Source organism: Heptranchias perlo, chromosome 2 (assembly GCF_035084215.1).
Source record: "Heptranchias perlo isolate sHepPer1 chromosome 2, sHepPer1.hap1, whole genome shotgun sequence".
Taxonomy (NCBI): domain Eukaryota; kingdom Metazoa; phylum Chordata; class Chondrichthyes; order Hexanchiformes; family Hexanchidae; genus Heptranchias; species Heptranchias perlo.
In genome coordinates this window covers 38,214,674-38,469,689 of record NC_090326.1, presented here as the reverse complement: position 1 = coordinate 38,469,689, position 255,016 = coordinate 38,214,674, and the positions used below count along the sequence as shown (strand labels likewise).

The 255,016-nt window shown below is 42.1% G+C and overlaps 2 protein-coding genes and 1 long non-coding RNA gene across 3 annotated transcripts; 2 read left to right on the top strand and 1 right to left on the bottom strand.

Moving 5' to 3' along the window:
* The first annotated feature begins 52,274 nt into the window (after window positions 1–52,274).
* On the top strand, window positions 52,275–63,394 carry LOC137333363 (uncharacterized). Its single transcript, XR_010965878.1, has 4 exons — window positions 52,275–52,321; window positions 54,965–55,069; window positions 60,637–60,697; window positions 63,253–63,394. It is a non-coding gene; the product is annotated as an uncharacterized lncRNA (long non-coding RNA).
* A 28-nt stretch (window positions 63,395–63,422) lies between these two features.
* Window positions 63,423–148,696, top strand: LOC137331992 (synaptonemal complex protein 2-like). Its single transcript, XM_067995754.1, has 22 exons — window positions 63,423–63,460; window positions 63,505–63,598; window positions 71,538–71,693; window positions 73,944–74,016; window positions 78,475–78,617; window positions 83,233–83,296; window positions 83,377–83,443; window positions 85,547–85,601; window positions 90,915–90,979; window positions 96,931–96,982; window positions 102,425–102,572; window positions 102,669–102,721; window positions 105,384–105,519; window positions 109,275–109,354; window positions 111,068–111,149; window positions 119,536–119,688; window positions 120,130–120,254; window positions 125,950–126,044; window positions 127,786–127,885; window positions 127,971–128,029; window positions 141,860–141,934; window positions 148,485–148,696. The coding sequence occupies exons 1-22, from the start codon at window positions 63,423–63,425 to the stop codon at window positions 148,498–148,500; spliced, it is 1,929 nt and encodes a 642-aa protein (XP_067851855.1). The 3' UTR covers window positions 148,501–148,696.
* Window positions 148,697–163,908: 15,212 nt separating this feature from the next.
* On the bottom strand, window positions 163,909–235,598 carry elovl2 (ELOVL fatty acid elongase 2). Its single transcript, XM_067997506.1, has 7 exons — window positions 235,565–235,598; window positions 215,664–215,851; window positions 181,678–181,755; window positions 176,403–176,574; window positions 169,085–169,209; window positions 165,226–165,360; window positions 163,909–164,228 (listed from the first exon to the last, which is right to left on the bottom strand). The coding sequence occupies exons 1-7, from the start codon at window positions 235,578–235,580 to the stop codon at window positions 164,106–164,108; spliced, it is 837 nt and encodes a 278-aa protein (XP_067853607.1). The 5' UTR covers window positions 235,581–235,598; the 3' UTR covers window positions 163,909–164,105.
* Between the last annotated feature and the right edge of the window lie 19,418 nt (window positions 235,599–255,016).

The following is a 255,016-nucleotide window of genomic DNA, read 5'->3' as shown; positions in this document are numbered from 1 at the left end:
AAGAGAAAGTGGATAGGATAAAAATAGATAAAGAGGAGGAACTTAAAAGATTGGCTTACTCAAAGAAGAAAAGTCACCCGGTCCGGATGGGATCCATCCTAGGTTGCTGATGGAAGTAAAGGTGGAGGTAGCGGAGGCTCTGGCCACAATCTTCCAATCCTCCTTAGATATGGGAGTGGTGCCAGAGGACTAGAGGATTGCAAATGTTACATCCATGTTCAAAAAAGGGGAGAGGGATAAACCCAGGCCAGTTAGCCTAACATCAGTGGTGGGCAAACTTTTAGAGACAATAATCCTGGACAAAATTAAATGTCATTTGGAAAAATATGGGTTAATAAATGACAGCCAGCTCGGATTTGTTAAAGGCAAATCATGTTTGACTAACTTGATTGTGTTCTTTGATGAAGTAAAGGAGAGGGTCGATGAGGGTAGTGCGGTTGATGTTGTGTATATGGACTTTCAAAAGGCGTTTGATAAAGTACCACATAATAGACTTGTTAGCAAAAGTGAAGCCCATGGGATTAAAGGGGCAGTGGCAGCGTGGATACAAAATTGGCTAGGGGATAGACAGCAGAGAGCAGTGGTGAATGGTTGTTTTTCAGACTGGAGGGAAGTATACAGTAGTGTCCCCCAGGGGTCGATATTGGGACCACTGCTCTTTTTGATATATATTAATGACCTGGACTTGGGTATACAGGGCATAATTTCAAAATTTGCAGATGACACGAAACTTGGAAATGTAGTAAACAGTGACCAGGATAGTAGCAGACTTCAGGAGAGCACAGACATACTGGTGAAATGGGGGAGTGGGACTAGCTGGATTGCTCTTGCATAGAGCCAGAGCGGACTCGATGGGCTGAATGGCCTCCTTCCATGCTGTAACCTTTCTATGATTCTATGAAATGAGCAGACATATAGCAGGCGCAATTTAACGCAGAGAAGTGTGAAGTGATGCATTTTGGTAGGAAGAATGAGGAGAGGCAATATAAACTAAATGGTTCAATTTTAAAGGGGGAGCAGGGACAGAGATTGGGGATGTACGTACACACATCTTTGAAGGTGGCAGGACAGGTTGAGAAGGCTGTTAAAAAAGCATACGGGATCCTGGGCTTTATAAATAGAAGCATAGAGTACAAAAGCAAGTAAGTTATGTTAAACCTTTATAAATCACTGGTTGGGTCCCAGCTGGAGTATTGTGTCCAATTCTGGGCATCACACTTTAGAAAGGATGTCAAGGTTTTAGAGAGGGTGCAAAAGGAGATGTACTAGAATGGTAACAAGGATGAAGGACTTCAGTTATAGGGGGAGACTATAGAAGCTGGGATTGTTCTCCTTAGAGCAGAAAAGGTTAAGGGGAGATTTAATAGAGGTGTTCAAAATCATGAAGGGTTTTGATAACGTAAATATGGAGAAACTGTTTCTAGTGGCAGAAGGGTTGGTAACCAGAGGACACAGAATTAAAGAAATTGGCAAAAGAACCAGAGGCGAGATGAAAAAAAAATGACACAGCGAGTTTGGAACTCTCTTCCGCAAACGGCAATTGATACTAGCTCAATTGCTAAATTTAAATATGAGATAGATAGCTTTTTGGCAACCAAAGGTATTAAGGGATATGGGCCAAAGGCAGGTATATGGAGTTAGATCACAGATCAGCCATGATCTTATCAAATGGCGGAGCAGGCACGAGGGGCTGAATGGCCTACTCCTGTTCCTATGTTCCTATGTTCCTAGTTGTTATGATCTGGAATGCAATGCCTGAAAGGGTGGTGGAAGCAGATTCAATCATAACTTTCAAAAGGGAATTGATAAATACTTGAATGGGACAAATTTGCAGAGCTATGGTGAAAAGGTAGGGGAATGGGACTAATTGACAGCTCTTTCAAACAGCCAGCGCAGGCACGATGGGTCGAATGGCCTCCTTCTGTGCTGTATCATTCTATTATTCTATGATTCTACATTGAACTTTTTCCAAGTAGTCATTTCAGCGATTCATTACTGATTACATGTACATCCCTGGAGATGATGCATGGTATTTCTTCTCCTGTTGTTTTAGGTGCAGATATTTAAACTAAAATAGCTTGTTTCGTATCACTGCATTTTAATACATTCTTGATCAATTGAAACAATTGAATAAATTAAGCATTTTTTTTTCAATGGTAACATAAGTTCAGAAGGTAGGGAACAAGGACCAGTTAGCCCTTCCATTCTATGGGTTCCAGTGTACCAGGTGCAATTTGCAGCCATGGACATGATAAATGATTACTTGGAGCAGCAGGACTCAGACACAATGTGCATGTGCAATAATTTGAGTTTCATGTCCAAACCCAATAGAATTATTCCACAGTTGGCAGTACAGTGGGTAACTCACAGTGACAAAATTAAATATTTTTGTCTTATTTTAGCATGGTTGTGGCTCCTTTAACTCAGTCACAAGACTTAAGTATAAAAAGCAACTGTAGTTAACATCTATGTCCCAGCTTTACCTGTCACAATGTCCTCTTCAAAGCTTGAGGGATGAGCCAAACTTCATTCAAACAAACACTTACTGCGAGTTGCTCAGTTGTGTATGACATACAATTATTTTTGAATCTGACTGATAGTTTATCAAATCCTGGAAGTCCTGGCAATTTTCAGGGATATTTAAGAGATTGAAGATATTCTATAGCTAAGTTAATCTGTGTTGAACCAACTTAACCCGACTGGAATTGAACTGAGTTGCCTAGAACTTTCACGGTAAGACAGGTGTGTGTGTTTGTGCGCGCCCTGTGGAGGCACAGAATAGAGCCGATAGCTAAAGTAATTAACACAAAGGTTTTCCGTTTGTGTTCCTGGGTACGCTTTCCGAAACTACGCAGCTATCAGGGCCAGTGATAATATTCTTGAGACCATAGGGAGCTATGAGAGGAACCTAAAAGTACAGAATCATCGAACACAGAAGGAGGCCATTTGGCCCATCATGTCTGTGCCGGCTCTTTGAAAAAGCTGTCCAATTAGTCCCACTCCCCTGCTCTTTCCCCATAGCCCTGTAAATTTCTCCTTTTCAAGTATATATCCAATTCCCACTTGAAAGTCACTATTGAATCTGCTTCCACCACCCTTTCAGATAGTGCGTTCCAGATCGTAACAAAAAATTTCTCCTCATTTGCCCCACTGGATTTTTTGCCAATCATCTCAACTCTGTATCCTTTGGCTACCTACTCTCCTGCCAGTGCAATCAGTTTCTCCTTATCTACTCTATCAAAATGCCTCATAATTTTGAACACCTCTATTAAATCTCCCCTTAACCTTCTCTTCTCTAAGGAGAACAACCACAGCTTCTCTAGTCTCTCCACATAACTGAAGTCCCTCATCCCTGGTACCATTCTAGTAAATCTCCTCTGTGTCCTCTCAAAGGCCTTGATATCCTTCCTAAAGTGTGGTGCCCAGAATTGGACACAATACTCTGGCTGAAGCCTAACTAGTGATTTTTAAAGGTTTAGCATAACTTTCTTGCTTTCATACTCCATGCCTCTATTTATAAAGCCAATGACCCCGTATACTTTGTTAACAGCTTTATCAACTTCTCCAGCCGCCTTCAAAGATTTGTGTATGTGAACCCCCAGGTCTTTCTGTTCCTACAACCCATTTAAAATTGTACCATTTCATTTATATTGTCTCTCCTCACTTTTCCTTCCAAAATGCATCACATAGAATTACATAGAATTACATAGAATGTACAGCACAGAAACCGGCCATTCAGCTGGTCCATGCCGGTGTTTATGTTCCATACCAGCCTCCTCCACTCCTCTTCATCCAACCCTAGCAGCATAATCTTCTATTCCTTTTTCCCTCACGTGCTTCTCTAGCTTCCCCTTAAATGCACCTATGCTATTCTCCTCAACTACTCATTGTGGTAGCAAGTTCTACATTCTAACCACTCTCTGGGTAAAGAAGTTTCTCCTGAATTGGATTTAAAGTGACTATCTTATATTTATGGCCCCTAGCTTTGGTCTCCCACATAAGTGGAAATATGTTCTCTACATTTACCCTATCAAACTCTTTCATAATCTTAAGGTCACCACTCAATCTTCTCTTGTCTAGAGAAAATTGCCTGTTCATCCTTTCCTGATAGATATAACCTTTCAGTTCTGGTATCATCCTTGTAAATCTTTTTTGAACCTTCCACATTGCCTCTATATCCTTTTTTATAATATGGAGCCCAGAACTCTGTACAGTACTCTAAGTGTGATCTAACCAAGGTTCTTTACATGTTTATCATAGCTTCCCTGCTTTTCAATTCTATCCTTCCATAAATGAACCCCAGTGCTTTGTTTGCTTTTTTAATGGCCTTATTAACCTGTCTCGCTACTTTTAGTGATTTGTGTATCTGTATTGCTAGATCCCCTTGCTTCTCTACCCCATTTAGACTGTTATTTTCCAAAGAGTATGTGGCCTTCTTATTCTTTTTACCAAATGCACCACCTTACACTTATCTATATTGAAATTACTTTGCCAATTACATGCCCATTCTGCATGTTTATTATCACTTCACACTTCTCTGCATTAAATTTAATCTACCATGTGTCTGCCCATTTCACCAGTCTGTCCATGTCCTCCTGAAGTCTGCTGCTATCCTCCTCACGGTTTACTACATTTCCAAGCTTTGTGTCATCTGCAAACGTTGAAATTATGCCCTCTATACCCAAGTCCAGGTCATTAATATATATCAAAAAGAGCCGTGGTCCTAATACCGACCCCTGGGGAACACTACTGTATACTTCCTTCCAGTCTGAAAAACAACTATTCATCACTACTCTCTGCTTTCTGTCTCTTAGCCAAATTCATATCCAAGCTGCCATTGCTCTATTAATCCTATGGGCTTCAATTTTGCTAACAAGTGTATTATGTGGTACTTTATCAAATGCCTTTTGAAAGTCCGTGAACACATCGTCAACCCTCTCCGTTATTTCATTGAAGAACTCAATCAAGTTTGTCAGACACAATTTGCTTTTAAAGCTGAAGCTGAAGTATGTACAACCTGACTGCCAGTAAATCACTGCTTACATATTGGCCCAGGTTTTCCACTTCTGTACTTGCCAGCCCATGTTTTTTCCACCCATTAAAATGAATGGACAGAGAATTGCCAGCTGGCAAACACAGATGCAGAAAACTCTGGCTATTATTTCCAGATTTCAACTATTGCAACCAAGGTGTTGTAGAAGGTATACTAGAGGACACTGAGCATACCCACTTCTTATTTTTGGAGGCTAACGATTAAGCATGGTGTGCTAGTTAGTCCTCATCAACATATCTTCCACATACAGATACACATAATGATTGGTCCTCATTCATACCTGATCCCCTTATACAAAATGTATGATACATATTCATACTATGCTTAATCCTTGTTTTATATATATTTCCTTTTTTACTACTACTTATGAAAAAATTAGTTTTTGCTCTAAAGCCATAAAACTTTGAATAAAATATTTTAATAACATTCTGAATGCTGTTCTTTTGTTTCTAGAAAAGGCCATAGGCATGCTTGAGAGAAAACAAAATCTTCAATGAGCCTCCACTCTATGACACTCCGGTTACTGTACTTAAAGTTCCTTTCCATCCTTTTCCTGGGGCCCGGCATATTGCTGCTTATCTTAAGAAAGCATGCATTTATCTTTTTCAATGGTAACACTGTGCTGTAAACAAGCTACAATTATTTTGACAATTTGATTCAGATCTTATTGGAAGGCTCCTTGAACAGTTCAAACATTATAAATATTGCTTTAAGAGGTTGAAGGTCAGTTTTCAGTTCTGACAAAGGGTTACACCCAAAATATTAACATTTTCTGTTTTTATGATGTTTTATTGTTGATTTATACATGAAGAAACTAAAATTGTTTTGCTCCTTCTTTGTTTTGAAACTAAAACATCAAAAATATAATCAAATTAACAGAAACTCTCTCAATTTGGGACAAACTCCCTTGGTACATATTATAGTTTCAGTGATGCATTCATAAATCTGCTTAAAATGTCAAAAATGTTTTGGAGATTGCCCCTTATTTTTGTTCAAACATATTTCAATCTGAACCACCTCCTCTCAATCTCTTTGAAAGCAGGAACTCACTGAATACTAAAGTCGGCAGCACACTTCGGCTGGTGATCCATCTACAACCAACAAAAAGGCAGGAAAATTTCACCTTGCCTCAGGCAGGATAACTCTTTCACCGACATAAAGTGTGTTAATCATTCAACCGCTCAAATAACCGCTGGAAAAGAATAAAACTACTGCAAAAATTAACAATTATCTTTCTTAATTACGAAATTTTAAACAAGGTGTGTTCGATATACATTGTTAATGTTTGAAGCAACTTCGTCCAGTGATTCAGCTAGTCCAAGAATGAAAGTTCAGTAAATATGAAGAACTGTGGACTCTACTCGTTCACAACAAGAGCCCAGAATTTGCTGCCAAAATAATGGTGAGTTTAATGACGCACACCGCTATTAATGTGTAAATCATTCAGCAACTTGTGGTGGGGAAGAGATACCCCATGAATTGCGAGTCGCCACAAATTGCTGGACAATTTGCGCTGCTCCATTGTTAGCCTCATGAAAATGGAACTCAGCCTCAACCACCATGTGAGTTTCAAGAAATTGCAGCATTTGCACATCAATTGCCAATCAAACTCGCTGCAGAAAGTTAGGGCTTGTACTTAACAGCATAAGTACCTTTTTAATGACTAGATTTATGTTCCTGCAATGCCACTCAATCTCTCCGGCCCAGAAATGGAACAATTGAAACTCTGGAGTTTCATTCCTACAGGTAGTAAATTGTTGTTAGAGATTTTTAAAATTTAAATTTAAAAAAAACATTTTCTTACTTTTCCTTTCTGATTTTTTTTTCTCTTTCTTAATCCAATCTCTCTTTTAAGAACATAAGAACATAAGAAATTGGAGCAGGAGTAGGCCAATCGGCCCCTCGAGCCTGCTCCGCCATTCAATAAGATCATGGCTGATCTGATCCCAACCACAAATCTAAAGAACACAAGAAGTAGGAGCAGGACCCGGCCACACAGCCCCTGGGCCCTCTCCGCCACCCACAGGGCATTGACCGATCCGAACTCAGCTTCATGTCCAATTTCCTGCCCGCTCCCCATAACCCCTAATTCCCTTTACTTCTAGAAAACTGTCTATTTCTGTTTTAAATTTATCTAATGATGTAGCTTCCACAGCTTCCTGGGGCAGCAAATTCCACAGACCTACCACCCTCTGAGTGAAGAAGTTTCTCCTCATCTCAGTTTTGAAAGAGCAGCCCCTTATTCTAAGATTATGCCCCCTAGTTCTAGTTTCACCCATCTTTGGGAACATCCTTACTGCATCCACCCGATCAAGCCCCTTCACAATCTTATATGTTTCAATAAGATTGCCTCTCATTCTTCTGAACTCCAATGAGTAGAGTCCCAATCTACTCAACTTCTCCTCATATGTCCGCCCCCTCATCCCTGGGATTAACCGAGTGAACCTTCTTTGTACTGCCTCGAGAGCAAGTATGTCTTTTCTTAAGTATGGAGACCAAAACTGTATGCAGTATTCCAGGTGCGGTCTCACCAATACCCTATATAACTGCAGCAATACCTCCCTGTTTTTATATTCTATCCCCCTACAATAAAAGCCAACATTCCGTTGGCCTTCTTGATCACCTGCTGCACCTGCATACCAACTTTTTGATTTTCTTGCACTCGGACCCCCAGATCCCTTTGTACTGCAGTACTTTCCAGTCTCTCGCCATTAAGAAAATAACTTGCTCTCTGATTTTTCCTGCCAAAGTGCATAACCTCACATTTTCCAATATTATATTGCATCTGCCAAATCTCCGCCCACTCACCCAGCCTGTCTATATCCCCCTGCAGGATTTTTATGTCCTCCTCACTCTCTACTTTCCCTCCCATCTTTGTATCATCTGCAAATTTTGATATGTTGCACTCGGTCCCCTCCTCCAAATCGTTAATATAGATTGTAAAGAGTTGGGGACCCAGCACCGACCCCTGTGGAACACCACTGGTTACTGGTTGCCAGTCCGAAAATGAACCATTTATCCCAACTCTCTGCTTCCTGTTCGATAACCAATCCTCCACCCATGCCAGAATGTTACCCCCAATCCCGTGATTTTTTATCTTAAGTAATAATCTTTTCCTTACTTTATTTCTCCTTCTGTACTTGATTTGACTCTAAGTTACCCTATTTCCTTCTCCATCATTCTTCTGTTTATTTCTCAATCCTTAAACGTCATTGGTTAAGGAGATAGACTGTTGGTCCCGTCATTGACCAAGATCCTAGCTGCCCCGTTGTCATTATCAGCTCGCACTTCCAGCAACTTGCAATGCAAAAATTTTTATACTTTTTTTATGGAGAGATTAGTTTGTTTTCAGCTGGGCAGGAGAACAACTTTGCACTAGTCCATTCATTCAACCAGTGAGCTATCCTTCGTGCCAGCCTTTGGAGGAGATGGGCAAACGGTAGAGCAATTTCCAGATTTCCGCATTTGACCGCGCATATGCACTCGCCAGAACTTGCTCTTCCATTTGCTCTGAAATAACAGTGAGCCCTGTGAACCTCGCCGTTAGTTTGAGAAATTTCCTGGCCAATATATAGATGCATGACTGCCTTGTAATTAATAATTACATTTCTTGCTAATTAATAATTACATTTAGTCCGATGCTGTTTTCTATTGTACAAGGGCTTCTTTACAGTGCAGATGACTGCTCATCACATACACAACCTTAGAAAACATATGAACTATTTACCAAATTTCCAGGAACAGTTATAAAAGTACATAGATACAATTATGAAACAACAGTTGAAGTATACTTCATATTACACTTAACTTAAAAATACTATGTGAGTTAAAAGTAATGGGTGTAAGAGAGTTTCCCAGGCATAAAAGGTGAACAATGTTGAGAATGTTGCTCTATAGTTTTTCAAGACAAATCAGGAGATATCATATTGACACTTATAGCGTCGGGAAGGGGTTAAAACCCCTTGAACAAAGCCTTTTAAGACATTTGGACATTACATTTGAAGGAAAGGGTTAACTTGCCCCTTTGGACATTTGGACAGTATAAATTTAAAACTGCAAAGCAGCAGCAATGTACAAACACTTCAACAAGCTTTGTTTTCAATAACAACTGATAAGAACAAAAGCAACAATATACAGAAGCGTTGAGAAGGTTCTGGAAGCTTTGAGAAGGTTCGAACAGGTCTTTAGTACTCAAAACAATGTAAAGATTCTAATAACAACCTCGTTTCTCAAAGCAATTAATTTGAAGAAAAAGTGCTGAGAGAACAAGAAATCCTTGAGGAAGATAACGGCACCTGGATTCACACGAATAAGAAGCCAAAGCAGGGTCCACAAAGTTTTTGAGTGGTCCAGCCAACCATCCATCATTAATGCAATGGTGAGTGAGTGGCCAAAATGGGACTTCTTGCAACTTTGAACACACCCTAACTGCTAGAAATCAAATAAAGATAGGACATCGTAGCAGCTTCAACAGTCAACAGCTGGAGACACAACAAGCGGCTGAGCTGCAGTTGGAGGAGCTTGACGAAGCTTTGCTTAAAAGCAGAAACTTCAAGAAGAAGAAGAAACTCCAACAACAAGAAGAAAAAGGACCTCAAGATACGAGAAGCTGATCACTGCTGAACAGCCTTGATGCAGAAATCCTTGGTTTATGGTTGTATGTATTGTTTGCTTTGCTTCATGCTTGTGTGAACTTTTAAACCATTAAATAATCACTTTTGATTAACAAAACAATCGCATAAAGGGTAACTTTCTTTGACTGCTATTTCAAGATCCATAATTCACTGGAAATCAGGTTTTCCCTAAAATAGGGCAACTCTGCATATAGGCTTCAACCCAAACTTGAGCCCTTGCCCAGAAAAAAATATTTTAACTCACATGTTGGCCACATGCCTGACTTAAACAGATTTTGTTTTGTTTTAATAAGTATGGCCTATTTGTGAGGTAATATGGTAAATATTTGTTTTTCAAAATAAAAATTGCAACATTGACTCACAGAAACATACCAAAGTTATATACAAATAATATTAAAGGTTGAGAAAGGAATTGATAACTTCAAAATAGCTCCTAATATAATATATGTCACAGTTGAAATAGCAACCCGATCCTTTTTTGTCTTACTGACAACTTGGCTCAGTTGGTAGCATTCTTGTCTCTCAAACACAAGATTGTGGGTTCAAGTCCACTCTAATTGAGTGCAACAATGAGGGAGCATTACACACAAAACAACAATGACTGTACTTCAAAAGTGATGAACTAGTTGTGAATACTTTGGGACACCCTTACGATGCAATAATGGAGGGGTTGAATGGCCTACTCCTGTGTTCCATTAGGAACCAGGTTAACATTGATTAAACTAACTTCACATTGGAGCTTATGAGAAAAAGACTCTCCAGTCAGCCCGGACTGGAATTAAATCTAGCTGCCAGAAATTAATTGACACTGTGCTAACTCATTGCACCAGCCAGTCGAGCATCCGCAGGTCGAGGTTGGACGTGGTCCGTGGGGGTGGTCGCTCTGGCTGCCTGCCTCTCTTCCACGGCTTTGTCCGGGCCCGGGTGGCCTTGGACAAGGAGCGCGCGGTGTCCGCCAGTACACTGAGGCCTTCCGCGACCGGTGGGCATTGCAGGGACTGGAGTGTGTAGTGGATAGCGAGAATAATATTATTATTTAATTTGATAAGTTTCCTTTCTTTGGTATCATTTGGGTGTTTATTTTTTGTGGTCCTCTATAAAGGGGGGCAATTTTGTTAGATTTCTTTTATTTGGGTTGATGACACTGGGACAACCCAGTATCTCTTAAAAGGTAATTTAGAGAAAAGACCAACCAGTCTAGCATCTGAGCACTAGTTTAAAATTTCTACTGGTCTGGGTGGGCTAGTGGAGCTCTGTCTTAATATACCAATCAATTGAGCCATGCAATAGAGGATGGTGAGTTTGTATCATTGGTTCCCCATACAATGAGTTCCTGGGCTCTACGCAGCTGATCCATTAACAAAGATATGGGGCTCAATTTTGAAATGGTGGTGGGATGGCAGCGGGGGGGGGGGGGTGAAGGTGCATGTGGCAAACCCGAATAAAAAAGACTTACCTTTTCCGACGTGATCGCAATGTAATTGATGGTGATTAAAGTTGTTTCCAGGCTGGCAGCTGACGAGCTGCAAGGCTGGGGATGGTGGAGAGAGAGAGAGAGAGATGTCATCCGGCACTGGAACAGAGAGTGGAAGGCGCTGAAGAACGGGGGTGTTGGGGAGAGGGTAAGATCAGGGGGAGAGGGGGACATCGGGGGGGGGGGGGGGAGGGGGACATCGGAGGGGGAGACATAGGGGGCTGAGAGGGACATCGGAAAGGGAGACATCAGGCGCTGAGAGGGACATCAGAGAGGGAGACATCGGGGGGAGAGAGGGACATCGGAGAGGGAGACATCGGACATCGGAGCAGGGTGGAAAGGTAGGTTTATTTTGCTTTTTACTTTTGTACAATGGTTTTTTATTGAATTTATTTATTCAGGCGTGAATCGGAAGCCGTGGGAAAGTTGCCCAAGAAGTTTAAAATCATTTTAACTATCCACTATGTCAGAAATAAAGTACCTTAAGTAACTCAATGAGGTATATTTGGTTCTTTAACCATCATCCTGCTGGCTTTAATTGCCAGTGGGACTTCTGCGTTCGAACACAGACGCATCTGTGGGGAACCCAGAAGTTGACAGGTTGGAGCCGGCTTCCTCACCCGCTCAGGATTTCCCCGATTTTCGCTGGCCTCCCCACCCTCAATGCACCTGCAATTTCCTTTGAAAATTGGGGTCATAGTCCCTATATAGTTCCTCGGCATAAGGAAAATCAGAAAGTGAATTGAAACGATTATGTTAAAAACCCAAATAAGAAAGAAAGGATTTGCATTTAAATAGAACCTTGTCACACCCTCAGGATGTTTTAAAGTTTATCATATCCAATGAGTTACTTTTGAAGTATTGTCACTGTTGCTCTTAGTGAACCAATTAATGTACAGCAAAGCCCCTGAACAGAAAATGAGACATATGACCAGTTAATCTGCTTTTGATGGTGCAGGTTGATGGAGGAATGTTGGCCAGGACAGTCCTCTCTTCTTCAACTAGTATCTTGGGATCGTCAATACCCACCTGAACAGGCAAATGTCTTCCATATAATGCCTGATCCAGTAAGTGCCACTCTGGTACAGAACTGTAGCTTTTTAATATGTGTATTTACTGCCATTTCACACTTTGTCTTATTCTTTTCTGCTCCCTCTTTATTATTTGATTTTTTTGTTCTTTCATGTTGTCCTTTTCTGTTTGTTATGTTACTGTTTTATTTCAGATTTTATGACCCTGTGCTTTGTTGTTTGTCTTCTATGAAGTATCATAGTGGGTACAGCATAGGAGGAGGCCATTCAGCCCATTGTGCCTGTGCCGGCTCTTTGAAAGAGCTATCCAATTAGCCCCATTCCCCTGCTCTTTCCCCCCATAGCCCTATAATTTTTTCCCCTTCAAGTACTTATCCTTTTGAAAATTATTTTTGAATCTGCTTCCACCACCCTTTCAGGCAGTGCAATCCAGATCATTACAGCTCGCTGCATAAAAAAATGCTTCCTCATGTGGCCTCTGGTTCTTTTGCCTTAAATCTGTGTCCTTTGGTTATCAACCCATGTACCACTGGAAACAGTTTTCCCTTATTTACTCTATCAAAACTGTTCATGATTTGAACACCTCCATCAAATCTGCCCTTAACCTTCTCTGTATTAAGGAGAACAAGTATTTAGTGATGACTGAAAGTGTACACCTTATTAAATAGTGTAATGATTGCTGGATCATATTAATGATACACAAAGTACACTGAAAAGATGCATTTTATGTATACAATCTACCATCCTTGTGAATTACACACCGTAAGTGCACACACACTACTGTCTAAATATACTCCGCTGCCCTATAGCCTAAGTTTCTTATCCGGGGTGGCTGCAGTTTGCACTCTGCACTTCTGGGGTGAGGGCCGGTTGAATGGGTGATTTGGAAAGATACGTAACGCATCTGAAACCTCCTCACTCCGGATCAAATTAATGTAGGCAGAGCCCGTGTTTGAATGCATCTGGCGCAGCTTATAGAATACACACAAATCAAGGGGCGGGCTGTGTGAGTGAGTCCGACAGGCAGCGAGCCTACGGAAGCTTTTAAATGGTAAGTGGGGAGGAAAATCTTTATTAAAAGATAATGAAATGCCTTGTGTATTAATTGTAATGTATTGAAGTTCGAGGTTTGTAGTAGTCTGTTTAGACAGTCGAATGTTGTTTTTAATGAAGATGGAGTTTTGACCAAAGGACTAGTTTGATGAAATTACCTGACTGGGAACGGTTGAAGTCTATTTTGAAACCTAAACTTTCCAAGTTGATCTTGATTAACACCGTTTTATGTTCTGTTCCAGTAACTTGGCCTTTTTTCACTAATGGCTTGGTGGGTTCAATTTAATTTTTTAAAAAAACCACACTATTCAGATTACCACCAAATGGCTGAAGCTCCAGATTTGGATTTTCTTTCGTGGAGGTTCTAGTTTTTTGGGGGGCAGGCGGGAGAGAGAAGATGCTCTGCAGCGGTGTTAAGTAAAAAATAAACACGTTTAAGCATCGAAATGATTTTTGGGAGGAATTGCGTTCACCATAAAACGTTAATTTTTGTAAAGCACTTTTTAAAAAAAAAGTTCCAATCTTCATGTTAAAATAACTAGATTGTTGCATCATGGCTGCTTCGATCCAGAATTCTTTAATTGAAAATGTTCCTGCAATTTACTAAACCGGGGCATTAATTTATGAAATCACCAATTAGAGCGGTGGTAATTGGAAGGGATACCTCTCCAGGGTCCTGTCAGCACAGCTGCACCTTGTTTGCGTGTGAGGAGTTACTTCAACTATCTTTGAATAACCACTTTGGTTCAGCGAGTAGACCAACCATTCTGTGCAGATATTTGTGAAAAATGCTTTAAATGTGTGTAATTTTTCTCTCTCTAAAATGGGTTGCTAAACTAACTTGCAATTCTATGGCTTTCTAATGTTAAACTTAGTGAAATGTATCCCATGTATTTTAGTGTTTCAACCGTATATATCTGGTGTGGAGAGGTGAGGGCTGTTTCTTCTCGGTGTTGCTAGTTTTTGGGTGAGACTTTCCATCTTTACCTGATGTATGATTCAAAACTCTTTTATTCATCAAAGGTCTAGAATTGCTGAATTTGCCCTGCCCCCAATCGCTTAGCATTGAAATATGTTCCAGGATGTAGAGTATTGTGTGGGTCCAGGTGTTATGTCACATTCAAACAGTAAAGTGTATTTGACTGAGTGACTGAGCCGGTTGGCTGCACTCATTTAAAGAAGGTCTCACATTTTGTACAATTGAGTAATTTCCCCCGCCCTGCTAAACATTGAAAAAAAAGTAGACACCACCTTGTAGTGTATCATTGCATAGAGATACAGTGGCTGTATATGGTGATTGGGTTACTGCGTTGGCTACAGTTCAAAAATTAATTGGCTGTAAAGCAATTTGGGACATCCTCGGGTCGTGAAAGGCGCTATACAAATGCAAGTCTTATTATTCTGTTGGTTATCATTGAGTGTACTGTATTTATTTGAATTTTATGCGTTCTTGTGCCCTGATACATAACTTATATTGGTGGAATGTTAAGTGCTCGTATATAGTGTTGAATGTGGAGCAGCTTTTTAACCGTTTATATTGTGATTTGCATTTAAGTCTTATTTCAGGACTTGAGCACGTCATCTAGGCTATCAATTTGGTGTAGTACTGCAGGGTGATGTATTGGCAGAGGTGCTGTCTTTCAGACGCGACATTAAGCTGAGCCCCATCTGCCTGCTCAGATGGGTGTAGAAGATCCCATGGCATTATTCAAAGGAAAGCAGGGAGTTCTTACAATATCTTGGCCCATATTCAGCCCTCAACCTGTTGTTGTATATGTCTGGTTGATTTTACTGTTATCTCTGGGACTTGTATCTATTACCTAGTTGGGGAGGCTTTGGCAGAGATTAGTTGAGACAAGTAACAGTTGTAAACTCAATGGAAGGAGGAGGTATTATGATGCAATCCAAAGTAAAAGTGTGAATACTGTGGTAGGATTCCTCTTCAACCCAGGCCTTCCTCTCTTCTTCACCACCACCACCACCAAATATAATGGACTAGTGACTACCCTCTTGGGGGGGGGGGTTGTAGAATTGGATGAATCCTCTCTGGTTGCAATTGTATCTTCCAGCAATCATTTCATGTGATGTTGGCAGAGACGTAGGGACTGGCTGCTTGTTTTCCCTTTTATTTAAAAAGAGTTCACGTGTGGCACAAGATCACCTGGTGAGGAGAAAAAGTACCTTTTCTGATATATCAAATGATGTTTGCCATTGTCTCTAGTAATGTCACTGGTTTAGCTGTATTGCTGCACAGTATATTTGAGTATAAATTTTCCCCATTTTTGAAGGAGGAAGAATTGTACCAGGCAAGTAAGGAAGTGACTGAAGATATGCCAGTTAAAAAGGAATTAATGGTAAGACTTCTTTCCAAATACATTTCATGTTAGCCTTTACAGATATTGTTCACATCTGACTATAGTGCAATAAAACTTCCAAAACCTAATTTGTGTCACTACTTGTCAAGTTTTACTAAAGCAACTGAACAGACTTGTAGGACTACTGTGCTTAGTATTTTTATGTTCAGTACTGTCTCATAAATGTACTGAAGGTTTAAGCCAACCTCCCAAAACATCCATGCTCTTAACGCCCCCATTGGGACTGCTGCACCGAAGATTTTTGTCAGGTCAGTCCCAAATGCGTATATATCCCTGCTCCTTCCTGACCTCAACTATGCTGGTGTAAATGAGACCACCCCCACCTGTGCTGGTATTTGTTTGGCTGTAATATGAAATCCAAGTACCTACAGTTGCATCTTATTTTAAAGGTTATACTGTGTCCCAAACTGGTCTATTTAATGTATACTTTTTTTTTAAGAGCTGACTGTCCATCAGTAGAATGTAGTGGAGGTAGTACTTGTGAACAGTGGGTGTTTCTGAATAAATACTGCACAGTTCAGCTACTGGATGACTTGTGAACTGCACTTTTGTTACTTTGTCTTTTTTTTAAAAAAAACTCACCAATAATGAAACACCATGGATGAATAAAGAGAAGAGGGTAAAATTGAAACTGAAGAAAAACCACACACTAAGTATAAATATAGATGACAAAGGAGAGGATGACAAAAGGGAATATGAAGAGGTTAGGAAAGCAAAGAGGAACTATGAAATTAAATTATCAAGGAATATAAAAAGAAATAATAAGGTATTCTACAGACAGATAAATAACAAGAAAAATCAGGATAGGGATAGGGATAGGACCACTAAGGGATATACACAAACAGGTAATGACAGCAAAGTGGCAGAAATATTGAATAATTATTTTGCCTCAGTATTTACCAGGGAGATTAACAAGATGGACATGACATTATATCTTTTTTGATCTCTTTAAAGACACTTAAGATAGAAAGGGGGGGGGGAGATAATAAACTAATCAAACTTAGAGAGGATAAAACCCTTGGTTCAGATGGATTGCATCCACATTTTTAAAAAGAATTAGGGAAGACAAAGCAGAGGTATTATTACATACATATAAAAATTCATTAGAAAAGGGAATAGTGCCAGAGGACTGGCAGACAGCTAATGTGATTCCTATATTTTAAAAGGGAAATAAAACAAGTCTGGGGAACTATAGACCAGTTAGCATAATATTGGTGGTAAGAAAGATAATGGAATCTTGACTCAAAGATGTAATAAAAAAAATCTAGAAACCAAAAAATAATAGATCAGTCAGCATGGATTTCAAAAGGTACGGTCATGCTTGACCAACTTTATTGAATTTTATGAAGAAGTAACAGAAAGGGTTGACCAGGGTAATGTAGTAGATTTTCAAAAGGCCTCCCATAGAGAATCACAAGTCTACTATGTGGCAAAGGTCAGAGCATGTGGAGTCAAGTGACCAGCAAGCTGGCTACAAAACAGAAAAGAGTAGGGTTAAAGGTAGTTTTTCAGAGTGGCAAAACGTGGGAAGTGGTGTTCCACAAGGATTGGTGCTGGGACCACTGTTGTTCACCATTTACATAAATGATTTGGACTTGAGAATTGGGAATACAATTTCAAAATTTGCAAGCTGCACCAAATTGGGGGGGTATAGTTAATACTGAGGAAGATTGCGACAAAATACAAGAAGACATTAATAAACTTGCAGAATGGGCGTGTAATTGGCAAATGAATTTCAATATAGATAAATGTGAAGCGGTGCATTTTGGTAGGAAGACTCAGGAGGCCACATACTGCTTGGATAATAGACTAAATGGGATAGAGGAGCAAAGGGATCCATAGATCCAGATACGCATCACCTAAAAGTAGTCACAGGTTAATGCCCTTTTTGTATATTTAAAAATTTTTTTAAAAAGCAAACAAAGCACTGGGGTTAATTTCTAGGGGGATAGAATTGAAAAGCAGAGAAGTCACGGAAAACTTATGTAGAACTTTGGTTAGACCACGTTTGGAGTAATGTGAACAGTTCTGGTCTCTGTTATAGAAAGGATATAGAGGCACTTGAGAAGGTGCAAAAAAGATTTGCAAGGCTAATATCAGAACTGAGAGGGTACATCTATCAACAAGACTAGGGCCATCAATTTAAGATAGTCACTAATAAATCCAATATGAAATTCAAAAGAAACTTCTTTACCCAGAAAGTGGTTAGAACGTGGAACTTGCTACCACAAGGAATAGTTGAGGCGAATAGTAGAGAAGCACATGAGGGAAGAAGGAATAGAAGGTTATGCTGATAGGGTTCGAGAAGTAAAGTGGGACGAGGCTTGTGTGGAGCATAAATACCAGCATATGGCTGTTGGGCCGAATGGCCTATTTCTGTGCTGTTAATTCTATCTAAGTGTTTGCATCTGTGGTTTTTCACCCACTGTCTGTCTGGGTTTGCAATCACAGCCAACCCATTGTAGTGCTGTGAGCTTAGTGACTGAGTGGGAAGATCAAAGGAAGGGTCACCCTAGACTGCACTGAGGAATCTCAAACCATTTTCAGAGTAGCATTCATAGATAGTTGGACGCAAGTAGGCTGAATGGTAGTTGGAGCAAGGAGAGCATTTTAAGTTTTTTCTTTCAAAGAGCTATCGAATTAGTCCCACTCCATTCCTCTTTCCCCATAGTCCTGCAATTTTTTCCCTTCAAGTATATATCAAATTTCCTTTTTTTGAAAGTTACTATTGAATCTGCTTTCATTACCCTTTCAGGCAGTGCATTCCAGATCATAACTTGCTGCGTAAAACAATTTCTCCTCCTCTTCCCTCTGGCGCTTTTGCCAATTACCTTAAATCTGTGTCTTCTGGTTACTGACCCTCCTGCCAGTGGAAATGGTTTCTCATTTATTCTATCAAAACCCTTCATTATTTTGAACACCTCTATTAAATTTCCCCTTAAACTTCTCTGCTCTAAGGAGAACAGCCCCAGCTTCTCCAGTCTCCCCATAATTGAAGTCCCTCATCACTAGTACCATTCTAGTAAATCTCCTCTACAGACTTTGACATCCTTCCTAAAGTGTGGTGCACAGAATTGGATATCCTTCTCTAGCTGAGGCCTAATCTGTGATTTATAAAAGTTTACCATAACTTCCTTGCTTTTGTACTCCCCTCTATTTATAAAGGCAAGAATCCTGTATGCTTTAATAGCCTTTTCAACTTGGCCTGCCACCTGCAAAGATTTGTGTATGTGTCACATTTCCTGAATAGGGATAATGCATGCCATGCTGAAGTTTGTAATAGCCTCAGAATTTTTGATTGTTTTAGGCCAAACACTTAAAATGGTACTTTTGCTCCTGCTACTAATTTGCCTAATCATAAAACGGTTAGATAAAGGAGGGAGGGAGAGGGCTCGTGTGGAGCACAAATGCCGGCATAGACCATTTGGGCCGAATAGCCTGTTTCTGTGCTGTAGTTTTGATGTAACTCGATGTAATTGCGTAGCTTGTAGCCAGGATTTTCCACAATGCGAGAGATGGGGTTATAGCACAATAATTGGAACATTCCAGGATGTCAGTAGTTGCATAAGCACTGACTGTGTCAGTCTCAGCTTTGTGATGGCACTCTCCTCTCTGGGTCAGAAGGTCATTGGTTCAAGCCCCATTGTAGAGACTTGAACATGTAATTTAGGCTAACACTTCTGTGGCAATACTGAAGGGGTGCTGTACTATTGGAGGTGACGTCTTTCAGATGAGACATTAAACCGTGGCCGTAAAAGATCTCGTGGCACTATTTTAAGAGCAGGCGCCTTCTCCCAGTGTCCTGACCAACATTTATCTCTCAACCAACACCATCAAAACAGATTATCTGGTCATTTATCTCTGCCGTTTGTAGGACCTTACTAGGCGCAAATTGGCTGCCACTATTTTCTACAGTAGAACAGTGACTACATTTCAAAAGTATTTCATTGGCTGTGAAGTGCTTGGGACATCCTTTCTTTACTGTTTTGTTCTTATTGCTTGCTGTTTTTAATTGACTAAAACACAAGTCATTATTTGTCAGACCTTGCCTGTGGTTCCATTTCACATGCTGAAAATGTTGCAACATTGGGATTTTGGGGGATTTGTTATGTTGCTATCTCAGATTGTGAAAGCAGTGTCACTAAGCAAGAGGTTTTGTGTTGCAGCTTTTGTCTCTCATTGAAGGTGCCTTTAATGCCAATGGATTTGAAGCCCTGGAGAAATTTCTGTTGGATGAAGGTGAATGTCCACCTCAGAAATGCAACAAGCTATTCCTAACCAAACTTGATAAACTAGCTCACAAGGTACTGCACCTTTCTTACACTGTCATTAAGTATGAAAGGAATCAAATTGACCCAGTTTGCTGTTCTGGTCTGGAAATGTTTTGTTTTTCTAGGAAATGGACAAAAATCAGTTTGCAAATATCTCATTACTGTTGAAAGCATTGCAAAGGTTCTGCAAAGAGGATTCAGATGATGGCCTGACTTTTCTAATCAAGCATGGGCTTATTCAGAAGATAAGTATTAAAAAAAAAAATTGCCGTCTCAATTTAAATGTGTATAGAATGTGGCTGACGTAGACTTTTTGAGCATTTCTTGATAAATTGGCACCAAAAATGGTCACAATTAATCCTCCTTGATGGATGCATTATACATTAAGGACTGTGGTAAGCTATAGCATCGACAGCTGATGTTGACATAGAAAGACAGACCTGGGGGGTGCACATGCACAAATCTTTGGAGGTGGCCAGACACGTTGAGAAGATTGTTTAAAGCATATGGGATCCTGGGCTTTATTAAAAGAGGCATAAGAGTATAAAAACAAGTAAGTTATGCTAAACCTTTACAAAACATTCGTTAGTCTTCAGCTGGAATATTGTTCAATTCTGGGCACCACATTTTAGGAAGGATGTCAAGGCCATAGAGAGGGTGCAGGAGTGATTTACTAGAATGGCACCAGGGATGAGGGACTTCAGATATGCGGAGAAGCTGGCGTTGTTCTCCTTTTAGAACAGAGAAGATTAAGGGGCGATTTGATAGATGTTCAAAATCATGAAGGGTTTTGACGAAGTAAGTAAGGAGAAACTGTTTCCAGTGGCAGAAGGGTCAGTAAACAGAGGGCACAGATTTAAGGTGATTGGCAAAAGAACCAGATGTGACATGAGGAAACATTTTTACGCAGCGAGTTGTAATCTGGAATGCACTATCTGAAAGGGTGGTGGAAGCAGATTCAATAATAACTTTCAAAAGGGAATTGGATAAACACTTGAAGGGGAAACAATTTACAGGGCTATGGGGAAAGAGCAGGGGATTGGGACTAATATTGGATAGCTTTTTCAAAGAGCTAGCACAGGCATGATGGGCCGAATGGCTCCCCCCCTCACTCCTCCAGTACCTACTGTGAAACTAACCAATAGTAGAATGAAACACTCTCACACAATTGAAATACATGTTGTGAGCAATATCAGATACCAGAAGTGATTTCCGTGCTCAGTCAAAATCTGTGCCACTTTATTTTTGTAAAGCACTACCTAGTTCAGGCAAAATATCTAGAAACTGGTTCAATTGACAGCACACCCACTTCTAAGTTGGAAGGTTGTAGGTTGAAGACCTCCTTCAGGATTTCAACACAAAATTTAGACTGCCACTCCAGTACAGTACCGAGACTGCTGCGTTGTCAAGGTGCTGTCCTTCTGGCTGAGATGTTAAACTGAGACCCCATCTACATGCTCTGGTGGCTTTGAGTGTATGTTAAAGATCCCATGTCATTATTTGGACAGAACTCCCTGGTCTTCAATGTTCATCCCTCAACCAACATTAGGGAAAAATAAAGTCTAGTTGGATGTTACTCTGTACAAAATGGCTGTTGCATTTGCCTAATTGTGACTGTACCTCAAAGCAGTTTACTGTATAAGTAGTGCTTTGGACATACTATAATGCTTTTGTCACTTTGTTTTTGCCTTTTTCATATATTGAGGGTTTTGTCTTTAAGATTGTAGAGGGCCTCCAGCATTGCTGGTTGGTATATGCTGACTGTGTGACTGATTGATTAACATGGGATTAGCACAGATCAATCAGATTCCTAGGCCTGCCAGGACAGTTTCCTGCCAACTTCAAGTCCCAGGCCAGGCCCAGGAACCTGTCACCACTTGCAATTATATAAATGCCTTTAAAGTAACAGAACATAAATTCCAAGGTACTTCACAGGTAGGGGTTGGAGCTAGGTAAGAGGAAGCAAAGATTTGGGGTAGGTGGCTTAAGATGTGATCAGAAAGGTAAGTTTGAAGATGGGGAAGTGATGTGAGCTGAAGGAGTTGGGACGAGATGGCTGAAGACTCTGTCATGGATAATCGCGTGCAGGGTAGACCAGAGTTGGGGGAGCTGAAGATGCAAGCAGCAATGTAAGGCTGGAGGGGGAACGAGGCTGTAGATGGGTTTGTAGACAAGGTTGAGCAGCAAAAACTTCAATATATAAGGATTAGAATTTTGGAAACTGCACTGGAGGAAGGAGAACCAATAGAGATTGGCAGGGGTAGGAATGATCAATGAATGGGACTGAATGTAGGGTAGGACATGAGGTGGAGTTCTGGATGAGTTGGGAGTTTATTTAGGGTGAAGATGAAAAGGCTGGTGAAGGAAGTGTTGGTACAAAGCATTACCATCACTGAGTCCCATTACCATCAACAGCTTGGGGATCATTAACCAGAAACTGAACTGGACCAGCCACATAAATACAGTGGCTACTAGAGTAGGTTAGAGGCCGGGTATTCTGTGGCGCATGGCTTATCTTCTGACTTCCCAAAGTCCCTCTACTCCTACAAGGCACAAGTCAGGAGTGTGATGGAATATTCTCCACATGCCTGGTTGGGTGCAATTATAGCATCACTCAAGAAACCTGACACCACCCAGTCTACTTGATCAACACCCCATCCACCACCATAAACATCCACTCCCTCCACCACCAGTGCACCATGGCTTCAGTGTGTACTGTCTACAGGATGCATTGCAGCACCTCACAAACCTGTGACGTCCACCATCTAGAAGGACAAGGGCAGCAGAAGCATGGGGACACCAAATCACGCACCATCTTGACTTGGACATATATCGTTGTTCCTTCTTTGTCACTGGGTCTAAATCCTGGAATTCACTATCTAACAGTATTTAGGAAGCACCTTCACCAGTCAGACTGCAGCAGTTCAAGTAATAGTCTCATGAACGCCTCGAGGGCAACTGCGTGGATATGAAATTGGCTAAGGGACAGAAAGCAGAGAGTAGTGGTGAACATTTGTTTATCAGACTGGAGGGAAGTATACGGTGGTGTCCCTCAGGGGTCAGTGTTGGGACCACTGCTCTTTTTGATATATATTAATGACCTGCACTTGGGTATACAGGGTATAATTTCAAAGTTTGCAGATGATGCAAAACTCGGAAATGTAGTAAACAGTGAGGAGTATAGTTACAGACTTCAGGAGGGCGAAGACTGGTGCAAAGGGCAGACACATGGCAGATGAAATTTAACGCAGAGAAGTGTGAAGTGATACGTTTTGGTAGGAAGAATGAGGAGAGTCAATATAAACTAAATGGTACAATTTTAAAGGGGGTGCAGGAACAGAGACCTGGGGGTGTATGCACACAAGTCTTTGAAGGTGGCAGGACAAGTTGAAAAAGCTGTTTCTTTAAAAAAAAAATAGCGCACAGGATCCTTGCCTTTATTTATAGATCCATAGAGTACAGAAGCAAGAAAATTATACTAAACCTTTATAAAACACTGGTTAGACCCCAGCTGGAGTATTATGGCCAATTCTGGAGACCACACTTTAGGAAGGATGTCAAGGCCTTGGAGAGGGTGCAGAGGAGATTTACTAGAATGCTACCAGGGATGAAGGACTTCAGTTATATGGAGAGACGAGTGAAGCTGTTGTTCTCCTTAGAGCAGCGAAGGTTAAGGGGAGATTTGATTAGAGGTGTTCAAAATCTTCAATATTTGGCAGGGTAATTAAGGAGAAACTGTTTCTAGTGGCAGAAGGATCAGTAACCAGAGAACACAGATTTAAGGTAGTTGGCAAAAGAACCAGAGGTGACATGAGGGAAATTATTTTTACGCACCAAGTTGTTATGATCTGGAATGCAGTGCCTGAAAGGGTGGTGGAAGCAGATTCAGTAATAACTTTCAAAGGGGAAAATTTTGCAGGGCTATGGGGAAAGGGTAGGGAAGTGGGACTAATTTGATAGCTCTTTCAAAGAGGTGGCACAGACACAATGGGCTGAATGGCGTCCTGTTTCTGATTTTATGAACTAGAGATGGGCAATAAATGCTGGCTTTGCCAATGACATCCATATCCCAAGAATGAATTAACAAAAAAAAGTAATTGAAGTGCAATTTTGTTTTGAATCCTTTTGACCTGTCTAGGACTTGCATTTAATTTCTATAGAAATCATTAATTCTATTCGGGGAGGGCATGTTTTTCATTTCCTCCTTTCCCTTGTGAATACTTAGTTCATATTCTAAATGATTACTTCTATCTTGTGTTCATCCTCTGTTTTAGCCCCATTTGCCCCTTCATTATTTCAACTTTGTCTTTACCATTAATCTACTGGAACTTCTTATCTCCTGTCTCCAGTATTCTGGAATCTCCTGCACCTCTCCCTCTGATCTCTTGGCTTCTCTTAGTTTTCATTGAAAACTACTGCTGTGATGGCAGCCATTTCAGTTTCTCTATTTTCTTTGTCTATGTCCATCTATTTCACTCTGAAGTTGCAGCTGTCCATTGTCTTGGCTCCAACCCTAACATCATCACAAGACGTGTGAGGTAATGCATTTGGGGAGGGCAAACAAGGCATGGGAATACACAATAAATGGAAGGATACTGAGGTGTGGAGGAACAGAGGGACCTTGGAGTGCATGTCCACAGATCCCTGAAGGTAGCTGGACAGGTGGTTAAGAGGCATATGGGATACTTGCCTTTTATTAGCTGAGGCATAGAATATAAGAGCAGGGAGGTTATGCTAGAACTGTATAAAACATTGGTTCGAGTACTGCGTACAGTTCTGGTCACTACATTACAGGAAAGAGGTGATTGCACTCAAAGGTACAGAGGAGATTTACGACGATGTTGCCAGGGTTGGAGAATTTTAGCTATGAGAAAACGTTGGATAGGCTGGGGTTGTTTTCTTTGGAACAAAGGAGGCTGAGGGGAGATTTAATTGAGGTGTATAAAATTGAGGGGCCTGGATAGGGAGGACCTATTTCTCTTTGCAGAGGAGTCAGTGACCAGGGGGCATAGATTTTAAAGTAATTGGTAGAAGGGATTAGAGGAGAGCTGAGGAGAATTTCTTTTCACCCAGAGGGTGGTGGGGGTCTGGAACTCACTGCCTGAAAAGGTGGTAGAGGCAAAAACCCTCACTCATTTTAAAAAGTACTTGGATGTGCAGATGAAGTGCCGTAACCTACTGGGCTACAGACCAAGTGCTGGAAAGTGGGATTAAGCTGGATTGCTCTTTTATGGCCAGCATAGGCATGATGGGCCAAATGGCCTCCTTCTGTGCTGTAACTTTCTATGATCATCATTAAGCTTGTTGACACGATGCTGTTTGGAGTAAGAATCTCTACCTGGCGGGCGCTGAACTCTCCCACCAATTGCTTGCAATTTTGCTGTTCCCCCAAACCTGCACAGCCTGTTTCTACTTGTTCCCTAAAATACACACATGGGACTGTACTGGAAGACCAGCATGTTTCATCGTGTGCGTATAGTCCTTCTACACCTCTCTTCCCTCACGAGGATATGGGACTAATTGTCTCTGGGGTCCCTCTGCTTCCTTGAATGGCAGCCTAAACGATCCCCATTCACGACCACCCTCCAAGATGAGATTGTTTTCATCTTGAACAACTTCGCTCTTAACTCCTCACTTCCTCCAGATGTGGTGTTATGGGAACAAGTGCCCTCCATCCCCTTCCCTATTTTTGTCGGATTTGTGGAATAGTCTTTGTTTTAATCATACTCTGGGCCCCCAACCTGACCTCTTCCTCTGTTGTATTGATGAATATGTTGGTGCTGCTTCCTGCTCTTGCTCAGATCTGGAGAATTCCCCTAACTATGCTTCCAATTTCCACACGTTGCTTGCATTTACCTGGGCTATTTTCCATTCTTTCCTTCCTGGACTTCTCTACCTCACCATCTCTGGTGATGTTTTCCACAGACATCTATTGCAAGCTCACTAGCTCCCAACAGTTATGTGGATTGTGCTTCTTGCCATTCGGCCTCCTGTAACGACTCCATCCCTTTCTCCCAGTTTTTCTGTTTTCATTGCATTTGCTATGATGATATTACTTTCCACACCAGAGCTTCTGAAATGTCCTCTTTTTTTTGTTAAAGATTTTTCTTCCCCAGTGGTCAACGGGAGCCTTGACCATGTCTGTCCCATTTCTAAGGTCTCCACTCTTATCCCCTCCATGCCCACCCCCAAAACGATGCCCACTGTTAACCTTGCCTTCCACCCCACCTATCTCCATATTCCCACCACCAAGCACATTTTCCCCTTTATTGCCCTCTGATACCATTATCACTCGTCCACCACCCCTACTTCTAGTTGTCCTTCCCCTGGAGTCTTCCTGTGCAACCACAGGAGATGCCACATCTGTCTCTTTACCTTGTCCCATATCGCTGTCTAGAGCCCCAAACATTCTTTCCATTTGATACAGCAATTCACGTGTACTGCATTCACTACTCACATTGGTCTCCCCAGTGCACAGGAGACCACAAACACTAAGTGATTGCTCTGCTGAATGTCTTTTTTCTGTCTGTAAATGTGTCCCTGTGGCTTACCACTAACTTCTTCTCCCATTCCCTGTCTGACTTCTCCATCTTTGGCCTCCTACACTGTTCCAATGAAGTTCAACACAAGCTTCTCATCATTCAGTTGGGTATACTGCAACCCTCTAGTCTGAATATTGGCCTTAATAACCTCAGGCTTTAGCTATGCTCCCATTTTCTTTATAGCAGGGGTGCTTACGATATGGAGTGATTTAGTCAGTGCCTGGGGGTAGAGACTCTTCATCAAAAAATAAAGCATTGCTGGGGGTCAGTGTCCACAGTGTTGACCTTTTGTTTAGCACTGGTGGACTTAGTATGTTTAACATTTTTGATTTTTAAATTCAGATCTGTTGCATTTGTAGTTTGTTGACTTTTTTTCCCTCTTTCGCCGCCCCCCCCACCTCACTTTCTCATGGCCCCTCCCACTACTTGAAAATCTTAAGTCCTATTTTTGTATCTGCATCACACATCTATCTCACATCTTTTATATCATTTACCAGCCTTTAAAGCAGTTTGTATGTCATTCAACCCATTAACTCCTTTCGGTGATTGTTGCATCTGTTGAATTTTCTCTCCCTTTTTCATTTTTTTTCCCAATCTTACTAAAACGCCTGTTTTATCTTCCATTATCAGTTCTGTTGAAGGATACACACTTGAAATAACAATAATCTGTCTTCTCTCTTTACAGTTGTGTATTTCCAGCACTTTTGTTCTGTGACTGGAACTGTGCTTTCGTCCATGTTTCTCTTTGTTCCTCTGGTTACCAGTTGATACATGTTTTTGTAAGTTCCTATATTCATCGCAGTGAGCCCCTCTTCCATTCTTCTTGCATGATTTCTGAAGGCGATTCTTCCTTATTTTGCTTCTGATTAATTTGTTAGGGTCACACTTAGTCTATGCTTCCTGATCCTAGACATGAAACATTGACCATAAGATCAAATTTGATATTAAGTTTGAGCGGGAAAAGAGAGAGTTACAAACCAAGGATTTAAGTTTAAAAATGAAGGGATGAGAGCTAAATTGACCTCAATAAACTAGGCTGCAAAATGAAAATGCAGCAGACTTTGACAGCTATTTTTTAATAAAAACAAAGGGATACATAAAGTATTGAGGGGCAAAAAGGGAATATGGCAAAAAGGAATATGAAAAAAATACTTGCAAGGGATATCATAGCTAACAGCAAAAGCTTTTATAAATATATTGAGTGGTGAGGGGGAATGTGGTCCTGTTAAAAGTCAAATGCAGGTGATACAACAATGAGGAAATGGTAGATTTGTTAAATGAATACTTTTGTATCTGTCTTCACACTAGAGGAAGAGAATAAAATACCAGGGGCACAAGGGAAACTAAAAACGTGAAGGGGAGGAACTTAGTGGATTTCATGCAAGTATTAAAAAGAAAGGTAATGGGACTCGAGATGGACAAATCTCCAGGACTTGATGGTTTCCCAGGCTATTAAAAGAAATAGGTGAGAGAATTGCAGATGCGTTAGTCACAATTTTCCAAAATCTCTTGATTTCGGATTTATGCTTTTGATTGGAAAATTGCAGATGGCGCTCCATTATTTAGAGAGTGGGAGGGAGAGAGAAATCATGTTAGTGCTGATCTCTCAGTTTAACATCAGTTATGGGAAAGTTACCGGAATATGTCATCAGGGATGGAGTGACTGAGCACTTGGGCAAGTATGAGCTGATCAGGGAGAGTTGACATGGATTGTTTAAGGGGAAGTCATGTCTGACAAAACTAGTTGAATTTTTTGAGGAAGTTACTATCATGGTGGATAGGGAAGTGTGTGAATGTTATCTATATGGACTTCCAGAAGGCATTTGATCAGGTTCCGAATAAGAAATTATCAGCAAAAATGAACGCACAGAATTGGCAGCAACTTTGCAACATGGATTGGAAATTTGTTTGGGACATATTCTGATTAGTGGGTTTTGATAAGTGGTGTTTCCCAGGGATGTGAACTGGGGCCTCAGCTTTTAACCATAAATATCAATGACTTTAATGAAACAAGAGAGTTTTCAGTTGACACTGTTAGGAGGCACAATAAGTAATAATAGTAATAATAATAAGTAATAGTTTTATCCACTCACTTAATCTGTGACAAATGGAGTTCAATGTTGGGGGGTGTGAGGTCATCTACTTTGGATTCAAGAATGACAAATTGGAATATCTTAATGGTGAGCAACTAGGAACTGTGAAGGAGCAAAGAGATTTGGGTGTCCCTATACTCATCACTAAACGCTAGTGGATAGGTACAAAAAAGTACCTGCTTTTCTTGATATATATTAATGACTTGGGTGTAGAGGGCACAATTTCAAAGTTTGCAGATGACACAGCTTGCGGAGGATAGTGATAGACTTCAAGAGGACATAGACAGGCTGATGGAATGGGTGGATGAGGGGCAGATGAAATTTAATGCAGATAAATGCAAAGTGATACATTTTGGTAGGAAGAACGAGGAGAGGCAATATAAACTAGAGGGTACAATTCTAAAAGGGGTACGGGAACCGAGATCTGGGGGTATATGTGCACAAATCATTGAAGGTGGCAGGGCAGGTTGAGAAAGTGGTTATAAAAGCATACGGGTTCCTGGGCTTTATAAATAGAGGCATGGAGTACAAGAGTATGGAAGTCATGGTGAACCTTTTATAAAACACTGGTTCAGCCGCAACTGGAGTATTGTGTTCTGTTGTGGGCACCACATTTTAGGAAAGATGTGAAGGCCTTAGAGAGGGTGCAGAAGAGATTTACTAGAATGATTCCAGAGATGAGGGACTTTAGTTACGTGGATAGACTGGAGAAGCTGGGGTTGTTCTCCTTGGAACAGAGAAGGTTGAGAGGAGATTTGATAGAGGTATTCAAAATCCTGAAGGGTCTAGATAGAGAGAAACTGTTCCCATTGGTGGAAGGGTCAAGGGTCAAGGACCAGAGGACATAGATTTAAGGTGATTGGCAAAAGAACCAAAGGTGACATGGGAAAAACTTTTTTACACAGCAAGTGGTTAGGATCTGGAATGCACTGCTCAAGGTGGTGGTGGTGTGGTGGAGGCAGATTCAATCATGGCCTTCAAAAGGGAACTGGATAAGTACTTGAAAACAAAAAATTTGCAGGGTTATGGGGAAGGGGCGGGGGAGTGGGACTAGCTGGTTTGCTCTTGCATAGAGCTGGTCTGGACTCGATGGGCTGAATGGCCTCCTTCCATGCTGTAACCATTTTATGATTCTAAATAATCAAAAGGGCTAATGGAATGTTGGTTTTTATCTCAAAGGGGTTTGAATACAAAGGGGAGGAAGTTACACTGTCATTGTACAGTGCCTTGGCCAGACCCCATCTGGAATACTGTGTTCTGTTTCGGGCACTGCACCTCAGGAAGGATATATTGGTCTTGGAGACCAAGGTTCCCTCTAATTTTTTTGGGTTTGTGCACTGATATAAAGGCTGTGTGTGCCCCTGCTCGGGTGGGATGGGGGGGGGGGGGCGCCCCTGCTCGGGCGACTGACAAACACATCGGTTTTGATTTTACTTCCTGGTCTGGTTCCCGTGCAGCCAATCAGCTGCTTGTTGACTGCATTTCATAGCAACGTACTTAACAACGCGGTGGCTGGGGCCAGAGCCATGGGATCGGACACTTGGACCTCTGGACACTCCCCACCGCCAGAGGCAGAGCAGCCTGCCTGGGGCTGGAGACCGGGGAGGCAGAGCTGCAGAAGGGCCTGGGGTCCGGGCACTGGTCAGTGTGAGGGAGGGACTGAGAGCACCGGTTTGGTGTGCGGACAGAATATTTAAGTGCACTGCTGCACTTGCGTGCAGCTTAGAGGGAACGGTGGAGGGGGTAGAGCACAGATTCACCAGAATGATACTGTGGCTTAAAGGATGAAATTATAAGGACATGATGCACAAATTCGGCTTGTACTCCCTTGAGTTTGGAAGGTTAAGGGGTGATCTAATCAAGGTGCTTATAATGACGAAAGGATTTTATAGGGTAGATAGAGAAATTATTTCTTCTGGTGGGGGAGTTTGGAACAAGGGAGCACAATCTTAAAATTAGAGCTTGGCCATGTAGGAGTGAAATAAAGATGTGATTTTTTTTTTACAAAGGGTGGTGGTAATGTACAATTTTCTCTCCCAAAGGCTGCGGATGCAGGGTCAATTGAAATGATCAAGATCAATAGATTTTTGTTAGGTAAGGGTATAAAAGGCAGATAAATGGAGTTCAAGTACATATTATCCATGACCTGATTGGATGGTGGAAACAGGCTTGAGGGGCTGAATGGCCTACTGCTGTTCCGACATGTATTCTGCATTATGCCTTTAGAGCTTTCCTGTTTGTCCTCTATTGAAATGTTATTAAACCAATCCTGCCAATCAATTTCCTTAAATTGTCCCCTCATTTTTATGAAGCTAGCCTTTTAAGAAAAATTTTACATACATACACTATGACTTCCATTACGTATTGCCATGTCAAGATGTGCACTGCCTTTTGTGGCTTCCCTGACACACTGGGTCATGAAGCAGTTATGCATTAAGTTTACCAACTTCAAATCACTTCGATATTACCAATTTATATTTGGTCGATTTGAAGCTGCCCACAAAAACAACTTTCCTGTTTTACATGCCCATTTTAACTCAGAGCAAACTATATTCGTACTTGTTTTATCCTGGTGGTATCTAACATGCCCAAATGTTGTCTTTTTCACAAACTCTCTAACTAGAGTAGTTCATTTGGTAACTTTTCACCTGACACGGTCAATTTTTTTTTAATCGTTCATGGGTGTGGGCATCGCTGGCGAGGCCAGCATTTATTGCCCATCCCTAATTGCCCTTGAGAAGGTGGTGGTGAGCCACCTTCTTGAACCGCTGCAGTCTGTGTGGTGAAGATTCTCCCACAGTGCTGTTAGGTAGGGAGTTCCAGGATTTTAACCCAGCGACGATTGATTAAGGAACGGCAATATATTTCTCAATCGAGATGATGTGACTTGGGGAATGTGCAGGTGGTGTTGTTCCCATGTGCCTGCTGCTCTTGTCCTTCAAGGTGGTAGAGGTCGGGGGTTTGGGAGGTGCTGTCGAAGAAGCCTTGGTGAGTTGCTGCAGTGCATCCTGTGGATGATGCACGCTGCAGCCACGGTGCACCGGTGGTGAAGGGTGTGAATGTTTAGGGTGGTGGATGGGGTGCCAATCAAGCAGGCTGCTTTGTACTGGATGGTGTCAAGCTTCTTGAGTGTTGGAGCTGCACTTATCCAGGCAAGTGGAGAGTATTCCATCACACTCCTGACTTGTGCGTTATAGATGGTGGAAAGCCTTTGGGGAGTCAGGTGGTGAGTCACTTGCCGCAGAATACCCAGCCTCTGACCTGCTTTTGTAGCCACAGTATTTATATGGCTGGTCCAGTTAAGTTTCTGGTCAATGGTGACCTCCAGGATGTTGATGGTAGGGGGTTTGGTGATGTAATGCCATTGAATGTCATCTCGCTCTCTGGAGATGGTCATTTCCTGGCACTTGTCTGGGCTGAATGTTACTTGTCACTTATCAGCCCAAGCCTGGATGGTGTCCAGGTCTTGCTGCATGGATTGCTTCATTATCTGAGGGGTTGCGAATGGAGGGAAGGTCATTGACTAAGCAGCTGAAGATGGCTGGGCCTCGGACACTGCCCTGAGGAACTCCTGGGGCTGAGATGATTGGCCTCCAACAACCATTACCATCTTCCTTTTTGCTAAATATGACTCCAGCCACTGGAGAGTTTTCCCCGATTCCCATTGACTTCAATTTTACTCAGGCTGCTTAATGCTGCACTCGGTCAAATGCTGCCTTGATGTCAAGGGCATTCTCACTCACCTCACCCCTGGAATTCAGTTCTTTTGTCCATGTTTGGATCAAGGCTGTAATGAGGTCTGGAGCTGAGTGATCCTGTCGGAACCCATACTGAGCATCAGTGAGCTGGTTATTGGTGAGCAAGTGCTGCTTGATAGCACTGTCGACGGCACCTTCCATCACTTTGCTGATGATTGAGAGTAGACTGATGGGGTGGTAATTGGCCGGATTGGATTTGTCCTGCTTTTTATGGAGAGGACACACCTGGGCAATTTTCCACATTGTTCGGTAGATGTCAGTGTTGTAGCTGTACTGGAACACTTTTTGGCTAGAGGCACGGCTAGTTCTGGAGCACAAGTCTTCAGCACTACAGCCGGGATGTTGTCGGGGCCCATAGCCTTTGTTGTATCAGTGCACTCAACTGTTTCTTTATCACATGGAGTGAATTGAGTTGGCTGAAGATTGGCTTCTGTGACGTTGGGGATATCTGGAGGAGGCCAAGATGGATCATCCACTCGGCACTTCTGGCTGAAGATGGTTGCAAACGCTTCAGCCTTGTCTTTTGCACTCACGTGCTGGTTTTGATCTTTCAGAATTCCCTAGATTCTAGATCAAAACCAATTTGCTGTATCATTGCTGAATTCTCTGACCCCAGAAGTTGTTATACAGTGGTACAGTCATGTTTCTGCTACATCATATTTCCCTATTGCTGCATACAGAGTTCATTTGTATTATTGAAGTTTTTACCTGCCATTTTGTATCTGTCTTCAGAGTAGAAGACACGAAAAACATACCAGAAATGGCCAAGAGCCAAGGGTCTAATGAGAGTGAGGAACTTAAAGTAATTAATATTAGTAAAGAAAAAGTACTGACGAAATTAATGGGACTATAAGCCGACAAATCCCCTGGACCTGATGGCCTACGTCCTAAGGTTTTAAGAGGTGGCTGCAGAGCTAGTGGATGCATTGGTTTTGATCTTTCAGAATTCCCTAGATTCTAGAACGGTTCCTGTAGCAAATGTAACCTTGCTATTCAAGAAAGGAGGGAGAGCGTAAATGGGGTAACTATAAGCCAGTTCGCCTGACATCAGTAGTAGCACAAATGCTAGAATCTATTAGGGACGTGGTAACAGAACACTTAAATGATTAGGCAGGGTCAACACTGTTTTATGAAAGGGAAAGCGTGTTTGACAAATCTATTAGTTTTTTGAGGGTGTAACTAGCAGGGTAGATAAGGGGGAACCTAGTATATTGATTTTCAAAAGGCATGCGATAAGGTGCCACACAAGGTTGTTACACAAGATTAGGGCTCATAGTATTGCAGGTAATAGATTAGCATGGATTGAGGATTATTTTCTGTCCGTTAACCAGAGTAAGAACCAACGGGTCATTTTTGGGTTGGCAGGTTGTAACTAGTGGAGTGCAACAAGAATGAGTGCTTGGGCCTCAGCTATTTACAATCTATATCAGTGACTTACACTCAGCCCCCTCATCTAATATATCCAAGTTTGCTGATGATACAAAGTGAGGAGGATGCAAAGGGATATAGACAGGTTAAGTGAGTGGACAAGAAGGTGGCAGATGGAGTATAATGTGGGGAAATGTGAAATTGTCCACTGATAGGAAGAATAGAAAAGCAGAATATTGTTTAAAAGGTGAGACACTAATAAATGTTGGTATTCAGAGGGATTTGGGTGTCCTTGTACTCGAATCACAAAGTTAACATGCAGGTACAGCAAGCAATTAGGAAAGCAAATGGTATGTTGGCCGTTGTTGCAAGGAGGTTGGAGTACAAGAGTAAGGAAGTCTTGCAATTATATAGGGCTCTGGTGAGACCACACCTGGAGTACTGTGTACAATTTTGGTCTCCTTACCTAAGGAAGAATATACTTGAAGGTGATGCAACAAAGGTTCACGAGATTGATTCCTGGGATGAGAGGGTTGTCCTATGAGGAGAGATTGGGCCTATACTCTTGCGTTTAGAAGAATGAGAGGTGATCTCATTAGAACATCAGGTAACAATAAACCAGTTAGCCTAACATCTGTCATTGGGAAAATGCTAGAATCCATTATTAAAGTAGTAGTAGCAGGACATTTGGAGACTCATAATACAATCAAGGAGAGTCAACATGGTTTTATGAAGGCGAAATCATGTCTGACAAATTTATTAGAGTTCTTTGAGGAAGTAACGAGCAGGGTGGATAAAGGGGAACCAATGGATGCAATATATTTGGATTTCCAAAAGGCATTTGATAAGGTGCCACATGAAAGATTACTGCACAAGATAAGAGCTCATGGTGTTGGGGGTAATATACTGGCATGGATAGAGCATTTGCTAACTAACAGAAAACAAAGAGTCGGGATAAAAGGGTCATTTTCAAAATGGCAATCTGAACTAGTGGGGTGCCGCAGGGCTCAGTGCTGGGGCCTCAACTATTTACAATATATATCAATGATTTGGATGAAGGAACAGAGAGTGCCTTGTCACCAAATTTGCTGCTGATACAAAGATAGGTGGAAAAGCAAGTTGCGATGAGGACAGTGTCTGCAAAGGGATATTGACTGGTTAAGAGAATGGGTAAAAATTTGGCAGATGGAATATAATGTGGGAAAATGTGAAGTCATCCACTTTGGGAGGAAAAATAAAAAAGCAAAATATTATTTGAATGGAGAAATACTACGAACTGCTGCGGTACAGAGAGATCTGGGTGTCCTCGTACATGAAACACAAAAAGTCAACATAGTGCAGCAGGTAATCTGAAAGGTAAACTGAATATTGGCCTTTATTTCTAGGGGGATGGAGTATAAAAACAGGGAAGTCATGCTACAACTGTACAGGGTGCTGGTGAGACCACACCTGGAGTACTGTGTACAGTTCTGGTGCCCTTATTTAAGGACATACTTGCATGGGAGGCAGTTCAGAGAAGGTTCACTAGGTTAATTCCGGATATGGAAGGGTTGTCTTATAAGGAAAGATTAAACAGGTTGGGTCTATACTCATTGGAGTTTAGAAGAATGAGGGGAGATCTTATTGAAACATGTAAGATTCTGAGGGGACTCTTTAGGGTAGATGCTGAGAGGATGTTACCCTTCATGGGGGAATCTAAAACTAGGGGGCATAGTCTCAGAATAAGGGGTCACCCATTTAAGACAGAAATGAGGAGGAATTTCTTCTCCCAGAGGGTCATGAATCTTTGGAATTCTTTACCCCAAAAAGCTGTGGAGGCTGAGTTAGACAAATTTTTGATCAGCAAGGGAGTCAAAGGATATGGGGAAAAGGTGGGAAAGTGGAGTTGAGGTAAAAATCAGATCAGCCATGATCTCATTGAATGGCGGAGCAGGCTCGAGGGGCCGATTGGCCTGCTCCTATCTCTTATGGTAACATCTGATTTTGAGGGGGCTTGACAGGGTAGATGCTGAGAGGCTGTTTCCCTTGTCTGGAGAGTTTAGCACTAAGGGTCATAGACTCAGGATAAGGGGTTAGCCATTTTGGAGGTGAGGAAACATTTTTTTCACTGAAGGTTGTGAATCTTTGGCATTGTCTACCCCAGAGGACTGTGGATGCTCAGTCATTGAGTATATTCAAAACTGCGATCGATAGATTTTTAGACGCTAAGGGAATCAAGGGATAGCGTGGGAAAGTGGTGTTGAGGTTGAAGATCAGCCACGATCTTATTGAATGGCGGGGCAGAGTTGAAGGGCCGTATGGCCTACTGCTCCTACTTATGATCTTATAGCTGCCCCTGTTTCTTGTAAACCACCTGGATCCTGCTTTGTTTAGGTGCAACCCTTTTTTTCTGTACCAGTCCTTTCTCCTGAATATACTTACAAAAATAGCATTATTTTCACACCAGATTGCCACCTACTTATTTGCTACCTCCAGTTTCTTGAACTCCCCTCTGTTCCCAAAGATTGGAACTATACCAGAGAGCATTAGTTTTTATCCCCTATCTGAGTTTTGAGGCAACCCTCATGCATGTGACTTCTAAGACTTTTTTATTACTTCCCCCAATGTTATTTTATCCCTACATGAACTACCACCGTGCCTTTATTTTCTGTCTTGTATCAATATCTTCAATCTCTCTTGAGCAGTGCAGAACCATAATGGGGGAACCCAGCGAGTGGTTAGGATCTGGAATGCTCTGCCCGAGGGGGTGGAGGAGGCGGATTCAATCATGGCCTTCAAAAGGGAACTGGATAAGTACTTGAAAAGAAAAAATTTACAGGGCCACGAGATAGGGCGGGCAACTGGGACTAGCTGGATTGCTCTTGCATAGAGCTGGTGTGGACTCGATGGGCCAAATGGCCTCCTTTTGTGCTGTAACCTTTCTATGATGCAACTGACCCAGGAGTTCTTGCTGAGGCAGAAAATGTTCCCTCTCAAATGACATTCCTCACCCTGATGTGTGTTTTTATATATAAGAACCACTCCCTGGCTAGCCTTGCAATTCTTGTATAGTGTGGCATAAGGTGCCTCTGAATGGACAGTGCTACGTTGGAAAACTTCCCAGCCAAAAGGAGACTGATGTCCAGTTAGATGTTGTCTAATGAAAGACATTCTAGGTGAATAGTCAGCACATTTCTTGTATGCAGGTTAGTAACTTGAATCTCACAGTTCAAATCTTGATGTACTTCTGGGAGGGTCTATCAAAGCAATATAGATTCTTGCAAATACTGAAGGGTGCATAAAAAACTTGAAATAAGTGCTCGTGCTGTGCTTTATCAGGAAAGGGGACTTTTTTGTACCATCACCAAAGGTGCATTTTAATTAGTATGAGGTGCAGTACTGGAGATTCTGAATAATAATAGATGTATGTCTCACATTGTGTAAGTTCTGCCATGCAATTTGAAAAGAAGCAGCAGTGAGTAAGGGGTGTGTCATTAGTAAACACGATGCAATGTTCACAAATGGAGAGATGTGAAAAAATGAGTTGCTATCTAAAATGGAATGTTAAGGACTTGATGTGGAATGATTGAGTGCTCAGCACTGTATAGAACTGCTCACTAAATTACAGGACCCATTTATCCCATAATATGCAGTTGACGTTGATGTATTCAGCTGAATATGCTCCACCATGTGTTAAGTTTTGTACAAACATTTTCAAAACATTAACATTTTTATATAACCACTAGAAATGTACAAATTTCAGAATTGTTTTAATTTATTAGATTCCAATTCCTAAATAAATGAAGTCTGTCATTTGTTTTACATGCTCTTATGGTTTGAACGAGCTACTGAATTTTTGAAAACTGTAGAACTGAAATCAAGTGAAGCACTAACTACTCTTGTTGAAGATATTTTTGACACTGCATTGGTAAGTGTGCATTTTGTTGGTTTTTAAAAAAAATGTCAGGGATGAGGGACTTCAGTTATGTGGAGAGACTGGAGAAGCTGGGATTATTCTCTTTAGAGCAGAGAAGGTTAAGGGGAGATTTGATAGAGGTGTTTAAAATAATGAAGGGTTTTAATAGAGTAAATAAGGAGAAACTGTTTCCACTGGCAGGAGGGTCAGTAACCAGAGGACACAGATGTAAAATAATTAGCAAAAGAGCCAGAGGGGAGATGAGGATTTTTTTATGATCTGGAATGCACTGCCTGAAAAGGTGGTGGAAGCAGATTCAATAATAACTTTCAAAAGGGAATTGGATAAATACTTGAAGGGGAAAATTTGCAGGGCTATGAGGAAAGGGCAGGGGAATAGGACTAATTGGATAGCTCTTTCAAAGAGCTGGCATAGGCACGATGGGCTGAATGGCCGCCTTCTGTGCTGTATCATTCTATGATTCTATGAAAAAACTGAATTTTCATATTGAAACTTGTGCAATTATTGCATTTTTTTTCTGTTTCTTAGGCTATCTGCAAATGCAGTAGTGAAGGTAAGATTATTCATCAGATCAGGGATCAACAAAGTAGTTCATTTATTAACAACATTCTATATGGGAGCAAGTTCATTGCATGTTAACATTCTAAGATATGAAATGTGACCTTGTATAGCGACTGAAGAAGTATTTCATGCTGAAAATTGTACTAGATTCATTTTGCAGAGGTTTATAATTTTAAGCTGGATTTGAATATTGTTACTAAGCATGCTAGAAATATTTTTAGTCAGCCTTGGCTCAGTGGTAGAACTCTTCTCTGAATCATAAGGTTGTGGGTTCAAGCTCCACTCCATAGTAGTACGTACATAAGCCAAGCTGACTCTTCAATGCAGCACTGCGGGAGTGTTGCACTGTCGGAGGTGACATCTTTGGGATGAAATGTTAAACCGAGGCCTTGTCTGCCCTCTTGGGTGGATGTATAAGATGCCATAAGAAGAGCAGGAGATTTTCTGTGTCCTGGCGAAAATTTATCCCTCCACCAATGTTATGATTAACTGATGATTTATCTCATTGCTGTTTGTGGGACCTTGCTGTGCTCAAATTGCCTGCTGTGTTCTCCTGTGTAACAAAACAAACGTAATTCCATTTGCCATGAATTGCTTTAGGATGTCCTAAGGGCATTACAAACACTCTATATAAATGCAATCCATTTCCTTTTTAATTTTTAAATAGAAATAATACACTAGTTTCTCCCAAGTGCAGAAGATGGCCTGTTTAAGCAGAATGAACTTCACTGCATCACTGTGAAACTGTGCCATCTGTTGATACTGAGTGACACTTTGTTAAACAGCTCATTTCATGTGGTAAATTTTCTACGTGTGTAATGCTGCAATAATTCATTTATTTTCATAACCCAGTGAAGCATAATTAGCTTGCTGTATAATTTTCTTTTGAAGAGAGAAGTAATATAAATGGCTACTTAAATATGCATCTGTTTGAGGAGCAACCCCTCATTGGAAGCCCTTTGGAAAAGCACGGGGCTCATCATAAGCGTGGGTTTCTGAAATCATGGAGTTGATGTTAACGCTGTCTCCCACCTGACGCTGGCGGGAATGACTTCAGGGCTGATGGGAGGGAGCAGGATCCCACCAGAGACCAAAGGGAAACATACCCAGCATGGGAGATGGGGGGATTGCAGAGTCAATACCAATCGAGGGTGGAGAGAGGCAAGGTCAGGATTGGGGAGACCCAGGGGGCATTTCTACTCCTGGCCCACGTGGATTCCACATAAAAGTAAAATTGTTTAACTAACCTTCACCTCTTGTCACTCTGTGGACTCCTGCCATTGTACAGCTGTCAGGGTTGGTCCCATGAAGGCCTCCCAAGTCTGAGTTAATATGAGGTTGCGGCACTGATGACATCATCAGGCCATGACTTTTAGATTTAAATTAAGCCCCCACCTGCCTGCAGTGGGAGCCTTGACGTTCTTCCAAGTCAGTGAAGATAAAATGTCGCCAGGCATGAATGTTGTGGCCTTTTGGTAAGTGGACTTGTAGATTTTTAACCTCTCCCACGCACTAATCCCGGGGTGGGGGGGTGGGGGGAGGGTTAAAATTGACACCATGTGTGGCAGTCGTGATAGCACATTTACCTGAGCTGTGCTGTATCTGAATATATTGAGATCTCCCCACTCAACCACGTACCCCCCTCACCAACAACTCTCTGCTTCATTGGAACTTTCTCTCTCCAGATATTTAGAATTGACTTTTTAAACTGTGACCTCTGATGATTTTAATAACTTGTCAGTCATTTGCTTTTATTGTAATAGGGAGGATCCAACTTATGGACACTTTTGTGTTGCAATTAGGCCATGGAGTGACTGACTTTCGTCTTAAAATTTCTATACGACTAGAGGTAAGAATATTATCTTTCAGGTAATTATCTTCCACTAAAACTGTGAAGAAAATGATAACTTTTCTCTGTTGCCCTATTTAGGCTGTAAGAACCTTCAACTCGATACTTGACTTAATCTCCCGTGAAGGGAAAGTAAAATTTCACCATTTTGAGGAGATGTATGATCTGATGTAAGTTTTTAAAAAAAAAAAATTATATTGTCAATTTTATAAATTCTGTACTTCACCTACAAAATGTTGGCTTGGCTCAGTTGGTAGGACACTCACCTGCCAGAAGGTTGTAGATTTGAGATCCATTCAAGGATTTGAGCATCAAGGCTGACAATTGAGTGCGGTACTGAGATTGTTGGAGGTGATGTCTTAGATGTGACATTAAATCTGCCTCTTCAGGTGGGTGTAAAAGATTCCAGGGCACTAATTCCAGAAGAGCAGGAAGTTCTCAGTGTTCTGGCCAATATTCCTCCCTCAACCATCACCACCAAGAATAGATTAATTGGTCATTCATTCATTCAGTCATGTGCTGTTTACTAGGACCTTGCAACAGCATTTGCCTACAATTTTAAAAGTAAGTAATTGGATGTGAAGCATTTCAGAGCATCCCAAGGGCATGGTGAGATGATCTATGAATGAGTTCATCATTCGTGCAAAAACTTTGATCTCTGCAAGCAAATTCTCTGAAATTATAGAACATCCAAAGTGATTCTTCTACTAACTAGATATAGATAGTCTATATATGTAGATTTAAAAAAAAAACTTGAACACGTACAGATATGGGGATCTTCAAGGAGTGTTAATGTGCACACTTCTAACCATACCATCCATATACCTAGATGGTGCATTCCAATCTGCTACTTGAGAGACTTTTATTGCACTTGCAATGCTTATGTGTTGTGGGCGTCTCACATTTATCGAAGAATTGTAATATAGCATATGTATATAACTAATTCTGTGGCTAGAAGATCCTCAGCAGGGATTTGTCTAAAATAATACAAGTTACTGAGATTTCATTTGGAGGGAATGCAAATGAGGAGGGAGAAATAAATTCTGCTAGGTTACCATGATTTTTGGTTGGGAGTTGACTAACCAGCTTTAAGAAGTAATAGTTGAAAAGGACCTGCAGTCTCCTACATAATTTTGATGGACAGGGGGAGGAAAAAAACTGTATAACTAGGCTTGGTTTGACAGTAAATCAAAATGCTGGGAATTGAAACCCAATTGGAAGTGCTAAAGATTCATGGCTTCATTCAGAATGAATTAACTAAATAAATTTACAGTTTTACCTATTGATAGAAATTAGGACAAATTCCTTAACTATACCATTGTCATATTAAGTTAAAGTGCACCAAGTAGGCTTTGTAGATAAACTTGAGCAAAATCCTTTTTAAAATTTATTTTTTCTGCTGTTTGTGTTTCAAATCTATTCCAATCACTTGTATGGTGCACTCTGTTTTTCATTTGGGGCCAAGGTTTGTCCAACCCAAGCTGAGATGAAATTTTCATGAGCTGGCTGTAAAATCCTAAGTGAAGTGTCAACTAATACCTGTTGGTGTGTAAGCCCACTTCTTTTATTTTAAAAAAAAAGCTACTTTCAGCACAGTTGGTGCTACGTTGTTAATGGGCCAGAATTTCCTGTCAAAATAGCACTGAGGCTAACCGCTCATTATTATTTATGCAGAAATCGGACAGCAACTGCAGGCGAGGGCAGATGTGTGGTTAGTGTCCGAGATGTGCCGTTCCCCCGTCAGCTTTGTGCAAACGGCATCTCGCTGTCTGACTCTCCATTCAAATACATTGAACGGTATGAAGTTCATTTATTTGCATGGTGGATATGAGCTAAACTTGCCACAAAGTTAGGGCTTGTCCTTTTCAATCCAAGCATGCTTTTTAACAGTGCAATAAGTCTTAATTACTGCCATACAACCTCTCTGCACTTAAAATTAACTTTTGCAAGTGTGGAGTCTCATTCCATCAGCTTTTAATTGTTGGCTGAGATTTTTTTTAAATGTTTTTATTTTTCTTTAGTGCTCTTTCTTAATCCAATCTTTCTTTCCCTCTTTTATTTCTTTCTATATCTGATTTGACATTGAAATCACTATTCTAACTTACACCTTTTGGCAGACAGCATTGCTCATTAACGATTCTTCAATCTGATTAATTGATTAAGGGGATAAACAGTTTCTTGCCCTGTTCACACAGGTCCCAGATGTCCTGTAGAAGGCGCTGCACTGAATGGATCTCTAATTTACAGTAACTTCCAGCACAAAAGCTCATGGAAAGTACATGGGCAAATGCTGTTTGTTCGCTGCTTACAGTAAATTCCGGCCCTCTCTTTCTCTGCAATGAACATGAGGGAGTTTCTTCTAACTGAGTTAGACTAGAGGGTGCACAACTGTAGCCCTGGCCATACTTCACCATACCAGAGACATAGGAGTGCTTGATGCTGATACCTGGTGGCCAGTACTGATGTATCTTGCCTTAAATATATGAATCATTTGTGACCTTTTGTATTTGTTTTACAGGCTTGATTTGGCAAAAACAATTCTGGAGGTTGGTGGTAAGAAACCTTTCTTAAAATATAGATATGTATATATTTTTGAGGATGAATAAATCACTTTCCTCTCCCGTGCACCTCTTCTAGCCAATTGGACAGGTAACTTGCTTGTAGACTTCTTCCAGTGATCTTCAATCAGTCAGAAGCAACACAACAAAAGCCAAGTGATAACTTGGTGATTTCCCTGTCCCTTAGGTCCACTGGCCTGTTCAAATCTGGGTTCTCTTTCTCATTTGACCAATATTGGGATGTATCATCCAGAAATAAGATCTGGCCCTTGAGAAGCATCCTAAAATGAGATCTTGATAGCATGTTTTAAAGGTGCACCTGTTTGAATCTCTCGAAAGTGGAGTTGAGGTCGAAGATCAGCCATGATCTGATTGAATGAATGCAGAACAGGCTCAAGGAGCCTTATGGTCTACTCCTGCTCCTCTTTCTTTTGTTCCATTTCCAACCCTGCTGCAGTACCAAAAAGGCCCTAACCAAAGTCACAAATGACATCTTCCTGACTGACTGTGATGCATTACTCCTTCCCTTGGCAGCTGTTGTCACGGTTAACCATACCACCCTCCTCCAATGCCACTCCTTTGTTGACCATCTCAGTGGAACTGCCTTTGCTCGGTTCCACTCTTGCCTTAGCCAGAGCATCTCCGGCAATGGCTTCTCTTCCTCCCACACCATTACCACTGGAGTCTCCCAACGATCTATCCTTGGCCCCCTCCTCCTCCTCTTCTACATGTCACCCCTTGGCGACGTCATTCACAAACATGGAGTCAGCTTCCACATGTACACTGATGACTCCAAAAGGTTAAGGATATAGCAGGCGAAGGAATTTCCCTCTATTGAGTGGGACTATTGGGTCAACTCTTAGCTTCAGTTTGCACCTAGGTCCACAACCCTTTCACAAGTATCAAGTAGTCTGTCCCAAGTGCTCTCAATACATTAAACCAAGCTCTAGAATCTTGCTGCTTTGCAGTTAGTTGTCACTGACTCATCAACTCACCACTGATCCAGGTAAGCCTGCCGTCTTTTTCAGTGGCATGGGTTGGTGATCCGGTTGCTGCTTTGAGGTGTGGTACACTTTGATCATTCGTGGTCTCCCTCATGATTGAGGTATTTAGCACAATGAATCTTAAATCTCCTAATTTTGGTCTGGACTGTGTTTCTGCCCCATCCTTTTTCTAAAAAGAAAAACAAACTTAGCTCAGCATTTTTGCCAAAAGCCCTGTCCACAGAATTATCCTGGTCCCTCTCCCCTGAATCCCTTCCAATATACAAAGGTCGCCCTGAAGGCAGGGCATCCAAAACTGAACATTCCATGTGGCCTCACCAGTGATATATACAAGGTTAACATCAAATGCAGACAAGGTGTATTCTACTGTATGATTAGCTTTGCTGATAAAACAACTGTAATCTTTCCCCTCAGCTTATACCCTATGTACTTGAGATCAGTCTTGCAATTTTGCAACTTTCTTGCAAATGAAGGCCACAGAGAAAAAACAAGTTTATCTTTTTTGCTTAACAGCAAGTTGACCAAATATGGTCTGACCAATGTACTGTAATGTCATAGCATAACTTTTATAGAGTTATATTCTACTGTCCTGCTGGTATTCTAACATTCTATTAGCTTAATTTGAATTACTTTCTAACATGTTAAATTTAATTTTCTACATCTGCCCAGTTGCATCCCTCATATAAATCATAGAATACAGAAGGTGGCCATTCGGCCCATCATGCTTGTGCTGGCTCTCGAAAGTGCTATCCAATTAGTAGCACTCCCCTACTCTTCCCCATAGCCCCGCAAATTTTTTCCCCTTCAAGTATTTATCCAATTCCCTTTTGAAAGTTATTATTGAATCTGCTTCCACCATCCTTTTCAGGCAGAGCATTCCAGATCATAACTACTCGCTGCATAAAAATATTTGTCGTCCTCTTGCCTCTGGTTCTTTTGCCAATGATCTTAGTTTGTTTCCACTGGAAACAAACTATCAAACCCCTTTATGATTTTGCACACCTCCATTAAATCTCCTCTTAACTTTCTCTGCTCTAAGGAGAACAAACCCAGCTTCTCTAGTCTCTCTATGTAACTGAAGTCCTGAAACCTGGTACCATTCTAGTAATTCTCATCTGCACCCTCCCTAAGGCCTTAAAATGTGGTGCCCAGAATTTGACACAGTACTCCAGCTGTGGCCTAACCAGTGATTTATAAAGAGTTAGCATAACGTCCTTGCTTTTATACACTCTGCTTCTGTTTATAAAGCCAAGGATCTCGTATGCTTTTTTAACAGGCTTCTCAACTTGTCCTGCCAACTTCAAAGGTTTGTGTACCCATACACTCCCAGGTCTTACTGTTCCTGCACCCCCTTTAAAATTGTAACATTTAGTTTATATTGCCTCTCCTCATCCTACCAAAATGCAACACTTCGCACATCTGTTAAATTTTATCTGCCGTGTCATCTGCAAACTTTGAAATTATGCCCTGTATACCCAAGTCCAGGTCATTAATATATATTAAAAAAAAAGAGCAGTGGTCCTAATACTGACCCCTGGGGGATACCAGTGTATAATTCTCTCCAGTCTGAAAAACAACCATTCACTACTACACTCTGCATTCTGTCCTTTAGCCAATTTTGTATCCATTTTGCCACTGCCCCTTTAATCCCATGGGCTTCACTTTTGCTAACAAGTCTATTATATGTTACTTTATCAAATGCCTTTTGAAAGTCCATATACAGAACATCAACCACACCACCCTCATCACCCTCTCCTTTATTTCATCAATCAAGTCAGTCAAACACGATTTGCCTTGAACAAATCCGTGCTGGCTGTCATTTATTAACCCATATTTTTCCAAATGACAATTAATTTTGTCTCTGATTATTGTCTGGGTTTCCCCACCACTGACGTTGGGCTGACTGGCCTGTAGTTGCTGGGTTTATCCCCTCCCTTTTTTTGATGAGTGTAACATTTGCAATCCTCTAGTCCTCTAGCACCGCTCCCATATCTGAGGATTGGAAGATTGTGGCCAGAGCTTCTTCAATTTCCACCCTTACTTCCCTCAGCAACCGAGGATGCATCCCATCCGGACTGGGTGACCTTTTTTTAATTTGAGCGCTGCCAACCTTTTAAGTACCTCCTTTATTTATTTTTATCCTATCCGATTTCTCTTCTACCTCCTTTATTGTGAAATTGGCAGCATCCTCTTCTTTTGAAGACCGATGCGAAGTACTCATTTAACACCTCAGCCACGCCCTCTGCATCCACGAGATCATCTCATTTTTGGTCCCTAATCAGGCCCACCCTTCCTTTGACTACCCTATTACTATTCATATGCTTATAAAAGACATTTGGTTTCCCTTTTATGCTACCTGCTAATCTATTCTCATATTCCATTTGCCCCTCATCTCCTTTTTCAGCTCCCCTCTGTACTTTCTGCATTCAGCTTGGTTCTCTACTATAGTATAAGCCTGAGATTTATCATAAGCCTCCTTTTTTCTTTTCATTTTAATCTCTCTCTTTTGACATCCAGAGAGTTCTAGCTTTGGATGCCCTTCCTTTCCCCCTCGTGGGAATATATAGTCTGTACCCGAACTATCTCCTCTTTGAAGGCCTCCTATTGTTCATTTACTGTTTTACTTGCCAATCTTGGTTTTCAATCCACTGGACCAGATCCCTTTTCAACTCGCTGAAATTAGCCCTCCTCCAGTTGAGTATTTTCACATTTGATTGTTCCTTTGTCCTTTTCCATAACTACTCTAAACCTAATATTGTGATCACTGTTTCCCAAATGCTCCCCCACTGAAACATGCTCCAATTGTCCCACTTCGTTCCCCAGAACCAGATCCAGCACTGCTTCCTTCCATGTTGGGCTGGAAACATACTGATCAAGAAAGTTCTCTTGAGCACATTTGAGGAATTCTTCCCCCTCTTTGTCCTTTACACTGTTACTATCCCAGTCTATATTAGGATAATTGAAATGCCCCATTATCACTACTCTCTAATTCTTGCATCTTTCTGAAATTTGCTCCTCTATATCTCCTTCCCACTATTTGGTAGTCTATAGTATACACCCAGCAGCGTAATAGCTCCTCTATTGTTCCTTAATTCTAACCAAATAGATTCTGTCTTTGAATCCTCAAGCACGTTATCCCATATCAGTGCTGCCTTCTGCCCTTTTTTCCTTCTGTATCTTTCCTGAACACTTTGTAGCCAGGAATATTAAGTTCCCAATCCTCGCCTTGTTTGGGCCAGGTCTCAGTTATTGCCATTATAAAATAATCCCAAGTGGCAATTTTTGCCTGTAGCTCAACAACCTTATTTACCATGCTCTGTGCATTTATGCACAGGCACTCCAAGCCCATCCTAGTCTGCCTTGCATTTCCCCTGTCTGATCCCTCCTATTTCTGAACTGCTCTTTATTCTAATGCTGTTTGTCTCTCCTAGTCCTCTGTGCACCTTGTTTCTCCTCTCTGATGCTTCATCCTGGTTCCCCTTCCCCTGCCAAATTAGTTTAAACCCTCCCCTATAGCACTAGTTAAACTCCCCAGAAGGACATTGGTCCCAACCCTGTTGAGATGCAACCCATCCATCTTGTACGGGACCCTCCTGCCCTGCAACTGGTCCTTTTGTTGCATCCACCATTTTTTATTGCCAGGATTCAATTTTTTTGTATTAATTGACAGCATTTCAGCTATCTCAACTTTTTTTTAAATTAGACTATGAAATTCAGGTAGCTGTTTCCGAAGCCCTGTGTCGGATGACTGATAGGAAGACGAGAGAGACTCTTATTTATAAATGGTTTGATGAGCCTAATGCAAATGCTTTCAAAGAGATCAAAGATTCTGAATTTGAAACTGTAAGTATGCTAACTTTTCTTTAAAAAATTGATGCAAAAATTAAAGGATTTTGATAACTTAAATGGGGAGTGGGGATGGGGAAGAAGCTATTTCCACTGGTTAGTGAGTCAGTCACAAAAAGGCATAAATTTGATTGCTCGTCTGTGCTGTAAAATTCTATGATACTGTAATGTGTGGTAGCTGAAGCCATTGGTTATAAATTGCAATTGGAAATATTTAAATTTCACACCAGAGAATTGGATATGGAGGGATGCTGCCTCATTTAAGGTTGGAGACAAAATGAGGGTTTAATATAGATGCTGAATCTTGAAGCTGAGGTTCATATTCTTCCAGTTTATTTGCATAATCTTTGGAATTCTTAGCTGAAAAGGGATGTGGTTTGGTGAGACCTTTTTGATGAGAAAGCTGGTATTGGGGCAGAGAGAGAGTTGACGCTAACAGTTGTAACAAAGTATTGAGCATTGCACAAGTAAATTATTTGCTTCAGAACCTGTACTTTGATGGACAAGATAACTGAGTAAAATTGCTGATCAGGCATGACCTGAAGAGTGAAAGTTAATCTTTAGATGTTTTTATGCAGGAGTGCTTCCACTACAGATTATTCCACCTACCTTTTAGAATAGTGTCTGTCTCAGAACTGGGGTTGAGATAAGTTAAGGGATATGGTGGTTATAGAGTTGTGAGCTTTCCATGTAAAATGGGTGGACCCAAGGAATTAGGGCTACTAGATAAGCACATGAGGGAGAAAGAATAGAAGGGTATCCTAATGTGGTTGGTTGAAGTGGGGAGGGAGGAGGCTTATGTGGAGCATAAACGCCGGCATTGACCGTTTGGGCCGAGTGGCCTGTTTCTGTGCTGTAGTTTCAGTGTAACTTGTGTACTGCTATACAGGATAAACTCAAACACAGAATTGATTGAGCCGAACACCTGTTTGTGTTGTAATTCCTATGCGACGTAATCTGAATTGGGTGTCTTTTTTTGTGTATTAGAAGCAGCGTGATCAAGTGTGTACTTTTTTAAAAACAAGATAAGGGTTCAGGGCTCACAAGGGCAAATGAGGTGACCACAAGGCATCTGTTTCTGTACTGCCATGTTTAGCTCCTCCTTTGCTTGGTAATCTAGTGCTGGTGGTTTTACATTGTGCTGTATGTAACCTGTACGTAACCATTTTCAGCAATTAAAATACTGTCTCTAGATATAAACGAGTTTGGTTGTATGAATAATGATCCTTTTGTCACAGTGGCTAATATCTATCTTCAAACCTGGAGAAACCATTGCCACTTAATCAAAAGCAAAATACTGCAGATGTTGGAAATCTGAAATAAACACAGAAAATGCTGGAGAAACTCAGCAAGTCAGGTAGCGTCTGTGGAGAAAGAAACAGTTAACGTTTCAGGTTGAAGACCTTTTGTCAGAACTGGAAGATGTTGAGTTAAAGTTTTCAAGCAAATACAGAGGCAGGAGAAGGGGAGGAAAGAAAAAAAGGGAAGGTCTCTGATAGGGTGGAGGGCACAAGTGATTAAATGACAAAAGGGATGATGATGCAAGGCAAGGAGGGTGGTAATGGGACAGGTTAAGAAACAAATGATGTTTCTGTAGAGTTGCTGTTAATAGCAACAACTGAACCACTACCAGCATTTGCTATCTGAAAAAATGGGAGCAGTGGTTATGATCTGAAGTTATTGAAATCAGTGTTGAGCCCAGAAGGTTGTAAAGTGCCTTAACAAAAGATGAGGTGCTGTTCCTCGAGCTTCATTGGAACAGTGTAAGAGGCTGAGGTCGGAGTGGGAGTGGGAAGGGGAATTAAAATGGCAAGTGATCGGCAGGTCAGGGTCACACTTGCAGCAGAACGCTTTGCTGAACACCTCCGATCGCCCAGTCTACGTTTGGTCTCCAGTGTAGAGGAGACTGTGTCGTATGCAGCGGATACAGTATATTAAATTGAGAAGTACAAGTAAACCGCTGTTTCACCTGGAAGGAGTGTTTGGGGCCCTGGACGATGGGAAGGGAGGAGCTGAAAGGGCAGATGTAGCTTCTCCTGTGCTCGCTCGGCAGGGGCCGTGGGGAGGAGAGTGGGTGATGGAAGAGTGGACTAGCGTGTCGCGGAGGGAGCGGTCCCTTCGGAATCCTGGGAGGGGAAGATGTGTTTGGTGGTGGGATCGTGCTGGTGGTGGCAGAAATGGCAAAGGATGATGCATTGAATGTGGAGGCTGGTGGGGTTGAAAGTGAGGACAAGGGGGACCCTATCGTGGTTCTGGGAGGGGAAGGGAAGTGGTGAGGGCTGAAGTGTGGGGAATAGGATGGACACTGTCGAGGGCCCCGTCAACTACAGTGGAGGGAAATCCTCGGTTGAAGAAAAGGGAAGACATATCGGAAGCACTGGTGTGGAAGGTGGCATTGTCAGAACAGATGCGATGGAGACTAAGAAACTGGGAGAAGGGAATAGAGTCCTTAAAGGAAGCGGAGTGGGAGGAAGTGTAATCAAGGTAGCTGTGGGAGTCAGTGGGCTTATAATAGATATTGGTTGACAGCATATAGAGAGAGAGAGAGAGAGAGAGAGATCAAAGGAGAAGTTGTTCAATGTAAGAACAAGTTCAGCCAGGCGGAGGAGGGTGATGGTGGATAGGGACTAGTTGGACCTCCATTCAAGGAAGAAGCGGAGGGCCCGCAGGCCGTCCTGGTGGGGTATGAAGGTGTAGAGCGAGGTGTCCATGGTGAAAAGAAGACTGTTAGGGCTGGGGAACTGGAAACTGTTAAAGTGGCGGAGGGCATCAGAAGAGACTGGACAAGGGGAGGAAAAAATACAGTCGAAATAGGAGGAAATAAGTTCCATTGCCACCTTTTACTTTAAATAGAAACAGTTCTGATCATCAGTTGTCCATGTTCCTGCTGACTTGTGGAACTACCGCTAAAGATGATCACTTGGTGCATAAAAATATCTTTTTATTTTGAAGGACTGCAGAAAATTTCTCAACAAATTAAATAAAAGTCTTTGTAATAAAAGAAGGTAGGATCCTCTTTTACATTGAAAACTTTTAAACACATAACTTAGTTGTTTTAATTAATCTGTAAAGATTAAATGCTCCTTATCCTGGACTACAGAATGAACAGCTGGTCAACTCAACTCTATCAGTGGTGTGAGGGCGTTTACTTTTTAAATTCTATTAAATTTATATCCACTTTACAGATGTTTATTGAGTGTATTTGAGTCATTTGCTGTGATATGTGCACAGGAACAGACCGGGTGAATTGTCTGCCACTATGGGGAAGTACAATTAAGATGAGCTTACCATATGTGGAACTATGTATAAGTCTGCAGGCAACACTCTCGACACAGCATTTTAAAGCAACCATGTACTGTGCCATTGTAAAGGATGAAATCAAATGGGCTGACGTCATCTTCATCTGAACCAATCCTATAACAAGATCAGTGACTATAATGACTGTCCTTTTTATAGTACACAGTGGGGTTTAAGAGAAGGGTGCCATTCCTTTTTTTTATTTTCCCTTTACCAATAGGTGTAATCAGTTGGGATCTTCTATGTAGATCAAGAGTGATAACTATATGAAGGATTAACCACTTGAATGTAACCTCTACATAATGTTCAGAAATTGCTGGAATGGCCAATTGAAGCGACTTTAATTGGACTTTGTTCCTCACCCTTCAGATCACACTATATTTGCGGAACGATGTCAATGTCGCATCTGGGACCTAATGAACGTTGCATCCAATGGTCTATCTCCTTCACCAATAAGTAAAGAATAGAGAAAGAAACAGTAAACAAGGGAGAAGGAAATAGGGTAAATTAGAGAAAGAAAGGGAGTGGATGAGAGAGAAAAATACAAAGGAAAAGTAAGAAAAAATAATTAAAAGATGAAGTAGAAGAGTCTTGAGCCATGAAGTATTGAACCATCGTGATCAGTAACAGTGGAACTGCTTTCATAAGAACATAGGAATTGCTAGATGAAAAAAGACCCAAATCCCCCTCGTTCACCTTCTATCATACTGGTAATTACATGATGCAATGATAATGGAGTTGTTGACTAATCATAGCAATCAATCTCCATCAATTAGTCTACCACAGACCCAGCATGAGGTGAGGAAAACTCCATTGGAGGAAAGGTTTGGGAAATATAGATCCAAAGTCAATTTGGTCCTCCTAAGCATGCTGCACTTACATGTTATGTCTCAAATTACTCATATACTGTGTTATTTTCTGGAAGAAATCTATATAATTTGCATTTGAGTGTCAAAACATGTTTGCATCCTGAAAATTGTTGCCTTCTGACACCATTGTGGATGGCAAGACTGGCACAAAAAGACTGCTAAGACAGATTAAAAATTTTTTTAAAAACATCCTAGGAACAATTTACTTATCGGCTGGAGTGAGAATCCACCGTTTCATTGTTCCCCTTCTGGGCCTCCAAGGTTGAATTTCATCTCCGGATCATAAATCACATTAACATGGTCCTTCTGACATGAATTACCAGCCCTAAGTGGCTGTGGTGAGATTAATTTGCATTTATGGCACAAATCCAGCAATTTCATGACGTGCAATTAATTTTAATGGGGAGGCTCATGGCAAGGTTGCAATTTTTTCGTTTTTTGCGTGGCTAATGGAGAGCCTCAAGTTGTCCAGCAATTTGTGGAGGATCGGAACTCATGACTTATCTCTCCTTTACCACAAATTGCTGGGTTTTTTATGGACTAATAATGGCCCGCACTGTTAATTTGCCATTTTTCCAGCAATTTTTATGCCATTGTTTAATCTGATTATCAAGAACATTGTATACCTTAAAAACTCTTCTGACCTTAAGATTTATAATTAGCTAGCTTTTCTGTATTTTGAGTTGTGATTTTATTCATTTAATCTTTCATCTGGTTTTGCAGAGTTTACACCTATCCATGTAATTCAGCATTCCTTGATCTGAATGAGGTAAGGCTGTTTCATTATCTTTAGAGTACCTGGTGGTATTAGAATTAAGCCAAAAATATATTTTACCTATTTAAAAGCAGTTTTGTTGTCTCACTAGTTTGTGTGTATGTATACACATGCACAGGCTCCTGCAATTCTAGAGGTGTTGTATGGTCTACTCTTCAAATCATCTGCTAATTTGAACATTTGTTTAGTGCTAAATTCCCAATTTGTTGTGCCATTTAAGTTAGTTCAAGTATTTTCAGTCACACAAAATGTGAATTCAGAAGTAGACTGCGTTGTCTAAGTTTTGTAAAGATGTGGTATTTTTGTCAGAGATTGCATATTAACTTGTGGCTTAGTTTAAAGAATTTTGTATATAAGAAAAGGCCATTTGGCCAACTGCAGTTCATCCCTCTGATACTCTGTCTAGCATCCAACTGTGCTTGAACCTCCTGTACGACTGTGGCTCAGATTTTCCTGGGAACATGCGCCATTGTAACGGCACATCAATGTCATTGGGGCCCTTTAACAGCATAAAAGAAAGAGGAAATTATGGAGTAAGTGATGTAAGCCATTAATTATGCCACTCCGTATTTTCCTGGGACTTTTGCACCATGGCTTTACCCTTGCCAAAACAAGTAATTATCATGGCTCCGCCCCCAATAAAATGAATGGTCACAATTTTCCTGCATTTAATCCCGTTTTCACACCGCTGCCACTTAAATTTGAAAATAATGGCAATGTGATTTATTGCACCAAGATCAATCTGGAAAATGGAGAGCCAAAATCAAACTCTATTCCAGTGTAATTTATCCTTTACTTGGAAGTTTGTTGCTATAATTTTGTGCTGGTGACGATCCTGGGAATGTTTCATCTGCCTCTAAAGAACCAAGTAAGTATCTACTCGTTTGTTTATTTCTCTAGCTCTGTATTTACAGTGCAGTTTATTCCCATGGTACAGTAAGAGCATGAATATTTTTGGAAGCAACCTTACCGTGTTAACAGGATTGTAAATTCTCCCGGAAGAATAACTTGTCAACTGGCTTTACTACACTGACCCCACAATCCTCTAGGATATTCAATCTACAATCCCAGTTGAGCACATGTGCATTCACAATTGTTTTGGGTGAAGGAAGAGCTTTTGGAGTAGTTCAGTGGAAGCTAAAATCATGGTATAAACTAGTCTGTTCTATAGTTCAATAAATTTGGTCAAGTTTTCCACTTTTTCTTAATGTTTGCTTTCCTTTCTTTGGAACTCTACCTCTTTTATACTGGCGCAGTGTGGATACTGGCGCAAAATTACAATTGTTTCCATCTTGTATAGATTTCAAGTTTCAACTATTCCAAGCTAACGAGCACTATTACATATTTGTTCAACTATCGCAAACCAGAATGTCTTGAGATTGGTTAAAATGAAAATGCCCCTCAGTCCATTTGTTCTCTTCACTGTACCTGCCCTGCTATTCTGCTATTACAACAAATGACTGTTTCCTATTTCTGCTTTTAAAGTTTCATTTATATATGAATATGTATAAAACAAATATGTTGTTCCATTGTGGTTTTGCCCAAAGTGAGTTGAAGGAGCGACTTGGTCACTTGCATAAAACCCAAAAAATAGAACACTGCCGATGCTAGAAATCTGAAACAAACAAAAAATGCAGGAAACACTCAAAGTCAGGTACAGTATCTGTGGAGAGATGTGTCAAGTTGATCTTTCAGGCATAACCCTTCATCAGAACTTTTCTTGGCCAATGGTTGCTTTGAGATGAGAATCCCAGATCAGCACACTCATGGTTCAGAAGAAGTCATTGTTCTCTGAGAAGTCAGGTAGAACTGTGTGCCTAAGTGCTTTCTCCCAGCACCCTCTGACCATGGGATGCCTTGTCTCAGAACCCTCCCTTCCCACCCCCCCACCCAAAAGTCCTCCTCCTCCTGCTTTCAAATTCTGGGGCAGTGCCAGTCCTCTTGCATTCTGGGACTCCCTCCCCCCCCCCCCCCCCCCCCCCCCCCCCAAAGCACTGTCCATCTCAGCTGATCTATCTAGAATGACCTTGCATTTCTTCTCTTTCTGTCCTGCTCCCCCATTAAACATGGCATCCAACTGCAAAGTATTCCAGAAATTTTGCATCCGCTGCATATGTTGATCACAAGTGAAGAACAAAATGCCTTGTTTAGTTTGAATGTGGTGATCATCTTCTATTGTCACGAGCTAGTTGGACAGTGTTTCAGACCTACCTTTTCTAAACTATGTACTAAGATTATTTCTGTCACCCCCTTTCAAGACTGAAAAGCCATAAATTCCTATATTTCATAACTCAGTCCTGACATTGAGGGATCAGTCTCGTGGTTCAGGTGATGTTGAAGTTATTCTGTCCCTTCTCCACTTTTTGGATGTACATGATGAGATTCTCATAAGTGACTAATAATTCCATGTGCTCCAAATTCCCAATCCTCTAGTTGGGAATTGACATCTTAACTACAAGGCTATGTTTCAATTGGGAATCAATTTAGTATGGTGTGTATGTGTTTTTAAACATGCAGAGAGAGGGAATAGAAATTTTTGGATGTGAAATATGAAAGTATGAGTATCTATAATAGATAAGAGATGTGTTTACTGGGTGAGATGTATGAATACTTTTTCATTTTAATTTCTTCGCACAGTTAAAAATACCAGCTGATGATAAATTGGAGAAATTTTGGATTGATTTCAACCTGGGAAGTCGCAGTGTAACTTTTTTCATTAAAGATGACAGTCAAGACAGTGAGGTAAGGTTTGTCCAGTGTCTTTGATTTATATTTTAATGTACTTTAAAGGTAAATCAGTTTTTTTCCAATTCTGTGGAGATCTCTCGTCATGGGATCTTTGTGACTGCAACTACTTTTATGCCATCCTCTGACACTGCACACTTCACAAGTGAGATGTGCTCCAAACTCCACAAAACATTAAAAGCTGCAATGAAGGCTAACAAAGATGGTTTAGGGACTTCCAAGATCTGAATTGAAACTGTCTGGTATTCGAGGACAAACTCAGCTTCCAGCACTAGTCAAAATCCTGCTGAATCTCTGAATCCAATAGCTTATCTGATGCTACCTGACATCAATTCTTGAGCAAGAAGATGGTATTGCTGAGGCTCTGATGGGGTAATATTAAAGTGCAGCTCTTGGCACTATTTGTAACAGTTTTCACTCTTAATTCAGTGCTAGATTCTAATTGGTCAACACCAACATTACTGGAAACAATGACTCCAGGCACTAACTCTACCCATGATACTCTTTCACACAAACAAAAATAAAGTCTCTTGCAACATATTGCTTTTTTAAAAATTGGCCAAATTTCTGGTGGTGGCACCAACTCTGGTCTCTCTATTCCCAGCATAAATCCTGATTTTGGAAAACCCAAAGTATGTATTGGCAGTGCCAAATGTCTTTCCTGAAGCCAGTGAACTTCATCCTAACCTGGAGAAAGACTATCTCGTTCTATGATGATAGGAAGAAGAAAGGTTGTGAGGGTATTATGTTAGAACCATAGAAAAGATACAGCACAGAAGGGGGCCATTCGGCCCATTGTGTCCGCGCCGGCTCGAAGAATAACCATTCTAATCCCACCTTCCAGCACCCAATCCATAGCCCTGCAGCTTACAGCACTTTAGGTGAAGGTCCAGGTACTTTTTAGAAGAGTTGAGGGTCCTCTACCACCAATTCGGGCAGCGAATTCCATTCACCCACCGCCCTCTGGGTAAAAAAGTTTTTCCTCATGTCCCCTTTAATCCTTCTGCCAATCAGCTTAAATCTATGTCCTCTAGTTCTTGAACTCTCTGCTAGGGGAAACAGGTACTTCCTGTCTATTCTATCTGGGCCCCTCATAATTTTGTACACCTCAATCAAGTCTCCCCTCAGCCTCCTCTGCTCCAAGGAAGAAAACCCCAGCCTATCCAATCTCTCCTCGTAGCTGCAATTTTCAAGCCCTGGCAACATTCTTGTAAATCTTCTCTGCACTCTCTCCAGAGCAATTGCGTCCTTCCTGTAATGTGGTGAGCAGAACTGCACACAATACTCCAGCTGTGGCCTTACCAGCGTTTTATACAGTTCCATCATTACATCCCTGCTTTTGTATTCTATACCTCAGCTAATAACGGAGAGCATTTCTTATGCTGCCTTCACAACCTTATCTACCTGTACTGCAACCTTCAGGGACCTGTGCACATGCACTCCAAGGTCTCTCACTTCCTCTACTCCTCAACATATTCCCATTTACTGCGTATTCCCTTTTACTGTTTGCCCTCCCTAAGTGAATTACCTCTCAATTCTCAGGGTTGAACTCCATTTGCCACTTTTCCGCCCACTCCACCAACCGATTGATATCTTCTTGGAGTCTACAGCTATCCTCTTCACTATCAACTACACTGCCAATTTTTGTGTCGTCTGCAAATTTGCCAATCATGCCCCCTATATATATCTATATCTATATCTATCTCTATCTATCACAAACAGCAAAGGACCAAACACTGAGCCCTGTGACACACCATTGGAAATGGATTTCCATTCGCAAAGACATCCATCGGCTTTTACTCTTTGTTTCCTGTTACTGAGCCAATTTTGGATCCAATTCACCACATTTCCCTGTATCCCATGGGCTTTTACCTTTCTGACCAGTCTGCCATGTGGGATCTTGTCAAATGCCTTACTAAAATCCATGCAGACAACATCCACTGCACTACCCTCATCAATCCTCCTAGTCACTTCCTCAAAGAATTCAATCAGATTTGTAAGGCATGACCTTCCCTGAACAAATCCATGCTGACTATCCCTGATTAAACCATGCCTTTCCAAGTGACAGTTTATCCTATCTCTCAGTATTAATTCTAATAGTTTGCCCACCACCGTGGTAAGACTGACCGGCCTATAATTGTTCGGCCTTACCCTCGTACCCTTTTTAAACAATGATACTACGTTTCAGTCTTCCAGTTCTCCGGTATCTCCCCTGTATCTAGTGAGGATTGGAAAATGATCCTCAACATCTATTATTTCCTCCCTGGCTTCCTTCAATAGCCTAGGAAACAATCCATCTGGCCCTGGTGACTTATCAACTTTCAAGGATTCCAGTCCCTCTAGTACTTCCTCTCTCATTATGTTTACCTTATCCAATATTTCACACCTCTCCCCTTTTAACTACTACTTCCGGATCATCCCTTTCCTTTGTGAATTCGGAGACATAATATTCATTTAAAACCCTACCCACATCCTCTGCTTCTACACACAAGTTACCCTTATCAACCCTGATAGGTCCCACCTTTTCCTGAGCTATCCTTTTGTTCTTAATATACTGATAAAACATCTTTGGGTTTTCTTTAATCTTATTAGCTAATATTTTTTCATGCCCTCTCTTTGCTTTCCTTATTTCCTTTTTTACGACATCCCTGTACTTCCTATACACCTCTAGGCTTTCTGCAGTATTTAGTTTTCTGTGACAGTCAATCTTTTTCTGCTTTATCTTGCCCCGTATACTTCTAGACAACCAGGGGTCTCTAGATTTGGCAGTGTCACCCTTTTTCTTTGAGGGGACGTGTCTGCATTGTACCTGTAGAATTTCACTTTTTAGTGCCTCCCACTGGCTTGGCATTGATTTCTCCTCAAGTAGTTGTGTCCAGTCCACTTTCGCCACATCACCTTAGTTCTGTCAAATTTGCCTTCCCCCATTTTAAAACATTTACTCCTGATTTAACTCTGTCCTTTTCCATAATAATGCTAAAACTAACTTAATTGTCACTATCCCCAATATGGTCACCCACTGTCACTTCACCCACTTGCCCATCTTCATTTCCCAGGACTAAATCTAGAATTGAATCCCGTCTTGTTGGGCTTGTCACGTACTGGCTAAAAAAAGTTCTCCTGGACACCAATCAAGAATTTTGCGCCCTCTGTGCCCCTCACACTGTTCGAATCCCAGTTGATGTTAGGGTAGTTGAAGTCCCCTACTGTTGTTGCCCTCTTATTTTTGCACTCAGAAATTTGCCTACATATTTGTTCTTCTATCTCCCTTTTGCTATTCTGGGGTCTATAGAACACTCCTAGTAGTGTGACTGCCCCTATTTTATTTCTTAGCTCAGCCCATATGGCCTCGATTGATGATACATTTAGCATATCATCCCTTCTCACAACTGTAATTGATTCTTTAACCAATAATCTTACCCCCCTCTTTATCACCCACACTATCCTGCCTGAAAACTCTATATCCTGGGATATTGAGTTGCCAATTATCCCCCTCTTTAAGCCAGGTTTCTGTTATAGCAACGATATCATGCTGCTATGTGTCTATCTGTGCCCTTAGCTCATCTGCTTTGTTTGTAGTACTCCTTGCATTGAAGTATATACCCTTTAACCCCATCAAATTCCTGTGCTGAACACTATTTAACCTTTTTTTGTTTCTTTTGCCTTTGAGTTGTTAACTGTCACTAACTGCTTTTCTACTTCCCGTTTCCTGGTCTGAATTTGTCCTATCTGTACCTACCCTTTGGTTCCCATCCCCCTGCCATACTAGTTTAAACCCTCCCCAACAGAACTAACAAATGTCCCCGTGAGGGTATTGGTTCCGGTTCTGCTTGGGCGCAACCCGTCCAGCTTGTACAGGTCCCGCCTTTCCCAGAATTGGTCCTCAATGCCTCAGGAATTTAAAACCCTCCCTCCTACACCATCTTTCAAGTCACGCGTTCACCTGGTCTATTCTCCTATTTCTGCTCTTGCTAGCACGTGGCACTGGGAGTAATCCTGAGATTACTACCTTTTTAGAGGTCCTGCTTTTTAATTTATTTCCTAACTCCCTATATTCTGCTTGCAGGACCTCATCCCTTTTACCGATGTCGTTGGTACCGATATGGACCATGACCTCTGGCTGTTCACCCTCCCCCTTCAGAATGTCCTGCAGCCGCTCCATGACAACCTTGACCCTAGCACCAGGGAGGCAACATACCATCCTGGAGTCTAATGTTTGCGGCCACAGAAACGCCTATCTGTTCCCCTTACGATGGAATCCCCTATCACTATTGCTCTCCCGTTGTTTTTCCTCCCCTCCTGTGCAGCTGAGTCACTTGTGGTGCCACGGTCTTGGCTCTTGCTGCATTCCCCTGATAAGCCATCTCCCCAAACAATATCCAAAGCGGAATATCTGTTTGAGAGGGATATGGCCCCTGGGGACTCCTGCTCCACCTGCCCAGTCCTTTTACTCTGCCTAGCTGTCACCCATTTCCTTTCTGCTTGCGTAATCTTTACCTGCGGTGTGACCACCTCACTGAACCTGCTATCCACGATAATCTCAACATCGCGGATGCTCCACAGTGAATCCGCCTGCAGCTCCAGCTCCGAAATGCGGTTAGCCAGTAGCTGCAGCTGGACACACTTCCTGCACACGTCGCCAGGAACACCAGTAGTGTCCATGACTTCCCAAATAGCGCAGGAGAAGCATATCACGGGTACGAGCTCTGCTGCCATGACTTGCCTTAGATTAAGCTTGTTACTCCCCTGCTCTTATGTTCTTAAGATCTTTCAGAAGCACAGAATTTATCTCTGGTGTTTACTCTTGTGTTCCACTCTACTGGGAGTGTTACAGACCTCTGAAAATTTGTGGACAGCAGTGTCAAATTTGCCTATAGTAGACAAAGAAAACTGAACTGACTCCCTCATTATTAGGGTAATCATACTGATGGTCCTTAACCCACCGATTTGTTGCCATTACACTTCCATCAAGGCTTTATATCCTGCAATGGCTGCTGTTGGGATTTCTTTTAACTTGTAGCATAGCTGATCTCTTAAAGGTTCAGAATCTATTGAATAGAAAACTTGCCCGAGTCTTGGGAGAGGTCTTTGATCATGTGTTCACCCAGATATGAACAATGTAATGCATACAAATTAAACATGAGATCAGGAAGAGTAGGTTAAATGGGAGTTTTGTGTGTGGTGGTTGACTTTTAGTTAAAGAATGAGGTCGATATCCCTACAATGGGTAATGCTTGTTATTTGCCATCTGGAAATAATTCTATGGGCCTCACTTAAAACCTGAAGCTGTCATTCTTTTTTGGTTGCTGACAAAGGTGTTGGGTATTTACAGCATTTTCTGTGTTTATTCCAGTCTCTCAACACTTTAAGGATAAGTGCTGTTTAAAGGCAGATAATTTAGGATTTCAGACTGGTGCACATTATTGCTCAGAATGTTGACCGTTGAGAGACTCTGAACTAAAACAATCCGTATATCAATGAACTTGTGTAAATATTGGAACATGTTTTTGTACTTGGCGGAGGTTGATTTGAATTACAATGTCTTTTTCTTCCCCACACCCTAGATGGACCTCTGGGAGACTGTTAGTTTATTGCAAGAAGGAGTCAAACATTTCAGTGTGGAAGGTAATGCTATTCATTGCCTTTCAAACAACTTGCATTTATACAATTCCTTCAATTTTTAAAAAAAGATCCTAATTCACCTGAAGTAAAACAGACTCTGAGCCAAAGGTGGAGAGATTAAGAGGGTGATCAAAAAGTTGGGTTTTAAGAAGGAGATGTTTATGGAGGAAACTAGAGAGTGGGATTTATGCAACTGAAGGCACAGCTGTCAATGGTGGGGTGAAAAAGGGGGGAGGGCAATGCACATGAGGTCAAAGTCAGGAGTGGGGAGTTTAAGGGTGGGCCAGTTGTCGAATTGGAAGAGGTTAAAGGTAAAGAGGGGCGAGGCCATGGATGGATTTAAGAACCAGGATGAGCATTTTAAATTTACGATGATGCAAGATGGTGATGTGCGAGCGGGATTTTGTGTGACGCAAGAACGAAAGCTAGCACTTATAAATCCTCAGGATATCCAAAACAGTGTAGTCACCGTTGTAATGTGCACAAACATGGCAACCAATTTGCACACAGCAATGATCTGAATGACCAGTTGATCTGTATTTGGAAGTATTGGTTGAGGGATAAGTGTAGGCTATGACACTGGGAGAACTCTCCTGCTCTTATGTCCACCTGGAAGGCTAGATAGGAGCCTTGGTTTGAAGTCTCATCTGAAAGATTACACCTCTGACAATACAGTACCTCCTCAGTACTGCAATGAAGTGTGCAGTAGATTATGTGCTCAAGTCCTGAAATGGGACCTGAACCCACAACCTACTGACTTAGGTGAGAGTGTTACGACTGAGCCAAGGTGGATAGAGTATGGGCAGCAGAGTTTTGGGTCAGCTGAAGTTTATGGAGGGTGAAGGATGAGAGCTCAGCTCGGAGAGCATTGGAGTAATTGACCTGCAAGGGAAATTGGATGGTCAGTAGCTAGTGGGAATAGGGTGAAGGGATTAACAAGTAGATCCAAGGTTAGTTTGGAGGGTGGACAAACAGAGGGAGGGCAAGGTGTGAGAGGGAACATATGGTGATGTTAGTCAGACAACAGAAAAATGATCACTTAATTGGTAAGCTGATCTAGCAACTAAATTATCCCACTGTGATAAGTGAAGGTCTTCAGGATGCTGCTCCAAAAGGATTAAAGTGTGCTCACTCATCTTGAAGAATGACTTTAAAATTCTCCTGAGACATGCATCCAGTATTTAGTTGCTAGATCAGCTTACCAATTAAGTGATCATTTTTCTGTTGTCTGACTAACATCACCATATGTTCCCTCTCACACCTTGCCCCTCCCTCTGTTTGTCCACCCTCCAAACTAACCTTGGATCTACTTGTTAATCCCTTCACCCTATTCCCACTAGCTACTGACCATCCAATTTCCCTTGCAGGTCAATTACTCCAATGCTCTCCGAGCTGGGCTCTCATCCTTCACCCTCCATAAACTTCAGCTGACCCAAAACTCTGCTGCCCATACTCTATCCACCTTGGCTCAGTCGTAACACTCTCACCTAAGTCAGTAGGTTCAGGATGCTGCTCCAAAAGGATTAAAGTGTGCTCACTCATCTTGAAGAATGACTTTAAAATTCTCCTGAGACATGCATCCAGTATTTGTTGGAGAAGGTAAAGTGGCCTGAAAGATTAGTACAATATCCATTCATTCTTAATAACTGTGATGTAATCACTGTGGAAATTTCTAGTTAGCTGCCAGCAAATCAGTCCTAGTGTATCTAGCATTCTAGCTATGGTAAGTGGTACTAATTAAAAGTACTTTTATATTTAAAAAAAAAACTTTGAAAAACATGCTTGTGAATACTTTATAATCTACAAAGTTCTGCCTTCTGAATGTGTTGGCATTTAAGAAGGGTGTCTCACCATTAGGGATCCTTGACTGAATTAAGATTTGGTGTCAATGGAGAGGAGGAAATTATTAGTTAATGCTATCTTTAGCATAATGGCCCAGAATTTTTGCTTTGGGCGCAAATTGCGCTGGTGCAAGTTAGGCCGAGATTCACGGAGTTTACGCTAAAATGCCTTAACATAATCGCACACAAAATCTGCTATGAATCAGTGCAATTGGGTAGCTTAACATAGCATAATTTTTTTTTGTAATAAAAAATATTCATCAATGTATTTGAGTGGTAACCTGGTGCTATGTTAAGCTGCTGAATTGTGCTGATTCATGGCAGATTTTACGTTTGAGATTAAACATAATCACAAATGTAAAATCTGCCATGGATCAGCACATTTGCGCCCAAATGCCGATTGCACCCAAAGTGTAAACTCTGGGCCAATATTCCTCAAAAGCCTTCTTGTCATTTACTGTGGGAGATGAAGTTTAGAAAAAGTCGGAAAATGAAGGGATATCTTGGTTGTATTTTTCACGTAAGGAGGAAATATCCATTTATTTCCCTCCCCGGTAAGTGCCTCTAAATTGATCCAAATACAAGTTTATTTTAGTTGTACACTTGTATAGTAAGTTTGTGTTAATATCGGGATACGGACTGGTGTTTTCATTAGAGTAAAGTTGCATGGACTTTGTTGCAATTCCATTGCTAAAATGTGTCCTCTCAAATTGACAGAAGTTAACAGAACTACAATCCTCATTATAAACCTGAAAGGACTACTGTCGGTCAGTAAAAATAAAGGCAAGAAGGTGAAAATATACTTTGACTCTGAATTTGATATTCTGAACACTACCAAGTTGGTGTATGGAGAGGAGAAAGTGCTGGCAAGTTTTCAAGATTTTCACATGGTTCTCAATAAGCTGTACTGGTGTGGTGAAGGGAAGTGAGAATTTAGCAGACTGCACATATCAATGAATGTACCTGCAGATCTCATCCTATTCTACAAATACTTGAATTACAGAATTTGGTCTGGCCTCCTGTAGAATCTCAACTGAAGACCACAAGCCCGGTCCCAAATCAGGTATGGGCAACATTCTTAAACATTAGAAGTTCATAGTGAGCGAGTGGAGGCAAAGCCATTTATGAAGTAGTTACATGTTACAATGGAGGGAGGGAAAAGAGAGGCGGCAATTGTTGGTTTTCTATGGAAGGATAAGCTGACTGGCCTCTGCCATCTGTACTTGTCTTTGATGTTTAGAGGCACTGAAAATGATTTTAATATTGATAAGGGAAGATGTTTTGATTTGTCACAGTTTTACAGTACAGAAACTTAGCAAATCTAGTGTAAGTAAAAAGAAAAAAATACTTTTCCTCACTTTTTGAAAACAGAAGTTTGGTACTGATTTGTATGACTAATTTAGTTGTGTTTTCTGTAGCTGTTTGTTTCAGTGAGACTTTCACCTTCATGACATAAGTCAACCAGGTATATTTTAGGTCGGATCTTTGTGTGTAGTCTGGCCTCTTGCGCATCCCTGATTTTCCTGGTTCCAACATTGGCGGCCATGCTTTCAGCAGCCTAGCCTTAAGCTCTAAAATTCCCTCCCTAAACCTTTCCGCCTCTCCTTTTAAGATGCTCCTCAAAACCTACCTTTTTGAGCAAGCTTTTGCTCACCTGTCCTACTATCTCCTTATGTGGCTCAGTGCCAAAATTTGTTTGGATCGCTCCTTTGAAGCACCTTGGGATGTTTTACTACGCAAGTTATTGTCATTAAGGGTATTCGGGTAGGAATGGCAGTACTCCTGTTTGGTACCCAACTTTTGTGCTTGGTATTCTGTAGCCAGTGGGCAATTTAAAACATTCAAATGAAAGAGTGAAATAACTAATTAGCACCAACACAGGAAATATTCCAGTAGATAGTTTAACCTCCCTGTTCCAGGGCCTGCACTGGTCAGTACTGGTTGATACCTCAAGTTCCTTTCTCTATGCAGCTGTCTTCTGCTTTGGTATCCAGTATCCCAGTGCTTGTGGCTTTTAATAGCTTAAATTGGGATTAGTTATGTATCTACCAAAAATGGGAGGAGCCCTCAATGAATATTTCCCATTGCTCTCTGCTTTCTGGACTCACCAGGAGGGGAGTAGTAGATACTCTTTCATCAGAACCTACCTACCATGCTGCTTCCTCAATGTCTTGGCAGACTGTTTATAGAATCATAGAATGGTTACGGCTCAGAAGGCGGCCATTCGACCCATCGAGCCTGTGCCGGCTCTCTGCAAGGGCAATCCAGCTAGTCCCACTCCCCCACTCTTTCCCCGTAGCCCTGCAAATTTTTCTCCTTCAGGTACTTATCTAATTCCTTTTCGAAAGCCGCAATTGACCCTGCTTCCACCACCCTTTCAGGCAGCGCATTCCAGATCCTAACCACTCGCTGTGTTTTTTAAAAACGTTTTTCCTCGTGTCACCTTTGGTTCTACTGACCAATCACCTTAAACCTGTGTCTTCTGGTTTGCGACTCTTCTGCTAATGGGAACAGTGTTTCTTTATTTACTTTGTCTAGACCCTTCATGATTTTGAACACCTATCAAATCTCCTCTCAACCTTCTCTGCTCTAAGGAGAATAATCCCAGTTTTTCTAGTCTATCCATGTAACTAAGGTCCTTCATTTCTGGAACCGTTCTAGTAAATCTTTTCTGCACCCTCTAAGGCCTTCGCATCCTTCCTAAAGTATGGTGCCCAGATTTGGACACAATGCTCCAGTTGTGGCCAAACCAGTGTTTTATAAAGGTTCAACATAACATCCTCGCTTTTGTCCTCTAAGCCTCTAAGCCCAGGATCCCGTATGCTTTCTCAACCTGCCCCGCCACCTTCAACGACCTGTATACATATTCCCCCAGGTCTCTGATCCTTTTTGTTCATTCGTGGGATGGGGGCATCGCTGGCAAGGCCTGCATTTATTGCCCATCCCTAATTGCCCTTGAGAAGGTGATGGTGAGCTGCCTTCTTGAACTGCTGCAGTCTGTATGGTGAAGGTTCTCCCACAGTGCTGTTAGGAAGGGAGTTCCAGGATTTTGACCCAGCGATATATTTCCAAGTCAAGTGACTTGGAGGGGAACGTGCAGGTGGTAGTGTTCACATGCGCCTGTTGCCCTTGTCCTTCTTGGTAGAGGTTGCAGGTTTGGGAGGTGCTGTTGAAGACACCCCCTTTAGAGTTGTACTATTTAGTTCACACTGCCTCTCATTCTTCCTATCAAAATTTATCACTCTGCACTTCTGTGTTAAATTTCATCTGCCGTGTGTCCGCCCATTCCACTAGTCTGTCTGTCGTCTTGAAGTCTATCACCATCCTCCTAACTGTTTACTACATTTCCAAGTTTTGTCACCTGCAAATTTTGAAATTGTGCCCTGACAACCAAGTCCAAGTCATTAATATATATCAAGAAAAGCAGTGATCCCAGTACCGACCCCTGGGAAACACTCGTTCACCACTACTCCTCTGTTTCCTATTACTTAGCCAATTTCGTATCCATGTTGCCTCTGCCCCTTTTATTCCATGGGCTTCAACTTTATTGACCAAGCCTATTATGTGCCACTTTATCAAAGGCCTTTTGGAAATCCACATACACATCAACTGCACTGCCCTTATCAACCCTCTCTGTTACCTCATCAAAAAACTCAATCAAGTTAGTCAAACATGATTTGCCTTTAACAAATTCGTGCTGGCTTTCCCTTAGTAATCCACTTGGACAAGTGACTATTAATTTTGTCCCGGATTATTGTTTCTAAAAGCTTTCCCACCACTGAGGTTAAACTGACTGGCCTGTAGTTGCTGGGTTTATCTTTACATCCTTTTTTGAACAAGGGTGTAACATTTGCAATTATTCAGTCCTCCGGCACCCACCTGTGTCAAAGGAGTGGTGGAAGATTATGGCCAGTACTTCCGCAATTTCCATCCTTACTTCCCTCAACAACCTAGGATGCATCCCATCCGGACCTGGTAACTTATCTATTTTAAGTAAAGCCAGCCTTTCTAGTACCTTCTTTATCAATTTTTATCCCATACAGTATCTCAATTACCTTTTACTGTAACTTTTTGTATCTGTCTTTACCAAGGAGGAAGATATGGCCAAAGTATTCATTTAGTACCTCTGCCATGCCCTCTGCTTCTGTGCGTATATCCACACCCCTCCTTATTACCCATTTACTATTTATATGTCGAAAGAAGACTTTTGGATTCCCTTTTATGTTAGCTGCCAGTCTATTCTCACACTCTTTGCCCCTCTTATTTCCTTTATAACTTCCCCTTTGAACTTTCTATACTCAGCCTGGTTCTCGCTTGTATCAACAACCTGACACCTGTCATACGCCCTCTTTTTCTGCTTCATCTTGCTCTCTATCTCTCGTCATCCAGGGAGGTCTGGCTTTGGTTGCCTACCTTTCTCCCTCGTGGGACTATATCTAGACTGTACCTGAGCCATTTCGTCTTTAAAGGTCGCCCATTGTTGAATTACAGTTTTGCCTGCCAATCTTTGAATCCAATTTACTTGGGCCCGATCCATCTCAGTCCACTGAAATTGGCCTTCCTCCAATTAAGTATTTTTACTCTAGATTGCTCTGTCCTTGTCCATAGCTAATCTAAACCATATGGTACCATGTTCCCTAAATGTTGCCCCACTGACACTTGCTCTGCTTGACCCACCTCATTCCCCAGAACCAGATCCAGCAATGCCTCCTTCCTCGTTGGGCCAGAAACACACTGATCAAGAAAGTTCTCCTGAACACACTTCAGAAATTCTTCCCCTTCTTTGCCCTTTACATTCTTACTATCCCAGTCTATATTAAGATAGTTGAAGTCCCCTGTTATTACTACTCCATGGTTCTTGCACCTCTCTGTAATTTCCCTGCAAATTTGCTCCTCTATATCCTTCCCACTAGTTGGTGGCCTATAGAACACACCCAGTAGTGTAATGGCACCTTTATTGTTTCTTGACTGTAACCAAATAGATTCTGTCTTTGATCCCTCAAAGGCATCCTCTCTCCAGCACTATAATATTCTCCATCAATACTTCACCCCCCCCCCCCCCCCCAGCCCGCCACTTTCTTTCCTTCCCTATCTTTCCTGAACACCTTGCATCCAGGGATATTTAGTACCCAATCCTGCCCTTTTTTGAGCCAGGTCTCCGTTATTGCCACAACATTGTATTCCCATGTGGCTATTTGCGTCTGCAGCTCACCAACCTTGTTTACCACATTTCGTGCATTTACACACATGCACTTTAATCCTGTCTTAAACCATCATGTATTCTCTCTTCGTCTGGTCCCATCTACTATCATACTATTACTCTAGTGCTATCTGTCTCTCCCAATCCTTTGTGCACCTTGTTTCTCCTTTCTAATTCTGCAGTGAAGCCAGATGTTGCTCAAGCTCTGAAATCCGGAGCTCGAGCTCCTCCAGCTGACAACACTTCCTGCATTTGTGGTTGTCCAGGACACTGGAGGCGTCCTGGAGTTCCCACATGGCACAGGCCATGCATTCGATGGGACTGAGGTGCGGTGCCATGCCGCAAGTTTAGTTAGTAATCTAATAAATAAACTTTTATCAAAAAAAAGAACTCAGCAATCAGTTCTGTCCTTTGTGCTGATGTCACTTGAGGTTTTTTCCTCTCTCCCTGGGCCTTGCTTTTTACCTGCTCTGATCCTCCTCCCCTGGTCACTCATGGGTCTGTGCTCACTTGACTCCGGGCTCCCGATTGATGAGGCAACTGCTCAGTAAGGAAACATAGAAGGAACTGTCTCCTGCTCCATATCTCCATTTAGGAGGATATCTATGTCCAGCTCCCTGAAGTTTGCCATTCGTTTCTTGGATCTTCCTGCTGTAGTAGTCACCCAGGTTACCTACTTCCTCCAATGCTGCCATAGCCCCTTTAAGCAGCTGCAAGTTTTATATCCTACTGTTATACCATGTCTCTGCCTCCATGTATTTCCCAGCCATTCAAAGTCCTGCTTCGCCTCAGGTCTGGGCTCTTTGTGGTTGAAGAATGTTGATATCAACCCTAGCTTGTATCTTACTCTTGCATTTTAGTTTGCAGTTGTGTTCCAGATTTACCTTTTCCATACTGTTGTCTATTACGCTTCTATAAGATCATCACTATGACACTTTTCAGGGCTGAAAAGGGGAGATGGCTGGCCTTTCTTTTGTTTAAAATGGTTATTGTCTGGCATTTATGTGATGTGAATGTTATCTGCCATTTGTCAGCCCAAGCCTGGATGTTATGCAGGTCTTGCTGTAGGCTGATATAGTCTGCTTTGTTGTCTGAGTTGTAAATAGAGATGGACACTGGAATCATCGAACAGCCCCACTCCTGACCTGAAAAAGGGCAGGTCATTGATGAAACGGCTGAGGGTGCTTCCCCAATAAAGTCCTGCAGGGATGTCCTGGGGCTATGATAATTGGCCTCTGACAGCCACAATCATCCTTAGTATCAGGTGTGACTCCAGCCACTGGAGGTTTTTCCCATTGACTTCAGTTTTGCTGGGGCTTCTTGGTGTCATATTCTGTAAAATTGTGCCTGATGTCGACGGTAGCTACTCTCGCCTCTCCTAGAATCATAGGTTACAGCATGGAAGGAGGCCATTCGGTCCATTGAGTCCGGGCCAGCTCTATGCAAGAGTAATCCAGTTAGTCCCACTACGCCTGCCGTATCCCCATAGGCCTGCAAATTTTTTCATTTCAAGTACTTATCCAGTTCCCTTTTGAAAGCCATGATTGAATCTGCCTCCACCACTCCTTCGGGCAGTGCATTCCAGATCCAAACCACTTTTTAAAAAAAAAGTATTTCCTCATGTCACCTTTTTGGTTCTTTTGCCAATCACCTTAAATCTGTGTCCTCTGGTTCCTGACCCTTCCACCAATGGGAACAGTTTCTCTACTCTGTCTGGACCCTTCATGATTTTGAACACCTCTATCAAATCTCCTTGTAACTGTCTCTGTTCCAAGGAGAACAACCCCAGCTTGTCCAATCTATCCACGTAACTAAAGTCCCTCTATCCCTGGAATCACTCTAGTAAATCTCTTCTGCACCCTCTCTAAGGCCTTCACATCCTTCCTGAAGTGCGGTGCCCAGAACTGGACACAATACTCCAGTTGTGGCTGAACCAGTGTTTTATAAAAATTCATCATGACTCCCTTACTTTTGTACTCTGTCTCTATTTATAAAGCCCAGGATCCTGTATGCTTTTTCTAACCTCTTTCTCAACCTGCCTTGCCATCTTCAACAATTTGTGCACATATACCCCCAGATCTCTCTGTTCCTGAACCCCTTTTAGAATTGTGCCCTCTAGTTTATATTGCCAGTCCTCATTCGTCCTACTGAAATGATCACTTTGCATTTTTCTGTGTTAAATTTCATCTGCCACGTGTCCACCCATGCCACCAGCCTGTCTATGTCCACTTGAAGTCTATCACTATCCTCCTCACTGTTTACTACCCTTCCAAATTTGGTCTCATCTGCAAATTTTGCAATTGTGCCCTGTACTCCCAAGTCCAAGTCATTCAGCTCTTCTGATCATGTCTGGATCAAGACCGCAATAAGGTCTGAGGCTGAATAGTTCTGGCAGAACCCAAAATGAGCATTGGTGAGCAGGTGACTCCTTCCATCACTTTGGGTGGAAGCTGATGGGGTAATAATTGGCCGAGTTAGATCCTATATTTTTTTTGTGGATGAGACATACCTGGACAATATTTGACTTTGTCAAGTAGATGCCAGTGTTGTAGCTGTACTGATTTAGGGGAGTGGCTAGCTCCAGTGCACAGGTCTTCAGCACTAGAGCTGGAATGTTGTCTAGCCTTTGCTGTGTTCAGTGCACTCAGTGCTTCTTAATGTCATGTGGAGTGAACTAAATTGGTTTGACACTGGCATCATAATAATGGAATCCTGAAGGTGATTCAAAGTTTGATCACTTGGTGCTTTTGGCTGAAGACATTTGCAAATACTTGAGCCTTGTTTCTTGCACTGATGCTGGGATCCACCATGGTTGAGGATAGGGGTGTACATGGAGCTGCTGCATCTTGTTAGTTGCCTAGTTGTCTGTCACTGTTCTCTATTGGATGGGTTAGGGCTACAGAGCTTTGCTCTGATTTGTTGGCATGTAAGGAATCTTACAACACCAGGTTATAGTCCAACAGTTTTATTTGAAAATCACAAGCTTTTGGAGGCTTTCTCCTTCGTCGAAGGAGGAAAGCCTCTGAAAGCTTGCGATTTTCAAATAAAACTGTTGGACTATAACCTGGTGTTGTAAGATTCCTTACATTTGTACACCCCAGTCCATCACCGGCATCTCCACATCCTGATCGGTTGGCTGTGAGATTGTTTAACTCTGTTCATAGGCTGCTTTTGGTGTTCACTTGCAAATAGCCCTGTGTAGTAGCAAGGTTTGCCCTAAATTCTAATGTATGCCTGCAGCTCCTCCTCACATGTCCTTCTATTGTTCTGGGAGTTGAACTGTTGTTTTAAGTCACTAACTCTCAAAGGGCTCCAAGGAAATTATTCTTCCTGCTGGTAATTCTCGTAGTGCATTTAGGATGTGCTTCTATATTTTAAAAAAGAATGAAGATGGCTCTTGGGTAAGAATCTTTTTTTCTCAAAGAATGCAACAAGGTTTTTTCATTTGCAGCTATTGGTAGTGATGTTTATAATCTCTATAAAGGTCTGATGAAAACATTTAAGGGGGATGGGAAGTTTAACTCTTAACAGTATATAGAACATGTTGAGGTTGATGTGCTTAATTTCCTCACTTTGACTTCTTGCTAAGGACTCTTGCTTTGTGACTTAACATACTTTTAATTGTTAGTGTTTTATTTCAACATACTCAAAAATAGATTGACTTGAGTCACACCTGAAATATTTTTTCTCCCATTACATATTTCCAGGATTTGCAGCTTTTAAAAAAAAATCTATTACCTTGTAGAGGTTTTGTATGCCTTTTAAGTTTTTGGTCATTCTACATATTTTCTGTTTTTTGTAGGTGACAGTTCTTGAAAGCCAGCGTTCAACAACAGACAAGTTTGAAATAAGTCCCTCTGCCAGTGATGGAGAACTTGGCAGCAAGACGAGCTCAACACAACCTGAAGAGCAAAGATCGTACAGTGATACGGAAATACAGTATCGTAAATCATTTAAGGTTCGCATAGCCTTACCAAAGATCATGGAAGATTTTTGTTTTAACTGGGCTTTTCTATACTATTCCATATTTTAATATGTTGCAATAAATTTTCGTTTGCCTCAGCATTAACCCTCACCCTTCCTCTTTGCCCCCGCCCTGTAGACCATTTTTTTCACCACTCATCACTTATTGGGCCAGATTTTGCTGATAGAACAATGGCATCTGAATGAAACATGCTGTTAATGCTCAAATCGGCCAGCAACTTTTAGCGAGGAATAGATACCCTGTGAATTGCAAATTGTCTCAAGTTGCTGGCTGATTTGCGCCGCTCTGCTGTTAGCTTCGCGAAAATGGCATCTTACCCTCCCCGTGATTTTCAAAGAAGTTGCTGCATTTGCACATTAATTGCCCATCAAACTCACCGGGGAAAGTTAAGTCTAGTAATTAACATCATATGTGCTCATTAACAATGTGATTGTTAATTGCCAATCAACCTCTCTTGCCCAGAAAGTAAACAATTATAAGTGTGGAGTCTCATTCCTTCAGGTTGTGAATTGATTTAGATTTTAAAAATCTCATTTTTAAATTTTTTTCTTTTTTTTCCCCTTTTTTTTAATCCAATCTTTCTTTCCCCCTCATTTCCCTTTCTGTACCTGATTTGACATTGAATTCATCCACTCCAATTCATACTCCTTCTCCATCCTGCCTCTGTTTCTCTCTCAATCCTTTAATCTCATTGGTTAAGGAGATACACTGTTTGTCCCATTGTTCACTAAGGTCCCAGATGCCCTGTTACCCTCGTGCTGTTATCAGCTCGCACCTCCAGCAACTTTGTGGGCAAAAAAGTGTTAAAACCTAAACGTGCACAAACAAATCTAACAGCAGATCACGAGATGCCCCACTCCAGCAAAATCTGGTCCAATGTTTTTCTTAATTGCATAAACATTAAACCATGTTCTGAGTCTTCAATGGTGCTATTTGTGTAAGATTGCAATACAGCCCCTTCCCATTCAGTGTTCTTAATCCACCTTTTAATTTATATTGAAACAATTTTAACTCAAACTCTTTACTTAACTCCTTGGCTTTCAAACTTGGGACTCACGTTCGTTTATATGCCCTGCTTAGTCTCGAAGAATCCCTCATAACTGATGAAAAACCATGGTTGTACATTTTGGTTTAGAGGTTACAGAGTGACTTAGGCCAATGAGCAGGTGATTTTGTACACTGTCTTTGGTGATCCAAGTGTGGGGCTGGTGGGCCAGTGGAACGGAGTACTGGTGACCTAAAGAGAGAAGCAATGAACTGACATTAGATTTTTTTTCATGTTCCATGGTGACAGATGGGTGAGTTTTTTTTCTGTTTGTACTTTGTATACAAGTTTATTCAATTTAAAAATAATGGGGTTAATTTTAACTCCCCAAAACCGGCTTTAACAGAGTGGTCAGAGCCGCTGTGGGGCTGGTGGACTTGCGTTCCATTAATGCCAATGCTTTGGTTGCTGCTATCTTGAAATAGGCTGATCCCTGACTAGCCACAGCCTGAAACAGGTGGTAGACCTCTTAGCCATGAAAATCGGGGTCCTAATTGTAGTAAGGAGCCTGATTGCAATTTAAAGAGATGCTTGGGTGGGACATGTGCCGGGTATGCTCTGACCCCCATCTACTAGTGTTGAGTGGCTTAAGCTGTGATCCTTAAAGGACTGCTGCTGGCCACTTGGGCACCAGCCACAAAAAATGTTGAAACTTTCATTAATGTGGAGCCAGAAGAAGCAGAATTGTTTCTCCTGGCTTAACAAAAATACTGCGGGCCGCTGCCAGCCTGGGCTCGGTCTCACCTTTCTCTATCCGCCCAGGACTTACCTGCAGCTGTTGCCGGTGTTTCAGCTGATCGATATTCCTGTGGCCCTAATCCAGTGAGCTGCTTCACGACGCCCATTTGTCATCTGCAGTTCGCTGGCTGGATTCAACTGAGGACCGGGCCTCAAAATCGCATTTACTTCGCTGCAGGGAAGGGTAGCTGACTAAAGGTTAAAATCTACCCAGATTGTTTTTGGTATTTTTTTTGCTACGCTTTTGTACTTCCTTCATTTAGTGGAATTGAAGATTTGGAAATGATTGGTTTATTATTCATTAGTTGTGAAGGGCTTTGAGATATGCTGGTGACATAAGATACAAAATAAACCTTTCCCTTTACTGACAGGGAGTGAATCAGCAAACCCAAACTAACTGTCCTTTCTATTTGTAATAAATATTTTGTGCACCCTTTCAGATAACCAGTAAACTGAAGAATTCGACTCCCTTGGTGTCCAGCAAGAGTACAACTCAGAATTTTTCAGCCATTCGTAAGTGATGAAATTAGACTTTATGCACTCTTGCAAAATGTGTAAAATAGGTCTGAATTGTGTTTTAGCTTCTGATTGGGCACGCTAAGTGTTTTACATTTAAAAATTGATTCCCAACAGAACTTCACCATAGACCAGCTTCCATATACGAGATTGCCTAGTTAGGTATTGATGACTAAGACTATTTGGCATGTTTTAGTTCATCCATACAAAAAAACCTATTACACCATACTGCTGTCTCTTAATGACTACAGATTTTTGGCTCCACTAGCACTTGGGTTTGACTTCTGGTTAGAATAATCAGTCTTTGTACGAACAACATGACTGATTTCGGCTTCAAATTTGCCATTCACCAGTTTGAATTGCCCTACTTTTATGCCATACCTTGAAGTAATGTCCTGCGGTCACCTTTTCTTGTTTACTACCTTATATACTTCTACAAAGTCCCCTCTCGGCTGTCTCCTTTTGAAACCAAGTCTCCTCAGTCTTTCCGTGCACTTCAATCCTCTGATACTAGGGGTCAGCCTTGTGGCTATTTTTCTGCGCTGCCTCCACGGCTTGGATTTCCCTTGTGATGGTGGCCAAAACTGGACACTACTCGAGGTAGAGTCTGATTACAGCAGTGTACAGTTTTAAGACTTATCCTCTAATGTGCTGTCAGCTTGGTTCAGTTACTAGCACTTTTGCCAGAATGTTGTGGACTTGGGCTCCACTATCAAATAATATCGGGTGAGACTTCAGTGATAGATTGTCAGGGATGCCACCTTTCAGATAAGATGTTAAATTGAAGCCCTGTCTGCTTGTTAAGGTGCACAAAGAAAATCCCACGGGACAACGACGGTGTGCGTTTATATAGCGCCTTTGAAGTAGTAAAACATCCCAAGGCGCTTCACAGGAGTGTAATCTGCTTTAAAAAAAAATTGACAACGTGCCAAAGTAGGAGACGTTAGGACAGGTGACCAAAAGCTTGTTTAAAGAGGGAGGTTTTAAGGAGTTACTTAAAGGAAAACAGAGAGGTGTAGAAGTTTAGGGAAGGAACTCCAGAGCTTAGGGCCTAGACAAAAGAGCAGCAGGGAGATTTCCTGCTGTCATGACCGATATACATCCTTCGTTCCTTCCCTCCCTCAGCCATCACCAAAAAAACAGATTAACAGGTCATTCACTTCATTTGCTGTCTGTGGAATCTTGTTTTGTGTAAATTGGCTGCCACGTTTGCCTATAAAATAGTGACTGGATCCTTTGGCTGAGATTTGGTGTGGGATGGACTGAGGATGTGAAAGGTCCTATATAAATGCAAGTCTTTCTTTCTCAGATTTCACAAAATGAATGGCCATTTTATTTGCTTTGCTTCTTCAGTGACTGGACAGTTTAAGTGCCAAATCTATTAATGTCTAGAACTCTCAACTTTAACTAGCTACTTTAACACTTGTACAGTATGTTGAAAGAAAAACTGTACATTACACTTGCGTTGCTTTTCATCTGATACTATCAGTTCATCTATAGATTTTATGTAACTCCTTTTGTGCGTTCTTGGCTGTCATCAGTCTGGACTGTCCCCTTCCCGGTTTAGTGTGCCCTGCAAATCTGACCATTTTGCATTAGTTTCTGAATTGTTGATGTAAAGTTAATAACAAGGGTCCCAGGATTAATTTGTGGCCACTGCACTCTAGTTTTGTTACCCCTCCCAGCGTCTACTCTGGCTTCACCTCTTCCACTTACCACCCCACTCCCAAACAAGTACCCACTGTTCCCTTTCCTTCCATTTTATTATCTATAGTCGAGCTTTATATTGAACTCTCACTGCTTCAACCGTAAGGATCAAAAGTCCAGAGGGAATTTTGTCAGTCATTTCAGAAGTATGTCAACACCACAGGTTTTCCACTTGGAATATCACATTCTCAAAGATGAATTGAATAATTAAAGATATAAGGATTTGTCTGATTTCATAGTCTTCTGTCATTCATAAATAGGATGTATAAGCTGGAGCAGGCTATATGTGAAATGGCTCATAATTTAATTAAGAACCTGTAGATGTAATCATAGTGGGTCACAAATGTTCTTTTTAACTCTTAAACTGTAGATTTCAGATGAATAAATTTCCCATTATATGAATCCATTGTTCAGTGTTTTCTTGGAATGATACAGTACTGAAGGAGGCCATTCGTTCCATTGTGCCTGTGCCAGCTCTTTGAAAGAGCTTTCCAATTAAATCCACTCCCATGGCCTTTCCCCATAATCCTGCAAATTTTTCCCCTTCAAATATTTATTCAATTCTCTTTTGGAAGTTGTTATTGGATCTGCTTCCATCACCCTTTCAGGCAGTGCATTCCAGATCATCATAACTCGCTACGTAAAAAAAATTCTTCTCATCTTGCCTCTGGTTCTTTTGCCAATTCTGTTAAATCTGTGTCCTTTGATTACTGATCCTTCTGCCACTGGAAACAGTTTCTCCTTATTTACTGTCAAAACACTGCATGATTTTGAACACCTCTATTAAATCTCCCCTTAACTTTCTCTGCTCTGAGAACGACCCCAACTTCTCTAGTCTATCCACGTAACTAAAGTTTTGCATCCCTGGTACCATTCTAGTAAATCTCCAATGCACTCTCTTGAAGCCTTGACATCCTTCCTAAAATGTGGTGCCCAGAATTGGACGCAATACTCCAGCTGAGGCCTAACCGGTGATTTATGACTGTTTAGCATAACTTCCTTTCTTCTGTATTCTCTGCCTGTTTATAAAGCCAAGGATCCCATATGCCTTTTTTTAAACAGCCTTCTCAACTTGAACTTTGTCTGCCACCTTCAGAGGTGTACACCCCTAGGTTTCTCTGTTTCTGCACCATTTAGTTTGTATTGCTTTTCATTCTTCCTACCAAAATGCATCACTTCACACTTTTTTACATTTAAACTGTGTCTGCCATATGTCTACCCATTTCACCAGTCTGTCTGGAATGCAGAATGTAGTTTATTTTGATAAAAGTTTAGGGATATCTATCTCTCTATCTCTTGGGCGCTCTGCCTGCCTGTCTCCCGTGGGAGATCGACTATTGTGTCTAAATAAAATATATATGGTATATTTTGAGCTTCATACACTGGTGGATCCACCTTTTAACTTGGCATGCAGTTAGAGATAATCAGCCCCTGTCTTCCCCCCTTTGTGTCTAAACAAATGAAGTAGAATGGTGGGTGAGTTTTTTAGGTAGGGTCTTTTTCATTCTCTGAATCAAGTTCAGTCTCCCCACACAGCTCCCTCCTGGGTATCCCCTCATGTCCCTCTCTGAGCTGGCAAGGTTTACACTTGTAACTTTGTGCTTTTTCAGTTGGGAAAAAAAAATGCTATTTATATATTGTGCAGTTTATAGATCTCTTTTATTCAACTTCAGGTTGTGATCATTTGAAATAATCACTAATGAGTGCTGAAGTTAGATGGGATGGTTCACGCTCAATAAATAGAGCTTTCCTTATGAAGAATGTTAATGTGAGATGTAATTAGTTGTCTAATTAGCTGACCGTCCTGTTTTGAGTTAAGCTCTTCAGAGTAATATGCAAAAAGCTTGACTCTTGTGCTGCAACATTAAACGCTGAGGTGCTCATTATGGTGAAGTGAGCTAGCTGAGCTGGGGCCAATTGCTCGCCCTGGTTAGTGAGAATTGCCTTAACTTTTCACCCATGAGTTCTGTGATGCACAGGCTGGTGATGTGGAATCCAAAGAGGTAATCATTTGCAGGTTTCTATGAACGTACTGGACCCAAGGAAGATAAAGGGAGTCAGTGCCATAATAAGAAAAAATCTAATCCCGAACAATTAAAGGTGGCTGTCTGCAGAGCCATGGCTTCTAAATTATGATGCCAAGGTCCTGATTAAGAGGATGTTCAAGTGCACTCCACTCCATTAGCTCCCAGTAAATAGGACTTTATGAAGAATGACATGTAACAGGTCAACTGACTTCCATGCTGAATAATGCATAGAGTGCAGAATTAATTGGTGTAATTAAATGACAAGATGCTCATTATGGTGCAGCAAAACTGGAGGCAAAAAGCTGTAGCTTGGCTGTACACTGCAGTTGAGAATAATGTAGCTACTTAATGTGCCTTTCCAACTGCCAACATGCTCCTTCAGGAGGCGATGGTGATGTACTGCCCTGATATCGATTTATAGTCCTGAGGGAATAACATATAAGCCCCTTTCATGGTGACATTTTGTCAACTGGAGGTAGAATGCATGATTCATTACGTTAACTGGAAGAAACCTTTTTGGAGGAAGTTTGTAGTTCCAGTAATAACAGTTTTCACCTAATTTCATAGACTGTTTAAAGACAGCTAGTAACAAAATGTGAAGGAGAGGGTGCACAAATATCTTCTGGAAATTAATGCATGATGAGTAATAACACGTCAGTTTGGAATGATTGAACTCCATTTAAAATGATATAATTAATGATATTATTTCTTCCTATGGTAGGAAGCAAGGATATGTTGCCAGTGCAAAATAAAAGCACGGAGAACAACGAAGGTGTGCAATCTTTGGATCCTAAAGAAGGGCCGAGTTTTGATGAAGCTGCAGCCAGGTCCTCACCTCGTCCATCGGATACATTAAGTGCAAAGGTAGTTTCTGAAATGGTTTACTGTCCCCTCCTGAGTTCATTTTGCTCTGTTGTCTGCAACTGGACAAAAGCTAGTTGTCATTGTAGTTGGCCCATCATTTTACTGAGTAACTGTTGGCCACATTGTTCCGACCATACATTTGAAATGAGGCCAGCGTTCTTTAGGTAGATATTTAAAGGGGATGAATTTTGCCTTTTAAGCATTTTGTGACCTTGTGGATTTCATTTCTGTCCATGCTTTAATTCTTGATGTACGGTTTTAAAAATCTACCATTTTACTTTCACCATTCCCTTCCTTTCGCTTGTATTCCTTTGTTATAATATTTCTTCATTATGCGTCAGATATGTTATGAGGTAGCCAGCTCAACTGATGTAATCACAAAGATGTATGTCCCTTTTGGCCAGAGCTATATGACTGCCTTTTCCTACACTCAAACTTTTTGCTGAGCTCCCCTTTGGAGATTTGTGTCCCATGCATGCACCCTTTTTCTAAAACCAGTATTTTTGCATAGAACAAGAGGATTTTATTTACATGGCTAACATTGCTGAAGACCATCCGTCTGCCCCTAACCCTTTGATGAAAAAAAGCCTTTTCCCAAAAGATTGCAAAGGTTCTTCTCGTGGCACTGTATTCTCAGAATGTTATAGTGCATAAATTATGTTTTTAATCAATGATAAGTGCAGGGTCCCCCTGCTGATCTAGTTAATTTATCTCCGTTCATTTCTAATGGCAAAATATGAATTGCATTCTAGAGGAGAAGGCAGCATAATTCAATGGGACTATTTTTCACAGACATGCAATAAATTCAGTCATTACTACACAGTGAAATTGATCCAAAAACTCACATGCAACATCTTTCTCACAAATCGATACATTCTCTCATTTAGCTCCCCGCAGGGAGCAGTTATTAAAACTGTCCAGTAAAAGTTCTCTTCATTATTAGAAGTGTTTGTAGATCCACAATTGTGTAAACTGTATCCATATCAAACTACAGTTGTATAAAACTTAAGGCAATGAGAGCAGATTTTTATTTTGTATTAGTCACCAAACCCTCCCCCAACCCCCACACCCTGCAAATTCCTCCCTTTACCTCCTGACAATAGCAACTTGCATTGGGTATCGTTCCATAGGCCCCACCAGTCCTCCTGTGCCTTGCCCAACTGACCATTGTCACATTTCGGTCTGGACAATGTGCTGGTCACCTTACTGGTGATCTCTCTTCCAGCATTTGGCAGCTTGCAGTTTGCACGTCCAAGTTCGCAATTAAATCAGTGTTTCAAATTTCCCGGCTTCTATCCTCAATGCAGAGACACTGAGGCCGCCTCATCCATGCCTCCCACTCACACTTGCTCCCTGGTTGTCTGAACCATCACCGGCTGTTGTGTTCGGAGGCGGGAGGGAGAGAGAGAAGATGATGGGATATGAGAGAGAAAGTGCTGCCATAACATCACCCACTATCCCTCCTGCCTGCGTGCGTGCGCGCACACCTATAATCTCACTAATCGAACACTAATCCAGCCCGTCCACCTTGCTACCACCTCCCCAATAACCTTGTCGTGCACCCCAGTTTGGGAATCTCTTTCCTACGCCATGCAAGAATACTTCATCATTCTCCTCCTCCATTTCATCTGATGATGGCTTCATGTTGTATCCATTAGGAGAGCAATTTAAAAAAAAAATAAACTTGATACTGCATAATTCTTCATATTGTTCTCCACCTTCTGCAAACTTTAAAAAGTGTGGGGCTTCCTCAATGATTCCATAAATAAATACACTGTGTGACAGCTATACAGATCAGAAAGGTCCAGATTTTATCCCTTGTCTGCTGAAAAAACTGACCTCAGCCAGTGGGGATGCCATAATTGGCCTCTTATGTCCTTGGACCATGGAGGGAAAATCTGCCATAGTCCCTGATTACTATTTGGTGACCCCCTACTGGAAAATGTACATTTGGATGTCTGGTGAGGGCAGGATGTCACTCAGTTGTGGTGATCTCCAAAAATTAAGTAGGCTGGTAATGCACATTACTTAGGCTCACCACATGTAGAGTGGCTCGGTGGCTGAACAGTAGACCCACATAGGGAAGGTGGAAAATTTTTTAATTAAAACCAGTAAGTGCTGTTTCTAATTCTGCAGCAGGTACAGTGCATAAGACAACCTGAGAAAGTAAAAGCAATGATGTAGTTACTCAAAGTTACATGGAGTTATATCGAAATTACAGCACAAACAGGCCATTTGGCCCAACTGGCCTAAGCTGGCATTTATGCTCCACATGAGCTTCCTCCCTACTTCATCTAACCCTGATGTGGAGATGCCGGTGATGGACTGGGGTTGACAATTGTAAACAATTTTACAACACCAAGTTATAGTCCAGCAATTTTATTTTAAATTCACAAGCTTTCGGAGACTTCCTCCTTCCTCAGGTAAATGTTCAGGAGCTCCTCGAAGCCTACGCATTTATACATATAGAACAATACATGGTGTTTACAGAATGCCCCTGCAACTGCCCGTTGCCAAGGCAATCACCATGTTCAGACAGAGAGGTGTCTGAACACGGTGATTGCATCTAACCCTATCAGCATACCCTTCTATTCCTTTGTCCCTCGTGTGTTTAACTAGCTTCCCCTTAAATGCATCTATGCTATTTGCCTCAACTACTCCTTCTTGTAATGCATTCCACATTCTTATCACTGTTTGGGTAAAGACGTTTCTCCTGAATTCCCTATTGGATTTATTAGCGACTATTTTATATTTGTGACCTCTAGTTTTGGATTCCCCATAAGTGGAAATATTTTCTCCACCTAGGGTTGGGGATAGCGATAATTAAACTCTATCATTATCATAAAGACCTCTATCAGCTCACCCCTTGGCCTTTTTTATAGAGAAAAGAGCCCTAGCCTGTTCAGCCTTTCCTGATATGAATATCCTCTCAGTTCTGGTATTATCCTTGTGAATCTTTTTTGCACCCTCTCCTATGCCTCTACACCCTTTTTTATAATATGGAGACCAGAATTGTGCACAATGCTCCAAGTGTGGTCTAACCAAAGTGCAGTGGGGCACAGGCTTGTCATAACTCAAGTTGCGGGTGTACCCAACTTGTAGAGTGGAAAATTTACAGCAAAATTATGGGGATTTTTTTTCTCTCTTCTGGATATGGATGTTGCTCAATCTGATTTTGTTTTTATGGCTATCAGTGACACAAGAAGCATTGTACTGTCCAACCTGCCAGCACCCTTTCTGCGCCTCTCCCTCCCTCCCTCCCTCCCCCCCCCCCCCCCCCCCACCCCCCCCCCCCCAAAAAAAAGTTCAAACTGGCCCTCTTCTCCAGTTCCCCATCCTGTTTAATGTTTTTTGATCCTGTTTTCACCATTTCCAGCTCCTACTTGCTGCCACTCCAGGGGTTTGAACGTTGCTACATGTCGTGGGCAGGCATTCCTTATCTCGCAAAATTACCGTGAGAATTCCTCCCTGCAGCATGCATTCAATCCCCTAGAGCAGCGGCTGGCAAAAGCCAAAAGTGGCCCCTGAGGGCGAAACTCGAAGTGGTGCTAATTAGCGGACACTGAATCTAAAACGAGGATGGTTGCTGTGTATGATCGTATAATTACCAGAATTGGTGCCTTTCCATTAACATTGCCTCATGTTAATTTTCCCAGAAGGTTCAGGAAATATGTGAACGCACAAATTCAAACTGAAATGAAGCATGCACTATGGTTTGAGTTGCAAGTAAATCCCTCACCCTAATGAGGAAAAATCAGACCGTGTGTCTTCCCTTCCTCACAAGTCATCCTTTTCTTTTTAAATTAAAAAAAAATGCCTAGGAAGCAAAAAGAGATTGTCCTTCATCTGCACTTTCCTGGCCACTGAGTAATTCTTGGGCACCATTCTTTGTGTAGCGGATACTGAGTTGGGGCTCGGTCTGAGACCTGGTCCCAGAGGTGAAAGGTCTGTGCATTCGCTCACTGTGCCATGCAGTCCTGCTCAACTTCTTGCAATTCTAAGTTTTGTGACTGTGTTGCTTTAAAGAATGTTACTTTTTACATGAGTTTCCTCCTACCACCATCAATAATTGTGAAATACAGTAAATGTTCAGATTTTATTTTGCCAAATCTGTCATTTAAAATCACTTTTTACTGGGATGGCTTATTTTAAGTAAATATTTCCAGTTTTTTTTTTAATGTGATGTAGTCGCCTCATCCTTTTGATGAATTTGGACCACTACTAAAGATCGGTTGGAAATTAAGTTGTGTAACCATGTTAGTTGAGCTGAATGTGGTGAATCTGGAAGGCATTCCCAAAAGATAAATTATACACGTGCAGTGATCCCCTCCTGTCATTTGGTTGAACGTCCTATATTACATCAGTGACTAGACTTCACAAATACTTCATTGCCTGTAAAGCACTCTGGGATGTCATGTAAGGTACTATGTAAATGCATGTTCTTTCTTTAAAGAAATTAAGTCCTGCAAGCACTTTTTCTTCATGTATTGAATCTGTTGAAAAAGAAAATGTGAAGTTATCTGTTAGATTGGCTCAAGTATTTGAACCTTTTTCTGCTTTTCAGAAACAAGTGTCCTAACTGAATTGAGGTAACAGTTTTAAAATATTTTAACAGAAAATCAGTCCTCCTGAGATAACCGAATTGCAGCAGAAGCAAAATGTAGATGCAGAGGGCAAAGGTTGGCATCCTTTAGCTTGTATTGTACCTCCTATTGCAAAAGAAAATTCAATATTTTTATATATATATTTTTTTTATTAGAGGCAGAGACTTCAGACAGACGGTATAACATGACTCCTGAATCTAAAAGAGCTACAAGTAAATCCCTGTATGTACTCCACTTCCATCCTATTTTCCATGCAGCTGTTCTTTGACACAGGTTCTGAATATATAGTTGTAGTGAGGGGCAAATAGTTCCCACCAGTGAAGCTGACCAGATAGCTCATGTTTACATTGTCATGAGCCAAATATTTATATTCGCTCACATTAGCTGTGACATTCTTCTTTAAATAGTATCTTGTGTTTCGATTGTCCATATAATAGTTTATAAGCTGTACATTAGTGACGGCACCTTTTCATAAATGGAGGGAGGAACTTGTTGGGAACTAAATTAACTGGATTGTTCTTTTGCTACAATCGACAAAAGGCCAAATGCTACAAATGAAGAAAAGCCAAACTTCTGTTTACCAAGTGTTAATAAATTGTTTACTGATTTTGGCTACACAAAATGGAAGCTAGGTAGATTTTTTTTTTCCCCCCCCCCAACTTTTCTGGACTTTTTTTCCCCCCAAACTCTCTTGCAATATGCTTTACTGATATTTTATACAACAATTGACAGCCAATCCAGTTTAGAATAATCATGCATGCTAATCTAAAAAATTCTGCCGAAGAACCAGAGTTTTTGCAGCTCAGTGTGAGCAGTGCAAATGGTGGTCAAATAGCACATGCAAACTGTAAGGAACTATGGGGTTAGTGCAGAGAGAGCATCTTTTTTGTTTTTGACATTGAAGGAATCGGTAAGAGTCTGTAATTATTGTAAATATACTGTTTGTACTGACAGCTGTTCTTTTAGCTATAGTCTGAACTGCAAAACCTTGATGGCTCCTCTGCATTTGAAAACTCACTGGATAATAAAGTGCACACTCTTCTGTGTATGCACTGAAACATAGCGCGTGTGCAGAAGGGACGGCCAGTATTGCATTATGTAGTGATCAGTCCTGTAAACGGACCTTGAGTCCGCTTATGGTTAAGAGTGTCCTCGCCTGCCCAATAACTAGGCAAATATAGCAGTTGAACATTCTCTCTGGCCTACTGGAATATATCACATACCACTATGGACATCTTAACAATAGTATGTAAACAGAATTTGGATTCTGTAATCCTTTAAGCCCCAGTATCATTTTGTGCTGCACCCCCTCCAAGGCCAATATATCCTTCCTGAGGTGCAGTGCCCAACACTGAATGCAGTACTCCAGATGGGGTCTGACCAAAGCTCTGTAGAACTGAAGCATAACTTCCTCCCCCTTTATATTCCAACCCCCTTGAGATAATGGCCAACATCCCATTAGCTTTTTTGATTACTTTCTGTACCTGTGCTCTAGCTTTTAGTGCTTTTGTGGTGATCATCCATTTTTGTTTAAATCTCTGTGCAAATGAGGTCATAAATGTTGTAAGATAAAGTTCAGTTTGTGTACTACTGTTAAGATGTCCATCAAAATGCAGCAGATGAATCAATAAAGGAGAATGCTGATTTCGGAGTTTGTGGTCTTGCTTATTCTGTAAATATATAGATTCTGTGCAAACCTTTTAATCTCCAAACAGTGAATGGGCAAGTATCTGCTAGGCCCCCACTCCGTAAAGTTAAATAGAGCAAATTTCTCGGAATTCCTTTCCTGTTTATTGCTCCATATCTTGAAAGCCCTTTTGGAGATAGACGTGGAATAAGGATAGAATGTGGCTAGGTTGTGATGTCCCTCCAGGTAAAAAGCCCTGTGACACTCTGGTGCACACATGAATAATGGTCACCTCCTCCAGCCCTACAACCTTCCAAGATCTCTGCATTCCTCCAATTCTGACCTCTTGTGCGTCCCCAATTTCCATCTCTCCACAATTGGTAGCCATGCCTTCAGCTGCTAGGTCCTAAGCCCTGGAATTCTGTCCCTAAGCCCCTCTGCCTCGCTACCTCTCTCCCCCTTTTTAAGACCTTCTTTGAAACCTCCCTCTTTGACCAAGCCTTTGGTCACCTGTCCTAATGTCTCCTTCGGCTCAGTCAATTTTTGTCTGATTACACTCCTGTGAAGTGCCTTGGGATGTTTTACTACATTAAAGGTGCCATATAAATGCAAGTTGTTGGGTCAGGTACCAGGGAGCAACGAGCAGGAGAATATGGACAAAGAAAGCAAGTTCTAATCTTTTTTTTGTCTCTTACAAGGAAAAGGGATGTGTTTCATTTTGAAACTTCATCTGACTCTGCAGCAAATTTACTGGTGAGAAAACAAATTTACTTTTTAATAGAGAATGGAATTTCAAATCACAATTGTTCCAGCACAGAAACGGGGCATTTGGCTCACATGTTTTCTCCTCGAGTCATGGTCTAAACTCATGTTTGCTCCCCTTACCTTTTTAATATTCCTCTTACAAACAGCTATCTAATTCTGTTTTTGAAGAGTGTATGGACTCTGCTTCAACAAATGTTTGCAGCACAGTATTCTTTGTATAAAGAAATTCTTTGTTTTTTATTTTTGTGTTAAATTTCTCCTCCTTTATGACTGTTTCCACTGGTGCACAAGACAATCATTATTTACCTTCTCATAACTCTTCCTAATCCTGAAGCTCTAACTTCCCAAGTCTTGTTCCATAACTGTACCCCTCATCCCTGGTAACAGCCTAGTGTATATACACTCCACCTTTTGCATTGCTTTTATATCCTTCCTTTTAATGTGGTGACCAAAACTCTGCACGATACATTTGTGGCCTACCAAGGGATTGTACAAGTTTAGTATTAACTTCTGTATTGTTTCTAGATTTTTTTTTTTTTAAAATGCACTGATTCAGTTTCTTTTTGTAGCCTTTTCTTTTGTGTTGCCACCTTTTTTTTAATTGCCTGTGTACCTGCTCACCAAGATCCTTCCGCTCCACTTAAAAATCGTACTGTTTGAGATGTACTTTATTTCCCTATTCCTAATTGGCAGTTGGAAAGATTATCTGTAATCACCAGGTATTGTTCTCTGAATATAAATGCGGTAACCTTCCATGGAATCCCACACTCGCTCACCTGACGAAGGAGAAAGCCTCCGAAAGCTTGTGATTTTCAAATAAAACAGTTGATTATAACCTGGTGTTGTAAGATTCCTTACAATAATAAAGGCAAACCAAGCAGGGGTTCATTTTCTAGAGGGATAGAATTGAGAAACTGTTAAACTTGGATAGAGCCTTGGTTAGACCACACTGAGTACTGAACAGTCTGGTCTCCATATTATGAAAAGGATATAGGGGCACTAGAGAAGGTGCAAAAAAGATTTACAAGGATAATACCAGAACTGAGGTTCAATCTATCAAACAATTGAACTGGTTGGTTCTCTTGTCTCTAGAAAAGAGAAAGCTGAGGGGTGACCCGATAGAGATCTTTAAGATTCTGAAAGGGTTTGATAGGGTAGATGTAGACAAGATGTTTCCACTATTGGGGGACACCAAAACTAGGGGCCATGAATAAGATAAATGTAAGGAGTCGTACAACACCAGGTTATAGTCCAACAGCTTTATTTGAAATCACAAGCTTTGTGACCTGACCGCTTGTGCACACAGTAGTCTTAGATGTAATGTTCCCCAGTCTGAACACCATCCACTCCTTTGATTGCTGTGAATATCTCTCTGCCGAGGTGTGATAACGGGCAGTTGGAAAGATTATCTGTAATCACCAGGCATTGTTCTCTGACTATATGCCTTTATGGAACCCTGCACTCACCTGACGAAGGAGGAAAGCTCCGAAAGCTTGTGATTTCAAATAAAGCTGTTGGACTATAACCTGGTGTTGTAAGATTCCTTACATTTGTCCACCCCAGTCCATCACCGGCATCTCCACATTATGAATAAGATGGTCACTAAAATCCAATAGGGAATTCAGGAGAAACTACTTTACCCAGAGCCTGGTTAGAATGTGGAACTTGCTACCACAAAGTTGTTGAGGTGACGAGCATAGATGCATTTAAGGGGAAGCTAGATAAACACGAGGGAGAAAGGAATAGAAGGATATGTTGATAGGGTTCGATGAAGAGGGGTGGAAGGAGGCTCATGTGGAGCATAAACACTGGCATGGACCAGTCGGCCCGAATGGCCTGTTTTCGTGCTGTATATTCTATGATACAATATCATCTCTGTGGAAATTATAACAGTGTCTCTGCCATTCCTTTACTCTCCAATACAAGCTCACCTCCTTTAGAACATAAGAACATAAGAAATAGGAGCAGGAGTAGGCCAATCGGCCCCTCGAGCCTGCTCTGCCATTCAATAAGATCGTATCTGATCCTAACCTCAAATCTAAATTCATGTCCAATTTCCTGCCCGCTCCCCATAACCCCTAATTCCCTTTACTTCTAGGAAACTGTCGATTTCCGTTTTAAATTTATTTAATGATGTAGCTTCCACAGCTTCCTGGGGCAGCAAATTCCACAGACCTACTACCCTCTGAGTGAAGAAGTTTCTCCTCATCTCAGTTTTGAAAGAGCAGCCCCTTATTCTAAGATTATGCCCCCTAGTTCTAGTTTCACCCATCCTTGGGAACATCTTTACCGCATCCACCCGATCAAGCCCCTTCACAATCTTATATGTTTCACTAAGATCGCCTCTCATTCTTCTGAACTCCAATGAGTAGAGTCCCAATCTACTCAACCACTCCTCATATGTCCGCCCCCTCATCCCCGGGATTAACCGAGTGAACCTTCTTTGTACTGCCTCGAGAGCAAGTATGTCTTAAGTATGGAGACCAAAACTGTATGCAGTATTCCAGGTGTGGTCTCACCAATACCTTATAACTGCAGCAATACCTCCCTGTTTTTATATTCTATCCCCCTAGCAATAAAAGCCAACATTCTGTTGGCCTTCTTGATCACCTGTTGCACCTGCATACTAACTTTTTGATTTTCTTGCACTAGGATCCACTTAATACTAGTGTGCTTATATAAAGCCTCTTTGTTGCCTTTTGTTACATAAGAACAGGAGTAGGCCATTCAGCCCCTCGAGCCCGCTCCGCCATTTGATTAGATCATGACTGATCTGTGATCTAACTTCATATACCTGCCTTTGGCCCATATCCCTTAATACCTTTGGTTGCCAAAAAGCTATCTATCTCAGATTTACAGTTAGCAATTGAGCTAGTATCAATTGCCGTTTGCGGAAGAGAGTTCCAAACTTCTACCACCCTTTGTGTGTAGAAATGTTTTCTAATCTCATTCCTGAAAGGTCTGGCTCTACTTTTTAGACTGTGCCCCCTACTCCTAGAATCCCCAACCAGCGGAAATAGTTTTTCTCTCTCCACCCTATCTGTTCCCCTTAATATCTTATAAACTTCGATCAGATCACCCCTTAACCTTTGAAACTCTAGAGAATACAACCCCAATTTGTGTAATCTCTCCTCGTAACTTAACCCTTGAAGTCTGGGTATCATTCTAATAAACCTATGCTGCATTCCCTCCAAGACCAATATGTCCTTCCAAAGGTGCGGTGCCCAGAACTGCTCACAGTACTCCAGGTGCGGTCTAACCAGGGTTTTGTATAGCTGCAGCATAACTTCTGCCCCCTTGTACTCTAGTCCTCTAGATATAAAGACCAGCATTCCATTAGCCTTATTGATTATTTTCTGCACCTGTTCATGACACTTCAATGATCTATGTAGCTGAACCCCTAAGTCCCTTTGGACATCCACTGTTTTTAACTTTTTATCATTTAGAAAGTACCCTGTTCTATCCTTTTTTTGATCCAAAGTGAATGACCTCACATTTGCCTACATTGAATTCCATTTGCCACAGTTTTGCCCATTCACCTAATCTACCAATATCCCTTTGTAATTTTATGTTTTCATCTACACTGCTTACAATGCCACCAATCTTTGTAAGGAATCTTACAACACCAGGTTATAGTCCAACAGTTTTATTTGAAAATCACAAGCTTTCGGAGGCTTTCTCCTTCGTCAGTGACACTCACCTGACGAAGGAGAAAGCCTCCGAAAGCTTGTGATTTTCAAATAAAACTGTTGGACTATAACCTGGTGTTGTAAGATTCCTTACATTTGTCCACCCCAGTCCATCACCGGCATCTCCACATCACCAATCTTTGTGTCATTGGCTTGCTAATTTGCTAATTTTCTCTAAGTCCATCCTAGATTTTCAAATTGTCCTTTTTGTAGTTTCCTTTTATATTATATTTATCTTAGTTTTATTTCTTATCTGTTCCATAAGTGAAAATTGCTACTTTGTATTTCTAATTTGATCTAATCACCCTATTTATCCATGAAACCCCAGCTTTCAACGCATTCCCATTTTGTTCCTTACTGTATTATACTGATACTTTCACCTGCTTAAATATTTTCCATTGCTCATCTTACCAATTTCTCCTATTTGATTTGGGCAAGGTCAATTTTTACCCCTCATATTTGTTTCTTTGTCCTTGATTTTCCTCCCTTCCTTTTCTGTTATTGGACTGAACATAACTATTTTGCGATTGTGCGTTTTCCAAATGTGTCTTGCTCCTATTCATTCCCCGTTACTAGGTTGAGTAGTGCTTCCTTCCTTGTTGGGGGAAATAAAAATCCTGAGCACCTTGCAAATAAACCCCTCTTGCTGCAAACATTTTCCTTATCACAATCTATTTTTGGACAATTAAAACCTCCTAGAATTATAACTCTTGTTATGCATGCGCCTCTAATTTGTCTACTAATTTTATGCACCATATTCTTTACACTGTTTATAATGTACTGTCATTACTGTGACCGATATTTTGCTATTACTCTGCTCATTCCAAAGGATTTTGTTTGAACCATTTCTCTATTTAAATCCTCATACTCTGATGCTTTGGTGATCTATGTGTGCGTGCGTGCTCTTATTGGAGTTGAAAGGTTCCAAGGTGAATCCTCTTTGCCCAGTCACCAAAGAATGACTCTGACTTTTGTGCATTTTCTGTATCCCAGTACATACAATAAATTAATTTGGAAGTGAGAAAGAGCATGGGACCTGTAAAGGGTAACTAATTTATTTTCTTTCTTTCTTTCTTTCTTTGCTACTTTTTCCCCTCTGCCCCTTCCCCATCCTCACCTAAGTAAGTCACCAGTTGAGGCAGCATGGAGAAGCTTCCAATGGTCTAACTATTCATCTGTACCAACTAGTGCTACTGGAGAATAAGTTAAATGTTTACCAGTCCATCATTGTTCTACCTCCATTGCCGTTTAGCATTTTTGCTGTATAATACATTGTGGTTTTAGGGTAAAAACAGGTTATTGGGTATCAGATGATCTTAAAGACTGGTTATTTGAATATTTGCACATTTCTTTCACCTTACATGCCTGGTGTTGCATCTACTGTACATTATGCATTGGCGACAAAACTATTTCCTGTTCCATGTAAAATTAAGGAAAATAAATAATCACAAAACTAAGAATTTTTCATTAGAGATCTGAAAAGTAGTTGAACTATGGACCTGGTTATGGCAAAGGGAAATATACCAGCCTCCAGGTTTGTAATAAGTATTTCAGACACAGTCTAATGCCAGCATTTTGTCAAATGTTAATTTTTATCTTTTTGTAATCGTAGGTCAGTGAAGCCAAAAGGAAAGTTCTTGGAAAGAAAAGCCCTGCAGATGACCAAGTCAGAAATGTGTAAGTCACTCCCTTTAGTGCTGTTCGAAGAGTTTTATTTATGGGGGAGGAGAAGGAAACGGGAAACAAAATATCTCATTGCAAATATATAAAGTACTTTATTGATTCTTATAAATGGGTAAACATGCTATAAAATGGCTGTTTATATAAGAGAATTGCAGAAAACCTTCCGGTATGCAGTATCCTTCCATTTATAAACTACATCAAGAATAATAGAAGTGGATACAAATAAAGTCTCTTCATTCGGTTGATGCAGAATGGTATCTTTAATTCTTTGGTGATCAGTCTCTGCATACAAAGAGAATAATCTAGCATCTGTACAGGGGAAAGTTAAGAGTGTGTTATCACATAGGAACATGAGAATTGCAAAGTGAAAAAAGACCAAGGTCCATGTAATCCTGATAATCACATGATATAACAATAATAGTCATTGACTAATCGTGGCAATCAATCTCTCTCGTTTGATGTACAACAGACCCAGACATGAGGCAGGGAAACCCCCAGTGGTTTAAAGTCACCTCTTCCTCCCTGGCATGCTCGTTACCATATGTCATGTCTCAAATTACTCACATTGTATCCCGAAATAATATTTTCTATAAGATATCTATCCAATTTGTTTCTGAATGAATCAATTCAATCTGCTTCCACCATCTCCCTAGGGAGCCTTTTCTGTAGATTTATCACTCGCTCACTAAAATAATGTTTCTGCAGATTAGTTTTGAATTTCAAGCGCAGGCCGTGTCCTCTGGTTCTAATGTCCTGGGCAAGGTGAAACAGCTCATAATGGTCTACATTATCTAGTCCCTTTCAGAATTCTAAAAACACTTTTTCTCCAGTGAGAACATGCCCAATTTACATAATTGCTCCTCATAATCCAATCCCTCCATCCCCTCAATCATTCTAGTTGTTCTCTTCTGTATCCTTTCAATAGCTGCAATATCCTTTTTATACTGTGGCGACCAGAACTGTACACAGTATTCTAAGTGCTGTCGCATCAATGATTTATAAAGTGGCAGGATTACATCACTATTTTGGGTCAACATTGACATTTAATACATTCCAATATCTGATTTGGTTTGCTCACTGCCACCAAGCAGTGTTGTGATAGCTTCAATTTGTCAGTCAGGACCCATGCTCATTATTTTCTTTCCATTTAACAAATAGTCCCTTCCTGGATTTTTTTTTTGTCCTCATGTGAAGCACTTTGCTTTTCTCTACATTGAATTTCGTCTGCAACCTGGCTGCACAATTACCAAGTATATTCAAATCCTCTTAGACTTCAAAGCTAAACAGGATAAGCTACCACCTTCGCTAACCTTTGTATCATCTGCAAATCTAACCATTGTTCTTGTGACTCCTAGCTCCAGATCATTTTTGGAGATATTAAATAAGGGGTCCCAAAACATTCTTTTAAAGAGCTCGATGTGTAGCTGGTGAACCCCCACCCCCGACTCCACACATCTCTGCACATGACACCAGATAAATGTCATGGGTTCTGTTCCACCAAGCAGTCACAGATCTTTGTACAGTTTTATTTAACTAGTATTAGGGAATGTTTACAGTTCTTTTCCCTCCCTCGCCCCCATCCATTGAATTTAGCAAAAAAAATTAAATCATAGTTACAAGGGTAAAGTGGCACAGGGAGAGAAAGGGCATTTGGGAAGGGACAACAAAGGTTCCCTGGTATGTAAGGGACACACTGAAGGTTGAAGTTAGTAAAGCCATCCTATGAGGTTCTCTGGCTTGTGTGTTCAACTAGAAAAAGGCAAGGTTAATATTTGGCATTTGTTCCAGACCAAATGAGGAGAACAATTCACCACTTTGACTGTATTAAAAGGATGAGTTTTAAAAAAAAGGAAGGGGACTGTTGGGGTACTTCAATTTGCCCAACATAAATTGTGAATATGCATCAATTTTTAGTGGAGGAGCACTTCCTGACTCGTTTAATTGGGGAGCCCGTGGGTCTTGTTTCTAGTTATTGGCCAGGGGCTGCAGAAAGTAACCTAAACATCAACTGCTTTAATCCAGACTATTTTGGGAGTAAAAGTAGTTGAACCACTAGATGACTCCCATCGCAAAAGAACATTCAATCTGACTTACAAAATTGCCCTAGTACGTAACCAAATTCTGCATATAGAATGTTATACAGACAAACTTCAGAGGTAGGGCCACCAAGATTGGTAACAGATTGTGAGTTTTCCTTATACAGAACCATGATTGCACAGTATTCTATTCTATTTGCAATTCCTCAGATAATTAAGCAGTCTGGTACTGCGTGCAGCAAGACCTGGACAACATCCAGGCTTGGGCTGATAAGTGGCAAATAACATTCGTATCACACAAGTGCCAGGCAGTGACTATCTCCAACAAGAGAGTCTAACCACCTCCCCTTGACATTCAATTGCATTACCATCACCAAATCCCTCATCAACATAGCTGGTCACTATTTACCAGAAACTTAATTAGACCAGCCATATAAATGCTGTGGCTACTTGAACAGGTCAGAGGCTAGGCATTCTACGGCAAGTGGCTCACCTCCTGAAAGCCCCTCCACTGCCTACCAGTTAGAAGTCAGGAGTGTGAAGTAATGCTCTGCACTGGCCTTGCTGGGTGTAGCTGCAACAACACTCTTCGACACTATCCAGGAGAAAGCAGTCTGCCTGATTGGTAACCCATCCACCACCTTAAACATTCACTCCCTCCACCACTGGCGCACCATGGTTGCAGTGTACCATCTACAGGATGCATTGTCGCAACTCGCCAAGGCTTCTTTGACAGCACCTCCCAAACCCGTGACTTCTACCACCTGGAAGGACAAGGGCAGCAGGTGCATGGGAACACTATCACCCAAGATCCCCTTCAAGCCACACACCATCTTGACTTGGATATATATCACCATTCCTTCATTGTCGCTGAGTCAAAATCCTGAAACTCCCTACCTAAAATCATTGTGGGAGTACGTTTGCCACATGGACTGCAGTGGTTCCAGAAGGCGGCTCACCACCAACTTCTCAAGGGCAGCTAGAGATCAACAATAAATGCTGGCCTTGCCAGTGACACCCATACCTCAAGAATGAATATTTCTTTTAAATATCTAGAATGAGGGAAAACGCTTCAAAAACATTAATGGGGCATGCAGAACAATACATACTTAAAATTGCCCAATGGATAAACAGAAAAATTCAAAAAATGGATTATTTAGAGGTAAAACTACAAAATTGAAGGGGGAAAAAAATGACCATTGGGCAGAATTCAAGATTTTACAGTATGAGGTCAGATTAGGATTGCCAAGAGAAGGCTGCAAATGGATATCGTCCAAAACATATTTCAAAACTTCTCCTCCTATAAATAACACTAAGGTGGTTAGGGAGGAAGGCAAATCCTAAGGCACCCATGTGAAACTAAACATGAGGATAATGGGTGACCCGATATAATAAACATGTTAAATGACTACTGGATGGTGTTTTTACCAGGGGAGACATCAACAATCTACCATCTAACATCAAACACTGTGTGTGCTTTGTCATTACAAAGGTTCTCGATGGGAACAACCAATAACTAATAAATCCCCTCTTGAATTACACTCCAGGGTGTTTGGAGTTAGAGGTAATGTTGAATTTATATAGAAACTTGGTTACAACACACTTGAACTATGGTGTGCAGTTCTGGTGTCCGTACTACAAAAAGGATATTGAAGCACTGAGTGCAGAAAAGATTTACAAGGATGATACCAAAATTGAGAGGATGCAATCCGGAAAGATTGAGCAGGCCGGAGATCTTTCCCCTAGGGGGAAAAAAAGATTGAGGAGACCTGAGTCATCAAAATTGAAGGGATTTGATAGGGTGGATGTGGAGAAACTGTTTCCACTTGTGGGTGAGTCCAGAACAACCATAGAATCTTACAGCACAGAAGGAGGCCATTTGGCCATCGTGTCTGTGCGAGCTCTTTGAAAGTGTTATCTAATTAGTCCCACTGCCCTGCTTTATCCCCATAGCCCTGCAAATTGTTCCATTTCAAGGTTACTATTGAATCTGCTTCCACCACCCTTTTAAACAGTTCATTCCAGATCACCATAACTCACTGCATTAAAAAAAAGTTCTCCTTAGCCCCCTCCTCTGCCAGGTTCTTTTGCCAATTAAATCTGTGTCCTCTGGTTACTGACCCTCCTGCCAGTGGAAACAGTTTCTCCCTATCTACTCTATCTAAACCTTCACAATTTTGAACACCTCAATTAAATCTCCCCTCAACCTTCTGTGCTCCAAGGACAACAATCCCAGTTTCTCCAGTCTCCATGTAACTGAAGTCTTTCATCCCTGGTACCACTGTAGTAAATCTCCACTGCACAATCTCCAAGGCCTTGATATCCTTGCTAAAGTGTGGTGCCCAGAATTGGACATGATACTGAGGCCTAACCAGTGATTTATAACTGTTTAGCATAACTTCCTTTGCTTTTGTATGCTACGACTATTTATAAAGCCATGGATCCCATATGCTTTTCTAACACCTTCTCAACTTGTCCTGCCAACTTCAAAGATCTCTATGTACACCCCCAGGTCTCTCTGTTCCTGTACCATTTTGTTTGTTGCTGCTCTTCATTCTTCCTACCAAAATGCATCACTTCACACTTCTCTGCATTAAATTTCATCTGCCATGTGTCTGCCCATTTCACCAGCCTATGTCCTTCTGAAGTCTGCTACTATCTTCCTCGCTGTTTACTACATTTCCTAGTTTTGTCATCTGCAAACTTTGAAATTTTGCCCCCTATACGCAAGTCCTGGTCATTTTTATTTATATATAATTAATTATACATAAACATATGCACTGATAAACAGCTATTCACCACTATGCTCTGCTTTCTGTCCAGTAGCCATTTTCATATCCACGATGCCACTGCTCCTGCCCCTTTAATCCCACTGGCTTCAATTTTGCTAACAAGTCTATTATGTGGCAAGAGGGTATAAATATAAGAGAGCCATTAACCGATCAAATAAAGAAGTTAGGAGGAATTTCTTTAGAGTTTTGTGAATCTGAAAGTTGCTGCAACATAATGGTTGAAGTGGATAGTATCGACACATTTAAGAGTAGGCTTGATGTAAAATGAGGGAGAAGGGAATAGAGGGATATGGGAGCAGGGTGGGAATAGGTAACTACAGTGGGGGAAAGCATATGTGAAGTATAAACACTGGCATAGACCATTTGGGCCGAATAGCTTGTTACTATGCTGTAAATTACATGTTTTATTTTCGGATACTTCAGAGCAACAGGACGAGAAGGCACAAACTTGTAGTTATAAAGGACATATTTAAGATATACATGATATATTTCTGTGCACAGTGTGGTCTAACAGTTGGAATGAGCTACCCAGGCCAGGACCCTGGAATATTTATGGAACAGTTAGATGGTGCAATAGAGAGATGGTAAAGTTGGTATTATGGAAGGATGAAATTAAATGGATCAAAAGGCTCCCTTCATCCAAACCAATCTTGTGGTCCTGACCATCCCACTTTTTCTCAATCAAATCCTAATTTACTCTAACTTCACTTATGCTGGAATCACTGTTTTTGTCAATTTGTCATCAGCAATGGTCCTACTTCTCCACTGATCAGGTTGACACTAAAGCCGAGTTCTTGTTATCCTGAATAACTGAGAACAGCTAGTTAGTCAGCCCATCAATCCATCTCATTTTTAACCTTTTCCTTAGTCTTGCACTGCATCTACATCTGAAGTCAATTAGAGATTAATTGTAGAGCGAAGTTTGTGGATTGTCTTCTGCTCTTTACAATATGCCAGGTTCTAAAAGTCAAATAAACAGTAGAAGATTATGGCCTTTCACTTTTTTATGCTTTTGACACTGAGGTGTGACATCTGAAAAGACTTTTAATATACCATAGATAATCTGTATATTGATGTTTGCTAAATTTTACTGTCACATTTTCATAATATCTTCCAGAAAAGTTGCAACTGTAATTAAGAAAAGGAACCGAAGAGGAGAGAAAGTGATGGTAAGATACAATTTGTAATGAGTTTCATGAAACAAATTAATCCCTCGAAAGAATCCAGTTAGGTACATCAGTCAGAAATGAGCTACTGAAATTGCAGTTCTTCACATTTGGTAAAACAATCTTTGCTCCAACAGATTGATGTCTGTAGTGTGAAATTAATGCATATTATACTGCAAGCACATTTAATGGACACAGAGGCAGTAAGGATACGTTTATATATATATTTAGGAGCAATAGATATTACTTCAATAATCTAATTTATGCTTCTTTAGTGAGATAACTTAATTAGTGGATGAGAGTTTTTAAAAAAAACATTAGTTCCATATGCAAAATCTTTAAAGATGAATGTTAACTAATTTTACAATTGAAAATTGCTTGGCACTAGAAACAGAAGGTAATTATAAACTGGGAAAAATTCTGTCCAGGAACCAATGACTCGAGGGGTTCCATAGAGGTCTTCTGGCCTCCTGCTGTTGACATTATATATACACCGTTCAGGGAGGATTGTTTGCTCTAACATTTGCTGATGTGAATCTACTTGGCCAGGTGATGCATTTAAGTGAGATCAACCAGATTCAGAAAAGTCAAGACACTTTAAATATGGGTATAGGATTGAGCAGTGGACTTCAGTGTAGAAATATGTACGGTGATGCAGATTAGAACAGGAAGCAGCAAATGTGTGTACCATGAAAGATGGTTCATTAGCAACAGCGCAAAAGTAGGATCTCAATGTAACTGAAAGATTTCTGGGAATTTGAAGTGGTTATCCAGAGAATAGTGGCAGCTTATGCTGGGACTTGATCTTGAGCTGAGACAGAATGCTACAGATTCCAGAAGATGACGTACGAGCAGATTCAAAACTCATTAGAATTATTTTTTAAAATGATGTTGGTTGGCAAGTAGGTAGTTTTCAAAGCAACTTTCCACCTGAAAAAAAATTGGACATTTGAAGTCTGTTCCTATTTGGGAAATACCCACAGCATAAAACTGGTCCAAATTGGTCATTAAATTGGTTATCTCACTCGAGGCATAAGATGGTGCGGGTCATGGAAAATATCTCATTGCTCTTCTGAGCTTGGAGCTGAAGTACATTATTGTGGTAGATTAGAATGAGCTTTGCTCTGCATCTCCTTGGACTCCTAATCCTGATCTGGAATGTTTGCTGACACATGGTGCCTGAAATGGGAAAATGTTTGTTTCCCAGCACAAGCTTTATTGGGGGAAGAAAGGATTTATTTCCATTGACAAATTACTAAAGGCTGTGAATTTCTTGGGATCTGCTCCCGCTTCGCCACCGGAAGTCTGGCAGAAATGCGGTTTACGTGCGTAAATGGGGTTTCCGTCACACTTCCAGCAAAGTTACGGTGGCGGAGCAGGAGCTGTTCTGAGGAAGCTCCTGGGCAGCGGTTTTAAAATGGTTAAACAATGAAGAACCTTAACTGTGCAGTAAGAATAGAATGAAGTGTGACATGTCCCTCTGTATTGTGGTGCTGGCTCAGTCTTTTTCCTGTTCTTCTCACTTGATGGTTTCAATCCATTCTCCGTCCACCATCGCTGCTGTTCTTCCCCTTTGTAAGTATAATGGGGCATTCATACGAACATATGAATTAAGAGCAGGAGGAGGCCATTTGGTCCCTCGAACCTGCTCTGCCATTTGATAAGATCATGGTTGATCTGATTGTGACTCAACCCCACTTTCCCGTCTACCCACTATAATCTTTGACTCTCTTGTTAATCAGGAATCTATCTAACTTAGCCTTAAAAATATTCAATGACCCTGCCTCCACCGCTCTCTGGGGAAGGGAGTTCCACAGACTCACGACCCTCAGAAAAAAATTCCCCTCATCTCCGTCTTAAATGGGAGACCACTTATTTTTAAACTGTGGCCCCTAGTTCTAGTCTCTCCCACAAGGGGAAACATCCTCACAGCATCTACCCCTTCAAATCCCCTCAGGATCTTATGTTTCAATAAGATCACCCCTCATTCTTCTAAATTCCAATGTATTCAGGCCCAACTTGTCCAACCTTTCCTCATAGGGTAACCCCCTCATCTCAATCAGTCAAGTGAACCTTCTCTAAAGCAATTATGTCCTTAAATGAGGAGACCAAAACTGCGCACAGTATTCCAGATGTGATCTCACCAATGCCCTGTACAACTGTAGCAAAACATCTCTACTTTTATATTCCATTCCCCTTGCAATAAATGACAACATTCCATTTGCCTTCCTAATCACTTGCTGTACCTGCATATTAACTTTTTGTGATTCATGTACTAGGACACCCAGATCCCTCTACCTCACAGTTCTGCAATCTCTCTCCACTTAAATAATATACTGCTTTTCTATTCCTCCTACCAAAGTGGACAAGTTCACATTTTCCCACATTATACTCCATCTGCCAAATTTTTGCCCACTCACTTAACCTATCTATTTCCCTTTGCAGATTCCTTATGTCCTCTTCGCAACTTACTTTCCTATCTACCTTTGTGTCATCAGCAAATTTAGCAACCATACATTCAGTCCCTTCATCCAAGTCATTGACATAGATTGTAAATAGTTCAGGCCCAAGCACTGATCCCTGTGGCACTCCACTTGTTACATCTTGCCAACCTGAAAATGACCCATTTATGCCTCCTCTGTTTCCTGTCAGCTAACCAATCCTTTATCCATGGCTAATATATTACCCCCTACACCATGAGCTCTTAACTTTGTGTAGTAGCCTTTGATGTGGCACCTTGTCAATTGCCTTCTGGAAATCCAAGTACACCACATCCACAGGATCCCCTTTATCCACGTTGCTCGTTACTTAAAGAACTCTAATAAATTAGTCAAACATCATTTTGCTTTCACAATTCATTGCACCAAAGTGGTTTATTTGCTTAATTGTTATTTGGGATACTGGAACACACCCAGTGTTGTAACTTGGGTAGTTGCAGTGCATCGGCTGTGGAGAAGGAGCGAGGGAGTTTTGAAGCCGGTAAAGACTAGCGAGATGGCGAACTCCTGCAATGGCCATTTGATCTTGATCAATGGCAGATATGGCTGGCGCAAGTTAGAAATGTGCAGTTCAACCTGCAAAACGTCAAGAATTGTTGGCAACTGCTTGAAGTTGAAATTCTTCCCCTCTTGTCTCAATTTCTAGAAACTGGAGATCATTCAAGGTTTTTTTCCAGTTATATTTCAACTGAATGTTGTAGTTATCAAGTGAGGGGTAATTGAGAAATAGTGAAACAAAGGTGGCCAATAAATAGAGGAAATTATGTCAAATGTACCAAAAGGAGAAAGGTCTCAACTTTTTTCTAGAATTGTCTTCTTCCAATTGGAATAGTTAATTATATTAGAGGACCTAGTGATCTAGCTTGAGTTTGGACACTCTCCATGGTTGGTTTATATTTAACAATTTGACCCTTGCTGTTCAAAGCCTCCTGCTCACTTCAGTTTGACTCAAAATGACAGTGAAATTAGCATATAGTTAAGATGGGGAATTTCACTTTCCTCTGAAGAGACGATCTGTGGCTCTTTGGGTCCATATTTGAGTAGCTATGAATGTAGGGTGGCTGAGATTGTGTCTGGTGCCTAACAAACCCAAGAAGCCAATAGAGTGTGAAATGCCAAGAGATTGTGGAGTTTAGCCTCAGCAGGAGCTCAGCCTTGAGGTGCCATAAGACAGGAATATTTATTTTCATAAAATTAATGCTTGTGTGAGATGGGAGGTGCTTGATTCTTGCAAGAGTTTGGTGCAAATGGGAATTCTGGCTAACATTATCTACTTTTTCTAAGTTAGACACAGAGGGATGACAATGAACGGATTCCTTGTGATGTGGGCCATCACGGATCCTCGGTGTGTCCAGGGCAGTACACTTGCATGAAGTGTTGAAAAATTGAGTCTCAAGCAGAGGATTTCTATGCTCGAGCAGCAACAAAAAGTAAAAGAATATTTAGAGAGGGTAGGACCACTTGGGAGATAAGGAGAAAATCTAACTGTGAAGGATGAAGGTATGGCAGGGATGTTAAATGAACATTTTGTCTCCGTTTTTACCAATGATGGTAGAAGTGAGAACATAGGTGTACTACAGAAACATATGGAACTGTTAGTGATAACTATAGAAAAAGATTTGGTTCTGAAAGTTGGCAGAACTCCAGGTGGGTAAATCCCTGGATCATGGTGGCATACACCCTAGGCTGTTGAAAGAAGTCAGAGGGGAAGCAGCACAACCTCCAGCCGCAACTTTCCAATCCCTCTTGAATATGCAAATGTTTGCATGACCCCAGAGAGCAGCTGACATAACTTCCATTGTTCAAGAAGGAAGAGAAGGATAAATTGGGTAACTATTGACCAATAACTTCAGTTGTGGGTAAACTCTTGGAATCCATCATTTGAGAGAAAATTAGTATATGTTTAGAAATGCACAGGTTAATCAAGGACACCCGACAGATTAGTTAAGTTGCATTTGACAACTTCAATTTTTTTTGAAATGACCGGGTAGATAAAGGGAATGCAATAGATGTAGCCTACAAAGCATTTCAGACAGCATTCAATATAATGTCTCGAAGCTTGTTTGAAAAATTCAGGCATATGATCCAAGAAAAAATGTAGAAGCATAGATAGAAAAATGGTTGACAGACAAAAAAATAAGAGTTAAGGTAAATGGATGCTGTTCAGATTAGTGGAGGGTTGGCAGTGGTGTACCCCAGGGGCCATTGCTGGATGCACTTTGTTCTCTATGGACATATAAATCATTTGGACTTGGATATAGGGAACGTAATCTTAAATTCCTGACAACACAAAAGTAGGAAGTTTGGCAAATGGGAGGATTCAGGAAGACAGACAGGTTAGAGGAATGGGCACATAGATGACAGATGTGGAAAGTTGGATAAATCTTTTGAAGTAGAGGAAGATACAAGATTATGGGGTGAGCGTCTGGTTGTGGAATTAGTTTTCTATTACTCCAGTGAAGAGTTGGCATAGCGTGGTGGTCTGAATGTCTGCTTTCTATGCTGTAAACTTCTATGGTTCTATTTTGATAGTTCATTTAAATTCTTGAAGCTAATGGTGGGGAAGTTTTGACCTATTGCTGGAACTGAGCCGAATGTCAAATATCTCATGTAAAACTTTAAACGTTGCTATTTTTTCCCAACTGTCTATTGGTCCATACTCTTGCAATATGCCATCCAACTCATAACATTTCCTACGAAGATTGTAACCATTTAACTGCAAATCTAAAATTTATATTAAATATAAAATTGAATAGGAAAAACAATTAATAGGGGGGGAAACGCTGTCGTTAAAGTAAGAATTGTGAAGGTTTATAAGTTTTTTTTTAAAGTAGTGCTGACCAGATGGCTGTTCAAATTATTAAAATATGAATTGTGGTATAGAGGGCTGCCAAACTATCAAACTTTTTAAGACTCTTAGAATTAATGAGCAGCCTTGTAATTTCAGCATAAAAGAAGTGATCTAAAGTTCTTCACAGAAGAATCAAGTAATGAGGGGACTGACCATAGCTGGCTCTTGGAGTCCCAAGTGAAAGTTACTCCAAAAGTCTCAGATTACAGTAAACATAAGAAAAGGAAGAAGTCTGTCCTAAGAGGTTTGTCTGATTACCAAATGTACCTCCTTACACGTTTTGATGGATCTTTAACCTTAATTGCCTGCTAACTTGACACTTTCTTTCCCTGTCCATTAGTTTTACCACTTTCTTTTGAATCCAGCGAAGATGAGGAGCAGAAGCAAAAAGAGGTAAAGAAACTGTTTTATTAAAATTGTTTAGTCTTCCTGGTTCATAGTTATTTTATTGAAACGCTAGTTGAAGAGTTTTGCTTTGAGTGTACTGATCAATGAGCTACTCCAATTCTCACCGGGGTCTCCGTAAGACAGCTTCAATTACCCACCAATTGGCTTATTGTATGGTGATGAAATTTGTAGAAATACCCATCTGTTACAAATACATGGTTTGCCCTGGATATTATCTCTCTGGTTCAGTGTCACTGGTTTCTCCCATAAGCAGATATTGTGTCCATTTTGCTCAGGAGTTTATCTTTTACTGACCCATATCTAATCTTGCAATAGCATGACCTGGACCCATAACATTAAGCTCCCATGTTCAATTAAGTGAATATTTTACAATGTCCCCATATTTACTTCTCCTGTCTTATCAAAAGCAGAACTAGTGTGATGAGGCTGAATCCAAATCAATCAACTGGTTTATTGTACAATTGATAAATGAAGAAACAGAAACATTTCTAACAGATCTCACTACACTATGATGTGGCTTTGTATGATTTCTTGTGAAAAAAGTGATGATAATGCTACACTATCCTGCTAATGGTCTCACTTAACTTATTCTATCTTGTATTGAGGTATCTGTTCACTCCTTGTCTCCCTTACCAGATCTGGCACCAAATTGCCTTGCACATGTGTTCCCTCTTTTGTCCACTAGATAGACAGAAAATTAGCTGATCTCTAACTCCTTCCTGTCCAGGGGGTTAGCCAGTAAGGCTGCCAATCAAACCAAGTTACAGCCCTTCATGCTGAGTACAGTTCCTCTCAATATCTTGTGTGAATTCCTACTGGAACTGTGCTATTTCTCTTGCTGTGATAAAGATAACCATTTCAATTGGTGGTCCATTATATTCAGGAGATCCCAATGCAATACTTGGTCATCTATTGTTCAAATAGCTCGCTCCAGTCAGCTTTCCTGTGTCAAAATAACAGGAAGGATATTTGTGATTAAAGGGGCAGTGGCAGCGTGGTTATGAAATTGGCTAAGGGACAGAAAGCAGAGAGTAGTGGTGACTGGTTATTTTTCAGACTGGAGGGAAGTATGTAGTGGTGGTCCCCAGGGGTCGGTATGAGGACCACTGCTCTTTTTAATATATATTAATGATTTGGACTGGGTCTACAGGGCATAATTTCAAAGTTTGTAGATGACATGAAACTCAGATGTAGTAAACAGTGAGGAGGATAGTAACAGACTTCAGGAGGACATAGACAGACTGGTGAAATTGGCAGACAAATGGCAGATGAAATTTCATGCAGAGAAGTGTGAAGTGTTGCATTTTGGAAGGAAGAATGAGGCGAGGCAATATAAACAAAATGGAACAATTTTAAAGGGGGTGCAGAAACAGACCTGGGGGTTTATATACAGAAATTTGAAGGTGGTAGGACAAGCAGATAAGGCTGTGTTTATTTTTAAATAAAAGCATGGAAAACTTGGCTTTATAAATAGAGGCATAGAGTACAAAAGCAAGGAAGTTATGTTAAATCTTTATAAATCAGTGGATAGGCCTCAGCTGGTGTATTGTCCAATTCTGGGCACCACACTTTAGCAATGTTGTCTAGGCCTTGGAGAGGGTGCAGATTTACTGGGATGGTACTAGGGATGAGGGACTTCAGTTACATGGAGAGACTAGAAAAGTTGGGATTGTTCTTGGAACATAGAAGGTTAAGGGGAGATTTAATAGAGTAAATAAGGAGAATCTATTTCCTCTGGTTTGAAGGGTCTGTTACCAGAAAACACAGATTCAAGGTAATCTGCAAAAGAGCCAGGGGTGAGATGAGAATTTTTTTTACACAGAGAGCTGTTATGATCTGGAATGCACTGCCTGAAAGGATGGTGGAAGCAGATTCAATAGTAACTTTCAAAAGGGATTTGGATAAATACTTGAAGGGGAAAAAATTTGCAGTGTTACGGGAAAAGGGCAGGGGAGTGAGACTAATTGGATAGCTCTTTCACAGGCATGATGGGCCGAATGGCGCCTCCTGCGCTGTAAGGTTCTGTGATTCTATACTGGATCTTTTGTGAATTAAACCTTCAAAATAGTGAACCTCTATCAAAAACACAAAGCTTAAGGCAAAAAAATCCCTCTTGGATCAACAATCCCCAATCAAGACCCTTTCAATTCAATATAAATTGTATAAACCTAAAGTATATATTGGCCAAAATCCTAATAGTCTGGATTTTCAAAATTGTCCAGATCAAATGACAGGCATTCACATCTCCTTTGTCTCCTGCTTGAACAGTAATAAATGTGAAATCTCATGCTAACTGGGGCATATGTAAGAAAACATTTTCAGAGAAAAAATTGGAGATTTTCATGAATTTGCCTTCTGAACGTGGGGTTTGCAAATCTTCTCAAAAGACCCTGTTCAAAACTTCAGAAGATATCCTCTTGAGTATAGATAACTGGTTGACATGTTTGGTCACATGTATTTTTGCCAGTCTTTCCAAGGAGGACTTATTACCTTAGATGGCACACCAAATATGGCACAACTTCCCAACGTCTTCATTTAATGGCACGAGTATGATATGTCATATTTCAAGGTCCTAATTCACTAATTTGGATACAGCATATAAATACTAATCTAAATTCACTAAAGCTTTCAATTTTTTTGTTCTTAGCGGAAGTCAACTGGGAAAACACATTTACAAACTCGTATAGAAAAACAGAAAATGCCTCATACTGGACAGATGCTTTCAGAATTTTCAGAACTACAAAACACACCAGTTTCTTCACAGAAAGCCAAGAGGATTAAAAGTAAGACCTTAATCTTAGATTTGGAATAGTTCTTATGAAATCCCAACCAATCAATTTTGGAATGCAACAGAAATTGTTAATCTGAAGTATGAGACACTTTATCAAAGCATAAGACATATTGGAATATAGTCTGACTATAGTAACTTTCAATGTGGGATTATGTAACAAACCTTAAGATTTATTTCATATTAGTTTAAGGCCCATGGTATTGAAAGTGAAGTCCTGGATGGTTGAAGGATAGAATGAATAGATCTTTCTTGGATTGACCAGATGGTTTGTGGTGTGCCCTAGGAATTTTGGGACCTCTCGATCACTATATACATAAACAATTTGGAAGTGAGTGTGGCAAAAATAAATCCGTTCTATCTTTTTAGTTTTAGCTTTGCAGTAGTTCTTTCATTCAGTAACTATTCATAGAGTTTTAACAAGCTAGTCAGAATCTTGTCCTAAGCTTAACTGGATATGAATTTTTCAAGTTGACTGTTTCCAACCCAGGGCATTAAGAAATAGGTGAGGAAATTGCTGATGGTTTGGTCATAATTTTCCAAAGTGTTCTAGATTTAAGCATATGGATAAAAGGTACCTTGTCTGATTTGCAGGATATGACGAGTGGTATTTCTCAGGCCTTAGCTTTACGCCATATAAATTAAAGACTAGTATGAAGGAATGGAGAGTTGTATATCCAAGTTTGCAGTTGACAATTGTAAGTTGTGTCGGTGGGAGCAGAAAGTTACATACAGATTGAGTGAGTGGGCAAAACTGGCAGATGGAGTTCAATGTGGGGAAGTGAAGTCATCCACTTTGGATTAGAGGAAAACAAATTGGAATATTTTTTTAGTGAGAGTCTAGGAGCTGTGGAGAAGCAAAAGGACTTTGGTGTCCATATACACACATCACTAAAAGCTTGTGCATTGGTACAAAAAGTAATCAAAAAGGCTTATGGAATGTTGACCTTTATCATAGGAATATAGGAACAGGAGGAGGCAATTCAGCCCCTCGGGCCTCTTACGCCATTCAATTGGATCATGGCTGATCTGTATCTTAACTCCATTTACCTGCCATGGCTCCATATCCCTTAATACCCTTGGCTAGCAAAAATCTATTGATCTCTGATTTAAAATTATTAATTGAAGTAGCATCTATTATTTTTTTGTGGGAGAGTGTTCCACACTTCTACCACCCTTGGTGTGAAGAAGTGTTTCCTAACTTCTCTCCTGAATGGCCTGGCTCTGATTTTAAGGTTTTGTCCCCTTGTCCTAGACTCCCCCACCAGTGGGGAAAAGTTTCTCTCTATCCACCCTATCAAATCCTTTCAAAATCCTAAAAACCTCAATCAAATCACCCCTTAACCTTCTGTCTTCCAGGGAATACAAGCCTAGTTAATGTAATCACTCCACATAATCTAACCCTCAGAGTCCTGGTAGCATTCTGGCGAATCTTCGCCAAACTCCTTCCAAGGCCATTATGTCCTTTCTAAGGTGCGGTGCCTAGAACCGTACACAGTATTCTGGATGTGGTCTAACCAGGGCTTTGTATAGCGGTAGTAAAACTTCATCCCTTTTATATTCTGATCCTCTAGTTATAAATACGAACATTCCATTAGCCTTTTTGATTATTTTTGGTACCTGACTGACATTTTAGGGGTGTGTGTGTGTCCCTAAATCTCTTTGGACTTCCACTGTTGCTAGCTTTTCACCATTTTAAAAATACTTGGATCTATCCTTTTTGGTCCAAAATGGAGGACCTCCCACTTACCTGCATTGAAATCCATCTGCTACAGTTTTGCCCACTCACTTAATCTATCAATGTCTCTTTGTAATTTATGCTCCTATTTACACTACTTACTATGCCACCAATCTTTGTTGTTGGCAAACTTGGATATATGGCTGTCTATTATGTTATTTAAGTCATTAATAATAGTGAATAGTTGAGGCCCCAGAACAGATTCTTGTGGGACACCACTAGTCCCCTTGCTTCCAATTCAAGTACATACCCATTATCCCTATGTTCTAATGCCTAACCAGGTCAATAATTTGCCTTCAATTCCATGAGCTTTAATTTTAGCTAACAGTCTCTTATGTGGAACCTTATCAAATGCCTTCTGGAAGAAACTACATTTCCCTGTCTACTACTGTAGTAACTTGCTCAAAAAACTCAATTAGGTTCATTAGACATGACCTACCCTTTACAAATCCATGTTGGCGCTCTCTAGTCAGCTCAAATTTCTCTAAGTGCTCAGTCACACTGTCCTTAATTATAGATTCCAACAGATGTTAAACTGACAGGTCTATAATTTCCTGGTTTCTCTCTCACACCTTTCTTAAATAATGTCATTACATTTGCAATTTTCCAATCTAAAGGGACAATTCCTGAATTGAGAGAACTTTGGAAGATTATGGCTAAAACATCTGCAATTTCCTCACCACCTTCCTTTAAATCCCTAGAGCAGAAACAATCAGGTCCTGGGGATTTGTCAATCTTCAGTGCCATTATTTTTTCTAATACTGGGTTTCAAGCTTACATTAACTTTTTAGTGAGTTCCATTCCTGGAATCATTTAGTTTGCCTGGAATGTCAGGTATATTATCCTCTTCCTCTACTGTAAAGACTGACACACAGTAATTATTCAACAAGCCTGCCATTTCCTTATTTTCATTTGCGATATTACCCGCATCTGTTTTTAAAGGGCCCATATCATCCTCGACTATCCTTTTTCTCTAATATAATTGTGAAAGCATTTTGTTAATCTTGATATCCCTTGCAAGTTTCACTACGAGGTTGGAATACAAGAGAGGAAGTGATGCTTGTAGAGCCTTGGTCAGACCCCATCTGAAATACTGCATTCAGTTTTGTTCACCATACCTCAAAAGATATGTTGACCTTTGATGGGATTCTGTCCTGATTCACCAGAATGATACTAAGACTCAGAGTTAAATTAACGACAGGTTGCATAAACTTGGTTTGTACTCCCTTGAGTTTAGAAGATTGAGGCGTTAAAATGATAAAGGGATTCTAGAGGGTCGATGCAATTGAACTATTTCCTTGGGTGGGGGAATCCAGAACAAGGAGACAATGGGCCAGAATTTACTGGCAAAATAGTGGTGAGGCTAACAGCACTCACCGTTTATATATGCGTAAATCGGACAGCAACTTCAGGCGAGGGCAGATGCACAGTTAAATGCAAAAATCTGGAAGTTGCTGTCCGAAATGCACCGTTCCACCATCTGCTTCGCAAGAACGGCATCTCGTTGTCTGACTCACCAAATACATTGGCATAAAGTTCATGTATTCGTATGGTAGAAACAAACTAAACTCTCCTTGGAAAATTAGGGCTTGTCCTTTTCAGTCTGGCACTGAAAATTAACTTACAAGTGTGAAGTCTCATTCCTTCAGCTTTTAATTGTTGGAGATTTATTTTTTTTTAAAAATTTAAAAGCATTTTTCTTTGTCTCTTTTTCTCTCATAATCTAATCTTTCTTTCCTTTATTTTGCTTTCTGTACCTGATTTGACATTGAATTCACTATTCTAACATACACTTCCTGGTTCAGACTCTGCGCTGCTCATTAATGATTCTTCAATCTGGTTAAAGAGATAAACAGTTGCTTGCCCCGTTCACGTAGATCCCAGATGCCCTGTAGAGGGCACTGCACTGTTTGGATCTCTAACTTGCAGCAACTTCCAATGCAAAAGCTCATGGTAAATATATGGGCAAGGGCACTGGTCTGATGGTGTGATGTTTTCTAACTTTTATCCAGCTGATGATTTTTCAATCAGAAAGAATCTGGAAATGGAGACGCCACTGATATCACTGCTGACGCCTCCAGACACGCAACAGGTAAGAATCTGTATTCTGAGCATTATTTTCTTGAAACATTAAAAACCTTGTTAATTTCCTGGGGCTATATTGATAATGGTGTTGGCCTGTGCGTTAATGTGTGGTTTGTTTAGTGTCATTAATTCATTGCCAAATTTCTTTTTGCTCAGTGTGTAGCCAGTCACATTCCTTCCATGGTTCAGCTGCTTAAAAGATAATGCTTTGATTCAGTAACCAGTGTGTGCTGAGTTAGTTGATCTTAGCCAGGGTTACAGGAAAGGTGCTACAGTTTGCTTCAGCATCCCTGGGTTTAGAAAGGGAAAGTTGACTTGGAGTTTCTGCTCCCGATTGTTATCCAATGAGCCCTGTAGGATGTGTGCGTGAGGACAGGTGAAGGAATAATCTGCAAATGCTCACTTGTTTATCTTCACACACTAAGAACGGCTCCTTGAGTGAGAGAATGGTGGTGATTGGTGCTTGCACCCAGCAACAGGGGAAGAGTGCTCTTAGAGGAGAAAAATGGCAGAAAGGGAAAGAATGTAAAATGGCATTGATTTTAATTCACTGAATAATTAAACTGTAGAATGGAGAAACAGTAAATATATTTATTGTTGGAACAAGGTTTGCATTTTTAGGCTTGTCGATTCCTTTTTCAAATGTGTTAACTAAACTTTGAGTTGTGCGATTCTGTTGCTCCCAACATGGAATTTTTTCCATGGACCCAAGAATGACGACGATGAGGCATGGCATGAGGCTCAGAAGAAGGAGGGTGAATGGACAGATCTGATATAACTACTGCACACAGAGGCTTATGCATGTTTGGAATGGCCTGCCCAGGGAGATGATTGAGGCTGATGACATCAGTAATTTTAAGAGGAAGTTGGGCAGTTATTTTGTGAGACAATCAGTTGAGGGATGTAAGAGTGAACTCTGTATTTTGAGCTCTGGGTTGGCCTGATTGGCCAAAATGGTCATTTCTGGTCACTTACATTAATATTTCTATTAAATTGTTCAGCTAAAGCTGAGAATCCTGAACTTGTCTATTACTTAGCTAAATGTTTCAGCTTGTTTAATTTAAAAAAAATCTAGACTGAGAGCTTAAAATTCCTGGGTTCCATCACAGATTTAATTTTTTTTTTTATTCGTTCACGGGATGTGGGCGTCGCTGGCAAGGCCGGCATTTATTGCCCATCCCTAAGAGGGCAATTAAGAATCAACCACATTGCTGTGGGTCTGGAGTCACATATAGGCCAGACCGGGTAAGGACGGCAGGTTTCCTTCCCTAAAGGACATTAGTGAACCAGATGGGTTTTTACAACAATCCGGCAGTTTCATGGCTATCATTACTGATACTAGTATTTTAATTCCAGATTTTTATTTAATTAATTGAATTTAAATTCGCCAGCCGCCGTGGTGGGATTTGAACTCGTGACTCTGGATTTTAGTCCAGGCCTCTGGATTACTAGCCCAGTAACATAACCACTATGCTACTGTACCCTAATTGCAGATATCGTATGTGAAGGGAAGAGCAGACTGGCAGTAATTTATAATAGGTTCTGAGTAATCTAATGTCACTGGGAAATTACAATCAATAAAGTTTCTGGGTAAAGAAGTTAACCATTTTTATGTAAATATTTGCCCCGTCGATTAACATTGGGAGAAAATGTCACTACTTTATTTGCCCAGGACTTGATCTTACTGTCTGTCTAACAAAGGTACATTTTGTTAATCTAGAAAATGACTCCACCATCACCTAAGTTTCCAGAGAGGATATCCTTGAAAGGACAGGTCCTAGCAAACAAAGAGTGCCCATCAGGTACAACTCCTAGACCAGAGTTGTGGGTAAAATGATTTTTAAATCATCATTTTTAAACCAGCTGGAGTTACTTGGAAATGTTTTTTTACGTTAGTATAATTTAACTGTTTGTATGGATTTTTTTTCTTTAAATACTTTCCAAATACTGCTTGCATTACTGGAGTTCAAATATAGGACATAAGTATATACTATAGGTACCTGCTTACATAATGTAGGACTAGTGGACCCAAGTTATACTGTCTGCTCTGTCACTCTCTGGCAAAGGAAACTGGAGCTCTGCAGAGAGCCAACACTTTTGTTTGCTTTTGAACTTGTAAAAATATTAAAAATTGAGTTTCAAAAATGTTACAGGAGGTCCATTTTAAAAAAAAATTTAAATCAAGTTTTTGCCTTCCTTAAATTCCAGGTGGGAATTTTTTCATTCACTTTGCACTGGCCGCATAGAGAGTAAAGCCAAAACCGCGTAAGACTATTTTCTGGATAGTCTCGCTGATGGAGGACATCCGCACACCTGAGTGATGCAATTTGTCAAAGCAAAGTATAAATCATTTTACATTGAAGACTGTGTATCACCTCTGGCCTGAGAGTTGGCCAGCACTGAATTACAAGTCATTAGTTCAATTGAATGATTCTCACCTTTAACAAGTGCAAGGAGCTCATGGACTTTTGTCATGAGGGTTGTGAATCTTTGGAATTCTGGATAAGTCGTTGAGTATATTCAAGACTGAGATGGGTAGATTTTTGGACTCTAGGGGAATCAAGGGATATGGGGATCGGGCAGGAAAGTGGAGTTGAGGTTGAAGATCTGCCATGATCTGATTGAATGGTGGAGCAGGCTTGAGTGGCCGTATGGTCTACTCCTGCTCCTATTATGTCGGTAAGATTGAGACCATCTGTTCAACTGCCTCTGCTTGTTACCCTCCCTTCCCTGAGCCCACCAAACCAAATCTCCCCTAAGGTTTCCCCCTGCCGTAGCTCTGAACACTCATCTTTCTCTAGTTTCTCTCCAGTTTCCACTCATGCTCTGTCTGAGCACTTCTTGATCATGAGACCCACCTCATGCTCCCTCGACTCTATTCCCATCAAGCTACTGACCACCCAACTTCCCTACTTGACCCCCATGTTGCTGATGTTAACGTTCCCTCTCCTCAGGTACTGTCCTCCTCCCCTTCAAATCTGCTGTCATCACCCCCGTCATCAAAAAAACCCACCCTTGATTCCTCTGTCCTTGCGAACTGCCGCCCCATCTCCAATCTCCCTCTCCCAAGTCTTTGAACCTGTTGTTGCCTCCCGAATCCATGCCCATCTTTCCCACAACTCCATATTTGAATCCCTCCAATTAAGTTTCTGCTCCTGCCACAGTACTAAAATGCCCTTATCAAAGTCACAGTGACATAGGATGTCATTTGTGACCATGGTAAACTATCCCTCCTCATCCTTCTCGACCTGTCTGCAGCTGTTGACCACATCGTCGTCCTCCAACGCCTCTCCTCCGTTGGCTGGGTGGGACTGCCCTCACCTGGTTCCATTCTTATCTATCCAGTTGTAGCCAGAGAACCACCTGCAATGGCTTCTCCTTTCGCTCCTGCAACGTTACCTTGAGTCATCCGAGGATCTATCCTTGGCCCCCTCCTATTTCTCATCTACAAATGACGATATCCGAAAACACGACGTCAGTTTCCATATGTACACTGATGATACCCAGCTCTACCTCACCACCACCTCTCTCGCCCCTTCACTGCCTCTGATTTGTCACATTGCTTGTCCAACATCCAGTATTGGATGAGCAGAAATTTCCTCCAATTAAATATTGGGAAGGCTAAAGCCATTGTCTTCAGTCTCTGCCACAAGCTCTGTTCCTTAGCCACCGACTCCATCCCTTTCCCTGGCCACTCTGAGGCTGAACCAGACTCTGCACATCCTTGGCTTTCTATTTGACCCTGAGCTGCGCTTCCGACCGCATATCTGCTCCATCACCAAGACCGCCTACTTCCACCTCCTTAACATCGCCCTTCTCCGCCCCTGCCTCAGCTCATCTGCTGAAACCCTTATCCATGCCTTTTAGACTTGACTATTCCAATGCTCATCCAAAACTGTGCTGCCCGTATCCTAACTCTCACCAAGTCCAAGTCCCGTTCTCCCATCACCCCTGTGCTTGCTAACCTACATTGGCTTTCGGTCCAACAACGCCTCGATTTTAAAATTTTCATCCTTGTTTTCAAATCCCTCCATGGCCTTGCCCGTCCCCATCCCCATCCCCATAACCTCCTCCAGCCCTAAAACCCTCCAAGATCTCTGGGCTCTTTCACATCCCTGGTTTTCTTCACTCCACCATTGTTGACCATGCCTTCAGCTGTCTAGGCTCTGAGATTCCTTCCCTAAACCCTTCTCTTTTAAGAAGCTTCTTAAAACCTACCTCTTTGACCAAGTTTTTGGTCTCCCATCCTAATATCTTTGTGGCTCAGTGTCAAATTTTGTTTGATCGCTCCTGTGAAGTGCTGTGGGAAGTTTTACTACATTAAAGGCGTGACATAAATGCAAGTTGTTGTTGAATAGGGGAAGCCACGGTAGAGTGCAAAATGCATTATAGCAAAATAACATCAACCAGTGAAAGGGCCATTGTGATCAATTAAGATGTTTCTTTCCAGAGATGATCTGTTTTTACCAACTCGACACATCCATTTAATTTCATGAGAGAAGGTTCTGTGAAACACTACAATACAACCTACATTATTCTACCTTGACTAGTTGCTTTCATTGGCATGATACTTCCATGATCTCAGGAACCATTGTGTTGCACACACCATTTGATCATTTCCCTCCCTCCTTGTGATCTTAATTCTATTCCTACACTAATATTGTGCAGCCTTTATTTTTAAGATGTTAATGAACATATTCCTGCTTCTTGGAATCTTGCACATGTCTGCTACTCTGGGGCAGGGGTAATTTTTCTATAATCTCAGTGCTTACTTGAATCTTATTGACTCTGCTGTGACCAGCATGATTTATCACTACCAAAGTCACCTACAAAATCTCCTCCTTATGAGGAAGAATACCCGATTATTTCCTGTAGATATTTTGATGCGGTGACTTGCTACACGAAGCAAGAAATGGTTAGTTTACATAAAGATTTTTACAAGTCACCTGACTGAGCAGGAATGTGGTTACACTAGTTATTGAGATGTCTTGGAAATGTGCCTAAGCCAACAAAAGCGTTTGTAACTAAAATGTTTGGCTGCTCAGCCGCTACCTTCTTGATGCTAGAAGGAGGTAGGTTATAGCATCAGAAGTAATGATTTTGCACAGTCAGCAACAAGAAGAAAAGGCTGAAAGAAGCTGAATCGAAAGCAGCAGCAGTTACTTTGAAGCTTGCAAACTGATTTCTATTGTCCTGTAGCTGCAGAAGGTACAGAAAAATTGCTTTGAGTGCTGCAAAGGTTTGGTAAAATTGAGGAAATCTAATTTACAGTAATGTAAATCGAGTGTGCCAAAGGCTTGTGGTTACGGAACAGTTAAAACCACCAGAACAATTAGAAATTGAGAAAAAGAATGTTCCACAATTTTGGGAATACTGGAAAGAACAGCGGTCTAAATAAATTTTTGCGGAAGCTTAATGATATGTGAGCCGCTGAGACAACTGATAGTCACAGAATGGCCTTTATGCATATCCATGATGAAGCAATTGACCAAGTCGAACAGCTACCGACAGTTTATCCATTACTGCGGAACAGGTTTTGGAGGCACACTAAGCTGGACAGCCAGTTCTGTCTGTAAGTAGTCAAAATAGAATCGGAATGGGAAGTTGCTGCCTGACCAACCTTGCCTTCTCTCGAAGTATCAATGCAAGTGGACTGTGGAAAGTCTTATGACATGTTGTACGTTGACTTCCAAAAAGCTTCTGACAGAGTTCTGAAAGGCCACTTGTTAAAGACAAAGCTGTGGGGATTCAGGATAAACCTTGGGAATGGATAAGAAACTGAATGGTAGGTAACAATGAGTTATGCAAGAGTTGGGGGGGGGGGGGGGGAGGGGAGGAAGAGGAGAGGGAGTGGAGTGGTACTGAGTGAGGTAACTCTTCGGCTTGGTGTCAGGACTATTTCTAATTTACCGACATAACCTGGATTTAGAAACTCAATGCCAAGTGATCAAATTTGCAGATTATTTTGAAAACTACAGTGAATTGGACAAGATTTATGTGGGCAGAGCAATAGTAGATAAATTCAATACAGACTAAATTCAATACAGACAAAATGTAAAGTGTTACACATAGGAAGAAAAAAAATAGGCAACCTGCATAGTCCATGAATGGTGTTGAAATATATAAGGATGCAGCTTGCTGATGCATTAAGACACCAAGAAGTCTTGGTACTCATGATGTTAAACATGTCCAACCAATGCAGAGCAGCAATCTACAAAGCCAATAAGGTGTTGAACTACATAGCCAAAACAGTAATCTACAAATCATAGGAGGGAGTGATTAAAGTTTATTGTGCTCTAGTTAGACCACACCTTGAGTATGGCATCCAGTTCTGGTTGCCAAGAAACCAGACCATTCAAGCAGAGGCAGGAGTGCAGCCAAAAGCTATGAAGCTGATTCCTGATGGGGGTTTGAGTTATGAGGAAAGATGGAGAGACTTGGGCTTTTCAGGCTAGAGAGGAGGTATCTGAGAGGTGATCTTATAGGTACATATAACATTGTAAAGGAATGGAAAAATATTACTTTAAATTAAACTGCAGAATTAGAACACTGGTTAAAATTAGTAGAAGTTAAATTACATTGAGTTACATTGGTCTGTTTCTGTGCTACAGTTGCATTCAGCCCAACTAGTTAATGCTGGCATTTATGCTCCACACGAGTCTCCTCCCTCCTTCACCTAACCCTATCAGCATATCCTTTTCCTTTCTCCTTATGTAGCTTCCCTTTAAATACATCCGCGCTGTTGCCTTGATTACTCCTTGGGTAGTGCGTCCCACATTCTTACCACTCTTTGGGTAAAGATGTTTCTCCTGAATTCCCTATTGGATTTATTAGTGACTATTTTATATTTATGATCTTTAGTTCCATCCTAACCTCGAAATTAGGATGGATAGCGGAAAATTCCTCAGAGTGATCAAGGTGTGAAATGGACTTCCAGATGGTACAGTTCGGGGGAATACTCTGGAATCTTTTTTTTTAAAAAAACAATTGGATGATGCCAATTGGCCATAAAGCTTTAGAAGAAACAACTTCATGTTACTTCAAGAAAGCTGCGTAGGATGTTAGACTCTGGATAAGGCTCATAAATTGACTATTGGCCAGGAAAATAGATGCAGCTTGCTGATGCATTATATTTACCTTTACAGTCACAAGGATGTGCTACAGAGGAGTTAAAGACTGTTCATGTGTTAGGAGACTTATTTATTGCAGAGCCATGACTGAGATTGAGTCATGTGTGCAAAATGGAAATGTTCAGGCTCTGAACTTTGGTTGCCCACAAAGTGAGGAAGAGGTTCCTGCTTCAGTTATTCCATTAATTTTAGTATTTGGAATGATTCCCTATTTGGGGGACAAAGAACCATCGTACCAAAGATATTGAGGACGGGTATAATGCAGCATATCTATTCACCTCAGAAAAGTACCTGCTCCAACATTGATGTAACGATTTGCCAGGTGAAAAATTGCATTGAGAAACTGTCAAACAGCAGAAACTAGGAAGCAAAAAGAAATACTGTTGCTTTCTGAGCTACCTGATTGTCAAATACTGGATCAGCTTGCTTGTTAATTTGAAAATGTGCGCTGAGCAGTTGTAGGCGACTACAAACCCTTAAATACCTTTATAAAATAATAGGATTGATTAGCAGGATCGAACTTGTGGATTATCTGTACAATAACTTAGAAAACAGCAGCCAATGGGAATTCAGATGGGGAAGCTTCTGCCCAACCAACCTCTTCCAATTTTGAGAAATTGGCCTCCCATGTGGATCCTATGACATGGTGTACCTAGGCTTCCAAAAAAGTTTGATAAAGTTCCAACTACCAGTTGAGCTCAAAGCTGTGGGGATTCGATGTAAATCGTGGGATGGATAAGAAATAAAATTACTGACGGGTAGAAAACAGTGGGTTCTAATTCTAGGAGTAGGGGAGGAAGTGTTGAGTGGTGTGCCAGAGGGATGAGTGTTGGGGCCACTACTATTTCTAACTTGCATCATTGTCTTGGATTCAGAAAGTCGATGCAAATTGGTCAAATTTGAAGATACCAAGCTAGGGGGAGGCAGCTTAGGAAATAGAAAATGACTTGGATAAAATATGTAAGTAAGCATTAAAGTATTGCACATAAGGAAGAATATGGGGCATCATAAGTACTGTGAATGGTGTTGAAATAGGCATTGGATGAAGTTGAAAAATCAAAGGGTATTGGTGGACTCGATCATGCCCAACCAATGCAGAGCAAGAATCGACAAAGGAAGTTGAATTATATAGCCAAAACAAGAGAGTACAAGTCAGAGGAAGTCCTGCTCAAACTGTAAGGTGCCCTGGGCAGACAATATCTTGCGAATTGTATCTTGTTTTGGCCTCCATAACACAAGTGAGGTATTCAAGCACTGGAAGCAGTTTAGAAAAGAGTTACAAAATTGATCCTCACAGTTGGGGAATAGGGGTGTGAGGAAAGACCAAAGAAAATTACACCTTGAACTTTGAAGAGTGACTGACTGAGAAAGTGACATTATTGAGGTATATAAGATAGTAAACAGTACAGAAAATGTAAATCCAGAAATGTACTTCAAACAAAATTGCAAGCTAATAAAAACCAAGTTTAGGCCTCATGTCAGGAAGTACTTCACTCTCAATGTGATCAATACATGGAATGAATTTTGCTGTTGTGGTTACTCACTTGGCTTTTCCCTCGCTTTGTGGATATTCTGACAATGATGTAACTTGCTTGAAATTGCACACTCCACTGAACTCCTTGTATTCTTCAGAGGTCATCAACCATTATCTTAAAAAAAAATCCAGTGTTCCCTATCTTGAAAATTGACCTTTTGGGTTTTCATAGTATTTGCTATGGCATGATTTAGGTAGTCAGTTTCCCAATAGTTCAAATAGTGATCAGTGGTGATCAAGTAATTATTACCATTCACAAGATAAATTTGAATGAGCAAAGCCAGTCAACACTGGAACCATTTTAAAAACAAATTGATGCTTATATCAGTGTCTTTCTAGACTGATGAACAAAGATGGACCGAGTGGTTGTCTTTCTTTATCTTGTGGCCTTGTGAATGGTAATAGTAAGATAACTCAAAAGATCAAACAAACTCGAGGAAAAGCAGAATGAGTTGCCTAAACAGTGAAGGGGGCATCGTCTCAGGATAAAGGGTTGGCCATTTAGAACTGAGATGAGGAGAAATTTCTTCACCCAGAATGGTTGTGACTCTTTGGAATTCTCTACCCGTGAGGGCTGTGGATGTTCAGTCATTGACCATATACAAGGCTGAGATTCATAGATTTTTGGACTCTAGGGGAATCAAGGGATATGGGGATCAGGCAGGAAAGTGGAGTTGAGGTCGAAGATCAGCCATGATCTTATTGAATGGCAGAGCAGGCTTGAGGGGCTGTATGGCCTACTCCTGCTCCTATTTCTTATGTTCTTAAGTCTGAAATGAGAAATTTGCACACAAGCCAAGTGAAATGGTCCAGTGCAGAGGGTGATAACAAAATTAATGAGCCCAACAATAATTGAGGGGAGCTTGTTCTGATAGTTTTTTTTAAAAAAGGCTCTTCACTTTTTCTAAGTTCTTTTTAGTTTTGTCCAATTCTAAACATGGTATTCTACTCTTAACACAGGCTGAACTGTGCTGTGTATGGAAAGGGAGTCCAGAAAAGATCATCTATAATCACCCTATTCATTTGACCTTCTATCCTCATGCACCAGCCTCCCCAACTGCTAGTAATGTTAATGACCGAGAGCAAAATAAAAAGGAAAAACCTGCAGCCAATTTCAGGAAAAGTCCTGGGAAATTCCTCCCTGACCACCTAAGGCCATTGAGCAAATTCCCATGGTTACTCATGATTCATCACTAGACATGGTTAAACTAACCCCCTATATGTCTTAACTTCCTTGGGAGCATAGGACTGTACAGGACTAGACTGTCATCATCCATCAGGCCAGACTCAAAGGTCAGACGACTTGCCCCTCTTCATCACCTCTCATAACCTTCAATAGCTCTGTCAAAAATGTATCCTTCACCCTCCTTTTATAACATCCCTGAGTCACTGCCTCCTGATATTGAACATGGGCTGGAGGCAAGCTCACCGTTAGCTTTTACACTTCGGCACTCTTGATGACAGTAAGAATAAGGGAAAGGAAAAATTATAAATGTTTTATGCTAATTCTGTTTGCCTGTGTAGGTGGTACTGCCACTGTACAACAGTCTGCAAAATCTCCCTCGGAAGGATCCTACAGTGACAGCAATTATATGGATGAAGATACGCTAACTCCATTTCTACATTATAAACCAAAAAGGCTGTTTACATCAGCTGAGAAGTACCAGGAAGCTGAAGGTAAATGATTTTTGAATTTGTAAAGAATGCTGCATGACGAGGCCTCGTGATAGTTCTGTGGGGAATTTTTATTCCTTCTAAACCCCTTATTTGGAAAACTCTTATTGAGAATAATGTCCCTTAGATCATTTGCTCCAATATTTACTAACAGATTAGCCTTGCAGTGAAATGTGCTATACGCACAGACGTGAATACTTCAATGAAATACTGCACTGTTCAGGTTGAACTTGTTCAATTTTAACATTTGAGAGGAGAGTTGTATTCCATGTGGGGTTGAAATATGGGGTCAAATGTAAAACTAAACTCCATGTAGGCTAATCCTTATTGAAAAATTGACGCTGCATCATCTTGTGGAATGCCTTAATGTATTTGTTTGGGAAGTGTTGAAGCTGAGAATCGAGAATTCAAAGCATGGATCCTGAATAGTTTATTTTATCACAGAGCCGGAAGAGACCGTGCAGTTAATTGAAAATTCACTCTTTGAGGTGGATGATGGAGACTTGAGTGACCCAAATATCAGTGCTGCATTTCAGAACTTCACTGAAGAAATGAGGAAGAAATTGAGGGTAAACTTGCTCCTTTGGTTATATGGCAAAGAAGTTCTTAAAATGTTGACCAAATTTATTTATATATCATTGATTTTAATGCTTTGACTAAACAATTAATACTTAGTCAGCATAATTACTCCACATGTACAGATTTAAACAAAGTTCTTGTCTAATGACTCCTTATATTTGAGGTTCAGTGCATTTGCCACCCACATAAAACATTTTTCGCACATTATCCTGGACTATGGATGGAGCTGGCTTGATGGGTCGAATGGCCTTTTCTCAATGCCTTTTCTAGTTCCTATCTGTTTTAGCTGAAAGACATGGGCTTTAACTGGCATTAAATCAATCAAAACATTTATAATGAGCTTCTGCGCCCATGTAACATACAACTTTATTTCCTCCTTCCTCCCTTTTGCCTGTTTCCAGAATTCTGAATATGCCACGTGCAACAAAACAACATGAGTGGCTGAGGATAACCCTAATATACTCCTCCCTTGTGGGGGGACGTGGCATCTGCTTAGTGTCTCATCTGGTACAATAAGAGGCTAGGATCTCAGAATATAACTGCAGAGCATGATCTAGCAATCTGTATCACAGTACATTAAAGCATCAATCTGCCATTCCGGCTAGGGTTAAGTCTCTAATGTTTGACTAGTGACTCTCCTATTATCACGTTTACTATCTGAAGTAATTTTATAGAATTCCAGACATTTAATTTCCTGCACATGAGTATGGTACTAGAATTTTCTCTAATTTATGCACCAGTCAAACCAAAATAAAATCTCCTCCCATTATTGCAGTTTCTCTATACTGTCTGCTTTCTTTTCATTTGCCCTTGCCCAAATTCTGAACTCCAACTCAGAGGCCATCTGTTCTTTTCAAACCCATCCTCCACATAGCACTGAGAAAAACCCAGGATAGCAAGATGACAAATTGTCACTTTAGTCCCCTGTCTATATCCTTTTTTGCACTGTATAAAAAGGTCGTCATTGAGCATCACCAGGTTCTTTCCTTGATGCTAGCCCAGGCATGGGGGTCTCATTTCCTCTGTTGATGACCATCAATGTGTTTTAAGGTTACTTAAACTTTTTTTTTCCAAAATACCCAGTTCATCTTCATCAAATGAACCCAAATGGCTTTAAGCACTCTACAAAGTTACATTTATATAGCACTTTTAACATAAAATGCCCTAAGGCATTACACAAATGAAGTAGGGGAAACTGACAAAGGGAGAGATTAGGAGGGTTGAATAAAAGCTGGATCAGAGATGGGTTTTGATGTTATTTTGAGAGGTAGAGGGATTTAGGGATGTAGTTCCAGAGAGTAGGGCCAAGATGGCTGAAGGCTGTACCACCAATGGAGGGGCAAAAGGAGTGAGGATACAAAGGGTTGGAATCACATGTATTCGGGAAGAAATGAGGCTCAAGGATTGGGATGGAGTGAGGCCATAAAGGGATTTAAAGCTAAGCATAGGAACTTTTAACTTGATGCTTTGGGTGACGGAGTCAATGTAGATCAATGATGAGAGTCTTGGACTTGGTGCAGGACAGGATACAGACAGCAGAGTTTGGGCAAGTTGTAGTTTACTGAGTGTGAAGCAAGAAGTAGTTAAATCTAGGGATAAGGTCATGAATAAAAGTTTTAGTGATGGAGGCAGGCAGTGTGGCAAAGGTGGAAATAGATAGTCTTAGTGAAGTATAGGTCATGCCTTCTCTGCCCTAGACTTTCCAGCACTTGTACTGTCTTTTATTAAAACACAGTTGAGTGATATGCCTACCTTGCCCTTGCACTACAAGTGGTTGTCTAAAAGCGGGAAGTTGCCTTGAGGGGTGATATTGCTACTTAGAATCACAGCAGAGAAATGCAAAGTGAGCCCTTGGGTTCAGTTGGTGCATCATTTCTCCAAGCCACTCCATTGGTATGCAGCTCTAACAATGCAGAGAAATGTTCCAGTGGGCAGACTCAATCAACATCCAGACCTGCAGATCTATAGGAAAAGTCACTGGTTAAGCCATGTCATGGTCCAGTCATGATCCTAAAGCTACGTTGAATAAGTTGCTGGTTCCAAACCCTTGGGTTGGGTGCCATTTCCTGCACAAAGCCTACTTGTTAATCTGGTCTTTAAATCCTTTGCCTCCCTATTCCCCTTATTTCTGACATAACTGATGCTTTACCTAAGATTGATTATCTTAATAGTTTTGTACTTTGGCTTTGAGGTTTTTAGAGACTCTAGCTCAGCTGACTTGCACCCTAACTTTCAGCAGTCCAACAATGTTATTGGAATTTACCCTCCCCACCAATTCCAATGATTAATCAACTTTCTGCAGCTACTGGTGAGCCCCTTTCTTGGCATGGGCATGCACATTGGCACCAGCTCAATGTCTTCCAGACAAAACAAAGGTGAGGTTATAGTGTTAACCAAGGGATGGTTGCTTCTATGTAGCTGTCAGGCAATTAACCCATTGCCAACCTGCAACATCTGAAGACCCTGCTCAAATGTCTCAAAGCGCATCACTTTCAATGGATTGCTTTTGCAATACAGTGACTGTTACATAGCCAAATGCAGCAGCTATATTGTGCACAGCAAGATGCTATGAACAAAAATAGGATGAATGACCAATTCATCTGTTTTTGGTGGTATTGCTTAAGGGAGAAATGTTGCCCAGGAAAGTGGGAGAACTTCCTACTCTTCAAATAGTGCAGTGGATCTTTTAACATCTGTCTGAACCAGCAGAAGAGAGAGACAGATCTCAGTTTAACAGTTCATATGAAAGATGGCACCTTTGACAATGCAGTACTCTTTCAGTACTGCACTGGAGTATCAGCTTAAATGGTGTAGTTAAGTTTTGGTATGCAGCTCAAACTGCAAACTTCTGGCCCAGAAGCGAGCATGATACCAACTGAACCATACTAAGGCCTAAACAATCTGCAGCATATGAAGACTCGAGGAAGTTTAAGATTATAACACTGCCTTTTGACTTGGACAGGATGTCCATGAAAATAATCAATGTGGATCTCAAAGATAATTGAAGAAAGTCAAATGGCCACAGGACCTTAATTCCAAATTCGGAGGAAGTGTTACCAGCCACAAGTACTTCCCTGGAGCCTTCTGCTGGTTCATAGGATGTTTACCAAATGGGCTTTCCAGCAAATTTTAAAAAAAAGTCTTTGCAAGACCCGATAATCATTGGTTTGGTTCCATACCACCATATGGGTAGCTGTAGTTCTTCAAGCTGCTCAAAAAGCCGTAACAGAAATCCCTGTTGATTCTCAATAGATGGCAGCAATGTGACAGGCTAGGAAATTAGCCTGCTCATGAGCCCTCTAATAGCCTTTTCTGCTGGTCCTGATGGTGGCAATTCTGTTGCATTTGGTGCTTTTAGGTCGAACTTTATTTCTGGCACCAGATCAACAAACACAATGCAGATTAATTTGATCCTCCTAACCGCCCAGATCAAGAAAATTTCATGGGACATGGGAGCCTATTTATAAGGCTGGTGGGTATAACATCTGTGGATTCCAGGGGAGTCTTCTCAACTGGAGTTGGGAACATCTGATCGGGGGTCAGCAAGCCGATCTTGTCTTTGGGCCAATAATATAAATGTGATTGTAAATAAACAGGAAGGGCAGTATGTTCCATTTGTTCCAGTGGCTTTCAAATTGATCTGTGCCACAGCTACCAAGTATCTGAAACATTAGGGGCCTATGCTCTGAACTGAACATCTCTACATCCTCACAGAGCTCCACACAGATTATAAACTGCTTTTTCCTGGATTATTTTCTTTTGCCATTGGTGTCAGTGTACTTTACCAGCTCTGTTCTTGGGGGAGACCATAGGGCTATTTGGATAACCTGTTTATGAAGATTTGCTTACTGTATTTGTTGCCATTTGTTTCATCCCAAGGATCTTCCAAAAACCTGAATGAACCAAGCCATGTCTACATATCTGACATGAAGCTGGTACCTCAGAGGGGTTTCCTTCCATAATTAGGCAGCCATGAATGGCGTGCAGCTGCCAATTTATAGTCAAGTGAGCCAGATTTGTAAAATAAATGATTCTCACTCTGTGTGGCTTAGACTTAATTGACATTTGAGGAGGCTCTTACATATCAAGTGTATTAAACAAAAAATGGAAAATTTGGGAGGTTTCTCCAGTCTGCTGTATTCAACAATTTCTTGTCCTTAAGTACATTCATGTAACAATGATTGCAGAGCTTTACTTTGCCGTGGGGAGGGGAATGTACTTGAAGGGTTTCCAATTGCCTTCAAATTTATAAAAGGAGAATGGAATATCAATCTGGATGGGTCATGCCCACATGTTTTGACCTGTTTGGCTTCCATAAGCTAATGTACCCTTATACAAGAAAGAAACTCCACTAATGGCTTTTGTGATTGCAAGGAGAGTTAGCAAGGTGTAGGTCTTTGTGCTGGATTAGGATAAGGTAGTTTTAAGATTTCTATTGGAATATTGGAAAGAAATTTCAACTGTTTCATCTGCTTCAGAAAATCTCTCTTCCCTAGTTTTTCTCTGTTATTAGATGTAAAATTTTCATAACATTGGTGTGCTGCTTAAATTGAAATAATTGAAAATCCACAAAACCAAGCAAATGATTGTATCTTACAAGTTGGACACATTGAATACGCCTAAGTTGAAACACAGCCCTAGCAAATGGTTAGTGGAGTTTGGACAGATATCTAGCATTTTTTTTAAAAATCCATTGGGAATATATAAAGAGCATCAATCCATTCCTTAAGTCTTGAATACATCTGTAAGACAGACCTATGGGATAACCTTAAAACATTCCTGAACGTTGTTTGGATAAATCGTAAGGATGATATATTCAAGCTGTCCTCAATGCACATATTGGATCTCTAGAAAGGTCTACATTCTTCTGCCAAAGTTGATAGAATTAGATATGTTGAGGACATGAATGAAGAAGGTATGAAAGGAATAGCAGGCTATGGAAGAGAAACACCAACCTAATAGAAATGTTAGGCCCTTAATACAAATAGGTTGATGTTTCTGGACTTGGGCAATGTTATCTTAAGACATTGTAAGGAGGAATAGAAATAAGTATATCCATACTCTAGTTATAGTCAAGGGACATGGAGTTGGTAGTGCAGAGTAGAGACTTGGGAATATTCCTTAATTCTTCACTAGATCTATCAGTGTGAAAAAAATGGAAACACAAAATAGGATGGACACATTGAGTGTGTCTAGCTTGAAATAGAGCCTTACCAATTGGCAAATATGAACGAGTTAGAGAATGGGAATTCTGTAACTACATTCTCCTAATTCAGGCTGATGGTTATTCAGCCAAACAGGCTGCAGATCAACAACTTGGAGCAAGACCATGCATGGAGCCTTCAATTAGAGCAATAATAGCAAGTAGAAAAAAGTTGCCACCTTAATGCCAAGAACCTCACCATTTTATGAAATATGTTGCCCCATTCCCTTTACAGACACTGAACTCATGGCCTCTGTTTGGAAATGTTAACTATTGGGCTAAATGCATGCTACACAGGGTAAGAGTTCTGTTGCAACACCATGATAAATCTTGTGGATTTCGACACTTGCACATGTAGCACAATTTGCTGCCCAAGTATTGTAATTTTGTGTAAAAGTCTTGAGGGGGTGCAAATACCAAATTCTAGATGATGATGATAAATGAGGGGCTGAGTGAATCCGTTAATTAAATGTTTTGTTTAGTTTTGTTACAGCAAAATGGAACGGTTCACCAAGCAATCTCTGCAATCTGGTGAAGAAAAAATATCTACGCTATTGAATCAGATTCACAACTACAGGTTTGAATCTATGTATGAGGCTATTAATGGACGTGGACAAACAACTAGGCACTGAAGAGTACTATTTGTACGATACTTTTCAGTTTGAGAATAATTGTAGAATATTAGAAAAGGATATACATTATTCACATTGAAATGTATTATATTAAGAGGCGTTCTGAAATGCGATTCAGATCTGGGGGAGGCTCTTAATAAACCAAGTTTAGTTCACTCAGTCCTGTAAAATGTGTTTTAATGGTCCTGTTTAAGTTGTGCTACAGTAAATTATTTATCAATGAGGATGTTTTAATATGCATGTTTCCTTGTATTTTTTCCTGTACAATTGATCTTTAGTCATTAAATTCAGAGAATGATGTACTAAATAGAACATTAAGATTGTTTATGTATTCATGCTGTTTAAAATGTTAGATGATTTTTGATAGAATTTATTGGTAATTTGGAAACAGTGTAAATTATCTCGACCAGAAAAAATATTGTATATGCAGATCTTGCATATACACATTGTTGAACTATTGAAAACTTCACATTTATCACTAAATCTCACATGATCATAACATCAGTGAAAATGACGAGGGCATATGGCTCATAGCTCATTCACTTAGAAGCACCTTAAAGCCCTCCCACCCTCTCATCCCCACCAGCCAGCTAGCTTTTAAATGGCTGGGCTTTTCTCCTTAAACCTAAAAGTTCATTACAAGTGTTTGGATGTAAAAACTTCCTAACACTTGTCCCAAATTTGCTTTTTACTAGTTTGAACTTGTCCCCTTGTCCTTCAGTCATATTTATCTTGAAGTGTTCCAGATTTAACTTTTCTAAACTTCACTGTCTCTACCACCTCCTAAGGTGCCCTCTGTACCACCATTCAGGGCAACAAATCCTACCTTTCTCCTTCATAACGCATTTTCTAATTCAACTCCCCAGTCAGTTTCTTAACCTCATTTTACCTTGTTTTTATATTCGTCTCAGTCCACCATGCTATCCGTATTTCATGAACAATCTCTTATTTTGGCCCTTATTGTTATGACTTTGAATACACTACCTGAAAGGGTGGTCGAAGCAGACTCAGTAGTAACTTTCGAAAGGCAATTGGATATATACTTGAAATGGAAACGTTTGCAGGGCTATGGGGAAAGAGCAGGGGAGTGGGACTAATGGCATATCTTTCAAAAAGCTGGCACAGGCAAGATAGGCTGAATGGCTTCTTTCAGTGCTGTTGATTCTATGATTATTCCCACATTGTTCTTTTTTTCTATTATTCCTTTGAACACTCTTCCTAAACATAATCCAGGCTTTTCCCCTGAAACAGTGCTGTCCAGTCCAGTTTCATTAGCTCATTCCTCAACCCTTAAAATCTGTTGCCCAAAAATTGAATATTTTTACTGTAAATTGTTAGGGAAGAGGAGGGAAGAATGCAAATTCATAAAATTAACCCTTGATATACACCTGATAGATGTAGAGCTTTTGCAACATATTAATAAATTTGGACAGTTTTTATTCAGTCTGCACATTTGACTGTTATGGAGAGTGTACATTAGCAGTCTATGTAATGCAAGTTGTATTATGACACTGACAATTCCAGCAGGTTACTTGTTGATACATTGGTATCAATTTGATTGTCTTAGCTGTTGCAGCAAGATAGGAACGTGTATGTGGAATCAAAGTTTGACCAAGATTTGTTTAGTGTTTGCATTTTCTTAAATCCTGCTGAGTACAATTTTAACCTTATGCTTATTCCTAAAAGGTTGCAGAAATTAAACACGTTTGAGGAGACAGTTGTCCATCAGCTGAAGAATCTTGAGGAAGATACACAAACTCTGAAAAACTTGGAAGAAGAAACTCTAGTTCGTGGTCATTTTATTTTTAATAATGTGTACTCTTTCTTCCCACCCACTACGTAATAAATGTCTTTTTTCTACCCAAAAACAGAACTTTTGGAAGCAGCAGTCTCTCAAATTCTCACAATTTTATGAAAATCAAGAGCAAAGGTAAGTCATGTGTGCTTGTGTTGATTTTCTGTGTATCTGTTTCTTTTTCTCTTGCCCATCTGTCTCACTATTAAAATAACAGCTTGCATTTAATGTAGTAAAACGTCCCAAGTCACTTCACAGGAGGGTAATCAAACAAACATTGACGCGAGCCAAAAGGGAGCGAAGTTAGAACAGGTGACCAAAAGCTTGGTCAAAGAGACAGATTTTAAGGAGTGTGTCTTAAAGGAGGAGAGGGAGGTGACAAGGCAGGGGGATTTAGGAGGGGAATTCCAGAGCTCTTAGCCTAGACAGCTAAAGGCATGACCATCAAAGGTGGGGCGAAGGAAGTTGGAGATGCACAAGAGGTCAGAATTGGAGGATCGCAAAGTTCCTGGAGGGTTGTAGGGCTGGAGGAGGTTAGAGATGAAGAGAATGAGGCCATGGAGTGATTTGAACACTGGTAAGAATTTTAAATTTGAGGCATTGGTGGACTGTGTAGGATTTCTTCTCTCTCGTTCAGAATACAAAAGGCTAAGGATCAAGCGAGACACTGTAGTTATTTTCTAACTTTAACAAATTTAATTTGACACAGTATTTACCAGAAAGAAAGTAGTAGTTTCTCATATTACTCAAGACAAAGGATTGATCAAGTCCATTGTTGGGAGAATGAAGGTTCCTCTCCTATGCCATTTTGTCCTGACTTCACATGCAGTTCTCCTGAAAACCCTTGAAGAATGGGATGTTTTTCCTTCAAAATTTGCTGTTGATCATACCACATATGGGTTGTTTTCCCAATTCTAACACAGAATTTCTTATCAGTTTGCAGGCCTTAGTTCTTATCTCTGCAACTGTCAGAATTGTTTGTTATTCAGATCTTGTACCTTACCAAGGCCCATTTTGCTGGCACATCTTACCTACTGACTCAGCAAAACAGCATCCTGCGAGTATTAAACAGAAATCCCATGATCCTTTTCAGGACATGTCAATGCCCTAATTTTCCAGCATTCTGCTCAAGTTGACAGTTGTATTCTTTTACCAAGTAATCAAGTGTTTCAAGTCCATTCTTTTAGTCTTTAAAAACAAGTATTAAAGGTCCATATTGAGAAGTCCAAAATCCTTTAACCGAGTGCCAGTGTAGGTCAGCGAGTGTGGGTGATGGGTGAGCGGGACTTGGGTGTAAATTAGGATCCCTCCACCCCCACCTATTATATCTGTCGTCACCTGAAAGAAATCTTCAGGTTGTCGATCACTATCTCCCTTTTCAGAAATCCATGTTGGCTGCTTCGAATTTTTTCCTCTTCATCCAGATTTTTAGTAGTTTCAACTCCAATTAAAATTCAAAAATTTTCCCACCACAGATTTTAAACTAACTGGCCAATGCTCTGGTATCAGATTTTCTAATTGACTGAAATAAAAGAAGCAACAAATGCGCTCGTGAAAATATTCCAAGCCCAAAACGCAACTAATCAAATCATGTAAAAAAAAATCCGAATTCTTTCAGCTACTTTTTTGCTAATTGAAATAAGTCAAAAATAAGGTTTATAACATAGACGTTTTTTCAGAATAACACGATTAACCTTAACTATAAAATGATCTTTTCTTTTAGTACCTTTTTATTATTTCTACCCCAGGGCCTTAGCTTCTCAAAGCCTGGCCATGAATTTGATATTTTTCCCAGAGCTATTGCTCTGTTAGTGGAGAGCAGTTACCAACTACACCTGTGCTTACAGTTCCAAGGATACTGCAGTCTGAGTATACATTATGCAGAACTTGCCATCATATAGCAGTAAGATTTTGTTATTGCTACTTTTTCTCCTCTGCCTGTAACAGTATTTTTCTCTCCTCTTCCCTCCCCCCACCCATTTTACAAAAGTTGGACAATTAATTTCAAACAGTGTTGGTAACACTTTCACTGAGTTTTTTAAAGCTTCAAATAGTTAGGTGGAATGTGTGTCTCTACTTCTTTCACCATCTTTACAAAGCTTCTCAAAAACCCATCTGGAAGAGCAGGTCTGATTAGAAAACTGCAATGGGTTCAGAAGGGAGAGGTTGTGTCTGATCAAGTCACTGAATTTTTTTGAGGCGGTTAGTCTGTGGAGCAGTGGAGGTTATCGACCTGGATTTTAGGAAGGTATTGGACATTATCTCAATCAACAATCTGATTCACAAGCGATGTGCCCTGGGGATGGATGGACAAGTATTATGTGGTTGAAAGGTAGATGGCAAAGGGTAGTGTTGCTTGGGATGAAATGTGGCCGCCAGTGGCATCCCACAGAGGTCAGTTTTGAGGCTACTACTTATAATTTTTATGAAGGATTTAGAGGATGGAATATTGTCCAAGGTGTCTAATGTAGCAGTTTGGATGCAGTGACCAATGATGCTAACTAATGTGGGATAATCCGAAGGATTAATCAAAAGGCAGAGAGGTATCAGTTGGAGTTCAGCATGATAGGTACAAAAAGTGAGACTGGATTACATATTAAATGGTAACAATCTTGAGGTAACAGAGCAGGAAAGAGATCTGGAGGATTTTGGTAGATAGGTTGTTAAAACCACATGTTCAGTGTATGCAAGTTGTCAAGGAAGCAAATAAAATGTTGGAACGTATAGGTAACAGTGAGAATTGAGTCTAAGGAGCTGATATTGAACTTGTACTGGCCTTGGTGAGGCCACACCCAGAGTACTATGTTCAGCTTTGGACTCTAGGAAAGATGTAGAATTGGGAAGAGTCCAGAGGAAGACTGAGACTGATTCCTGAACTTAGAAGATGACTTATGAGGGAAGATTGTCTACCCTTGGACTTTTCTTCTCCGGAAGAAGTGGGGGGGGGGACTTGATGGGAGTCTTAAGATTTTCATGGGTATGGAAAATTAGGATCTACCTTTTTGTGCGAAGGATTTGAGGACTAGAGAACACAACTTAAAATTAAGGGTATCAAAGGAAAATAGAAATGCAGGCAATTTTCTTTTTAGTAAGACGGTGATCGAATGTGAAGCAGATTACCAGTGGGGATGGTGGAACAGAAAATCATGGCAGGCTTTAAAAAAGACCTGGATGAATTCTTGTTTGTAAATATGATTTAGAGCTATGGGTTCAAGACCAATGGTGGACTAACTGATGGGGTGTTTGGAAGGGTAGGCCAGAGGGACCAATGGTTTTCTCAGAAAGCATTGCCATATTACTATGATATGCATAATTTTTAACTGCAGAAGACTAGCTTCACTGGAAAGAATTATAGCAAAGGACATAGTCTTGTTAGTTTCAAAAGATTGTGTTTGTCGAATCATCCAATTAAATTCCTATGCTCGCTATTTGCTAGAGGGGGTAAGGAGAACACGTGTTCACATCAAAACTATTGGCCCCACTCCTTTCTCTGGTCCTGCTAAATACCACACACCTACCTCCAACTGGTATATGATGCCTAGCATCTTGCTATGTATGCTGGGTTTTTAGAAAAGTTAATTATAACGTAATGTATATGCAATGGAGTAATGCCTGATGGTATGGGCCAGATTCTCCTCGGCGCACCATTGTTATTCAGGCACTCCAGATATTTATTGTGCCCAATGTGACTGTCCACTTCCACGGGCAAGCCCACATAGTCTGTAAATCAAAACATTACCTTATGTGCAAAGTAATTGGGAATTATTGGGCTGTAGCGTGAACAATGAATCCTTTTATCACAGTTGAAATAGTACAGATTAACACTTCAAACTCCTGATCTCTCCAACTGTTGGGCAGATAACATTTTCAGACCTGATGGGCCAGATCTCACTATAAAAATAACAGCGTTAATGACGCACGCAGTTATTAATATGCAAATTGACCAGCAAGTTCAGGGAATTAAGAGATACACAGTGAGTTACAAATCTCCTGAACTTGCTGGTCGATTTACGTCACTCTCAATGGCATCTCACCCTTAGCCACCCTATTATTTTTAAGAAACATAAAAACATAGAAAATAGGAGCAAGTGCAGGCCATTCGGCCCTTTGGGCCTATTCCGCCATTCACAATGATCATGGCTGATCGTCTAACTCAGTACCCTGTTCCTGCTTTTTCCCCATATCCCTTGATCCCTTTAGCATCAAGAAGGAGATAGATGTATTTCTTAAATACATCTAATGACTTGGCCTCCACTGCCTTCTGTGGTAGAGAATTCCACAGGTTCACCACCCTCTGAGTGAAGAAATTTCTCCTCATCTCTGTTCTAAATGGCATACGCCGTATCCTGAGACTGTGACCCCTGGTTCTGGACTCCCCAGCCATCGGGAACATCCTCCCAGCATCTAGTCTGTCTTGTCCTGTTAGAATTTTATATGTTGCGATGAGATCACCTCTCATTCTTCTGAACTCTACTGAATATAGGCCTCGTCGACCCAATCTCTCCTCATACGCCAGTCCTGCCATCCCAGGAATCAGTCTGGTAAACCTTCGTTGCACTCCCTCCATAGCAAGGATATCCTTCCTCCGATAAGGAGACCAAAACTGCACATAATACTCCAGATGTGGTCTCACCCAAGGCCCTGTATAACTGCAGTAAGACATCCCCCCCCTCCTGTACTGAAATCCTTTTGCAATGAAGGCCAACATACCATTCACCTTCCTAACTGCTTGCTGCATCAGAATGCTCGCTTTCAGCGACTGGTGTACAAGGACACCCAGGTCTCGTTGCACCTTCCCTTTTCCCAATTTATCACCATTCAGATAATCCGCCTTTCTGTTTTTACAACCAAAGTGGATAACCACATTTATCCACATTCTACTGCATCTACCATGTTCTTGCCCACTCACCCAACTTGTCTAAATCACATTGGAGCCTCTTCGCATCCTCCTCACAGCTTACATTCCACCCCAGCTTTGTGTCATCTGCAAATTTGGAAATGTTACATTTAGTTCCCTCATCCAAATCATTGATATATATTGTGAATAGCTGGGGCCCAAGCACTGATCCCTGCAGTACCCCACTAGTCACTGCCTGCCACCCGGAAAAAGACCCGTTTATTCCCGTTACTCTGTTCCCCGTTTCCCCGTTTACTCTGTTTCCTGTCTGTCAACCAATTCTCAATCCATGACAGTATATTCCCCCCAATCCCATGTGCTTTAATTTTGCACACTAACCTCTTGTGTGGGACCTTATCAAAAGCCTTCTGAAAATCCAAATACACCACATCCACTGGTTCTCCCTGATCTATTCTACTAGTTACATCCTCAAAAAACTCCAGTAGATTTGTTAAGCATGATTTCCCTTTCATAAACCCATGCTGACTTTGTCTAATCCCGTTAATGCCCTCCAAGTGTTCTGTTATCACATCTTTTATAATCGACTCTAGCATTTTCCCCACTACTGATGTCAGGCTAACTGGTCTGTAATTCCCTGTTTTTTCTCTCCCTCCTTTTTTAAATAAGAACATAAGAACATAAGAAATTGGAGCAGGAGTAGGCCAATCGGCCCCTCGAGCCTGCTCCGCCATTCAATAAGATCATGGCTGATCTGATCCCAACCACAAATCTAAAGAACACAAGAAGTCGGAGCAGGACCCGGCCACATAGCCCCTGGGCCCTCTCCGCCACCCACAGGGCATTGACCGATCCGAACTCAGCTTCATGTCCAATTTCCTGCCCGCTCCCCATAACCCCTAATTCCCTTTACTTCTAGGAAACGGTCTATTTCTGTTTTAAATTTATCTAATGATGTAGCTTCCACAGCTTCCTGGGGCAGCAAATTCCACAGACCTACCACCCTCTGAGTGAAGAAGTTTCTCCTCATCTCAGTTTTGAAAGAGCAGCCCCTTATTCTAAGATTATGCCCCCTAGTTCTAGTTTCACCCATCTTTGGGAACATCCTTACTGCATCCACCCGATCAAGACCCTTCACAATCTTATATGTTTCAATAAGATCGCCTCTCATTCTTCTGAACTCCAATGAGTAGAGTCCCAATCTACTCAACCTCTCCTCATATGTCTGCCCCCTCATCCCCGGGATTAACCGAGTGAACCTTCTTTGTACTGCCTCGAGAGCAAGTATGTCTTTTCTTAAGTATGGACACCAAAACTGTATGCAGTATTCCAGGTGCGGTCTCACCAATACCTTATATAACTGCAGCAATACCTCCTTGTTTTTATATTCTATCCCCCTAGCAATAAAAGCCAACATTCCGTTGGCTTTCTTGATCACCTGCTGCACCTGCATACCAACTTTTTGATTTTCTTGCACTAGGACCCCCAGATCCCTTTGTACTGCAGTACTTTCCAGTCTCTCGCCATTAAGAAAATAACTTGCTCTCTGATTTTTCCTGCCAAAGTGCATAACCTCACATTTTCCAATATTATATTGCATCTGCCAAATCTCCGCCCACTCACCCAGCCTGTCTATATCCCCTTGCAGGTTTTTTATGTCCTCCTCACTCTCTACTTTCCCTCCCATCTTTGTATCATCTGCAAATTTTGATATGTTGCACTCGGTCCCCTCCTCCAAATCGTTAATATAGATTGTAAAGAGTTGGGGACCCAGCACCGACCCCTGTGGAACACCACTGGTTACTGGTTGCCAGTCCGAAAATGAACCATTTATCCCAACTCTCTGCTTCCTGTTCGATAACCAATCCTCCACCCATGCCAGAATATTACCCCCAATCCCGTGATTTTTTTATCTTAAGTAATAATCTTTTATGTGGCACCTTGTCGAATGCCTTCTGGAAGTCTAAATACACTATGTCCACTGGTTCCCCTTTATCCACCCTATACGTTATATCCTCGAAGAACTCAAGCAAATTTGTCAGACATGACTTCCCCTTCATAAAGCCATGCTGACTTTGTCCTATTAAATTATGCTTATCTAAATGTTCCGTTACTGTCTCCTTAATAATAGACTCCAAAATTTTACCCACCACAGATGTTAAGCTAACTGGCCTATAATTTCCAGCCTTCTGCCTACTACCCTTTTTAAATAAGGGTGTTACGTTAGCAGTTTTCCAATCTGCTGGGACCTCTCCTGAGTCCAGGGAATTTTGGAAAACTATCACCAAAGCATCCACAATCCCTACTGCCACTTCCCTCAAGACCCTAGGATGGAAGCCATCAGATCCAGGGGATTTATCCGCCTTGAGTCCCATTAATTTACTGAGTACCAATTCCTGAGTGATTTTAATCATATTTAGCTCCTCCCCCCCCCCCCCCCTAGAGCCCCCTGTTTGTCCAGTGTTGGGATATTCTTAGTGTCCTCTACTGTAAAGACTGAAACAAAATATTTGTTCAGCATTTTTGCCATCTCCATGTTTCCCACCATTAATTTCCCGGTCTCATCCTCTAAGGGACCTATTTTTGCCTTAGCCACCCTTTTTCTTTTTATATAACTATAGAAACTCTTGCTATCTGTTTTTATATTTTTTGCTAATTTATTTTCATAATCTAACTTCCCTTTCTTAATCAATCCTTTAGTTACTTTTTGCTGTCTTTTGAAGAATTCCCAATCTTCTATCCTCCCACTAAGTTTGGCTACCTTATATGTCCTTGTTTTTAGTCGGATACTATCCTTGATTTCTTTACTTAGCCACGGATGGCTGTCATTTCTTTTACACCCTTTTTTCCTCAGTGGAATATATTTATTTTGAAAGTTGTAAAATAACTCCCTAAATGAACACCACTGCTCATGTACCGTCTTACCCTTTAATCTATTTTCCCAGTCCACTTTAATCAATTCCGCTCTCATACCATCATAGTCTCCTTTATTCAAGCTCAGTACGCTTGTTTGAGAATCAACCTTCTCGCCCTCTAATTGGATATGGAATTCAACCATGTTGTGGTCGCTCGTTCCAAGGGGATCCTTAACTAGGACATTATTAATTAATCCTGACTCATTACACAGGACCAGGTCCAAGGTTGCCTGCCCCCTTGTAGGATCAGTTACATACTGCTCAAGAAATCCATCCCTGATGCACTCAATGAACTCTTCCTCAAGGCTGCTCTGCCCAATTTGATTTGTCCAGTTAATATGATAATTAAAATCCCCCATAATTATGGCTGTTCCCTTATTACATGCCCCGACTATCTCCTGATTAATACTTCTTCCAGCAGAGTTGCAACTATTAGGAGGCCTATATACTACGCCCACTAATGTTTTTTTTCCCTTATTATTCCTTATCTCCACCCAAACTGTTTCATTATCTTGATGCTTTGTCCCAATATCATTTCTCTGTATTACAGTGATTCCTTCCTTTATTAACATAGCCACCCCACCTCCCCTTCCTTCCTGCCTGTCCTTCCTGATTGTTAAATACCCTGGCATATTTAATTCCCAGTCGTTGTCACCCTGCAGCCATGTTTCTGTAATGGCCACAAGATCATACCCATACGTAGTTATTTGTGCCGTTAACTCGTCCATTTTATTACGAATGCTACGTGCATTCAGATAAAGAACTTTCAAATCTGTTTTGTGACGCTTAGTTCCTGCTTTTTCCTTTTTTAACACTTTACCTATTACTCCATACCTTCTGTCCCTTCCTGTTACGCTTTCCTCTCTCTCCCTGCTCAGGTTCCCAACCCCCTGGGGTTACATTTGCCACCCTCCAATCTGTAGGAACTGTTCCAGAGTCTATAGAATTTTGGAAGATGATCACCACTGCATCCACTATTTCCAGGGCCACTTCCTTTAGTACTCTGGGATGTAGATTATCAGGCCCTGGGGATTTGTCAGCCTTTAGCCCCATTAATTTCCCTAGCATTATTTCTTTACTAATACTGGTTTCCTTCAGTTCCTCCCTCTAACTGGACCCTTGGTTCCCTAATATTTCTGGCAGGTTATTTGTATCTTCCTTTGTGAAGACAGAACCAAAGTACGTGTTTAATTGTTCTGCTATTTCTTTGTTCCCCATTATAATTTCCACCATTTCTGACTGTAAGAGACCTACATTTGTCTTCACTAATCTTTTTTATAGAAGCTTTTACAGTCAGTTTTTATGTTCCCTGCTAGTTTACTCTCATGTCTATTTTTCCCCTCTTAATCAATCTTTGTCCTCCTTTGCTGAATTCTGAACTGTTCCCTATCCTCAGGCTTGCTGCTTTTTCTGGCAATTTTATATGTCTCCTCTTTGGATCTAATACTATCTCTAATTTCATTTGTAAGCCACGGTTGAGCCACCTTTCCTGTTTTATTTTTGCACCAGGCAGCAATTAATAATTCTTGTAATTCCTGCACATGTTCTTTAAATATTAGCCATTGCCTATCCACCGTCATCCCTTTTAGTAAAGTTCCCCAATCTATCATAGCCAACTCGCACCTCATACTTTTGTAATTTATTTTATTTAGATTCAGGACCCTAGTTTCGCATTCAACTACTTCACTCTCCATCTTAATGAGGAATTCTATCATGTTATGGTCGCTCTTCCCTAAGGGACCCCGCACAACAAGATTGTTAATTAATCCTTTCTCATTGTACAATATCTAGTCTAGGATCACCTGTTCTCTAGTTAGTTCCTCAACATATTGGTCTAGAAAACCATCACGTACACACTCCAGGAATTCCTCCCCCATAGTATTATTGCTAATTTGGTTTGATCACATATGTAGATTAAAGTCACCCACGATTATAGCTGTACCCTTCTTGCATGCATCTCTAATTTCCTGTTTAATGTCCTTCTTACATCTCCGCTACTGTTTGGGGGCCTATAGACAACCCCGGCCAATGTTTTCTGCCCCCTGGTGTTTCTTAGCTCCACCCATACAGATTCCACATCGTGATTTTCTGAGCCGATATCCTTCCTCACTATTGCATTGATTTCCTCCTTTACTAACAACGCTACCCCACCTCCTTTCCCTTTTTGCCCGTCCTTCCTAAATATTGAATACCCCTAGATGTTCAGTTCCCATCCTTGGTCACCCTGCAGCCATGTCTCCGTAATCGCAACTATATCATAACCGTTAATATCTATCTGCACTGTTAATTCATCTACCTTATTGCGAATGCTCTGCGCATTAAGACACAATGCCTTTAGACTTGTCTTTTTAAGATTGCTAGTCATCTTAGTTTTATTTTGCACTATGGCCCTATTTGTTTTTCGCCCTTGTTTTCTCTGCCTTCCACTATTGCTTCTTCCCTGTCTGTCTTTTGTTTCTATCCTTGTTTCCCCTTCCTCTGTCTCCCTGCTCAGGTTCCCATCCCCCTGCTATTCTAGTTTAAACCTGCCACAAAAGCTCTAGCAAACACCCCCGCGAGGACATCAGTCTCGGTCCTGCTCGGGTGTAACCCGTCCCACTTGTACAAGTCCCACCCTCCCCAAAACCGGTCCCAATGTCCCAGGAATCTAAATCCCTCCCTCCTACACCATCCCTGCAGCCACGCATTCATCTGGTCTGTTCTCCTGTTCCTATACTCACTAGCACATGGCACTGATAGTAATCCTGAGATCACTACCTTTTGAGGTCCTGCTTTTTAATTTATCTCCTAACTCCTTAAATTCACCTTGCAGGACCTCACCCCTTTTTTTTACCTATGTCATTGGTACCGATGTGGACCACAACTACTGGCTGTTCACCCTCCCCCTCCAGAATGCACTGCAGCCACTCAGTGTCATCCTTGACCCTAGCACCAGGGAGGCAACATACCATCCTGGAGTCACGTCTGCGGCCTCAGAAACGCCTATCTGTTCCCTTTACAATTGAATCCCCTATCAATATAGCCCTGCCACTCTTCTTCCTCCCCTCCTGTGCAGTAGAGTCACCTGTGCTGCCACGAACTTGGCTCTTGCTGCTTTCCCCTGATAAGCCATCTCCCCCAACAGTATCCAAAGTGGTATATCTGTTTGAGAAGGAGATGGCCCCAGGGGACTCCTGCTCTATCTGCCCAGTCCTTTTACTCTGCCTGGCGGTCACCCATTTCCTTTCTGCCTGCGTAATCTTTACCTGCGGTGTGACCACCTCGCTGAACGTGCTATCCACGATAGTCTCAGCATCGCGGATGCTCCACAGTGAATCCACCCGCAGCTCCAGCTCAGAAATGCGGTTAGCCAGTAGCTGCAGCTGGACACACTTCCTGCACACATGGTCGCCAGGGACACCAGTAGTGTCCATGACTTCCCAAATAGTGCAGGAGGAACATATCACGGGTGTGAGCTCTGCTGCCATGACTTACTTTAGATTTCCTCGGGACTCTCCCCTCGGACGGATTTGCCCATTAAACTCGCTGCAGAAAGTTCAGTCTGGTAACTAATAGCCCAATTACCCTTAACAATATGATAATGTTTAATGACTGTCTATCAACCTCTCTAGCCCAGAAAGGAAACAACTTAAACTGTGGATCTCATTCCTTCAAGAGGTGAATTGTTCTGAGATTTTATAAATGTCAGATTTTAAATTTTTTCCTTTTGCTTTTTTCTCTCATAATCCACTCTTTCTTTCCCTCTCTTTATTTCTCTATGTGACTGATTTGACTCACATTCACCTTCCTTCACCGTCGTTCCTCTGTTTCTTTCTCAATCCTTAAATCTCATTGATTAAGGAGATACACTGTTGGTCCCACCGTTCACTGAGGTCCCAGATGCCCCGTTGCCCTCACCACGCCGATATCAGCTCGCACTTCCAGCAAGTTATGGCACAACATTTTTGAGCTGAAGGGTGCAGGATAAAGTCTAACTAACTACGTATGCCATGAGATGCCCCGCTCCAGCAAGTTCTGGGCCATTATCTCAGGCTACGAAATAAATCGGGTTCATATTAAGAAGTAAAATTAAACAGAAGCAACAGTAAACCAGCAGTTTTCAATAGATTACAGATTACTTAACTCAATCCCATTTTTAAAATAATTAATATGGCTCAAATTCTGGTCCTGGGACTGCCCACACTGTTGCTGACCCAACATGTCCTTTTCCCCCAACCCCACACCCAAAGTGTTTATTTACGTGCAATAAATAAGGAAATAGTACAGAGTTGATTGATTTGATCATAAGGGTGCTGCCTGAGTTATGTAAGAGACACGCCATTGAATCTTCCAGGCTAAGGTTTCATTACATGTTGAAAGTTTGCTCTGAGTGTATAATCAGCCAATTGCTGGTTGGAGATTAGAAACAAACAGAGCTGGTATTAATCCACAAGGCCAACTGGAGCCTCCTGGTAGGATTGGCAGATGAAGAGACAGAATTAGTATATTTCAGCAAACTCAAAACCGGAGCATCAAAGCTATCCATTGGGATTTGTTGAAGTATTAATGAATTACCCCTACCTTGCCCTAGAATTATTTACACTTTGGTTCCTCCATGTATAATTTTGCAATATAGACTTTAACAGAAGAAACATCAGTGTAGATTAATATGCAAACAGCTTAAAGGTCCATCTGGAGAAGCAGAATTAGTGAGTTATCCAGTTGAGTGGTCAGTAAGAATTATATAATTTGTTCATGAGATTAGTATAATCAATGATGTGATTAACAGGGTCTAATCCACACACTCAGCCTGATTCTGCAGACCATCTCATACCCAGCAAAAGATTAAATAATTTTTGAAGAAAGTAAGAGCACTGGTTAATCTTTCCTTCTCTTTGCATGTCTACGCGACAGACAGACACACAGACACAAAAGATATAGAAAGACGATGCGTAAGGTATACAGATTTGGAGACCAACATTAGCGGAGATTCGGGAAAGGAGAGTGTTGAGAAACAAAGTGGAAAAAGTAGGAGAAAGCCGCAAGAGGCACTTCCAGAAAGAAATAGAGACAAAGACACGGAGAGAGACTGAAAAAAAGTGTATGGTATTTGTAAAAGTGCAGTTGAGAGTTTGACACCTTTTTTAATTTTTGTGAGCTAATATAAGTTTTTCTAAGACTTTTAAAGATGGCAATGCATGGAGAAAAAAGGTAACCTTTCAGATCAAATAAAGCTATTGAATTTATCACTCTGTTCCCTTTCGTATGACCGCATCGACTGACACAGACCTTAACTCTGTCCTTGACACAGTTGCAGATTGTAAAGTGTATCTCAATTTAAAAGATGTTACCTAAACTTGGCCCCAGGAATCCAGTTGCCAATTGGATGACAGATTAATGTGTCCATCTTGTATCTTAAGAACGATACTCCTTATTCTACAAATTCAGTTGTGAAATTCTCCTCAGTGCAGAACTAGTGCATCTTCATCGTGCAATCTTTGAGGCTTGTGTCCCTCTGATTTTCCAGTTCGATATCTTCCTGTACTCAATGTGCTGAATTCAGTGCAAAGGCAGTCAGAATATTTTTCGATGACAAATGTTATGAAGATGTAAATGTATCTAGCTGTATAAGGTGTTTGTGTTAGTTAACCTTGGAACAACTGAAATGCGTTTCGGGCAAAAGAAGATCTGAGACCCGAGTGTATATTCTGTACCTCCATGCTAATCAGTAACTGTACTACTTTGGACCTGGGCCCTATAGAGTAAATTCACCAATCCCTAATTCAAACCTGCACTCCCATTGGGTGTGGCTCCCCACTGGGGATACAAGATTACCCTTGTAAAAAAAAATGAATTGTCCATTCCCTTCCCAAAGGATGGAAGAGTCGCTCTGAAGAGATGACACCAAACCTCAATAGGGAAACGAACCAAAAGAAGTACTGGTTAAGACTAATTTGAATGATAATTATAATACATAAAATATACAGCCTATGTCCATGTTAAATAGAAATACACACAAATTATAACACTGCAATAGGCCATTCGGCTCAACCAGTCAGTGTCGGCATTTACGCTCCACACAAGCAAGTACTTGAGAATTAAAATGTTTATGGAAAAGAGTTCATCAGCTTTCTCCAATTAATTTCTCTAGTTTGCTGTGAATTTTATTCAACTGAAGAATGTTTCCTTTTCATTTTTTTTATTTTCCTTTGACAGAATGAATGCATTGATCTCATTCCCAGAAGATAAACAAGAGATATCCCAGGAAATACAAGTTGATGTGACTCAGAGGTATTTTTAATGAGGCCTGTAAGGACTTGCACTGATTGTAATTCCATAATCAATGGTCTAGGCTTTTGCTCAAGAAAAGTATTGAATTTTGTTGTGACAATTTTCTAATTTATTTCTCTTCTCGACCCATTCCCTGCACCCCCCCCCCCCCACCACTTGAATTTTTGTTTTTGCACATGCACGTTGGAAGGGTAGTGAATAGTGAGGAGGATAGTGATAGACTTCAAGAGGATATAGACAGGCTGGTGGCATGGGCGGACACATGGCAGATGAAATTTAACGCAGAAAAATGCAAAGTGATACATTTCAGTAGGAAGAATGAGGAGAGGCAATGTAAACTAGAGGGCACAATTCTAAAAGGGGTACAGGAACAGAGAGATTTGGGGGTATGTGTACAAAAATCGTTGAAGGTGGCAGGACAGGCCTTCAAAAGGAACTGGATAAGTACTTGAAAAAATTTGCAGGACTACGGGGCTAGGGCGGGGGATTGGGACTAACTGGATTGCTCTTGCATAGAGCCAGCCTGGACTCGATGGGCCAAATGGCCTCCTTTCATGCTGTAATCTTTCTATGATTCTGTGTCAAAAGTGAAGGACAATAGAATTACTCCATTCAGCACTTTTTGTGTTTGCCACTAAGTATCAATGTTAAGCTTCCCTAAGGTTAAGCAACATTAAACTGTCCTGATTCTGCCCCAAAATAAGGCTCAACCTAAGGTCTCAACAAAGAATTCCATATCAGATTCATGTGTAGCTATTCAATATATATACAAGCAGAGACTTGGTGCTATCTTCGTGGCTTATGTCATGCAGACCTGGCACTGGAGTCATAAAAGTGTATTGGGACTTTTTGCTGAATACCTTTTTTATAGGATGCAGGACATAATGGTAGGGACAGGGTCTGGTGCCTCAAATGAACTCTCAACCATGAAACCGTCTGAGTCGCCATTAAATGGGAGTGACCCAGAGAGAGAGAGACCTCATGGCGAACAAGACTGTTCCTATGAAAAGAATCAAGACATCCAAGCAGTATAATATAACTGATTAATGATTCTTTGGAACAATACATTCTCTGTCTTCCCTTTTGTGCTCAGGATCATTGAAATTTAGGCAGAGGAATTGACTAATTCTTGTGTCCCTTGCTGAAGAAAATCTAGTTCTCTGACCACCTACCCCTGACCATTGATCAGCTCTATCAAGTCTTACATAGATGAGATCTTACAAATATGGAAGGTCAGACATGATGTAATGACCCACAGAGCTCCAGTCGAAGGGCTGGGAAAGCTAGCTTACAAACTCTTCATAGATTACTCTCAGTAGTTGAAATGCTCTTAACAAATTGAAAGACCTCAACCCTGAAAGCTTACATTGTCAAATGGAAGAGGTTCTTTACTGCATTAAGACTGAAACTATAAATAGAGCTCTTATTTGAAAATGTTCCTGGATTGGGGATATTCAACCAAGAGTTGCACACATGACAGCTAATCAGCTGTTGCCTTTCTCCCTTTATAACTTTCCTCTCTAGCCTTTTTCTTTGCTTTGTTTTTGAAGGAATCATTGTGCAACAGTTGCATTTGGGTGGGCACTCTGAGTCCATGGAATGTCTAATTGGAAATCAGCCAATGACATTTTAGTCTCTGCAACAACTGCCATGGGTAGTTTCAGTAGACTGAACACTAATTAGTACACCATCATTATACGGACAGTAGCAGAAACGTAATGGCATTTGCAACTTTCCTGCCCCGTTCCTAATTTAGTGAGCAATCCCATTCAGTCTAAGAACCCGAATGCATAGAACGGACTCATTTACAAAGGTTTAGTTAAAGTAAGGAATTCAATATAGTAGGAAAACTAGAAGCCCAAGGTGTGTCAAGTTTTAGCAATACGCAACATGCAATTGTTGAGATGATTACATTAATATGTGGTTAGGTGCACAAGATTCTAAACTATTTTATTTTCTTTAAACTAATTTGGCAGGGGGATAGGCACCCAGGTGAAACATGAGAGGAGAAACAAGGTGCAGAGAGGACTGGGAAAGACAAGTAGCACTGGAGTAAAGAATAGTTCAGAAATGGGAGGGATCAGACAGGTGGGAAATGCGAGACAGTCTAAGAAGAGAGTTTGTTTATGCATGTAGCTTGTTAAAAAGATTGGTGAGCTGCAGGCACAAGTCACCACATAGGGCTATGATATAATGGCAATAACAGAGACCTGGCTCTCAGAAGGGGAGGATTGGGGATTTAATATTCCTGGCTACAAGTTATTCAGGAAAGATGGGGAAGGAACGAAAGGAGTTGAGGGGTGGTGGGGGGTGGCAGTATTGATCAAAGAAACTATTAAAGCCCTGGAAAGGGATGATGTAGTTGAGGGGTCAAAGACAGAATCTATTTGGTTAGAATTGAGGAACAATAGAGGAGCTATTACATCCTCGGTGTATAACATAGGCTACCAAATAGTGGGAAGGAGATATAGGAGCAAATTTGTAGGCAAATTACAGAAAGATGCAAGAACTATAGAGTAGTGATAATGGGGGACTTCAATTATCCCAATATAGACTGGGACAGTAAAAGTGTAAAGTGCAAAGAGGGGGAGGAATTCCTGAAATGTGTACAAGAAAATTTTCTTCAGTGTGTTTCTAGCCCAACGAGGAAGGAAGCAGTGCTGAATCTAGTTCTGGGGAATGAAATGGGGCAAGTAGAACGTGTTTCAGTGGGGGAGCATTTGGAGAACCGTGATCATAATATCATTAGGTTTAGAATAGTTATGGAAAAGAGCAAGGAACAATCAAGCGTAAAAATATTTAACTGGAGGAGGGCTAATTTCCTTGAGTTAAAAAGGGATCTTGCCCCGATGAATTGGAATCAAAAATTGGTAGGCAAAACAGTAATTGAACAATGGGAGGCCTTCAAGGAGGAGATGGTTTGGGTACAGAGTAGACGCATTCCCACAAGGGGGAAGGGAGGGCATCCAAAGCTGGATCTCTCTGGATGGCTAAAGGTATAGAGATTAAAATGAAACAGAAAAAGGAGGCTTATGACAAATGAAAGTTCATAATACAGTCGAGAACCAGGCTAAATACAGAAAGTACAGAGGAGATCTTTAAAAAAAAAGGAATGAGGGGCAAAGAGAGGGTATGAGAATAGATTAACGGCTAACATAAAAGGGAACCCAGAAGTCTTATAAAAATAAATAATAAAAGGGTAGTCAAAGGAAGGGTGGGGCCGATTAGGGACAAAAAAGATCTTGCAGAGGTACAGGGTGTGACAAAAAGAATACTTTGCATCGGTCTTCACTAGAGAAGAGAATACTGCCAATGTAACAGTAAAGGAGGAAGTAGTAGTGATATTGGATAGGATAAAAATAGATGAGATATTTAAAAGGTTGGCAATACTGTTTGATAGAAAAGTCACCCAGTCCAGGTGGGATGCTTCCTAGGTTGCTGAGGGAAGTAAAGATAGAAATTGCGGAGGCTCTGGCCACAATCTTCCAATCCTCCTTTAGATATGGGCGTGATGTTAGAGGACGGGAGGATTGCAAATGTTATACCCCTGCTCAAAAAAGAGGGATAAACCCGGCAATTACAGGCCAGTCAGCCTAACATCGGTGGTGGGGAAACTTTTAAGACAATAATCTGGGATGAAGTGAATTGGCACTTGGAAAAATATCAGCTTATAAATGAAAGTCAGCACAGATTTGTTAAGGAAAATCATGTTTGATTAACTTGATTGAGTTCTTTGAAGTAATGGAGGGGGTTGATGAGGGTAGTGCAGTTGATGTGTATATGGACTTTCAAAGGATATTTGATCAAGTACCACATAATAGACTTGTAAGCAAAATTAAAGCCCATGGGATTAAAGGGGCAGTGGTGGCATGGATACAAAATTGGCTATGGGACAGAAAACAGAGAATAGTGATGAACGATTTTTTTAGACTGGAGGGAAGTATACAGTGGTGTTCCCAGGGGTCAGTATTAGGACCACTGCTCTTTTTTTGATATATATTAATAAGAACATAAGAAATACGAGCAAGTGTAGGCCATCCGGCCCCTCGAGCCTGCTCCGCCATTCAATAAGAACATGGCTGATCGTCTACCTCAATGCCATTTTCCTGCATCATCCCCATACCTTTTGATGCCATTAATATCTAGAAAACTATCGATCTCTGTTTTGAATGTACTCAATGACTGAGCCTTCACAGCCCTCTGTGGTAGAGAATTCCAAGGATTCACCACCCTCTGAGTGAAGAAATTTCTCCTCATCTCAGTCCTAAACGGCCTACCCCTTATTCTGAGACTATGACCCGTGGTTCCAGACTCCCCAGCCAGGGGAAACATCCTCCCTGCATCCACCCTGTCGAGCCCTGTAAGAATTTTGTATGTTTCAATGAGATTTGGACATGGGTATACAGGGTCCAATGACCTGGATTTGGGTATACAGGGTATAATTTCAAAGTTTGCAGATGAGATGGAACTTGGGAATGTAGTAAACAATGTGGAGGATAGTAACAGACTTCAGGAGGACATACACAGACTGGTGAAATGGGCATACATATGATAGATGAAATCTAACACTGAGAATTGGTAGGAAGAATGAGGAGAGGCAATATAAACTAAACAATACAATTTTAAAGGGAGTGCAGGAGCAGAGACACTTGGGGTGTTTGTATACAAATCTTTGAAGGTGGCAGGACAAGTTGAGAAGACTGTTTTTATATAAAATAAAAAGCATATAGGATCCTGGGCTTTATTATTAGAGGCATAGAGTACAAAAACAGGAAAGTTATGCTAAACTCCAGCCTGAGCTGGAGTATTGTGTACAATTCTGGGCACCACACTTTAGGAAGGATGTCAAGGCCTGAGAGAGGGTGCAGAAGAGATTTACTAAAATGGTACCGGGAGAGACTGGAGAAGCTGGGGTTGTTCTGCTTTGAGGTTAAGAGGAGATTTAATAGAGGTCTTCAAAATCATGAATGGTTTTGACAGAGTAAATAAGGAGAACTGTTTCCAGTGGCAGAAGGGTCGGTAACCGGAGGACACAGATTTAACGTGATTTGGCAAAAAAAGTGACATGAGGAAACTTTTTTTTTTACACAGCAAGTTACGATCTAGAATGCACTGCCTGAAAAGGTGGTAGAAGCAGATTCAATAATAACTTTCAAGGGAATTGGATAAATACTTAAAGGGAAAAAATGACAGGGCTATGGAGAAAGAGCAGAGGAGTGGGACCATGTGGATAACTCTACCAAGAGCCCTACCAGGCACGATGGGCTGAATGGCTGCCTTCTGTGGTGTATCCTACTATGATACTACGATAATTGAAGTTGTGTTTAGAATTCTAGTAAATTTTTCTGAACTACTGATCTTAATTGTGAAAAATGAATTAATAACTATCCCAGTTTTGAGATTTATGGAACTGTTGATGTAATTTCTGATTATAGTTGTGTCTTTGTGCAAGGCTATTAAAACATGGCTAATATTGGCAATGGCTAGATTTGATTTGTGTAAAGGTTTTGGGGATTCCACTAAAGGCTAACTACAATTCTACTTGTAAAGCTAGCATAATAAAATTGGTTATCATCCTGTCCTCCTTTTCGACTTCCTACCCCAAAAACCATTTCCCAGGTATGATGGCAGTTAAGTTACAGCCTTCCTAGTCTGTAGCAGTGGTGCTCAGTGACCAACTGCTTGCAGGAAATCAGCTTTAAGGTGACTTTTATCCAGTTGTATTTCTTCCATCATCTCTTTGCTGTGCTTAGTGTCTCCCATTAGGAGGCACCATGCATTTTAGAATAGCAAAGAGCCCTACCATGTGGAGATGCTGGCATGTACGCCCATCCTATCAATGCACTGCACCTTGGCATGCTGCCATATTACAACAACAACTTGACTTTATATGGCGCCTTTTAAAGTGAAAAAAAAAACCTCCAAAGGTGCTTCACTGGATCATTAACAGACAAAATTTGAATCGAGCCACATAAGGAGATATTAAGACAGGTGACCAAAAGGTTGGTCAAAGAGTTAGGTTTTAAGGAGCATCTTAAAGGAGCAGAGAGCTTTAGGGAGGTAATTCCGGAGCTTAAGGCCTAGACAGCTGAAGGCACGGCCGCCAGTGGTGGAGCGCAGGAAATCGGGGCTGCACAGAGGACAGAATTGGAGGAACGTAGGGATGGAGGGGGTTACAAAGAGTGGGAGGAGGTGAGGCCATGGAGGGATTTGAAAACAAGGATGAGAACTTTAAAATCGAAGCTTTGCCAGACAGTCAGCTCGTGTAGGTCAGCAAACATGGGACTAGGTGGGTGAATGGGGACTAGATGGGTGTTAGGGTACGGACAGCAGAGCTTTTACATCGCCATAACAATTGCTGATTGGCTCTTTAATATTTTGACACAGCCCATCGACTATTAAAACAGCTAACAATCATTTAAATATTCCTAAATGGGGACTGTTCAAACAACACAAACTTTGAGTGTATAAATGGTTCATTTTTATTTAATACTTGGAATTTTAGGCTTTTTCCTATGATAATGCTGCAATTTTTTGTTCTTGTGAACAGAATGAAGGAGAGCTAGCTACATGGAGAGTTAACCTGCACCAAAGAGACTTTGGATGAATTAAACCACCTTTTCATTTAAAAAGGAAATAGAAATTTAGTACCAGAAAATGTGGATTCTTGTTTCAGGAATAAATGATGAATTATTATATTGTGTTCTGAATGCTCAGTTTTGACCATGCATGTTTATTTTGCTTCGTGAAATTCCTTTTGAAAAGTGTGAAAATATTACCAAGCATTCAACTCCAGTGGAGATTAAATTGTTTCTGTATTATTCAACTAACACTCAAGTACAAGAATAAATGAGTATTAAACAACATTGCATTTTTTTTGTATTTACTCCAAATAAATTGTTTAGAAAATAGATTTGAAAAGCAATTTGTTGGAACCCTGGAATGCACCTCTATGCCTGTAGTCAGGCTTGTGACAAGTGACCTATCCCAACCAAGTTATCAAGGAGGCTCCAAGGCACCATCCCACAGAGATAGAAGAACAACCTGAAGGGAACTTGCTCCTGATTACTGTTGCACAGACCTCTTAGCTGATTTCAAAACAGCATTGTGGGCTTGGTGAGGTGCTCCGCCTTACATCCAAGGATAGTGCACAATGAGAAGGGGAGAGACTGCCTTGTCCAGTCTCTACTAACCCACGATCATGGTTCCTCTGCTGTGCGTCATTTTAACAATATTGAGTTTTCTTGTTTCCATGATGCAATGCAATTATCATAAATTTGCACAAGGAATTTTGAGGGCCTAATTAGTAACTACCACTTAATGCAACGTGTGAGAGAGTTTGGCTGGAGACTTGAGATTTCGGCCTGGATTTTCCAATGGATTGTACCACCATCATGGAAGAACCTCTGCCCAACCTAGAGAAACCCCTTGATGCCAGCCAAATTTCCAGCCTCTGGCAGGAAGTAGCACCGAACTGAGCCAAGACTCTTTGCAGTAAACCTTGGAGAAAGGCAGCTGCGAGCAGGCTGAAATATTTTTGATGTATTGCTGGAGGTTCTGCACAGCTACCCTGTTGAGTGTTGGCACACGCCATTGACCATTACTCCTCCTGGATTCCTCCACCAACTTTTCAATACCGGATCCTGGGGCCTAACTAATGGTTCAAACATCCAGAGTTCAACAAGGGAAGTGGCAGGAAATACAACGGATTGTAGCGGTTCAAGAAGGTGGGTCACCACCACCTTAAGGGCAATTAGGGATGAGTAATAAATGCTGGCCTTGCTAGCGATGCCCACATCCCATGAACTAATACATTTTTTTTTAAAAAAGTATTTTAGTTGTGTCTGCCCACGTGTGGGTATATTTGGGGTTTCCACATGTGACCACAGGAAAATTGGAGGGGGAGGGAGCAGCAAAGAGGCAGGGATGTAGTGCAATGTCGCCCCCAAGCAAGTTTCCGCTAGCTCCTTCCCCAGATCTGTTGGAAAAATAGGTAAGAAGCAAGTGGAAAATCTGGCCCTTAATATTTAATTGTATATTGGAACTGATCAGTAACCTGGAACTGGATGAATACACTGAGGCCTGGTGATCATTGAAGGATCTATTTACATCTTAGCTAAAAAAATACCAATATGGAGGTGCAAACCATTAGAAAACTTTGGAGCTAGGAGATGCATCTGACGGAATACTGAGCAGGAAACCAAACTGACAAAACCAAGGAATGGAATTTGTAGAGGACAGTCTCGAGATGAGGAAACTAGCAAATTCTAGAGCACATTGGCTGAGTAAGGATGTCAAAAATAAAGCCACATGGAGAGCTAGTAGTCATACAAAACTCCATTCATGATAACTAAAAATGATTATTAAAAGAAAAAGCCATAGGAAGAGATTGTGGCGCTCATAAATGGGATCCAAAGAAATTTAACTGGTTAATTACTTACGTACCAAAGGCCAGATAGTCCCTTTTAAGGGACTGTTGAAAGGATGGCGCTATTAAATTAGTTCACAAATGAAGACTAGACGCGTTCCACATATTCCATTTAGCTCGATAGCCTACGACCTAAAGCTCAGTAAAGCTGTGTTGGGAAGAAATTTGAAGTCTGATGTGATGGTCCCTGGAATCAAGTTCTGATGAAAGGTCTTTGACCTGAAACGTTAACTGTTTCTTTCTCCACAGATGCTGCCTCACTTGCTGAGCTTCTCCAGCATTTTCTGTCTTTATTTGATTTCCAGCATATGCAATGTTTTGCTTCTGACCTGGTTAGACTGTCGTAAAAATATTTACAAGTTCCAAGACTAAAGGAGGTGAACCTGATGATTTTTATTTTATTTTTGTTCTTGGAATGAGGATGACTCTGCCAAGGCTGCATTTATTTCTCATCCCTTGTTGCTCTGAGGTGGTGGGCTTTCTCTTTGAACTGTGAGTCCTTGAGGTGAAGCTGCTCCCACAAGAGTTAGGTAGGGAATTCCAGGATATTAGGCCGGATTGAGTTGTGTGGAGTGTTTCATTGAAGCCTAACAGCTAACAATTGGTGACTCCAATGGAACTTTCTGTGAAACACATTCGCATTTAGTGTGGCCTTGATTTTATGGATATTTTCGCAACACATGGAAGCCTCTTTCACCCTAATTGGTTTAAGGCTGATGAGCTGGTCTTGCCGTATTGAGTTATTGTTTTAAAGATTCCTTCAAAAAAAAGTGATTCAAATATTAATAACAATTTAAAAAGTTGTTGAAAAGCATGGTTTTTGAGGAAACTGATCCACTCATCCACCTGTAAGGCTCGCTAGCTTAATGTAAACAACCACCTTGACCAAAATGAGAACGGCCGATTAAAATCTTTGAATTAGACGTTTGTTGTTAACTTTAGTGATCCCCAAGTTGGGGAATTAGCCCTAGATGTAGAATTGCAATGTGACTGCTAGAGATATGTCATTGGTGCTGTGGAGAATCAAACGTAGATAAGTGTGAAAATGAAAGGACTAAAAGGCACAAGTATTTCAGTTTATACTGCCTGCAAACTTCATAACTAATGGTAAGAGACGGTTAAACAGCCGCAGGAGAATGAAATCCAGGAACTTAAAAATAAAACTAAACAAGAAGCAGCTAGAGTAGGCTTTGGTTTCTGTAGAAAGGGACCACCTTGAAATTGAGGAGGAGATATTGAAGAGTCAAGTAACAGAACAAAGGGTGCAATGTGTATTGTGTGGAGAGACCTTAATCAGACAACAGCTTAAGGAGTGTGAGGAATATAAGTATAGTTTAAGGGGATGCGGAATCAATGTGGCAAGGCTCAGATGTGTTTAATCAAATCCTAAGCGTGTTACAGGATATGGGACCAGCAGGAAGAGGCAGCTGTAGCAGTTCTGGAAAGTGAACTGAGAAAGAGACAGGAACTCTCGGCTGATTCCCCAGCACCCCCTTCCCCTTGTACTGTCGTTACACCCCTTCATTCCACCAATGGAGGGGGAGGAAACTTTTAGTAGCAGAGAGAGAGAAATTAAAAACTCACAGCAAACATCAGAAATTGACTCTCTTGATATGTGTCCTGCTTTCTGCAGTTTTATGCTGCAGCTGGCTCCACCTCTGTGTATTTGCGGAACTGAAGCAGCTTTAACCCTCTCGTCCATCATTGATATTAGAAGTAATATTAACATTTTAATCTTTTTTTATAAGCATATACTGTCTTAATTTCTGTTTTTCTATATGTATACATGTTAATTTCAGATATTGAGTCCTTCTGTTTTTGGGTTTGAACTGAATTGGAGTAATTGATGCTAACTGACCTGAGTTTACAAACCGAGTGTCTGACCAAATTATGAAACTGGGTTTCTGTGTTTGGCCATTACAGATAGTTATTTAAACTTTCGATACTCCGTGGGCGCACTCCCTGGATTATCACGTAATAATTGACACTTTTGAGTTATCACCCATAACTGAATCCATTTTTTTACAGTGGACGAGAGCAAATATGGGGATTGAGTGATTGTGAATAAGGTGACTGGAGGAGTTGTGCTAAGTATCGGAGAACATGAATACTGTTGTTATCTAAGAAAACTAATTCCGTACAAGACATTAATTTTGACTTAATGTGATGCCCCCAAAATTTTGGGAGATTTACAGTGGTCCTGCATTGTCTCCGATCCAGGCGACAAGGCGAGGAAAGATTGGGCCAGATTTTGCTGTCAAAATAACGGTGAGGCTAATGGCGTTCACTTATTTATATAATTTCAGGTGAGGGGCTTTGTGAAAATGGCATTTTGCCCCCTGCCTCACCATTGACATGCATTGAATGTCATGAAGTTGTTGCATTTGCGCGGTGGATATGAAATAAACCCACCGCAAAAAAATTAGGGCTAGTAATTACAAACATAAGTACCCTTTAATGACACAAGTATTAATGGCTGTCAATCAACCCCTCTCTGGCACTGAAAATTAACTTGTGTGGAGTCTCATTCCTTCAGGTTGTAAATTGTTTTAGGAGATTTTGAAAATGTCATTTTAATTTTTTCTTTTTTTCTTTTCATTTGTCTCTTTCAATCCAATCTATCTTTCCCTCTCTATTTCTCTCTCTTTACCTGATTTAACATTGAATTCACCCACTCTAATTTACCCTCCTCAGTCTTTCTGTTTATTTCCCAATCCTTAAATCTGATTGGTTAAGGAGATACCCTGTTCCTTGCCCTGTTCACTCAGGTCCCCGATGCCCTGTTTCCCTCGCTGCCCCGTTATCGGTTCCCAATTCCAGCAGCTTTGTGGGCAAAAATTTTTTGAGTTGGAGAGTATAGTGGCAAGTCTAACTAACCAGGCACGCTGTGAGATGCCCTGCTACAGCAAAATCTGGCCCATTACTTTGTATTTTTAAATGAGATGAACAAACTAAAATTCTGTCTTCCCCAATAGAATGATGTTATGTAGGTTTACAAAATAATAATGTAATAATTCAACTAATGGCTTTTATTTTATCAGATTTTAAATTCCAAAAGATGCGAGTTTTACAATTTTTGGAAACCGGTATATTGTTTAACTATACAAGTAAAGGTGTTACTGTGACTTAAGGTAGAAATGTTAGAAAGCGGGGAAACTTTTGTGCTTACACTTTTTAAAAAAGTGTTTGCAAATTGGCTCTATACATTTTAAATTAGATACAGGTAATTTAAACCTATTTAGACTAAAATTTATTTGGCATAATTCATATGCATTTGATTGGGCAAATCGTACTTGCGACATTAGGGTATTAGGATCTTTGTGCAAGTTTATTTTAAGTTAAATTGACTGCAGCAGGTTTTCTAAATTCATAGGAAGCATTGTACTACTGCTGAATGCACAAGAGAAAAATCAAAAGTAAAAGGGAGTTTGGAGAATAAGTGTTATGTGACAATGTCCTATTTTATGTCTGAAATTTGAGATTTAAATCACTTGTTTTCTTTTCAATTCGGCAAAGTTTTTAAAAAACATTTACTTGAAATCTGCATGAGTCTGCAAGCTGACGCTGGCTCCATCTCTTTCACAGCAGAGAAGTTGACCTCTTCCACGGGCAGCATGATTTTAATTTTTCTGGTATCAGATTAACTCAAACAAATATTCACTAAGCAACAACTTTTGTTAAGTTGCATTGCTGAATGTAAACGTATATCTGGCATTAGTAAATTTCAAGTTTCTTAATTTGAGTGGATATTTCCCCACAGTGACTGAATGGAATCAGGAATTGAAAAATGCATGTTATGCAATTAACCGTTCAAGGCCCCTCCAGATGAGCCACAAAGGATTTTCTGTACCGTTTTTTTTTGGAACAGTTAACTATGATTTTCGGGACCGCGTCAATGGTGATGGCAAGAGACTACCGAAAGTATTTCTTTTACATGAAAGTAGGTAAAAGGGTACCTATGTTTTTTTAAAATTCGTTCATGGGATGTGGGCGTCGCTAGCAAGGCCAGCATTTATTGCCCATCCCTAATTGCCCTGAGAAGGTGTTGGTGAGCCGCCTTCTTGAGCTGCTGCAGTCCTTGTGGTGAAGGTTCTTCCACAGTGCTGTTAGGAAGGGAGTTCCAGGATTTTGACCCATGGTTAATGATCTGTATATGGACTTCCAAAAGGTGTTTGAAGAACCACATAATAAACTTGTTAGCGAAATTGAAACCCATGGGATTAAATGGGCAATGGCTGTGTGTATACGAAATTAGCTAAGGGACAGAAAGCAGAGAGGAGAGAGGAGCGGTGAACGGTTGTTTTTCAGACTGGAAGGAACTATACAATGCTGTCCCCCAGGGGTCGGTATTATGACCACTGCTCTTTTTGATATATGTTAATGACCTGGACTTGGGTATACAGGGTATAATTTCAAAGTTTGCAAATGACACAAAACTTGGAAATGTAGTAAACAATGTGGAGGCTAGTAACAGACTTCAGGAGGACATAAACTGGTGCAATGGGCAGACACATGGCAAATGAAATTTAATGCTGTGAAGTGATTAATTTTGGTGGGAAGAATGGAGAGAGGCAATATAAACTAAATGGCACAATTTAAAGGGAGTACAGGAACAGACCTAGGTGTGTGCGTACACAAATCTTTGAAGGTAGCAGGATAAGTTGAGAAGGCTTTTAAAAAGGCGTCCAGAATCCTTGGCTTTATAAGTGGAGGCATAGAATACAAAAGCAAGGAAGTTTCGCTAAACCTTCATTAAAACACTGGTTAGGCCCCAGCTGGAGTATTGTGCCCAATTCTGGGCACCACACTTCAGGAAGGATGTTAAGGTCTTGGAGAGGGTGCAGAAGAGATTTACTAGAATGGTACCAGGGATGAAAGACATCAGTTACATGGAGAGACTAGAGGAGCTGGGGTTGTTCTCCTTAGAGCAGAAAAGTTAAGGGGAGATTTGATATCGGTGTTCAAAATTATGAAGGGTTTTGATAGAGTAAATAAGAGAAACTGTTTCCAGTGGCAGAAAGGTCGATAACCATAGGACATAGATTTATGGTAATTGGCAAAAGATTTAGAGGCAACATGAAAACTTTCTTTTACGCAACGAGTTATTGTGATCTGGAATGCACTGCCTGAAAGGCTGGTGGAAGCAGATTCAATGGTAACTTTCAAAAGGGAATTGGATATATATTTGAAGGGGAAAATTTTACAAGGCTATGGGGAAAGAGCAATAGAGTGGGACTAATTGGATAACTTTTTGAAAGAGTCTGCACAGACATGATGGACCGAATGGCCTCCTTCTGTGCTGTATCATTCTATAATTCTATTTAAAGTAACTCCACAGAGTTACGGAACAGCCTTTGCTGGAGAGATGTTGGCGCAAGGAGCAGATCCAATAATGTTAATGTGTGATTCATATTACTATGACTGATAATCTGGAGAAATAGAAAAAAAAATTTGGGATGATTCCCTACTACATTGAATATAAGTAGTGACTGAGCCCTTAATGAGCCAGATGAACTGGGATTACTGGATGATATCGAAATGCCCCAAAGAATGGACTTGTAATTTACATCAAATATTTGTGTAATGTGTTACAAAATTGTACTGGTAGTTTTAATCTATCAGCTGTAACTATGTCAAAAAGGCCTATGTAATCCAGTCTGTGAACATTTTTATTTTGCTATAATTCAGGAAATTGTGCATTAATTTAATCAGAAGTGCAGGTAAAAATTTAGGGCAATCATCGCCCCCAATTTTGAATGCAAAGTGAAATTAGTGATTAGATTTGGGAGAATGGTTAGGAATAGGAGCAACAACAGGGTGTTGAAATGTATGAACATTTAAAGTGGGGACCTTGTTACTAAAAACAGTATTATGTTTGAAGCAATTACGTGTGACATATATGGAGGGTTTTTATTGACTCTGATCCAAAAACGGTTAAATAATATAGAAAACAATAAGCTGCCTAGTTTTGTGAAGGAAATTTAATCAGTTGGCATCCGGGCAGTAAAATTCAGGATTGGTGTAAAGTAAGACAGTTCAGTTTTGTGTACCAGTGAACCATGTGACCAATCTGAGAATACTTGGCAGGGGGGCGGGGATGGTGTAATAGCTGTTGTGGCAGTACTGCAGTTGGAGGAACACAAATCTATGGAAGGTCTCGATGTCAAATCGATAGGAGTGATTAAGTCTGGTTATCGATCTAATGTGTTAAAGGAATATGTGAATTATCCACTAACTCTAGTAAGGGGAGAAGAATGAGTCTGGAAAGCCTCAAATACCTCATTGTTCCAGGACAAGTGGAACCTATGCTACTGTAATGTGTTACAAAACCCATTACTTGCTTATGGTTTCATCCTGGAGGAAGAATCTCTCAATTGCAGCATCCAAGCAACCAGCTGGTCTGAAGTAAAGATATCTGAAATGAGTGAAATACTGCATGGTTTCTACAGTATCAGAGTGCAAGCAAGTCACTGCCACTTGCCATCTTCCAGACTTTATCGTATACCTAACCTCAACAGAGATAACACAATTTGGGGACAAAAATTTTAATCATTAGATAAATTAATTAGTTTGGGGCCATAATAATACTGAAGTTCAGGTGAATATAACCATCCAGGCAAAAGCATTACGGTCAGTGGTGAGATTTAGACATCCAATCCCACTACTGTTTTTAAATTTATGGGCTATTTTACAAATCTCCAGTGTGTCTCAAACATTAGGTGCAGAGGTGAGCGCAGTGTGGGAGGAGCGTCCGGGAGGTGAACACAGTGTAAATCTAAGGTAAGTCATGGCAGCAGAGCTCGCACCCGTGATATGTTCCTCCTGCACTATGTGGGAAGTCATGGACACTACTGGTGTCCCTGGCGACCATGTGTGCAGGAAGTGTGTCCAGCTGCAGCTACTGGCTAACCGCATTTCGGAGCTGCAGCTGCGGGTGGATTCACTGTGGAGCATCCGCGATGCTGAGATTATCGTGGATAGCACGTTCAGTGAGGTGGTCACACCGCAGGTAAAGATTACGCAGGCAGAAAGGAAATGGGTGACCGCCAGGCAGAGTAAAAGGACTGGGCAGATAGAGCAGGAGTCCCCTGGGGCCATCTCCCTCTGAAACAGATATACCGCTTTGGATACTGTTGGGGGTAGGGTGGCTTATCAGGGGAAAGCAGCAAGAGCCAAGTTCATGGTACCACAGGTGGCTCTGCTGCACAGGAAGGGAGGAGTAAGAGTGGCAGGGCTATATTGATAGGGGATTCAATTGTAAGGGGAGCAGATAGGCGTTTCTGTGGCCGCAAACGTGACTCCAGGATGGTATGTTGCCTCCCTGGTGCTGGGGTTAAGGATGTCATGGAGCGGCTGCAGGGCATTCTGGAGGGGGAGGGTCAACAGCCAGTAGTCATGGTCCAAATCAGTACCAATGACATAGGTTTAAAAAAAGGGATGAGGTCCTGCAAGGTGAATTTAAGGAGTTAGGAGATAAATTAAAAAGCAGGACTTCAAAGGTAGTGATCTCAGGATTACTATCAGTACCACGTGCTAGTGAGTATAGGAACAGGAGAATAGACAAGATGAATGCGTGGCTGCAGGGATGGTGTAAGAGGCGGGGATGGGAAGCTGAGCAGGGAGACAGGAGGGGGAAACAAGGATAGAAACAAAAGACTGACAGGGAAGAAGCAATAGTGGAAGGCAGAGAAAACAAGGGCGAAAAACAAATAGGGACATAGGGCAAAATAAAACTAAGATGACTAGCAATCTTAAAAAGACAAGTCTAATGGCATTGTGTCTTAATGCGCGGAGCATTCACAATAAGGTAGATGAATTAACAGCGCAGATAGATATTAACGGTTATGATATAGTTGCAATTACGGAGACATGGCTGCAGGGTGACCAAGAATGGGAACTGAACATCCAGGGGTATTCAATATTTAGGAAGGAGAGGCAAAAAATGGAAAGGAGGTGGGGTAGCGTTGTTAGTAAAGGAGGAAATCAATGCAATAGTGAGGAAGGATATTGGCTCGGAAAATCACGATGTGGCATCTGTATGGGTGGAGCTAAGAAACACCAAGGGGCAGAAAACTATGGTGGGGGTTGTCTATAGTCCCCCAAACAGTAGTGGAGATGTAGAGGAGGGCATTAAACAGGAAATTAGAGATGCATGCAAGAAGGGTACAACTATAATCATGGGTGACTTTAATCTACATATAGATTGGTCAAACCAAATTAGCAATAACACTGTGGGGGAGGAATTCCTGGAGTGTGTACGTGCTGGTTTTCTAGACCAATACATTGAGGAACCAACTAGAGAACAGGTGATCCTAGACTGGGTATTGTGCAATGCGAAAGGATTAATTAACAATCTTGCTGTGCGGGGTCCCTTAGGGAAGAACGACCATAACATGATATAATTCCTCGGATTCAACTACTTCACGATGAAGAGTGAAGTAGTTGAATCCGAAACTAGGGTCCTGAATCTAAATAAAAGAAATTATGAAAGTATGAGGTGCGAGTTGGCTATGATAGATTGGGGAACTTTACTAAAAGGGATGACGGTAGATAGGCAATGGCTAATATTTAAAGAACGTGTGCAGGAATTACAAAAATTATTAATTGCTGCCTGGTGCAAAAATAAAACAGGAAAGGTGGCTCAACTGTGGCTTACAAAAGAAATTAGGGATAGTATTAGATCCAAAGAGGAGACATATAAAATTGCCAGAAAAAGCAGCAAGCCTGAGGATTGGGAGCAGTTTAGAATACAGTAAAGGAGGACAAAGAGATTGATTAAGAGGGGAAAAATAGAGTATTAGAGTAAACTAGCAGAGAACATAAAAACTGACTGTAAAAGCTTCTATAAATATGTCGAGAAAAAGATTAGTGAAGACAAATGTAGGTCTCTTACAGTCAGAAATGGGGGAAATTATAATGGGGAACAAAGAAATGGCAGAACAATTAAACACATACTTTAGTTCTGTCTTCACAAAGGAGGACACAAATAACCTCCCAGAAATGTTAGGGAACCAAGGGTCTAATGAGAGGGAGGAACTAAAGGAAACGAGTGTTAGTTTAAAAAAAATAGTGCGAGGGAAATTAATGGGGCTAAAGGCTGACAAATCCCCAGGGCCTGATAATCTACATCCCAGAGTACTAAAGGAAGTGGCCCTGGAAATAGTGGATGCATTGGTGATCATCTTCCAAAATTCTATAGACTCTGGAACAGTTCCTACAGATTGGAGGGTGGCAAATGTAACCCCACCTTTTAAAAAAGGAGGGAGAAAAAACAGGGAATTACAGACCGGTTAGCCTAACATCAGTAGTGGGGAAAATGCTAGAGTCTATTATAAAAGATGTGATAACAGAACACTTGGAGGTCATTAACGGGATTGGACAAAGTCAGCATGGGTTTATGAAAGGGAAATCATGCTTAACAAATCTACTGGAGTTTTTTGAGGATGTAACTAGTAGAATAGATCGGGGAGAACCAGTGGATGTGGTGTATTTGGATTTTCAGAAGGCTTCTGATAAGGTCCCACACGAGGTTAGTGTGCAAAATTAAAGCACATGGGATTGGGGGGAATATACTGGCATGGATTGAGAATTGGTTAACAGGAAACAGAGAGTAGGAATAAACGGGTCTTTTTCCAGGTGGCAGGCAGTGACTCGTGGGGTACTGCAGGGATCAGTGCTTGGGCCCCAGCTATTCACAATATATATCGATGATTTGGATGAGGGAACTAAATGTAACATTTCCAAGTTTGTAGACGACACAAAGCTGGGGTGGAATGTGAACTGTGAGGAGGATGCAAAGAGGCTCCAATGTGATTTAGACAAGTTGGGTGAGTGGGCAAGAACATGGCAGATGCAGTATAATTTGGATAAATGTGAAGTTATCCAATTTGGTTGTAAAAACAGAAAGGCAGATTATTATCTGAATGGTTATAGATTGGGAAAAGGGGAGGTGCAACAAGACCTGGATGTCCTTGTACACCAGTCGCTGAAAGCGAGCATTCAGGTGCAGCAAGCAGTTAGGAAAGTGAATGGTATGTTGGCCTTCATTGCAAGAGGATTTCAGTACAGGAGCAGGGAGGTCTTACTGCAATTATACAGGGCTTTGGTGAGGCCACATCTGGAGTATTATGTGCAGTTTTGGCCTCCTTATCTGAGGAAGGATGTCCTTGCCAGGGAGGGAGTGCAACGAAGGTTTACCAGACTGATTCCTGGGATGGCAGGACTGACGTATGAGAGATTGGGTCGACAAGGCCTATATTCACTAGAGTTTAGAAGAATGAGAGGTGATCTCATCGAAACATATAAAATTCTAACAGGACTAGACAGACTAGATGCAGGGAGGATGTCCCCGATGGCTGGGGAGTCCAGAACCAGGGGTCACAGTCTCAGGATATGGGGTATGCCATTTAGAACCGAGATGAGGAGAAATTTCTTCACTCAGAGGGTGGTGAACCTGTGGAATTCTCTACCACAGAAGGCAGTGGAGGCCAAGTCATTAGATGTATTCAAGAAGGAGATAGATATATTTCTTAATGCAAAAGGGATCAAGGGATATGGGGAAAAAGGAATTGCTGAAGACTGGATGGACTGCTTCGTTATTGGAGGAGTTGGGAATGGAGCTGAACACAGTGGAATTGTCACTGAACAGTCCCACACCTGACCTTATGATGGCGAGCAGGTCATTGGTGAAGCAGCTGAAGATGGTTATAGGATAGCGAATGTAATCATGATATTCAAACAGTATTCACAATATTCTAAAAGTGAAGTGGACCTGCTGGTGGGAAAGATGCCCAAGAGCATTATATGAGATGCTATTGATGTTGAATGAGAAAGCACAGAAGTTGGAGTTGGAAACACTAACTTAGCACCAATCGGAAGTACCTGTGAAATCTACCAAAATAGTACTAGGAAGGCAACTGAATGAGTTGAGGGGACTATCCAGTGGATATAATTTACTTAGATTATATCCAAGGTGTTTGATGAAGTTCCATGTTTGAGACTTTTATAGAACGTTTAATGGTTTATGAAATTGGGGAATTTGCTAGCTGAACTGAAAACTGGCTTAGTAGGAGCTGAAGATGGCGATTTAAAAGGAAGAAGTTGTGTCTAGGGGACACTGACTAGTGGAATTTTGTTCAGAGTCTGGATTGGGTACAATACTGTTCACACTATTCATAAATGGAGTAGGATATTTGCAATATTATATAATCTGTTTGACCAGCTATTGGCCAAGTGATGAGTATAAGGCAGATTGAATGTATTATTCACCAGTGAAGCTGATGATCTGAGCAATGGCAGGTGGATTGTAGTGTTGCTAAATGTAAACAAATCCATGCTGGAACATGAAAAACACGTGTGTAAACAATGGGTAGTCCCATTTTGAAATGAGACAGTAAATGTGGGATTGGGCAAGGGGACATATCAACAAATAGCTCTCCTAAGAGGGGGCACAAACATATGGGATGATTTACCCCTACCTGCCCAGTGGAAACCAGGCAAATGCGCAATTAAAATGCCCAAGGTTACTTACCTGCCCTGGGGGCACCTGAATCCTGCTGTTTAATTTTGACTCGGGTTTCTGGAAGCGACTCTCGGGTAGAGTGTAAGATGGGCTACCCATTCACTGCACCCAAGACCAATTTCACCTCCAATATTCTAACTGCAACCTAACCAATGATTGCTTTAGGTTCATTATTACCTCTTTGTTTTTGTGCTCTATCTCCCTATTTATCAAAACTAGAAACCCTTGTGTTTCTCTTACAGTTTGATCAACTTGCTTTCCCACTTTAAAGATCTGAATCCCTAAGTCTCTCTGCTCTTCTACTTCTTTTGATGTTTTAACATTTAATTTATTTATCCTCTCCTCATTCTTCCTTTTAAAATGCATCAACTTACATTTATCTGTATTAAATCTCATCGAACATCTACCTGCCCAATCTACCTCTCTGTCCTCCTAGTATTACTTACAATTTTTATTGTTGAGCACATTTCTAACTTTATACCTTCTGCAAATTTTGATATCGTGCCCAATTCTTAATTCCAGTGATCCCTTCGAGGACACCACTGTTTACATCCCTCCAGTCTGACGAAACAAAATTACAAAAGGAAAAGGTTTTGGGTGTTATATACTAATTGGTTCATTGAAGGATGTGGACCTGTTAATTATGTATGAGATGTATTTTATGGTCGTTTGATTATCAATTGTTGATAATTTACCCTTTTCAAAGTAAAACCTTACTCTTGTGGCTGTTTTATCCTTCCACTAATTTTTTTGGTATTTGGTAATTTTCACTACAGTGAAGCACTTTGGGAAGCTTTGTTGTGTTGTTGACATTCAGGGTTTAACGATCCTTTTGAAGTTGTTAATGTGACTGACATCCTTTTACGTTCCTTCTCTTGATTTCTGATAGTTCCTCTCTTCAGGTCTTTATGGTGAAGACCTGCAGGAGAAACTGAATATATATGTCTGTCTGTATGTATCTCATCTCCATTTTACTTGAGATGCATCATTTTAAGGTTGATTCCTTCAAATGTACATCGAGAAAAAGATTAGAAAAGACTTGCCCAAGTTTATCCTATCCAGTAGATGGTGCAATTTTGTGCCTGACTCTACCCATTAGAAATGTTAAGTCCTGGGGCAGGCAAAAAAACCTATGGCCGTTTTCAGGAGAAATGATAAGTTCCTCCCTGACTCCTGAATGTGACCATGCAAGTTCCAGGAGACCATGGTGGCCCAGGACACATTGCTAGACATACTCCATAGGCATCAGTCTCCTCAGGACTGTGCAGGATCAGAGACAATCATCTTCATCAAGCTGATCCCCTACTTTATTTCTCATATCCCTCAATAGGCCTATCTGTCAAAATCTTGCCATCATAAAATGTATAAACTTCATATTCACTGCATCCCTGGGTCAGCTATTCCACATGCATACCATCCTCTGTGTGAAGAAGTTATATGTAACTCTTTATTCACATCTTGAATGCAAAGAACAGCTTACTTTTGTGAGAAGTGTCGTCCTCAATGTCAGCGAATCAAGGACTAAATTATAGATGTGTTTTAAAGGTTTTATTAGGCTTTTCTAAAAGGTTTATACAAACAGCTCAATCAGCCAGTAGAGTACAAAGTCTACATTTATCTTGCAACAAATATCATACAAATAAAATTCAAACACATTTTAACTAGCAAGTAGAAAGGTGGATCTTAGGACAGGTGGAACAAAACTTAAAATTGGAAGAAGTTTAAATAAAAATCTCAAATTTGAGTTGTGTTGGAGTGATACTTCAGCTCTACACTCTAGAAGTAAGGCAGTTTTGTAAACATATTTTACCTGTGAAAATGATCAAGCACATTTACTGCAATTTGGGTGAAACCACTAATTATAAGGCAATTACTTTTGTTTGAAATTCTGTTCCCGGATGAGCTAAATTCTTCTAAGAATCTGGTCTTGTAATCTAATGCAAAGTCCAGAAATTAAACAAGTCATTTAAATTTGTAGTTCATATCTGATTAGTACAATGTCACAACTTTTGTTTAAACCCTGATGTTAAAACATTGATTGAACTAACTAGTAAGTACAAATTACGTTTTTAAAAACTTAGAATATACTGGTAATCGGTCTTTGAAGTTGAACTACAGACCTGAAAGTTAGTGAAATCGTGATCTTTAAATTGAGAAGACAGCAGGCAGATGTAAATATAGCTTGCTAGTAGTACTTGGATGCTATGCTTGTGCCAAAGATATTAATCTTTCTTCTTTAATACACTGCCATTAATGGTCTTTGCATAGCCATTGTAATAACCATTCTTTATCTCTCTCACATTAGCAGTGGCCTTGTCGTCCAGTTGTGCTGTTTTCCTGTATGTCTGTAGACAAAGTAGGCGAGAGTTATAATTTAGCAAAATTAGATACTATGTTAGATTTGCACTTGTCCAGAGCCAAGTTTATCAATGACAAAATGAACTGACCAAATATTTCAGTTTCAACAGCATTTAAAAACAAATCGTAATTGTGAAATCGAGTTGAATGCTCTAAAATGAATGAAAACCACAGTTGGGTGATCAGCAAATGGGTTGTCGATCACTTTTAAGCTGTTTTACACGTTTGAATCCCGTGGCATATGTATGACAACACTTACCCCATCCAACTGCAAGGTTTCCTAGAGTCATGGTGGTTCCAGTTGAAGAGGGGCTCGATGATGTAAAGCATACGTAAACCAATACATCACACTAATGAGCAGTAGGATGCAGATTTATTTCTCGTGTCTTTGCTGAGGTAGCAAGCAAAGTTAGGGCATCCCCCAAATAAGGGGATACACAGGATTGTATACACCAGACTGTACAGCATAGTTCTACATAATAGAAATATGACTTTTTGTTGGACTATACACTGCACGATATTTGTACCCCCTTCTGAAGGTTTTGGGTACAAATTCATGTGCTGGGTACCCTCTAGTACCTTGCCCATTGTTCATGTGGGAGCCTAGCCAAAGGCTATTCAACTTTTTGCGTATCTTACTCAAACACCAATCACTGGAGAGCAATTGGGAGTGGGAGCCAAGGCTGATTTTTTTTTTCCTACTGTCTCCAACCATGGAAGCTGGGGGCAACTGTAATGCCCCATTCCCATCGTAAATGAGATCAGTTAATTGAGCACAGAATGGGAATCAAAGCCAAGATTTGCTAGTCTGTGTGGCTCACTTAGATGTTACGTTTATGAGAGGAATCATCAGCGGGCAGTTATATTTTTTTCAGAATAGAAGTAAACGCTAGAATTTATATTTACCCTTCCACAGGCAATTGCATACAGTTTTTTGGCAACAAAACTCTACTCAATGTTTGTACGGGAGGCATTTCCTCTTACCTTCCTGTAAAAGTTTATAAACAGGATGACTAGTGTGGCCATGTATGATGACTGGAAAGTCAAGCAGCCAAGTGGGAATCCGCATGGTTTTATTGCCGCACTGAGCGTGTGGATAATTGTGAGCACAAACTGTATCTGGAAGAAGCCAAATGACATAATGCAAATAAAGAAAAAATAGAACATTGTGAACATAAACTGGAACTTTACCTGCTTTTTGCCAATACGAAGCTATGTTACGACTTTATAAAATTCACTGGCAAAAGTTATTTAATCCAAGAATATTTTTATATAGATGTTTGTGCTGCTGGTTACACAGTGTAAACAAATTAAATGTGATAGGATTCTATAATGTCAATGCTGTTGATGCTTCAATGACATGTTAGATGTGTTTCAATAAACCAAATTATCTAATCAGTTTAGAGTTGTTAATCCAGTGACGCATAAGTGGCACAAAAGTAACTACACTGGATGGATTTAAGTCAGTGTTTCACTGTTAAATTCAGGGCAGTTACCCCAATGTATACTTAATACTGAAGAATAGATTTGACAAACTACAAGAACTTGCATTTATATAGTGCCTTTAACGTAGTAAAATATCCTAAGGCGCTTCACGGGAGCGTAATCAGACGAAAATTGACACCGAGCCAAAGAAGTAGATATTAGGACAGTTGATCAAAAGCTTAGTCAAAGAGTGAGGTTTTAAGGAGCATTGTAAAGGTGGAAAGGCAGCCAGGTGATGGGGGGAATTCCAGAATTTAGGGTCTGGACAGTTAAAGGCATGTCCATCAATGGTAGAGAGAAGGAAGTGGGAGATGCTCAAGATGCCAGAGTTGAAGGAACATAGAGTTCTCTGAGGAGGTTACAGATAGGGAGGGGTGAGGCCATGGGGAGATTTGAACATTAGGATGAGAATTTTAAAATCGAGGTGTTAGTGGACTGGGAGCCAATGTAGGTCGGCGAGTACAGGGATGATGGGTGAATGGGACTTGGTGCGAGTTAGGATACGAGCAGCAAAGCTTTGGATAAGCTTAAGTTTATGAAAGATGGGATGCTGGATAGGACAGCATTGGATTGGTTGAATTTGGAGGTAGCAAAAGCATGGATGAGGGTTTGAGCAGCAGATGGTCTGAGGCAGGGATGGAGACGGCGATATTATGGAGGCGGAAATAGGCAGTCTTGGTGATGGAGAGGATATAGGGCAGCAACCTCAGCTCGGTCAAATAGGATGCTGAGGCTGCGAACAGTCTGGTTGAGCCTCAGACAGTAGCCAGGGAGGGGAATAGATTCGGTGGCTAGGGAATTGAGTTTGTGGCAGGGCTCAAAGACAATGGGTCAGATTTTGCTGGAAAAATAACGGTAAGGCTAACAGTACTTACCGCTATTTATGAGCAAATCGGACATCAACTTCCGGCGATCGCACATGTGCAGTTAAATGCGAAAATCTGGAAGTTGCTGTCCAAGATGCCCTGCACCTCCAAAAGCTGTGCGAAAACTGCATCTCACCGTCTGGCTCCCCATTCAAATTAATTGAACGGCGTGAAGTTCCTGTAAGTACCTCATAGACACGGACTAAATGCGCCACACAAAGTTGGGGCTTGTCCATTCCAGTCTAAGTACCCTTTTAATGGCGTGGCAATTCTTAATTACTGCCAAACAACCTCTCTGGCCACTGAAAATTAATTTTTACAAGTGTTGAGTCTCATTCCTTCAGATTTTAGTTTTTGTTGGAGATTTAAAATAAATGTAAATACATTTTTTTTTACTTTGTCTCTTTTATCTCTGTCTCTTAATCCAATCTTTCTTTCCCTCTCTTTATTTCTCTTTCTTTACTTGATGTGACATTGAATTCACTATTCTAAATGACACTTCCTGGTTCAGACTCTGTGCTGCTTATTAATAATTCTTCAATCTGATTGGTTAAGGAGATACACAGCTGCTTGCCCTGTGCACACAGGCCCTAGATGACCTGTAGAGGGCGCTGCGATCTTTGGTTATTTGGCTGACAGCAACAGGCCGTCCAAAACCCCATAGAAAGTCTCTGGGCAAGAGCAAGTCTAACGAATGGCTGGCGTTGTGACAACACAGTAGAGGGTTCGAGAGAGGTGGTTAACTATCCCAGCATACAACTTCCTACATTAGGAGCACGTATCAGAAAGTCAGCCAGAGGTAAGTGTGCCTAACATGATTTTCTGACCATTAATAACATGAAAATAAAATTAATGGATAGAAAAATCATGCAGATACACTGACCTCTGCACCTGAATTCACAATATGTAGTTCTAATCCATCTAATTATAATATTTAGTTCATAAATTCTACCCCACAGAATAGTAAACCATTCTCAGAATAAACTCACATTGAATCATATCTGTTGTATTTATATACCTGTCCTGATTACATCACCCAGTTGCCAATAGGGAAGTATCAAATTTCCAGATTTATTGTGCCAGTGCAAATTAAACTGTTGTTATATCAGCGCACTCAAGAAAGATGAAAGGCCTCTCAGCAACTTTTTGATAAGACACATTTATTGGACACAAATCAAATTAGAATGCACAGTTTAGCACAGAATTATGGGAATTGCATTAAAGTGCCAAAGTTTAAGGTTTGAAGGTCATGCCACAGATCTCGCTCTTCAAGCCTAGGTGCCAGCAAAATGTCCATCGCTTTCAATACTCTGAGAACACATATGATTTAGTTTGTACAATTGTGACTATTCTATTTTGTCAATATTGACCCAACCAGATGATATGCAACTCAGTGATGGTTATAAATACGTCCATGCTGATTGCAATGTCCTGAAGATGATTTTCAATACTCTAGTGCTAGTTCTACAGTGGCAGTCTAAAATGTCTCTGTGATGCAAAGAGAGACTTATTGTTGAGTTACCTAGGCATTCCATACTCTAAATTGCTAAAAGTACTAAGGTAAAAATTAAAGTAAATAAAGTGTTGAAGCATAGATGTACCATTCAGTACAAAAACTCTGGTTAATGCCACATTTCGTAGTCTTGACCTCTTCAATAATTTAAAAATGAAATGCATTAGTCCTGCCATCCTTTGTATGAGTTTTCTGGCTACTTAAACTTGATGTGGAGATGCCGGTGATGGACTGGGGTTGACAAATGTAAGGAATCTTACAACACCAGGTTATAGTCCAACTATTTTATTTCAAATAAAACAGTTGGACTATAACCTGGTGTTGTAAGATTCAATACTTAAACTTGAGTCAGCATTATTGACTGAGTAGATGTGAGAGAAGATTACTACAGGGTAGCAGTCAGGGGAAAGAGAGTGCCCCTGTTCTGCTAAAGTTTATATCAATGCATTGTTTTTTCCTTCATAACAGAAATATATGAATAATAGGCTACAAAATATCTTAGCATTTTGTTTTAGTGTATCAGCCTTGGCTCAGTGGTAGCGCTCTCGCCTCTGATTCAGAAGGTCCTGGGATCAAGCCCCACTCCAAAGATTTGAGCACATAGTACTGCACTGGAGTATCAGCCAGGATTAAGGGAGTGCTAGATTGTCGGAGGTGCTATCTTTTGGATGAGACATTAAACCGAGGTCCTGTCTGCCTTCTCGGGTTGACATTAAAGATCCCAAGACACTTTTCAAAGACCAAGGGAGATTTCCCGCTGTCTTGGCCAACATTTATCACTCAACCAACACCATTAAAACAGTCTAATTGGTCATTTATCTCAATGCTGTTTGTAGGACCTTGCTATGTGCAAAATGGCTGCTGCATTTCCCTACATTACAACAGTGACCACACTTCAAAAGTAATTCATTGGCTACAAAGTACTTTGGGATGTCCTGAGATTATGAAAGGTGCTATATCAATGCAAGTTCTTTCTTACCAGTTGCGCCTGAGTAAGGTATTTCTTCCACCAAAGGTAAGGTTGCATGGATGGAATAGTGGACAGGCCATAATATGAGTACATTAATACATGGATGAAACTGTTCAATGTTGGCCCAAAGAAACCTGCAATGAAAAAAAGTGAGAGGTAAAATAACCAAATGCACCTATGCTGTTTAATAGCTGAAGCACAATGTCAACTTAATAACTTGCATTACATAGTGCATTTAACAGAAAAAATGTCCCAAGTGCTTCACAGAAGTGTTAGGAAAAAGAATGGACATCGAGACAAACGATGAGCCAATAGAAGGGTAACCAAAAGCTTTGTCAGAGGTGGGTTTTAAGGAGGGCCTTAAAGGAGAGGGAGATGTAAAGGCAGAGGGGTTCAGGGAGGGAATTTGACTGTGGTGTCTTAACAGTTGAAGGCACAGCTGCCAATGGTGGGGTAGAATCATACAGAACACAAGGAGGCCATTCAGCCCATCGTACCTGTGCCGGCTTTTTGAAGGAGATATCCAATTCGTCCCACTCCCCAGCTCTTTTCCCCATAGCCCCGCAAATACTTCCTTTTCAAATATATATCCAATTCCCTTTTGAAAGATAATACTTAATCTGCTTCTACCATCCTTTCAGGCAGTGCATTCCAGATCATAACAACTTGCTATGTAAAAAAAAAATTCTCCTTATCTCCCCCTCTGGTTCTTTTGCCAATCTGTGTCCTCTGGTTACCGACCCTCCTGCCAGTGGCAACAGTTTCTTCTTCTTTACTCTATCAAAGCCCTTCATAATTTTGAACACCTCTATTAAATCTCCCCCTAACCCCCTCTACTCTAAGGAGAACAATCCCAGTCTCGCCACATAACTGAAGTCCCCGATCCCTGGTATAATTCTGGTAAATGTCCTCTGCACTCTCTCCAAGGCCTTGACATCCTTCCTAAAGTGTGGTGCCCAGAATTGCATACATCAGCTGAGGCCTAATCAGTGATTCATAAAGGTTTAGCATAACTTCTTTGCTTTTGTAGTCTATGCCTCTATTTATAAAGCCATGGATCCCTTATGCTTTTTTAACAGTTTTATCAACTTGTCCTGCCACCTTCAAAGATTTGTGTATGTGAACCCCCAGGTCTCTTTGTTCCTGCACCCCCTCTAAAATTGTACCATTTTATTTATGTTGCCTCTTATCATTCTTCCTTCCAAAATGCATCACTTCACACTTCTCTGCATTAAATTTCATCTGCCAATTTCACCAGTCTATCTATGTCCTCCTGAAGTCTGCTACTATCCTCCTCACTGTTTACTACATTTCCAAGTTGTATGTCATCTGCAAACTTTTAAATTATGCCCCCTATACCCAAGTCCAGACATCAATATATATCAAAAAGAGCTGTGGTCCTTATATTGACCACTGGGGGACACCAGTGTATACTTCCCTCCAGTCTGAAAAACAACCGTTCACCACTACTCTCTGCTTTCTGACTCTTAGCCAATTTTGTATCCATGCCACCACTGCCCCTTTAATCCCATGGGTTTCAATTTTGCTAACAAGTCTATTATGTGGCATTTTATCAAACGTCTTTTGAAAGTCCATATACACATTAACTGCACTACCTTCATTAACCTGCTCCGTTATTTCCCCACCACAGACGTTAGACTGGCCTGTAATTACCGGGTATTTCCCCCTCCCCTTTTTTGAACAGGGGTGTAACATTTGCAACCCTCCAGTCCTCTGGCACCACTCCTATATCCAAGGAGGATTGAAAAATTATGGCTAGAGCCTCTGCTATTTCCACCCTTCCTTCCTTCAGCAACCTAGTGATGTGGTGCTTTTGAAAGAAGGTGGACAGTCCCTGAAGTGAGAACGCCATTTATAATGTCAGCTAGCACACAGGCCAGGAAGGGAAGTTGGGTGGTCAGCAGTTTAGTGGATGGATTCAAGGCAGCAGGAGGTAGGTTTCCTGGATGAGATGAGCTCAAAGGGCATGAGATAAGATGGAAGATAAACTAGAGAGATGTGGGTTCTGGACTAGGGCAGGGAGAAGGCAGGTGGGAGGTTTGGCTTGGTGGGAAAGGGCAAGGGGGAAGCAGCAGTGCCAGTGAAATGAATGGTCTCACCTTTATTTCAAAGAAGTTCATGATCTCCTTGGACTTGTTTTTAGAGGGGAGGGTGGAGGTGGCAAGGGTATAAGGAGTCTGTTGGTAGTGAAGGAAATAAGCCAAGGGTTTCTGGAGCAGTGGGTGTCTTTGGCAGTGGAGGTTGAGGTCCAATAGTTTTGATGTGGTCCAGCAAGATCTGGTGATGGATGACTAAACCAGTTGTGTACCAGATTCGCTGAAGTCTGCACACTTTGGACTTCAGGTGTTCAGGATGGGAAGCTTCAGTAAGGGGTGACATGGCTCCATCTGTCATCCAAGTATGTCAAAGCCAGGATGTCAATGCAATCATCCACTCATGGTCATGAATAGCAAGGGCCTTGTTCCTGAGTGAATGGACATTCTGGAGAGAAATTCAGAGAGGGATGGTGATTGACCACTGGCAGAGTGCAAGAGCATTGTGATGGGTAGGATGAGCAGAACCGGGAGGGATGTTGGCCAGATTAGCCCCAGCAGGTGTGCTGGTTGGAAGTTCGGCAAGGAAGGAGGATGGGGAAGTTAGGGTTGCAGCTCATAAGGAGACAGCGATGGGTGCCTCAATGGGATGTTTGGAGAATTCTGAGATCAACAGAGTATAGCTGTGGGCTTATTCAGATATTCATGCCCAAAATAGTGGCAGGAGAGTAGGAAGGCAGATGAGTAGTGATGGTTTGGGGTAAGAATTAGGCTAAGTACCCAAGAGGGGGAAAATGAAAGGTGATGATATTTTGTGGCAGGAAGGGTAGGAGATGGGAAAAAAGGGCACGAGAGTGGCCAAGAGAAAAAAAGAGATAGAAATAATGGGCTGCCAAAATGTGCATGTGAATGAACACCGAGGGAGTTCACTTTAAGTAGGTATGTACCCAACATCTGTGAATCAGCAACTCACTAAAATTCACAAATGCAATAATTGAACAGTCATGCAGTCCTGTGATTTTGTTGAATCCTGATGCAGATTATCCAAGTTGCTGGTGAGACCCTGTACATTAGTCCACAGATATTACATTGTTATATTGAGTCTACAGTACAGAAACAGGCCATTCAGCCCAACTGGTTTACGCTCCACACGAGCCTCCTCCCTACTTCATCTACACCTATCAACATACCCTTCTATTCCTTTCTCCTTCATGTGCTTATTGAGCTAAGTTTTGCTATTGGAGAACTGAATCACCAGACCTGCAACCTCCTATTAATGGGCAAACGGTACAAAAACAACACAGCACTAATATTGATTTAATTACTTCCCCCTTCACTGTCTCTCGCCTCCATCCCTGTCTTTGATTTCTCCCTGCTGTCCTCCTGACCTCCACCCTCCATAAACTGCAACTTATCCGAAACACTGCCTCCAGCATCCTGCACTGCCATGTTTGCTCAATACCCTGTCTTGTTGACCTACAATAGCTCCTCACCACACACCCTACCCCCCCACCCCACCACCAAAGTTAAAATCTTTGTTCTCTGCAAGTCCCTTCACATCCTTGTGCCATCGTACATCTGCTCCCTCCTCCAGCTTTATGTCCTCTCCAGTCCTCTGAGTTTGCCTTTCTGTGCATTCCTCTATCCCTGCTCCAGCATCAGCAGTAGAGCTTTGTCATCTTAGCCCTACTCTCTGGAACTTTCTCCCTAAATCTTCTGCCTCTCCATATCTCTCTTTCCACCTTTTCAAAACATATTTCTTCGACCAAGCTCTTGGTCACCAGTCTTACTTTTCTCACAATAGCTCAGCATCTGTGCCTCCTCTTCCCTCATAAAATGCTAAATAAATCCAAGTTGCTTTCTTACAATAGGACATGACTCCTGTACAATTCTGTCTCTTTTCTTAAGGTGAATCCTGTGTATAAATCATGATTTGTCATTTTCAGAAGCACCAATATTAAGATGTTTCAGGTTGGAGATGCTGAATTTAGCATTAAGTGCTATCTGTTCTCAGCACTTGAGCATCATTTTGCCGGCAAACCTTTCATGTGATTGTGCCAGCTGAAAATTTCTATATGACTGTTTACAATTATTGTTCAAAAATTTTTCAGTAGAAGATTAAGGTAATTAAAGAAGCTTTTGCCATGTAAATCAAAATTTTGAAAAATAGTATTAATTTTTACGTTAAACTGTGAATGAGCTGATGAGCAAAAGGTCACCAGATAGCTGTCACCATACACATCTACAGATACTCTAGGCAGGGATGACTTATTTAAAAATCTGCAATTCTAATCACAAAACTATAATTCCTTCATTTTCTCGGACCACTGAATTTGTTAAATGAAATACGAATCCATAGAAACAGCCTGCTGATCATACCCCACTCTATAACAATAAAAGCACCAGGCTGAGCATATCCTACTCTATAACCAGTAAAAACAGCATGGAAACCATACCCCACTACATAATGGGGAAAGCAGCGCAATAAGTATTGCTCTGATCATGCCTCTGCTCTATAACCGGTACAACCAGTGCACCGATAATACCCCCTCTCTATAACTGGTATAAATATTGTACTGATTGTACCCCCCTCTCTACAACCAGTATAAGGACTGCATCGATCGTACCCCCCTCTCTACAACCAGTATAAGGACTGCATCGATTGTACCCCCTCTCTACAACCAGAAAAAGGACTGCATCGATCGTACCCCCCTCTCTATAATCGGTATAAGGATCAGTAGAACTCCCGAAACAACAGTGTAAACAGCCGTTCACGCAATTTTTTCTGGAGGTTTTGCTGATCTTCTGCCAAAGTTACAGAGGGAGAGCGGGGGAACCCAAGGAAACTCTTCCCCATGATGTTTTAAATCAAATAATGTCAAAAATAAATCAAAGCCTCTTAATATGTGTAGATTTATTCCCTCTTATTAACTGCCAATGTGAGATTTCCACAATTCTCAAATGAAAACGAGTAGCAATTATTAAGTTGGTTCCTCTACCTGTGGCACAACAGATTGCCACTCTGATGTAACTTAGTGGTAAGCTGTAAACAGTTCCCACTCTTACCCTTATGGTCAGAGTGGGAAAAGCAGGTGCTGAACAGAGGCCAGGCACAAGTCTGCAGCAGGGGAGAAACAAACCTATGATGAGGAGGAATTTCTTCATGCCGAGGGTTGTGGATCTTTGGAATTCTCCACCCCAGAGGGCTGTAGATGCTGAGTCATTGAATATAGTCAAGGCAGCGATGTAGATTTTTGGACTCTGGGGGAATCAAGGGATATGGGGATCGGGCGGGAAAGTGGAGTTGAGGTTGAAGATCAGCCATGATCTGATTGAATGTCGGAGCAGGCTCGAGTGGCCATATGGCCTAATCCTGCTTCTATTTCTAATGTTCTTAAACTTCTGCACAAGTGAGCAGAGGCCTCCCTTCTGCATCATCTACTGCGCAGCTCAACAGCACCAAGTACAATCATACTGCTCACCGACCATCTGTATAAGCAGAATGGCTGGAAAGAAAAAGATCATTTCTCTACAGGCAGGCCAGGAGTCAAATACCTCAACAGTCTGTACATAATGCAATATAATTTTTCTTGGTAAGTGCAACCTTTTAAAGATCTATACATCTCAAGCAAACAGCAAGTTACATACATTTAAAAATAGCACACTGATACTGAGTCACAGTCACACTCCTACATGTCTATGTGACTGATTGAAGAGGCAATATTATTGGCTCCACCAAAACAATCTCATTTACAAATATATATTCAGAGAATGCATCTCCTGTGATGATGCTCACAAGAGTCAGTGGATGTGCTATTTTCTAATGACTGGAGTGTTATACCATGTAATGCACAATATATTTTAATATAGTTGATCTGATGCATTGCTGACAGACATGAATATGTATCCCTACTCTTCAATTCTTTTCTTGTGCCCCTTCTCTGTCTGTCTTTATGTTTCACCCCTCTCTCCCTCCCCTCTCTGGCTGATGCACACTATTATCATTGTACTGTCTGTGTCTATCTGTTTGTGTCTCAGTTGTTTGCTCATTATTTTTGTCTGTATCTGTAGACGTTTCTTCTCTCTTCAGTATGCTACCAATGTCTGAGTGGCTCTTACACATGTGCCTTTACTAATGTTCTCAATATCTAACTCACACCTTTAAGGCTTAAAGTACAGTGAAAGATGGAAGGCAAGATCTACCAGGTTGGAGGTGGTGGATGGGGGAAGAGAAAAAGAGAGTAATTGTAGAGTCTGGAAGGACTCTGCTGGTTGGAGTCTGGAACAAGTTGAAGGTGGGGTGGGGGTGGGGGTAAATCACTGATGCCTATGGACAGTCAAAGAAGGGATGTGGTTGGGGAATGGTGAGATTAGGTGAGGTGACCAGCTAGTCCATCAAGACTGCCCCACAGACATAATGCCTTAAGCATCATGATTCACAATACCTCTACCCCCACCCCCCCCCCACCCACCAGCAGCCATGTATGCGCCTGGGAGTGGCAAAAAAAATTACAAAATCCAAGGCCAATTTACGGAAGAAAAATTCTGGAGAATTCCTCTCAAAGTCCCTTGGGTGATCAAAACTAGTCCAGGAGAGCACAATGACCATGATTTATATTAATTATTCCACCTACCTTTTCTATGCCATGATCTCCAACCCAGTTAGAGCTGGGTCTGGCTTTCTTTTGACAGTATGCAGTGAATCACTACTACTCACCGCACAAGCCGACAACTTGTTCCATGGGTCTACTATCTACTGAGTAAAGAACCACCTCCTGGCAGGTAAACTAGTTCTGCCCTTGTGTAACTTATACGCATGACCCCTGCGTATAAGTTATCTAATTGAAATAATCCGTCAATATGAACGCTGTCTAGACTCTTTATTTTAAATCCCTCTATCAGCTCGCCGTGGAGTCTATGCATTTCTAAAGTAAGTAGAACCAGCTTTTTAACCTATCTCGGTAACTAAGGTGTTTTAAGCTGGGTACCATTCTTTTGGCCTTCCTCGGCCTTTTCCAAAGCCTCTATATTACTCACCATCTGAGGGGACCAAAACCAAACGAAGAGTGGTCCGGAATTTCGTGGAAAGTTTCTGCGTAACTAAGGTGTGAAAGGTAATTCGGTGTAATTGATTTACACCAATATATCGCTATGTGCAAATTTGTGCCAATCCCAAGTTATGTCTGCCGAAACCCCACTTTGCTCGTTAATAGCTCCGCCCTCCATGCAAAAGCCTAGTCTGAACCTGTATCAGTAATACAGAGTCAACTTACTTTGACCACAAGGTATCCAGTTAAGAACGCACCACCAGATGTTGAACATTGTTGCATGGTGATATACATGAAGAAATGTAATTTGACTGTTCTTCTTCCGTAAGACAAAAAATATTGTGTCCATAAATTCAATAGCTTTGGAAAAGTAGTACCACCACAGAACCTTAGCCACCTGTAAAATGAATACGAATACACTTAGGACCAGCTGCACCAAGATATACACAGCAGTAATTATCTGAACAAAATGTTCATTTTTCTGCGGTTAGAAATGGTCGATTTTGCCACGTGCTATTGCCATCGTTAACCACAGCAATAATTAAGTCAGTGAAGAGATCTCAGCTCAAATTAGAATCACAGGGAACCAAAGATCACAGAATCATACAGCAAAGAAGGAAGCCATTCAGCCCATCATGCCGGCTCTTTCAAAGAGCACTCCAATTAGTCCCTCTCCCCCGCTCTTCCCCCATAGCTCTGCAAAGTTTTCCTTTTCTAGTATATATCCAATTCCCTTTTGAAAGTTACTATTGAATCTGCTTTCACCACCCTTTCAGGCAGTGAATTCCATGTAATAACGCACTGCATAAACAAATTTCTCCTCGTCTCCCCTCTGGTTCTTTTGCCAATCATCTTAAATCTGTGTCCTCTGGTTACTGACCCTTCTGCCAGTGGAAACAGTTTCTCTCTATTCTATCAACACCGCTCATAATTTTGAACACTTCTATTAAATCTCCCCTTAACCTTCTCTGCTGTAAGGAGAACAATCCCAGCTTTTCTAGTCTCTCCAAACAACTGAAATCCCTCATCCCTGCTATAATTCTGATAAATCTCCTCTGCATCCTCTCCTAAAATGTGGTGCCCAGAATTGGACACAACACTCCAGCTGAGGCCTAACCAGTCAGTTATAAAGGTTTAGCATAACTTCCTCGCGTTTGTATTCTATGCCTCTATTCATAAAGCCATGGATCCCATATGCTTTTATAATCAGCTTTATCAACTTGTCCTGCCACCTTCAAATATCTCTCAAAAACCCGAGGAGCAATCAGTCCTGAATGTCGTTCTGAAACCTTAAGATACATAGGTAGTTAATACCTCCGGATAGTTCGAGGAGCAGTCAGCTCGACTGTCCATCAGCCTATGAAGATCACCTGACATCAAAAAATGAATAAAACTCCCAGAGCTAAAGAGCAGATTTCACTAACTGAATCCCAACATAAATCATGTTCGAGTGCAGCCCATTTATGTATTTTTCAGTCTTTTTTTGTTGCTTTTTAAAGTGTTTTTGTACAGCGTGAATGCTGTTGACATCGAAAGACCTGACTGGATGGAGTCCCTGACACCAACGTTGAGGGAACTGGATTAGCATCAATAGATACATTCACTAAAGCTGGGGGCACTCCAGGAGTTTTTTTTCAATTGTTCATGGGATGTGGGCGTCACTGGCAGGGCCAGTATTTATTGCCCATCCCTAATTGCCCTTGAGAAGGTGGTGGTGAGCCGCCTTCTTGAACCACTGCAGTCCGTGTGGTGAAGGTTCTCCCACAGTACTATTAGGAAGGGAGCTCCAGGATTTTGACCCAGCAACGATGAAGGAACAGCGATATATTTCCAAGTCGGGATGGTGTGTGACTTGGAGGGGAACATGCAGGTGGTGTTGTTCCCATGTGCCTGCAGCCCTTGTCCTTCTAGGTAGTAGAGGTCGTGGGTTTGGGAGGTGCTGTCGAAGAAGCCTTGGCGAGTTGCTGCAGTGCATCCTGTGGATGGTACACACTGCAGCCATGGTGCGCTGGTGGTGGAGAGTGAATGTTTAGGGTGGTGGATGGGGTGCCAATCAAGCGGGCTGCTTTGTCCTGGATGGTGTCGAGCTTCTTGAGTGTTGTTGGAGCTCCACTCATCCAGGCAAGCGGAGAGTATTCCATCACACTCCTGACTTGTACCTCGTAGATGGTAGAAAGGCTTTGGGGAGTCAGGTGAGTTACTTGCCACAGAATTCCCAGCCTCTGACCTGCTCTTGTAGCTGCAGTACTTATGTGGCTGGTCCAGTTAAGTTTCTGGTCAATGGTGATCCCCAGGATGTTGATGGTGGGGGATTTGGCGATGGTAATGCCGTTGAATGTCAAGGGGAGTTGGTTAGACTCTCTTGTTGGAGATGGTCATTGCCTGGCACTTGTCTGATGCGAATGTTACTTGCCACTTATCAGCCCAAGCCTGGATGTTGTCCAGGTCTTGCTGCATGCGGGCACGTTCTGCTTTATTAACTGAGGTATTGTGAATGGAACTGAACACTATGCAATCATCAGCGAACATCCCCATTTCTGACCTTATGATGGAGGGAAGGTCATTGATGAAGCAGCTGAAGATGGTTGGGCCTAGGACACTGCCTTGAGGAACTCCTGCAGCAATGTCCTGGGGCTGAGATGATTGGCCTCCAACAACCACTATCATCTTCCTTTGTGCTCGGTATGACTCCAGCCACTGGAGAGTTTTCCCCCTGATTCCCATTGACTTCAAATTTACTAGGGCTCCTTGGTGCCACACTCAGTCAAATGCTGCCTTGATGTCAAGGGCAGTTACTCTAACCTCACCTCTGGAATTTATCTCTTTTGTCCATGTTTGGACCAAGGCTGCAATGAGGTCCGGAGCCGAGTGGTCCTGGCGGAACCCAAACTGAGCATCAAAGAGCAGGTTATTGGTAAATGCCGCTTGAAAGTACTGTCGATGACACTTTCCATCACTTAGTTGATGATTGAGAATGGACTGATGGGTTGGTAATTGGACGGATTGGATTTGTCCTGCTTTTTGTGGACAGGACATACCTGGGCAATTTTCCACATTGTTGGGTAGATGCCAGTGTTGTAGCTGTACTGGAACAGTTTGGCTAGAGGCACAGCTAGTTCTGGAGCACAAGTCTTCAGCACCACAGCTGGGATGTTGTCGGGGCCCATAGCCTTTGTTGTATCCAGATCACTCAGCCATTTCTTTATCACGTGGAGTGAATTGAATTGGTTGAAGACAGGCTTCTGTGATGGTGGGGATATCGGGAGGAGGCCGAGATGGATCTTCCACTCGGCACTTCTGGCAGAAGATGGTTGCAAATGCTTCAGCCTTGTCTTTTGCACTCAGGTGCTGGACTCTGCCATCATTGAGGATGGGGATGTTTACCGAGCCTCCTCCTCCCGTTAGTTGTTTAATTGTCCACCACCATTCACGACTGGATGTGGCAGGACTGCAGAGCTTTGATCTGATCCGTTGGTTGTGGAATCGCTTAGCTCTGTCTATAGCATGTTGCTTCCGCTGTTTAGCATGCATGTAGACCTGTGTTGTAGCTTCACCAGGTTGGCACCTCATTTTTAGGTATGCCTGATGCTACTCCTGGCATGCTCTTCTACACTCCTCATTGAACCAGGGTTGTTCCCCTGGCTTGTTGGTAATGGTAGAGTGAGGAATATGCTGGGCCATGAGGTTACAGATTTGTTGGAATACAAATGCTGCTGCTGCTGATGCCATTTTAACCATCACTGAAACTCGTGGATCACTAACTGTATCTACTGTTAATTCAGATTGCTAGGTTCAGGAACTCTGAAAAGTTAACCTCCCCCAATGAAGTGATCACTCTTTATTCTTTAAAATTCCACAGAACTGTACTGAAAATGAGAATATTGGTTAATAATTTTTCTAATTTTTTTTATTGAAGAGAGTGCATCATTCTCCTCTGTGGTGGAGTGCAGCCTTGCACATATCAATCATGCAGCAGATGGAAATCAAAACAAATGAAATTGAGGGTCTGTCTGAAACTAGGAAGCATCGAGTAGTCTCGCATCACTTCCTGGAGGCTCAATAGGAACAAGCCCACCCCTCCCAACGTGGGAGGGGAATTAAATCGACAAGAGTGCCAGTATCCACGTAAAGATAGCAACCCCAACTAGTAATACAAGTTAATTGTCTCCCACAATATATGGGCAATCAAAATATAGAAACAACAGTTTACAAAAAAGCAGATGGGATCCATGGCTTTATAAAACAATGTGGTGCACACAGGGAGTTGAGGCCAAGTGTAGTTTTCTGATGAAGCAGGTTTAGAGAGGAGAGGATAATTGGACCACAGCACGCAGACATAAATTGGTCCTGTTTTAAAGTCATACATTCTGCCTTTATTTTTATATTCCATTATAAATTCCTATTTTCACATCTATAATAGAAACTGCTTATGTACACTGGTCACACTGTAATTACATGCTCCCATCAGTGCAGCACCTCCAATTGGCAGGAGAGTGTAATTACAGAATGATAAGTTTACACATTGTAAATGAGGACATAGGAATTTATAGTGGTAAGTTGACAGGAAGTATGTGTCGGTGTAAGATTTGTAAGATGTTTGTATATATTTGAAAAAAGAGGGCCCTCTCTCCTAAGGAATTTATATTTGGAATTTTCTATCCCTTTACTTGACTTTTAGAGTAGTGATAAATTATGGGGAAAGCAGCTTTGGAAACAGAAGGAAAGAACCAAAAGATCAAAATGCAAAAGGGAAAAAGGAAGTCGGAAGTGAAAATGCTACATATTATATGTATAACATAAATACCATACAAATATATAAAAAGGAAAGACCATTAAATGATTCATCCTTGTGCATCACCCTCCCCAATCACTAGTAATGTAACTGCTGGGGAGGCAAAAAACAGAGGAAAAACCCAGGGAAATTAAACTCTGGAACATTCCTCCTCCACTCGTTAAGACAATCAAGCAAACTCCAGGAGACCGTAGTTACCTATAACACATCACTAGGCAGAGTTAAATTAACCCCCCACCTCACAGGTACATTGGGAACATAAGACTATACAGTACCAGAAATGACCATCTTCGTCCATCAGGGTGATATATCCATCGTCTTCTTAAAATTTATAATCTGCTGTCTCCATATAATTAATTGAGACTTACATAAAATCATCTTTAAAATTCATGGTGGTGGTGTTCAGCGCCATAGTAAGGGAAGTTTCTGATTCTCAATTGCTCGAGTCGCAGAGGAGGAAAAATCAGAGGAGAACCCCTTCTGACCTAAACTGGCACATCTCGCTCAACAGCAGCACTGGGGTTGGCCCAGGGGTAGACATTCTCTTGTATGAAGGAGGTACGTGGCCCAGGGAGTAAAAAAAGGGCACACTTCCTCATCGGAAGGCAGGGCTGTCTCTATGTTGGGGAGGGTGGGGTAGTCTTTAACAATTCATGCAAGGTTAAGCATTATTACCACGTTGGAAATCCATTACTTTTTTTGTCTCACCCTGATATCGGCTTCACCAGCACTGTGAAGATTCTGACACTGCAAGTTGTATCCGCCTTCCCAGCTTGCCAGGATCAGCTGTGATGAACACATATAGAAAATGTTTTGAAGATTGTTGATTCAGAACACAGAATTTCATTTAAAACTAATGGCAATAAGCTCAGATGGGGAAAAAAAGCACAATTGTATTGTTTTAGCAGATTCCCATCTTTTGTAAATGGTAATAATTTACAAAATGCATATACAGTGTCTCAAATTGTAATGCCGTATATAATTAGTATTAACAGAAGAAATAATTCATTGCTGATTTACTTTCTTTGAAAAATTGACATTTTAGGATTATGGAGCAAACGTAACAATTTAGTACTTTGGATACAGCTTCATGCAGCGTGAGCACATATGAGCAATTCGAGCACGCAGGATTTTTCATCCATTCAACTGGGTAGAAAATCATGTGGATGCGAAGGTCAGCAAGCCCAAATTCCTAATTATATGCTCCCATTGTATAAAGGGATGCTAAATCATAAAATTATTGTTGAGAAAGAAAGAAAATAGAACTTTTATTTACATGGAGCCTTTCGTAACCTCCTAACGTCCAAAAGCACTTCATAGCCAAATAATACTTTTTGATGGGTCGTTACAGTTGTTTTGTGGGCAAAAAGGCAGCCAGGTTGCACGATGGCTGATCTATACCTCAAATCCATTTTCCTGCCTTTGCTCCCCATCCCTTGATACCCTTTCTTAACAAAAATCTATCAATATCATTCTTGAAAATTTCATTTCACTGAGCCACCACAGCCTTTTGGGGAGAGAGTTCCAGATTTCCACTACCCTTTATGTGGAAAAAATGCTTCCTACCAGGCCTAGCTCTAATTTTAAGATTATTCCACCTTGTTTTGGATTCTCCCACCAAAGGAAATAGTTTCCCTGTATCTACATTATAAAATCCCTTTTATCATTTTTAAATACCTCGATTAGATTACCCTGCAACCTTCTAAACTCAAGGAATACAAAACAAGTTTATGCAACCCGTCATCATAATTTTTAACCTTTCAGGCCTTTATTCCATTTTCACACCCGTCGGCCTTGGTGATAAACCTGTGCCCTTCACTCCTAATTTATATTTTCATTAACTTTGTGCATGTCCTTTAGCCTCTTCTCACATGGTGGTACAATTCCACGATGGCCTACAACCTCACCGCATATAACTAGGCATTTGAGTGAAGGGGGCATCACAGTCAGGTCTGATCCTGTCTGCACACTCTCTTTCCAGCAGGGGTCACTAATTAGTGATCTGGACCAGGAGCCCTAGCTGACCTTTCCCCTCTCTAGCCCAGAGGCACAGAGGCTAACTGTAGTATCCATGCTGTTACATCAGCTCAGCTCAGATCAGCAAACTCAGCACAGACTGCACTGCACCCGAGATGATTTTAGTCTGCATGACTCGAGGCCACACCAGGTTAGTCCTAACATCGCAGCAGTTATTACCTCCCTGGCCATCAGGAGGCTTACTTATTTGTATTGCTAATTTTTTTTGCTTATCAAGGTGAGAAACTTTAATGCTGGGGTATGGGACAATTTTCCATTTTCAGTAGCTAGTATCAGAATCAAATACGTGCAGGTTCACTATAGTATGGAACAGATGGAAAATAACGTTCCCTCTGATATACCAGTAAGCCTAAGCTACCAAAATCGCAATAGGATTCCCACTGCACCCTCTACCTATCACAGACCTTCCCTTTTGTTCTTTCCTCTCCTCCCCCCACCCCCTTTCCTCGGCTCTTTACTTGCTTAAAAACTTTAACTCTTTAACATCTTCCAGTTCTGACGAAAGGTCATCGACCTGAAACGTTAACTCTGTTTCTTTCTCCACAGATGCTGCCTCACTTGCTGAGCTTCTCCAGCAATTTCTGTTTTTATTTATGTAGTTAGCTATAGAACACTGTGCACAGTTATGTTGGAAAAATGAATTCTCTCCATATCGTAGAATCATAGAATAATACAGCAGAGAAGGAGACCATGCGGCCCATCATTCCTGTGCTGGCTCTTTGAAAGAGCTATTCAATTAGTCCCACTCTCCTGCTCTTTCCCCATAGCCCTGCAATTTTCTTCCTTTCAAATATTTATCCAATTCCTTTTTGAAAGTTACTATTGAATCTGCTTCCACCAACCTGGCAGGCAGTGTATTCCAAATCATAATAACTCGCTGCGTAAAATACTTTCTCCTCATTTCACCTCTGGCTCTTTTGCCAATTATCTTAAATCTGTGTCCTCTGGTTACTGACCCTTCTGGCAATAAAAACAGTTTATCTTTATCTACTCTAGCAAAACCCTTCATGATTTTGAACACCTCTATCAAACCTCCCCTTAACCTTCTCTGCTCTAAGGAGAACATACCAAGCTTCTCCAATCTATCCACATAACTGAAATCCCGCATCCCTGGCACCATTCTAGTAAATCTCCTCTGCGCCCTTTCTAAGGCCTTGACATCCATCCGAAAGTATGGTAGCCAGAATTGGACACAATCCTCCAGCTCTGGCCTAACCAGTGATTTACAAAGGTTTAGCATAACTTCCTTGCTTTTGTACTCATAGGTCTCGATATTAACCCCCCCACGACGGGCGGGAGAGGGCCGGGGGGAAAGTTAAAAATGAATAACGGGGAACACGTCCCCAACCTGCCGTATACGCGCCCACCGCCTTTTTTACGGTGGCAGATGCCAAGGTGTCCGAGTATCCCACCGTGGAGAGGTGGGATTCTTCATTACCATATTGAAATCTGACTCCGATGGTGCAATTGGGAGCCAGATTTAAATTTTACAATTGCTGAATAGGTTTCCCAGGGTTTGGGAAATCCGGCACTGAAAGGGAGGCGGGAGCTGCTGGCCCCACAAGGTAAGTGCCTTTTACAGCACTTATAGAGGGCCAGGAAGCCTTTGGCCTCCCCCCTGCCGATCGCAGCCTCTTTCTCCCCCTCACCCACCCCCCCCCCAATCTGTAATCGTGACTGACCTGCAAACCCCCCCCCTCTAAGCCCCAATTGCATCCAACCTGCTTCCCCACCCCACCAAGCTCCAAACGCTGACCTTACCCCCTCCCAACCGCCAGGGACCGTCCCCAGGAATCCTCAGCTGTAACCGCCTGCCACCGGTTTCTCCGCCTGGCAGCTGGCCAGGCTGTCATTTTGGCTGGCTGCTGGATGGGAAGCGGGAAAAAAAATGTTAATGAGCTCCTGCCGTTAAATTCGGCAGAACCCCCGTGTCCCCACACCCTCTCCGCCTCCCCGTAAATACCAGGGCCTATGCCTCTATTTCAAAGCCAAGGACACCGTATGCTTTTTTAACTTGTCCTGCCACCTTCAAAGATTTGTGTATGTGAACTTCCAGGTCTCTCTGTTCCTGCACCCCCTTTAGAATTGTACCATTTGGTTTATATTACCTCTCCTCATTTTTCTTTCCAAAACGTATAACTTCACACTTCTCTGCATTAAATTTCATCTGCCATGTATCTGCCATTTCACCAGTCTGTCTATGTCCTCCTGAAGTCGGTTACTATCCTCCTTACTGTTTACTACGTTTCCGAGTTTCGTGTCATCTGCAAACTTCAAAATGATGCCCTGTGTACCAAGCCCAGGTCATTAATATTTATCAAAAAGATCTGTGGTCCTAATACAGCACTTTAAAATACCTTTAACACCATTGTAACACCATCTGATATGGACCTAATTTTTATATCCCAGTTTGTGCAGACCGGTATTTAGTGAGATTGGGTGAAATCCCACTAATGCGCCCCTTTTGTTGAAGGCAAGCACCACTGATAAAAACAAACAATCTGTACAAACCAAAATCAATGGCCTGGAAATTCTTGGGTCCCTGATGCAACAGTATAAGTGCACCGGAGCGGGGAAGTAAGTATGCCTGCCGAAATTGAAGGCAGCTGACCCTTATCAGAAATCCCTGGCTCAGCTTATTTAAATAATGCTGGTGGGACAAGGGCAAGAGTCCTCCCAGCAGGGGGCCAGCTACACCAAGCGGGGAAGCAGGGGCATAACTTCAGTATTTAAATAGACGCAGTTAAAGGACTGAGCAGACTCTTGGAAGAGGACTGAAGTGGCTGGTGCTAGAGGAGGAATCGAAAAAAGACCAAAACAGACTAAAAAGTAATTATCTATAAATAACTAAACAATTTAGTCAAGAGGAGCGGTGCTGAGCACCGGGAGAGGAGCCCCATTCACTAAGAACAGAGATTGTGGCATCACTATGACGTCACAGTGAACAGAGAGGAGGAGCTCTGACAGACCCATAATAAAAGTATAGGTTAATCGGGGTAAGTAAACAGTAAGTAAATTAATAACAATCGAGTATCCAAAGGGAGTTTAGAACAAAAAGGTTTCTAAATATAATGGACGGGCAGCTGAGACCCATTGCCTGCAATTCCTGCGCCATGTGGGAACTTCGGGATGCTTCATGTGTCCTGGAGGGCCACATCTGCAGGAAATGCCTCCCGTTGCTTGAGCTCAAGCTGAGGGTTTCTGAGCTTGAGGAGTGGCTGGAGTCACTGCAGAGCATAGGTGGGTGGGGGGGGGGGGGGGGGGGAGCTGAAGGTGTCCTGGATCGTACGTTCCAGGAGGTGGTCACCCCACAGCCACAGAGAGTTCAAGGTAACAAGTGGGTGGCCATCCAAAAGGGTAGGAAGAGGCAGGCAGTGCAGGAATCTCTGGGCGTGTGGCACTCTCACATCAATATTCAGCATTGAATACCAGTGAGGGTGACGACACCTCAAAGGAGTGCAGTCCTGAGCATGGCACCGTGGGGCAAAGGACTGCACAGGGAGTTACAGTGAAGTGTAGAAATGCAGTAGTCATAGGGGATTCGATAGTCAGGTGGACAGACAGGCACTTCTGTGACCGTCGACATGAGTCCCGCATGGTGTGTTGCCTCCCTGGTGCCAGGGTAAAGAACACCACGGAGAAGGTGCAGAACATTCTGCGGGGGGAAGGGGAACAGCCAGAAGTCGTGGTCCATGTTGGGTACCAAAACATAGGAACGAAAAGGGATGAGGTCTTGCGGCTAGAGTTTCAGGAGCTAGGAAGTTAAAAAGCAGGAGCTCAAAGGTGGTAATCTCTGGATTACTCCCAGTGCCTCGAGCTATTGAGTACAGAAATAGGAAGATATGGCAAGTTAATGCTTGGCTAGAGACATGGTGCAGGAGGGAGGGCTTCATAGTCTTGGGGCATTGGATCCAGTTCTGAGGCAGGAGGGACCTGCTCAAGATAGACGATTTGCACCTCAACAGATCTGGGACCAATGTCCTCGCGGGGAGGTTCAATAGTGATGTGGGGGAGGGTTTAAACTAGTTTGGCAGGGGGATGGGCACCAGGATGTAGCATTAGAAAGGAGAAACAAGGTGCACAAAAGATTGGGACAGACAGATAGCACTACAGTAAGAAATTGTACAGTATTAGGTGGGATCAGAATGAGAGAATACAAGAAGGTCTAAGATAGGTTTAGAGTCCATGTGTGTAAACGCACGAAGCGTGGTAAATAAGGTTGGTGAGCTGCAGGCACAAATAGTCACATGGGAATATGATGTTGTGGCAATAATGGAGACCTGGCTCAAAAAAGGGCAGGATTGGGCACTAAATATTCCTGATACAAGGTGTTCAGGGAAGATAGGGAAGGAAAAAAGGGAAGGGAGGGGGTGGTGGCAGTATTGATTAAGGAGAATATTGCAGTGCTGGAGAGAGAGGATGTCCTGGAGGGGTCAAGAACAGAATCTAAGTGGTTAGAGTTAAGAAACAATAGAGGTGCCATTACACTACCGGGTGTATTCTATAGTCCAACAATTAGTGGGAAGGATATAGAGGAGCAAATTTGCAAGGAAATTAGAGAGTTGCAAGAACTATAGAGCAACTATAGATAATGGGGGACTTCAACTATCTTAATATAGACTGGGATAGTAATAGTGTAAAGGGCAAAGAGGGGGAGGAATTTCTGAAGTATGTTTGGGAGAACTTTCTAGATCAGTATGTTGCTGACCCAATGAGGAAAGAGGCATTGCTGGATCTGGTTCTGGGGAATGAGGTGAGTCAAGTGGAGCAAGTGTCAGTGGGGGAACATTTAGGGAACAACGATCATTGTAACATACAGCTTAGATTAGTTATGGAAAAGGACAAGGAGCAATCTAGAGTAAAAATACTTAACTGGAGAAGGGCCAATTTCACTGGGTTGAGAACAGATCTGGCCTGGGTGAATTGGAATCAAAGATTGGCAGGCAAAACTGTAATTGAACAATGGGCGGCATTTAAAGAGGAGAAGGGTCGGGTACAGTCTAGGTACATTCCCATGATGGGGAAAGGTAGGGCAACAAAAGCCAGAGCTCCTTGGAATACGAAAGAGATAGAAAGTAAGATGGAGCAGAAAAAGGGGGCGTATGACAGGTGTCAGATTGATAGTACAAGTGAGGACCAGGTTGAATACAGAAAGTACAGAGGAGAAGTAAAAATGGAAATAAGAGGGGCAAAGAAAGAATGTGAGAATAGACTGGTGGCTAACATAAAAGGGAATCCAAAAGTTTTCTATAGGCATATATATAATAAACAGTAGTAAGAGGAGGGGTGGGGCTGATTAGGTCCACAAAGGAGATCTACACTTGGAGGCAGAGGGCATGGCTGAGGTACTAAGTGAGTATTTAGCATCTGTCTTTACCAAGGAAAAAGATGCTGCCAAAGTCACAGTAAAAGAGGAGATAATTGAGATATTAGATGGACTAAAAATTGATAAAGAGGAGGTACTAGAAAGGCTAGCTGTACTTAAAGTAGATAAGTCACCCGGACCGGATGGGATGCATCCTAGGTTGCTGAGGGAAGTAAGGGTGGAAATTGCAGAGGTGCTGGCCATAATCTACCAATCCTCCTTAGATATGGGAATGGTGCCAGAGGACTGGAGAATTGCAAATGTTACACCTCTGTTCAAAAAAGGGGGTAAGGATAAACCCGGAAACTACAGGCTAGTCAGTTTACTCTCAGTGGTGGGGATGCTTTTAGAAACGATAATCCGGGACAAAATTAATAGTCACTTGGACAAGTGTGGATTGCTAAAAGAAAGCCAGCACAGATTTGTTTAACTAACCAGATTGAGTTTTTTGATGCGGTAACAGAGAGTGTTGATTAGGGCAATGCGGTTGATGTTGTGTATATGGACTTTCATAAGGCGTTTGATAAAATATCACATAATAGGCTTGTCAACAAATTTGAAGCCCATGGAATAAAAGGGGCAGTGGCAGCATGGATACGAAAGTAGCTAAGTGAAAGGAAACAGAGAGTAGTGGTGAACAGTGAGGAGGATAGTAATAGACTTTACTATAGACAGGCTGGTGGAATGGGCAGACACATGGCAGAAAATTAACAGCAAGAAGTGCGAAGTGATACATTTTGGCAGGAAGAACGAGGGGAGGCAATACAAATTAAATTCTTTTTTATTCGTTCATGGGATGTGGGCGTCGGTGGCAAGGCCAGCATTTATTGCCCATCCCTAATTGCCCTTGAGAAGGTGGTGGTGAGCTGCTTTCTTGAACCGCTGCAGTCCGTGTGGTGAAGGTTCTCCCACAGTGCTGTTAGGTAGGGAGTTCTATGATTTTGACCCAGCGACGATGAAGGAAAGGAGATATATTTCCAAGTCAGGATGGTATGTGACTTGGAGGGGAACGTGCAGGTGGTGTTGTTCCCATGTGCCTACTGCCCTTGTCCTTCTAGGTGGTAGAGGTCGTGGGTTTGGGAGGTACTGTCGAAAAAGCCTTGGCAAGTTGCTGCAGTGCATCCACTGTGCGCCGGTGGTGGAGGGAGTGAATGTTTAGGGTGGTGGATGAGGTGCCAATCAAGCGGGCTGCTTTGTCCTGGATAGTGTCAAGCTTCTTGAGTGTTGTTGGAGCTGCACTCATCCAGGCAAGTGGAGAGTATTCCATCATACTCCTGACTTGTGCCTTGTAGATGGTGGAAAGGCTTTGGGGAGTCAGGAAGTGAGTCACTTGCCACAGAATACCCAGCCTCTGACCTGCTCTTGTAGTCACAGTATTTATGTAGCTGGTCCAGTTAAGTTTCTGGTCAATGGTGACCCCCAGGCTGTTGATGGTGTGGGATTCGGCGATGCTAATGCCGTTGAATGTCAAGGGAAGGTGGTTAGATTCGCTCTTGTTGGAGATGGTCATTGCCTGGCACTTGTCTGGAACGAATGTTACTTGCCACTTATCAGCCCAAGCCTGGATGTTGTCCAGGTCTTGCTGCATGTGGGCACGAACTACTTCATTATCTGAGGGGTTGCGAATGGAACTGAATACTGTGCAATCATCAGTGAACATCTCCATTTCTGACCTTATGATGGAGGGAAGGTCATTGATGAAGCAGCTGAAGATGGTTGGGCCTAGGACACTGCCCTGAGGAACTCCTGCAGCAATGGTACAATTCTAAAGGGGGTGCAGGAACAGAGACACCTGGGGTATATGTGCATAAATCTTTGAAGGTGGCAGGACAGGTTGAGAAAGCAGTTAAAAAGCATACAGGATTCTGGGACTTTATAAATAGAGGCATAGAGTACAAAAGCAAGGAAGTTATTTTGAACCAATTCCGGGAACCGCACTTTAGGAAGGATGTGAAGGCCTCAGAGAGGGTGCAGAAAAGATTTACTGGAATGGTTCTAGGGATGAGGGACTTCAGTTGCATGGATAGACTGGAAAAGCTGGGGTTGTTCTCCTTAGAGCAGAGAAGGTAGAGAGGAGATTGGATAGAGGTGTTCAAAATCATGAAGGGTTTAGATAAAATAAATAAAGAGAACCTGTTCCTAATGGCAGGAAGTTCAAGAACCAGAGGACATAGATTTAAGGTGATTGGCAAAAGAACCAAAGGCGACATGTGGAAAAGCTTTTTTACGCAGCGAGTGGTTAGGATCTGGAATGTGCTGCCTGAAAGGGTGGTGGAAGCAGATTCAATCGTGGCTTTCAAAAAGGAATTAAATACATACTTGAAGGGGAAAAAAATTTTGCAGAGCTATGGGGAAAGAGTAGGGAAATGGGACTAACTGGATTGCTCTTACCAAGAGCCGGCCTGGGCTCGATGGGCCAAATGGCCGCTTTCTAAGCTGTAACCATTCTATGATTCTATGGTTCTAAGAGAGCATTTAACTTCTCTGAGGCTGATATCGAAGGGCTGCTGGCCCAAATTAGAGAAAGGACAGGTGCAATAGTTGGAGTACCAGGGAAGAAGCCATCACAAGCTACAAAACAGGCCATGTAGAAGGAGATGTCTGTGGCTATGAGTGGGACCTCCATAACTTCAAGGACCACTAATTTCTTCTCTGCCACCTTGAAATGAATGACAAATCCTTAAGTCCAGCACGTACCTGGAACATCACAATATATCAGATTTCGCAGGCCCTGTGTCAACATTCAGATAATAATCACCTGACTGAATAAGTCAGCGTGAAATAAGTGGACACTTTCCTGTATGACTATAATCTCCATGAATAACAGGTTTAACTCATTGTAGGGCAGCCTGGAAAAAGTAGCAACTGCAGGCGCACCTGCAAATCTTGCCTGGTTCATGAGAGATCCAAGCAAGTCAATCAACTTAATATGGAGGCACTGAATGAAGGACGGAAAGTCTTGGAGGTCAGCTTGAAGAGGTCAATACCAACTAGACTGCAAAGTACACAGGGCAGCATCTCAGAGGAATAACATATATTTGCTTGACTTTCACTTCGGGATTTAAGGATCTTTCTGATTCTGTGAGGTCTGTTCTCCCACTGATCACTAGTAACCAGGTTCCCAGGACCAATAGCTGGTGTATGTGCCACTAAAGCTGCTTTGCCTCATACCTGCAGCACAGAGCAGCACGCCATCAGCTCCCTGCAAAAGCCTTCATCTTTGTGGAACAAGGCTGCCAAGGAGCCCATGACAGTCAGCCTTTCCTGTGTCAATCCCAGTATGTGGGGCCCTGAGAAAAGGGCCACCTCCTTCCGAAGAAGCTCCTAATATTTTGTAGTACCTGTCTACATCTTAAACCCCAGGGCCTAAAGTGGCATATTGAAGAAGTGTTATAAATGGGCACAGAAAAGCTCCTGTGGTCACAAGACAAGTGCACACTGACAAAACCAAGTAATGTTTTTGTAAAGTTGTGTGGCACTGGAATAATTGGTGTAAGGAATGGTTGTTGTTTAGTCCTCTTGTATGACAATGTGTTGATGTTGAGGCTCAGGATTAGGATGTGATGGCTGGCTGTTAGGAGCGAGGATTTTACTTAGATCATAGAAAGATTGAAGTGGATCTTTAATGAGCTGAGACTTCCTGATAAAGTACTCTATTCATCTGTGAAGGCTTGCCAAATGAGTCTGTCTCCAACTGTTTAACAGCTGTGGCCATGGCACCTACTTCCGGTTCTTCATTGGCAAGGTCTTCAGCATCAGCAGCATCATCAACAGGCTATCTGGCATCTTCTGGGTCATCGACCATCAGTCGTTTCCTGATTGCAAATTTGTGAAGCATACAACATGCTACTACAATTCACGAGACAGTGCTGGATGCCTACTGCAAGACACCCCAGACCTATCCACACACTGAAACCTTCCTTGAGCATTATAATGGCTTCACTGTAATGATCTTCTGTAGCTCTGGTGGTCCTACAAAGAGGAGTTAGGATCCATAGGAGTAGCAGCCCAACCTGTCTGTGTTGGTGTTTATCTCATCTGAGCAGTACTCCCAATCCCATGTGCCTGCTCAGGTCCCATATCCCTTTATTCCCCTTTCTTTCAACCACCTAGCTAACCTATTCTTAAATGTTGGCATGGTCTCTGCTTCAATCACCAACTCTGTTAGTGCATTCCACAGCCTCACAACCCTCTATGTAAAAACATATATCCCACTCTTTGTGCACAGCAAAATGGCTGATCTGGCAAAAGTCTCCTGTGCCTCCCTGGAATGAGCCTAAACATGAAAGTTGAGAATTGTGGTCCCTATCTCTGCCACAATCAGAGTGTTGCGTGCTGTGGACCTTGGTGGCAGATGTGGTTGCAGCAATGAACAGAGCTTCTACAAAACTTACTGAGTGAAGTGCAGCCTACTGAGACAGAGCTCCTGGGAAAGATCTTGGAAAGTGCGCCTGGGTCTATAAACCATGTCGGATGGGTAGTGCCGGAATGGTCTAGCTCTCCTCTGTTGCTGGCTGATTAATCTGGTTCCCTTATTGCCTCCTGCTGCTCCTCTTCCTCCAGCATATATATCATGTAAAGTCAGATTTCCATTGGGAAGCCCATTGTGCAGCTCTCAGATACTAACTCAGTAAGTCTCTAGAGGTAGAATGCTTTCCAAGGGTAATGCAGAAGTTAGGGCAGGCCTCCTGAGTATAACAGTGAACATTTTTTTTCCAATACTTGCAGTGATTCCCAAGATATGGCCAAAATTCTCCACAAGCAATCTGTTAAGCAGTGTCCCTTTAACCAAGTACTTGTGTCTTGATGGATGAGTCCCAGCGAACTGTGCCTTTTAAATATTGGCATATATTCTCAGGGGTGAATGGAAAGCTGGAAGTCACAGAATTTAGGACAGATGACGTCATACAGTCCTGACTCTTATTGCTGCCACTGGGATGGCGGGTGATTCTTCAGCGCACCCTGAAACTGAACGAATTTATGCCGGGATGCTCTTGCAGCAGAATTCCAACATACATCGGCCCAGTCAGAAATTCCTAGCCCTACAAAGTCACAATTATCGACTTACATCCTCCCCCAACCCAAGAATTTTGGAATCAATGTCTAGTATGTTTCAGAAAGAAGGAATTTGCGCTTTATCATAACCTCATAATGTTCCAAAATTCTTCACAGCCAATGAATTGCTCTTTGAAGTTAAATTACTGTTGTTACGTAGGCAAAAATGGCTGGCAGTTTGTTCACACCAAAATCCCACAAACAGGAAATTAGATAAATAACCTGTTTTTGGTGGAGTTGGCTGAGGAAGGAATTTTGACCAGAACACTGGGAGAATTCCCTTCTCTTTGAAGAGTGCCATGGATATTTTGCATCCACCTGAACCACAGGAGTCTTAATTTAGTGTCTCATCCAAAAGTCTGCACTGAAGTGTCAGTCTAGGTTATGGCCTTGCGTGGGGCTTGAACCCCCAATCTTCCAACTTTTGCATGTGGTACCGACCAGTCAAAGCAAGCTTCTAGCGGTGAACACCCTATGGTTGTACTAATCTAAATTTTATACCAAAGTGGCTCAATGTAACGTGTGGCATTCAGTGTATTTTAACACACAATGGGGATAATTTCCGTTTCCCTCCCGTCCCATTTTTCAACGTGAGCGAGGTGGTAGTGCACGAAAATCAAAAATGAAAATTGCTGGCTTAAAACCAGAGGCCCACTTATCGCGATTTTCAAGTGGGCCTCGATTTAGGCAGTCAGCACTCATGCCAGAAACAGGTGGAGCCTAATATATTTAAATAGGGATCCTGTGACACGATTAGGACCCAGACCCCACTTTTGTTGGACTCAGTGCTGCCACCACTGCTTCCTAAACAATTCGTGGGTGGTAAAGGGCGGGAAATGGCAAGTTCCCAATGTATTTGAAGGTGCACTCACCTGCTTTAATTTAAACAGCTGTAAATGTTGGGCAGACATCTTGCTCGTACTTCTCGGTCATTTTTGGGTGCAGAATCAACATTTTGTTTTTGCTTGTAGTGGCTGGACAACCTCCAGGAAATTTGAGAGGGTTCTGGCAATGCTCTCATTTGGAAAATGGGAATCCTTTTGGCCACTGCATTCTGGCTCGAGGACGAGGAGCAGCAGCAACAGGTGGAAGGACCACATGAAACTGAAGCTGCAGGGAGACCACAAAGGAAGAGGGGAGCTCACGGAAATCCTTACCTTCCCAATAGGGTCCCAGAGATACACACCTGCACTTCCCAGAGGAGCCGTGCATAAGGATGCCACACTTTTCCAGGAAAGCTGTCACAGACCTGCATCAAGTTCTGCAACAAGACCGGCAACACACTGCCACAGCTGGCACTGCACTGCCTCTGGCTCCTTCCAGGCTGCAACAGGGAATATCAGCAACATCAGTCAGCCTGCAGTTCATGCTTGCAAAAAGGTGACTCAAGTCATGTTTGCTAAGGCAAACGATTTCATCACATTCCCGTGGACAACCGGAAACAGCAGGATAGCAGTCTGGGCTTCGCACAATTGCCTTCCCCCAAGTCCAGGGCGTCAATGACTGCATGAACATCGCCATGCGGGCTCCTGCAGACGAGCCCACTGCTTTTCATTCTAGTAACGCGCAACTACTCTGTGATCAGCAGCAGCACCTCATGTAGATACATGCCTACTTTCTTGGCAGCTGCCATGACACTTTCATATTGCGGTGATTCTCCAGCCCCACACTCTTTGCTGCTGCTCAGCAAGTGAGAGGCTGACAGCTTGGGGACGAGGGCTATCCCTGCCCACTTGGCTCATGATTTCTCTCAGAAAACCACGCTCACCACCAAACTGCGTCACAAGATCCACAGGTTGACTAAAGCCTTCAATGAGCAGACCATCGGGATGCTCAAGCAAAGCTTCCACTGCCTGGACAGGTCTGGTGGTTTCCTCCAATAGAGCTCAGAGAGAGTGTCCCATATTGTAGTGGCCTGCTGTACGCTGCACAACTTAACTAACGCATGGAGCCACCATTGGATGAGGATCTTCAAACAGAAGCTGAAGATGACCCAGATGACATTGAGGATGGTGAAGAAGCGAGAGGGCACCAGTACCAATCTGCAGCCAGAGCTCTGCCACAGCAACTCCTTAAACTGAGCTTCAGCTGAACAATCCTTGCCCCCTCCTCCCCTGCATTAACAGTCATGTCCCACATCTGTCCCAGGCCTTTCGTCCTCCAATAAACTACTTCCGCCCAAAGACCAACATTGATGTACATGTCACCCGATATTAGAAGGTGTTACTGGAAAACTCTGCACACCGATTTCAACAACAACAACTTGCATTTATATAGCACCTTTAACATAATAAAAACATCCCAAGGCGCTTCACAGGAGTGTTATCAGACAAAATCTGACACCGAGCCACATAAAGAGATATTAGGACAGGTGACCAAAAGCTTGGTCAAAGAGGTAGGTTTTAAGGAACAACTTAAAGGAAGAGAGGTAGAGATGTGAAGAGGTTTAGGGTGGGAATTCCAGAGCTTTGGGCCTAGGCAGCTGAAGGCACAGCCGTCAATGATGGACCGATGGAAAAAAAGGGATGTGCAAGAGGCCAGAATTGGAGGATTGCAGTATATAATTTTACTGGCTTACGCAAATGCCTAAAAACTAATTATCACCCAGATATGAGCCTATGGTCTCTAACCTTCTCTACTGCTCCTGAGGAGCTCCCACAGTGGCTGCAACATGGGAGGTGGAAGGCTGCTGCGGCTCAGATGAGGGCTTTTGAGATGCTTGTAGTCAGCGACTTCTAGGAGCTCAGGCCTGAGAGGGCCCGGCTGCATATGGCAGCATCTCAGTGACTGCCAGGACAGTTTGGCCCAGCTGGCTTTCTAGCAGCAGGGTGGACATTGAGGGGGTGGCGATAGTGTGGACGTGCTGTCATCCTCAGAAAGGCCAACATTTTCCACTCTCATTGCATAACTGCCCCTGCTACAGGGCTGTGGTTCGGTTCTCCCCGTCATCAGTCGGGGCGCGAGTGGATGCCTCGCTCACTGCCCAATGTGTATCACACATAAATATCAACACTAATGTTTTGTACAGCACTCTTAGTTGCATTGTAGCTTTACTGTAAAGAATTCTATTGGAGCATATAATCAAGTTTTACAAGCACAGTTCATGCTCTCTAGTTTGGTGACTATTTTGCATGTGGTGATAAGATTTATTTGCAGTCCTCTAATTACTATTATATTGTTACAGTAATTTCATTGATTCTTTCAATTTCATTGATTAAACTCACACTAACAAAGCATCTGTTATCAGTTCAATCAGTGAAATTGTAGGGGGGCAATGAAATTATAATTAAATAATCACTGCTGTAGTTAATGTGCCACGGTCTTTTCAATACTTACTGATGGGAATGTTGGTGTTGCTATGGTTGGGTACAAGTGGAAGATGGTATCTGTTAAAGAAAAGGTGCAGATCATATATCGTAGTGGTTTCTGAAAATGTTGCTGCTTTGTTTTTGATCTTGTAGCTTAGTTAGAAATACGAAGAAATAGATTTTAAATTGCAGGCAGCAAGGACACCAGCCCAAAGCCGGCAGGGTTCTTTTTAAACATGTCGGTCAAGGCCTGAAGACATCATCGGGGCCCCAACTGCTATTTATATCTGAGTCCTGAGCGGGGGGAGCAGTGGTGTCATTCCCGCTAGGCCAAAACTACCAGGAACAGGAGATAAAATTGACCCAGGTATTTCCGCAATTAGGAGATAGATTAAAGAGCAGGACCTCCAGGGTAGTAATCTCAGGATTACTCCCAGTGCTCTGTGCTAGTCAGTATGGAACTAAGATAAGGAAGTTAAATGCGTTGCTTAAGAGATTGTGTAGGAGGGAAGGGTTCAGCCTCCTGGGAAATAAAACCAGTTCTGGAGCATGGGAGCCATGTACAGGATGATGGGCTTCAGCTGAACAAGGCTCGGCCCAATGCTCTCATTAGGAGAGTAACTAGTGCTGTGGGGTTGGGTTTATACTAATATGGCAGGGGAAGGCAAAAAACAAGATGAGGAAGCAGAATGGAGAGCAAAAGGGACAAAGAGTGTAAGAAAGATAAAAGAGAAAAACAGAGCAAGACTGCCAGACAAATGGAAGTTTGAATTAAATGGGCGCAAATACACAAGGTACTGCGAATAAAATTGGTGAGCTCGAGAAGTTGCTAACAGGTATGATATAAAAGCATTAACAAAAACGTGGCTTAGACTAGGGCATGGCTGGGAGCTAAAAATTCCTGGATACAAAACAGGAGAGATAGAGTAGGAAAAATGGGAGCAGGGATGAATGTTGATTAGATGTTCCATTACAATATTGGAACATATGGATGATAGAGGGGATGGTGCAAAAGTTGAATTTATTTGCTTAGAGTTAAGGAAAAAGAAGGGAACTGTTACTCTATTGGACGTGTATTAAATATTGCCAAACAGTGGAAAGAGATAAAGAGATATGTAGACAACTTAAGAAAAATGCAGGAACAACAGGGCCATAATAGGGCCAGGCGACTTTAATTATGCAAAGATAGAATGAGGTAAGAAGAAATCTGATAGAAGTGTTCAAAATTATGAGCGATTTTGACATGGTAAATTGTGAAAAGTAATTTCCGTTGGTCAATAATTAGAAGGAATAAATGTAAGATCATCACCAAAAGAGCGAAGGGAGAGGCTACGACAATTTATTTTTAATGCAGAGGGTTGTTAGGACATTGAATGGCCTACCAAAAACACCGGTGGAACAAGATTCCATAACACCTTTAAACAGGGAAGTCGATAAATATTTGAAAAAGAAATAGTTACAAAAGATGTGGCGAAAGTGCAAGGGAATGAGACTAAGTACTTAGCTCTTTGAGGGAGCTGGCACAGGCACCGAGCCAAATGACTTCTCTTTGCTGTAATGTTCTATGATACAATGTTTTGTTGCTGCTGGGTTTACTATGTCACTCACTAAACGTTACCCAACAAATTTGTTATAACTAGGCTACAGTGTGAAGCCATATTGTGGATGTTTTTTCAGAGAAGTAGGATACATACAGGATTCATTACCTTCCCAATGAGCATGCCATTGTTAACAGCTTTCTTTTTTCAATGTTTTTACCAGTTTCACAATGCTGGTGCCACTATGCTGTATTGTAGAAAGTTATATCATTCAGCATTTACAATTCTGTGTCATGCTACTTTTGGAGAATTAGATTTAATAATCAAGTTCTGTACAACCGTGTGAGAAGCTAAAGTGAGCTTTAGGGCCCGATATTAGGAGGGAGGCGGGTTGGCAGCGGGGGGTCGACTGGGCGCGTGGGTAACACACCCAGTGAAATCGGGGTGCTCCGCACGCAATCGCAGCTTGATTGAAGGTACTTACCTTTGCTTCCGGTTTCGCGCTGGAAAGCTGCTTAGCGGGCGGACTGCGCAGGCGCATCGTAGGCTGTCAGCTGGAGGAGCCCTATTTAAAGGGGCAGTCCTCCACTGACTGATGCTGCAGAAAATAGGCAAAATTACAGAATGGAGCAGCCCAGGGGGAAGGTTGCTCCTGGGTTTAATGATGCCTCACTCCAGCTCTTATTGGATGGGGTGAGGAGGAGGGGGAGGACAGAAATCTTCTCCCCGGCAGGCGGGAGGAAGTGGCCTGCCTCTGCCACCAAGAAGGCCTGGCTCGAGGTGGCAGAGGAGGTCACCTGCACCACCAACATATCGCGCACCTGCATACAGTGCAGGAGGCGCTGCAATGACCTAAGTAGGTCAGCCGAAGTGAGTACACTTACTCATTCCCCTACACTCCGTCTGCCGCATCACCGCCCCCACCCCACATCTACTTCTGCACTGCCAACACTACTCTATCACATCACTCCTCACACCCACTCAAACCTCATCCTCATCTTACCTACACTTACTCACCTCGCCAGTACTCATCCCATCACTACCACTCAACCCAATCCTCATACAGTCTCATGGCTCTATCTCATACTCACCCTCTCATGCATCTCTTTCACGGTCAGCCTCACTCAACCTGCCACTACCTGTGCTGCAGCCATAGGGCATGCATCACATATGTGCAGTAGGAAGCGTAAGGCAAAAGTGTCGTGAGCATGTTGGGGATGCACAAGGGTGTTTGCGGGTTTGTCATGGTTTTTATTTATATCTGATTTCTGATCAACTCACATTACATATTATATTGTCACCACTACTGCCACGTCTTTGCGAATCTTGTCTGATTTGTGCAATAATGCCCTTTCCTGAGGATCACTATGAAGACCCACATCTGATGCCACCCATTGTGTCACTGCAGAGTGGGTGTAGGTGTATATGCAGGGCTCTTTTGTGCAGACGACTGAGAGACGTCGGCGATGTCCCCGGTGGCACCCTGGAAGGATGCCAAGGAGAAGTTGTTGAGGGCAGTGTGACTTTGACAGCGACAGGTAAGAAGATGGTGCTCGGGCCAGCAGGGAGCAGCTCGGCATGAAGGCGGCTGCAGATGTCCACGACTACATGTCGAGTGACTCTGAGCCTCCGTATGCACCACTGCTCAGAGAGGTCCAGGAAGCTGAGCCTCGGTCTGTAGACCCTGTGGCGAGGGTAGTGCCTTCTGCGACGCATCTCTCTCTGTGGTTGCCCTCCCTCCTGCTGTGCAGGTGGATGTGTCACAGCACTGTGTTGTGGAGCTCCACGTGTCAGAGGTGGACGGCGTGGCCGGCGAGGCTGGTGATGCTGTTCGTCCTCTGAGGAGGTCATGACTGCAGCTACGGCGTCCCCCATCCGGAAGATGTACGTTTGAGGGGGTCCGCAAGGTCGATAAATGTGTCTGCACACCGGGTTAAGCGTGCAAGTTTGTGAATTTAATTGTTAGGGGGAGGGTGGTGGAGGCCAAACTTTGTCCAAAGTGACAGAGTGGCCTCCTGCAATGAGTGAGGGTCTCCCCCCACCTGTCAAATGGACCTTTGCAGCTGCCACAAGCTGATGGCTGCAACATGTCCATTTCAACTGGGAGTGTTTCCCCCAGTACGGGAAACAGTCTCAGTTGCTTCGAAAATCCCACCCCTCCTAAAATATCAGGTCAATCAGGTCTGCAAACGACCTGAAGTACCTACTTAATTAGTTTAAGTGGCATCCCGCCTGTTTAATTGCCGGCGGGACTCCCACATGCGGGGGCTGCGAGCACATGTCAGCGCGTCACTGGGAAACCCGCAAGTGGGCCGGTTGGAGCCGGGCTCCGGAATCCCTGATTTTCGGAGCCCCCCCACCACAAACCCGCTGGCTCGGGGGTCCGAAAATCGAGCCCTTAGTCCGTGGGAAAAATTACATCCTGTTGGTACTATTGAATGTGATCACTTTGTCTAATTTCTAACAGCAGCATCTTTCAGACCTTATCTGAAGTACCCATTGCATCCTATCAGTCAGTGATGTTGATAATAATTTCCAGAGTCCTTCTTCCACAGGAAGAAACATTACTTTATTAGATTCCCATCGCCTCTTCAGTAGCAACACAGAGCTAAAGGGGGACTGTTTGCCACCACTGATGTCTTTTGACACTATCAATGTACGTAGTGAGAATGCCCAGAGCTGCTATAACAGGAAAGACGCATTTTGTTGATGTGCTGGATGTACCCGATACATGAATATCCAAACAGATGGTGGCAGTTACCCTGACACACCTCTGACTTGCTTATTTTTGCACGTTGGACTGGGCAGGAAGTTTATGCAAGAGGAATTGTTGTTAAGTAAGAGATTAATTTATGAATCACAGTGTACATCTTTTATTTTTAAGAACACATTAGCCCCAATATTTACAGGGAGGTAGGGAGGGAGCGCAGTAGCGGGGGTGGGGGGGGGGGGGGAGGGGGAGGGGGAGGGGGAGAACCTGGAAATCCCAGGGTCGCGAAGGTCTTTCTGAATTTAACGGTGGGACCTCATTATCAATTTTTTATTCCTTTTCCCACCTGGCAGCCGGCCTGATTAGTCTGGTTGGCTACCAGGCACGAAAGCCAGCAGTAGAAGGCCGCAGTCAGGGACCATTGGGGACGGTCCCCGGCAATCAAGAAAGATCGGGAGTTGGTGAGGGGGTCGGAGCCCAACTATTGTGAGGGAGGGAAAGATCAGGTGTTGGGGGGTGGGGGGGGAGGGCACAGGGGTAGGTGGTTCAAGATCGGGGGGGTGGTTGGCTGTTCGAGGCAGCAAGGAGTGGCCGCAATCAACAGAAGGTTTGCTTGGGGGGCCGGGGAGAACACTCATGCTCCTCCTGGCTCACAAGGAGTGCTGTAAAAAGCATTAACCTTCTGCAGCCAGCTGCTCCCATCTCCATTTAGCTGGCAGGTTTCCCGAGCCCTGGGAAACTCAGCCGGCAACAATTTAATTCAGGCTCCCAATTGCACTGTGGGAGCCTGGTCTAATTATTATAATGAAGTAGCCTGCCTCGCCAAGACGGGACACTGGCACGGCGTGCAACCCGCTGTCGTAAAAATGGCGGCAGGTGCATAATCGGCGGGTTAGGATCGCATTTCGTGATTTTTAATTTTTAATCCCCGACCCTCTCCCGCCCGTTGTGGGGGGGGGGGGGTTGGTTTCTATTGACCCCATTATCTCTTTAGCAGGCAGCTGAGACTGTAGGTTGAAATTGTGGCTCAGCCTCGAGTGCCAAAGTATAGCTAGACTCAAAAACACTCACAAACTAAATGCACATTCGGCTTATTAAAAACAAAACTTTGATGTTTGGATTTCACAGGCGTCTGATTACAATATATTTCTAGGTAAGATTGCAAATAAATCACACATCCGGTACAACTCAGCAACCATTCAGAGGACAACCATGATGGAAGGATGGTGAAGGGGGAATGACCCAATGATATGTCAGAATAAGTTCCTGCAGCTTCTAGAAAAATGCACAATAGCATCACTCATTACTATTTTTCATGAGGATGAATGGGCACAATGGTCACATTCTAGCACAAGGTACTTTGCCACTGATTTTGTGAATACCCCATTTTAAGTGGCACCTGAGGGAATGAGCATTAACTCATAAGCATGTCAACTGAGGGGTGGACACCAGCCATTTAGGTTGAACATTTTTTTAAAATATCATAAAATTCAAGAAATAACCTGAGGATTTGCCACACAGAAGCCATTTTGAAAATGTTTATTATGCAGAGTAGAAAGGTAAATCATGTTTAATCATATATATTTTACAGACACTGATTAAAAAATAAATCATATAAATAAATAAAATTGTTCTTTTTTTTGTCAGTGTCTGTAAAATACATACAGTTAAACACAAAAATATCAAACTTTGTGGCACAGCATTTACACACAAAACTATTTAATTATCACAATGTCCCAAAGTAATGATTACATTGGCCCTGAATTTGCTGGAGTGGGCAATCTCGCAGTGAGCAGCGTGAGTTGGTTTTTTTCCTCACCCTTCAGCTCAAATTATTTTTTGCACTGCAAATGCGAGCTGATAACAGCACGACGATGGCAACGGGACATCTGGGACCTCGGTGAACAACAGGACCATTAGTCTATCTCTTTAACCAATGAGATTTAAGGATAGAGAAAGAAACGAAGCAAATGATGGAGAAGGAAATAGGGTGAATTAGAGTCAAAATAGATACTGGAAGAGAAATAAAGGGAGGGAAGGAAAGATGGGATTAAGAGAGCGAGAAAGAAAAGAGACAGAATGGAGAACTAAGAAAAAAAATTAATTAAAAAAATTGTCTAGGCACAATTGACTACCCGCAGGAGTGAGACGCTACAGTTTTAATTGTTCCTTTTTCTGGGCCACCAATGTTGAGTAGCATGTCAGGACCATAAATCACCACATTAACAGCATCCTTACGCTGTGAAATAGTAGCCCTAACTTTCTGCGGCGAGCTTAATTCATATTTATGGCGCAAATGCAGCAATTTCTTGACACTTGTGGGGAGGTTGACAGCGAGCTCCCGTTTTCGCGATGCTAACATCGGAGCAGTGGAAACGTCCAGCAATTTGTGGCGAATCGCAACTCATGGCGTAGCTCTTCCTCACCACAAGTTGCTGTGTTTCTCCTGCACTAATAATGGCATGCGCCTTTAACTTGCTGTTCGGAGATTCATCACAGTTGCCCACCACTAAATCTCATCACTCAGGGAGCACTTTGTATGAGTAGTAGATTAGGAACTAGGAGTAAGCACATTAGCTGGCACAAAGGGTAGTCACAGTATTGAGAAGAAGTTACAGAATGCGAGAACTGATTTTGTTGGCACTTACTGGAATGTTGCCGTTTAAAATAAAGACATCTTGTTCAGAGTTGAAAGTTAATTTCTGCCTGTGCTTTCACCTTTGGGGAGTTGGATGATGGTCGAGAATTGTAGATTTCTGCCTTATGAAGGACCCCGTAAAAATTAATAGTCGCTTGCTTTTCATGAATAAAGAAATATTACAGCCAAATTGTCAAATTTGGGTTTCATGCCAAGTTGACTCCAAAATTTGGAACTCAAAAGTCTTTCTGTATCATTATGTCATTGTCAGTTTGGCTCAATTGGTAGCACACATGCCTCTGAATGGCTTCAATCCCCAGGATGGGCTAAAGCACATAATCAACAACAACACTTCAGTGCTAAGGGAGTGCTCCATTGCCAGAGATGCTATCCTGCAGATAAAATGCTAACTATGGCCCCTTCTACCAATTTAAGTGGATGTAAAAGATCCCATAAGCACTATTTGAAGAACAGGGAGTTCTCCTGGTGTCCTCCTTCAAACAACAGGACCAAAGACAGATTAACTGGCCTAACATTTTTTTGCCTCTGCTCGGAGGTTGCAATTTAAAAAAAACGTTTTATTAATTCTGGGGGTATGGACGTCGCTAGTAAGGCCAGCATTTATTGCCCATCCCTAGCTGCCCTTGAGAAGGTGGTGGTGAGCCTTCTTCTTGAATCGCTGCATTCCATGTGGTGAAGGTTCTCCCACAGTGCTGTCAAGTAGGGAGTTCCAGGATTTTGACCCAGCGACAATGAAGGAATGGCGATATATTTCCAAGTCAGGATGGTGCGTGATTTGGAGGGGAACTTGGTGTTCCCATGTATCTGCTGCCCTTGTCCTTCTAGGTGATAGAGGTTGCAGGTTTGGGAGGTGCTGTTGAAGAAATCTTGACGAGTTGCTGCATTGCATCATGTAGATAGTAAACACTGCAGCCACGGCGTGCCGGTGGTGTATGGAGTGAATGTTTAAGGTGGGGGATGGACTGCTGATAAAGCGGGCTGCTTTGTCCTGGATGGTGTTGAGCTTCGAGTGTTGTTGCAGCTGCACTCATCCAGGCAAGTGGAGAGCATTCCATCACAATCCAGATTTGTGCCTTGTAGATGGTGGTAAGGCTTTGGGGAGTCAGGAGGAGAGCATGTGAACAGCATCAGACCTGCTCTAGTAGTCACAGCATTTTTGTAGCTGGTCCAATTGAGTTTCTGGTCAGTGGCGACCCCAGGATGTTGATGGTGGGGGATTTGGTGATGGCAATGCTATTGAATGTCAGGGGAGGTGGTTAGACTCTCTCTTGTTGGAGATGGTCATTGCCTACTCTGGATGCTGTCCAGGTCTTGCTGCATGGGGGCATGGACTGCTTCGTTATCTGAGGAATTGCGAATGGAGCTGAACACTGAGCAATCATCAGCGAACAGCCCCACTTCTGATCATATGATGGAGGGAAGGTCATTGATGAAGCAGCTAAAGATGGTTGGGCCTAGGACACTGCCCAAAAGAACTCCAAAATTGATGTTCTGAGGCTGAGATGATTGGCCTCCAACAACCACAAACTTCTTCCCAGTGCTGGTAAGACTCCAGCCACTGGAGGGTTTTTCCCAATCCCCATTGTACTAGGGCTCCTTGGTGCCACACTTGGTCAAATGCTGCCTTGATGTCAAGGGCAGTCACTCTCACCTCACCTCTGGAATTCAGCTCTTTTGTCCATGTTTGGACCAAGGCTGTAATGAGGTTTGGAGCCAAGTGGTCCTGGCAGAACCCAAACTGAGCATCGGTGAGCTGCTTATTGGTGAGTAAGTGCTGCTTGATAGCACTGTTGACAACTCCTTCCATCACTTTGCTGATGATTGAGAGTAGACTGATAGGACAGTATTAAACGGGTTGGATTTGTCCTGCTTTTTGTGGATAGGTCATACCTGGGCAATTTTCCACAGTATCGGGTTGATGCCAGTATTGTAACTGTACTGCAACAGCTTGGCTAGAGGCACGGTTAGTTCTGGAGCACAGATCTTCAGCACTACAGCCGGGACGTTGTTGGGACCCATAGCCTTTGCTGTATCCAGTGCACTCTGCCGTTTCTTGATATCACATGGAGCAAATTAAATTGGCTGAAGACTGGCATCTGTGATGGTGGGGATCTCAGGAGGAGGCCAAGAAGGATCATCCAATCGGCACGTCTGGCTGAAGATATTTGCGAATGCTTCAGCTTTGTCTTTTGCACTCACGTGCGCCATCATTGTAGATGGGGCTGTTCATGGAGCCACCTCCTCCCATTAGTTGCTTGATTGTCTGCCACTGGATGTGGCAGGACTGCAGAGCTTTGATCTGATCTGTTGGTTGTGGATCTCATTGCTCAATTTATAGCATGTTGCTTCCACTGTTTAGCATGCATGTAGTCCTGTGCTGTAGCTTCATCAGGTTGGCACCTCATTTTCAGATATGCCTGGTGCTGCACAATGACAATATAGGAAAGGCTCAATGGACTAGCTGGTCTTTTCCTGTCTTTGATTATCATACGTTGGTATCTCAATTGCTGTGTGTGGGAAATTGGCTGCTGTGTTTGCCTACAAAACAACAACGACTGTACTTCAACATTAATTCATTGGATGTGAAGCACTTTGGAACGTCCTGAGGAACAATAAGGCACTACATAAATGTAAGTTCTTTCTTTGCAGTGAACAGGGACATTGATTATTGCTATTTGATTGCCATTTAAAATAGATAAATAGTAGGAATTCAAAGCACTCATTATACCAATTAATCTGTCCCAATTGTTGGGCATGGTTATGATCTTGAATGCACTGTCTAAAAGGGTGGTGGAAGCAGATTCAATAGTAACTTTCAAAAGAGAATTGTGTATATATAAGGAAAAATTTGCAGGGCTATGGGCAAAGAATAGGGGAGTGCAATTAATTGGATAGCTCTTTCAAAGAGCCAGCACAGGCACGATGGACCGAGTGATCTCCTTCTGTGCTGTAAGATTATATGAATCTACAATTCTGTGAATTGGTGCATGGCCCTGCAAGGCTATGAAAAGGGGGACAAGGAAAATAAAGACTTTATGAAAAGATTGTAACTTCAAAAAAAGCTGTTAAATAGAAACAGCATTTCGAAATATACCATACTGCTGCCTGCTCAATATCACACAGAATACTGAAACATGAGAAGTGCTGCAAGTTTATATCGCAGAGCTGTGGAGCGAGTCTATAATGTTTTCTAATGATAAGTTCCAGTTGTCCAAGGGGGAGAGGTGCTATGCAGGGATTAAGTACTTCTCACAGATTCGTGTGCAAGTAATTTTAGAAAATTTTCATACACTCTAGTCTTAAACCACGGACACAATCCCCCAAAGTCAGCCTTGCAGTCACTTAAACTACTTAGGCACACAAAGCTATCTGAGGATGAAGGAATCATGTCTTGATCCAGCTCAGGTGCTAATGACAGACTGATGTGAAATGCTGAGTTCAGATATTGACAGTAATTCTTTGAAGGGTGAAATTCTCTTTACTGAAAAACTAGAAGAATGCCTGTTTTTCTCTGTACTTAACAACCCGCCAACAAAATCACGTTCTGAGGAATCACGTTTCAAAGTCAGCAATTTTGTTAACATGTTAAAATTACATTAATGGAAGAATTTCCATATTAGAGGAATCTTACCCTAATATACTCTACCAGTTACAGTTAATCACCAATGTATTAGGGAAGTGACCAAAGCTCTCTACAACAGAAGGAACGCCGACAAATGTCAGCCTTAGCTCAGTGGTAGCACTCTCACCTTTGAGTCAGAAGGATATGGGTTAAAGGGCCACTCCAGAGACTTGAGCACGAAAATCTAGGCTGACACTGCAGTGTAGTACTGAGGGGGTGCTGCACTGTTGGAGATGCCATCATTCGGATGAGATATTAGACCGTCTGCCCTCTCAGGTGGAGGTAAAAGATCCCATGGCACTACTTCGAAGAAGAGCAGGAAAGTTCTCCCCGGTGTCCTGGCCACTATTTATCCCTCAACCACCATCACCAGAACAGATTATCTAGTCATTTATCTCATTGCTGTTTGAGAGATCTTGCTGTGTGCAATTTGGCTGCTATGTTTCCTACATTACAACAGTGACTACACTTCAAAGCTACTTAATTGACTGTAAAGCGATTTGGGTCGTCCTGTAGTCATGAAAGGCACTATAAATGCAAGTTCCTTCTTTCTTTCTTTTACATACTTTCCCAATGAACAAAGCACAGCAGGATGATAAAGAACTAAGCTTCACCTGCATTGCAGGCCAACCCAGGGTGCAAGGTGCCATAGACTTCGGCTACATCGCTTTGCGTGCTCCTCATCACAATCCTGGCATCTTGCTCAATAGAAAAGGATTTGACTTCCTGAATGTTCAGCTTGTTTGCGACCAGAGGCAGCACATCATTCGGGTCTGTGTCCAGTTTCGTGGCAGCAGTCATGATTCATTCATCCTGCGCCAGACCTCTGTGCCGCCTTTATTCCAACCAGGCCATTAGATCACAGGTTGGCTGCTGGGTGACAAGTGGTATTCCCTTCAGACATGGCTCTTGACTCCAGAGCTGGCACACGAGAGTCATGGTGCCACCACCAGAAATGTCACTGAGAAAATCATCGACGTGCTCAAGAAATGCTTCCGCTGCCTGGACAGCTCTGACCGTGTTTCCAGGTTTGCGGTTGTGTGCTGCAAAACTTTTCAATAATGAAGGACCAGCCCTTGCCACATACTGGGCAGAATTAAGTACAGGAGAAGGAGGAGGATGAGCAGCATGAAGAGGAGGAAGAGCATGAGCAGAATCAACCACCAGTGCCCATACCTGCCAGAGCTCTTAGAGAACAGCTCATCCAGGAGCGCTTCACATGAATCATCCCTCCCATCCCAATACACCAACAGTCGCACAATCCTTATCAACCTCGTCATTACTACCATCATCCCATTGCCTTTCTTCAGTCCAGCCTTATGGGTCTTTCCCTTAATTCACTACAAATATAAACTCCAACACCAAATCCAGAAAAAAATTAATCCAACAACTCAGTTCCATCTGTGTATAATATTTAACAGGGATAATTAAGAATCACCTTTAGGCAACCCCTTAGTGCCTGACTTCTGTGCTTTTTAACAGATCCTAATGCTCCTACGAAGTGCTTCCCAGCGGCTACAACTTTGGAGGTGGAAGGCTGCTGAGATTCCATTGAGGATACTTCAGATGGCCGTGGTGGGCAACCTCGAGCAGCTCTGGGCCTCTGCTGCGGACTGCAGCATCTCAGCGTGGGTCGGGGGAGGCTGGCCTAGTTCGCTGTGTAGCATGAACAGGGGCACTGGCGGAGTGGATGGCAGGCAATCAGACACGCCGTCATCCTGAGAGAGGACAGCAGGTGCCTCTCTCATGGAGCCACTCTTTTGGGACTCTGCCTCAGCACTCCTACATGAGAACAGAGTGTAAGGGTGGTGTGACGCTCTGGAAGCCTCTGTCAATGCTGGCCCCCAGACCCAAGATGGCAGCCGTCTGAACTTCTATGGAAGCAGGGAAGCTGTCAGAGTTGTCAGCAGAGGCTCTATCATGGTGGGCACCACTGGCATGATCATGAAGCTTACCGCTCGGTGCATGTTGGATAGAATGGTCTACGTGCTCTGCGCAAAGCCTTGACACAAGTTGGAGCTGGACTCCTCCATGCTTTGAGTCATTGTGTGCAAGTTCACTGGCAGGCTGCCCAGTGCACCTAGCATTTCATGGTGTATGCCCATCAGCCTTCTTTGGTAGCCTGGGCTCTCAAAATCTGCAACTGAGTCTTCTGCGAAAGAGCTAGTATGAGATCTTGCCCTCCAGCGACCTGGCACCTGTGCAATCCTATCACCCTGCCCTAGATCCTGCATACTTGTGGCTGGTGATTCACCACATTAAGACCCCTCTCCTCCAGTATACCATCTAACATATGCGTGGTGCCGGTCTCTGAGCTGGTGCTTGCTAGGGTCAGATTGGATGATGCTACACCTTCAGGAAGGCTGGTCCCCTCTTCTTTAAGTGGCGTAGAGACGTTGACATTTTCAGCACCTGAAATGAAAGAGAGGAGCATGAGTTATCTCTTAGTGTGAAGGGAGAGCAGAGGGAGTTGAGTGGCTGCTGAATGGAGCTGCAATTTGTCATGCACAGTGTGTAGGGTAAGATAGAAGTAAGAAGGGAAAAAGAAGCTAAGGTGTGAAGAATCCCTGCCTGATATCTCCTCCAGTGATACCATTCACCATGGCCTCAACTCTCCCCCGCCCCTGATGGTCAGCACGTTTTCTTCCAAAGGGGATAGTGTATACAGACTCGGCCGCCTCTGGTCACAGCCTCCTGCCGCCATGTTGTGCGCGACCTTCTCTTGCAAGAAAGAAGGAACTGTGTCAGTGAAAGCTGTGTGAAGTGTTTTGAAAATGTGCCTGTCATGATTGAATAGTTCATATGTTGTGTGGAAGAAGTGAGGTGTTGAGAATGCTTGTAATAGCAGTGAGAGTAGGAGGTGCAGAATGTGTGAGTAGGAGAAGGAGATGGAGTGAAATGTGGTGCAGTGATTGTACTGAGGGAAGGGGGGGAGGATTGTGAGTCATGTGGCTGCAGGTGGTGGAGGTGTGAGGAGAGAGTAATTGAATTGAAAGGCAAGATTCTTACCTTGACAACTCTGGTGAGGACACTCAACTTTTTCCTTTATTGCAGCCATGTTCTGGGAGTTAAGCTCCTGTCATTGGCCTCCTCTGCAACCTCTTCCCACTGACGACGGAGGTGTTGCCTGGAAGGCGTTCTGCTCCCCCCAGTGAGGAACAGGATCACTCTCCTCCTGTTGACAGCCTGGTCCAGGGCCTCTAAAGGTACATCTGAGAACCTGGGTAACCTCTCTGTACATCTTCCAGCTATTTTAGACCTTCACTTCGTTTCCCTGCTGTCGGCAGCCAGAGTGTACCTTCCATTTAAGAAATGCTGGCTGCCTTGAAGTGGGGTAGGTGAAGCCAGATTTCCACCCCCCACCCCCCAAAACAAGCGATCCTGCCATCCCGATGTGATTTGTAGTGATATGAATATACACAGTCACAGAATATTAACATATCTTAAAACAGTACGGTGCTGCACAGCAAATAAACCCAAACTGATCCAATCAATGCATCTGTTCAGTTTGCCCCTTCTTGGTGTAAATATTGTTCACTACCTGGAGTTTCCTATTTTAATTGCATTGTTAACACGTGAACTGAAAACAGAGCTTTGATAATGACCTACTTTGTTTACAAGTAGTTCTACAATCTTTTCAAAAAAACAATTTTCTGTGTTGTTTTTGGCAGCAGACTCTGTACCACAAAACAGAAACAGCATTTCAGAATGCTTGAAAGGGAGCTGAGTTTGACATTTTACAATGCAAAAACTTCTTCCCACATTCATAGAGGTTTTGAAACATGATAGGATTAACTGGAAAAACTTTTGTATCTGGAAGAATATTCTAGCTTGCATTGTGCATGTATAATTTTACAAACCTTGTGCAAATGTCTAATACATATTAATGCCTTAAAACTGCAATGTATTATTGATAAAAGGTCACTAGCCAGAAGAACAATAAACAAAAAGCTCTTAAAGGAACGTCTTAAGAACCAATCTAAGTACTCCATGTGTAGTTAAAGAAGGTAGCTTACTCTCCCACTTCGATACTATGAAAATGTGGGAAAGAATTCTCCAAGTTGTACTAATTTTTCTTTCCCTCATGAAGGAAATCCATTCTAGGTCTCAACAAACTCAGCAAATGCCAGCAATGAGACCCACCAGTGAACAGCTCCGCTGGAAATTCCATAGCTTGGGTGGATACTGATAAAACTAAACCATAGTCTAGCACTTGTGTATTGTAACTTTTCCTTTCCTTTTCTTATTTTGCTTTTAAAGATTAACTGTTTTTCTGGTGAAGATTAAATTGAGGACTGTATTAGATTTAACTTTACTTGAATGGGGACCAAGTTCTTTCAGAAACTCAAATCAAGATTTATAGAAAGTAAATTTAGAAAAATAACAACATGTACTTAGGATGGAAGGACAATATTATATAAAATGGCACCCAATGTCAGTCACAAGGGATACTGGAACGCCCCCCTCCCCCCCCCGATGAATCTTCATGTTACATCAACCCCATTTTTGAGCTAGCTAGGGACGATTTAACTCACCATAACTTACCGGCAGGACAGACCCACCAGAGGTGGCGGTACAACGATATACAGTCAGGAGGGAGTGGCCCTGTGAGTCCTCAACATTGACTCTGGACCCCATGAAATCTCATGGCATCAGGTCAAACATGGACAAGGAAACCTCCTGCTGATTACCACCTACCGCCCTCCCTCAGCTGATGAATCAGTCCTCCTCCATGTTGAACACCACTTGGAGGAAGCACTGAGGGTAGCAAGGGCACAGAATTAACTCTGGGTGGGGGACTTCAATGTCCATCACCAAGAGTGGCTTGATAGCAACACTACTGACCGAGCTGGCCGAGTCCTAAAGGACATAGCTGCTAGACTGGGCCTGCAGCAGGTAGTGAGCGAACCAACATGAGGGAAAAACTTACTTGACTTCATCCTCACCAATCTACCTGTCGCAAATGCATCTGTCCATGACAGTATTGGTAGGAGTGACCACTGCACAGTCCTTGTGGAGACGAAGTCCCGTCTTCGCACTGAGGACACCATCCAACGTGTTGTGTGGCACTACCACCGTGCTAAATGGGATAGATTCACAACAGACCTAGCAGCTCAAAACATCCATGGGCATCCATGAGGCGCTGTGGGCCATCAGCATCAGCAGAATTGTATTCCAGCAGAATCTGTAACCTCATGGCTCGGCATATTCCTCACTCTACCATTACCAACAAGCAAGGGGATCAACCCTGGTTCAATGAGGAGTGTAGAGGAGCAAGCCAGGAGCAGCACCAGGCATACCTAAATATGAGGTGCCAACCTGGTGAAGCTACAACTCTGAACTACATGCATGCTAAACAGCAGAAGCAACATGCTATAGACAGAGCTAAGCGATTCCACAACCAACGGATCAGATCAAAGCTCTGCAGTGCTGCCACATCCAGTCGTGAATGGTGGTGGACAATTAAACAACTAACGGGAGGAGGAGGTTCTGTAAACATCCCCATCCTCAACGTTGGCGGAGTCCAGCACGTGAGTGCAAAAGTCAAGGCTGAAGCGTTTGCAACCATCTTCAGCCAGAAGTGCCGAGTGGATGATCCATCTCGGCCCCCTCCCGATATCCTCACCATCACAGAAGCCAGTCTTCAGCCAATTCAATTCACTCCAGGTGACAACAAGAAACAGCTGAGTGCGATGGATACAGCAAAGGCTATGGGCCCCAACAACATCCTGGCTGTAGTACTGAAGACTTGTGCTCCAGAATGAGCCGCACCTCTAGCCGAACTGTTCCAGTACAGCTACAACACTGGCATCTACCCGACAATGTGGAAAATTGCCCAGGTATGTCCTGTCCACAAAAAGCAGGACAAATCCAATCCAGCCAATTACCGCCCCATCAGTCTACTCTCAATTATCAGCAAAGTGATGGAGGGTGTCATCGACAGTGCCATCAAGCGGCACTTACTCACCAATAACCTACTCACCGATGCTCAATTTGGGTTCCGCTAGGACCACTCGGCTCCAGACCTCATTACAGCCTTGGTCCAAACATGGACAAAAGAGCTGAATTCCAGAGGTGAGGTGAGAGTGACTGCCCTTGACATCAAGGCAGCATTTGACCGAGTGTGGCACCAAGGAGCCCTAGTAAAACTGAAATCAATGGGAATCAGGGGGAAAACTCTCCAGTGGCTGGAGTCATACCTAGCACAAAGGAAGATGGTAGTGGTTGTTGGAGGCCAATCATCTCAGCCCCAGGACATTGCTGCAGGAGTTCCTCAAGGCAGTGTCCTAGGCCCAACCATCTTCAGCTGCTTCATCAATGACCTTCCCTCCATCATAAGGTCAGAAATGGGGATGTTCACTGATAATTGCACAATGTACAGTTCCATTCGCAACCCCTCAGATAATGAAGCAGTCCAAGCCCGCATGCAGCAAGACCTGGACAACATCCAGGCTTGGGCTGATAAGTGGCAAGTAACATTCGCACCAGACAAGTGCCAGGCAATGACCATCTCCAACAAGAGAGAGTCTAACTACCTCCCCTTGACATTCAATGGCATTACCATCGCCGAATCCCCCACCATCAACATCCTGGGGGTCACCATTGACCAGAAACTTAACTGGACCAGCCATATAAATACTGTGGCTACAAGAGCAGGTCAGAGGCTGGGTATTCTGCGGGGAGTGACTCACCTCCTGACTCCCCAAAGCCTTTCCACCATCTACAAGGCACAAGTCAGGAGTGTGATGGAATACTCTCCACTTGCCTGGATGAGTGCAGCTCCAACAACACTCAGGAAGCTCAACACCATCCAGGACAAAGCAACCCGCTTGATTGGCACCCCATCCACCACCCTAAACATTAACTCCCTTCACCACCGGCGCACAGTGACTGCAGTGTGTACCATCCACAGGATGCACTGCAGCAACTTGCCAAGGCTTCTTCGACAGCACCTCCCAAACCCGCAACCTCTACCACCTAGAAGGACAAGAGCAGCAGGCACATGGGAACAACACCAACTGCACGTTCCCCTCCAAGTCACACACTAACCCGACTTGGAAATATATCGCCGTTCCTTCATCGTCGCTGGGTCAAAATCCTGGAACTCCCTTCCTAACAGCACTGTGGGAGAACCTTTACCACACGGACTGCAGCGGTTCAAGAAGGCGGCTCACCACCACCTTCTCAAGGGCAATTAGGGATGGGCAATAAATGCCGGCCTCGCCAGCGACGCCCACATCCCATGAACGAATAAAAAAAAAACATAGATCAGATACTGCAGTTTGAGATACACTGGCCAAAATCCATGCAACTAAGAGCTAGATGTAAGAAAGAAAGACTTGCATTTATATAGCACCTTTCACCACATCAGGACATCCCAAAGTGCTTTGCAGCCAATGAAGTACTTTTTGAAGTGTAGTCACTGTTTTAATGTAGGAAACGCGGCAGCCAATTTGCGCACAGCAAGATCCCACAAACAGCAATGTGATGATGAGCTGATAAAAAAAAATTTAGGTGAGGAATAAATATTGGACAGGACACTAGGGATAAGTCCCTTGCTCTTCTTCAAATATTGCCATGGGATCTTTTCGGTCCACCTGAGAGGGCAGACTTGGGTAAACGTCTTGTCCGAAAGATGGCACCTCTGTCAGTGCAGCACTCCCTCAATACTGCACTGGAGTGTCAGCCTAGATTTTTGTGCTGAAGCCTCTGGAGTGGAACTTGAACCCAAAACCTTCTGACTCCAAGGCAAGAGTGCTACCACTGAGCCATGGCATGTAGTAACGTGCAAATGAAGTCAAGAACATAGAAAAGTAGATAAACTCTGAGCAATAACAAATAACCTAACCTGAGCTTCTCCAAGCCTGAAGTACAGCATTCTCCATTTCAACCCGACTGACAGGCCAAATTCTGAGTAGTTTAGGTTGCTGATCGTGATTTACTCTTCAAATAAACACTTTGAAAATCCACCCCAGATCATGTTATTTTATAATATGTAGAAACAACACACTTCTTGTTAAATTCAGATTCTCCCTGTTAGGTCCCAGAGCTGCATCGCACAAGAAATTCTGGACGGTGGTTGGCACTATCAGTGAGCTCTACATAAACCAGCACAAGCAGCTGCTGACCCCTTATAAGCCAAATAAGTATGTGTATCACTATAAATCATCTAACTATAGAGGGCTTCATGGTCATTTCTGAGAAACTTACAATTAATGCAACTGCATCTTTGATTTTCTTACCAAACAATCTTAGACCAAAGATAAAATACTTTTTTTTGTGAACTGTACCAAATGGCCTTGTGTCAAGATTCAGGGCAAAACAATGAATCAATAAATGAATTGCTACAGTTCATTCAGAAAGATTTAAAATAATTGAGCACACTGAGTAAAATCTTACCTCAACAAACATGTAGAGTGAGAGAAGCATTACTCCAAGGTTATATACGATTAAGTGAGCCCTGAGAGAGATTGCAGGTTTTTCCTTCATATACTTTGTTCCCAGCCATATAGTAAATAGGTAGAATAGTGTAAGGAGGAATGTAGGTAAATAGGAATCCAGCATAAGCCATCCTCTAACCCTGGGATCTAAAAATGAAAAAAAAATCACTTCAGACCTGGATCCCTATGTTTAACAATTGCCATTCTATTATGCACCAAATATACCAGAAAAAGTGCAACCAAAACCTTCCAGAGCCATTTCAGAAATGAATCAAGATGAAAGTGAATGTTTGTTTGGCTGAATCTCCATATTCTGAAAATGTATGAACTGCACGTCCCTTCAATTTGTTATAATCTATGTGACTACTTCAATAACACTACATCCACCCCGGGAGCTGGATAAACACGTTTCTGCACTAAATGGAAATCAAAGGGGCAAAGTCATCAGGAATCCCTGGGGTCGATCTTAACTTTTGGGTGTCCGACTAGTGGAGCAGGCCTTCAGCCTGGCCGTTCCGGGGGCAAAGATATCTTTTGAGGCCCAGGTCTCATTTAAATGGAATTGGCAAACTGCGGATGCCGAACAGGCTCCTTGATGCAGCTCGCCGGATTCAGGCCAGAGCAGTGTTGGATGGAGGGGTTATGAACCCGCTGTCGGTGGTCCTGATTATTTTTGTGGGGCCTGGAGGAACACTCCAATTTAAATAATTTAACCTACCTTTTCAGGGCCTCTTCAGCTCTCTCGCCAGTAAAACGGGTCGAAGTGTGCATGGCTCACGGTCCAACCAGTTCTATCCTAAATTGGCAATCAGGGTCCTTTGTATGTCATAGGACCCCTAGTGGGCATATTAAAAGTGGACTACTGCATGAAACAGGCATATGCTTTGGCCACCCACTGGTAAGCAAGCCCTTGTAAAAGTGGCAGCAGACAGAGCATCAGCATTAATGAGGCGGCAAGTCCACCAACCTATTTCCTGCCCAGTAAACGTTGATTTTGGAAAGTTAACATCGACCCCCGGGAATAATTTTAACTATAGGTGATGGCGTAAAACGGTCGCTTTTGGATTGGCTGCCCATTTTACACCAATGGAAAGCAAAAAACAGGCTGGCTGTATAATGGGTGGCCGATCCGAGATCGCTCATTTTACACCATTGTTGGAACTTAAAATTATTCCCCTTCTCCACTATCGTGGAGGTCTGGGTGGTTGCAACGGAATGTTGGCTTTTATTGCTAGGGGGATAGAATATAAAAACAGGGAGGTATTGCTGCAGTTATATAAGGTATTGGTGAGACCGCACCTGGAATACTGCATACAGTTTTGGTCTCCATACTTAAGAAAAGACATACTTGCTCTCGAGGCAGTACAAAGAAGGTTCACTCGGTTAATCCCGGGGATGAGGGGGCGCACATATGAGGAGAGGTTGAGTAGATTGGGACTCTACTCATTGGAGTTCAGAAGAATGAGAGGCGATCTTATTGAAACATATAAGATTGTGAGGGGTCTTGATCGGGTGGATGCAGTAAGGATGTTCCCAAAGATGGGTGAAACTAGAACTAGGGGGCATAATCTTAGAATAAGGGGCTGCTCTTTCAAAACTGAGATGAGGAGAAACTTCTTCACTCAGAGGGTGGTAGGTCTGTGGAATATGCTGCCCCAGGAAGCTGTGGAAGCTACATCATTAGATAAATTTAAAACAGAAATAGACAGTTTCCTCGAAGTAAAGGGAATTAGGGGTTATGGGGAGCGGGCAGGAAATTGGACATGAAGCTGAGTTCGGATCGGTCAATGCCCTGTGGGTGGCGGAGAGGGCCCAGGGGCTATGTGGCCGGGTCCTGCTCCGACTTCTTGTGTTCTTTAGATTTGTGGTTGGGATCAGATCAGCCATGATCTTATTAAATGGCGGAGCAGGCTCGAGGGGCCGATTGGCCTACTCCTGCTCCAATTTCTTATGTTCTTATGTTCTTATATGGTGATACAGTTTTTGCAGCATAAACCTTGAATAATTTTAAAGGTGAGTCTTCATAGATACAAGCTTTTCTGTGAAAACTGAATTGTTGTCACTTCTTTTTTGCCTCACTGTTTGTGTTTCTTCGGGGGTGAAATTCAAATTGAGCAGGGGCGCAAAATGGCTGGTAGTGGATTGGCTGCCCGTTATACCTTAAGGAAAATTGGGCAAGGTGCGTAACAGGCAGCCGATCGGCCATCGCCTGTTTTGGGCCCCTGCCAAAGTTGAATTTCAACCCCTTCCTCTCTTTGGGTGTTGCAGCACAAGCAGGCAATCTGATTCCAGGACTCTGCCAATATGACTAGAGAAATATGCTAAGAAGTGTAATACAGTTGAGGGTGCCTCTTCATCCAATTTCCCCCCTTGCTGGTAGCAAGTGCCCTGCCTCAATTCTCACCTCATCCTACAGGCATGGCTGAGATTAGAAACCCAGGTTGTGAAGAAATTGGAAGCTCCTCTACAAAAGAAGAGTGCATTGTCCTCTGAATGTACAGCAGAGCAGATTTCCCACACAGTGAGTTGACAACTTCAGCAATACCATCAGAGCAAGCTATGAATTGGAGACCAACTATTGGCTCAAGAACTGCTTTGATAGATGGGGAGGAGGGATGGGTGTGAGGTAGACCAACATTTTCATTCTCAAGACACAGTATAGTGCATGGCACAACAAGCTCTAAATAAATCAATTTAAAATTGGGTTACATGGTGCAGTGGTTAGTTAACTACATCTACTGATGAGTCATGGGTAACCATGATCTCCTGAAGCTTTCTTGATTGCTTTTGAAGTTGGGAAAGAATCTCCCAGAGTTTTCCTTGAGTTGACTGCCTCCCCCAGGAGTTAGCATTACTAGCATTTGGAGACAGTGGGGCACAAGGTTGCAGCATCTAATGGGTAAGATGAGCATTGATGGCTCTTTCTCGACTTTATTTTTATATGTAAAATTGGTGCAGAAGGAATTTTATAAACCAAATAAGTTACTAATATTAAGATGTAAATAATAAGAAATCCTGACAATTTAACAACCCGGCAACTGATACCAATGATTGGTTTCCGTCTACACATAGCTAACCTCAGAAAATTCTTCTAGTATATGGCCAATGCATCATTGGATATAGTGGAGCTTCTAGAAACTAAGGCAGTAAGCTTAAATGTTAATATAGGTACTACTACAAATACAACTCCAATAAGCCACAAAATGGTTTCATTTTTTCCCTTCTTCTCCTATGTCCCCTCCTGAAGGCGAGACTCCTCTGGGGTACACTTGTACCATTACTTGCAGCCCTCCAGAGGTTATTCTTCATATGTTAGTGTCATCAATCTACATCGCCCAGGCCAGGGGTTCTTAGTCTAACTGCACAGTACATAGGAAAGTGGGATCTGGAGGCCATTCAGCGCCTCAAACCTGTTCCTCCATTTAATTAGATCATGGCTGATCTGAACCTCAACTCCATTTACCCGCCTTTGCTCCATATCCTTTGATACCCTTAACTAACAACAATTTATCAAGATTTTGGTCTTGAAAATTTCAACTGACCCAGCCAGGCCTGCAGATAAGATGTGGAGATCAAGAAGCTCGACACCATCCAGGACAGAACTGTTCGCTTGATCGGCAGCCCCTCCATCACCTTAAACATCTACTCTCCCACTAACGGCGCACCATGGCTGTAGTGTCTACTATCTACAAGATGCACCTCAGCAACTTGTTAAGGCTTCTTCGACAGCACCTCCTAAATCCACGACCTCCACCACCTAGAAGGACAAGGGCAGCAGGTACCTCTAAATTGCCCTCCTCTACAGCCCTGAGCATAACTTGAAAATGACCACCATATTCTATATCTTGCATTTACAATACAAAAAAGAGGGAACTCCTTGAGCCAGAGGACGGAGAGTTCGCCTGCAGCTTTGGAAGAAAAGGGGAAGGAAGCCAAAATTTGTAAGGCTGGTGTGCAGCCAGGAAGACTGGTACATCAATCATTGCTTGAGAGGATTTTCACCTAAAATCAGTATTTGTAGTTCTGCGTGCCTAGTCCTATGGTCATAATATACCAGCCCCACAAACAACATGCTGTACCTAATGACCACTACCTCTACTACCATCCCTGCCTGCTTACAACTACCTATAACATTCCTATGTTCCTTCTGACCAATGTATACGGTACATTCCAAAGAGGTTGCGACCAGTTTATTTTCCTACTCAAGTTTGTGTCTCTGCTTCAGTGTTTACTTCCCCAGTACTTGCCCTTGGTTAGAGTACAGGTCATCAAGTAACTAATCTCGTGTTCCTTCTGAGCGCTACCTTAGAGGAGTCTACTGCTCCTCAGTTGGGGCCTCAACATGGTGGAGTGCTGCACCTCTTTGTTCTGGGTGATAAGGTAGCCCTGCAACACCTGACAGCACTTCAGGCCCAGCACAGAATGCTTGCTCCTGCCTGGTATCTGCCCGTTCAGTCCTCTGAAGAGGACTGCTGAGGCATCACCATGAGAGGTAACAATGTCATCTAGCGATTGGGAAGTGTGATGAATGAGGTTGCACCTTCTAATGGACAGAGTGAGCTGCTGAACCGAGTGGTTCTTGAATTTCATCCACAGCAGAAAAACATATCTGAACCAACATTCTTAGAACCACTCACAAACTTACTCACTTCTATTTTCAAGAGGAAATAGTCGCAAGGTAGTTACCCTCTCCTCAAAGCTGCAATTAATCTAACAGCCCTCCTATGTGCTCCCAAAATAACTTAATATCTTTTATTAAAATAGGGAAACCAAAACTGCATGCAGAACTCCAGATTTGTTTCACCAATGGCAAATACAATTTTAGAATTGCCTCTCTGGACTTATAGTTACACACATAGCTATATACCTCAACATTCTCATCAAATTAATAACTGCCTGGGAACACAAGGCTGATTTGTTAATTGTTAAGTCTTATTGCGCTCAGAGAACCTCCAAGACAACATTCCTGTGAAGTATCAGACCTCTGTCTTTTTTCATTTCAGAAAAGATTCGACAACATTTGATTAACACCCAAAATATTAACTCAACTGATATGTTCACACATGCTGCCTGACCTGCTGAGGGTTTCCAGCATTTTCTATTCCAACATTTGCAATTTTCTTACTTTTTTTTTAAAAAGAGTAGACTCAAAGTTCATCCAGATACTAGAATTAATTAATATGGATCACTAGGGCTCTGATCTCTCCAGATTTACCGTCTATTTCTTGTGTTATTGTATCAGGTGTTTGGAGGGCCATGAGCTGTGATGGCTATTTCACCAGGGGACCGCAAACCCACAACCCTGCTTTGCCCTCAAAACATAGCAAGGTCTCGAGACAGGTTTCTGAGCAGGAAGGCACTGGTACTTTTTGAAGTCTATCTTTGATTAACAGCTCTGTAGTCCAAAGCTGCCTATGCTGGGTACATAAAAATACATAGAAGTTACAACACGGAAACAAGCCATTCGCTCCAACCAGCCCATGTCGGTGTTTACCCTCCACACAAGCAAATAGTCCTAATTAAGTTTACCCATCCCGTTCCCATATCCCTTCATCCCCTTTTCCTTCATCTAGCTATCCAATCTAATCTTGAATGTTGACATGGTTTCTGCCTCAAACACTAAACCTGGAAGTGAATTCTACAGCCTCAAAACTCGCTCTGCCCTCTGTTCCTAAATTTCTTACATATAATCTTGTATCGATGGCCCCTCATTCTTGACCCCTCAACTAATGGAAAGAGTCTGCTTCTATCTACTCTGTCCGATCCCATCATAATTTTAAACAATTCTATCATACCACCCCGTAATCTGCATTTTTCTTGGTCAGACCCCATCTGGAGACTGCATTCAGTTTTGAGCACTGAACCTCAGGAAAGATATACTGGCCTAGGAAATGGTACAGCGCAGATTCACCAGATACTAGTGGCTCAATTTTAACATTGAAAAACGGGTGGGATGGGGGAGGGGGGCATTGAAAATTGCCACCATTTCAGACCCACCTCCAACCCGCCCATTTCGGGTTTTCATCGGGACGAGAAGAGAGGCGGGCGACCAATCCGTTCCCAGGAGGCAGGTTGGGCCTTAAAATCCTTCAAGAATGCTTCGGGCCTCCATTTTTCTGGATTTCCCGATTACAACCCCAGGCGGCCGGAATTCCTGGGCCTTCTGTTTTACGCCTCGTGAAAGGAGGCGAGAAGGCCGAGACTAACAGGTAGGCGCCTACAAAGGCACAGCTTGTGGGCCCAAAGGAGCAGGAGTGCTTCCCCCAGGCCCAACAAGCCTACATGCAACGAGCCCCCAACAATTCTGAACCCCCGACCCCTGATCGCGGACCCCCCGACCCTCCCCCCACTCCGATCCTCCGATCACCAACCCCGCTCCTCCCCCCCCACTCCGAACCTCCGACCCCCGACCCCTATCCTCCCCATGACTCCCGACCCTGATCCACCCCCCTACTCCGATCCCCGACCTTCCCCCCAACTCCGATCCACTGGCCCCCGATCCTCCCCCTCAACGATCGACGACCCCCGATACCGATGCCACCCCCCATGACTGACCCCTGATCCCATCCCCCATGACTCATGACCTCCGTGCCAACCTATGTACCCATGCCCAGCCATGCCCCCCCCCCCAGTCCATTCAAACAAAGACTTATCTGTAGACTTACCCGAACACATTTTCTCCTTGGCTGGTCTGCCATCCGACTGAGACCAGCCTGTCAATCAGGCCGGCCAGCCGGACAGAAACCGACAAAAAAAAGACGTCCTTACGTCAAAATTGGACGGTCGTCCGGGAAACCCTTACTAATGGGTTGAAAATTGAGCCCCAGATCTTAAAGGGTTAAATTATGAGGACAGGTTGCATAAACTTGACTTGCATTCCCTTAAGTTTAGAAGTTTGACGGATGATCTAATCGAGGTGTTTAAGGTTGAAAGGATTCGCTACGGTAGATATAGAGAAACTATTTCCTCTGGTGGGGGGATCCAGAAAAAGAGGCAAAATCTTAAAATTAGAGCTAGGCCATTTAGGAATGACATCAGGAAGCACATTTTCACATAAAGGGTAGTGGAAATCTGGAACTCGCTTTTCCAAAAGGCCAAGGATGCTGGGTTAATTGGAATTTTCAAGACTGGGATCGATAGTTTTTTTGTTAGGTAAGGGTATCGAGGCATATGGAGTTGAGCTGCAGATCAGCCTTGACCTAATTAAATGTCAGAACAGGCTTGAGGAGCTGAATGGCCTACACCTGTTTCTATGAAAAAACACCCAATTTTTCATGTCTCTTTTCATCTTTGTATTACGTCATACCAGGCAGTATCCTAATGAATCTGCATCATACCCTTTCTGAAGCCTCAATATCCTTCCTACAGTGTGAAGCCCAATACTGTACACAGTACTCTAACTGACGTCTTGTGGAAATACATAGAAGAGCTAGCAGTACAGCATGCTCTTCCTAGATCACTAATTCTCCTTTTCACTGTACTGCTGCTCAGGTGAAGGCAACTGAAGGGCTCTGTGAAGAACACAAGTTTGTTTAAAGTACTGCAGAGATCTGCTAAAGGATTCCCACCAATCACTGGTTTAAAAAAACTGTTGGATTACAGGAGGTATATAGTTTAATGAAATCTACTGTTTTTTTTTAATTCATTCTCGAGATGTGGGTGTCACTGGCAAGGCCAGCATTTATTGCCCATCCCTAATTGCCCTTGAGAAGGTGGTGGTGAGCTGCCTTCTTGAACCACTGCAGTCCGTGTGGTGACGGTTCTCCCACAACGCTGTTAGGTACGGAGTTCCAGGATTCTGACCCAGCGGCAATGAAGGAACGGCGATATATGTCCAAGTCAAGATGGTGTGTGACTTGGAGGGGAATTTGGTGTTCCCATGCACCTGCTGCCCTTGTCCTTCTAGACAGTGAAGGTTGCAGGTTTGGGAGGTGTGGCCGAAGAAACTTTGGCAAGTTGCTGCAGTGCACCCTGTAAATAGTACACACGCAGCCACGGTACACTGGTGGTGGAGCAAGCAGATGTTTAAGCCAGTGGATGGAGTTTTCTGTTTAAAATGACAATCGGACAGTATGAGGCAGCTTGTACTGTATAGAAGCATAGGAACAGGAGTAGGCCATTGATCATGGCTGATCTGTGACGTAACTCCACATACCCGCCTAAGCCCCATATCCCTAAATACTTTTGGTTAACAAAAATCTATCAATCTCAGATTTAAAATTAACAAATGAGCTAGCATCAACTGCCATTTGCGGAAGAGAGTTCCAAACTTCTACCACCCTTTGCACGTAGAAGTGTTTCCTAACTTCACTCCTGAAAGTCCTGGTTATGTCCTCTAGTCCTAGACTCCCCAACCAGCGGAAATAGTTTCTCTCTATCTACCCTATCAGTTCCCCTTAATATCTTGAAAACTTCGATCAAATCACCCCTTAATCTTCTAAATTCCAGGGAATATAACCCTAGTTTGTGTAATCTCTCCTTGTAATTTAACCCTTGGAGTCCAGGTATTATTCTAGTAAATCTATGCTGCACTCCCTCCAAGGCCGGCCAATATATCCTTCTTAAGGTGCGGTGCCCAGTACTTAACACAGTACTCCAGGTGTGGTCTAGCTAGGGCTTTGTATAGCTGTAGCATAACTTCTACTCCTTTTATTCTAGTCCACTAGATATAAAGGTCAGTATTCCATTAGCCTTTTTGATTATTTTCTGTACCTGTCCATGACATTTTAATGATCTATGTACATGGATCCCTAAGTCTCTTTGGACCCCCGTTGTTTTGAGCTTTTCACCATTTAGAATGTACTCTGATCTATCTTTTTTAGGTCCAAAGTGGGTGACCTCACACTTACCTACATAGAAATCCATTTGCCACATTCACTTAATCTATTAACATCTCTCTGTAATTTTATGCTTCCATCAACACTGCTTACAATGCTGCCTACCTTTGTGTCATTGGCAAACTTGGATATTTGGCTCTCTATCCCGTCATCTAAGTCGTTGATAAAATACAGCGAATAGTTGAGGCCCCAACACAGATCCCTGTGGTACAATACTAGTCACATCCTGCCAATTTGAGTACCTGCCCGTTATCCCTACTCTTTGTGTCCTGCCGCTCAGCCAATTTCCTAACCTGGTCAATAATTTGTCCTCAATTCCATGAACTTCAACTTTAGCTAACAGTCTTTCATGAGGGACTTTATCGAATGCCTTCTATCCAGGTTACTTTGCACATGGGGTAATGCTTTATTTCATAGGAAGTGAGGGCTTGCCTGTGAAAGCATCCCTTTGCATTGGGCACAGGATAATTATCTGGTGAGATCCAATTTGTCATGCAACTCGTGAGCAGCTCCTGTCTACTTAGCGAGGACTGAACCCTGCTCTTGTCAGTAGCCTAATGTCTAAATAGTGACTACCTTCCTTTCGTTGGATTGGGAGGGGAAGGTAAGCTGAGCGCTTTGGGATCAGGATGGCTCTAAGCTGACACAGCAATAGAAGATTGGAACCAAGTCAACTACCCATGCCAAACACAGTAACGGATATTTTAGCCCGGCAGATTCACAGAATTCCAAGGCATGTTTAATGATTGACCACCCAGCCTGGTTAATTAATGGGATCTAAAGGGATGGACCTGTTGCTTCTAGGGCACGCATTCTTCCCACTCAGCAACAGATAACTCTGAAACTCAATGCCCTAACGGGTAAGGTAGTTCTTCCTGGAGAACTAGTGGAAAACTTTCCTATGGTCTGTGCTGGTAAACTTTGCGGTTTTAGCTGGTTAATCTCCAGTAGAACCCCCTGCACACGCTTGAGAGTCCATAAGCCTCGGTTGTTGCGAATTAATGGACAAGTTCTCTGGGATTTGTGGAAGCAGCTGCGGGAGAGATTGTGTTCCACATCGGGCAAACATAAATTCTAGTCACTAGTTACTCATTAGGCAGGGTTGAATCCTTGCTAAGCAAAAGCATCACAAATGACAGCAGCTGGATTTTTTTCAATAACTTAGATTGGAGAATGTAAGTATAGCAATGCTTTTTTTTGTGTATCTGACATCTGACTAACCAAAAAAGAATCTGTGAGCTGCCTCTCAATACAGTGACACTTTATGGTGGTAAAAAAAATAATTTTCAGTATATAGAGTGTCATTCCCAGACGTTGTCATTAGGGGCACCTTCTAGCCCAAGAATAATGCTAGTGTCAACATGAAAGTTATATAGGAATGGCCACTGTGGATTCAGTGCTAGTGGAACTAAATAACATGTTCCTCTCCCAGGCACCTGTAAATATGTTAATATTCAAATAGTTACTAAGCTGTGCTCAGCAACAGCTATTTTCCAGCATGCACCAGAAAGTTCTAGACAGTCAGTCAGTCTCATGTGGTAAATAGAAAAGCTTTTAAATAAAGAAAAAATAATTTCCTTCTTGTAAAAATAAAAAATAAACTCTATGCAAGGTTAGGGATTTACCCTGGTGAGTACTGGTGAGTAATTAAACCTACACCAGAAGAGGTAACTCACATTAAGTGTGTATGAGGCAATGTGTATTTGGCTTGTAAAGGTAATAACCTCCCACTTGCACTCAATTTAAAATTAATAAACAAGAAAAGTGTTTATTATCTCGTAACCGAGGGGTTTAAGAACCATCTTCTTAAACCCCTCTCGCCTGCCCCCTCCGCCCTTACCTCTAATGAAAAGCGCAAGGAACTCATGGAATTCTTTGTCACTGAGATTGGGACCATCAGTTCAGCTGCCTCTGCCGCTTCCCTCCCTTCCCCTAGCCCACCAAGCCAAACTTCCCCTACGGTTCTCCCCCGGCCCTCACCCTGAACTCGCATCTTTCTCTAACTTCTCTTCTATGTCCCCTCATGCTCTCTCCAAGCTCATCTTGACAATGAGACTCACCTCCTGCTCCCTCGACCCTATTCCCACTAAACTGCTGACCACTCAACTTACCTTCCTGGCCCCCATGTTTGCTGATATTGATACCAATGCATCTACTATCTCTGCAGCCACTTCTTTTAAGACCCAAGATGAAGTCCGTCAGGACCTGGGGACTTGTCAGCTCTTAGTTCAAATAATTTTTTCAAAACCCTTTCCCTGGTGATTGTAAATGTTTTAAGTTCCTCCGTCCCTTTTACCTCTTGATTTACAATTATTTCTGGCATGTTATTTGTATCCTCTACAGTGAAGACGGACACAAAATATCTGTTCAATTCATCCACCATTTCCTTATTCTCCATTATTAATTCCCCGGACTCAGTCTCTAGAGGACCAAAGCTCACTTTACTTGCTCTTTTCTTTTTTAAATACCTGTAGAAACTCTTACTGTCTGTTTTTATATTTCTAGCTAGCTTTCTTTTGTACTCTAATTTCTCCCTCCTTATTAATCTATTAGTCATTCTTTGCTGTTTTTTATATTCTATCCAATCTTCTGACCTTCCACTAATCTTCGCTGACCTACATTGGCTCCCGGTCTGGGAATGCCTCGATTTTAAAATTCTCATCCATGTTTTCAAATCCCTCCATGGCCTCGACTCCCTATCTCTGTAACCTCCTCCAGCCCTACAACCCACTGAGATCTTTGTACTCCTTCAATTATGGCCTCTTGCCCATTGCCGATTTAAATGTCTCCACCACTGGCGGCCACGCCTTCAGCTGCCTAGGCCCTAAGCTCTGGAATTCCCTCCCTAAACCTGTCCGCCTCTCTCTCCTCCTTTAAGACACTCCTTAAAACCTATCTCTTTGACCAAGCTTTTGGTTATCTGCCCTAATACCTCCTTATGTGGCTCGGTGTGAAATTTTGATTGATAACACTCCTGTGAAGCGCCTTGAGGCGTTTCACTGCATTAAAGGCGCTACAGAGATGCAAGATGTTATTGTTGTTGTTGTAACCAGAAAACTGTAAATGTTAACTGGATTTTGTATGAATTTGATGGAAATGGCCATGGAAGGAGCCAATTCTAACTTAAGAACTTGAGCACAGAGGTTGGTAAGGACAGAGAGTGAACTTCTAACGGAGTGAATTGCCAACAAAGTGAGGACTTTCAACTGGGAATTTGGTGAGTGTGGGAATTAGGTACAGAGGGAGAAGGGAGTGCTAAGTGATTTAAATCAAGGGACTATAAACTTAAATTTGAAAAAAATGCGTAAAAGAAAAAAGACCAAGTAATTATTAATTATTTGTAAATCAAGCTAAATCCATTTACTAAATATAATCTAGATCTGAGGGGATATTGATATTAAATAAATAAATAAAAACTAGAAATGGCAGTGCAGTCTGTGTATCAGGACTGTAATATATGGGAGTTTGTGGACAGCAAGACTGTCGCAGATTGTCACAGAGAAACTCCAGCTCAAAGTCTTTGAGCTGGAGTGCAAGTTAGAGACACTCCGACCATATGGGAGAGGAAGAAATATCTGGATAGTTTTCACCGGAGTACAGTTGCACCTCAGAGGAAAGCACAGGTGCAGGAAGGGGGGAGTGTGACTGTTAGTCAGCAGGGTAGTGGGAACTTCGGAGAGGTAGAGAAGGAGGTCCCACTACCCTGTAGAATACTAGCCAACAGGTACGAGGTGCTTCATACCTGTGAGGGTAAGGATGAAGGCAGTAGGGATGATGCCCAGAATGCTAATCATACCATGGAGCATGAGGCAATCCAAGTTGGGGGAGGATCAGAATAGTTGTAGTCTTAGTGGATTCTATAATCAGGGGGATAGACAGTGTCCTCTGCAGTCATGATCGAGAGTCCAGGAGGGTGTATTGCCTACCTGGTGCAAGGATCTCAGAGCAACTGGAGAGGAACTTGGAAAGGGAGGGGAGATCCAGTTGCCGTGGTCCATGTCGGCACCAATGATATGAGGAAGAACAAGGAGGAGCTCCAGCCAAGGGAATATCAGAAGGTAGGAACTAAATTAAAAAGCAGGGCCTCACGGGTGGTAATCTAAAACTACCTGAGCCATGTGCTAATTGGCATAGGGATAGACAGATCAGGAAGGTGAGTGTGTGGCTGAAAGAGTGGTGTGGGAAGAAGAGGTTCCATTTCATGGGGCACTGGCACCAGTACTGGGGACAGGAAGCAGTTGTAATGCTGGCACGGGCTCCACCTGAACCGGAGTGGGACCAGACTCCTAGCGGAAAGAATAAATAGGGCTGTGTATAGGACTTTAAACTAGCAAGATGGGGGTAGGGATATGGTAGCCAAAGCAAAAGCCTAAAGATAAAAGAAACAGGAGATGAGTGTAAAGATCAGACCAGGGTAAGGAATAAAGATAACATAAATGGTCAAGGAACAAATACAGTTACAAAACAGAGGTATAAAAAGACGTTTAAAAATAAAGTAAAAGGAATAATCAGTAAAGACAAATTAAACTGCCTGTAAAGCAACGCACACAGCGTCCAAAATAAAACAGGGGAACTGGAAGCAATAATCCAAAGTGAGGAACGAGATGTCGTAGGAATAATTGAAACACGGCTACGTAAAGAATAGGACTGGCAACCAAATATTGCAGGTTATAACATAATCAGAAAGGATAGGGAAGGAAGAAGGGAGTGGAATAGTTGTGCTAATTAGAGATAACATAATGGCAGTAGAAAAAAGGGGTATAACTTACAGGATAGAAACAGGATCCATATGGATTGAAATAAAGGATAAGGGATCGATCACGCTAATAAGGGATATACTACAGACCATCTAATAGTGGAAAGGAGGTGGGGGAAGAAATATGTAGGGAATTATTCTATGTCCTTTTCTCATTTCACATAATAATCAGGCGAGATTTTAACTATCCCCAAATAAACTGGCAAGAAGAGATAGGTAAAGGGATACAGGGAATGGAGTTTTTACAATGTGTGCAGGACTCCTTTCTTACCCAGTATGTAAAAAGTCCAACAAGAGAGGAAGCACTGCTGGATCTAATAATGGGAAAGAACCAGAACAGATAAGAGATGGAAGCATAGGGGAACATCTAGGCAATAGCAATCACAGCATAATAAGGTGTAAGCTAAAGATTGAGATGGATGTAAGTAAAACAAAGACCAAAGTAATAAATTGGAAAAAAGTTGATTTTAAAGGGATGAGAATTAAACTAGGGAAAATAAACTGGAAAAATTTACTGACAAACAAAGAAATAGAACTGCAGTAGGAAACATTTGAAACAATGATCAATAGAGTCCAAGAGAAATATATCCCACCAAAATGTAAGAACAAACTAGCCAGTAATGACATAACATGGATGACTAAAGAAATAAGGGCAACATTGAAACTAAAGAAAAAGGCATACACTAAGTACATGGACAACAAAGGAGAGGATGACAAAAGGGAATATGAAAAGGTTCGGAAAGAAGTCAAGAAAACAATTAGGATCGAAAGAAAAGCTACGAAATTAAATTATCTAGGAATATAAAAAGAAAAAGTGAAGTATTCTACATAATTACATCACATAAATAACAAAAGAAAAATCAGGATAAGCATAGGGCCACTAAGGGATACACACAATAAACTCATAGGTATTGACAGGAAAATAGCAGAAATATTAAATTATTACTTTGCTTCAATATTTACCAGGGAGACTAACATGGTGGACATGATATTAGAAGAAGAGATCAAAAAAGATATAAAGACATTTAAGATAGAAAAGGAGAAGATAATTGATAAATTAATCAAACTTAGAGAGGATAAAACCCTTGGTCCAGATAGATTGCATCCGTGCATATTAAAAGAAGTTAGGGAAGAGATTGCAGAGGCACTATTACTTATATATAAAAATTCATTAGAAAAGGGAATAGTGCCATAGGACTGTCAGACAGCTAATGTAATTCCTATATTTAAAAGAGAGATAGAACAAGTCCAAGGAACTAAACACCAATTAGCTTAACATCAGTGGTAGGAAAGATAATGGAATCTTTGTTCAAAGATGTGATAGAAAAATATCTAGAAACCGAAAATATAATAAAGAATAGTCAGCACGGATTTCAAAAAGGAAGGTCATGCTTGACCAACCTTTTGAAGAAGTGGGAGGAAGAACAGACAAGGGTAATGCAGTAGATGTAATCGAGTTGGATTTTCAGAAGGCCTTCGGTACCGCATTGTAGACTTATAACTATGGTCAGATCATGTGGAAACAAGGGACAAGTAGCAGAATGAATAGCAAGCTGGCTACAAAACTAGAAAACAGAGAGTAGGGGTTAAAGGTAGTTACTCATACTGGCAAAAGGTGGGACGTGGCGTTCCACAAGGATCAGTGCTGGGACCACTGTTGTTCAATATTTACATAAACAATTTGGACTCGGGAATCCGACGTGCAATTTCAAAATTTGCGGATGCCACCAAATTGGGGAGTATAGTTAGTAGTGAGGAGGGCTGCGATAAAATACAGGAAGACATTAATAAACTTGCAGAATGGGCATGTAATTGGCAAATGAATTTCAATATAGATAGGTGTGAGGTGGGACATTTTGGTAGCAGGAATAAGGAGCACACATACACCTTGAAAAATAAGCGTCTAAATGGAGTAGAGGAGCAGAGGGATCTGGGTGCACAGGTACACAAATCACTAAAAGTAGCGACGCAGGTTAACAAGGCCATAAAAAAGCAAACTAAGCACTGGGGTTCATTTCTAGTGGGATAGAATTGAAAAGCAGGGAAGTTACATTAAACTTGTATAGAACCTTGGTTAGACCACACTTGGAGCACTGTGAACATATTTTAAAATCTGTTCTGGTCTCCATATTATAAAAAGGATATAAAGGCATTGCAGAAGGTGAAAAAAATAATTTACTAGGATGATACCAGAATTGAGAGGTTATACCTATCAGGAAAGAATAAAAGAACTTAAGAAATAGGAGCGGGAGTAGGCCATACGGCCCCTCGTGCCTGCTCTGCCATTCAATAAGATCATGGCTGATCTTCTACCTCAACTCCACTTTCCCGCCCTATCCTCATATCCCTTGATTCCCTTAGTGTCCAAATATCCATCGATCTCAGTCTTGAATATACTCAACAACTGATCATCCACAGCCCTCTGGGGTAGAGAATTCCAAAGATTCACAACCCTCTGAGTGAAGAAAATTTTCCTCATGTCGATCCTAAATGGCCAACCCCTTATCTTGAGACTATGACATCCAGTTCTAGACTCTCCAGCCAGGGGAAATAGCCTTTCAGCATCTACCCTATCAAGCCCTCTAAGAATTTTATGTTTCAATGAGATCACCTCTCATTCTTCTAAACTCCAGAGAATATAGGCCCATTCTACACAATCTCTCCTTATTGGACAACCCTCTCATCCCAGGAATCAATCTAGTGAACCTTCATTGCACCCCCTCTAAGGCAAGTATATCCTTCCTTAGGAGACCAGAAGTGTACACAGTACTCCAGGTGTGGTCTCAACAGAGCCCTATATAAAATTGCAGCAAGACCTCCTTACTATTATACTCCAACCCCCTTGCAATAAAGGCTAACATACCATTTGCCTTCCTAATTGCTTACTGTACCTGCATGTTAACTTTCTGTGATTCATGTACAAGGACACCCAAATCCCTCTGACTACCAACATGTCTTAGTCTCTCACCTTTAAAAATATTCTGCTTTTCTAGTCTTCCTACCAAAGGGGATAATTTCACATTTCCCCACATTATACTCCATCTGCCACCTTCTTGCCCACTCACTTAAGCAGTCTATATCCCTTTTCAGCCTCTTTGAGTCCTCCTCACAGCTTACTTTCCCACCTAGCTTTGTAATGTCAGCAAACTTGGATACATTACACTCGGTCCCTTCATCTAAGTCACTGATATAAATTGTAAACAGCTGAAGCCCAAGCACTGATCCTTGCAGCACCCTACTAGTTACTACCTACCAAAATGACCCGTTTATTCCTATTCTCTGTTTTCTGTCTGTTAACTAATCCTCAATCCATGTTAATATATTACCCCCAACCCCATGAGCCCATATCTTGTGTAACAGTCTCTTGTGTGGCACTTTATCGAACGCCTTTTGAAATCCAAATATACTACATCCATTGGTTCCCCCTTATCTAGCCTGCTAGTTACACCCTCAAAAAACTCCAATAGATATGTCAAACACAATTTCCCTTTCATGAAACTGTGTTGACTCTGCCTAATCATAATATGATTTTCTAAGTGCCATGTTACTTCATCCTTAATAACAGATACCAGCATTCTCGTGTCAGCTGCGGCTCAATTGGTAGCACTCTCACTTCTAAGTCAGAAGGTTGTGGGTTTAAGTCCAACTCCAGAGACTTAAGCACATAATCTAGGCTGAGGGAGTGGTGGAGTGACAGAGGTGGTGTTTCAGATGATACGTTAAATCGACATTAGGGTTGCATCTGCCCTCTCAGGTGGACGTAAAAGATCCCATAGCACTATTCGAAGAGGAGCAGGGGAGTTCTCCCTCAACCAACATCACTAAATCAGATTATCAGGTCATTATCACATTGCTGCTTGTGGGACCTTGCTGTGTGCAAATTGGCTGCTGTGTTTCCTACATTACAACAGTGATTACACTTCAAAAAGTACTTTCCTGGTTGTAAAGCGCTTTGGGACGTCCTGAGATTGAGAAAGCAGCTATATAATTGCAAGTCTTTCTTTCATTTTCCCTACTACTGTTGTCAGGCTAACTGGCCTATAGTTCCCTGTTTTCTCTCTCCCTCCTTTCTTGAATAGCGGTGTTATATTTGCGACCTTGCAATCCACGGGGACCGTTCTAGAATCTAGGGAATTTTGGAACATCAAAATCAATGCAAACAGCTAATTGAATAGGCTGGGGCTTTTTTCTCTAGAAAAGATAAGACTGAGGGGTGACCTGATAGAGGTCTTTAAGATTATGAAAGTGTTTGATAGGGTAGACGTAGAGAAGATGTTTCCATCTGTGGGGGGTTCAAAATCAAGGGCCATAAATATAAGATCGTCACTAATAAATCTAATAGGGAATTCAGGAGAAACTTCTTTGCCCAGAGGGTGGTTAGAATGTGGAACTTGCTACCGCAAGCAGTAGTTGAGGTAACTAGCATAGATGTATTTAAGGGGAAGCTTGATAAGCATATGAGCGAGAAAGGAATAGAAGGATATGTTGATGGGGTTAGATGAAGGAGGGTGGAGGAGGCTTGTGTGGAGCATAATCATTAGCATAGACCATTTGGACTGAATGGCCTGTTTCTGTTCTACATAAGTCATTGGGCTGGATCTTGCTTGAAAAATAATGGCGTGTTAATGATGGACGCCGTTATTAATGTGCAAATCGTCCAGCATGTTCAGAGGATTAAGAGATACACCGTGAGTTGCGAATCTCCAGAACTTCTGGTCGATTTACGGTCCTGCATCGTTTGCTTCACACAAATGGCATCTCACCCTTAGCCTCCTGGTTATTTTTTAAGAATCTGCTAGATTTGCACATTAATTGCCCATTAAACTCGCCACAGAAAGTTATGTCTGGTAATTAAGAGTGTAAGTACCAACAACATGATAATTGTTAATGCAATGCCAATCAACCTCTCCGGCCCAGATGGGAACAATTTAAATTGTTCAATCTCATTCCTGCATGTAGCCAATTGCTGTTAGAGATTTTAAAAGTGTCAAATTTTAAATATTTTCTTTCTGTCTCTTTTCTCTCTCTTAATCCAATCTTTCTTTCCCTCTCTTTATTTCTCTTTCTGTCCCTGATTTGATTCTAATTCACTCTTCTTCTCTGTTATTCCTCTATTTCTTTCACAATCCTTAAATCTCATTTATTAAGGAGATACACGTTGGTCCCGCCATTCACTGAGGTCCCAGATGCCCCGTTGCCCTCGCCATGCCGTTATCAGCTCACACTTCCAGTAAGTTATGGCGCAAAACATTTTCGAGCTGAAAGGTACAGGAAAAAGTCTAACTAATGGCGTATGCAGTGAGATGCCCTGCTCCAGCAAGATCTGGCCCTTGTGTTAGTTTTGGTCACTCAGAACTGAAGATGAACACTAAGTGAAAAAAATCACTTAGGCAAACAGATTTTCCAACTTTTTGATGCAGTTAATAGTCTGAACAACCGAAGCTTCCTGTTGGTATAACTATAGGCAGATTTCAGTATAACACAAGGGAACAGAGTGTTGTTGCAGTCAATTCAAAACATATCCACATAAAGCCTACATATCTGCATCTTACATATTGTACACATTTCCATGATTTACCTACAGCCCACATACTCATGTCTTGCGTATGGTCAACATAGCCACATCTTACACATGGTGCACATATACACATCTGACATAAGGCCCCCATATCCACATCATACCTACAGTACAAATTTGCACACATATGTACACTGTAAATATCTATAATAAAAACAGAAAATGCTGGAAATACTCAGCAAGTCAGGCAGCATCTGTGGAGAAAGAAACAGAGTTAACATTTCAGGTTGATAGTCTTGCGTCAGAACCGGAAGAAGTGAAAGATGTAACAGTTTTTAAGCAAGTACAGAGCCAGGCAAAGGAGGGGAGGGGAGGGGAGGAAAGAACAAAAGGGAAGGTCTGTGATAGGGAGAAGCCCAGGAGTGATTAAATGACAAAAGGGATGATGGTGCAAGGCAAGGAGGGTGGTAACGGGACAAGTAAAAAAAAATGGGTCTAGAAGAGTTGTAAATGGCAACAGCAGAACTATTAGCAGCACTTTCATCTATGTTCTACATATGTCCACATATCTACATCTTAAATACAGCACTCATCTACATCTTACACAGTGAGAAGATCCACTTAAGTATATATAACTCACACATTCATATTCTACTTATAACTCATGTATCCCTGTCCTATATACAGCCACATCTTACACAAGGTCCTACACATGTATCAGAATTAAGTCTAATTACACTAAGACTTACCTCGAAGACCGAACATGTAGTCCACAAAGGAATTCACATGTTTGTCTAAGGTTTCGATTTGGTTCTGAAAGAAATATTTAAAACACTTTACTTTTATATGCAATATTTCAAGTCCAAATATATAAAGTTCACCTTAGCTGCAATGATTCCACTTGCCTTAAACATTTTAATGTTAACAGTAAAATTTAACTGGTGTGTAGCCCCAAACCATACAATGTTTGATTAACCAACCGGCTCTGTAACCTGTGAATGCAGGAGACACACCCAGCCATTCATAACACCACTAGGGAATACATGCAACTTATGAAGAGATGCTGGTATCCTGTTAACGGGGATCCAAGGAGATATGAGCATCCCGCTAATAGAGATCTGAGAAGAGATGGGCATACTGTCGATTGGTATGCGAGACAGTAACATCCTGTTAATGGGGACACTGACGTGGGCACCTTGTTAAACAGGATGCTGGGACACACATGCATCTTGTTAAACAGATTGCTACAAACACAAATATCCTGTTAATGTGGAAATTGAGACACAGGCATCTTGTTGACAGGTATCCCAGGAGACATGTACATCATATTAATCTAGATATTAGTATAGATATTTAGTTAGACATGGTGTTAATGTGGATACTGGCATGCAAATGCATCCTGTTAATAGGCACAGGAGTAGATTCTAGGAGGCTCTTTAAAGGGTTACTACAGCCTAGATGAGCAGTTTTCGAGTAAGCTCAGTTGTCCTGAAAAATCTAGTGCCACTACATTATACTGGCTGCAGAGGCTACAGCAAGTGTGTGCTTAAAATTTAATGAGATAGATGTGAATTGAGTTACAGTTAATTTAATTTAAATTTAAAGATCAGACATCTGAGAAACAAACAAAAAAATAGCAATAAACCAGGGTAATTAGCAGTTTCAAAAGAGTCTTTTAGAAAGAACTTGCATTTATGTAGCTCTTTATCACGTCCTCAACACATCCCAAAATCCTATCAGAACAGAGTTAATCAAAACACTGTGTAATTACTCTACTGTGCTGAATAATGTTGAGCAAGTAAATATTTAGTAACATGAGCAGTTAAGCCCTTTCTTTCTATCAATTGCTGCTCTATAGTAGTAATATAAGCCCTGTGCTCCAGAAACAGTACCTGTATTGACAAACATTAATCTGCCCAAGTATTCAAAGTAGCATTTTGGACATGAAAACCAATTTATTAACCAGTGAAGAGTTTAAACAAATGATGTTGTATTCCATATAATAACAAATATTCTTAACAGGCATTTTTTCTGTGCTTGCAAAAGGTTTGTGGTTTTCAAGGGGCTGTTGGGATTAAGTTATGTCACTGAAATGACAGAAATGTAGAAAAGTTCATAATACTTTCGCTAATATTTCCACCAATATGGTCACTTAGCATATATTCACATTCCCCTTGCTTGTGGCTCAATCTGCCAATAAATGGCTGACCGTGCACGCTACAACCAGGCTGGAGGTAATCAGAGACATTATCAATTAAAGCCTAACTCATGCACAGTAATGGGATATGCCCAGCCGAGAAATGACTAGGAACAGCTAAACTCAGATAAAACCGCTGTGAACAGCATTCACATGTAACCAGTTTACTCAATTTGTATAACCAAATTTTAGGAGGGATGTTAAGACTAGAAAGAAGCCTGAAAAACAATTTCCTTTTACCTCCTATTGCATTCAGTTATGGGGAAAAGGGGTGAGGGGTGGTCACACAATACTCACAGTGTAATGACACTACTGCAAAGTCCCCAGGGGCTAATTTTTCCACCATTAGCAACTATGAATGGATGGAGAACCTAGCAATAGCTTTATTATTTTCCCATTTGGACGACTGAGCTAATTCAATGGTGTGTGGATGCTAACTGGATCAATCATGGAATCATAGAGCACAGTAGCAGGCCATTCGGCCTATCATGCCAGGGCCGGCTCTTTGAAAATGCTGTCCAATTAGTCCCACTCCCCTGCTCTTTTCCCGTAGCCCTGCATAGTGTTTCCTTTTCAAATATGCATCCAATTCTCTTTTGAAAGTTACTACTGAATCTGATTCCGCCACCGTGTCAGGCAGGGCAGTCCAGATCACAACAACTCACTGCATATAACAATTTTTCCTCATCTCCCCTCTGGTTCTTTAGCCAATTATCTTACATCTGTGTCCTCTGGTTCTCGACCCTCCTGCCAGTGGAAACAGTTTCTCCTTATCAAAAACTCTCATAATTCTTTAAATCTCCCCTCAACTTCTTTGCTCTGAGGAGAACAATCCCAACATCTCTAGTCTCTCCACAGAACGGAAGTCCCATATCCTCGTGTCTTTCATTCTAGTAAATCTCCTCTGCACCCTCGCCAAGGCCTTGACATCCTTCCTTGGACACAATACTCCAGCTGAGGTCTAACCAATGTCTTATAAAGGTTCAGCATAATTTTCTTACTTTTGCACTCTATGCCTCTATTTTTAAAGTTCAGGATCCCATATGCTTTTTTAACATCTTTATCAACTTGCCCTGCCACCTTCAAAGATTTGTGTACGTAAACCCCCAGGTGTCTCTGTTCCTGCACCCCCTTTAAAATTGTACCATTTAGTTTATATTGCCTCTCTTCATTCTTCCTTCCAAAATACATCACTTCACACTTCTCTGTATCAAATTTCATTTGCCACGTGTCTTCCCATTTCATTGGTTTTCTGAAGTCTGTTACTATACTCCTCACTGTTTACTATATTTCTGAGTTTTGTGTCATCTGCAAACTTTAAAATTATGCCATTTACACCCAAGTCCAGATCATTAATATCTATCAAGAAGAGCAGAGGTCCTAATACCAACCCCTGGGGGACACCACTGTATAATTCCCTCCAGACTGAAAAGCAACCATTCACCACTGCTCCTTGCTTTCTGTCTCTTAGCCAATTTCGTATCCACGCTGCCACTGCCCCTTTAATCCCATGGGCTTCAATTTTGCTAACAAGTCTATTATGTGGCATTTTATCAAATGCCTTTTGAAATTCTATACACACAACAACCACACTACCCTCATCAACCCTATCCATACTTCAACAAAAATGAACAACTTCTTCCCGAAATAGGTTCTTTCTCTCCATGCCAAGTTTGCTCGGTCTCTTATAGGGCTCGCCCTTTAATGTTTTCAACAAGCTATCTGCAGAAGACATTGGTATCTAAACTGAAAGCTTCTAAATCTCATCTGTGGGGCGGGTGAGTTCAGAAAGGACACTTATTTAGATCCTTGCTCATATCCCTGTGTGAATCAGTTCTGGATTTCAAACTAACGAGTGTTATATGGTTATTTGGTGCACAGCCGTCCTAGTTATCAATACACTTGGTAACCACTGTACTACAGAGTAGTTCCAAAGTATGCCAAGTAGTTAGCAGGTGTCAAATCTACCTTTCTCGTGCTAATTTTAATGGATTAGCTTCGCTAACAACAATTTGTGATCTGAATTATGGGCAGTGTGTTGCGGTGCACCAGGTCCCAGCCTGAGATTGTCCAATTCCATCACATGTTTTTGTTTTACTCATTCGTGGGATGTCAGCATCGCTGGCAAGGCCAGCATTTATTGCCCATCCCTAATTGCCCTTGAGAAGGTGGTGGTGAGCCACTTTCTTGAACCAGTGCAGTACGTGTGGTGAAGCTACTCCCACAGTCCTGTTAGGTAGGGAGTTCCAGGATTTTGACCCCGTGACGATGAAGGAACGGTGATATATTTCCAAGTCAGGATGGTGTGAGACTTGGAAGGGAACGTGCAGGTGGTGTTGTTCCCATGTGCCTGCTGCCCTTGTCCTTCTAGGTGGTAGAGGTCGCGCGTTTGAGAGGTGCTGTCGCAGAAGCCTTGGCGAGTTGCTGCAGTGCATCTTGTAGGTGGTACACACTGCAGCCGCGGTGCGCCGGTGGTGGAGGGAGTGAATGTTTAAGGTGGTGGATTGGGTGCCAATCAAGCACGTATGATCCTTTCTTCTATATTCGTCAGTGGAATTGACAATGCCTTAGCAAGAGCATAAAGCAGCAACGTTAAAGAATGAGCAAAGGCCAGCATAAAGCATAGAAAGATGAGAAAGAAAGTTACTCAATCTAAATGTACAAAGTGATGAAGCAGGTTCACGGCCCCTATATTTCATTCAAAGCCATGAGCATCATGAATTCCTTTGTGAATATTTGAGTGCGTCGCAACCGAAACTTTCCGCTTGGCTCATTATGAGTGCACAACCATTTCTTCCGGAAAGGACCAGACCATCATGTACCTCATACTTCCTAGTGTGCATGGTCGCTCACCATTGCAGAAGGGACAAAAGCTTTGGCCAAGTATACCACCTCCACGTATATAAAAAAAACACTGCCAGAAAGAGACTTTAATTGCATCAGTCCAGGAAGGATTCAAACCCTGGGGCAAAGATCACAGGGTTGTAATATTTGCCCATTGCAGCATGCAATCTGAATTCTACCAGAGCAAAGTTACTTAATTAATTTTGTCTATTTCAGAAGATGGAATATTTTTGAGGATTGTTCTGTTTCACTGTGAGTGCTGATGACTTACTAATTTGGTCATTTTAAATGAATGAACTACACAACATGAATTTTTAGTGCAAGACCTAATATACATGACACCTTCACAAGGTGGCTAACACTGACTGGCAGCATAGCCTTCCTTTGTCCCCCTTTATTTCCTGCCATGAATTGCACCACACAGCAAAATCCCAAAAGTATTCACCCATTATCATGCAATGTAATACACAATGTATTATCTAAGTCAAATTTCATTCTATCATATGGTACTCCAGTATTTTCAGGATCAAATTCTGTGATTGTCCATTTCTCTGTGAAAACCATAGTGGCTTTGATTATTATAATGTGGAGATGCCGGTGATGGACTGGGGTTGACAATTGTAAACAATTTTACAACACCAAGTTATAGTCCAGCAATTTTATTTTAAATTCTCAAGCTTTCGGAGGCTTCCTCCTTCCTCAGGTGAATGTTGTTGGAAATGATTATTATATGTCTCTTTACGCATGTACTTAATTTTATCTCTTAGCTTTTCCAAGGACCAGGATACACAGCAAGGTAATTGGTGTTTAGCAACATAAGGGTTGATAATACACTACATCTGAAATATGTTTGCTCAAAGGAAAAGTTCCAAGATTCTTTTCCTTTGTTTTCCCTTTCTCAAAATGCTGCATCAATTGGAATATTTTTGATCTGAAAGTATAAACATAGCACAGATACCCATAAAAAGCTTTTGTCTTTGTGAAATGTTTACCTGAAAAGTTTTCAGAATTTTTGTTTAAAATAAGCTCAAAATAAACTTACAGCATGAGGAAAGCCACGGAGAAAAATATTCTATTAACAATCATTGTTTTCAACTTTTAAGTATTTGTCTATATGAAATAATTGTTTTTGAATTTTAATAAAATAAAGCACAAGTGGTGATAAAGACCTTTTTTTGTCATTCTCTGTCTGGCTAGCTGTCTCTGACTTATGGGTCTCGATATTAACCCCTCCACGACGGGCAGGAGAGAGTTGGGGTGGGGGCGTGGAAGAGTTAAAAAGTGAAATGCACGAAACACCCCAACCCACCGCGCTCACGCCTACCGCCATTTTTACACTGACAGGTAACAGGGTGTCCAAGTGTCCCACCGTGGAGAGGCTGGGTGCTTATTAACATATTTAAATATGGCTCCCATCGTGCAATTGGGAGTCCAATTTGAAATTTACTGCTGCTGCACGGATTTCCCAGGGGTTGGGAAACTCGGCAGTCAAACAGAGGCAGGTGCTGCCGGCTCCCCAAGATAAATGGCTGTTTCAATACTCCTCGTGGGCCAGGAGGAGCAGGAGTGCTCCCTGCAGGCTCCTCAAGGTAGCCTTCAGCCTCCCCCAGCCCCGATCACCAGCCTCCATCCCCCCCCCCCCCCCCCAGATTGCCAACCTCCCTCCCAGCTGCCAGGCAGGAGGCAGAACTACAAAATGTTAATGAGGTCCTGCCGTTAAAATTGGCAGGACTTTCTTGTCACCAGCCTTGCCAGGTTATTTAGCTGTTTTTGGCCTCACCCATGCCCTCCCCGTCTTCCCGTATATAATCGGGGACCGTCTGTCACTCTGAAGTTAAAATGCAGTCGTTTCACAAATGTAAAGCTTTGAATTTTTTTTTGTGTGATTTGATTGGTTGTATTTCAAGTCTGATAAATTTTCATAAATGCATAATTACAAGTAAGTTGGGGCAGTTAAGAGGGTTATAATTGTAACTTTTTTTTCCCAATCAAAAAGTGTGATGCCAGAGAGTTGTGGATTGGAACCATACATTATTGCACCCTTTCAAACCTACTGTAGAGATGGAGAATATACATGCAGTGTTATGCTATGGACTCAGGCTTGCTTGGATAGGAATTCAAACTCCCATAATTTATTTAATTTAGTACTAGTTACATCAAGAGAGAGAGAATACTTTTATTCCATCAATCTGGGCTAGATTCAAACTCAAGTCCACTAGTTTGTCGGACAATGTTCTGCCCTATTCAGTCCTAGACGTGACTAGATTTATTTTTCTAAATGATGTAATAGTTCATTAACATTGTAGAAACAAGGAGTGGGAAAGCTGTCTGTGTCACAGCTGTGCCCCACACAGCGGTAAATTTAAACAATAATCTGTGAAGAGGTTGTTTGATCTCTTTATGATTCAGCATTTAATGACGATAACTAGAACAGGTATGTAGGACTTCACCTAAAAAATAAGCTAGATGAAAAAGAATGTTAACCCAAGGGTTCACATTAAAATGTGATTAGGTTAGCTCCTCCTGTACTGGCAGCCATACTGCTTTTTACTTATTACAAGAATTGTATCCAGTGATAAATGATTATTTGTGGGAACAATTCTTGCCCTTCCTTTCATATGTCTTATTACTTTTGCACCATCTCATGGAACAGATTAGTAAGTTTTCAAAACTGTGATGATGAAATCATGTAACAGGCCTGAACAGAAATCATATTTTAGGAATGTAAAATTTGACATGGGCATATAGATATCTGAGAAGCTGAGCTTCCATAATCATGATGTTTATTGATTTTGTAATGTAAGCAATGAAAGAGTTGCAAATGTGTACATGTTCTTGGATATACAAATATAGTAGTCAATTCCTGTGCTCAGCTCAGAAAAATCAATTTGGACAACCTCCACATAGGTGTGATGTTCTTCAAACATACTTTGTTTCATGGCAGGACTCATAATATAGGAATCCACTGAATCCTCAGCCAAGGGCAGCCATCTCCACAGCCTCTGCTAGGGAATGGCTGAACTCTTTTCCATTCTCCACTCCTCCTGTTCGCTCATGTTCTATAAATCACCCAGTACTAATTCCTCAGTATCTGGCCTGAATGGGAAAGTGAAGATGGGTGATGAAGGGGGTGGAATAGATCTAGCATGGGCAGAGGTAGATGGGCCAAACTCTGTATTGTCTTCATCTTATTCATTATCATCTAACACAAAGTCTTTTTCCTTCTTCTCCACCTTTTTTGCCACCACCTGACACCACTCCCCACCTCATGGCAATAAATGATCTGCAGAAGGGGAAATGAGCGAAGAATGGGTGTGTGTCATCCAGTTACAGTATTGGGGTTTTCTAATAGCTGTGTTCTGAGAGTGCTGTAGCAGGTGCAAGCACTGTTCTGCACCCAATAGACTACAGATAGCCCACCAGCCTCTCCTTCTCTCAAGTCCAGGCAGACTACCTCACTGGCAGCTTCACAGCTGGTTCTTCATGTGATGCGAGCTGTCTTACGTCCAGGATTTGCTGCCAGCGGTCCGTCGCTCTTAGGCATTATATGCCAGTGTTTTTCTGGAACAAGATCGATAGCATTAGGTGAAGACAAGTACCTGAAGGACATCTCCCCAGGTGCCGGCAGATAGCTCATGTAATAGAGAGGATGGGTTAGAAGGATCCTATCACAGAAGAGGATGGAGTTGTAAGCAGCTTCATGCATGTAAGGCTTAGGAAAGGAGTTCCAATCGAAAGTTCCGGGTGTAAGCATCAGAGAACCATAGAACCACGATGTGCTATGCAAGAAGCCTTGTCATTCCATTAAAGAAGTGAGGGTGATCAGTGCTGGGGGCCCTGTGATGCCAAAGTTAAAAGGGAATGGTGGCAGTTCTCTTACCTTACTTGCACTTGTCAGGTCATTGGATTTCTGGCACTGATCAGGTGTCCTGGGAGTAAGAGAGGGTGCAACTGCCATCTTTCTCCACTTGGCACGGGCTATTCCTTTGACTGGTTTTCTTCCGTGGTAACGCAACAATCTATCTCACCTCATCCTTATTTGTTCTATCAGGACCTTCAAGGCAGCGTCAGAAAAGTTTTAGGCTCTGTGCTTTGGTCTTGGAGTTGCCTGGGAACAGGCTGGGGCTGATGTGCCAATAGAAAATGATAATGCCATCCTGAAATTGCTGGTAGCTATGTGAAAGTAGCCTTGAAAAAGCACAGCAATCCCCGTGTAAGAATTCAATGCAGAGCTAACTGCTAGTAAAAGCTAGAGGAGTAAACACTTATCTGCTGGCCCTCCAAGAAGCTGCTGCTACTCTTAAGTTACTGCAGGCTTTTAGATCCTGCAGCAAGTTTCTTCTCCCCATTAGTGTTTTACTCCCATTTTAAACAGATTTTGTGCTCCGAGGCCATCATATATTATGTAATTGAGCTGAAGTTCCACCCTTCCTGTGTAATTAGATCATAAAGGGCCTTGAGGAATTTTGGGGCTGATACTGTTATAGAATTGTTTACCATTATACCTCAGCACTTCCTTCTCGTGAAGATATTCAGTATCTTAGAAACATAACTAATACGCTTCACATCAATTGTTTGTATGTCTTAGGCACCCCTATAGAGGTTGCTGATTACATATAAAGCTATTTCCCCTTAGGACAGCCTGCAGTCTCCTTACCGCTGTGCACTTGTCTAAGATCCTCCACTGTCCAACATGCTGGTTCTGCCTACTTCTGCACCTCGAACACCAGCTATTGAACTTACTTCCTTAACACAGTGTACACTTGCAGTCAAACCTGTGTATTTTTGCATAAATTCAGTTAACTGCTGCTCAAAAAGCAAAACAAAACACATTAATGTTGGATCAGTGCATTAACATCTGCTACGCCATTTACTTTTAGATACAATTTTAGATGCAAGGGCAAAAGTTAGTGATTGCCCCATTAACACGGTAACTGGTATTTATGTTCCTGGACTAGTAATCTAGACAACACGAGTTTGAATCCCACCTTGGCAGTTTGAGAATTTGAATTCAGTTTTAAAAATTTTTAAATCTGGAAATAAAATGCTGGTCTCAGTAAAAGTGACCATGAAACTGTCAGATTATTGTAAAAACCCAACTGGTTCACTAATGTCCTTTACGGAAGGAAACCTGTTGTCCTTACCCTGTCTAGCCTGTGACTCCAGTCTTATGTCAATGTGGTTAAATCTCTGCTCTCTGAAGTAGCCTAGCAAGCCACCCAGTTGTATTAAAGACGACGCACCACCACGGTCTCAAGGCGAATAGCGATGGGCAACAAATGCTGGCCTTGCCAGCGATGCCCACATCCCAAAAATGAATTTAAAAACCCCACAAAATTATTACATCTTAATGCCACCTACCACCTGCGCTAGATCTAAAAATAAAAGCGACATGAGGCTACATTGCAGGTGTCAGCTAATTTATCTGATTTTTGTGTCATTTTTCTTTCATCCTATCTTTACTCGGGTAGAAACTGTTTCCATTCACTGTCAAAATTTTGGAAAACATTAGGGGTGAATTAAATCAATATTCTTTCACTGTCACCACATCCTTCTGCCACATGTGGAATTTTGTCCCACCAAAGTCAGAAAGAAAAACCATCTTTTACTTGATAATAAATAATACGTTTATAAATTAAATGCAGCAGTAAGCTGATGACTCTTTATACGTTGCCAGAACTTCATAACTTCAGTCTTGTCAATACAATTAGATCATTACATCAATAAAAAACATAATTTTGAAAATTTAGGGGCATAGCAAATAATAATCAAGTTTGTGAATCTTACTAACACAAGAAAATATGAAACAAAAACAGCCATTTGGCCCATTCAGACGGTTCCATCCATACGTTACGCACAATTTCCCCTACCCTACAAGTTACTGGCCTCCACCTAATTTAGTAATCTATTGATGGAGGTGACTAACCACAGCCAAATCTTCCAACAAGGTAAAGCATAATGAAATATCTACATGTACCTGATGTACCCTAATAAAACTCCAGGAGGTCTATCTAACATTACAATCTGCATTATTCAGCCTTAAGTAGTTGCATTCCATGAATAACATTTCCATGATCTCAACAATGCGGAACTATCATTTTCCACAGATTATTGCACAAGCTACGTATTATGCAAATAAAGACAGAACCAACACTGATCAATGTGGCTTCTGCAATAGCAGCTATCACTGCTCCAGTAGATGCTTTGATGGTCAACCTGAACATGACACTTTCACAGGGCTTCCAAAACCAGATTGGGACTATTCATTTTGTAAAGATACTGACCAGTAGCCTAAGCTCTGCAACTACAGGCTGCAAGGAATGTCAGAGGTTGCTGTCTCTCTGAAGAGTGGAATCGTGCCTACTTCCTTAACGCCCCCTCCGATACCTGCACTAGAGGGAGCTTCAGATATGGGCAGTCCCTCTCTTTGACACCGCAAGAGAAAGGCTGCCAGAAGCTGAAGATCTATGCTTCAGAATTAGATGTGCCCCTAGCTAAGCTGTTCCAATACTACACTGACATCCACTGACAATGTGGAAAATTTCCCAGTTATATCCTGTCCACAAAAAGCAGGTCAAATCCAACTTGGCCAAATACCGCCTTATCAGCCTAATCCCAATTATCAGCAAAGTGCCGGAAGGAGTCGTCAACAGTGCTATCAAGCGGCACTTACTCACCAACAACCTGCTCACCGATGCACAGATTGGGTTTCGCCAGAACCATGCGGCTCCAGAACTCATTACAGCCTTGGTTCAAACATGGACACAAGACCTGAATTCCAGAGGTGAGGTGAGTGTGACTGTCCTTGATATCAAGGTGGCATTCGACTGAATGTGGCACCAAGGAGCCCTTGTAAAACTAAAGTAAATAGAGATCAGGATGAAAGCTCTCCAGTGACTGGAGTTATACTTGGCACAAAGAAAGATGATTGTGGTTGTTGGAGGCCAATCATCTTAACCCCAGGACACCACAGCAGGAGTTCCTCAGGGCAGCACCCTAGGCCAAACCAACTTCAGCAAAAGAGTCTAACCATCTCCCAATGATATTTAGTTGCATTACCATCGCCATGTCCCCCACCATCAACATCCCTGTAGTCACCATTGAACAGAAACTCAACCACAGCAGCCATATAAATGCCATGGCTACGACAGCAGATTAGAGGCTGGGTATTTTGCGGTGAGTGGCTCATCTCCTGACTCCCCAAAGCTTCTCTACCATCTTCAAGGTAGAAGTCAGGAGTGTGATGAAATACTCTTCACTTCCCTGGATAGGTACAGCTCCAACAACACTCAAGAAGCTCAACACTATTCAGGATAAAGCAGTCCGCTTGATCAGTATCCCATCCATTAGCTTAAACATCCACTCCCTCCACCATCAGAGTTCCATGGCTGCAGTGTGTACTACCTACAGGATGCACTGCAGCAGCTCGCCAAGACTTCATCAGCACCTCCTAAACCAGTGACCTTCACCACCAATAAGAACTAGGGTGGCATGGGAATACCATCACCTCTGAGTTCTCCTCCAAGTCACACCATCCTAAATTGGACATATATCACCGTTCCTTCACTAACACTGGGTCAAAATCCTGGACCTCCCTACCTAGCAGTATTGTGGGAGTACCTTCACCACACAACCTGCAGCGGTTCCAGAAAAAAGCTCACCATCACCTTCTCAAAGGCAACTAGAGATGGGCAATAAATGCCAGCCTTGCAGCAAAGTCCACATCCCAAGAATGAAAAAAAAGTCCATCACTCAGGGATGGCTGTTTCACAATGACAAAAGTCACTCCAGGCCTCCAAGACTCCAGGAGAAACTTTACAGCTACCCACCGTTCAATTTTGTCTCACTCATGGAGCACTTCGTAGAATTAGTAGATTAGGAGCTAACTGCCACAAACGGTAGACACAGTGGTAAGAATTACAAAGAGGGTGTGTGGATTTGTTGTCACCTTTTAGTGAAAATTGGTGTGGAATGCAAACATGGCTTGACCATATAGACTTCAGAGTTCAGTTCCGTGTATGTTTGCAACTTTTTGGAGTTGGATAATGGCATGTGAAATTTAGACTTCTGCCTTATAATGAAAATAGGCAGCAGTGTTTGACAATGATGGAAAGAGCAAGCAGGTGTGAAGTGCCTTTATTTGGTGCGTCAACTTTTAGTCATTGAAAATACAGGCTATAATTTGTCTCCTCCTTTCTCTGGTTGCTGGCTAATAGCTCTCCTGTTCTACATTCTCTCCTTCCTCTACACGCTTCTCATGTGTGGGGATAGAGGTCCTTCCCACCATCTTCATTATCATCTCCTCCAGCTTACGGAAGCAGCAAGCCCTTCTTCATTGCTACATTATGTACAATGATTCTGGAGACTCTTGATGGACCGTATTGTAGGGTTCCACCAGATTTATCCTTGGATTCAACACAACTGGATGTGATTTCAGTCTGAGGAGGAGAAGGGGTTAAGTCACCACAATTATTCTTGATGATGAAGGTGCAGAAACACAACAGCAGCAGTGAAACATTGGTGTGGTACAGGCTGTTGAGTGCTGGGCAGCTGAAGCATGTTTTTACAATGGGGTATTCTCCAAAAAGACCAATACCGGAGGTAGGGACACATCAACTACAGGTCCCAGGTGCTGTCCCTTTACTTCACAGTTACAGGGCAGAGGGGAACATAAAGTGCCCCAAGAATCTGCATCAGAATTGTCATCCCAAAACTCCTCCATTGCCCTTTAAAATCCCCCAGAATCCACCCAACAAATTTAAATGGGGGTGGGTAGGCACGACAAATTTCCCCATTCAAGGCCAACCGAGAAATCCTAGCATAACCAGGTCCCTACTTTTTTCCAGTGACTCCCACCAGAGTTATCTGATAGTCCAACGGAACCAAAGGAAATTCGGGGCCAGTATTACCAAAGCCACCATGATCACTGCGTTAACTTGAATGCACACTAGCAAGAGAAAACAGGTGTGATTCTGAATCAAGCTCCACAGCGGATCAGCTATCACCGTCCCTCTCCGCATCCCCTCCAGGATGCCCATTCACATGAGTTTATTGTGGATGATTGCATCGACATCATGGCCTTGACCAAAACTTGGCTGACGGGTAATGACATCCTCCCCCTTAATGAAGCCTCCCTGACTGGCTATATCTTCCACCGCTTGCCCCGCCCAGACCGCCGCGGTGGTGGTGTGGCCCTTATCACCAAATCACACCTTGGAGTCTGTCCCCCTACTCCTCTGGCACCTTGTCCTCCTTTAAGCATATCATAGAATCACAGAATGGTTACAGCATGGAAAGAGGCCAGCATAAGAGCAATCCAGTTTGTCCCATTCCCCTGTTCTTTCCCCGTAACCAACCTTGCAAATTTTTGTCCTGCAAGTATTTATCCAATTCCTTTTTGAAAGCCACCACCTTTCAGGCAGCGCATTCCAGATTATAACTGCTCGCTGCGTAAAGCAATGTTTCCTCATGTCGTCTTTGGTTCTTTTGCCAATCACCTTAAATCTGTGTCCTCTGGTTCTCAACCCTTCTGCCAATGGGAACAGTCTCTCGTTACTTTATCGAAACCCTTCATGCATTTAATCTTCTATCAAATCTCTATCTTCTATCAAATCTCCTCATAACCTTCTCTGCTCTAAGGAGAACAGCTTCTCCAGTCTTTCAACGTAGCTGAAGTCCCTCATCCCTGAAACCATTCTAGTAAATCTTTTCTGCACCCTCTCTAAGACCTTCACATCCTTCCTAAAATGCAGTGCCCAGAATTGGACACAATACTCCAGTTGTGGCCAAACCAGAGTTTTGTAAAGGTTCAACATAACTTCCTTGCTTTTGTACTCTATGGGGGTGATTTTAGGGGGCAAATGCGCGTGCTCCAAACCGCCGGCTTCCGAGTTCCCCAGGGACCCACCTGTGTGCGGCAGGCGACCCGAAAATGGAAGTCTCGCCGTCACTTAAAGCCGGCAGGATGACAGTTAAAGGGCCAAATGTACCTCATTGAGGTACTTAAGGCACATTACCTGTGACAGGTGAAGGGATTAGAAAGATTTTTAACTTACCTGGGCAGCTTGCCCGCCGCTTCTGATGCACGCCTGGTGAAACCAGGGAAAAAGAAACTAAATAAATTAAATAAAAAACCATGCAATGAAGTGAAAACACTAAATGACCCTACCTTTGAAACCTGCTCCGATGTCCAATCTCTCGCGCTCCGATGTCCCCCTCTTCATCCTCCCGATGTCCCCCCGATCTCACCCTCCCGATCTTCCCCTCTCCTCCCCCCCCACTGAACTTCCCCTCTCACCACCCCGATCCTCCCCTCTCCCCCACCCCCGATCCTCCGTTCTAGTGCCGGATGACGTCTGGCTCTCTCTGTCCCGCCCCCCCCCCCCACCCCCCTCACATTGCAGCTCCTGATGGCAGCCAGCCTGTCAATCAGGCCAGCTGCCGGGCGTGAAACCCGGAGAGGACGTTAATCACTATCAATCAACATGCTATGATTCTATAAAAGTTAAAATTCTAAATTGGGGAAAGGCCAATTTTGATGGTATTAGACAGGAACTTTCAGAAGTTGATTGGGAGAGTCTGTTGGCAGGCAAAGGGACGTCTGGTAAGTGGGAGGCTTTCAAAAGTGTGTTAACCAGGGTTCAGGGTAAGCACATTCCTTATAAAGTGAAGGGCAAGGCTGGTAGAAGTAGGGAACCTTGGATGACTCGGGAGATTGAGGCACTAGTCAAAAAGAAGAAGGAGGCATATGACATGCATAGGCAGCTGGGATCAAGTGGATCCCTTGAAGAGTATAGAGATTGCCGGAGTAGAGTTAAGAGAGAAATCAGGAGGGCAAAAAGGGGATATGAGATTGCTTTGGCAGATCAGGCAAAGGTGAATCCAAAGAGCTTCTACAAATACATAAAGGGCAAAAGGGTAACTAGGGAGAGAGTAGGGCCTCTTAAAGATCAACAAGGTCATCTATGTGCGGAACCACAAGAGATGGGTGAGATCCTGAATGAATATTTCACATCGGTATTTACGGTTGAGAAAGGCATGGATGTTAGGGAACTTGGGGAAATAAATAGTGATGTCTTTAGGAGTGTACATATTACAGAGAGGGAGGTGCTGGAAGTCTTAACGCGCATCAAGGTAGATAAATCTCCGGGACCTGATGGAATGTATCCCAGGACGTTATGGGAGGTTAGGGAGGAAATTGCGGGTCCCCTAGCAGAGATATTTGAATCATCGACAGCTACAGGTGAGGTGCCTGAAGATTGGAGGGTAGCAAATGTTGTGCCTTTGTTTAAGAAGGGCGGCAGGGAAAAACCTGGGAACTACAGACCAGTGAGCCTGACATCTGTAGTGGGTAAGTTGTTAGAGGGTATTCTGAGGGACAGGATCTACAGGCATTTGGAGAGGCAGGGACTAATTAGGAACAGTCAGTATGGTTTTGTGAGAGGAAAATCATGTCTCACGAATTTGATTGAGTTTTTTGAAGGGGTAACCAAGAAGATAGATGAGGGCTGTGCAGTAGACGTGGTCTACATGGACTTCAGCAAAGCATTTGACAAGGTACCGCATGGTAGGTTGTTACATAAGGTTAAATCTCATGGGATCCAAGGTGAGGTAGCCAATTGGATACAAAATTGGCTTGACGACAGAAGACAGAGGGTGGTTGTCGAGGGTTGTTTTTCAAACTGGATGCCTGTGTCCAGCGGTGTGCCTCAGGGATCGGTGCTGGGTCCGCTGTTATTTGTTATTTATATTAATGATTTGGATGAGAATTTAGGAGGCATGGTTAGTAAGTTTGCAGATGACACCAAGATTGGTGGCATTGTGGACAGTGAAGAAGGTTATCTAGGATTGCAACGGGATCTTGATAAATTGGGCCAGTGGGCCGATGAATGGCAGATGGAGTTTAATTTAGATAAATGTGAGGTGATGCATTTTGGTAGATCGAATCGGGCCAGGACCTACTCCGTTAATGGTAGGGCGTTGGGGAGAGTTATAGAACAAAGAGATCTGGGAGTACAGATTCATAGCTCCTTGAAAGTGGAGTCACAGGTGGATAGGGTGGTGAAGAAGGCATTCAGCATGCTTGGTTTCATTGGTCAGAACATTGAATGCAGGAGTTGGGATGTCTTGTTGAAGTTGTACAGGGCATTGGTGAGGCCACACTTGGAGTACTGTGTACAGTTCTGGTCACCCTATTATAGAAAGGATATTATTAAACTAGAAAGAGTGCAGAAAAGATTTACTAGGATGCTACCGGGACTTGATGGTTTGACTTACAGGGAGAGGTTAGACAGACTGGGACTTTTTTCCCTGGAGAGTAGGAGGTTAAGGGGTGATCTTATAGAAGTCTATAAAATAATGAGGGGCATAGATAAGGTCGATAGTCAAAATCTTTTCCCAAAGGTAGGGGAGTCTATAACGAGGGGGCACAGATTTAAGGTGAGAGGGGAGAGATACAAAAGGGTCCAGAGGGGCAATTTTTTCACTCAAAGGGTGGTGAGTGTCTGGAACGAGCTGCCAGAGGCAGTAGTAGAGGCGGGTACAATTTTGTCTTTTAAAAAGCATTTGGACAGTTACATGGGTAAGATGGGTAGAGAGGGATATGGGCCAAGTGCAGGCAATTGGGACTAGCTTAGTGGTATAAACTGGGCGACATGGACATGTTGGGCCGAAGGGCCTGTTTCCATGTTGTAACTTCTATGCAATCGCGTCGGAAACGGTAAGTTTGGTCCATGCGGTTTGCCACGCGTCCAATTGCCCCCCCTCCCCGCTACTATCCCGCCTCCCCGCTAATATCGGGGCCTGTGCCTCTATTTATAAAGCCCAGGATCTTGTATGCTTTTTTAACCGCTTTCTCAACCTGTCCTGCCACCTTCAAAGATTTGTGCACATAAACTCCCAGGACTCTCTGTTCCTGCACTCCCTTTATAATTGTACCATTTAGTTTATATTGACTCCCCTCATTCTTCCTACCAAAATCCTACCACTTCGCATCTCTCTGCGTTAAATTTCATCTGCCATGTATCTGCCCATTCCACCAGCCAGTCTATATCCTCCTGAAATCTGTCACTATCCTCCTCACTGTCTACCACCAAGTTTTGTGTCATCTGCAAATTTTGAAACTGTGCTCTGTACACCCAAGTCCAGGTCATTAATATATATCAAAAAAAGCAGTGGTCCTAGTAGCGATCCCTGGGGAACATGCTGCCACTGCCCCTTTTATTCCATGGGCTTCAATTTTACTGACAAGCCTGTTGTGTGGCACTTTAGCAAACGCCTTTTGTAAGTCCATATACTCAACATCAACCGTATTGCCCTCATCAATCCTCTCTGATATCTCATCAAAAAACTCAATCAGGTTAATTAAACACGATTTGCCTTTAACAAATCCGTGCTGGCTTTCCTTTGTAACTCCACACTTGTACAAGTGACTATTAATTTTGTCCCAGATTATTGGTTCTAGAAGCTTCCCCACCACCGAGGTTAAACTGACTGGTCTATAGTTGCCGAGTTTATCCTTGCTCCCTTTTTTGAACAAGGGTGTAACAAGAGTATGGAAGTCTTGCTGCAATTGTACATGGCTTTGGTGGGACCACAACTGGAGTACTGAGTACAGTTTTGGTCTCCTTACCTAAGGAAGGATATACTTGTCTTAGAGGGTGTGCAACAAAAGTTCACTAGATTGATTCCTGGAATGAGAGGGTTGTCCAAGAGGACAGATTGAGTAGGATGGGCTTATATTCTCTGGGGTTTCTAAGAATGAGAGGTGATCTCATTGAAATGTATACAATTCTTGAGGGCTTGACAGGGTAGATGATGAGAGGCTGTTTCCCCTGGCTGGAGAATCTAGAATTAAGGGACATAGGGCTCGAATTTAGCAGGCCTGCGGGTTCCCAGCGGGTGGTCCTCCGGGAGCGTGGAAAACGCGGACGGCTAATCGTGTGCGTCCCCCACGCGATCGCGGGATAATTGAACTGATTAAGCCCTGCTTCCGGGTTCTGCGCTCCCCAGCTGCGTGCCGGCCGGCTGCGCATGCGCAGTACCGTCGACGCGATGTAGGAGCTCCAGTTAAAGGGGCAGTCTCCCAAAGCCCCTCCTGCTGCAAGCAAGAGGTTTGAGAGAATGGCTCAGCAAAGGGGAAAGGCTGCGCCCCATTTTTCAGACCTGGCACTGCAGCTGATGCTGGAGGGCGTGAGGAGGAGGAGGGAAACACTCTTCCCAGAAGATGGACGCAAGTTCCCTGCCGCCGCAACCAGGAAGGCATGGGCAGAGGTGGCGGCGGAGGTGAGCAGCAGGGGCAACACCCCAAGGACTTGGGAGCAGTGCCGCAAGCGCTTCAATGACCTGACTAGGTCTGGCAAGGTGAGTACACCAACGTACCCTCCCACATCCCGTCCCCACCATCACGCCAAACAGATCACAACCCCCTCCTGCACAGCCACCACTGCGCTCCATCAGCGATCCTCACAGCCACTCATTCACCATCCTCGCCGTGCACGCAAGTACCCACCGTCCCTGACCCCACCCGAACACTACCACACACCCCAATCCCCATGCAATGGGATGTGCACGTGGCCCACGCTTCCTCCCATCCATCCGCGCCACGCTCAACCCAACCACACCGATGCTCGATGCGTCTCACGATGCAAGACGCACCCACTCACACATCTGTGTTTTGCCTTCACAGGAGAAGAGAAGCAAGAACAATAGGGAAAGGGCACGCACCGGAGGTGGGCCGCCGCAAGTGGTGGAGCTCACCGACGCAGAGGTGGAGGCGCTCGACCTCGCCCGCACGCGACATTGCCTGTCGGTGGCCGATGGCGAGTGTGTCGCTGCCGAAACGGCCGGTAAGGGAAAGCGGACACTCAACACCCATGATCGCGAGTTACCGTCTCATCACCTGCCATCAGGCGCACTGTCAAGTTGGTCCACATGCCTCAAAGTGCCCTCTGTTCTCTTGCAGGTCCGTCTTTGGGTGAAGCGATCGTGGAGGGCGATTCCTCAGAGGACATGGCGGTCTCTGAGGGTGCATCGTCACATCAGAGCCAACCATCCACCAGCGCAGAGACACGCACCTCGGTGGGTCCCCCTCGCCAACTAGTTGGGGTAGCACTTGGTGAGTCACCGCGCACGAGTGAGCATGAGCAGACCCTGGTGGCAG

Bases quoted from the DNA above. Each gene is read 5' to 3' on its own strand.
- LOC137331992 (XM_067995754.1), top strand. From the start codon at position 63,423: ATGGTTCTCAATAAGCTGTACTGGTGTGGTGAAGGGAA. The intron at 63,461-63,504 runs GTGAGAATTTAG...ATGTACCTGCAG, and splicing joins TACTGGTGTGGTGAAGGGAA to ATCTCATCCTATTCTACAAA. The intron at 128,030-141,859 runs GTAAGTCATGTG...TTCCTTTGACAG, and splicing joins TATGAAAATCAAGAGCAAAG to AATGAATGCATTGATCTCAT.
- elovl2 (XM_067997506.1), bottom strand. The intron at 169,210-176,402 runs GTAAGTTGACTC...TTTTCATTGCAG, and splicing joins CTGGATACCTTGTGGTCAAA to GTTTCTTTGGGCCAACATTG. The intron at 164,229-165,225 runs GTAAGAGGAAAT...CTTTGTCTACAG, and splicing joins TTATAAACTTTTACAGGAAG to ACATACAGGAAAACAGCACA.